Below are 288,358 nucleotides of genomic sequence, written 5' to 3' on the forward strand. Positions count from 1 at the left end.
CAGGAGAAGCAAATTCCTTTGGAAGTAGCCCAGAGCGTGGCATTTCTCCTGCCTCCCCCTCTCAAGGCTAGTTCTGCGGGGTTTTTCACTGAGAGCCCCAGGATGGAGGAGAAGCTATCTTCTTAGCTCAGAGTTCCCCTTTTCCAAAGGGAAGGCAGATTTGGGAAGCTGGCACTGGCCCTGCCCAGATGGCAGCCAGCAGCTGCCTCTGGCAGGGGGAAGTTCTCACTGTCGGCTGCTGGCTGCCCGGCCCCTCCCGCTCCCTGGCGGAGCAGCCTGGCCCTTGGAAAGATGGGCTGTGAGCGCAGCTCTGCCAGCAGCTCCGGCACCCTGACCCAGCCGCTCTGTTCGGCTCTGGCTCCAGGCCTGGCCAGTGGCCTCAGCTCCCTGTCCTACCGCAACAGGATTGGCCCCGTGCTCAGTAGTACAGTTCCTGATGCATGGGCTGTGGCACAGGGACAAAGGGCAGGGTGCTCAGAGAGAGAGAGCAGCCTGGCCTTGAAACCACAGGCAGATTTGGGCGACAGGCCTCAGATGCCCAGGCTGGCCAGGAGCACCCTCTTCCCTCCAGGTACTGCTCTGAGTTCCGTGCACTCACTCTCTCCGTCCTAGGAGCATCTCCTTCCTTCCTTCCTTCCTCCCTCCCTTCCTCCCTCTCTTCTCTTTCCTTCCCCTCCTTTCCCTTCACTTCCTTTCCATTCTCTCTTCTTTCTTTTTCATTTTCCCTTTCTTTCTATTCCTCTGCTTCCCCCCTCCCTCCCTTCTTTCCTTCCTTCTCTCTTACCATCCTTCCTTTCCTCACTACTTCTTTCTCTGCCTCTATCCTTCACACTCTTTTCCATCTCACTTCCTTTCCCTTTTTCCTCCTTCCTGCCCTTTGGCCTCTCTCCCTCCCTCCCTCCCTCCCTCCTGCCCTTTCTTCCTTCCTTCATTCCATTTCCTCCTTATCTCTCTTTTCTTTTTCTTCTCTCATAATGTATTTCTCCTACTTTCTTGCTTCTCTCCCCCTTCACTCTTTCATTTTTCAGCCATTCTTCACACCTTATGAGCCCCGCCATGATTTCTAGGAGAAACTAATGTGACTGTATTCGGCCTTTCTGTGAAGAGCTCCACCCAAGGAGGCCACCTGAGTATTGAGATGAGTCTATGACAGTTAATGGTAATAGAATGTGAGCACTGTAAAGCACACAAATTACTACTAATACAGAAGAGTCATTAATTTCTGCTCGACCTACTTTGTGGAGAATTTGGCTGAGGAGCTGCCACTACTTTTTTTCAATTTAGTTGCTCACTCTGGTTTTTAAGTTCCTGAGAAAAAGATTTAATATCTTTTAATTTGGCTGGAAAAATGGAAGGTTGGCCTTTTGTTTCTGTTCCTACATATGACTCAGGTTTGAATAGTTAGTTATAATATTTAGGACCAAGGTTTGCTCTGAGTTTCTGATTGGTTTTATATCCAAATAACTCAGCAGGTATTTGTTAAAAACAAAATAAACTGGGGCATTAGGCAGCTTTCTATCACTGTAAGAAAGTACCTGAGATAAAGTTCTAACAAGGAAGAAAGATTTATTTTGGTTTTAAGGGTTTTCGTCCATGGTTGGTTGTCTTTCTTGCTTTGGGCCTGTGGTAAGATAGCACATCATGGTAGAACAAAGCTGCTGATCTCATGGTGTCTAGGAAGCAGATAGGAAGAGGAAGGGCCAGGTCCCAGCGTCCCCTGCAAGGCCATGCCCACAACGACCTCACCTCCTCCCATCAGGCCCTACTTCCTGAAGTTTCCATTAGGTGATAGTTCCACAGGCTAGCGACCAAACCTTCAACACTGTATTTTCAGGGTACATTTCAGATCTGAACTGTAACCCTTGATGTATGACATTGTTATATGTTTGTCTTGGTTGGGTCATTTCTACTTAAAGATGCATTTGAGATTTTAGTGAAATGTGCTTGGTTTCCTTCAATAACAGTTTGCTCTGAAATATACTCTTTGTGACTCTCCCTCTCCTCAGTTGGAAAAGTTACACCAAGAAAAAGAAAATTTCACCACATAATTACCTCTGGCATTTTTTGGTGCCTGATTTGGAAAATTCTCTTTGAAATCAGAAGCAGCTACAGAATCAACAGCAGAGTCTCCAAAAGCACCAGAATCCAATGGTTAGGAGCTGAAGCTCCCATCTTGTACTACATCTTGAAAGCACAGGTGTGCTGCCCTGGAACTTCAGGAAGTAGTGCAGATGTTTCTTTGTCATTAGCATCACCCTGGTAACATAATTAGTATGTACAGTTAAAGGTGAAGGGTAATCTTGAAGACATCAAATAGTCCTTTTCACAGTGGGAGGCAGGCCGTCGGCTAGGTGGTTTAGAAAAGACTACCGAAACACTCTGCATGTTTGAGCTAATGAGGAGGTCAGGGGTCCAGTGTCATCTGAAGCAGTTGGTGACACCACAGAATGTGAATATAGACTGTACCCTGTTCACTGCCGTTTTCTTGCAAAGGAAATGAAGTTTGCCAATATGATACACAAATGCAACGTATTGTTATGATTGCTTATTTGAAAACTTGCTCATAAATACCACTACACAAGTATTTATTGCAGCTTTTATCATAATAACCTTCACTTTTGTGGTATTGTTGTGGTTTGTTTGGGATTTGTTGGCTTAATTTTTTTTAAAAACATAATTCATTCTTTGGGGTGTATGAATCTGAGGGTTTTGACAAATGCAAGGAGTCACAAATGTACCACCATAGCCGTGACATGCAGTGGTTTCATCTCCTCTCTTTACCCCAGTTCTCCTAGGTCACCCTTTATATTTACCTCTTCCTTTGTTCTCCAGGCCTGCCAGCCACCGATCAACCCTCTGGGTGTTTCCAGTGTGCTCTGGAGCCTTACAGCACGTGGCCCTTCACCCAGCAGTGTGCACTGCCATGTGTGCTCACTGCTGCAGGTATTGGTGGTTTGGTCCTTCTTACTGACAAGCAGTGTCCCCTGGGCACTGGCACAGTTTGCTTTTCCATTCGCTTGGTGAAGGGCACTTGGTTATGTTCAGTTTGGGGCTGGGATGATAAAAGCTATGATGAGCACTGCTGAAAGATTTTATGTGAATACAAGTTTTCATGTCTCTTACTTAAATATCTAGGAGTAGAATCACTGGTACATGTGTTTTTAACTTTATAAGAAACTACTAAAAGGCAGTGTTTTGCATCCTTACCAGGAATGTTTGGGAATTCTATTTGCTCCACATGCTGTATCTGGTGTGATCAAATTTTAAATTGTCATCATTCAAATAGTTATGTAATGGTCTCTTATGTTTTATTTTATATGTTCTCAATGATTAGTGATGTAAAGCATCTTTTCACATACTTATTTACTATCTGTATGTCTTCTGTTATAAATTATCTGTCCAACATTGCAAAAATTTTCTTATATTTTCTTCTAGAAATTTTGTAATTTAATATGATTCATTCAGAATTAAGTTTTGTATATTTTATGTTGAGATTCTTTCCTTTCTTCCATTTTTCTTTTCACGTGTAGACGCTCCACCAATACCATTAGTCGAAAAAGACCACTCTGTTGCCTGAGCACTGTGGTGGAAAGTGAATTGACTGTGTTTGTGAGTCTGGTGCTGGAGCCTTTGAGACGGTATTCCTGTGCTTAATGCCTCATGTCACAGTCTCTGCCTCTCAAAATAAATGCTTTCCCTAGGATCTACAGCACCCCAGATGTGGCCCAGTGCCCCTTAGTGCCTGACTAGATGGAAGAAAAGAAGTTTTGGCAAATCTAGATTAGGACCAACTTTGCCCCGATGGCAGTGTGACTTTTTTGCTTAGGACTTTTTGACCTTGAAGAAAGGCAGGTGAGGCTCAGTGTGAAGCTCCATGAAGATCAAGGAAGGAGTGGCTGGCTGGGGGAGGACCTGGGTTTGTGCCCTCAGTGTCCACATATTTGCATAATTCCTTCTGTCTCATTTTATAGTGAAAAGATGGGGTGAAGGGTGTGAGTCAGTATGAGAACTGGTGTGCTATGGGGTTATAAGCTCTTTAATAGAAAGCCCATCTTCCCTTGTAAAAAAAAATAAATCCCTTCCCTCTACAGTAAGCAAGCAGTAGATAGATCCTCAGCATCTCTTGTTTACTTCCTGCTGCATTGGGTCAAACAGGTAATTACACAAAAAATGTGTTTTAAGCCTGAGTTCCCATTATATTCCTTTTTTTTTTTTTTTTTTTTTTTTTTTTTTTTTTACCAAAAGGGTTATTCTTTTACAATTTTGGAACACAAAGCATGCTAAGTGGTGTCTTTCTATTGCTCAGATGCTTTCCACCCATGCCACTCAAACCACCATCTGTTAGGAGGGTGGGAAGGACACTGGCAAGACCCCGAACCCTCCCTGCTCCGACCCAGGCCTGACTGCCCGGGGCTGTGCCCGTCACCTGGGAAAGGTTTGCAGAGCCTAGTTTCCGGCTTGGAGATTTCATCTTCTGGGTAGACTCAGCTCTGCCTCCAAGAAATGTCTTCCACATCCATGGACAGCAACCCTTCATTCATACTAAAATCTCTGGAAGGCTTATCCTATGAAAATACTTTTGTGTTTCTGGCCAGTCTTGCTTTCTTTTCCTTTATAAATCATTTACACATCTCAAGTCCAAATACTGACACAGGGGACAGTGTGTGATTAACCTCTCTCCACTCCAAGAAGTGGCTAGCATCAGTGATTCTTCCTTCCAAAATAGCTGACACCAAAAAGACGTTTGTCCAGAGCCCTCTGGTCATCTATTTTCCTTAATGTCCTTTTATGAGGGACCTTATCAAAAGCCTGCAAGGAAATCCAAGTAAATTATGTTCCTTGGTTCACCTTTACCTACTATTTCATTATCTTTTTCAAAAACAATGTGACATAGTTTTCAACATAATTAAAGGGGCTGCAGGAAGAGAACTTTAACTACTGGCTGACAGTTTCTGCACTTGCTGGGCAGAGCTGGGTCACTGCTTGTGTTCCGCCGCTGCTTAAGGACACTAATTCATTCCCCAGGCTGTCTGGTGAGGTCAGCCACTAGTTCAAGGTGGAAATGACAAGTTTTTCAGCTTTCAAATGTGCTGTATTCAGCTCTCCCGAGAGAGCCTGAAGGAAGGAAACCACAGGTTTATCCAGGTCTGCTCCCGAGAAAGAGGAAGCCATGAGAAGAAGCAAGTCCGGGTAGAGGGAGGGGTTAGCTGCTCCAGGAGAGTCTCGGACATTCTCCAACAGCCCTCTGCTTTCCACATGAGAAGAGGAGGAGCTGATGGCAGAATTTGGGAAAACTTTCCATGTTCCGTGGGAGATGTGGGCAGCGGTTGGTAGAGTGAGAAAGGGTTGGAAACAATTAAGCTCACACAACCAGTAGCAACAGTAATAGAAACGATGCTAATCACTGTCATGATAATCGCAACCAAATTTTCTGAGTACTTTCTCTGTCCAGGGCTAGGCAGGTGCACATTACCAAGTGTGGTAGATATTATCATCCTCATTTGGAAAGGAGCAAAATAAAGCACAGAGTATGCAAAGGATCTGCTAAAGATCACATGGTTTAAAAATTATCAGATTGAAGAGGCAATCCGCTCCTAATTCTGAAGTACATGGCTTTTCGTGATACTACCTAGTCAATTCTTAGTTCCTAAGAGGCAAAATTTGCCCAAAAGGTAAATATTGTTGGTTAAGTCAATGTTCTAAGTACTATAATATGAATTGCCAGTTTGCATAAACTAAGCATCATTGTTGGTTAGAAAAAAGCAGATATTATTAATTTATATTAATGACTCCCAAGGGCATTCAGGGTTGTAATCCTCAAAGCATCTTTATGACTCTCCACTGTCACTCGCCTGAGAATTTGGAAGTGTTAGTCTACAAAGCACTCTGGCTGACAAAATGCTTGTAATGTTGGCTCTTAAAGTGGAAAGGAGCTAGTAAGGAGAAGCAGAAAAGCTTCCATTTCTTTCTGGCTTACTTCTTCGTTTCCACTGGCCCAATGCCTATTTTTCCTTATGTCCTAAGAAATGGGCCATGTTTAGTCTTTTCTGCGACTTCAGAAAACCCGTCATAATTTTCCTCCCACATGCTTTGTAGGACATGATGCCTAAATGTTGGAAAGCAATTTTGTTTTAAATGTACACTTGATGACGATAGGAATTTCTGGGGTACAGCTTGATATTTTGATCCATGTATACACTGCGTCATACTCAAATCAGGGTAGTTAACATATCTAGTACCCAATTCTCACTTGTAGCTACCTGAAATACTCAGTATGATATCGTTAACCATAGTTACCCTACTGCGTGACAGAACACTAAAACTCCTACCTGTGGTAAACCGTACAGACTCAGCTATCTCTCCAGCCCTCCCTCCTCCTTCCCAGCCTCTGGTAGCCACTATTCTGCTCGCTACTTCTATGAGACCTATGAGACCAGCTTCTTCAGATTCTGTCCATAAATGAGATTATAAAAGCATTTTTCAAAGCATCTTCCACATGCCTGCATCTTCTCCCTGGATGATCCTGCTGGCTGCTGTGTTCCGAGACATCATGACCCTTACTTTCTAGTTTGTCATGGTGCATGGGAAGCATACAGAATCTAGGGGAACAGGCTGGTACCCAAAGGCACCTCTACCAGGCCGAGCACTCAGCCAGTGGCCCAAGCACCAAGCTCCTGCTTTTTTAAGAACATTGCCCTTCCAACCAAGAGCCCAAGAAGGTGAGCAGCCAGAAAAGCAACTTGAACTTTTCTTCAGTGAATGGATGTACTAATGGGAGAGAATGCACATATGGGAGCCTGAAAGAAAAAGAAATTATTCTGTGTAACATCACAGCTTGGAACTTGGCAGAGAAAGAACAAGTCTTCCTTCTTAGGAGGGGAGATAGCCTCACTGAGGTCAAGCACAGTGCAGGTGAATGGTTTTGTGTCCATTCTCAGGGAACATGGCACCAGCACTGTGTGTTCCTGCAGAATGGAGTTGTCACTGGTCTCTGCAAGATGAGTTGGACAGGGCTGCAGGGAGCCAGGATGGTGAAGAGAAGCAGGGAGCTGGGTTCCAATCCAGCCCTGGCACCTTCAAGCCTCAGTGACTTTGACTTACTTATCAGAATTTCAGTTGTCCATCTATAAAGTAAGAATGTTGTCCAACTTGTATGGGTTTTGGGGACTCTGTACAATAGTATATGTGAAGTGCCTGACACTAGTGAATAATTTATTTCTCACAAATATCTTGGACAGTTATTCAGAATGCCAGATATAGATTCATAACACACCTAGGTGTGGCTTTATGCTTTCCATAATTTCCCCACTGTTGGTAAGGATGTAACATTTCTTAGAGGAAAATGTCATTACATTTTCCCTCTGATGATGTGAAAATAAGTATTTTTTATAATTTAGTAAGAGGTGAAAAGTTTCACAAAGTTATACAGTTTAGGTGACATTACATGAGTTTCTATCTAACCTGCAATCTCCCATTTATATGTTCAACCTGTAGCTTGTGAATTGGACACACACACACACACACACACACGTCTATACATTAACTATATATTATGTATTTTATATGCAGTCCAAGACAATTCCTCTTTACTCAGTGTGGCCCAGGTGGGCCAGGCATGTCTAGCCCATGGCCAAAGGTTGGACACATCTGCATCTGGGCCTTTGGCTCGTGACTTTGCATCATTACTATCATCTGGGGTTAAAAACCACAAGCACTACCTTCAGCTGAGTACAAAGAATGGGACCTTTAGAGTCTAATATTGTTCTCATCTTGCCCTGACCCTGTGTTCCTTGTCTTACTGGCAACAGCCTTTTCTGGGTAAAAGTGCAGTATTTCAGAGACTCTCCTTTCCCCTCCCACTTGTAGAATAAAATGGCCTCTGGTGGTGCCAGGACAGGACCTTGGGTTGGCTTGTCACCTCTGAGTCCTTCTGGTCTTTGCTGCAGGATGGATCTGGCCTGTTCCCTGGGTCCTTCAGGCTGGCAGTCATGGAGTGGCTCCTTTGTCTTGTGTTTTGGGGTTTGTACTTAATCCATCCCGTGGTCCTGGCCATCTACCTCTGGTGGTGGAGTCTGTATGGTTTGTAGTCATCTTGTCCTAGCTCCAGGGCCCTGCATGTCCTCTGGCCTCTCTGAGTCCTGCCCTAGGACCATGCAGAACTCCTGAATTCCATGTGGACCCAGCACAGCCTTGAGGAGCTCTCAGCTCTATCCAGGCCCCTAAACAACCTCGGGAACAAGAGCTACCTGGAGGTGGCACCACACTGCGAGCTTTCCACATATATGCGGCCTCCAGATTGGGGTACTGAGATTCTTCTGATGTTCTGGATGTGTTCGCAGGAAAGAGAAGAACAAGTCCCAGTGCTCCGGGAAATTCCCAGTGTGGGGAACAGGGGAAGGGACCTACGTAACTGGCTCCTCTCTTATTACCCTGTCTTTTCCATTTCTTTCTCCTCCCTGTTCCAGATGGCTCTCATCACCTGGACGAGTGATAATGTCTCTTGCCATCGTTTAATCTTTAAAACTGGAAAACATCACAATGTCACTCAAAGCATTACATAATGGAAGCTATTGAAACTTAGAGGTCCCTTTCTCTCAAAATTTAACTTTCAAGAATGTCATTTTATCCAGCACTGAAAGAAAGCCCTAATTTGATGATAAGTATAGAATAATGACTTCCTTTTTCTAACTGGCATTTACCCATCACCTAAAGACTGAGAAAGGTTGAATCAGTGAATGAAATCCATAAGGAGTCATGAATTAAAGGGAAAGGAAGAGCATATTATTTTAATGATGGAGTTTAATTTCCTATATAATAATATAATGCACACATGTGCCTGTCGGAGTGGTTTGCAGATTATGTCAGCTGGATCATTTGCTGTCACTTGGCCACTTACATGGATCTTATGAACAGCAGGAGTCTGCTCAGTCTGCAAAAGTGGTCCCCAGACAAAGTCTATGTTGAAACTTTTCCCAAGACCTCTGTCTTTCCTAGCCATTATGTTTCCTTGTTTGAAGCATCTACCAATTTCTATCCTTATGGATTTGTATAAACACACAGTAAGAGTTAACTAGCAGTTTTTGTCAGTCTCTTTGGTTAGGAAGTAGCCTTCAACCCTCTACATTAGAGGAAGCTGTAAAGTTCTTCCAAGCAAAACTCCTTCAGAGCATTATCGGGACATTTAGCAAACATGGACTGTGAGTCTTTCTGTATCAAACCGTCGATCTAGGAATGCGGCATCTCTCTGTCATAGTACGGAGTGTGGAGGAGACAAAGAGTGCATTGGAAGAACATCAAATATACCACGCAGCAGATTGCCCCCAAATACACCTTATTTTCTTATTTGTGAAAAATGTTTGTGCTTTGTAGGATCTGTTTTAACAATGTCCATATCAGTGCCACCTGATAACACAGTCATTATTGTTCTCCTTAATTCCTAAAAGTAAGTACAGTTTTACTCAGAATGAATTTGCAGCACTGTAGGGGCTGGTGGACTGAAGGGAGGCCCAGTGAGGCAGGGTTCCCAAAGAAAAGAACGCACATGGGGCAGACATTACAAAGCAGGAACCAAACTTTAATTTCCAGCACAGAACTTATAGTAGCTCTTTATCAGCTTAGCTAAGACACAGTAAGACAAAACATTCTGGGTGAGCTTGCAGGCCATGTGGCACCTGTGTGGTTGTGCTAATTCATTACGATAGAACAAAGCCCCATCCATCGTGTGCCTGCACTAAACGACGGGACTGTGTCCTCAGGTGCCCTCAGATGCCCCCTGGGCTTTGACACATCTCACAGCAGCCTCCTACACCTTTACCCTTTTCTGCAGCCTGGCTTGTCCCTCTGTGTTCTTGATTTCTACCAAGCTTTGCAAAGACACAGCTCCCTCCCTCTGATTATCTATGACCTGGAATCCTTAAAATTCATGGAACCACTTTCTTCATGGAAACTTCTTGGGCATTCCTAGTCAATGCTGATGCAGATTCTTCTTCTGAGCTCCTGTCACAAAGCTGTCCTTACCTCACTGACCGCAAAACTAGACCAAGAGCTGCGTCCATGTCTCAAATTTATTTGTATCTTCCATAACACTTAGAAAAATGATAGGCCAGTTGAAGGTGCTACATAAATTAATACACACATGCCATGGGCCAAGCCTGAAGATGGCCCTTTCCCTACTCCCTTTCTCCTCCATAGACTGAATAATCAAACAGACACAATCTGTTTGACAAAGATTGTAGACCCTGGATGGCACAGCCCCAGGAGATAGTTACATCATGTATCCTTCTTCCTGTTCCCTTTCCGCACATGCGCGGTCATGAGATAATCATGCTATGTTCAGCCTAGGCCACTTTGGCCACGTAGCACTAGTTATCCTGCCATCTCTTCCTGTTTGTCTTACACTATAAATAAAGAGCACTCTGGACTCCAGGTGGTCATTAGCTCCTAATAGGCCATGGCTTCACCTGGTCTCAGCTTTCAAGCATAATCTTGGTATGTATCCTCTTTGTTGTATTTCAATTTTGTTCATCTCCCACCACTCTTCCTGGGTTCAGACCCTAAACTGTGCGAGTTGTGGCATACACACTTATCCATGATACTAAAAATAGTTAACACCTAGTATGGCATGGACACTGACCATTGACAAAGCCTCTACCAATTAATATTGTCTGAATATCAGCCATGCTTTATATACATCTCAGATGTGAGCATCTCAGATGTTCACAATGCCATATAGGGTGCACACAGTAATTCCCATTGTACAAATGGAAGATGAAGGGACTGGGTTTCAAAAAGTTGAAGTTAACTGCTCAAGGATATGCAACTGATGATGACCCCAGGACTCTCTTCCTTAGCACTTGAGCTCTCCCTACTGTACTGCACCAGTTACCTGCTGGGTGGTGGATCAGGTCCTCTGACCCCTCAGGCTGAGGTGAGCTTTTCAAAGGAGAAGAAGTTGAATGGCTGTTGAGTCTGACCTGGGTATGTGGATAATCAATGCACTTAGGCTAAGCCATCTGCACAGTGGGGACCTGAAAGTCCTGGGGAACTATCAGTCATAGGCAGTTTGTGCATTACCTTGCTCGGGTCAGATGATGTGGTCAGATGTTATTCTCCAGAGCAGAAGTTCTCGTTGGTTATTCAGTGATTCACAGTAGGTTTCTTGAAATCTCTCAATGCTTCAATTTGTCTCATTAGTTAAACAGGAAATTATACTTGTTCTAAATTCCTCATAAGTAATTTTAAAGTACATTAAACTTGTGTTTTTAATGTAAAAATACGATTGCCCAAGCATCAAGTTGGTGATTGAGAAAAGAAAGAGAAACTTATCTCAGTTTGATCAGTTATCAATGAGGAATCAAGTAAATGAATGATGTAGTCTAACACAGCACAGTCAGTAGAACACTGACCAATCCCGTTTCCTATTCCAGAACACATAGGAAGCACTACTTTCCTTCTTTCAAAATCTGGTTGAGCCCAGGTGATGGTATTCTGGCCCCTCAAATGAGGAGAGAAGTATGCAAACTACTTCTGGCTGTGCTCCTTAAAAACACCTTAGACAATATTCCACATTTCATTTACCATTTCACAGGAAGCTCAGAGAGCAGTGGTTTAAGATTCCATGTTCAGAAGATGAAAGGACTCTGGGCTCCTAGGTTATCATTTGGAAGAGAGCCTGCAAAGAAAGCTTCTAAACTTAAGTTGGACAGAGACAGGAAGGAGAAATAAACCTGTGTGTGAAATCCCTGAGACTGTTACTACAACTGAAATTCATTACTCTAATATAGAAATCAGTATCAGAAATGAGGTGTTGACATAACCAAATTGGATTTGCCTCTTACACTATCCTAAACATATAAGTTTTATAGCCCAGCAGCAGACACAAACCAAACTAACACTGAAGAATTAAAAAATAAGAATTTATGTTTAGCAGTGAAAAATCATATGGTATAAATATTGCTACTAAGAAGAGATAGGTCTATGTGCCTATTATATACATTTAAAGAAAGTCGTTAGACAACAAAATTTATTAGTATTATTAGCTACAAGAAAGAAATGAATCAGGGAAAAATTCTTGAGTTTTCAAACATAAATAGAATAGGATATATCTAGTCCAGAAATCTGGCCTTATGTAGTTGGAGAAATAAATTGTTTCAGAACCAAATGATAAAATTTAGAACTAAGAAGAATTTAAGTGGCATATATGGTGATACCTTAGTTCACAAACTTCATTTCTTCCATAATTCTGGTTGCAAACCAAACTGGATGAAAACCGAATCAAATTTTTGCATAAGGTCAACATTGAACCTAACTGTGGAATTTGATTTCGTTCTCATCCAGTTTGATTTCCAACCAGAATCATGGAAAGAATGAAGTTCATGAACCGAGGCACCACTCTATTCTGTAAAATTCTCAGTGGAATGAAGTGATTTGAAGCAAAAATCAGCTCAGGAGTATGGCCTTCCCTCCTTTCATTTCTGATAGCCTCCATGCTGATGCTGAGAGAAAGGACTGAAGGTGAAGAGGTAAAGGAAAAACAATAAATTTGATAAGAAAAATCTCTAGAAAATACCTCTAGGTCTGGTTACTGGCACCTGGGCCTGACTGAAAACAAGTAGATCATATGCCTTCTAAGATTTTGAAAAGTGTATTGCCAAGGTACCCAGGGGCCCAGACTTCCAAACTCTTTGTTTGTTTAAGGCCTAAAACAATGTTTGCTTTTCTAACCCGTCCCAAACTGAGTAGAGACCAAGCTCCTGGGGTTGCAGGAAAGCACGTTTCCCCAAACCAACTACATGTAGCCAAGATGAAGAACAAATAAAGGAGCCCACCCAGAGTTGAATCCACACACCTCTGCTGTACCTAGATAGAAAGGGCTGTCCTGTGCTGACAGCGATTCAGCATGGCTACAGACATGGTGCTCTGTGCTGTGATTTCCTTTTCCATGGTGCATTTTTCCCATTTTCTCCCCACAGTTCTACATGGGTAGCGATGGTTGGGAGAGGGATATAGATAATGCCTTTTTGACATGCAGGCCAGCACAACTGGAGATGCCATCAGCCAATGATCATGCCAATGATCAGAGGATAGTGATGGGTGGGGCCTGGAGCTGTCTCATTTGGAGTGGGACAAGTGTGTCCTGTAAGAAGAGTAACATGGACATTTGGTGCCTGAAAGTGCAGACTAGGTCCATAAACTTCTAGCAAATCATCACTTTTGTGTTTCTCCTGGGGCACGTAGAACACGTACATCCCCTAGTCTCTTCTGTAGTTAGACCATGGGGTCCTGAGCTGTGACCAATGGAATGAGCAGAAATGATGACTGTGACTTCTAAGCCAAATGCACTCAAGGCGTTGTGTCTTCTCTACACCTTCTCCCATCTGGCAGCTGGAGGAAAAGGTTTCCAAGATGGAGGAGCCACATGATGGGAGGAGCACAGGTTGCAGAGTTGTCACTTACAGGAAGGACACTCAAAAGCACATCTAATCCAGACCACATGTTCATGAGTAAGTAATGGCCTTATATGGGATTGAAGTACTTCTCTTTGGAATTTGTATTTCACTGTAGGGTGCACTGGTTACTGTGAAAAATTTACAATTCTAAATGGAAGACTAGTTCTAAAGGCTGAGGGATTATTTCTCTTGACAGGAGTGAAATCGTCCTCTCAATCCATTATCATTATCATTGTCATCTTCATCATGTTTGAATCAAAAGATACTTTCTGAGTATCTATAATATATTAGGCACCAAGATGGATATTGGAATAGAGAAAGGAATGAAAGGTTCCTGGCTTTCTCCATAATCTGGTGGGAGAATTATACATGTAAACAGATAGTAAAATGAAGAATTATATCTGAACAGTGATGCCAGGACCATGCAACACAGGTAACATTTTGAAAAGTGGATGGTGAGAGATAAAGAGTTGCATGAAGAGAACACAGATAACAGCTTTTAAAGGACAAAGAGGGATTTTTCTAGGCAAATAGGGCAGATAGAAGGCTTCTAGGCAGAGGAAAAATATACATGGAGGCATGTAGGTATGAAACTCAGAAAAATGAAATTGATTTTTACAGTTGGAGATGAAAACCATATATATTATTCTCATCACCAACCTACCAAAAATATTTATAAATTTCCATACAGGTGGCATGTGGATTTGATCCGTAGTTTCCAGAGAATCTGAGTCTGGGGAATGCAAGTTATAGATTAAGTATGGATCTTGTGAGTTATCTCTGTAGTTTGCTCACTGTGGGCTGTGGGCCATGTCATTTGACTCATCTTTATTTCATTAGTGCTGCTGTACTGGAGAAAGAGCTCACATTTATCCTACCTGATTCACAGAACCTTTGAGAAAATCCAGTATGCAAAGTGTATGAGACCTGGTGTAACATCACCAGTTTTATTTTATTTTATTTGTTATTTTATCTTATTGTACTGGGGATTGATTGTACTTAGGGCTTTTGCACTGAGCTCAGCCCTTTTTAAATTTTTTGAGACAGGGTCTCAGAAAATTAGTAAGTTATCCAGCTGGGGTTGAACTTGAAATTCTCCTGAGTACTGGGATTCTGGACCTGCACCACTATGCTTGGGTTTATTTTTTGTTTTAATTTTTTTGTGGGGGGCACTGTGCATGCAACCCAGGGCCTCATATATGCTAGGCAAGCACTCCACCACTGAGCTATGGCCAAGCTTGTACTGTAAGAAGATGCCTCATGAAAGAGGGTTTCGGGGTAGGACCCAGTGTCGTGACAGTTGGCATACCATCATGCTAAAGACTCATTTTACTTCTTGCTGGTGGTAGTTGGCTGGTGTCCTTAAGCAGATCCTATGTGAGCTTGCCAGGGGACCCACTCAGAAGTGCTGACATGCAGAAGCCCAGGGGGCAGGCTGGACCAGGTGGGGGCGCCGATTCAGTGTTCGGACTGAGTACACCCAGAGCAGGAATCAGGATCAGCACGTAAGAGGGAAAGAAACATTTCTGCCCAAGAGTGGCTGGCTTTAAGAGTGAGTGGGAAAGGCTATAAGAGGGAAAATAAATCATCAGATCTGAAGCCAAAAAGACAAGGAAGGAATAAGTCATGATGTGGAACATAAGTGGTATCTGACAAGGGTCTCAGACTAAAGTTTCCAGAAGTGAAGGCATCGAACGCTGGCGTCCACTGCCTGGGTGAGGGGCGGGAGAACATATGCTTACACACGAGGGGTCCAGGCTGGGACCTCAGTCCTGACCCTGAACGTCATTGTCAAAGTCCTCGGGCTTGAGAACTCCAGGTGAAACAAACACTTAGCAGCTGTTTTCCTGTCATCTGCTACCCTCCCCATTTCTAGAGGGCAAGGCAGAGACTCATGACCTGGCAGTGGCACTGAGGAGACTATGAGGAGACCATGAGGCAGGAGACAGGATGCCATTGTCCCCCATAATTGGAAGAACGGCCCCAAAGCACTTTATTGTCTCTCAGTGATCATCATGGAGCTGTGACCCATGCATCTAAGCCTGCTGAAGCCTATTTAGATGTCGTAGTATGCAAACTGACAAGGACCGGCCCTCAGCGTTAGCTACTCTGTGAAGCAGGACTTCTAGGTCTTTGAGTTCCTAAATCTGCCTCATCAAAGCATAAATGCTTTGCTATTTGGAGATCTGGTAAACCGCTTCATTTTTATCTACGGAGTGAGACCTTAAAGGCTGTGACTGAAGTGCAGAGCTTCATTTATGCAACCCAGGCCAACGTGACGTTACCTAGCTGAGTGTTCCTGGTGGTGCCTCTGAGAAGCTTAGACCAACTAAAACCCAGCTTTGAGACCCGGGTGACACTGCCACCCTCCCAGCCCATCAGTAAATCCTCCAAGCCTGGCCTCACTCCCCCTCCCCCTCCCCCCAGTTTGCAATGCCCTCTCTTCCAGGAGAAGGGTGGTGGAATTACTTTGTGTTGGAATTAATGGTATAAAGAGCTACCTTCTCATCTGACTAATGCTAATTCATCTCCATCCCCGGTCATTTGCTACCTATTAGAAATAGCCTGACAGCCTGCATCTCATTACCACTGAGGCAGGTCCAGCTCCCAAGAGTAACCTTCTAAAGAGGATGAAATGCATGCCGGTGGCACCTAATACCAGGACATTCACTTTCGTATTTTTAGCAGCATCTATCAGCCCAACATTTAGTGTACTGTATGTACTTTTAATAATCTCCATAAAAGCCTGATTTCCAATCCCTAGGCTCAAGCTGACAGTGTAAATAAAATCACCCAAATCCACAGGGTAAGAGAAATGAAAATGACATGGATTAAAATTTGGTGAAACCTCTTTCTTTTTAAAAATTCTGCTTCCCTTCCAATTGGATCATGACCCTCTGTGTGCTCAGCTTAAGACCAGACGGTATGCTTTGACTTTTATTCCTCTCTACAGCGGGCTTACAGTATTTAGTGAGAGTCTGTAAAGAATGTGTGCAGGGAGAGAGTTAATACCATAATCCCCCATCGTTGGGGTCAAATGCTGAATGGAGCAAAAGAATTAGAAAACATGTTACATACAATGGCAGGAAAAAGGCATCAGCATGCTGTTCCATGAACCTAGCATCCACCACCCGGGAGCAATGGCCCAGAGGTGCTAAAGTGTAGATACAGACGTGTACTTAAGGTATCGCGCGAACACTGAAGACTCGAGCAGAAGTCCGACTGCTCAGATATGCCGGGAGGCATTTGTCACCACTTTTAATTGCTCCTTTCCAAGTATCTGTCTGGATTTAGTTCCTAAGTGACACATTTAGACTCTGAATTCTTTCCAGAGTGGATGGTTGTGCTATCTCTTTCGCTCTGTGTGATCAGTGGCGAGTGGGCCTCGTGGTCAGCACTTGCTGTAACACATCTGTGTCTGGGGAATTCACCCATTGGACAGGTAGAAAATCGAGGCACCTGAGGAAAGTGTTGAACAGTCACCTTCCGTTGTTGAAAGTCAACCAAACCTCCCGGAGTAAGATTACAAGCAAATAAATACCTTCGCACGGAAGTTCTGTAAAAAGAAATGTGCGTGCGCGCATGTGTGTGTAAATTGTGGTTTGCCCATAAAGTTCCAAATTAGGTTTATTTTGAATAATAACTTTCAAACCAGTAAATAGAACAGATAGGCATTTCCATTTTTGTTTATTTTAAAACTTACATACAACAAAATTCACACTTTTAGGTACAGAATTCTGTTTGTTTTCAAATTCCTGCAGTATATAAATGCTGGCACAACCATGACACTCAACAATGTTATCACACTCAGCCCTGTGATGCTTCTAGGTAGTCAAACTTTCTAACCCAAACCTAAAAATTACTGATTGATCCTTTATCCCTATAAATGGAATCATGCATTCTTTGTCTTTTAGGTCTGGCTCCCTTCATTTAGTAAATGCAGTTAAGATTAATCTATGTTGTATTATCAATAATTTATTCAATTTTATTGTAGAGTAGATTTTTTGGGTAATTTTCAATAACATTTCAAGAGATATTTCTTTTTCCAATTTTATTTAGATATGTCATGTATAATCAATGCATCCCCTCTAAATGTACAATTCAAGGTTTTTTTTTTACTGTGGCATGTAGCCTTGTAATGATCACAATAAAATATCGAACATTTTCATCACTCTCTCAAAATTCTTTTGTACCCTTTCTCGCTCAGTCCCTACCCTCAGGCCACAATAGATCCACTTCTATCAGCATGTATTAGATAGGTCTTTTCTAGAATTTCATCTAAGAGATTCATAGAGCACAGACTTTTCACTACCTGTTCCTCTCACTTCAATCTGTGAGACTTATCTCTACTGTGTGCCTAATAATAGATTATTCTTTTTCCTTGCTGAGTAGTGCTCTACTGTTGCATGAGTACACTTCAGTTGGTCATGTGCAGCAGCCTTTTGAGAAAACCCTCAGAGCAACATGAGGTGCCCTCTTGTTATAACCAGTTATGAAGTGGCCTTGATATAAGGGTAGGTTTGGGTGGTCAGGGAGTTTAGTGCCACCACACTGAGGCGCATGTGTTTGATTCTGCAGAGGTGTATTTCGCAGAATGGTTAGGATGATGATCTGAAATCAAACCCCACACACAACTTAACTTACAAATATATTTTCAAACAATTTTGAATAAGAATTCAAACAAGAAAGGCTTTCCTGACTCAAACAGTAGAACAACAAAAACAGCATCATCTACACATTTTATATAAAGCTGAATATACATGTGCCTTTATGGACATAAATAATCGTATGTTGACTGCAGCAAGAGCCTTCTCTGCTCATAAGAGGCCTGCTTCTTGCCCAAGTTCATGGAGGGCAGAGGTCACACCACAGGCCACTACTGCAGCAGTGTGAAAAAGTGTGCTCAGTAATGTCTGTTGGGTTAGCAACTGAAGGGACCAGTGAGTTTTACTGAAAAATTTAAAAGCGCATGATGACTCATTTCAGATGTAACATCCTCACCATTGCTATTGTACCTTAAAGACAGGCAAGAAAGAGAGGTGAGGGAATAATGAAGAGGAAAAAAGTGTGAATGCACCTGGGGTGAGGAGTGTGCAGTGTGAGTTTATATCACAAACTCACTAGTGCACTGGCTTAATGGTAGACGTTGGCTGTGATTGCCTATGATTAGCACTGTGTGTATGGTTGAATGCCTGAAAACCACTGGCAATAAGAAAAAAACTATTAGGAAAGTTATTAATTAGGGCTTTAAAGCTTTGTTTGTGAGGGATAACCTTTTGTTTACTTAATTAAGACACCAGAATATGTGAAAATAATGAGACTGGGTCCTAACAAGGAAGTGTAAGATACTCCATGAGTCATTCAGCATTGTATCTTTTCCACAGGGCATATTGAGGAAATTACTCAAGAAATCTTATTTTAAATAAATAAATCATTGTTGCTCAAAACAGAAGTATTAATAGGTCCTCAATTTTATACATTATCTTACCTAGTGTCTTAGTCACTTTCTCATCATGGGGACCCAATACCCAACACTCACTGTATTTCAGAAGCTTCAGTCCACGTTCAGCAGGGTTAGACACAAAAACAGTATGGTGGAAGGGGCTGGCGGAGGACAGCTGCTCATGGCACGGCGGCCAGAACAGGGAGAAGGGAGACACCCCCTTGCCGGTCACATCCTCTGCCACCTGCCTCCTCCAACAAACCCCACCCCAGCACCAAGTCAGCTACATATCTGGCCTGAAACAACCTTCCAAAATACCCCTAGGAGTGCAGGAGGCCTTTGGGGGACATTTTTCATCCAAACCATGACATTTATATTTCTATTAGTCCGGAGTTAGCCTTTCAGTCTTTTTCACAGGCTAGCCCTCCTCTATCCAGCCAATAAGTGTCAATGTTCCTTTTCTCATTATTTACCTGTTTCCGTGGAGAAATCCTTCATGGCTATTGTTAAACAGAGAGGCCTAACTACAGCCCCAACACTGACACAGACTTCTAATTTCCTACTTAAAATCTCCCCCTGGATGTCACACAAACAACCCAGACTTACATCATCCAAAATAGAGCTCGATATCTATCAATCCAAATGGTTCCTCCTCCATAGAATTTTCCATATGCTTCCATCAGCTCTTATCTCACTTCCTGTTTCCTCCACTGGACTGAAGGCAAGAACACGTGTCTTTCCCCTAGGATCTGGCAATGTGCCTGGCATGGGGTAGGCATTTATAAATATTTGTGGAAAGAGTGTGTGCGTATGGTACTCACACACATATAAGTAGAGAGTCATTTCTCCTCTAAGCCCTAATGTGTATAAGTGACTTTCAAATTAGTGACTGGCTATGATACACATATAAATATGAGCATTGTTTCCATCCCAATCACCACCTGCCATGTCTGCATGAAAGCAAGAAGTCAGACATGTTGTATATAGCAGAGAAAATTGTTAACATATTTCATTTTTTTCTATTAATTTTGTATTGAAGTCATACTTTCTATTCAGACTTATATGTACTATTTCATATCTTCAAAATTGGAAGATACTATTTTCCCTAGTTGAAAACTATTGCCTGAGAGGAATCTTTCCTTGTTTACACCGGAAATTCATTTTGAAGGATCATGAGGACTTCATTATGGACCTTAGTCCTCCTGTTCAATAGTCTTTTGGTCTCTACACCAGTGGGTCTTCATGTGTGGGTCTCTGCTCCAGAAACCTCACCTGGGAACTAATTAGAAATGCAAATTCCTGAGTCCCACCTCCACCTTTGGAATCAGCAGCTGGCTTGGGGCCCAACAATCTGTGGTGTAACAAGCCCCTCGGGTTGGGGACTCCACCCTGCCTTTTCCAGGGAAAGTCCACTTGCTACATGGAACCTTCCCATACTGTTTCTCCTTCCACCCACCCTTTGTTACTCCTTCAGGCCTCTTAGCTGTTTCAAATCATATTCATACTGAAAAGAGCCTCTGCCTTCAACAGTGAGTCTTAGAATAGTGCCTGGAGTCTTGTACATGAAACATAAGGCAGTTGTTTGCCTTTAAAATTTAGTTACAATAACAGAAATTTTGTTCCAGTGAAGTATTATGTAGAGGGTGTGTGTGTGCATATGTGTGTGTGTGGGGGGGGTGTACCTGTGGTTGAAGGAGTGAAGGAAGCAGAGTCCCACTGGACTGGGCTTCCTCCTGCCCAAATCCTTTCTCCAGAACCCCTCTGGGAACACAGTTTGGAACCTTAGATGGGAGGTCAGGACTCAGGTTGTTATAGCCTTCTTCTTTGGCCAATTCATTTAGCTATATCTTGGTTACATTCTCCTTATCTAAAAATGAAAGGCAACCAATAGTTTCTCTTCTAGTTGGGAGTTTATTTTCTCTTTTAGATTTTTTAGCTTCTGATAGAAACACAGCCTATCTTGAAAGTTTCCCTCCTTGGAGACGTGGGAGTAGATGTGAGCTTTGCTGTTGGCTGTCCTCAGTCTTCCCCTTCAGTGTCGACTTGGAGGCATTAATGAAAAAACAGAACTAGGCTATCACCTTTTCAAGTGAAAAGAAGGAAATCTTCTACGAGAGTCACATAGAAGTTTAACAGATTTCAACCCCAGCATTTGATTGGGGTGGGGCTGATGAAGTGGGAGGACGTGAAGAATCGAGGGAATAGCCAAACAGGGCCACCCTGGTCCTCTCTCCCACCTCCCCTCTCCTCCTTCACCCTCATTCTCTTCCCTCTCCACCCCCTCTTCCCATCTTCCTCCCCATCCTCTTCACCCCTTCTCCTGCTCCTCAAGAACCTGCAAAGTCCTGGTCTGGAGTCCCCCTCCCATAGACCACAGTGTGACCCTATGTGTCTTTAATACCCTAAAGCCAAGATCTCTCATGGGTAATGGAACATCTGGGCACCACGAGAATCCTGAGTGCTACTTAACCCGTCTTTGGGCCTTTCTTCTCTTTCTCCCACATCCTTCTCCTGTTCTTCCTGGTTCCTCTTGGCCTTGTTCAGCACTCCTGACCCTGCCTGATGCCTCTTCTTAGGCACAGCTCTATACCTGGCTGGCAGGTGTCTTGCAGGGGTCAAGTGGGCAATAAACCAGGTGGGAAGTGTGCTGTCAGGTCCTCAGGGGACAGCAGGGTCTGGGTGCGCATGCGGGGTGTGTGTGTGTGTGTGCGTGTGTGTGCGTGCATGTGTGTGTGTGTGTGTGTCAGGGGAGCAGGGAGCAGTAGGGAACCTGAGAGGACAAATGGACTTGATCTTACTGTCTGGTGACTTTGCTGCACAGTGTCCTAGGGAGCTGTTTGGAAGGTGGGTCTCTCTGGCACCCCTTAGGCAAATGGGCTGATTCTCAGAAGCTATCCTATCGGTCATTTCCTGGTGCATCGGAGGTTTTGACAGAAACACCAGATGCACTTTAATTAAATTTGCATACCAAAAATGGCCTGGTAGGGAAAACATTGATAAAAATCCATGCTATAGAGCACATTTTACGTTAGACTGCACTACTTGTGTAAGGCAATTATTTTTAAAATGGAATTAAAAAAATGGAATCTATATATCTGGTTTTTGTTTGCTTTTATCTTATAAAAAAACCTAAAGTACAAGACCACTTGTTTTAGATGGTCTGTAGCCTTCCCTGTGTCCGTTCCCCATCTCTCCCATGTTCTCAGTTCTCTGCTTCCCCAGTGCTCTGGGCACCTTGGCATGGAAATGGGTGCAACCTCCTCTTTTCTATGATGTTCCCTTTACCTTTTGCTCTGGCTCCCTTTTTTCTCAACAGTTCTGATGGTTAAACTTGACTGTGTCAATTTGATTACTTGAGAATAACCCAGGGGATTTCTAGAGCACCCTTCTGAGAGTGTCTCGGTGGGTCATGGAGGCCTTGTCTGGTGCCGTCCTCCCGCTCTGCTTCCAGCCACTATGAACTGAACATCTTTGCTCTGCCATGATGTTCCTGGCTTGGAGCCAGCTGACCATGGACTGGATCCCCTGAAACTGTGAGTCAAATTAAACCTTTCCTCCTTTAAACTGTGAATGAATGTGGTTGAAGGAGTGAAGGAAGCAGAGTCTGGCCCCCACTGCATTGGGCTTCCTCCTGCCCAAATTCTTTCTCTAGCACCCTCTGGGGAACACAGTTTCTCCTTGGGTTTCATTGATGGGAAAGGTGACTAATACAACAGTCAGGTTCCCTGGGACAGTAGTGCACCCTCAGGGTCTCAGATGGTGCTCTGCTCTTGACCTCATGGTTACTGATGCCCCTCTAGCCTCCGTTCCCTGCCTCATTCCCCACCTTTACTCCACTGCGGCTGTCCTGCTAGGTCACACATTTCAAATCCTTGGCCAATTCCTAGTCATTACCACAGGTGGCCTTTCTAGGGGAAACTGACTATTTCCTTTCTGAGTCTCCTTCCCTCCTTGGGGGTCCAGGACACCCTCTCTCCTCATATTCCTCAGAGGGATGTGTGTGATCATGTTCTAGACAATGTTGTTGGATAAGCCCCCGCAGTGTTGGCGATGGCTTCTCTCTGCAAGGTTTGATAGCTGACCATCAGCAACATGCACTACTGAGTTCTGAAATGTGGCTGGGGTGACTCAGAACCTGAATTTTATTGAAAATAAATTTAAAAAGCTCTATGTAGCTAGCTATAAGATTTGGAAATGTCATTCTGGAAAGCTCTTCTGGAGAGTGGATTGAAGGTGATTTAAAGGTGTGGGAGACTGAGGACAGGATCCCAAAGGCATCAGGCCACGTGATCTTGCCCAGGAGGAGTAAAGAGGAGAAAAGCAGAGGGTGTGAGACAGCATGGTAGGAAGTGCCAACACTGAAAGGCCCAGAAAATGCTGGGAAGAATGAGTTAAGGAGCTCTGAGGAACATGAGGAGATTTATTAAGCAAAATCAGGGTTATATGACCACAACTGCTGTGATACTGTGATGATTGATCTGACAAGAGAGATAGCTGCTAAGTGACAAAAGGGCAGGTAGCATATAGAGTGTGGACACGCGGAACCCAGGGACAAGTGCCATCCTGCATAAGGCAAGGGTTGGATGGCACGAGTTTTCATCATGCTACTTAGAAGGCACACAATTTAAAACAGTGAAATTATTAACTTTTCCCATTTAGTATTTTGAGAGCGTGGTTGACCACAGGTAATGGATGCCACAGAAAGCAAAAGTACTAATAAGACTGCCTACTACGACACATTACTCTTCCATCCTTCCACTCATATATCTGTGTCACATATTGTTTGGTGGAGGTTTAATGAGGACTTCATGCCAGATCTAGTTTTGTGCTACAGTTATGGCAGTAATTATGGCAGTATGACCCAGCACTACTGTTGAAAGAGGTGTGGTAAGGAAAAGAATTAGCAAGGCTCATCAGGGGCCAGGCTCTGATGTGGCTTATGTCACTGTCTAAAAAGTTGCAGCGATACTGCAGAACCTTTAAAGGGTTTGCATTGTTAGCTTGTGATCAAATCTGACCTGGTTTGGACGTGGATCTGTGCTGGAAACAGGGAGACAACGTGGCTGCTGCAGTCTCCTGTGTGAGAAATAATGAGAAGAGCAGCAAGGAAAGTGGCCTGGTTGTATTTTGGTGATGTTTCAGAGGCAGGATTGATAGAGCTTGGGGATCAGTTCGATGCTGCGCATAAGAGGGCAGAATCCAAGATGACTGTGCTCCAAGATGACTCCAAGAACAGATGACTCTAAGCTCAGTGCCTGGCACACAGTGGATAAGAAACAATTGTCTTGAATTGAATTGTGTGGCAAGAAAACAATGGAGCAGATCATCGCTGGGAGGAAAGGATGATGCCAATGAATATGAATAGTGGAGGAAAATAAATAGAAGAATAAGTGTGTGTGCGCATGTGTGTGTGAGCACACTGGAAAAGGAGGTATGAAACGTGTGCCCTGACCCCCAGCATGATTTTTACTGCTCAACTTATGCTTTTGCTCTTTCAGCTAGAATTACATCCAGAGAGTGAATTTAGGAAGCTGTACAACCACCTTGCTGCTGCCAGATTTCTCGCAGTGACAAGCTTACCAACTGTTTTGATCTGACATGGTTTTGAGCAGGGGGGGAGGAGAAGTGTCATAGGGTGATTTTCAGAGTATTTGCTGTGTCACTCTGGAACGAGGGCAATGCCCCTGTTTTCTCCCCCACTCCTCAGCCATAGCTGTGGGGAGCCTGGCATCAAGGCCCAGGAGTGGGACATGCGTTGGTATCAGGGGTTTGTCTACCCCACCCTTCCCCAAAACACACAGTAGTGAATGTTTCCTTTAATGAGCATTTGTGACCTCTGCTCTTCAAACTGCCATCCTGGTTCTACCACACTGATGGAGGAATACTCAGATGATCTAGAAAAGTCCTGAAGCCATTGTTTCCCATCAACCTTGCTTTGCTACAGCCTGACAGCAGTCCCAGCTCAACAGACCACCTCCATGGGCAGCTTTTTGCTTGGATTAGCTTTGCAGAGAACCCTGGTCTAATGGCTATTTGTTGTGATTTTGTAGACAGAGGAGAGGGGAGGCATCTCGTGGCCTTGTGAGTGTTGAGAGAGGCAGAAGTTTCCATAAGCTTATTTGTCTCCAGAGCCCTGTAAACTGCATGGCACAGCAGTGCCGGTACCGGACTTTAGAATGCATTGCCCTATTGCAGGAGAGGGGTCCGAGCTGCGCTGACACACCCGGCATATTCGGCAGGGGCCAGACAGAGATGCATAACCATCAGCCACCTTCAAAGTCTCCAGTGAGCACCAGTCAGCACCAGGAACACACTGCCGTGGTGTCAGACTCATCTTTTTGTCCTGACACTTTTAGTTTTGGTTTGAACTCAGCTCTGCTGACAAGCCATGGCAAGGCTACATCAGAACCATTTCTCTCATCAGCAAATATCCCATCGCAGTGGTCCTTGATTATTGTTTGACCAGTTTCGTGGAAGACAATTTTTCCATGAATGGGGGGGGTGTTTAATTTATCATCATCATCATCATCATCATCATCATCATCATATGTTAGTGGCATCATCAGGCATTGCATTGTTACTCAGTTATGGACCTGTGAAGCCAGATGAACTGTGTGTTTCCATGATATAATGCGGGACAAGCATAGAAGAGACATTCTCCTTCTGAAAGGAAGAAATCAGAAAGAAGAAAGAGCTGGTGGACCCTAAGGAAGTCCACAGTGCAGCAAAGCAGTCTATTAGAGCTAAAGACCCAAGAATAATCTTCCTGGCACTGATGCTCTGCCCCTCAGGCCCACCTGGGCAGCAGCATCACCCAACACAACTGTGGATTGGCCCTCCCTTTTGGCTCCACAGTGCACCCCACTCCCAGAGCACTGGACCAAGCCCTTGACCCTGAGCCACATGGCAGGAGCCTCTAGTCCTGCAAAACCAGAGGGGCCCATGGGCCTTGTTGGGAGTCACAGCCTTCATAATCTCTGAGTTGCTGTTAGTCATTTCCCCTTTTTCTTAGAAAACAAGCCATATTCATGTCCAAATAGCAGCATTATGAGATCCTACTTGTCCCAGATGTTCATTAGCCTTTCACTCCATCCCATAGTTTCTGTCCTCTCATCCTCTTCAGTCTTTTAATCACCACAGATAGTACTTCTTACCTCTGCTCCTGGTTACTGCTGTGGTAGTCTATGGTATAGATGTTGTTTGTCCCCCAAAGTTGAGGTGACGTGGGAGGTGATGAGACTTTTAAGAGGTGAGGTATGTTAAGCTCGGTGTGATGGCATACACTTGTAATCCCAGCACTGAGGAGGCTGAGGCAGGAGGATTGCAAGTTCAAGCTGAACCAGGTTTAAATGGCGAGTTCAAGTTCAGCTTGGACTACACAGCAAGACTTTATCTCAAAAGCAAAATGAAAAAAGAGGAGAAATATAGAGGAAGTTCCTTAGATCAACAGGGGCCATGACCTCAGAAGTGAGGGGGCCTGGTTAGCTGGCTAGTCCTCTTGAGAGGATTGTCAGGAGAGCCTGTGCCCAGCACCACCCCATCTCTCTGGCTTTCTGTGTTGTAATGGGGCCTCTCCCTCTCCCCAACATCCCCAACATCATCACCTGCCATGAGGTGATGCAGCCAAGGGGCTCCTCACCTGAGCCTGTGCCTTCCTCTTTGGACTTGCAGCCCCCAGAAGTGTGAGCTAAACAAACCTCTTTTTCTGTAGCATTAGCCTGCCGCAGGCATTTCAGTATAATGTGGAAAAATGGACCACTACAGGGGGCTGATGAAACTCGTAAATTTGAGGTTCACATTCATACTACGCTCTTATCAAATGATTGTTCAGCCACACATTTACTACTCCCCTTAGAACAAGTCCTCTCCCCACTCATTTGGCAACATGAAGAGTCTGAGAAGTTTTTCAAATCTTCCAATTCTGGGTTGGTGTTGCTTAACAATTCTTTCAATTTATCTTTCTCCTTTCACATTTTACTACAAGCAGTAAAGAGAAATCAGGCCAATCCTTCAACACTTTGCTTAGAAATATTCTCAGCTAAATGTCCAATGTTACTGCTGGCAATTTCTGTCCTCCATAAAGCGCTGGAACACAATCCAGGCACGTTCTCCGCCAGTGTATAACAAAGATCACCTTTCTTTTAGTCCAGTAACATGCTCTTTGCGTCCATCTCTGCTCATCACCAGAACCACCTTTAGCATGGATTTCTCTACTAACAGCCCTGCCAGGACAATCTAGATTTTTTCTAGCATTACTTCAAAGTCTTCCTATCTCTGTCTCACACCCACTTCCAAAGCCATTTCCATATTTTTAGGTATTTGTTATAGTTTCAAACCATTCCTGACATCAAATTCATTTCTTCGGGCTGCCATGGCATGGCACCATAGTCTAGATGTCTGTAGCAGTAGTTCGGGAGGCTCGGGGTCCCCAGTCAAAGGTCTATTGGGGTTGGTTTCTCAGGAGGGCTGTCTTCTTCACATGGCAGAAATAGGGAGGGAGGAGATGGGACAGAGAGATTTTAGATCTCTTCTTACAAGGACACTGATATTTTTAGATCAGGGCTGCACCCTATGGCCTCATTTAAGCAGAATCGCTTCCTCAGTGGCCCCATCTCTACATATACTTATCCTGAGGGGTAAGCCTTAACATACAAATCTAGAAGGAGATACACAAAGTCCCCGATGTCATGGAAAATTATTCTGATGATTTGTTTGCTCTTTTGGGCCCTAGGGGTTGGGCAGAAATGGAGCAGCCCAAAGGAAAATCTAATGCATGGAGCAGAAGTTGGAAATCAGAAACTGAATCTACTTCTGAATTCTTTTGGACTATTTTACTATACATCTGTTAGTTTCTTCAGATATTGAACGAGACTCTATCAATCATGCCTTTCTTCTATGATTAATGAAGAGTTTGAGGATTTGAAGGGAATATGGAAAAGGGCTCAGGCACCATATAAATCCAAGTCAGTTACAGCCCCTTGGGTTAAAAATTCCAGGGGGTTCATTCACACTGGCCCCACTTATGTGTGCCAGTGCCCAGTAATTCTCCCTCTTCCCCAGTTAGGTTTCCAGATCATTATGCTGGGAGAAGTGAGAACTTCCCTTGAGGAAACACAGAAACACTACTCTCCACTCCCGCCCCAACCGCAGACTCAGGGAATCTCAGAGAATCTCTGCAAGGGACATAAAAGTCATTTAGTGCAGCTGGCAGTATATTCCCTCGATAAGCAGACAAGTGGGAATATAAAATAAAAGTGCAGTTAATTCTCCATTATTTGGATGTAGATTCCTCACAGACACAGTGAAAGATATGTGCGTTTGGAGGTGGCGATTAGGTCTCTTTTTATCTTTTCCTTCTCCGAGCTAAATAGTTACAAATCATTCCGGCGCTCCTTAGAGGACTGATTGCAAACTTTTGAAATCACATACATTGAAGGCACCTTCGTCTAACTATGTGGATGCTGGCTTCCTTTTCATTCCAGAAACTTTGGGCCATTCCCCATTCAGGAAGGACTGACTGCATCTGAAATAGGATGACAGAGGAATTACTCTCACTGATATTACCCTTCAGCTACATCCCAGCACCGAGAGACTCTGCTAACTGCTATTGCCATAATGACTAGCAATCACGGTACAATCACTGAAATGAATTAAATTATTAATTTCAATAGCACCCCATGGTGCATTTATAAATTCCACCATCTGGGGAACATAAATATGGAGGTCCACATTCTAAACTTGGAGGCGTGGTGCTGAGCGCCAAGGGCTGCATCTTTGAAGGCAGTAAAGATTTTTCAAGATACTATATGTGGAGCAGCAAGCTGTGCATTTCAGAGAAGGCTCTGTCCCTGGATCTCCATGAGCATTACCATTTATTTAAGGCTCCCATCTCCCTCATTTTTAACCAGTTCTTATTGATAGAACCAATGTACAAAAAAAAAATCTTTGTTTAGGAAGGATACAGGATGGGAAATAAAATACAACTCTGAGCAGAACTACTTTGTCACTGGCTCCCTTTCCTCTTCGTTGAATTTCCTTTCATCCCCTCCCAAAGTCCCTCCTCTTATTGAGTAGCCTCAAATATGCAAATCTCTGTGTTAATAAGTATGTGAAACTGAGACAGCTATTCTTGGGTTTTGAGTGTTTTCAAAATCTGTCTAAAACTCCAAGATAATTGTTCCTAAACCAGAGGGGATGCAGGGACTAAGGGGGAATGACTTACTCCTATGAAAGAGATTTAGCTCTCCATCCTATGTGGAACCATTTGGCCAGATGTTGGGGTTCAGTCTGCCTTCTCTGTTTGCCATCTGTGACATCCCCAAGGACTGGCACGAGAGGGGTACTTCTAAAGAGCATATGTAAATGACTTCCCCGGAGCCCTGCAGAGCACGGAAGGCCAGCTTCTTCTGCGTGTGGATTGCCAACTCAGAGCCACGTGACAGCCCAGCCCTGGGTGGGCAGCTACACCTCCTATCCACAGCAGCTAGACTGTGAATGCAAGTGCTCACTGGCAATACACAGGAGAAGTGCAGAGCTTTCTGCAGGACAAATAATTCTAGAACCCGGGCATGGGTATGTAGCTCTTGATCTTGTTCTGTGTTGCCAGGACTTTGGTGCAATTTCGTGTTTTTGAGCTGGGGATGATTATTTGTCTTAGTTAGCTTTCCTCTCTCTGGAACAAAATACCTGACACCCACAGTTTAAAGGAAGAGAGGTTTAGGTTGGCTCATGGTTTTGGGGGATTCAGTCCCTGTTCAGCTGGCTCCAAGGGAGAAATTTCATGGAGGAATGATGTTGCAGAGGAAAGCTGCTCACATCATGGCAGCCAGGAAGCAGAGAGAGAGAAGGGGGAAGTTAGGGGTGAGCACATGTCCTTCCAGGTCATTCCCCTAAGTGACCCACCTCCAAACAGCACATGTAGCCAGGAACACATCAATGGATCGATCCACTGAAGGATATACCACCCCCATGATCCAAACACCTTCCCCAAAACCCATCTCCGAACACATGAGACTTTTGGGGTTCAGTCTAGATGTAAATCATAACATTACTGAGCTGCAGAATTGCTCCTCTCAGGGCCTTTACATGTGCACATTGAATTGGATACAGTTAAGTTGACCCAGTAATTTCATGTAGGCTCTAAGCCAATGGATCTGCAGCTGAGACTGGGGGAACACCTCCCTCTCCTCAACACCTCCACCCCACCCCTTGCCACTACTAGCTGCTGCTGGTCATTGGCCATTCAATGACAGATAGCTCAGGTTTGTGAGGTTATTGGAAAGTATTTGGGGGTAGGATGTTTCCAGCAACTCTCATTCAGGTGTAGTCCCAGTGGAGACAAACGTCAGAGTAGCTTGAGATACGGTGTTCTGGAACTTTGGGAATGGGTAGTCTGATTAGAATTTCACTTCTTCCCTGATTCAGATGCCATTCTTGTAACTTAACCAGATTAACTTGTTATTAATTGTGTTAGGAGAAGAGAATAAATAGAACCTGCAAACACAGTGCATTTAAATGAAACTTCTGATCTTCATGGCAAAGTCCTTGCCTACAGCTTCCCTTTCCCTCCCAGGCTCAGAAACACAAGTGTACACGGAATTTGAGGAGCTGGCCCTCTCGGGACTCCCTTGTCCTGAGCTTATTAATGACAATGAAGGACCCAAAAATCAGTGATTTATGGAATTTAGCCACGGTTCTCCCCAGCCTCTCAGGGAGTTAGTAGACTGGAATAATTACAGACTAAATAGTGATGATAAGGAGGAAATGTACTGTAGTTGGAGTTAGTGGGCTGAGAAAACAAATGTTGCCGGTCTCAGGAGAATCTGTTTGCTGTTACAAAGGAGACGACTAGAAGCCGAGAGACCTTGCTCTGATCTACAGAGCTCAGCAGCAGGGAAAGACTGTAAAGTTATCACAGAAAACACGAGTTGACAAACACAAGACCCTTCCACATCCTGCTCTCTGCTCAGCCACCCATTGGCCACCAGCAGACAAAGATTTCCATGCTGTTGTTGGGGAATCAGTGTGACTATGCTTCAGAGCTCAGATTTGCTTCTCACACAAAGGCAGGAGAAAACTTCTCTTACACAAAAGAATAGAGAAACTTCCGGTTTGGAAGCAAGCTGGGGTTGTTCAATGTGAGCCAGTCAAACAGCAGCTCTTAGTAACTGTGGGGCTTCTTTTCAGAGCCTGCTTAGGGCTTGCCCTAAATGACTAGCAGTGCTGCATTTGTAAGCTGAATCCCTCTGAGGCCCAGGTCAAGGCTGGCCCAAGGCCACTGCAGAAGGCCCAGGTACACAGGAGCCCACCCGGTAAGCATGGCTTCCTGCCGGAGACAATGCCTCTCTCTCACGTCTCCTTGAATCGCTCTACCTGGGTAGATAACATTGTGTGACACTGCCCTGCAGCAAATAAAGGGAAAGAAGAGAACTGGCATTTCTTCTTGAGATGAAAACATACGGTGTCACTAAGGGGAGTGGGGGGAAGAATGCCTGGGAAGATGCTAAACTGTGCTGGTTATGCCTTCAAGGACAAGTAGAATAACAGAGAAGATGTTTTCTCACTTCTTGGGCAATATCTAAACAGCCTTCACCCCGGGAAGGGAGAATGCTTGTCTGAGTCTAGCATGCCGGTTCTGAATCATCTCAGCATTTCCATTTAAAAGTAACTGCATACTCAGGCAACCCCTTTTCAGGTAAATTTTTCTTTAGAATAGCGTTGGATGGCCAATTTAATTGATTCCCAGGACTACAGTTTAGAGAAACAATAAAGCTCTAAGGAGAATCATGGAAGGAAATCTATGTAAAATCTAAAGAATTCACCATCCGATCTGTTGTAGTATGGCCACAGGAAGGTATGCACAAATTGGCAGACATCACAATAAGATCTTCAGAGGACTCACTTGGCTTTTCATACCTTTTCTTTCCCTAAATTCTCCATGAGGGAGGCAGCCTCAGACCTTGCTTGATCAGGGAAGCTTTCTGAAGAGGTCTGCAAGAGACTGGTTTCTGCAAGAAGGATTTTGGGGGCACCAGAACCCATAGCAACTGGATCTGCTGTGATACAGCTGTGAGGCATTCTGCTCTTCTCCACCCAGGTGTACTTGGTGGGACTCCCCTGAAGGAGAAGGGCTCCAGATGTCATCACCTTCAGGGCTACCTCTAAGACTCCCAGGAAATTAAATGCTACAGTCTTCCGGGAGCCTCCCGAAGCAGAGACAGAGGGATCTGTGCCATTTTCAAGCCAGTACAGCTCCCTAGCTTCCAAGGTTTTGAGCTCATCAGCCTAAGTACCTCCATGGTGAGTCCCAAGACCTCAGGTCTTCCAGTGAGGGCTCTTGGTGTAGAAGATGTGCTAGGATTGAGAAATCGCCCCTAGAACTCTACTACCCTTCTACTCCACCTCCGTTCATGAACTTAGTAAGTTTTATGATTTTGAGAAAGATGGCCACATTTGTGCCTGGGTGGGGAAGATGGCTGCAAGTGTGTCTGTCACCTGATGTGGAGTTTGTGAACGGAAACAAAATTTCATTGAACGCTTTTGTTTGAGAATTGGTTTGTGAACAGTGTCCGTGAACTGAGGTCTTACTGTAATTGCACCTAGAGCCTGATTCTTAGCTTTCTCTGCCCTTTGACTAGAAGGGTCAAGTCTATATGAATCCAAGTTGGCCATTTAGCTTCACATTTACCTTATGCTGGTGATTAATTAACCTCAGCTTTGCATCGTCTTTCTTCGGTGAATCAGTGCTACTGTAACAGGGACCATCTGATTTCATTATCCTTATAGTTATTACTTTCCTACACCTCTCAAACACTGAGAGCTTATACCTCTATTTCATCCCTTCCCAATTCACCACCAGTGAGAATTTTTGTTTTGTTTTGTTTTTTTCCTGGTACCAGGGATCAAACTCTGGACCTTGCACTTGCAGGGCAGGCGTGGTACCACTCAGCTACATCCCTGGCCCCAGTGAGAATTTTAATAACTGTCCCACTAGAGCATTTCAGGGGCTATCAGAACTGCACCCAACAACTCGGGTGGTTGCCAGCTGGCCAGTAAATGACCCACCTGCTTCTAACTCTCTTTTAGGGTCTCAGTTCTTAGACCACTTCTGGCATGAATCCCCTTTAGTCATGTTCCTGAGAGAATCTGGTGAGATAAAGATTTGCATTCAGGTAGTTTATTAGAAATTGCTTTGGGCACCGATGTCTGAAAAGGAAGGAAGAGGCATCCAAGCAGAAGCACCTGGCTGTGATGCCGTCGTGACAGAGGCCTTGGGCGGCCTCATGAGATGCTCTGGAGAAAGGCATGGACCGTGACAGTTATTCCAGACTGTGATGTGGGCTCATACTCCCACATCAACCAGCCATTGGACACAGCTGCCCCGGGGATGGGAATAACCTTGAGTAGGAGGCACACTTCAGCTTAGGGTGAATCGCAAAGGGAACTGTTGATAACCACACCCTGGCAGAGGGACACGGTGCCATGGTGGCAGTGCTCGCCAGGTGGGTTCTCAGCTCCACCTTAGCAGAGCTGCACTGGCTCTTCTTGCCTTAGCTGACTTCTGACTTCCCTGACATAAGCTACTTGCCGGCCTGCTGTCTAACGAGCTGAGTCCGGATTGTGTTCATATCCATAAACATGTACATATGTATACATTTTGGGTAAATCAAGCTGAATTTAGGCAAATTTCAAGGACACCAAAACTGTATTTGCAGAAAGAAAAAAAAGAGAGATCAAGATGGTTCCTTAGGCCTCGTGCGCCATTCTAGAGGACGATGCTGCAGCATGGACCCTGACCAGAGGTCCCTCCATGTGCTGCTGTGATCCTGGGAAGGCCTGAGAGAGAGAGGACAGCGGGGAGCTGTGGGAAAGTGGAGGGGGGCGCAAGCAGCTTATTTGGCCCTAGATATGAAATACACCACCAAGGTGAGCCCTGGGGGAACACTTCCACTTTGGTTTCCAGGGGTGAGGACACAGAAATAAAGAATCGGACAGCAGTGTTTCCCAAGCAGCTTGTTAAAAGTACTCATTCTCTATGGCTTAAACACTAAGTGTCCTCACGTAGGGGTCTTGGTCCCTAATAAAGCAATGACCAGAGGGGAGTTTTTGGAAGATGATGGATCACATGAGTGCTAAGCTCATCAGTGGATTAGTGCATCAAGGTGTTCGTTGCTGAACGTGCCATTAGGAGGCAGGGCCTGCTGGGAAGGGTGGGTCCCTGGGGTGTGAGCTGGAAGGTGCACGCTTGTCCCCTCCTCTTTCCCTCTCTTTCTGCTTCTTGCCACCCGAAGTGAGCAGCTTTCTTCCACCACACCCTTCGCTATCATGTTTCTGCAGCTGCCTATTACACTGAAATCTCGAAAGCATGAACCAAAATAACCTTTTTCTCCTTTACATCGTGTCTGTCAGGTGTTTTTGCCCCAGCAATGGAAAGGTGACTGCTATACTATTCCAGGACCCACTTTGGACATACTGAATGGTGGTCAAGGGACTGGAATTTTGTCATCGGTAGCTGTGCCTGCTTTGTGGGTGAGTCTGATGGAATCTGAAGGGGAAGCACTTCCCTCTGATCATGATGTTGGCGTGGTTGTTCTGGGCTCATTGCAGGGCCCGTGGCTGCCACCTAAGGAATCCTTGACTGTGGCAAGTAAGACTTTCAGTGCACTGGAAAGACAAGTTGTTTGTAGGAAAGAAGGCTGCTTCTGCCCTTAAAAACTTCAGTGGAGTTTGGTCAATGCCCTTTGCAGGAATGGGGCACTGAGTCTTACAGAAGAGCCTTGTCACAACCTGCAGGTTTGTTCACTTTGTTCAGTGACAAGGGGCTGCTGCGGGGAGAGGGAGGAGGCAGACGGTGACCTCGCCCCTCTGTACACAGAGGGGTGTTCAGACCTGAGCCTCTGAGCTGCTAGCTGATGCTTTCTGGACCCAGGACTCTGCTCAGGCTAAGACCCTAGAGAGTGCTAGTTGAGGAGACAATGGCCACCAGGCATTTATCTCATGAGGCATCTCTCAAAATTGTCAAAACACGGCCACTAAGTGTGATTCTGCAGTAGCACAATGCCAAGAGAAATTTGGATTAAAACACTTCCCCCAAATGCTCAGATATTTGAAAATTGGTAAAGACTGAATAGCCTGATAGATTTCTCCACTTTTACTTTTTAAGTGAATTATATAATGTCTATCACATGAAGAGTTAGTGAATCCTAGAACTTAGATTTTTATGGCTTACAGACAACAGACTCTTAAGTCAATAAACAAAATAACAGATTGAAGAAGATTCCTTCTCAGGATCTTGTTTAGCTCTGGCCCTACCAGCTACTTTTGATTCCCCCCTGCCTGGCCCCTCAAAACAGGAAGCAAAAAGAGGATCTGGCCTGTCCTGGGGCAGTAATCGAGGATGGGAAGGTGGATTCTGTAGACATCCAGGAAGTAGGAATATCTGTTTCCAACCTGTGATAGCCCCAGTATCAAGACAGAATACTCATCTCACCCTCTGGTGACAGGAGACACCGTAGGCTACATTGGGGAGGGTGGATAATGTCGTGGAAGAGTTACAGAGACTGGGCAAGAAATTGTTAATTTTTGCTAATGTCCTAATTCTTTCTAGAATGAAAGACCACAGTTTCCTTTAAGGTGAATAGCTGGATCAAAGGAAATTTCTAGTCTTAGATTTTGAAAAATCTCCACACTGATTTCCATAGTGGTTCTACTAGCTTACATTCTTACCAACAATGCACAAGGGTTCCCTTTCCCCTCAGCCTTGTCAACATTTGTTATTTGATTTCTTTTTTTGTAGGGAGGGGGTGTACCAGGAATTGAACTCAGGACCTTGTGCTTGCCAGGCAGGTGCGGTGCCACTGAGCTAAATTCCCAGATCTGTTATTTGATTTCTTGATGATGACCACTCTTTCTGGGGTAAGATGGGATATCAGTGTTGTTTTAATTTGCATTTTTCTCATGGCCAGCAATGTAGAGCGTTTCTTGAGAGCATAATGTTAAGTGAAATAAATCAGACACACAAGCTTAAATAGCACATGGCTTCTCTTATATGAGAAACTCAAATTACAAATAAAAGATAAACAATAGGAAGTAGAGAGACAGATCTTTCTCAGATGGGAAAGGGATCAGGAGATGAAGGGAGGGGCCAGAGGACGAGGGGATGAGAAAAGAAACTAAGATGTGTTCTGTACGTGTGCCACTTCCGCACAAGGGAGGGAAACATTATGCACTGCAAACATGTACTAATAAAAATTCAAAAATGTTTTCACAGATATTCAAAAAAATAAAATTTGTACGGCAAAAAGGAAGCCACAGTTCCAAACGCTGCAACCCAGCTGTTTTCAGTCCTCACCTAGAATGGTCTCAGAGCTGCTGAGCCTTTTGGGTCGTCCAGATGTTGTTCGTGCCCCAAAGGCTCGGGTTCTAGAAGTTTGGTCTGCGATGTAACAGTATTGAGATGAGATGAGATCTTTAAGAGCTGGGAGGTGATAGACCATGAACTGACTTGTGTAGTTTTTTCAAGACTGAGTGAGTGAGCTCTCTCCGGACTGGACTAGGTCTTGCAGGAGTGAGTTAGACCTCACAGGACTAGATCCGCTACCACAAGAGTGGGTTGGCATAAGCAGGTCAGCCATGTGCTGATTTGCAGTCACCTGCTTCCCTTTCTGCTTTCCTGCCATGGTGAAGCCCTCACCAGAAGCTGACAGACTCTGGTACTATGCTCCTAGGCTTTCCTACCTCCACAAGTGTGAGCCAAAATAAACTTCTTTCCTGTTTAAGTGGCCCAGTTTGTGGTGTTGTGTCACAGCAATACAAAATGAACTAAGCATCTGTGGGAGGCTGATATCTGTTGAAGTTGAGACTGGATACTCAGCGGAAGTTTATTTCTCAGTATTATGCAAGTCATTCCCAGTCCCTGTGTTGCTGAGCTTCCCATTACTGTAACAAATACTTAAGATAATGAGCTGCTAAAGAGCAAAGGTTTATTTTGGCTCATGGCTTTGGAGGACTCAGTTCTATCCTGGTTGGCCCCACTGCTTTTGAGCCTGTAGCGAGTCACGGTGACAGGGAAGCAAATGAGGTAGCAATGCCACTCATCCTGTGGTCAGAGTACAAGAAAACGAGGAAGGTGGGGCTGAGCTCCCAATTTTGCCTTCCAGGGCACTGGGCCCCACCTCTTAAAATTTCTACCCCCCCCCCCCAAGAGTGCCAAGCTGAGAACCAACTCTTCAGTACACTGGTCTTTGGGGAACGTTCCATACCCAGCATCCACAGAGGTACAAATGTCAAGAACTGGAGCAGACTGTGGGGTGTCCTTGGAGTGGTGCTGTCACTTTATCCCAAGGTCCTCCTGGACTTTGATCTAGGTCCCCTGGCTCTGCCCACTTCCTTTTCTTTGATACCATCCTTTCATCTGTGTAAATTATTCCATGCCTTTCTAATTTCTACCCCATCAAGCTTAAAATACTCAGCCTGCCATACTGGAAGACTCACCTGCCCCAACTTAGTTTGACTGGGTGACATTCCTGTCCTCTCACATGCTGGTCCTGCTTGTCTAACACAGCTTACGTTGAGGATATTGCTCATGCTGCTTTTCTGATCATAAATGTCCTTTCTTTAGCTCCATCTAATATCTATCCTTTCTGTAGGTCCTACACAAAATCTACATTTTTTTGGTGAAGACCTCTGACTTTTCCAAGGTACTCATGTCTCTGCTCTCTGGAGTCCAGTCCGATGGGATCTAGAGGCACATCAACACAAACTGACCCTGGCGTACCTACTGTTTCATGTTTGCATGGTACTTGCATTGTTTCTGCCTTAAAAAAAGACTCTTTAAGGAAGAGAGCCAAATCTATGGTGGCAGCCACGCAGCCCATTCTTGTTGAACACCGGCTGAAGGCACTATTAGGGACTTTGCTGGATTCAACTTTTTTGAGGACTGTTGAAGGATTGGGTCCTTCCATGCCCCACTGTGGTTGTGGATGCACTGTAGAACTTCATCAGTATCAGGTTGCTGTAGGTCCTCCAAGAATTTAGCTCTGTCCGAGGACATGACAAGAGGTACAATAAAAAATGTGGTGAATGATGCTGCCAGTGCCATCCGACAAAAAAGATCATAAAAACACTGTGGTGTCTTCATCCACCTTATTCACCAGATAGGGTGCCCTGCAACTTCTGGCTCTTCCTCAAAGTCAAAATGACCACGAAGACAGTTATGGTTTATATGCAGGTGTCCACCGAAAGCTTCATATGCTCATAGTTGAGGCTTTTAGGAGATGACTGGATCATAGTCGGAGTGACACTCACCAGGGGATTGGTCCACTGATGAGTTTATGGCTGAATGTGACGTTGGGAGAGGCCCAACATCACATCACATCAAGGTGATGTTGGGATGTTGGCCTGGAAGGCTCTGTCTTCCAGCTCCTCCCTTCACGCTCTCTGGGCGTCCCCAATGCCATGCCCTGAAGGATTCTCCTCCATCATACCCCTCTGCCATGCCGTCCTGCCTTGGAGCCTGCTGGCTATGGACTAAAACATGAGCTAAAATAAACCTTTCTTCCTTTCAGTTATGGTATTGGCTATTTTGTCCCAGCAATGAGAAAATTAACTAAATGGTCCGAATCAATTCAGGACATGGAGGCAGCTGCAACAGTGAAACTATAGACAATCACAGGAGGACTTTGGACACTGCTTCAGAAAGTGGCAAGAATGATGGGATATGTGCATTTGAAACAAGAGGGAGTTTTTTGAGCGGGATTAATGGCAACTTGCCTTTTACTGTAATATAGTTTTAAAAAGTAAATATTCACTGTATTTTGTGCTCACGCCTCATATGCTCTTCTCTGGTGAGGCAGTCAGGATTGACTGCGAAAAAGAAACCACCCAAAGTCTCAGTGGGGCTCACAGCTGCTAGGATTGAACTTGGCCCACACCAGGAGTCTTGCCGAGCTGGGTCACTCCAGCATACCCACCCCAAGCCTTCGTGCTCTTCCGTACCAGAAAGCACATTGACAACAAGCCTGTTTAAAGTGGGCTAAGGCAGGGGAGATTCTTAGAAACTGCTTGTGGGTGTAGACACCATGCTGTTTGACTGGAGAGGTATTCTGTTCTTAACAAACCAGCAGCCGTAGGCTTTTCTGGGCTCCAGGTGAAGAGGTGATTTCCTTCTCTGATGCAGTGTTCATAATTGGCTGTCTGTTAGTCAAGGTGATGAGAAAACAATGCTAATGAGGTCAGGGTTCAGCACCCTCGTGGGTCAGTCAGGGATCTTTTGTTCTTTGGCCAAAGTCCACGTCCTCCAATGTGCCCCTTGCTATGATGACAACAGAGCCTAGCAGAGAGTGAGAGAATGCAGATGGCCCTCGAAATCCGGTTTTTCTTACTGTAAAAGCAACTCCAAGTTCACGTCTTTTTGTCAACAAACTCATCTCCGGGATGAAGGACAACCTGTCAGGAAATCATAGAGGAGACAGAAGGAGTGACTCCTCCATGCTGTCAGGAGGCTGAAGCTCCAGGATCACTGGCTGCAGCTGGACATCAGCTTGGACATTCGTGCTAGTGGCAGCAGGATAATCACTGCCCACAGTACTTGTCAATTTCTTAGTAGGCAAAGGCCAACATTTTCTCGGTGATGGTGTAAGAAGTAAAATAGATTGGTTTGAATTTTATGCCTTCTTCCTCCTGCCCACCTCCTTCTCCTTTACTCCTTCTTTTCCTCCTCCTTCTCCTTCTCCATCAACACTGTCTTTGAGAAATCTTAGTGAGGAATAAAACGTCCATGGACAGAAAAAGAACATGGATCTGAGTATTCCTACAAGTAAGATCTCAGCCCTGGAGTGAGTTGGATCTGGCTTTTTATCACAATTTATGATTCCCCCATGCTATATGTCATTTCCTCAAAAATTATCCTCTCTTTTGTAATGCTGAGTGGCAATATTAATTAGAGAAGGTCCTACAATAGCATGTCGGGAAAACCATGAGGTATGATGGAAAAATACAGTGAATATTTAAATTTTAAACATTTATTCCAGTAAAATACATATTGTCATTAATTCTCCCCAAGTTCTCTCCCTTGCTTTGAACACACTTATCCCACCTTGCCACTTTCTGAAACAGTTCTGGAAGTCCTCTTTCATGAGTGTCTTTAGTTACACTGTTGTAGCTATCTTGATTTCCTGAATTGATTCAAAATGTTTACTTTTCATGGTCATTTTGAGTTTGAGGAAGAACCAGAAGTCACACAGTGCCAGATCCATGAATAAAATGGATGAGGACACAGCATAATGTTTTTACCAGACTGCCTTTCCATTGGCTGGCACTCGACAGCAGCATTCACTGTTTTGTTTTGGTTTTTTTTTGTACCAGGGATCGAACTCGGGTCCTTGGGCTTGCAAGGCAGGCAGCAGAACCACTGAGCTAAATCCCTAGCCCTATTCACTGTGTTTTTGACCTTACCTTTTAAAGACATGGAAGTGGACTCCTCATAGGGATGTTGGGAGAATTAGGTCATTGTATGTGAAGTTGGGCAGATCTAGTGTGGTTCTAGCATATTTTAAGTGTTTCCCATAATGAGCCGAGCTCCTAAGAGATTGCATGCATTTCTGGTCAATTTCCCCATTTAGCACATGTGGAGACCATCCATTGCTAAGCTTTCATTAGTAGGTGCTGCTAATTCCTTCATGTTGGTCCTTTTGTGGTCAAAGCATCTCCACCATCCCTAACTTAGGGCAACCTTTCCTATAAGGCTTCCTTTTTGAGACCCCTATACAATGTGTAACCTGTTGGGACTGGCTTCTTTCACTCAACATAAGGCCTTTGAGATATTTCCATGTTGTGTATTAATAGTTCATCCCTTTTCATGGCTCAGTAGCGTTCCATTGCTTACATATGAATATAGGATAGCTTATCATTTTACTTGTTGAAGAACATTTGACTTGTTTCTAGTTTTGAAGATTATGAATAATGCTGCTCTAACTATTCCTATACATGTTGGTATGTGACGTTAATCTCTCATTTTTCTAGGGTAAAGAGCTAAGAGTGGGTCTACTGTGCCACTTTTAAGTCTATTAAAAATTGCCACTTTTCCACAGTGTCTGTCTAATTTTGCATTCCCTCTAGCAGTGTATGAGAGTTCCAGTTGCTCCATATCCTCCCTAACACTCGATACTGTTGTCATTTTAGCCATTCCAATATAAGTAGTGGTATTTCACAGTGGCTTAATTTGCATTTCCCTCATAGTTAAGGATGTTGAGTACTTTTCACATCTTTACCATGTGTATCTTTGGTGAAGTTTTCAAATATTTCATTTATTTACTTAATTGGATGATTTGTTTTCTTACTGGTGAGTTTTGAGAATTCTTTATGTATTCTAGATACTAATGCTTGGTCAAATATGTGATTTGCAAAGATTCTTTCCCAGTCTATAGCTTGACTTTTTATTTTCTCCATCACAGGATTTTATAAGCACTAATGAGTTTACACAGTAAGTTCTTTGAAAAATAAACTTCTGTGATCATATATATACATAGATAGATAGATAGATAGATAGATAGATAGATAGATAGATAGATATAGAGAGAGATACAATGGGTATTATACATACATGTGTATTTATAGAAAAATCTGAATTTAAATCTTGGTCCACTTACCCATTCACTCCTTTGCTGTGGACTAACCCATTACCTTCCACATCTGTAAACTATAGATAGTAATAATACCACACAGGGTTGCTAGGAAAAGTAAATGAGATAATGCATATCCCAGTGCCTGAACATTTTAAATGTTCTATAAATGCTAAGATTATATTCAAATTAAAATATCATGTCACCTGCAAGCCTTTGCTTAAGCTGCTCTTTCTGTTTGGACTGATCTTTGGCCCATACCCCAAACTCTTCACCCCTGGTTCCCATGAATTTGCCCCTGCCTTGGGACAAATCCTACTCAGAGGACATCTCCAATGGGACCAGGTGCCCCATGCTGCCACTCCTGTTGCGCCCTTAGGCTTCTGTCACAGTCTATAAGGTCAGGAAATGGCGAGCAACTTCAGGGCACAGATCCTGTCTTCATTTGCTTCAGATACTGCCCATCTGTGTTTGATGAATGAATGCAGGGATATTTGCATGAATGCCTGAATGAACAAATGAATGGATGAATGAATGAATGAATCTCCTGCTTTGTTTAGGAGCTCCAACTGGATTTTTCCTTTGAGCATTGCCACATTCAGTCCCTTAAAGACAGCCTTAAGTGGCACAAATGGATGTCTATGATTGATACCAGGACCCTGCCTGCAGTCAGCCAAACCCACAGTGCATCTTTGACAAGTTGGATGCCGAATGGAGAAACTTGAATGCTTTGCATCTATTTACTTTTACCACATGCCATAAAAATTAAAAATACATTGTACCACAAATGCAGTATTTAGTGTCTCACTTTAATTACATTCAAGTGTGTTGCTAAATAGTCTTGAGAAAACCTTAATGACCAGCTGTTCTACCCTTTTCCCATATGTCAGAGATGGTTTCTGAAATCACATTCTGGGACGGTAAGGTTGTATAATTAGACAGTGTATAGTTAACACTTCTAGATTTTCCCCTTAAACTGTGGACCCTTTACACTAACGTATTGTGTGATTCTGCCAGTTTGGCACAATCTGATTAAATGACATGCCAAACAGCCGCCGAGATATGCAAACTCCATCCGACGTGTTATGATTGCATCATTATCTCCTCATAGCTTCTTCATCATTAGGACTGTATGCTTTGGTGTGTGTGTGTGTGTGCATGCTATGCAATATTCAGAATGTATGGCTGACAAATAAACTTGGTAAAGAGGGCTGTAAATTTTTAATATTCCCTTCATAATGCCATTTATCTCATTAGAATTAACTGTGCAAGTGGCTGATGCACCGTTTCGAACAAAGAGCTATCACTCAAATATACAGCAACCATTTAAGGAAACAAAACAAAACTAAAATTCCCCATGGTTGTTAACAGGGGACAATATTTTACTTAGTTCTGCTGCGGGGGAAGGGGATTTTAGCTATCCCCAAACCGGATCTGAGAAATAAACAAAGTTGAATTTAGACAAACAATTGATTATTGTGAAAAGAAGTCATTAGTCCTTTGCAGTTGCTCCACACTGAGCTTAATGAGTTGTTTTGAAAACACAGTGATAATTTGTTTGATTCAATTTGGCTAATTCTTTGATTTTTGAGTATAGACAGAGACCAAAAATACTAACATAAAATAAGGAAAGGGGAAAATTCTATCAACTAGATAATATTTTTTGGTTGTCTCCTCCTTCCCCTCATAAAGAAAATGTCCTTCGTGTTGTCCCAAATCACAAGTCAAAAATGCAACTCTGATTTCTGATAACTGCCCATATAAATATGAGACCAAGTCACAGCTCAAGCTTTCTTGAGACCCTAACACATCAAATTCATTTTTACAAAAGGCTAAGAGATGGCTTCCCTCTTCTGATAAGACCGATTTACAACACTTTCCTCCTCTGTGCTTGAATTTGCAGTGACTTATTTAGATGTAAGCACTGACAGCTGTAATCATGTTTTAAATCTTGCTTTGTATCCTTGGCTATAATGTTGTTCAATTAATATTCAGAATAATGGAAGCAACGTGCCATTTTGAAAAAACACTTGAATACAATCCAACGCCTTGGAAAACTGACTCTCCAGAGGATTAATCAGCATTTAAAACTTGCATTAATAAAAATCTGATCTTCTGCCACGTGACACACAATACTTTTCGTTTTAAAACATTTTCGTTTAATAATATGCCACTCTTTGTCCTGATTTTTAAAGGGATTTAAAAATTGAGCTCCTTCGGAGCACTTCTGCCCTGCTCCTCACATAGAAGCGGAGGTCTGCAGTTTAAAGATGGCCGTTTGCGTGGTGCACTACGTTATATTTCCATCACTCAACTCAAGGGCGATAGTAGATTGCACCTTGGTTCTTAACATTTCCTTTTGTTTCTCCAATTTATATCCAAAGAGTTTTCAATTTTTCTTCAACTATTCCAAAGCCCAGTTATACAAACCCAATATTTGAGCGCAACAGACCTACAACTTTTTAAAATAATACAAAATGATCCACGGTAATAGGATCTTTTCTCATAAATGGTAACCAACAATTTTAATGATCAGTGGTTCTTGTTTTTGTTTGTAAATAATCATAAGTAACTCTGAGTTATTAACAAGTAAACAAGGATTTGCGTTCTCAATTTAAAGTGATGGAAAACAAACCAGAGAAAAGCGGACTGAAGACTTTTCCGGTTTATGGCTAAATGGGAATGAAATAGAAATGGACAAGAAAGATGATTGTGGAAGCAGAATAGAAAAAAAAATTGCTTTCTTATCCTAGTAACTCACTCTTGTATGACCAGAAAGAAGGCAAGCCAAGGGTTGCCTCTGTCTTTTCTCTCCCCTTAGAAGGGCCGATTTCTCCTAGCCCTGAAGCCCAGGCCACCAGGAGAGAGAAAGATCTCCTCTGCAGCACTGAGCATGGCTAGGAAGGATTTATTCCTTCCCTTGCATGGCTTTGGGAAATCAGCTTCCTAAGAGAGGAGCCACATGATCATTCTTAGTTCCCAGGCTTGAGCAGAGAGCACCGTGGAGCTGGTTCTTAGCCTGGCAGGGCCTCATCAGGATTTCCTAGCATTCCTAGAAGACGGAAATGGTCTCTTAAGCTACAGAAAGCCTTATCTGCTCCGGGGTGCTGGGTTCTGCATCAGGGGCCCAGCTCACATGGCCCACCTTTCCAGCAACGGGAGCCCTGTTCTTCCTCTTTTGATCTCCTGGAAGTCTGCTTCTGAGACAGCCTGAGGGGAGTCCAGGAGGGCAGGCGAGGCCCTACGGAGGGAGCAGAGGTGGGCTAAGCAGGCCTGGGAAGGGCACAGCTGCTGGCTGTGATTGGGAGCTGAGCAGGGACAGGGCGGATGGCCCTGGGGAACACAAGCGTTGATGGGAAACAGGACCTGACAGTCAGGTCCTCACACGCACACAAACTCCACCAGTGAGAAAGCTCGAGAAACCCAATGGAGCCCCGGCATGTGCAGGCCTGGGGGAGCTCCCTGAGGAAACCATGGTGGCCACGTGTTCTTACCACAAAAGGTGCGTGTCAGTGGAGACAGTGGGAGGTGGCTGGGACCAAAAGACTTCGAGGGCCACTGGTCCTGACTCTGACAGGGAAGCATCTCAGGTCTACAAAGTCTCCTCCTCAGACCGCTAGGGTTCAGGTGTGGTCTCCATGTCCCCCAAGGGTTCCTGGGGGTTAAAGTCTCCTCGGTCCCCAGGAGGCACTGCTGGGAGAGGTGAAACCTTGCAGATGGGGGACAAGGAAGGTCCCTAGGTCAATGGGGACAGAGGTAGTTCACGTGTGACCCCTGAAGCTCTTGTGGGAGGACTGTTCACTATAAAAGGATCACGCCCTTATTTTCTCTGCTTCTGCTCCGGATGAGGCAGCTGGCTCTGGTACCCACCCCGCCGTCACCATCCACCAGCACGAGCTCCTCACAGAATGGAATCAAGGTGGGTCCCGTGCCTGCCAAGCTCCAAAACAGTGAGTGAAACATTTGCTTTCCATAAAGTCCGTTGCCTCTACTGTTTTGTTATAGTAATGCAAAGCTGAGTAATGCACACCTATTCCTAAAACTCAGCTCAGATCAAGTCAGTTCCTTGCTTCCAAACTTACTTGGTTTCTCCCAGCCCATTAAAGAAACCTCAAAGCTTTAGCATTACCCACAGTACCTTCTCCATGTGACCTGGCTCGCCCCCAGGCAGCACCTACTGCTTTCCTCCTTCTGTCCCCTTGCGCCTTGCTGTGATGTCAGAACAGCCTGGCCATCTTTCCTTAAATGTAAAAGGCTGTTCCTGACTCTGCTCTTGCAGAATCTGCTCGATTGCCCCTTGGCTGCAGGGAGAACTCCTACTGACCCCACAGTGCCCAGCACAAGTGCAACTTCTGTGCTGTGGGTCTTCCTGAACTCTCAGGTGCTCTCCCTTCCTCCCACTTTCTCCACCCTACATTCACCCAGGAAGAATGAGCTGCACCTACAGCTGGGCTCCCTCACTACATAGCACCTATCATGTAAGTCTTTTGGTTCTCCCACAAAATTCCGTTCCACAATATTTGGATGAATACGTCCACTTATTATGTCATAAAACTCTGGCAAAGTCAAAATGTAAGCATTTATGCACATATACATGTACGTATATTAACATATATTTCTCTTTTTCCTCTACCAGACTATCAAATGCAAGGTTGTAATGATTTTTTCTGATCTCAAAAATAAAATTGGAACCTAATTAGACTGATTTCTTGGTTTAGACTGCTGTTGTCGAAACTTTTGGCTTTCCTGGGCTGCACTGAGTGAAGAGGAATTATCTTTAGACAAATACAAAATATAAAATTAATGTATATAAGTAACAAAACTTCCTTTATTTTTAATATTTTTATTACAACCTTTAAAAGGGCGGGACAACACAAACAAAACTAGTGTGCTGTGTGACCCTGTTTTTATGAAACTAATGCATCAGTATCTGGTTCAGTGGAAGTGGTTGCCCAAGTTCAATAATTAAACAAGAAGACTTAGCTGTGTGCTTAATGACAATAAATGCCTGTCTTCGCAGGAACACACATGGAGGGAGGTTGGAACACTGTCATTTGTAGTCGTTGAGCCGTACTCACCAAGCTGCACAGCCTCCTGTGAAGTCTGAGGATTTGCGTGGGCTGATTGCGCGTCGTGCGGCATTCGCAGGCTGGCAGGAGACGAAGCTGGCCCCACACTGCCTTCCCCTACACGGCCTTCCATTGCCGCCTTGCAGTCCGTGCTATGCCCCACACAATTGGGTCACAAAATATATCAGTAAAAATATTCATAATAATGTTAAAAGTTTAGGATCTTGTGGGGCCGCCTCCTCAGCTATTCAGGGATGTGTGCAGCTTCGGGCCAAGGACTGAACATGCCTTGCTTAGATTGTATCTAGTAAAACACTGCCTGTAAAGAGCAGAGTTTAAATTATGGGTCTTGGAAAAGTATTTGATGTGATTTAATGTAAGCATGCATAGGTTGTATTGGAGGAATGATAAAAAGTTTCCTGTACTATGTTGCGGGGTAAGAACAGTGATGGAGAAGTGCAAAGGTAGAAGAGAGGGTTGTACCTGTCAATATTTTCCACCCGTGTAGTTCTGAAGCCTTGTTAATGATGCTAGGAATCTTCTAGATCAGGTGCTTGCAGACCATGTCTAGTGCAAAAGCTGCGGTCTTTGTATCAGTAACCTTGACCCAAGAGCAGCCCCTCACCTTGTCTATGCTTGCTTTCCTGCCACAACGGCAGAGGTGAGGAGTTGCAACAGAAACTGTACAACCTACAAAACTAAAAATGCTTACTACCTGGCTCATGGTAGAACACATTTGCTAATGCTAGATCTGAAGTTTCATTTTGTTTTGAGCAGCCTGTTTGTCTGGTAACAGGTGAGTGGATAAGGAAAATGTGGTATTTACACAATGGAACGCTACCATAAAGAAAGATAAGCTTGAGTCATTTGTAGGAAAATGGATGCATCTTGATACCATTATGTTAAGTGACATAAATGAGACACACAAGCTTAAATATCACATGGTTTTTCTTATCTAAGAAACCCAGAGTAAAAATAAAGAGTAAAATAAAGGATAGACAGTAGGAAGTAGGGGGATAGGTCTTCTGCAAAAAGGAAGGGGACTAAGAAATGAGGGGTAAGGAGATAAAAAAGAATTGAGATGTGTAATGTACATGTTCCAACTCCTCATGAGGAATGTAAACATTATGTACTGCAAAGCTGCACTAATAGAAATAAAAATAAAAAATGCAGATGCTGGTGTCCCATCTTAGCCTATTATTATCCAAAGGAATAAATAATGGTCATGTGTAGTCTTAAGAAGCTCCCAAGTGATTCTGATTATAAACCCCTGATTTTTTTCATGAGTTATCCATAATTCATAATAAGCCAACTGTCACAGCACAGGGAATGACCCTCTAAAGGAAGTACTCTGTTTTTCTTATCTTTGCATCCAGAACACTTAACATGGCACCCAACAAGTCTGGACGTCAATAGTCCTTTTTCTGAGTGAATGACAGTAAGTGGGCAAAATGAGGCTGCGTGGACTGCAGATCCAAGTAGAATGGACTCAAAACCACAAGAGACAGCAAGCGCCCTCTCAGGCCCTGGATGTGTGCCCTGTTACCTTCTACTGAGATTTCTCCCTTTCTTTCAACAGCAACTCAACCTAGAAAAATACAAATGCCACTGATTTTCTATGAGTCTGAAATTTTAAAGAAATTTCCAAGAGTGTCAAATGATGCATGTCTCGGTTTGCAAAAGCATGGTCATATTCTCATTGCTTGGGACATGCAGGGGAAAAAAATTCAGCTCATCGTGAGAAATGGTGCAGATGGTATATTTGGCATCACCAGACCGTGTAGACCAGAGATGCATTTATTTACATGACTTTATTTGCATTGTGACCATTTATCCGGGCCCTTGCCCACATTTAACCTTTAAAGGGGTCAAGAGGGAGTGAAGCGTTTTGCCCTTGGGATTGGATGGAGCGAGTCCCCTGGAGGGGAGAATGTTTACATTTCCTTCTACCTGCAAAATATTCATTCCTTACAGCATCAGAAAACATTTGGTTATGTTATCTCGTGGATCCAGGAGGAGTGCGGAGCGTGCCAAATTTAAGAGCTTTTGCCAAATGCCATAGTCTGCATGATGTGGGCAGAGCACGCTAGTGGAACGGGAGTTAACTGGGAGGAGATTCAGCCCTTGCCTCAGAAGCGAAGAATCCTTTAGTCATTTCCAACTGGGATCGTGCCGTCCACCTTTGGTGATGAGAGGTCTTTGTTTTGTGCAGAAATGCTGGGCTGTGGGCAAGGCCGCGACTGACTGCTATGCTGACTCCTTTGGGCCCAGGAGCATGAGCTCTGAAAGCTACAAGTGGTTTTAGATGCCCCTCCCCACCCCAGGACTTGGAGATGCTGAGAAACAGCATGATGCCTTAGAAAAAGTCAAGGTCCCAGAGCTGAGCTGTCCCTGGAGTTCTACATGATGTGGGAACAAGCTACTTCATCTCTCGGAGCTTTGGATTCCTCGTCTTTCAACGGGGATAGTCCCAGGCTTGCTGAGACAAATGTACTATGGATGGGAGGTGTCCCGAGAATCCACGTGTCAATGTCTTTTGAGGTGGGCAGTTTGGGAAGGAACTGGGATTCAATGAGGTCATGCAGTGCAGTCCCTATGGTGGCATCAGTGGCTTTGGAAGAAGGGGACAAGAGAGCCAATCTGGCATGGGTCTTGCCGTGGATGCCCTGTGCCACCTCTCCCGAGAGTACCTAGGGCAGCAAGGGCCTCGCCAGAAGTGCCTTCTCCCCCAAGGCCCTCAGAACTGTGAGCTTAAGAACTGTTCCTCCATAAACTACCTGGTTTGTGGTATTCAGTTATCACACCCGAAAGCAGACAAAGTCAAACTGGATAATCCATACAGAGCATTTGGCCTGGTAACTGGTAAAGAGTGAGCTTTCAACTAGAGTGGGTTTTTAAAATCATGTATGATTATTATTGCATCATTATCATTGGTACACGTATCTTGGTCAATGCATATGGTGGTTGAGAAAATCCACCAACCGATGCTAAGGTGTTCTGTGAATATGCAGAGCTGGGTGGATGTGAGGAATGATAATTTCAGAGGGAAGGAGAAGTAATTACTCATCATGAGCATCTGGGAAAGCCCACTTCAACAGGACGCTTTGGCTTAGAGCCCCTACCCTGTGTGACCGGAGAGACCAGTGTTCATTTCTCAGCCCTGAGAGACCAGTGTGCACCGTGGTGAGCCGGGACACTGACAGTGGAGGGCGGCAATGAGGATACCGGGAGGAGGATCCCATGCATGGCCAGGCTGGGCTTCCCACTGGGAACGGGGTCCTCACAGAAGGTGTGCATGGGAGCCACCTCCTAGCACTGTGTGCAGGCAGAGCCATTCCTTGGTTTGTGGGAAACGATGTTCCCTCAAATGGCCAGTTAGCCTAATGGTGTCATCTGACAGGTGTTCATGGTTTTACATCATACCTAGACCCAGTTGCTTCATGAAGGAGGCTGAGGCAGGAGGATGGCAAGACTGTCTCAAAAATGAAAAAGGCCTGGGTATGTAGCTCAGTGCAATGGTCCTAGGTTCAATCCCATTACTGGGGAGAAAAAAACAGACAGAGAGGAAAAATTCTTGCACAGTGTCCTCTATCAGTTTTTCATGAAAAGTCTTAAAATCAGTTGAAAGAAATCCCAGATGCTCAAAGTGACAGCCATTCGTCATGACAATGGTGTCTGAGAAACTCGGGTGTCACATCTTCCTCGGTGGGTGGGCCATGGTGATGAGCGGGGCCTGGTTCTCCCCACCTGAAACACTCACCTGTGCCAGTCAGCTCAGGAGGAAGACGAGTTAATCAGCACCACCTGGCTGGCCTCTTTCCACACCTCCCCTGCCTAGTTCTGGGCACATAACAGGTATTCAATAAAAATGTAAGACTAATATGATAGATGATGCTTGTAAAGCACTAGAGGCCGGGCCTTGCTAGAAGTGCTTTATACACATTTGTTCATTTTATCCTTACAATAAGCTAAGGAGTATTAACATTCTTCTCACATGCTTTGGAGGTGAGGAAAGGAGCCTGTGAGAACCTGAGTGACTTCTTCAAGGTCACATAGCTGGACGTGGCAGAGCCAGAAAGCCAGCCCAGGCCACTGACTCAACGCCCCTGAACCGTGAGCCTGGGAAGCAGCTCGAGCTGCAGCTTCCTGCTCCTTCTAGAGTGCTGTCCTCAGAAAAGCGCCTAGCAGTGAGCCAGCCCATTCCAACTCTCATTTCCTGAACATGGTCCTGAATCTCCCCTGGGTTCCATGGAATCACAGCCACATAGAACGGGTGTCCCCCTGCAGAGGTGCCCACTGCAGGACCCAGGGGAAGCTCCACTGGGCAGTGCCTGCAGCCTGGACAGGGAGTGAATCACAGCCAGACTCTTGTCACCTGATCACATCTCAGTGCTTGATATTTCCACATCTCAGCTCCCAGAAGTAATGGATGTGGAAAATCATGCCAAGATGGAGAAACTCTCTTTACCTCTGAGCCTGTTATAGCATTTCCTGCAAAGCAGACCCATGAGGGATAGCATGACAGTCACCATGCCCGGGAGGCTGCTGGGCATGGGGTACGTGGAGCTGGCTGGCTGAGGAGGGCTGATTTGCAGTGGACCCAGGAGCACCATCAGGGGGCACTGTACTGAGGACCAGGATGGTCTCCACCAGCTGGAGGGTGGGAGAGACAGGAAAGGGGAGAGGTCAGCCTGAGAGAGGGAAGCATGGAGCACACAGGGCTGGAGGGGAGGGAGACAACAGAAGACACCCCAGGACAGGTGATGCCAGGCTCAGGAAGGGCACTTGGCTGTCAGGGGAGAGGGAGGAGTGCCCTGTGAGCAGAATGAGCACCCCCAGTCTAGGCTACAGGTTCTTCAGTGATGGAGGAAAAGTCAAGCTGGCAAAACAAGTCTGCCCCTTAGCTCCCATTTCCTTGCTCTGGACTAATGTGGACACTCCTTCTTGCTTTCTGTCCATACTGATTTCAATCTTCATTTCTCTCCTTCTCCTTTTTTTATGCTACCTTTTACAAAATAAGATGTTAAATATTTTAAATAAAGAGCCATAGGACTTCACAGAACTAGAGAAAACAATCCAAAAATTCGTTTGGAACCAGAAGAGACCTAGAATAGCAAAAGCAATTCTAGGCAACAGAGACATGGCTGGGGGTATCACAATTGCCAACTTTAAACTATACAACAAAGCTATTGTGATAAAAACAGCATGGTACTGGCAAAGAAACAGACCCGAGGATCAGTGGAATAGATTAGAAGATGCAGAAACAACTTCAGACATACTCAGCCATCTCATCTTTGACAAAGGAGCCAACCACTCTCATTGGAAGAAAGATAGACTATTTAATAAATGGTGTTGGAAAAACTGGATTTCAATCTGCCAAAGATTAAAACTAGATCCATATCTATCACCATGTACTAAACTAAGATTGAAGTGGATTAAAGATCTAAATATTATAACAGAAACACTAAACTTTCTGGAAGATAAGTTAGGTAGAACGCTTGAAGACGTTTGCATAGGAAAAGACTTTATGAACAAAACCTCAGTAGCATGGGAACTAGCACAAAGAATCAACAACTGGGATCTCATCATATTAAAAAGCATCTGCACTGCAAGAGAAACCACCAACAGAGCTAAGAGACAACCTACAATACGGAAAAAAAATTTTAGCAGCTGTACTCAGACAAAGGACTACTATCTAGAATATATAAAGAATTGAAAAAAATCAGACCCTCAAAATTCAAAGACACAATTCAAAAGTGGGCATCTGAACTGAACAGACATTTCTCAGACAAAGAATTAAGAGCAGCAAATAAATATATGAAAAGATGTTCAACATCACTGGTCATTCCAGAGATGCAGATGAAAACAATGCTGAGATTCCACCTCACACTAGAAAGAATGGCTGCTATCAAGAAATGAACCAATAACAAATGCTGGTGGGGGTGTGGGGAGAAAGGAACCCTTCTCCATTGTTGGTGGGAGTACAGACTGGTGCAACCACTGTGGAAATCAGTGTGGAGATACCTTAAAGAACTAGGAGTAGAGGTCCCATTTGACCCAGCTTTTCCACTGCTGGGGATCTTCCCCAAAGAATTAAAAGAATCATACCACAGCGATATATGTGCACCTATGTTTATAGCGGCACAGTTTGTAATAGCTAAAGCTTGGAAACAGCCCAAGTGCCCATCAACTGGAAACTGGATAAAGATGTGGTTTTTTTCATAAAATGGAGTACTACTCAGCCATAAAGAATGAGAAACTAGAGACATTTATAGCTAAATGGATGGATATTGAGGCCATACTCTTAAGTGAAATAAATAGGACACACGTGTAAATACTGAATAGTTTCTCTAGTGTGAGAAACTGAAAGTGTAAATAAGGATTAAAACGATTAAAATAAATAATTGATAATTTGAAATAGGAAGAAAATGTCCAAAGGGGTAGGGGAAGTGGAAGGGGAAAAAAGGAAAGGAAAAATTATGAAAAAAGAAAAAAATGGAAACAAAGTCTATGTAAATAGGGAAGGGTGGAGGGAGTGAAGGGTCCATAGGTAATGGGGAAAAAATAAGAACCAAGATTCATCATGTACAGGTACAAGCACCCAATAATAAATATAAATGTATTGTGTACCTAAAATGTACCAATAAAAGAATAATTTTTAAAAAGAGCCATAGATTTCATAGAATGAAACCATTTTTGTCTCGCTTTTGTCAATACCAGTGCTGTAGTTTGAACAACCAAGATCATTTGTGGTAAAGAAAAAAGACAGCGAAGAGTAGAGTCAAATCACAAGTGAAGCACATGGACAAACCAAGCAGTAGGTGGTGCTGACACTGGGATTTAGGGTAGCCAGACTGAGTCTAGGACCATCGGCCCAGCCTGTGTCCTTTCTTCCAGGCCAGTTGGTAAGATCACAATGAACCATTGGTGGTGATGGAAATTTCTGACCACATTGAACTTAATATTTATTAAATGAGTCTCGAAGACAAGATAAAGTTAAGTCAGGGAGATATAGAAGAAGTCTTAGACATCACCGAGGAAAAGTGCAATCGAGCAACCCCAAAACACAAACCCCTGAAAGAACCCAGTTCCTCTTGCAGTGCAGTTCCTCTTCAGTGTAGCCCTCACTGAAAGGGAGTCATGATGATTGTGCACCATACATTAAGAGAGGCATTTAGGTCACAGTGTTCTCTAAGAAACTTATCCTCTTTTAAAAACAGAGCATTTGAGGCCAAAAGAAACAGAGGACTATGTGAAAGTCACACCTTGTGAGTGGTGATCAGGAAACCCCTGCTCTGACTTGGTTCTGGGCAGGATAGGATGGAAGGAAGACGTGTCACTACACTGGACTCTACCATGAGGCAGAAGGCCATGGCTTGGTTAGTTATTTCTAGCTATACATCTGCTAAAAATTGCTGGCTGCAATTTCAGGCAGGGGGTCTGAGTTCCAGGCAAAGGCAGAGTTGGTAGGAAGTTCCATAAGCTTACTGGCAGAGCATGGATTAGCCACTATCCCTTGTGACAACTGTCCAGGGAACCCTTGTGTTCCCAAAGAGATGCTCTAAATGCCAAATTGAGTGAATATAAGCACAGCTCACAGAGGAAAAGGGGTCCATGGGCAGCTTCCTTTGGATCATTCCATGAGCTGACTGCTCACTCCTCTCCTTCCCAGAAACCTATGGTGTCTTCAATCAACTATAGACAAAGATTGAAGAAATATGTCAGGCACAGTATGAGGTGATGGTTGTACCAACTGAAGAGATGATCTTCTCTATTCCCTGAGATAAAAGGTGAAGATCGTTAGCCAGTATTCACTGGCTCATCTGTGTATGTTTATCTCTTCCTTTCTCTATGTGTGATCCTTAGAAGCAAAAATACTGTCATTGATCTTTGTGTTCCTAATGCTTAGCACAGTGCTAAGTAGCTAAAGTAGCTTTTGGATAAAGAAATTAGGGAAGGACCATAATATGCTCATGTGCTATGGTAGGGAGATAAAGCTAAAAACAGATATGTCCATTTGAGAAGCTGTGATATAAGTCTACACAGGGTAGAAAAGATTAGCTTGCAACAGTGAAGGTGCCAGGACACGATTCCGAGTAGGTGATTTTTTAGATAACTTTAAAGATAGATGTTGCCTTATAAGACAGATGGGGAGGAGGTGGTAGAAGCAATACAGGTAGAAAACAAGGAAAGTGAAATTGAGCAGGTCACAGTGACATGGGATAGCAGTGAGAATGCCAGAGGGGTGGAGCTGGGCAGAACCTTTTTCTGAAGGTTCTAGAAAAGAGAATCGGTTTGCAGAGCCAAGGAGTTTGTGCTTCCTTTCAAGGGCAATGGAGAGCTGTTCCGAGAATTTTCAGCACATAAGTGATTTAAATAGAACTACTGTACTTTAAAAAAAAAACAGACTTGAGTTGATGACAATGTTCAGAAATGTTTGACAAGGTCAAGATCAGAGCAGACAAGTTTTTTAAGGAGTAGGGAGAAGTGGAAGAACTTTCTGAGCAGAAAGGCTGGTGTGGGGTGGGGGTGGGGGGGGGAGAAGCAGCAGGATCACCAGAGAGGGAGGGACCCGGGAGAGGGGAGGCAGGAGGCAGGTGACCGGGCAGAGTGGCACCCAATTTGGCTTGGGGACTGGGGACAGTCGTGGTACTCAGGGCAATGGAGGAGATGTAGGAGAGATTTGTGGGGGGGGGGGAGTGTACTGAGAAGGGAGCTTGCAGATACTGCTCTGAGGCACGTCTGGGACACCACAGAGAGGAGTCCAGCATGTGGTGTGTACCTCCAGAGAGGCTGGGGCCAGGAACGAGACTACTGGAATCCACAGCACTGGACTCGTGGGGACTCAGGAAGGGAATGAGATTCCCTGGGAGCAATCACATTCAAGATCGCCTGAAATCAAACAGCACTAGAAAAATAAAACCTGGGGGAGAGGGAGGGGTCAACATTTAAGAAGCCAGCAGGACTGGGCATGGTGGCGAATGCTTGCAATCTTAGCTACTTGAGAAGCTGAGGGGAGAGGGTCACAAGTTTGAGGCCAGCCTGGGCCACTTAGTGACTAAGACCCTGCCTCCGAATGAAATTTACAAAACAGAGCTGGAGTGAAGCTCCATGGCAGAGATCTTGCCTACCACACACAACACCCTGGGTAGCATCCAGGGGGAGGAGGAGGAGGAAAAGAAAAGGAGCCAGGAAAGGAATTCTGGGTTTCTACATTAACGACTGAGAAAGACAGAGATAAAGTAGTAAAAACCTAGAGACATAAAAATCTAAAGAGAAAACCTAAAGGAATTTTAAGTTCACAAGCCAATGATGAGAGAGAGGTTGAAAATACCAAGAAGGTAAACATAGGTCCAAAGATGAGGGTGGTGAAGAGTACATGAAGGGCGACCTTGTCCTGAAGGACAGATGTTTTCTCTAATGAAACCGAAGCAAGATACAAACTGGGAAGGTCTCCAGAAAGAGCTCCAGAGTAAAGGATGGGAGCTTGGTTTTCCCAGTAAAGCAAGAGGCAGGTCCAGTTTTTGGAAGAAGGGGTTGGTGGTGGGAATGGAATGGGGAAATGGGTAAAGGAGTGGAAAAGCAACTTTGGGAACTGGGCAGGGACATGATGAGGTGTAGACAAGAAGGGAAGTGGAGGGTTCAAAGGATTCTCAACTACCTCCTCACTTCCCTGGAAAGAAACATGTTTCTGTCAGAAAAAGAACAGGGATTTCCAAAGCACATGAAATCAGCTAAAAAGCATATTTTGTTTTAGTGAAGTATGAAAACTCAGTTTTCATATCAAGATAAAAAATAAAAGTCAACCAAATGAACCATGGGAAGATCTTAAACTGGAACCACTACTGTCCAAAGATGAAAGATACAGAAACAGCTACCATGGATGGTAATAAATCAACGGTAATCCCACTGATGAACTCAACAGGGCACTGTCCCTATATCATTAAGGGAACAACACATAAAAATGCTCCACACCTAAGTGCCAGTCCAGTATCCAGTATCCAGTACCCAGTATCCATATCCACAGCTATGTTGGTGGAAGGTAGGCTTGGAGATTGTAAGAGCAGTGACACTTGCTTCAGCTGCTGTGTGGGTGCCTAGCCAGGCATTCACAGAGCTGTGTGACAGGAGAAGGCTGGTCATCCCTGAAGCGGAGGGCACTGTGTCCAAGTTGGCAGAGAACAGGCACAGGTTCCTTCTCTGGAGAAGCAGCTGGGTGCTGAGTGGAAGCCAGTGTCCAATTAGAAAGAGCACTGGATCGAAAGCAGGAGCGTCCTTCTCAAAATAATACAGACAAAGTCCGGGAGGTAGAATCAAGATAATAATATATATGGTAGACATGTCTAATAGAGATAAATGATATATATTAAACATCAATCATCAATTTTTAACAACTGTAATCTAGTAATAGAAATGCACTATTGTGATATGATTTAAAATTTCTTCCCGAAACTGACAGCCAGTATTATACTACCAAGTAAAATAGCAAAAGCTTTTCTATTAAAGGTAGGGGTAAGATAAAGATGAAGGTTATCATGATTATTTAACACTATTCTGAAGTTATAGCCAATGAAGAGTGGTAGAAAAAAGAAGCAATAAACATTGTTATTGAAAAAGAAATTATCATTATTTATAGACAATATAGCTGTCTGGAAAACCTATGAGAATAAACTGAAAAATTATTTGAACTATTTAGAAAGTTCAGGAAGATGATCAGATACAAAATTAATATATAAAAATTTTATATATCAGAAATTATGAGTTAAACATAGTGGAAAAGATGTCTGTCCCTACCAAAGTAACAATTTAAAATGCATAGGTAGATATAAAATTTTTTTCAGGAGCAACATGAAAGACATTAGACAATCTTACTGAGAGACATTAATAAAACTTAAATGCATTGAGGCTCCTGTTATGTACATAGAAGGTAAGATATAATATGAATAAGATATTGATAGTTCCTGTACAGATATATTAATTTGTTGTGATTTATAGGCAAATTCCCAGTTGCTTTATGAAACTAGTTTAAGTTATTGTGATTTTACCTTCATACTTGAATTATGAGAACAATCAGGAAAAACTCCAGAAAAATGAGTGAGAGGGAAATTGTACCACTAAGTTAAGAATTGTTGTAAATATATATTTATACATTCATAGATACAGAACCAGAAAAGAACTCTAGCATAAATATAACTCAGAGCGTAACAAGGTTAGAATTCATATTGGTGAAAGAAGAACTGCCCACTGCATGAAGCCAAGCTCAGTGTTGGGTGTTGAAGTCATTTCCCCTCCTAGTCCCAGGGCAGGTGCTGGCCTGTATTCTGGAGGCTCCACCCACCTCCTGTGCATCAGCTGTGGTTTTCACCTAGCAAGGTTACTCTCTCAGCCCTCGGGCACAGCTTCTCTTGCCCCTGTGGGTCACGGTGGGAGCTTCAAGCAGTTCTATCTCCCAGCTGGGACCCAGCTGAGTCCATATAACCCAGACTTTCCTAGCAGCTGCCTGGAGTATTTGGACAACACAGCTCAGAAGTGCAAGCTCTAGCCATTGGAAAGAGAGAGCTAACTCATCGATCCCTTATGTCTCACGCCCGTCTATGCCATGGGACACGTGCCCTGGTTCCCTCGCCTTCCTTGTTGACACCCCGCATGACTGAGCAATAGCTATTTTCCTGTGAAGGAAGGCTAACCTCACCATAGTGATGTACCCCTTTGATTTTCTTCTTTGCCTTTTCTAATTTCTACTTCACTCTCACTCTGAGGCCCTGGGGTGCCTCCCCCTGAAACCTTGAACTTGGAAGTTATACCTCTGACCCTGCTGTGTAAGCAACTGGGCCTAAGTCTCATTCCTCTTAATGCCTCTCACCAAAATAAGTCATAACAGACTAGAACATTGGAATGTAAAGCAAATCCATAAAATATCAAAAAGAAACTATTCATTTATCTAGGAACAGGAATGTTATTGAGGTGTGAAAAACCTCATGCAAGCATTTAATAGATTTGACTTTATGCAAATCTAAAATCTCTGTGGTCTAGAAATAGCACAATAAAATGACATAACAAAAAGGAAAATATTTGAAATGCCTTTGGTAAAAATAACAGTGTATGCTAGTAAGTTGATACACATTAATATATAAATAGTGCTTATAAATCAATACAAAAGACTCATGAAAATAGACTAAGAATTGAACAAGTAATCCACAAAGAAGTATATATGATCAAAAGAGTATGAAAAAATATTCAGGCTCACAAAAGTAAAGAAACAGTAATAAAAACAACAATGATTTATTATTTTATCTTAACATATTCGCTAAGATTAAAACCAAAGGCAATTCCCAAAATGGGGGGAGGGGCAGCTGCAAAATACTGTGAGGTCTATAAATTGGTACACTCCTTCTAGAGACACACACATGCACACGCGCACACACACACACACACATATAGTTGTACCTTGGTTCATGAACTTAATTCAGTCCACAATTCTGGAAAAGAGGGCCATATTTGTGTTCATATGGGAAAGATGGTCATGGTTGTGTTTGTCACTTTTTGCAGAGTCCAAAAACAAAAACAAAATATTGCCAAATGCTTCTATTTGCAAGCCAAATTGTATACAAACAAAAATGTTCGTGAAGCGAGGTAGCACTGTATAGTGGTACATACACAAGCATTGTCAAATGGAGACCATGAGAGAGTCTTATCGCTTGTTAATTCTGAATAGCTAGTCCCTTTTGATTTATTATTACAAAAATACTATCTGCTACTTCTTTGGACTTAGTGGCTCATGTAGGTATGATAGTGTTTACAATACACACACACACACACACACACACACTTGGAGCCAATGAACCCACATAGAATAATCTGTCGTAAAAATAATGATCAAGGAACTAAGATTTATGTCCAAGGATATGCAGAGCAACATTTTATATAGTAGTAAACAACTAGAAATGAGATAAATTCAGAAAACTTAAAAAAATAATATCAAGCAACTGGAAACAGGATAAATACCAAAGAAAGGGACCATCTAAATACATTTTTAATAAGACATGATTTTCTGTATATATTTCAATTTAGGGTTTTGAAAATGTGAAAGTGTGTGGGAAAATGTTTTTTACTTCTTTTTTTTTCCCATTAATTTTATTGGTATATTTTAGGTATAAAATATAGTTACATTCATCATTGGGATTTGGTACCTTTACATGATGTATCTTGGTTCTTATTTTTTTCCCCTTCCCCTGCCCTCCCTTCACCCCCTCCACCCTTCCCTATTTGCAAAGACTTTGTTTCCATTTTTTTCCTTTTCTCATATTTTTTCTTTTCCCTTCTTTCCTTTCCCCCACCCCTCCCACTTCCCCTGCTCCTTTAGACCTTTTCTTCCTATTACACAATATCAATTATACATTTTAAAAATACAATATCAAGATCTAGAAGACATTACCACAGATTTTACAGAATTTAAAAGGATATAGAAAGCATATTACAAAAATCTTTTTTGAAATAAATTTGACAACTTCTCAGAAGTACCTTGGAAGACAAATTAATGAAACTGACTCTGGAGGAAATATAAAATTTGAATAGCACCTGTTAAAGAAAGTATATTCCTAGCTTGAAAACCTACCTATATGACAACAGGCTCATATACATTTTAACTGATAAATTATATCAAACATTTAAAGCAGAAAAAAGAAGGAAGACTTCTCCCCTCATTTTAGGAACTCAACATTGTGCTAATCCTAAAACTAGATAAAGATAATAGAAGAAAAAAGTATGAACATAGATAGAAATTTGTTCAACAAAACAAACTATTAGAAGTCAGATCTGGCAGGATGTAGAAAGTGGTTTTGTTATAGGGATGGCAGTGTTGGTTCAGCATTGGAAGATCCATCCCCAGAAGTCATCATTTTAACAGAGGAAAGGAAAAAGGCATATGATCCTGTCACTAGTTGGAGAAAAAGTATTGGAGTAAATTCTATAGCTGTTCATGGTAAAAGCTATCAGGAGACTAGAAGTAGAACAGAACCTTCTCAACAGATTAAAGGCATGTACTCCATACTTCCAGCAAAAATGCCTTCTATGAATGGAGAAGAGACAATGCTTTCCCCCTAAGGTGGGGAACAAGGGCAGATATGCCTACACTTCATCTGTCCATTAAACTTTGAAACCTAGGCCTAAACCAAAATAGTCTGGCAATAAAATGACACAATTAGGATAGGATTGGCAAGGTAGAAGTAAAATCTTTATATGTAGATGAAATGATCATCTACAGAGAAAATACTAAGAAATCTTTAGGAGCCCCTAGAACTTGTATTTGAATTTAGCAGGATTAGAAAACACAAGGTGTATATAAAAATTCAGGTCTATATATACTTGCTATAAATGAAGAATTGGATATTGAAATTTAAAAGTTATGTAGGAGTACAAAGGACCCAGAAAAGTAAAAAGAAAAAGAAAAAGAAAAAAACAGTGTTGGAAGACGTTCAGTACCTAATTTTAAGACTTCTTCTAAAGCTACAGTAATCAAGGCAGTGTTGGTGTAAGGAAAGACATATAGATCATTGGAATAAAACAGAGAATCTAGAAATAGAGCCACACATATATGGTCCACTAAGTTTTGAAAGATTATTTAACATTAATGTTTTATAGACTATTCACTCAATTCAAGAGCAGAGGAAAAGATAGTGTTTTCAGAAAATGGCACTAGAACACCTGGTATCAGTATATAAAAAATTAACCTCAACCCTTTATTTCCATACATAAAAATAATTTGAAAGGATCTATGAACCTAAATATGAAAGACTAAAACTATAAAACTTTAAGAAGAAATTATAAGGGAAAATGTTTATGAATTTAGGGTAGGAAAGAACTTCCTAGGGTACAAAAAACATGATGTATAAAAGAAAACAAATTGATAAATGAACTTTAGAACTTTAAATGACATTGTTAAAATGAAAAGTAGTCCTTAAACAGGCCATATTTACAATGCATATAACCTATGACCAGAATACATAAAGAACTCTTACAGCTCATTAATAGACAATCCAATTAAAAAGTAGACACAAGAAGATGATAAATAGCCAGTACAGCACAAGGAAAGGTGTGCAACACTAGAATCAGAAAAATATTAATCAGTACAATAACAAGACTGAATTATACACTCATTAGGGAGATGAAGTTAAAAGTTTTAAAAGCCCTGTCATGACTTTTTCTCTTTGTTAGATTCTCACCCTTTGCGTTTAATTTGTCACACCCAACAGATTCATTCTGCTGGGCTTCCTGGGGTTGTGATCCTCATTGTCTTTTCCTAGGGTATTGTCTAAAAGTTTTTGGAGTGCTGGTTTGGTATTCATGAAGTTCCTGAGGTGCTCTTTATCATGAAATTATCTTATTTCTCCATCAATTTTGAAAGATAGTTTTGCAGGGTACATCAATCTGGGCTGCAGGCTGTTTTCCTTTAGGGCTTGAAATACGTCATTCGAAGCTCTTCTTGCCTTGAGGGTTTGCATTGAGAAGTCTGCTATGATTCTGATGGGCTGTCCTTTGTATGTGATTTGTTTCTTTTCTCTCACTGCTTGTAGAATTTTGTTCTTCTGTTGGATTTCTGAAATCGTAACTATTATATGCCTATGTGTAGATTTTTTTTGATCAAGGCTAGTTGGAGTCCTATATGCCTCACTGATCTGTACGTCAAGTTCTTTTCCCCTGCTTGGGAAGTTTTCTGCCATCATCTCTGTGAATAGTTTTATTTATGTCATCTGCACTCTCTCCTGTTTCTTCATTGACTCCAATCAGTCTTATGCTATTCTTCTTTGCATCCTCTAGCAGCTGCTGGATTGATTTCTCATGGTCTCTTACAATTTTAAAGCAATTTTTCTTTTCCTAGTCACTAATTGCAATCTTATCTTCTATATCTGAAATTTTGTCCTCACATTGGTTCATTCTACTGCACAGACTTTCAGTGGAGTTTTTAATCTCCTGGAAATCTGTTTGTATCTCTTTTACAGATTCCCTTTGTTTCCTATGTTGGGATTCCATCATGTTCCTCAGCTCCTCTATTTTTTTATCTGTGTCCTCTCTAGATTTATTAAGCATGTCTTGCACTATGGGCACAATCTCTGCTGTTATCTGAGAAATTATTTCTGATTTCATTTTTTCCAGATCCTCTTTTGTTGCCAGTCCAGGGAGTCCAGGTGGTTGAGTATCAAATTGTTCCATCTCGTTTCCCTTTGGGGTTGCTCTAGGTTATCTGTAAGCCTGTTTTTGAGGCTTGCTTACATGTCTTCTCATTTCCACAGGAGGGTGGGGGCCCGTGCTGCTGGCACCTGCACGGCTCACCTTCTCTGCCCTGGGAGCAGTGGAATGGCAGCCAGGGAGCCTCCTCCTGGGTGCTGGGATTGGGTCACCTCCTTTGTCCTGGGAGTAGTCTGTGGGAAAATGTTTTCAAAATATACCAGAATAAAAAATCTACTTATAAAAGTTTTGTAAGATAAAATTTCAAGTATAAAAAGCCACAGTGCTTACATATCTCCAGTCCTCTTCTCTCCTTTCACATCTTCTCTTAGGCAAAACTAAACTAAGCAAGAACTGGAAGCACAAACATTGAAAAATTTATGGTGAATCTCTTGGATATTTCTCTAGAATAGTTTTTGCTAACTTCATAATTACCAAATATTATTTTGAAATGATTTGAAACATAAGCTTAAATATAAAACTAAAATATAAAACTTATAGAAGAAAATTTGGTGGATTTTTAGGTAGTCAAAGATTTTTTTTTAGAGAGGACGTGAAAAGCTCAAATAAAAGTAAAAAGGTGATAACTGAACTTTGTCAAATCTAAAGACTTTTTTCAAAAGACACTATTAAGCTATGAAAAAGCAAGCCACAGAACGAAAGTATTGTAATACACGTAATTTAACAAAAGAATTGTATTAAGAATAGACGAAGAGCCCTTTCAATCAATAATGAAGCAACCTTAAAATTTAGCAAAAGATTTGAACAAATTCTACAAAAGAGGATCTATGAATGATAATAAGCATATGAAAGATATTCAAAACCATTAGTTATTTGAGAAACAAAAATTATACCACAATGGGATACCACTGCATATCTATTAGAACACCTAAAATATGGAAAAACTCATAGAACTACCATAAATGTTGGCAAAGATGTGGAACAACTGTGGCATGCAGGCACCATTTTAGGAAACTTTGAGTTTCTTACAGAGGTGTAGGGGGAGTTCCTGCCATACCCGCCATTCTACTCCTAAATGTTTACACTAAAGAAATGAAAATCTTTGCAGATACAAAGTATTGTGCAGATACAAAGAGCACATATTCATATCTATATAGAACTCTAGAAAACACAAACCAACCTACAGCCACAGAAAGCAGGTCAGTAGTTGCCTATGGATGGAAGTGGATGAAGGGACGGATGGTCAAGTGGTACCATGGAATTTTGGAGAATTAGGAATATATTCTCCATCTTGACTGTGGTGGTGGTTTTACTGGCACATCCATTTGTGAAAACTCATTGAATTGAACACTTTAAATAGTTATAGTTAATAATATATAAATGATATATCAGCAAAATTAATAAAAATTGTTTTTTCTAATATTTCTTGTTGAATGAGACCTACTCAATTTGATTACTCCTTTGCTTATTGTCTCTTCTCCTATTTAAAATGACATTTCTGAAATAGACTTAGGAACATAACTGCGATTGCTTCTGGCGTGTGTGTGTGTGTGTGTGTGTGTGTGTGTGTGTAACAGCAGTAACCAAGGAAGAAGAGATTAAAGGTCCCTAAATGTTAGATTTTTTTGTAAAGAGAAAATCCCTAAGTCATGGAATCCAGAATCCAGATGGGGTGGGGTGGGCCTTGCACCAGAGTAAAGCTAAGACACTGGGGAGTCTGAGGTGGACCCCAAGTGGCTGACGGAGCTATGCCGACAACCTCAGGAGTTCCACAAACATAAAGTGGCCTCTTCAGAGCAAGGGCCCTGGGCAGTGCTGGTGGCTGAGGACAATGGCATGTACTATAGAAATCACCTGAGGAACGAATGAAGGATACAAGAGAAACACGAGGGTTAAAAGATAGACGGGAAACTCCAGGCTAAGGGAAGCCCTGGCACCCTGAGTGGGCTTTCAGCCCTTTCCTATGATGCACATGAAGGACGAAGCTGTTGCCCACCTTGGGTCATCTCCACCCCAAATCCTCACCAGACCTCACAGGTATGTGGCAACTGTGCAGACTTTCCATGTGGAGGGACTGGGATGGGGCTGCCTGCACCCTGATTCTGATAGATCTTTGGCTCTGGTAAGCCTCATCAAGTCTGGGCTCTCTCCGGCTGACAGAGGTGCTGTACCCTGGTGTAGATCCATCTCCATCAAGCAGCCTCCAGGGAGGTAACGCTAAATGCATTATACCATTTTGCATATAATGTGTTCATTAAGGACCCTTGGCTTTCTACTGGCAGCAAATGGAGCCCTGCTAAGGAGAATCCCATGTGCCTGCTAAGTGGGATGTGAGGTTGGAACTGTTGCTCAGAAGATCTATGCCAAATAAATTTTATTATAATGACTTTGCTCTGTGTCATCAGTCTTAGATAATTGTGCTACAGCAGACATGACTTTTTTCCAGGGACAGACTGTTAGAATGCATGACATAATAATGTCATGATTAATCTGACCTAGCTCTCACTGTAGGGTCAAGAGGTACCAATTCACGGGCTCCTATAACTACTGGGAAATTATACATCAACACACTATTTGGAGGTGAGGCATCAATCCTAAAATATGTTGTTAAAAATAAATACCTACAGAGGAAAACACTGGGATTTCAGGACCCCTAATAAAGGGATAATTAATAGATTATAAATGGGATACACTTCTGGTATTTTAATTTGGGATTTGAGCATTTAAAGTTAGGTTGCTGATCATCATTATTGCATCTTTACTGAGATTACTGAAAGATTCTCCTCCCTTATTACTTTCTCCTACTTTTTAAAAATGGGTAGAAAAATATGTATGTATTGAGGAGTGATGCTTTCCAAATATTAGTTAACTCATCTGTATGCAATCACTTGTGTGGTTGATTAACTTTAATTGCCAAAAGAACAAGAAAGAGCACCTTCACTATTTTTTGATGTTATATTTTTGATCATAGTTGTAAGTAGAACTAAGAAAAATTGGCTTGAGAGAGAATAATTAGCCAGCTAATTAGATAAAGTGCTTATATTTTCATTTTCCAGGAATTTGTTGGTTTTAACTTAAATATTCTATTTCCTTTGAAGATATTAGGGCCTACCAAAAGGTTGAAAGGCAGTGAAGTAGAGGTGATATGCAGGGAGAGGGTTGGGAATAGGGTCCATCGAGGTGGCTTTAATCTTGGCTGGGTTCTATCCTTTTTTATTAAAGCTAAGAAAAACAATGAAATGTCCAAAATGGTAAGGGTTACTGGGTGGGGGGACATATCCTAGGGGCTCCCAGAAACATAGCATCCAATTCTGTTTTAAGGGTTTTACATTTAATCTTCACGTCAACTCTATGAGGTAGGAATATTATTATTCCCATTTTTCAAAGGAGAACAATGAGACACAAAGTAATGTGTGCACATTCACAGAGCTAGAAGTAGGGTATCAACAAATTTCATTCAGGAAATGTGGGCTGAAACTCATGTAGGTTGTTTATGATTAGGTAACACATAAAATCAAAAGCTGCTAGCACAATGTTGTCATATAATAGGTGGTTAACAGGTGTGCAGAAAGTGTTGGTGTTAATTTATTTGGACAAAGTCAGTTGGTCCATAGGTCTCAAGCCAATAAGAAGTGATAACAATATAAGCAGAACATGAATTGATGAACAAGCTCTTTGCTCTTCCCTGCCACCGTCAATGCAATTAATATTGGACTCGATTTTGTAAATCAAAGTGACACAGATCTTGTGGCATTTGAAGCCTTGTTGGGGAGGTGGCAAGGAAGAGGAAAGTGCTTCCCAAATCACATGAGGATAAGATCTCACTTCTGTGGTTGACCCTTGTAATTTTAAAACCACTAGTTAAATCGACAACTTTGGAGTGGACGTGGGGGAGATTCAAACTTTAGGCAACACAAAAGAAAATAGACAAATAGATAAAACCCAATCACTTGGCCGATAGCCTCTAATCAATGCTTGCATAATTGAGAAAGCATGTTAAGTGGTTAATTTCTTGCAAACTCAAAATCCCTACTCTTTGGCTAAAGGATTTACGTAAGGACAAACCTAAGATGTGGTGCATTAATTTTCTTGTTTGGGGAGGGGGCAGGAGTTTCCTTAGGCTTCGTACTCTATGCCTGCATTTCCCAAAGTGTGGGCTTTTGGGGGGCTGGGCATCTCCAGAGTGCCTTGTGAGGTTGGGGCAGAGGTACATATATGTACACCTTATTCTGTACTTTTTACTTTTTTGCACGGTATATCTTATTAGACTGGTTTTGAAGAGCCATACTTGGTGGTATCTAAAAGCCATTCTCTTATTGAATTTGATGCCTTATAGACCATTATTACACAGGGAAGACCTGTGACTTTCAAGCAAATTTCTATTTCATTTTATTTTTTACTTTTAAATTTTTGTCTCTTGCTTGCAACTTTGAGTAGACTATTATCAGGGCTTACATGGTTAATAACAGCAAACTAAAGCAAATAATCACCTTCTAGTACTTCTTTCAGCATATTCTAATTTTTTAATGGAGAAAATGCATTCTTAAATTAAATATGCATAATAAGGAATACTAATAATAAGAATAAAGTGGAATATGTGAGAATGAATCTAGTGTTGTAAGCAAAATGCATTTGATTTTCTGAGGATAAAAGCCAGCTTGAATCAGTAAGAATCACTGCAAAAAAGAAAAGCCTCATAATGTTCATAAATTGTCCATAATTGTATGGATTTTAAATATAAAAGTTGGCAGTGGCAAAAGCTAAAAGCCATTAGGAGAGATACTATTGTGCAATACACCAGGAGCAGCAAGTCACAATCTTATGAAAAAAAAAAATCCTAGCTAGAGTTTTCTAAAATTTTGATAACTATACTTGAGATTTGTCTTGATGTTTACTACAATGCATGCATTGTTCAGCATGGCATGGCCTAATGCATATAGGATTCATATTTGAAAAGAGCTACTAATTAACATGAATAGTCTTCTTCCATGAAGGTCATTTATAGCAAAGTTCTTTCTTCTTTTTTTTTTCTTTCCAGCTGAATATCACTAAAGGACTCCTCAACAAGAACCATTAGTTTAAAAGACCAGTCTGTTTTCTCCTGATATCGAGTCATAGTTTTAAAGTCTTTTTCTTCTGCCAATAAGTCATAAAAATAATACTTAAAGGCAAGAGAAAGAAGAGAAGAAGGAAGAAGGGAGAGAAAATACTCTTTCTCACATTGAGGAGTATACCACTCCTGTTGGTTCTTTAAGCTTTATTCTATCATCAGCTTCTTATTACAGTATATAAGAATTATTTTGCTGAAATTATTAAACTTTATTTCAAATGAGATTTTCTTTTTCATTTAAGTAAAACTAGTAGTAAGTTATTACAAAATATATTCTTTTAACCACTTGGCCTGTATAATAAACCTGGATTTGGACCCATTTGCCTGATGGGATGATACCTGATAAAGTATTTGATACAACACTTGATCTTAGCCAAAAGGCCGAGAAGCGATTAAAGTATTTGATACATACTGTTTGTCTTTACATTATTATAACAAATACCTGAGATAAAATCAATTCAACAAGAGGAAAGATTTACTTTGGCTCACAGTTTTGGAGGTTTCTCTCCATTACTGGCCCCATTGCCTTGGGGCCAGCACATCATGGTAAGGAGACAGCATAGCATGGTGGAGCAAATCGTACATCTCATGGTGTCATAGAAGCAGGAAAAGAGAAATGAAGGAGTCAGGCTCCCAATAGCCCCTCCAAGGTCACGCCCCCCCAATGACCTCACTTCCTCCCACTGACCCTGCCTCTTAAAGGTTCCACCACCTCCCAAGAGCACCATGAGCTAGGGACCAAGACTTTATCACATGGGCCTTTAGGGGTCATTCCAGATTCAAACTATTACACATATGTCATTTTTGCTGTCAATCTGGTTAGAAAAAGTCCCTGAGAATTGTCAGTTCTGTGCATTTTTCCATGTCTGAAGACTGTGAAAATATCAGGTGGTTATTTTTGGAATGATTAAATCAGCCCAGAAAGGATTGGCTTTAGGTAGGATCAGGCAAACATTCTCACACTGAATCTGTAATGAATATTTTTGTACAACATTTTAAGTTTTTAATAATGTAAATATTTTATAAATGGAAATGAAACAAAAGTGATCTAGTCAGCCACTCAGCCTCAGCTCTTTCACCCAAATATCTCACACTGCCAGTTACCAGTGAACGGGGACCAAATGTGGGCAGAAGGAGCCAGCCCCTCAAATAGTGCCCTTACTGTCTCCCTGGTACTCCATTGTGGAGTAAATCAACAAAAATCATTAACCAGGCAGGGTGGCACATGCCAGTAATCCCAGAACTCAGCAGGCTGAGGCAGGAGGACTGCTACCAGTTCAAGGCCAGTCTGGGTATGTGCTAGACCCTGTCTCAAAAAACACAACAGCAACAACAAATCTGCAAAAATCAAACTTGGCCCCACTGATAGATTTATAATGGTTCATTGTGTAGGAGGCACTGTTTTGTAGTCACTTATTTTAGGGTGTTCCCTGGGATTACAGTATCATAGGGTGCATCTCTGTAACATGAGGCACCAGAGCAAGTGTCCATGTGACTGTGACAGATGGAACAGTCACACCCAGAGAGAGGATGAAGAGGGTGGAGCCCTGGAATTAGGCACAGGATGGAGGGCAGAGCTGGGTCCTGGAGGGGTGAGGACAGGATTTCCGTTGTCAAGACTGGCAAAAGCTAAGCCACAAGTCAAGAACATGAAGATAGAAGTGGCTGGAACATGGGCTGGCCTAGGTGGTTTTGAGCTCACCCTTGATGCAGCAGGGATCATGCTAGGAAGGGTAAACTGAGGCCAGCAGAGGGAGGGCTGAGATCCGAAGGGACTTGGCTGGAAGGAGTCACTGGAAATCTTTCCCAGGGAGGTGCTGGCTGTGGTTCCCTGCTCCGGAACGTACTGCTCCAAACATCTCTGCTGGAGAAGTCTGATTTTATCATTAAGAAACTGGTTCCTTCAAAGCTGGGCCCTTCCCTCTCCAGATGGAAACTTGCCCCGTGCAGAAACCTGTATGGGAGGGACAGAGCACTGGGAAGGCAGAGGGGAAGGAGGGGACAATACGGGATGGGGTGGGGGGGGCTCTCCCGTGAGCAGGAGGGAGGTGTGTGCTGGGTTTTCATTTGGGAGCCCTAATTCTTCACGGTTTGCTTGGCTGTCAGAATGCCTCATGTTTTTATTTGTGCACGTACATGGTGATCATCCTCAGGAAGGAAAAATCTGATGGCGGGTCCCTCGGTGGCCTTGTTAGGAGCAGATGTTGTAATGAGGGCTGGGCTTCCCATTGTCACCCTGGAGACACTGTAAATTGCATTGAGAAACATCTCTCCTCAGCCTTCTTGTTCCACATTCAACCTGTTACAGAGACGAGAGAGGCATGAAGTTGAGATAGACAAGCCCGACCCATCCGTGGATCGCTGAGACACGGCCGTCATGCGTATGGATGACAATGGCTCACTGCTCTCCTGGGACACGAAAAATAGAGAAATCCCCACAGTGCGGGGAGAGGGAAGGAGAGGGGGAGAGATGGGGGGAGACAGACAGACAGACATCCTGGGATCACCAGTGTGGAACAGCATTGTGGAAATGGACTCAGAACAGTGGAAACATCCTGTCACCTACTGGGGGAACATACAGGAGCCATAGAAGCAGTGAGGGGGAGCCCAGGACAATGTCTTCAATGCTAGTACAGCAGGGAGCATGGGACTGTGGGTCCTGACCCAGAAAAGAAGTTTGTTGTGTGTTGGACAAGGATTTTCTGGTTCTGTTTATCAGAGCAAGGTCTCCTCACCAGCACTGCAGCCGCTCCTCGCCCTGAACTCTTCCTGCACTCTGCACTTCCCAACTTGTTCTTTGGGCTTTGCTGGACAGAACTGAAGTCTGGATGGCAGGGTGAAAATTGGATAAACAGCCACAGGGCCTCTGGGGAGATTTTTTTTTTAATGCAAACATCTGTTTCTTGAATTTGGCCATGGTGAGACCTGGGGGAAGGGGAAAGCCAGTTGAAGAAATCGGGAAGATATGACGTTATCCTTCTTTTCTGCATTGGGAGTATAAACCTGTATCCTTCCAGTGCTGCTGAGGGGGGAAACCCTTTCCAAGTTTCCTCTGATCCTGGTGTGCGCCCGATGCCAGCTCAGGTGAGACCATGTGGATGCTCTTTCTGGGACTGATGTGACCTGCTTTGAAAGAAACTCCATGTCTGCATCTAAAAATAAAGAAGAGGAGAGGGATCAGTGAATGTTTATGAAGTGCCAACTATGCCCATTGCTGGGCAATACACTAATGTGCATTAAGAAGTGTGGAAAGAATCCTTGTTCCTATGAAGCCGAGAACGTTGATAGGAAGATCATAGGGGATAAAGCACAACGGAGATGACCTATAATTTGGTACACATTGCACAGTACCTGGATGAAGGGTTGTGGAGCTTCCAATAAGAGGAGACAGGTGGGCTGTGGGGCTGGGATGGCGTCGGAAAGGAAATTTGAACTAGGCAGAACCTAGGCCAGAAGTCTTTCTCATGAGGAAAACTGCACAAGCCAGCACCCTGGGGTGCTTAGCCTGTCGCCCACTTGCTAGGGGTTCATTATGTGGGGACATTCTGTCCTCTGTCACCATGAGGAGGCGAAACTTGGAAATGGTAAGTTACGGGATGACAATGGCCAGCATGCATTTGGCACCAACTACGGGACCTGCTGGAGGCCTCTACATAGGTTATTTAAGCCTCGTAACAACTCTACTAGGTAGGTATCATTCTGCCCAGGGAGGCAGGAAGCGACTTAAGCACAGAGAAGTTGGGTAACTAGGAAGTGCCTCCCCTGGGACCAAAGCCTTGCCTCTCTAGCCTTGAAGCCCACCCTCTGTTAGACCAAATATACATCGAGAGTGCGGGTGGGAGCCAAGTGGCTCTGACCTCGAAGTAGGGGTGAGATCTCAAGCCAGGAGGCTGTGCGCAGTGAAGGGAAGGAAGTTCGGGCAGGTGTTATTCAGGTCCTCACATGCGGCCCTGGAACTCAGATCAGACCCAGGTTTCTGGGCTGGCCCTGCGTCTCTGGGGAGAGAGGCCCAAGGGTGGAGGGCAAAGCTCGGAGACACGAGGCTATCAGAGGGCCCATGTGGGGAGAGCAGTGACCTGGTGAACAGGGACCTGGTTAGATTTTCCGCAGCAGAACACCTTCCTCTCGAAGATGTCCTGTTGCCAACACCTCACCATTAATTATTCATTTCTTTGGATTTGTTTTGTTTTGTTTTGACAGACTCTTGCCGAGTGCTCCACTAACTCACAGTGATCCTCCTGCCTCAGCCTCTGGAGTTCTGGTATTCCAGGTGTGGCCACCATGCCCAGCGTGGGTTTCTTTCTGCAATAAAAACAACAAATCTTAAACTGAAAAGGGCACCTAACCCAGCTTTAAAACATGGAATTTTAACAGAGAAATTTGACTGTTCTCAAGTGAATCCCTGCTTAGATTTGCAACATTTAATATAAGGAATGTGTAGTCTGAGGAAATTCAGGCCAGAGGCCAGCAAGGTGGGGAGTCCCTCCTGCCACTTAACCTTTGCCCTGTCTTCCTCTCACCCCCCACCCCAGCCCAAGACATCACCTCTGGGCCTTTGGGCTGTAGAACTTGCAAGTAAGACAATACTTGACTAACCAATGAATTAGACAAATAAGGTTTTATTTTTCTCATAAAAATAGACACCTGAAGGTAATGGGCTTTCAGGGTTGGTTTAATGGTTTGGAGACCTCTGAGCCCATTTCTTTGTATTTCTTTTTAACTTTTTGCCTCGTGATCTAAAGAAGGCTGCTTCAGCCCCAGCCATCATAGTTTTGCTCAGGCAAAGAAGATGGAAGAGCAGTGGCATCCCTATCTGTCTTCTAAACTCAAGAAAATAAAAACTTTCTTTAAAACTTCAAGTAGGCTTCCGCTTAGGTCTTCTTGGCCTAAAATATGGCACATGGCCTCTCCAGGCTGCAAAGAACTCTGAGAAAATAAATAGGTAGTTAGCCGTACTTTCACTCCAAAGAATATTAGGGCTGCATTCTCAAGGAAGAATGTGAGTGTGGCTAATGGGTCACCAGCAGGGGAAGGCACAACCTGACCGCTCTCCTTATGTACTCCCTGGAGGAGCACATCACATTTTAAAGTTTTCATGGTAGAAGTTGCACATAAAATTAATTTATGCTAGGAAATAAATGGCTTCATTTTGATGACAGCAAGAAAGCAGGGGTTCTGTAAGCTGTTGCTGAAAGGGAGCTGAAGGAGGGAGAGCTGTACGGAAAAGGCTAGAGAAAGGTGAGGATAGAAGGACCGGCAGTTCTGAGCGAGTGGCGGTGCCTCCTCTCCTCTAGGAACTGTGTTTTCCGGAACAAGGAACAGCAAACAGCGCTTTGTCTAGAGCATGGGCAGTGCAAGGTGTTCTGCCCAGGGTGTTTTGCACAATCATCCAAGGAACTGATTTGTTGTAGCAAAACTGAACTTAATGGAGATAGGATGGAATAGAGGTGGGAGTCAGCTCAGTTAAATGTGTTCCAAACGCACACACGTGCACACACATGCATGCAGGCATGGCCATACAGATAAAAACAGTGAGGAGCCAGCTCTATCGATGCCTACCCCGAAGCTGGAGGCACCATCTCACCTGTCCTCGGGTACAGTCCTGCAGCCCTGGCAGTGGCGAGCTGGAGCGCTCAGGGACTTGTCCTGAAAGGCAGAACAGAAAGAAATGATTAATCAGGTTTCCCTTTGTATGGGTACTGTTTTGCTTCTGAAGAGATGCAAAATTAGGAGATATGCCAGATGGATAATTAATGTGATTTTAAATTTTTATAGAGAGCAAACAGAGTTGTAGCTTGGACTTTTTTTTTTTTTCTAGAAGCTACTTTAGTTCTATGCAGTTAAAAACAAATACCTTAAGCAAAGTATGGTGGTGCATGCCTGCAATCCCAGCACCCTGGAGGCTGAGGCAGGAGAATGATGCATTTGAGACCAGCCTGGGCTACATAGCAAGACCCTGTCTCAGTAAATATGGAAAGCATCTTGCTGTAGAGGATGACCATTTTCTGGGTAGAGATGCCAACCACGTTGTTAACCCTTTTCCTGTTTTCTCAGGGATGGGGTGACCAAAGGCAAGCAGAGATGAGCCACGTCCCTGTGAAGACTGCACGGAGCTTGACTGAATTGAAATCATGATCATAAAAAACAAACACTGTCGATTCCACTTCCCAGCCCTTGTTTCTCCGTCAGTAGGGATGTATGGGTTCTCACGGTTCTCCTATGAGGAGGACATCCACAGATCAAGGAACTGATTTCTTGACACAAACAAATTTGATTTTGCGTGAGCATAATAAGCAAAGTGGGTCACATCTTTGGCGACAGTCCACCTGGAGGCTATGATTGTCTAAAGACCCTGCAAGGAGACCGAGGCCCTGGGCAGTGCATTTAAACTGGGGGGTGTGATGCTTCCGTGAGCTGCTGAATCGATTCCAGACACTTCTGACCACATTCAACTTCTTAGCCAGAGTTGCACAGAATAGGTTAAAATAGAAGACAAATATAAATGTGAGTCAAATGCAGTAGGGCTATTATTCTCAAAATTTTTGCTTCAATAATGACATATGTCCTTATATAAACCATATTTTTTTTCAGCGGGACTGAGGTTGAACACAAGGCCCTTGCACTGAACTACATCCCCAGCTCTTTTTGTTTTTTAATTTTTGAGAGGAGATCTCACTGCATCACCAAATTGCCCAGACTGAGCTCAATCTTGTGAGCCTCTCAGAATGCTGAATTGCGGGAATGAGTCACCACACAGAGCTCAGTAATCTTTCTTTACGTGGCCAGAGTAAAAAGAAAAAGTTTGAAAACTGCTGCTATAGGGTCAGAAGATGAGAGAGTCCAGTGGTTACTCTTCAGCTCCCAATGGCTACTGAAAAGTGATTTTGGGGAGGGAGACTAGGAGAGGGGAGAAGCAAAAGTGAGAGAAACAGGAGGAGGAGAGGGAGGAAGAGGGGCGAGGGGGCCCAGGTCCCTGTTGGTGCACATCAGGGGCCCTCACTAATCTAACTGTGGGCGTGGCATCTCTCATTGTCACATGCTCTCCCGCATGAAGTTTAGCCGATCTTTGCCACCGTCTTCGTTCAAAAACACCATCTGAAGTTTGGACTGCATTGTGCTACATGGACCAGATCATCTGAGAGCTTGAACCTATGAGCGGAATTCGCCAGTCCCTGCGTAAGTCTGTCTGCACTCGCTCTGGCCCTCCCACGCCCCTGAGCTGTGCTCATGTTGTTTTGACACAGCACCTTATGTTTTACTTTCTTGTTGAGATGACTCCTATGTTTTGGTTCCACACTGAGTGTCTTTTCAGATATTCTTTCTGCACGGGAGGTGCTCAGTGAGTTTGTCCTGTGCCTCCCTTACCGATCCTCATGCAGAAAGCCTTTCCCAGCGCCTCCAGGAGATGGGAGTCAGCCCCACCCAGCTGTCCCACGGGCCAAGCTGTCTCCACACAGCCCCGGGGTGATCAGATGATGCCACTTCCCTCCCCTGGATACCTGCTGGCTTCTGTGACCTCTGCAAACATCCAAAACAGCTCAGCAGCCATGATCTACGGGGTCCCCTGGAGCTGGGCCTCACTTTCTGGATGCTCTGGGCCACTCCCAGTGCCTCAGCCCCATTGATTTCCTCTTGGCCTCTCTGCTTTCTCTGCCAAGATGCTGCTGTTCCACATATTGCCCTGGCTCCTTGTTATTATATGGGTATCGGTTACAATTTTCAGTTTAACTTTGATTTTGGGATTTCCCTGAACCCTGATATAAAATGATGCTTTCTATACATCTAATCACTTCCCACCATCTTTTTAAAAATAGACCTTATAGTACCTGGGTTTGAACCCATGGCCTTTTCCCTGAGCTATGTCCAAAGCCCTATGTTTTATTTTGAGACAAGTTCTCACCAAGCCACTAAGTGGCACAGGCTTGCTTTCTCCCTTATTCTGTTTCCTACTCTCCCTGGCCTGCCCCAGCACACAGTAGAAGAGAAGGAGGACTTCGCCTGAGTACTACTATCTCCTTGGCCCCAAAGAATCTCTAAACAAGTGCATGGTGAGTTCAGGGACAGCCCCAGGAGAGGTGGTGCCACGCAGATGAAGGGAACAGGACACCCTTAGTCCTTGTCCTTAGAAAGTCTCCACTCTGAAGGCAGTGATGCTCTGAAAATGACCTGCTCAGCTTTAAGCAATTATTTTATCGAGTGTGTGTGCACGCGCGTGCGGGCGTCTGTGTGTCTACGTGTGTGTGTGTGTGTGTGTGTGAGAGAGAGAAGTGGGCTATGTGGAAGAAAGCTCTTTAGAAATGAACTCTCAAAAATATATTTTAACTGTTAAGGAAACATTTTAATTGTTAAGAATACGGTCCTTCTTAAGGATATTTTAACCTGGATCAATAAGCCAGTCTTCCTCTTTTTTATAAGATAAAAAGCCTTGTAACATTGCACTTATCAGGCCACAGAGTGCCCTCTGAAATAGACAGATGATGAGTGTGGAAATCTGAGCAGGAAGTGGAGGAGGGACAGGAAGACACACAGAGGGGGACTGGCTGGCCAGGCCGTTCTGAAGCTGGCAATGCTGCCTAACGAGCAAGCCAGTGATTCCGGATCAGACAGCCTGGGATGCTTTTCCTGTGCTCAGAGAGGCAGTGAAGGTACAACACTGGCTGACTGGAGAGTATACAGCCTGGTGCTGAGTGTCCAGGGAACAGTTTTCTGATCCCATCCCCAGGTCCCTGCTTGGTGTTAATGTCAAGACCCTGGCCTTGAAGGCTTGCTTCCATGGCAGTGTCTGGAATTGCTGACCATGCAGCAAGTCCTTCAGGGAAGCCGGTTTTGTCTCCATCCATTGCTCCACAGGGAAGATGCAAGCCGACTGGGACTCTGGGCCGTAATTCCCACTTGGGGGCTCTGTGGACCTGCCGCGCAGCTCCGGGCCACATTGCTGAGTCTTTTCTCAAATGGACGAGTCTGGATCACAATACTCAGCCCACAAAAGTAGGTCAAGTTCAAATCTACCGTGTAGAAACTACAGCTACCTGCCAGTTGGGGATGGTTCAGCGGGACCCTGCTCTAGACAGAACCATTTGCGATGATCTGAGCAGGAGAGAGGCAGAGAAAACAGGCAGGGGCGACCAGGTCTCCTCTGCTGTTCTTCCTGAGACTCATTTTGAGCTGCACTTTGTCAGGTCTTTATTGATTACCAAACAGGTTCTTTAATTCTCTTAATTCCCATGAATACCTCATGAAGACAGCTAATGATTTCAATCTTAGAGATGAGAAGAGAGAATGTAATAATTTATAGGAGAAGATATATTAGTTTCCTATCGCTACTGCAACAAATACCATAAAATTAGAGGCTTAAAAACATGCATTTCTTCTCTGAGAGTTTTAGACATCAAAAGGCTGAAACCAAGGAAGTGGCAGGGTGAAGTCACTCTGGAGAATGTAAGGAGAATGCATGTCCTGGCCCTTTCCAGGTCCTCAAGGCTGCCTGCACTCCTTAGTCTGTGGCCTCATCCTTAACCAGTTGAACCCTTAGCTTTTGTGTCACATTTCCTACTACTGACTCATCCTCCCATCCACCCCGTACTAAGACTGTGAGATTCCACTGGGCCTGCATGGGTCATCTCCCCATCTCAAGATCCTCAATCGCATCTACAAAGATCCTTTTATCATGGTTACCAAAGTCAGTTCTTCACGGGTCCTCGGATTTGGACAGAACTTCATTTTTAGGAGTATTACTCTGTCTACCTTGGTCTGCCTTGGAAGGCACTTTGAGCTGGAGATGTGAGGTGACCAGACAGAAGGGAAGACTGTTCAGTTTCTGAGGCTGGTGTGGAGCAGGGACAGGAGTAGAGTCCTGAGTCTCGGTGTGCAGCGACTTCAGTGGAGGTGGCTTCAGGAGACTGGGTCTGAATGTGGGAGGCCACACACACAGGGACCTCTGAGCTGCCTGAGCAATGAGACCAGGACAGGTGGCGGCAGCAGCTCTCAGCGGCAACAGCACCGTGGAGCTAATGAAATCGCCACGAAGGGCCATGCACCTGTGTGCATCACTGGCTTTCAGGACCACATAAACCCAGATTCTTGTGTGATCCCACCAAGCACAGAGGCCCAAACAGCACAGATAGAATATCTGCTTGGGTAAACTGGGCAGGACTGAAACAAGATTGGATTTAATTTTAAGAATTTAAAACTAAAAGTGAAAAACTAAAAGTGTAAATAAGGATCAAAATGTGAAATTGACTATGTGAAGTAGGAAGAAAACGTCTAAAGGAGTAGGGGAAGTGGGAGGGGCAGGGGAAAGGAAAGAAGGGAAAAAATGAGAGAAAAGGAAAAAAATGGAAACAAAGTCTTTGCAAATAGGGAGGGGTGGAGGGGGTGAAGAGAGGGCAGGGGAATGGGGGAAAAATAAGAACCAAGATGCATCATGTAAAGGAGCAAGATCCCAGCGATGAATGTAACTGTACTGTATACCTAAAGTGTACCAATAAACTTAATGGGGAAAAAAAACCCAACATGACCTGTGACCTTGGCCTTGTGGTTGAAAAGCCATACTCCTCGAAGTTACAAGCGTCTTGCTGTGACTATAGGAGGTGGCAGGCAGGTAGGGCAGGGTTTCCTGACAGGCTTCACGTGGAGCAGCCGTGGGGAGATATCTCGCAAAGGCTCCTAGCTCGGGTCTAAACCCACCCAAACCACCTGCTGGTGAGCCTGCTCCTTCCATGGCAGATATTGTCTGCATCACAATGACCATATTAATAAGTGTTCCAGGCAAAGGGGATAGAAAGGTGGTAGGGTATTCCCAAGAGGAAAATTAATTTCTTTTTATAATCTGCCATAGTTTATTTCACATATTCATGACCCACCCAGTATGTCTTTTCTTTATGATGAGCCATAAAAATGACAAAATACATTAGCCAAGTTCTTCGTTTCTGCTAAAATGACCATATTCAAAAATAATAACAGAGACTTGTATCAGCGATGCAAAAGATGCATGAAGTAATTGGGGCTTAATTTGTACACAAACTGTCAAGGCAGTTTTCCTCACGGCCTGCATCTTCTGAATTCATTAGTCTCTAATTACGGCCAGTGGGGACCAGCAGTTAGAAGGTTAAAGAGGTTCTGACAGGCCTAATCACTGCTCAGGAAGCTGAAAATGTATGCAAAGTCTCAGCAGATGGGGTGAGAGCGGCTTCTGCCAAGTGATAACTGTTATTCCTTTGCACCTCCAAAGCTGTCATCCTAATAGGCACATTTTAAATTTATTAATGCTCTAGTTACAATGCATACACAGTCTCTAATGGTATGTCATTCTGAGTATATAAACTGAGCAATTAACACATATTACCTGGTAATGGTAAAATTATTTGTTGCCTGTTTGATTTTTTGGGGGTCTCTTGTTCTGGAAAGAATTGTCCCAGGAAAAGCTTCCCTTTGTTAAAATAGCATGAGATCGGCAGTGTAGATGAATTTCTCTCTGTGCTCTGGTATCACAAACCAGTCTGGGTGTTTTCACCTGTGGTTTCTCCAATGCATCCCATCAGTCGCTAATTTCTGACCTCTCCTGTAAGAATTTGATAGCTCACAGCAATTGGCGGTGAGATGCTTAGCTGGACTTTGGGGAAGAAGGAGTGACCCTCAAGCTTTAGTAATAAGACTCTTAAAAGTAGAAAAAATTTCCTTTACATAGGGTCTTATTTCTCACTTATGATTTGATACTAACTCATAAAAGTAGAGGGATGTGTGTACTTTCCAATTCCTAATTCCATGGTCATCAATATCTTACCCCTCTCCAGTGGCCTCCCTGACTTGAATCCTGATTCTTTTAAAGCTAACTAATCATCAGTATGAAATGCCTTTTTTTTTTTCAAACAAATGAGGTCTCTTGTTTTTCCTATGACTGTAGCTGTGACATGGGAAGGGCCTTTAATTAAATACAGCACTTAGTGCAACAATTGTTTGCGTGTAGGAGGCTGCAGAGATGGAGGCAGCTGGAATGGTTAGTCCCTAAATTGTAGGCTTCGTCAGGACTACAAGATTCATAAGCGGTCCTAATAGCATGATAAGGTATTAATCTCAGCAACTGAGCAATTATCTGTCCACCACCGACTGCCACTCCTGCACCCACTGGCCGGGGCCCACTGTGGCTAATTGATCTGGGCTGCATGGAAGAAATCTAAGCATAACAACAACAAAATGTCTTGGAGGCTTTCTGTTAATCTAAAACTATGATTACATCTCCCCAGTAGGTGATCTGTCTAAGATTTTATACCACACTGGAAAGATATCAAACTATTAGGTAACAAGTTTTCTTTGCCGGGGATCAATGAACTTACTCATCATGACTCCTTCCGAGGCTGCCAGAGTGTCCCTGGCTGATTAACGATTGTGAGCTGTGTGGTCTCAGGAGAGTGTCCTCACCTCACTGAGTTTCAGCTCATCATCCTCAAGGTGTGGAGCTGGCCTAGATAACCTGTGACCACGTTCGGCTCTAGAAGTCCACAGTAGGATGAATTCAAGTGCTGAGCAGCCAAGAAAGGATTACACAATTGAGCGAGAGCCCTACTAGTTAGGAGCAGGTCAGATCTTTTATCTTCTGTTTCCCATTTTCTACTCAGACATTTAATCTGCTGTCTGACTGTTCTGTTTATTTATAACTTTTTTTTCTATATGTGCACAGTGGATTTTTCCGGCCCCCTTGCTGTATTTTTTGTAGTATGAGGTAGCCATTCATTCTGTGTTCAGCATCACTTTAATGGGAGATCCAGGGAAGAACGTCTAGACAGGCCCTGCAGTGGGCGTCAGCTCGGCCAGTGTGATGTGACACCACAGGGAGGAGAGACACCCTTGGGCTGTAGGAGCCATGAGTGTGCAGGGGCTGCCATTCCCCCACCCCATGCAGGTAGGCATGGACCCCCTCCATGCTACCACTTAGGGTTATTAGCCAAAATAAAAAATGACAATGAGCTTGAGCCTTCTGGTCCACTTGAGAGCTCTGAGGCAGCCTTTGCTAGGCTCATCATCTGACTTGCCGGTCATCTAGGGGTGGGGCCACAGCTGGCCCAGGGAAGGAAGCGGTCAACTCTACTGCTCAACCCCCAAAGGACAGTGCTGTGTGGCTTCTCCTCCACGTGGCGGGCACTATGACCCTTCTATGGAGAAAGCGTAGTGGTCTGGTGTACAGGCTCTTTCCAGGGGCAAAGTCACAGCCCAGAGCTAGAGGTCAAGGTTGTCACAGGCCAGCCCAGCTCTGCCCAGGGGCCCCTGTCTTCCAGCACAAGCTGCTTTCCATAGTGGGAGCCTCGTGACTTCTGGGATCTGTGTCCTTTTACCCATGGCTTTAGCTGTCGAGCTTCCTCAGGCTTTCAGTGTGGGGGATCAATTATGTGCAGGTGCATGAAAATCCACTCCTCCCCCTCTGCGCCCACCTTCATCCTGTTTTTCACTTAGACCAGTGACATAGGGGCAGAAGTCCCCTGGTCACTGCAGTTCCTTGGAAAGGTGACAACCTCTGAGTGTCTCCCCCTGTCGATCTCAGAAGAGAAGATGAGAAGACTCCACAGAGTGGCCATGTCTGAGTCAGGCTCTGTACTCTGTTTCAAAGAACAATCATAGAAGCAATGCTATGTACGGATGGAGTGGAGCCTGGGCCCGGATCCTGAATTCAAATGCTGACCCTACCCTCTTCTAAGCCATAAATTTCAATTTAAACATAGAAAATAAGAGTAGTTCCCTCCCAGGGCTGGGGATGTAGCTCAGTGGTGCCGTGCCTGCCTCGAAAGAGCAAGGTCCTGAGTTCAATCCCTGGTACAACAACAACAACAACAACAACAACAAAAGAGTACTTCCATCCTAGGGTCATTCTGAGAATTAAATGACTCAAGAAACAGGAAGTGAGTGCTAATTAAGTCTTAGCTGTGGCTCATTCTATTCACCCATGAGCAGACCTGGGGCGGGGGTCACCTCCATGGTGGCCAAGGGCCTTGAGCTCAAGTGGGCCCTGCGTGTGGTTTAACAACCTGCTGATGTTTGACAAGGAACTCCACATTTTCACTTTGTACCAGACCCATCAGTTCCTGACTACAATGTTGTTGTGTCTAAAATCTAAAGCCTACATAGCGCTGAAATCCAAATGGCCTGCCTTAGCATTATCTTATGGAGGGAGGCCAGATGTCCCTTGAAGAAAAGATGTTTGATAGTTGGGCTAAGGTAAATATCCTATGCACACTTCCATGGGGCCTCTGATTACTCACCTGTCCTGGTACCATTTAGTGAAAATGGTACTATACATTTCCATTGTGCTTCAAAGACAGTGTTAGCTAGATTTCCATAGTTGGCCAACATTGAAATGGACAGTAGTCAGATCTTAAACTTTCAAAATTGTAGTATGATTCTGGATGTTTTTGTATGACTTTCTAATTTTTTGATTACAGATTGATTTTTTTTTCTCCTGAAGGTAAAGATCACGTATCCATAGTTTTCTGTATTCTCCAAAATGCTCATGATGGTCCTTGGCAACTAGTTTAGGCAATTTTAAAGATGACCAATAAAATGATCCTTGGTCATTCAGCTTCATATCTTGGGAAAAGGTGAAATTAATCTTCAATCAGCCCTTTTCTCCACCACATACTCTGATTGTTTTTGATTCATGGGCTTTGGAACAATTTAAAAGCCAATAAACCACTGGGATTTAAAAGGTTATAGGGAGGAATCTACTTTATCTTTGTGGTAATGGTTAGAACCATCCCATCATGAGCAAAGGACTTTTTCCTGATAGTGTCCCATGATTAGGCTCCTATTAAATCTCAGAATATTATAACTGTATAGAACCCCAGAAATCATTTTGTCAATATCTGATTTTGCAGGTGATACCCACACAGGTTGTGATTTCTGAAAATCATGCAGTTCACTGGTGCTTGGAGAGAGGTTTCCCAGGTTCCCCACGTGTCCTAGGGAGGTGGATAGAGGACGAGCCATGTAGTAGGGCCGAGTCTGCAGTACAGATGGGTCACTCCAGGCCGGGCAATCCATTGCTAATGGCTGAGTGCCATGGGCTGGCACTGCCTCCTTCTTAGGTTAGCAGCAAGGACTTCAGTCCCAACTCAGCTTCCCTCCAGCAACAGTTCTCACGGGGCCAGGCACTTGGGATTTCATAAGCTGATGTTTCCGCTCTCCTCTCTCCTGGCTCCTTGCTCTCTCCCTCTCCTTTTTAATCCACACCACCTCTGGAAGACCCATACTGTAAGTAGACCTTCTGGTCTGCCTGTGCTCACATCTAGATTAGCAGCTTTTGCACATAATCTTTCAGCATTAGCAGTCTCTGTTTTTAGCACTGCAGAAGGTGAGTCCTGACTAGCTGGGAAAGGGGTAACCTGGGGTGCCTCTGAAAGCAAATGGTGAGTCCAGGAGAAGGGTGGGTTGGATGCAAGGCATAGTGATCTATATTTCAGAAGCTTAACTGTAGTTGGGGAGGTGGCTCCCCCAGAGACCCTGTAACTCCTTTTGAAATTAATGCCACTTGTCTTCCCACTTGCTCTTACCTGAGAGATGGCCCTCCCTCTCCCCCACTCCTATTTTTCTGACCTGGCTCCATGGAAGATGGCAGTGTCTGCAGGGAGCAGTACTCCAGTGTTTTGTGGGCTTTTTCTGAAAAAGAAGAGGCATTGTCCATGCAGCCCAATGGTGTCACTTCCGGGACCCAGGAGATGGACTTGGTCAACATGAGAATGCAGATTCGTATTTCTTGGCAGTGCAAATGCTACTATCTTTTAGAAGGTATTCTTCTTTAGGTTCTGCCTGCCAGGTGAGGGGCTTGAGAATAGGGGTCATCGGGGCTCCTGTTCACCTGATGGAGCTGGGGTAACAAGAGAGATTGGGATGAACGAATTGCTACAAGGATGCTCATTGTTCACTTGAAGGTGTGAAGCCAACACATGTCTCAGCTGGGCTAGGAAAGAGGGCCTGCCCTGAGTGAGGCAGAGGGCCCTTAAGGATAAGAGCAGGGACAGATCCCCATGCGTTCCTGACTTGGTTACACTTTTAATGGAATCATATCACCTTAGTAGGTCTGGGGATCTGAGATTGTTTTCACTGCAGAATAGGATGACTTCCTGTTCATGGCCTTATCCTTATGGGATTCTCCAGAGTATTAAGCACTCTAGATAGGAGTAAGGGTAGGAGAGTGAAAGTGAGACTACCTAGAGATAGCACCATAGAGACCAGATCCAAAACCAAAACGTTCCCAACCCTGGTCCTCTGCTCTCATCATATGTGTGGACTTTGCAAAGTTATGAGCCTCTTTCATGGTTCAGTTTCCTCATCTGAATGTGGTAACCAATAATGCACCTGCTTTGTGGAGATGTTAACTGTGTTAGTTACTTTCTCATTGCTGGGATAAAATACCCAACACCCACAAGTTATAGGAGGAGAGATTTAGTTTAGCTTACAGATTGTAGAGGTTTCAGTTCATAGTCAGCTGGCTCTAAGACAGGGCGGCACGGCAGAGAAGAAACAGTCCATGGCATGGTAGGCAGAAAGCAGCAGCCTACCTTCTTCTTTCCCTTTTATTCCATCCAGGCTACAAGCCTATTGGTTGTTGCTATCCACACCCAGAGTGGGTCTTCTTTCTTCAGTAGTTCCATCACCCATAACCAGAACTAAACTAAACCAATCAGTGGACTAATTCAGTATCACACACCCATGATCATATCATGATCTAGTAACTCCCCAGGGCCCACCTATGAGTACATGAGGGTTTTGGAGGACATCTAGATATAACATTAACCCAACTAAATGAAATAATATAAACAATAAGTTTAGAACAGTCTTTCATTTATTGTTAAGATTTTGATAAAAGTCTTGTTATTATTTTGATCATTATGGGTGTGTGTGTGTGTGTGTGTGTGTGTGTGTGTGTGTGTTTATGTGGTTGTGACAGTCAGCATCAAGGATGTCATGGTCACTGATGAAGATGTAAGACATCATGTTCAGGATAGATGAAATGGAAGAGAGTAGTTGTCACTTGCTTGGGGGGATCCAGCCTCCTCCTGAAGGGAAAAGAAGGTATGAACTGTCAAGTTTAAGGAAAGTATTCTAAAGATTACAAACTCACATTTCAGTGGAATCTCAGTCCCACATCATAGTTAAACTCAAGCATCAAGTGTGTACTGAACTCTCAGAGGGTACAGGTCTGAAGGCCTGGCATGCTCATTTGTTTTGTCTTTCACTTACTAAAGAAATACTATTGAGCATTTGTTATGTACCAGGTACTAGGAAAGGCCAACAAAAGTCTTTGCCCTCAGAGAACTATCAATTCTAGTTGGGAGACAGACAACAAACACATAAACAGGTGATCATATGATATACTACTATGTGGTAATGATCAGAAATAGAGCAGGGTGAAGGGATAAGTATTCCTGAGATCGGGGTGGTCAGGAAGTCTTTCCAGGGAAGGTGCTACAGGATGCATGGAATGAGGGTGTTGGGGCAGAAGAAAAAGGGGGCAAAAGGCTTTGATTTATAGATGAGTGAAGAAGGCAAAGGAGATGAAGATTAGAGAAACAGGCAGGGCTTAGGAGTAGGTAGAGATAGGAGTTTCAATTTTATTCTGAGTGTAACGGGAAGACATTGGAAGGTTTGGGGTGAAGAGAATGGCACAATGTGACTTACGTGTTGAAATGATCTCTCTGATGGCTGCACAGGGGAGAGACTGTAGGAGCTCCAAGATTAGAGGCAGAAACCAGCTAGGTGTTGCTACATGGATCTAGGGACAACTCTGGGAAGTTTGGCCTAGGATGAAGGAAACAGAGGTGTGAGAAATGAGGTTGGAGCTAAGAAGACTTACTTCCAGGAGAGGAGAGAAGAGAAGGGAAGGGAAGGGAAGGGAAGGGAAGGGAAGGGAGGAGGGGGGAGGAGGGGGGAGGAGGGGAGGGGAGGGGAGAGAGGAAACAAAGATGGCTGCTGGGTTTTTGATCTGAGCAGCTGGAAAAGTACAGTTGTCCTTAACTGAGACGGTGGCTGGAAGGGGAGAAACATGGCGGGGACATCTCTAGTCCTCCTCTCAACTGCCTGTTAGCTAGAGATGCCAGTTAGATATCCAAAAGGTAGCATCCAGTGGGGTACTGGATGAGTGATTCTGGGATTCAGGGAGTGCTTGGGGCTGGAAACACAGATTTGGGAGTCAGTGTACACACAGCATTCGGTGGAGCCCCTAATGTTGTTACTTTTGTAGGTGAAAATGTCCTCACTCCGGCAGCACATATACTTTTGCAGGTGAAAAAAATTGCTCACTGGATTTTTCTTATGGCCCAACCTGATATTTAAATCCATGAGTAAGAAAGATGGCAGGGGGAGGTAGATTAGATGGAGAAGGGGCCGGGGGACTGGGCCCCGAGCTACTGAACCTGCTAGGAATTGGGAAGAGGAAGGTGCAGCATAGGGGTGCCCTGGGATAGAGAGGAAAACCAGCAGCTTGTGGTCTCTGGAAACCCAACAAAGGAAGTGCTCCAAGAAGGGCACAGGAAGTGCTCAATGTGAGCAGTTGGGTAAAGGCACCAGGAGTTGTGGGACACTGGCACAGGGTCTCCCAGTGTACACCCCTGCCTGCAGGCATCATCAGGCCCAGCTGGGCACTTCTTGTCCCCAGCAGTCCTCCTGTGGTGAGATTCAACCTCGTTGCTGTCCTTGGGGAGGGTATTGACTCAGTCACTTACCAGGAAAAGGCTCCTCCTTGGGGGAAATTAGGAGAGTACTGTCTGAATTTCCCCCAGTGATAATATTCACACAAGCACAGTTCCCATGGAGGCAGCCTCTCCAGCTCTTGTTGTGGGTGAAGCATACAGGTCCATTTCTGCCTGGCCTGATACCAACTCCCCATTTCCCGTTGTCGGCCATTTCTCTACCTAGGAGAAGAGCAGTGACAAAAATGAAGTTCATGTGGCTGCAGTGACTGTGGACAACAACATAGGAGACTGTCACTGTAGAAGGAGGAGGCGAGAAGTAGCAGATGGGGAAGCAACGCAGTGGAGAGATGGGTTAAGATTTGGCTGCGTGAGAGAAAGAGATTATAAAAATGGCAGGCGAAGATGTGACATTTCCACATTATGGCCACCATAGTAGTGGCAGTACAAAGGGCATTTCGGTGGAAACAGACTGGGCAAAAAATGAACAGTCTGCTTTCTCTCCAGTGCCTCTTGCCTCTGAGCTTCCTGAGGGAGAAAGGGAGGTTGGGGGGCAGATGAGTCTGCTCCCTCTCTTAGAGAGGGTTCCCCGCCTCTCTGTCTATACAATGGCCTGGCTGGGTATGGGACCCAGAGAGGGAAGGAGGTGCAGAAGGCAGATGACGGAAGCAAACAAAGGTCATGAAGAGTAACACACTAGGAGGAGGATTGTGCAGGGGATGGTGCTCTCGAGAAACATTTAGGAGACGGACCTGTGTCCCCCACTTCCTGTCTTGGAAGCTTTTCCTCACGGCAGTGTCCCTTCTGCTCATGAATGGGCTCAGGGTTTGATCAGAGAGGAGGGCAGGGACAGAATCTGATGGACCAGAAGAGGGCCATTTGGGGCCAGAAGGGCTTGGGGAGAGGTTTAGGGGGTGAGGTTTTCAGGGTCCCCCTGGTCATGACGTAGTAGCTGACTACAAAGCTTAACCATGGCAACTCTCTGAAGTAGTTTCTCCTCTCAAAAGTGATTTGTGGGATTCACATCTCCCAGTATGGGCTGAAGCGTGACTCCAGTCCTCACGTGGGGAGCTATACCTGCCTCTATCCTACTGGGTTATGGAAGCCCTAAGCCTCCACTCTCAAACTTAATCCCCAAGGTGTCAAAATGCACCCAAGGGTGTTTCTGGGTCTTTGCTACCAAAAACTTGGATTTCTGGGTCTAGCTGGGCTCACTGGAAGATGGAGGTGGCCAGGGTGAAGGACATGGTCACTTCACACCTCATTGGGACTTCTGCCCAGGTCTCAGGCAAGGGAGGGCTGGTAGGTCTCACAGGTCACCTTCAGGCACAGTCTGCTTCCTCTCTCCTAACACTTCTCCCTCCTTTCCCTAGGGCGGTTCAGGGCAAGCCTCCGCTAGGCACAGAGTTTCCATCACCCTGACGTCAGACCTGATGCATGCAGCAGTGCAAGTGAATCCTGGAATGCACTTGAATTCAGAGGTGGCCCTAAAGTGGCAGGCAGGTGGAAGGTTACAAGGAAGAAGCTGGGCCTGATGTTCTTGTCCTGTCTGTGCAGTCCGCTGAGGCTTTCCGTGCAGATCACCTCGACTGGAAGCCAGTTCTCAAGAGTCCCCTCCTGGCCTCCAAGCAAGCTCCTGAGAAGCACCCCTGGTGCATCCACCAATTGCCTCCTTTCACTTCCATTAATCAGCGTCTGCTAATTAGAGAACAAACCCCTGTATCTCCCAACAGTTGTCAACACCCACACCCAAGGCAGCTAAATGAGGATAAATGAGTCAGTCTTATTTAAAAATGATTTAAATTTATCAAATGCTATTTATGATTCTTTTATATCCCAATTTCCTATAGATTCAGTGGCTCCAAATGGGAAGGTTTCGAGCTACAGTAATTCAACCCTTGAGTAACATAAGGGTTGACTGTATTTCAATAATATTCACGACCACTACAGGGTAATGCTGATGATTGCTAAGATCACCAGGAACTTTGCATGTGCTAGGCACCAAGATCGCTCCTAATATGCGTTATCTCATTGAATTCTTGCCAAATCTCTCAGAGGTAAATATTATGGCTTTTATTGGCATATAAGGAAACTATGTTTGGAAAGGTTAAGTCACTAACTGAGGTCATACAGGTGTACGTCACAGTTCTCCATAGCCCATCCTAAGTGCTGAGTCCAGTGTTTCTGAGAGTGGCCCTGAACCACCAAATCCAGAAAATCTGGAGACTTTGTTACATTGCAGATTCCTGCCGCCCATCTTCCACCCAGGGAACCAAAATTCCTAGGATGTGGCCCTGGAATCTGCACGTTACACACACTCCCCAAGAAACTCCTACATCCACCAAAGTTTCAGAATCACTGCCACTGGCTTTTGAGATGTTTTAAATGCACAGTATCATTGCAACAGTAACAGTGTTGGAATGGGAGTGTGTGGTTGACCCTGGGGGGCGAACTGGCTTCCTTCCTGTGGAGCAGAGGAAAAACTGGGGGCCAAGCTCTGTGTCTTAGTCTTCACTGAGTTGTGTGATCTAGTTCATCCCTCTGGGCCTCCATTTTTTAATTTATAAACCAGGAGGGCTACTTCTCTTTTTCAGTGCATTGCGAGTGTTGGAGGAATATAGAACAATGTTTTAAAGCTGAAAGTGCCTTACAAATGTATGTTCTGTTAATCATGAGTTGGCCTGGGACTGGACAGTGTGTGGTTCTGGGAACGTTGTAAGGGTACAAAGGAAAGGAGGCAGCTGCGAACCCTCTCAGGGACTGGACATCTCGTCTACCCTCTCTACCCTGTCTACCCTCCCTAGAAGGAGTCTTCCTCCTGCATCTCAAAGGAAGCCATTGCTTTTGAGCCAAATTAGCTCACTGTCTCTGCTGCTGGCCCTCACCCAGCTGCTCCTGTAGGATTGCAGTGGGCTTTCTGTCCCAGTATCCCCATCTATTCAGGCAACAGACCCTACCCTCCCTGATCAGACTCTATTTGCTTCGGCCAGAATGACTGAATATCTTTATGTGCCAAGATTAGTGCTGCTACATTAGTGTTTGGATAAATGTCCCCCAAAGGATTGGTTGCTAACCTGTGGTACCACTGGGAGGTCGTGGGACCTTTAGGAGGTGGGGCCTAGTGGGAGGGAGTGAGGTGACTGGGGACCTGTCCTTCAAGGGGACATGGAAACCCCAGCCCCTTCCTCTCTCTTTCCCTTCCTGGCTTCCAGGAGGTCAAAAGGAAGTTAGGTCGCTGGAGCATGCCCTTGAAGGGGACACTGAGACTTCAGCCCCTTCCTCTGTCTTTCATTTCCTGTTCTCCATGAGGTCATCAGGACGCGCTACCACGGGCCCAGAGCAACAGAGCTCAGTGACCATGCACTGAAACCTCTGCAATCAAGATCCCAAATAAACCTTTCCTCTTTTTAACATATTATTACCTCGGGAAGTTGTTGTAGTCCTAGAAAACTAACACAAGTATTATTTCGTTTAATCCTCGTAACAGTGCCATGAATCAATACTTCAGTCACCCCCATTTTATAGATGAGGGAGCAGATACAGGGAACTCAATTGGCAAGTGGTGGAATTCCAAGACTAACCTTTTTTGTCTTCTGTCTCACTCTCCCAGGAAAGGCTGTATGGGCAGGGCTAGGACCAAGAGTGCACTAAGCTTTGGACCATTCTAAGGCCTCTGATATAGCGTCCATATTTGAAAGTGTGCCTGCCTTTCCCTGATCCTCCACAATGTGGCCTAAGTTATTCAATTAGGAAGGGAAATAATTGGCAGTGGAGAATGCCTCTAGCAGTGGTAATTACCTCCAGTGCCTTGTTGGAATAGTCAAGCTACATTTCAGTTTATGCCGTAAAACCTTAATTATAATATAAACAGCTGCCCTTCAGCCCTGTGGGACAGCGTCCCCTGCCTCGCACCTGTGGCCTGGGAATGGCACTTCCTCTGGAGTGGTCAGGGAGGGCCCGGGGCAGGACGGGGATCTGGGCAGGAGAGCTGAGGCCTGTGGGCAGTGGGCTTCATAGACTGCGCTGTTATGTCCTCCTCTCAGTGCCATTCACACAGAGTCTTCCAGAAGCTAGAGGCCAGCCTGGTGGCTTTCTGCTGGGGGAAGGATGGCAGGGTGTGGTGTGGCTTTGGGGTGACATTTCTGTCCACATGCTCCCCTGCAAAAGAGAACCATCTTTCCTCCCGAACTCGGACTCTATGCCTGGTAGGCTCCTGCTGGGTGCCCACCACATACCAGGCCATGTGCTAGGCCCCACGCAAAAAGTGTTTCCCATGGATGCCACATGGCACGTGAACATCTGAGGCATGAATGGTCCATTTGGCTGCTGAGGAAAAAGTGCCTTTGAAAGTTTATGATGTGGCTTGAGATGCAAATCACACCATGGGAACTTGGGGTTTAGGGAGGGTGACAGAGGTTGTTAGCCATCCGTGTTCAGAGAAGCAGAGGGAGAGAAAGGATTGGTCACCACCAGAGCAGGTACCTGAGAAGGCCCAAGGGGAGGTGACAGGGAGAAGAGGAGAATGGCATTGAGACGGCAAGGGCTGGAGGGACCGGAAACAAGGTTCACAGACCTGTCCAGGACTGGCCTCGGGCCCAGAGGGAAGGAACCAGGAGTCCATATGGGCAGGTGACCATCAGGCAGTCGGGTCTCTCTCCTGATCCTTAGGGGAAGAGGGAAAAATATGAGGCTCTCAGTGCTCTGAAATGGAGTGAACAAACAGTCCCCTAAGGAGCAGAAATAATTATGAGAAATTCTATTTTTTATCATTTCTTCCTTTTCATTTCTGATTTCTGTATGTTTTGTAATGGGCATATGTACATAGGGTGCTCTCCTAATTTACATATGTGTACATGTATATCACACAGTTATCTGATACCCACATACATGCTCGACGTGTTTTACAACTTGGGGTGCTTGATCACAATCATGGAGTCCATTGGGCTGCATACTGATATTCCCACCTGGCTTCTAGTTCAAACAACACTGCTTGAAGAGTCGTGACTCATTTGATGACTTGGAGTCGACCCTAACTCCTCTTGGTGGACAACTGATGAGTTTACATACTCAGTCTTGCAGAAGCAAGGTCAACTGGTGTCTATAGCGTGCATGGTCTTTGGAGTTGGACTTCCTGAATTCAGATTCCTCCTCTACTATCAGCTAGTTGTGTGATGCAGGGTACGTTACCCAGTGTCTTTGTCTGTAGATCAGAACTCTAGTCTGCATCACAGGGCAGGCATGACAACCATGTGAGCTAAGATACGGACAGTGTTTATGGTGGCACTTGGCCCTACTTAACCATTCAGCAAATGTCCACGATGTGGGATTTCCTGATAAAGAAGCAGCTTTGGGGCTATGAAGGAAGAGCTAACATTTCACCTCAGCCCTGCCTGATCCCAAAATCTACGAATGGGGATCCATGCTGGGAAATGGTCTAAGTTTTTAGAGACAAGCAGATGGGTTGGAGAAGGTTCATCTGCTACTGTTTCTAAGAATCCAAGGTTCTAACCTCCTGGCTCCACCCATTCTGCCTGTTTCCCAGCAGGACATGCACACATCTCCCTCTTAGTGGGCAGGTGCCCACCATGTTGACCTCACTGCCCTCACCCCAATGCCCAATGGCCTGTGACTCCATCTCTTCGCTCCTTCAGAGCCCCTGGATCCCTGGGGCTGATTCTGCTCCCAGGAGGGGTGCTCAAGCTTTCTGAGCTGCAGCCAGAGATGAAAGGGTGCTGGTGGAAGGACAATGTTGCCAAGGACTTGGGGGCCAAGGTCACACTTCCTCTGGGCAGTCTGTCTGGTGGGGCGAGGCTGGATTGCAGCTCACATTGCCACCTCTTCCTGCTGCATTTCCTCCACAGTCCTTGGGTACAGCAGCCACTTATTCTAATCCTGTATAAAATCCAAGAGCAGATGTCCTTGCTATAAAGACCTTGAGTCCTCTTGTGAAGTCTTAGCAACTTAATAGCTTCTCTGGTCACACCTGCCCCAGCTCCCACTCTGACTGTAGCTTCTGGAAGCGTTTTAGGCTCATCCTATCTATAAAGACTTCCGAATTCTGAGAGCTAGAGGTAGGAAGACATGCTGATCACCACAGGGAAGTAAGAAACCATCATGATCTAGAATCCTTTGTGCTCCACACCCTCAAAGACCCCCAGGGAGCAACTGTGCCCACTCCCAGGGACTGGCATTGTCACCTCCTGCTGCCAGCACCATCTACTGCTCTGCTTCCCCTGAACATCACACATTAGATTCTTCACACCCTCCCCCAAGAGCACAGCCATTGGGAGATTTCCTAAGGGTTTTTAAAGCTAGAAGTGGTCAGAAACCAACAGTAAGTAAAATTTCCAGAAAAAAAGGGGGGAAAATGTTTCAGTACACTTTAAACAATGCACTTGAAATGCGTTAGGATTCAAATGAAAATCCTTGAGTGGCTTTTTATATTTTTTATTTCATATTAACCTGACTACAACTTTCTCTTCCCCATTCACTTCCTAGAAGCGCTTCTTTAATGAAGAGGGAAGGAAGGAGCCTGTGTTTACTCAGCAGGGGACAAGCTGGGCCAGGTTCTTCTTGGGGGTTCTTTCTTGTGGGCAGTAAGATGGGGCCACCTCTCTGAAGAGAGAGTTGAAATGGCATTTTAAGAAATTTTCAGCCAATAAAAAGTTGCTTAAAGACTTATAAAAGCTTTCTGAGTGTCAGTTTTCTTAACCTCCTAATCTCAGCTGTCCAATTATGGGTTTACAAGCCCTTTGGGGACTGCTGCATTAAGTAAATTAAGAAGAACAGTCACATTCAGTGGGAGTGAAAATACCCAAGGCTGGAAGTAGGAAAAGAGCCACATACTAGATATTTCCTAAAAACCAGTCCCTAAAGTAAAAAGAATAGCTCCCTCCAGACTTGCCCCGTGTATTGTCTTTCATGGGGGTGATCATATTTATAAGCCAATTTTTCTGGGAATAAATCTTTTTATTGCACTCAGCGAACTCCTAGAGGTGTGCCCCATGGGAGCCAGCATCCTAAATGAACTGTCTCAGAAAGGGATCTAGCACCAGCTTTGCTAATTCTGGAATTTCCATCTTCAGAAAAATATCAATAGATCTTTAGGAAACACAGAATACATAGAAACTTTTAGACACCAAATTGAATCCAGACACCTAAAAAATAGTTCAGTTGTTTGACTGTCAAGGACATGGCCAAAAGAGGCAACAGATTCTTGTTGCACAACCCTGAAGCTAAGTAATGGTCCCTCTGACCTGAGATTAACTCAGGCAGTAGCTGGTTTTGTGTCTGCCACATTTGCTTTGATTCATCCAGGAAAGAGGGCATATAATCTTGAAAATACAAAGTTTTCTTCCTTTCTTTTTTTTTATTTCTATGTTCCTTTTTTTCTTCCATTTGTTATGTTCCCACTCTTTTTTCTTTTCTTTTTTTCATTTTTAAAACTGGTCTGCAGGCAAACAAAGGCATCACACAAACGTTAAAATAAAGCTTGAAAAGATTTTTTGTCTTACTTTGGGTTTTCTTTTGAGGGAACTGGAAACCACCTCATCTCAATAATGAAAGTGTTTTTATTACATATTTTTGTTGAGATATAATTATCATACAATAAAACTAATTTACATAATCATTTTGAGTGGTAAATCAAATAAGACTAAATAAAGGAACTCATGTGGGAGTCCTCATACAATGCCCACCTCTGGTCAAATTATAATGTGGCATAGCTGCCATTATCATTTCATTGTTTAAAACCCTCAATGAATCTCATTTCCAACAGCAAAGTTTAAAATTCAAAACTTGACAATTTAAAGCTCTTGATAATTCAGCCACCCCCTTAACTCATGGGTTGCAACCCTCTCTTACACACAAAACTGGGCAGATGAAACTGGGTGAGAGAGAACTTTCAGAATTTCCTTTTGCTGCTCTACTCTTTCTGTCAAGGTTTTTCCTATCCTGCAAGGTCAGAGGCCAACTCTTCCATGAAGTCCTTCTGAGCACACTGGCTAGTTACTAACTTCCTTTTCCAATGATGTGCTGGTCAGCTTTCCCTCACTATAACAAATTACCTGAGATAAACAACTTATAAGGATGAAAGTTTTACTTTGGCTCATGGTTTCAGAGATTTCAGCCCATTGTTGCTTTTGGGCCTGTAGTGAAGCACCACATCATGGTGGGAGAACATGGTAGAGGAAGCTGCTTGCCTCATGGTGACCAGGAAAGTGGGGAGGGGCCTGCGTCCCAATAATTTATTCAAGGACAGCCTCCAATAAACCTAACTTCCTTCCACTAGGTTCCATGTCTTAAAGATTTTGCCATATCCCCAAACACCGTAGACTGAGGACCAAAATTCCAATACATGGGTCTTCTGGGGACACTTCAGATCCAAACTGTAAAAAATGCCCTATTTCATTATACTGTACTTATTTTAAGGTATTTGCCACATTCTGTTTGTATCACTTCTCATGACTAGTTCCCTTCCTTCATGTAATTTTGATAAACATTCATAAAGCTTATATAATATGGGGCAGTGGGGAGAAATTAGGCAGAGGTAGAGAGATGAACAGCAGGCATAGTGTTTGCCCTGGAAAAACTCATGGTTTGGTGGGTTTGGTGGGAACATTGAGGTTGCAGAGACCACCATTTTAATTCTGAGTCTCCAGCAGCATTTAAAATGTCCCAAGCACAGCAGAGAATGGTGCTCAATACAACCAAAGAGCACTAAAAGTGAAAAAGATCAGAGTGTTAAATGTAATCACATCCTTCTAGCAAAAGAGGAAATCAAGGCTTGGACAGATTAAATAGCAACTCCAAGACTACCAGCAACTCCAGTCTTAGAAGTAAAGGGCTGTGAATGACCACAAACCAAGCTCAGACAATCAGGAACAGGGGTTGCTCTTGTGTCTAAAATCCAGGGCTGTCTTTGGTCATAAGCAGCCCATTTTTGCCTCGGGAAGTAAAGGCCATTTCCTATGAGATGTCAATCTTGGGCCTGAGTAAAACCTGGGCTTGAATTCTAGACCAGACACTGACCAGTTGAGCACCTTGAGATGAGACTTAGCATCTCTGAGCTTCATTATCCTTGTCTGCTAAATAGAAATAGTAATAGTTAAATCACAGGACCATTATGAAGATTTCACTAGTAATGAATTAATCTAATATGTGGAAAAGGGAGCAGACCTTGACCCCTAGTAAGTGTTGGTAGCGATGGTGACAATTGTATTCGTGGTAGTAGATATTGTAATTCAAACATATCTGAAAGCTAGAATTAACTTCCAGCTAATAGTGTTTGTGTCTGAAAGCAGTCATTTGCCGACTCAGTCTCCTGGTGGAGAGTGGGAGGAATCTACATCTTTACTTTCGAGGCTTCCCACTTTCACATCTATCAACCACCTTCTTGTGGCACTTTGGTACATCAGAAAGACATCACATTTCATCACAGCTTTCTGTGTCTTCTTCCTCTTCCATTCAGCCCTGCATCTTCATGTGGGGGACCCACTGAGGTCAACCTGCAGTAAGGAAGAAGAGCAATACTCTTATAATACTAGTGATTTGGACTTCTCTCCCCATCCCACTTAACCTGTGCTTTTTCTCTCTGCTCCCAGTGTCCCCAGGAACTTGTCTCTTCTCGGGCTTACTGGTCACATCTTCCCACTGAGTCCTTGAGTGAGTGGCCCATGTTGCTGTGCTGGTTCAGACACTCTTCTCTCGTGCTTCACACTGAACGCTACACCTCAGTATCCCGCTCCAGGCGGCACTGTGCTGGTTCCATGGTATGTCCATCCTTCAGCAGCCAGGCCATCTGAGGTTTCTCCATCCCAATGGTAAGACATCAAACACGAGGGTAAATTATGGACATGGTGGTGTTCGTGGTGAAAGGAAGAGAGCTGTGATCATATGTTTGTGTCCCTCTCACACTGATACACATAACCCAGCTATCATCTAGGTAACCTAGCAGGGAATATTTCAGAACTGCTCTCAACTCTACTTTACTCAAAGGACATAGAAAGTGAATATAGAAGGGAACAGGCCAAAGGATACACTGGTAATCAGAATTGGCTAAAAAAACTTACTTCTACCGAACATGTTAGAGTGGTAGTGGATCCAGATCCACCTCGCTTTTCCTCTCTGCTTCCTACATCATTGCACCATGATCTCTGATGTACAGATCATTGTCTTGTTATTGAAAAGATTCCCTACTTCTCCTCCGAGTTATCAACAAACATGCAAACAATAAAAAAGGTCATATTTCAATAAGTGTACCTCTGATATTGAAAATCTTGTACTTCTACACAGTTCCTTGAAAATCATTTATTTGGTTAGCTGGAAAATCCAGTTGGTCAGACACCTGCATAATTTAAAGCTGTATGAGTTTGTTGAACACCTACTCTATGGCAGCTCCGGGTTAGACATTCTGGAATAGCACTTCTTAACCCGGGTCTCTGGAACTCTGGGACAGGCCTAAGAATGAACTTTGGAGGTGGGAACCCTCTGCTTCTGGGCGCACGTTTTTCTATTGCTATGTTCATGTTCCTTTTGCTGCAAGAGAGCCAGCCACTGGTTTCTTCAGCACTCTTGTGAGTGATAAGCAGACTCTGTCAGAATCTTCACTTCTTCCACGGAGAGTGCTTGGCAAAGCACATATTAGTGTGCCAGTGTCGCAGATTTTTAAAAATGGTACCAAATATTAGCTAAATTTCTAACCGGAAATAGGTGAAATTTTGTCTTCCACCAAATAAATGCAAAAGTTGTTCCTTCCATGTTGTTGGTGTTTCACTGTTTGTTTGAGGGGAACTTTGCCACCTCCTGGAATGGTAGAGAATTCATATCGTTCCCCACCCCACACCATGAAAATTCCCTTTCTCATTCCTGCTCAAGCACCTTCAGTTTCCCTGCCTTCTCTTGCATCTGAATGTCCCAGTTCTTCCCCCTGCTCGCTCCCTCTCAGCTCCTCTCCTCCGCCCTTGGCTGCAGACCTGCCCTGTAATTCACAGCAGAGCAGCTGCCCTTGGCTGGGACAACCAGGCTCCTTGGTTTTAGACAGCCCCAGAACAAGGCAGCACTCTGGTCTCTGTGCTCCTCAATAGACCATACAACAAAGGCGCGGTGAAAGAAGGTGTCTTCTAAGAAGTTCACATTACGACCCGTAGTAAAAGAAAATGGTGATATTGTTACAGCCGCCAGTTTCTCCCCATTGTCTTCCTTGTCAAAAACGTGCCCCCTCCAAAGGGATGGGATGCGTTTCAGTACAATTTGAGAATGTTCAGTAACCCAATATTATCTTCATTTCCCTCCTTGTTTCATGTTACTTTCTGATCCTTGAGTTCTCCCAAGTTCACAGCGGTCCGTGACATTACGGTGACTCTCTAACTTCCCCATTATCCCCACCGTCAATGGGAGAACAATAGATTGTGTTATTCTGTATTTCGCTTCCCTGTCACTCAGTGCTTTATCTCCCTTGATACCCCGGTACCAGACACAGAAACCAAAGTAGGTTGTCTTGTCTTCGGCGAATCTTGAATGGCTTTTGTTCAGAGAGGCGTTTTGTATTCGTCAGTCAACTGAGGACTCACCCTGGAGAAGCCCTCAGTCAGCATGCAGCCCCAGCATAACAGGGATTCTTGGTGGTGAACTAGGCATAGAATGGGGACCTCTGAGGGGCTCACCCTTTGGCCCTGTGAGCTCCTGAGAGCGCTGCCAACAGTAACTGGCAAATCTTGCAGATGTGAACATTTCCCGGATGAAAAATTGTGCAAGTCCTGTCTCCATTCTTGACATAAACCTAGTCCCATGGCACATTTATCTTCCCACTCGATCTGCCAGCCGGCTGTGTCAGACAGCTGCAACAGAAGTCCAGAGGTGAGGCGATGGTGATCAAAGCTTAACCTGGTTTCTTCCCCCTCTTCTTTGAGAGACATAAGAGCCTCTCTCCCTCTCCCAAACCTGGTGTCTCTTAAATGCCTCTTGTGGTGCTGAGAGGCAATACAGAGGCAAAGTGAAATGGCATGCTGTTTATGTTTCTGAGGAATAAAATCTTAGCGGATCAATACACTCATATCCAAACAGAAAGCCACTCAAGGATCTAATGGCTGCTAATTTGATGCCATCATTCGATGACTACTAAGTGTCAAATTCAGCCTGGAGGCAGTCAACAGAATCCACAGCAATGCGCAGAGACGGAGGAAAAATAGGAGAATTGGGGGGAAAATAGAAAACATCACTTTTGGTAAGATTGACTCCCTTGGAGTTTCTGAGAAGGGCTAAGTACTCAGGATTCCAAGCCTTACAACAAACTGCTCTCTTATAATTTGAGGGAAGCTCTGTTTCTATGCAGATCTAGATTTCAGTGGCAAGGAGGATCCATTTCAAAGGTAAAGAATATAGATGGACATAAAAGAAAACAATAAGTAGTAAATGAACCCTATATGCATATATATGCAGCTAAATTATAATGGGCAAAAGTGTTTAACTTTTATTTACAGGTAACTACCTACCTACTAGAGGTCAGATATTATACTTGGCATCTCACATGCAAACACAACAAAGTTCAAAAGAAGCTTTCTGTTTCCTCTCTGTTTCCCAAACCATTTATTCATTTACCTTTAATGTACGTTTTCTCAAATACTACTGTCTAGAATATTGCCGTCCAGGGTGGATTCAGGCCAAGTCTACACTCAGCAAAAGAATGTTTAAGAAAGGGTTGTTACAACTTCCTAGTACCCATGGAAACAACACGCATTTAGATGAAGAATGGCAAAGAGGACTCAACTGAGTGTCTTTCAGAGATCCTACTTGCTTCCGGCATGGAGAGGCTTTCTGAGACTTCCTACATTCAGAAGGAAAAAGCAAACATATATATATATATATATAACACACATATCTGAAACAGCAACTTCTGCCCTGGCATGGGATAGAGCTGTGATGGAAAAGCTGATGGATTTCGGACATTCTGAGCTTAGGCCTAAGTGCTCTTGATTCCTGAATCTGTTTAATCTCAGAAGACAGGAAAAGCTGCAAAGGACTACAAAATCATTGACTTTGCTGGGGAATCTAGACAGAATTTCCTGCTAGAGTCTTAGACCTCTCTGGAGAGAAGGCCTCTGCCAAGCTAATGAATAAATAAAAACACAACTCAAGCTCCCTGTTCAAGTCTGTGTGTCCCAGGGATCTGGAGTTCCACACTTGGAATCCCTGCTGAACCTGGGGCTGAACCTACGAAGCAAGTCTGGCCCCAAAGAAAGCAAATAATCAAGCAGGTCATTAGGAAGCCTATAAAAGTGCAGATATGCAGCTCCGCCCTGCCATTAACTTCAAAAGGTGACCAAAAGGCAGAGGTTCTTTGCAGCAAAGGAAAAAGCAATGGAAAAAGTGAAGTCTCAGGACACCCAGGGGCTGCCCAAGAGTTCATTCTACAAAATCTGCCTTTGCCCATGCAAGCCAAGGGACTTCCCCAGGTGCTTGGTTTGCACTCGCAGAAGTCACCTAGGGTTAGACTCGCTGTTGCTGTGGCTGGATCTGTCTCATAGCTGTGGCAGGGGCCGGAGTTGTACAGGGTCTTGCAGGCCCAGAGTTCCAGGGCTTGCCCTTGTCCTGACCTGGAGCAAAACTGTGAAGTGTGCTTCTCTGTTTCCTTCCTTAGGGCCCTTCCCACTCACCTGCCCAGCAACCTAAAATCTCCCAGGGTCTCGTTTGCATAGGGGAGAAGACTCTATTAAATTCCTCACACTCAAGTGTCAATGACCCAAATACTCTCCCCAGCTTCTTTGGAAATTTCATCAGTTGTCCACATACAGAGCAAGACGTAGTGGCAGAATTTCAGGTGGTCTCTCTATGTAGGGACAATGTTTCAGATTCCTGGAAGTCTGCCTTTTCTTTTCCACAGATTATATTTCCTATTCAGTTGAAAATAAAACCATTCCAATCTACAGTAATAGAGTCCAGACCCACAGCTCTAAGTTGATGTCAAATTCTTTGAACTTCTGCGACCAGACTTCATATGGCTTCGCATGGCTAGGCTGGAGCATCTTGGTCCTAGACTATCCCCTGATCATTCCCAATTCTGACCCAACCCCAAATGATTAGGTGTGAAAAAGAATTTGAAATGTCAATAATGGAGAATTAATTTGACTCTGGTAAGGTTTACTCTAAGTACCCATTTAGGAAAATAGTCTGAATCTTTTCATTAATTCTACTTTCCCTCTGTCCACTTTCCTGCCATCAGCTGAAAATAGCATTTCACTAGGCACAGTTTTTCATTTTCACAAGACTTGTGGTCTTTAGCTAAATTTATTTATCTAGCAGAGCCCTGATGTGATGTAATTTTGAGGAAGGACAGCACTGAGTTGGTATAATTATTTATTAATATCTAAAAGCTCCCTTGCTTAATGTGTTCTCAGAGACAAGCTGTTAAATCATTAGGGATGGTAGGGATGGTGTTTTGTGGCTTTTTTTCTGTGCAGCAGCCAATGCTAACTTGAGCTTTGGGGCCTAAAGACCACCTGGCCTGAGTCCCCATTAGTAATAGGGTAATGCTGGTAATAGGTTGATCACCACCTACCAGGTCTTAGCATTAGACCTTTATTTGATAGATGTGATGGTAATAAAAGGAAATGAAGGGAAGTTTCCCTAGCAAACTCTGTGCTAGGCTCTGGGAACTGAGGGAAGGAGAGGAAACTTCTGGAAGCTGGCATCCTCAGCTGAGTCCTGCAGATGTGCTCATTTGTTGTGAGGAAATCAATGGCGGCATGAGAGAAATTCACAAGATAAGAACAGGATCAAGTGATTGCGCTGTGCTTCCAGAGATGAGAACCAAGGTGAGGGGAGTCTTGGCTCCCTTTTGGGAGACTTTTGCTAATAGACAGGTGGTTTTTTTTTTTCCAGTGTGGGCTGTTCTGACAAGATACCATGACCTGGGTGGCTTAACCAAGAGAGATTCTTTTCTCAAACTTCTGGAGAAGGGGGAAACAGCACGGTCTGGTTCTGTAAGAACTTCCTTTCTATCTTGTAGATGTTTACCTTCTTTCTGTGTTTTCACATGGCAGAGAGAAGGTGTTCTGGTGGTTCTTCCTCTTCTTCTAAGGGCATTAATCCCTTTCTCGGGCTCCATGCTCTTGACATCATCTAAGCCTAAAATATCTCCCACAGACCCCAACTCCTAATACTATGACTTGGGGGTTAGGCCTTCAACACATGAATTTGGCGAGAGGTGAGCAGAGATGTTCAGTCCATCAGAACAGAATGACCAAAGAGCAGAAAGAGATGTCCTGCACAAGGGATTCTCCCAGGCTGGTGCTTTTCAGCAAGAGGCAAGAAGATAAGCTATTGCTTTAGGAAAAGAAGTTCTCATGTTGATAAGATGTTGGAGTGATTTGCTTCCTAGTTTCCTTCCTCAGAGAATGTTCACTTAATTATTCTGTGAAGTGACAAGAAAAATGGGAAAATAGGAACCAGGAACTCAAGGTGAGTTACTCATGTAATGACCCCTGCCATGATGATGAGCACAGTCGAGAATGGTGGCCAGGTTGGACCAGTCCGTGGGAGGGATGAGGACCAGCCCTGGGATCTGAACATCACTGCTGTCCCTGGGTCACAGCCTCACTCTGCTGACTGGGGTGGGGGTCATCTGGTCACCTGTGACTGAAGAAGAGAAGAGTCACTAGTCTGGAAATGACACTCTCAGAGTCACATCATGTCTTAGCGGATATTTAAAAATTTTGTATTCTTCGTTGTTGCTTTGAATCTGAGATTCAGAACTTTAGTACCTATGATGATGTGAAGTGATTTCAACTTTTATTAAATTCCTCACTCATTTAGCATCTCATTTTGATTTGGATGAACAATTTCTTTCTAGACCGGTGACATTGGACCTCAGACACGGTAGTTTCATGAAACACATTTTGAAAGCTTTTGTAGTGGTAGAGGAAGCTCAGCCTGGCTCTCACTGCCTGGAGCTCCTCTCCTTCTGGGGTCTGGGGTCCTGGAAGCCCCAACTCCCACTTCTTAGCAAGAAGCTCACGGGAAATGTGGAGACTTCTGCAGAGCTGAATCTCTCTCCTCGCCTGGCTACTCTTCAGTAGAATCGCTGCCCGTTAGCCATTTTATTGACATCTTAATGAAGCCCTATCTGCATGGACTTGTGACACGGACATGCTTATCATATTCTTCCAACAGGTCTGACTGTATCCAAAAGGAAAAGGAAGCCTCATTCTTTAAAGAGATAGACACATACTCACCCATGTGAAGAAAGATTTGACGTTTATCAGTTTGTCTTCCCTTTATCTCATCTTTAAGACATAATTGTGGCTCTCTTTTCATTTCTCTGTAATGTTATAGCTGAAGTCCTTACTAACTGATGACTATTTGTCACATAGGAATTTATGATGATATATATGTTACAAATGAAACATATGCAAATGCATAGGGAAAAAGAGAAAAGGATGAAACCCAGTAGAAATAACTTGCTTTGTAAAGGAAAAGAGCTTGGGACAAGTGCATTGTGCACTTGGGATTTTTGAAGCCTTTACTATGTCTCTTTCCAGCAGGGGCTTTGGAAAGAGAATAGAATTACGTGGAGAGAGACAGAGGCCAGGTAAGTGTGAAATGGCTAAGTCATTGTGTTACCAAAAAAGAAAGTATGTCTAAAAGACAACTACCCCTTAGATTATTTATCTCAAACAGTTTCCAAACAAGCACAGACATGGGGCATGGATGCAAATGACCTGTGTGTTCAGCTTCTGTGGTACTAGGGTCCCCTCAGTGTCATGCTGCAAACCGGGAATTCACAGACAGAAGAGAGAACTTTTGCAAGTGAGAAGGGGATCTAGAGATGAAAGGAAATGGGAGCAGGGGTGGGGAGGAAGAGGGGAAGTAAAAAGAATTAAGATGTGCTATGTACATGTACCAACTCCCCATGTGGAATGTAATCATTATACACTGCAAATATGGATTGATAAAAATTCAAGAAAAAATTTTAAGAAAGGAGTAAAGCTACATTTTTTGCCCATGACAGTGCTATAAACTGTAAAGAAGAATCTGCCAGTCTCCTCTAACATTTCTTAGAAACATAAATAAGCTCTTGAGTGGGCAATCCCAGCTGTGTGCCAGTTGTAGAGGGAGAGGCCCTCGTGGAATTGAGGACAACAGCCAAGGTTCAAGAAAATGCTAAACGAATTGAGCTCAGTTTAACTGCCACCCTTCTTGGCATATTTTTTTATTTATATATTAATTGGTATATTTTAGGTATGCAATACATTTTAAAATCAACTCCTGCTGGAGAAAGAAATCCAATCAACACAGAAAAGGGGTACTAAGAAATCTGATCTATTCTTGCTGCTTTGTGACGCTAAAGATACATGATTTTTAGACTCTACTTGGTGCTAAAGATTCTCCTTCCATCCAAGAGTGCTAACACTAGGGAATGAATTTGATCTCCTTGTTAGAGACAGCCTCTCTGTATCAGGGAAAATGTGAACACTCTTCTCCTGCTTGGCAGATCTGTATCTCCTTTTCCGGGAAGATTTTTATGTTTAAGGGGTATTATTTGACATTTGGTAGGTGTAAATCTTTATAATGGTGATCTAGAAAATGAAGGCATCTTTATAGTATTCATAGCAGTGTAATTATTTCTGTCAGAAGATCTTATAGATGTTTCTTGATTATTTACTTTGGACTTCCCAGCTTGAAAGCAGGATGGACCCCTAGACCTGTGAGATGTTGAACGAAGGGTCTCCATTCCGACCTCTATTTCACACAGTACCCAGGGAGTGAGATGTATCCCACCCTCTGATGACTGGTGCCACCCTTGTGGGTATGCAGGTCACCCTTGCCATCTATATTAAGAAAAACTGGAGACATTTAACCCAGAGGAGAAAGAATTCCTGGGAAAAATGGTTGCTGTCTCCAAATTTGTGGAAAGAATGGTGGAAGAGGACAGATAAGAGAGCTAACTCTTATGGCACAAGTGCAACCTTAAAGGTCTTTTCCAACCTTCTGCATGGTCCTCACAACCTTATGAGGTAGGCATCTTTGATATGGAAACCAAAATTGAAGTCTCAATAATTGTCCAGTTAGTGGTTAAGTGTCAAAGTCAGACTTAACCAAAAATAAAACAAAGCCAAAATATCCTGAAGTCCTTCTGTAACCAATGCAATGGGTTCACTCCTCGGTGAGCGCACAGTAAGTGACCAATACCAGGCAAGAAAAGAGTAAAGCAAGTAAGAAGAGACCTGGAGATAACTCCCGAAGCACAACTCCTGGAAGAAAGAAAGCAAGAGCTTTTATTGGGGAGACTCATACATCAGATGTAAAGGTGAGCACCTTGTCGGGCATGCTCAATTTGAAGTCTTACATCGCATGTTCAAAAACAATGTTGGACAGAATACTCGTGGTGGGGAATCTAATGTTTATTCTGGTCACCTAAGAAGAGTGACTCAGAGTGACTCAGTGACTTTGGCTGGTTCCTTATCAGTTCCACTGGAGGACCTTATGGGAAACCTGAAAACACAACTTGAAATCTTAAAGGAGCGTTTGTTTGTGGTCATGGAAATTGATCCCTGGTTGCTCTACTACTAAGCTACATCTCCAATTCGTTTTATTTTTTATTTTGAGATAAGGTCTCACCAAGTTGCCCAGGCTGGGCTCGAACCTTCCATCTTTATGCCTCAGCTGTAACAGTCATTTAAAGGAAGAGCAGCTCCCCACAGCCTCCTCAAGCGGAGGTGACTGTCCCTAGAAGTTCCTTTGTAGCTACTAACACTTCCACACCTAAGAGCAATCCATACAGTCCCATGAGTGAAGCTTGGGTCAAGAGACAGAAATTCCAAGGCAGTAGATTTCACTCCACTCAATAGTGGAGGGAGAGTGAGTCTGAGCTTCAGAGTGGTCCAGAAATGCAGAAATGAAGGCGGGATGGCGGAGTGTGGGTGCGTTGTCTTTTGGGGGGCTTCTAACTTCACATGGGTCATCATTTCCCAACACAGGTCCTACAGAATCCTGACTGAGGAGTAGCAGAAGGATCAGGAAAAATGAACGGGATGAAGAAATGGGTTCTATGGTTGAATAAGTTCTCCAAATGCTGTTAGAACATGTCATTCCCTGGAGAATTTTTCTGAGACTTTTGCATACTAATGGTGATTTGTGAACCTACACTAAGGGATCTACCGAATGAACTTATCTGACCTTGGCACCTTTCTCCTGGAATATCAGGAACTAATGTTCCAAAGAATGCAGCCAGAAAATATGGTGGTGGAGCTTGCCAAACGCAGGAGGAGAGTGAGGCCAGAGGACCTGCCAACCTTGGGCATTTCTTCTATTCATGTCGTTCACCCATTCATTCACTGGGAAAACAAATCACTGAGAATTTGCCAGGTACCGGTGCCAGAGGGAGATGCTGGGGATACAAGAGAGATAAAGCCTTATCTTCTCTCTCTCCTCCCAAGTCCATCAGCGGCCCACATAGCTCCCGTTCACTGCCACACCTCCCCAGCCTCCTGGGCCTTCTTCCTGTTCTGAAATCTCTCCAGGTGTGCTTGCTCCAGCATCCTCACTGGCTGCTCCTGTCCCCCAGGGGCCTTTTCCACATATCTGCGTGGTTGCCTGAGACTGGTCCTGCAGGATGCGCTCAGGATCACCTTCTCAGGGCCATCCAGCCATGCTCCTCACATGGCATCTCTCATCCCGTGCTAATATTTTTTCCATATAATTATCACCTTCTAGCACTCTGCATGGTTAACTTTATTTTTATTGGTGTCTTGTCTTCCCTGCCAGAAACGAAAGCTGCCTGCGTAAGGGTGTCTTATCCGCAGATCCATCTCAATGATTTAAAACAGCCCCATGGCCACAGTAGGTGCTCAGCAAGTAGTGGTTGAACGAATGAGTGAAACACACAGCTCCTCTCCTCAAAGGTGATTCGATAAACTTCCAAGCAGACAGAACACTCGTGTGATCCATTATTAGAGTTTATTTACATAAATGAAATCTCAAAATAGCCTCAAAATTTCAGATAATGTTCTGAGTAACAGATTTTAAAAAGCAGGTACTAAGGACAACTCCCATGCTCAGTGGCATCTCTAAGCTTTAAATGTGATGCCTTTCGTGTCCAATCCTTACTGACATGTCCGCTTTAGGTCTGGAAAATCTAGGTCTGACCCGGAAGTGTAATTATGGTCTATTTATATTTTAATATCTGGGAGAATTTAGCCAGGTGACAATGAGTTGAGCCTAAAAATGTCAGGATGCTACCTACTCAAAGGTTCCCATGAAATAGGGTACAGGTCGCCCTGGTTCAAATATCACTTGTGCCTTTGCAAGGTATCTTTAAGGTATAGATGTTCACGCTCGCCAGGCATGAAAGTCATATTCCATCTTCTAGGTGCAGAAAAGACCTGGGGAAGGTTTCCCAAGCTCAGGCAAGCCTCTACCCTGTCTTGTTGCTGTCCGACCCCGGAACTGTACGTCCTCCACGCCTTTCATCATTTTTTGATGGAACTTTTCTTTAGACCCAACAGTTTTTGATACAAGGGAATTTTCTTTTTTCCCTCATTAAAGGCTGTGACTTGAGTCCCCAAATGGCTGTTCACTCTTTGAGTCAACTACAGGATGCCGACCAAAATCCAAATCTGACCCTGCTTGGAATATCTGTTCTAATTATTATTCTCAGCATCTGAGAAGAGAAAGGGCAAAGAGGTGAAGGATTTATTTCAAATCTGGAAATAAAGAGTCATGCATTGCAAGAAGCAACAATCTCTTTGCTTTTTTACCTTTATATTTGTAAAGTGGTTATATTTTGTCTTATGTGTGTATGCAGCATATATATATATATATAAAAATATATATATAAATATATATATATACGTAACAGGCTTTATGCGAATTAGAGTACTTAATGTGGGTTTTGAACTTGTGCCAGGAGTGGGCTCTGAAGCCAGTTCTTCCTATTTGCATTGCTACATTTATCCATTTCCAAACAGTAGAAGATCTATCTGTCAGATTCTGTGTAAATCCAGCACACAGATGATTTGTAAAAAAGCTTTCTTTCAAAATGTTCTGCGGTTTTTCTAATCTCGTCACTTTTCTAATTTTCTAATCACATAACCTTGAAGTCGAAAGACACAGCCTGTGATAATCTGTGTACACTGTCTTCATTATTATCACAGGCATTTCTAGGGGGGAAGAAAAAGAAAACACACACACACACAAAACACACACCAAAAAAATCCTTTCTGCCCCACACACATTCAAAGCGGTCTTTAAAGTCCTACTTTAGTCACAGTTCAATCAGAGCCACATTAGTCCTACTCATCAGACAGAAAAGTGTTCATGAGCATAAGGGGGATATTGACTTTAAAAATTTACTGGCGAGGCGTTCAGAGCCTGCAGGAATGTCAAAACTCCAACCTGCATTTTGATGTTTTTGCCTCCGGTTAGTCTTGACTGACATGCTTGGAGCACTTTGGTCTGTGCTCTGGCATCTATTAACTGTCCTTGACGCAAAGTTATCCCGGCCGTTATGGGCAGCCCGCTGCCTAATGGTTTCAGTGGATTCGATGCCCCAAGGTGTAAGGAAAACTCACACCCCGCTTTAAGGGATCACATTGGCTATTCTTGGCTTCATTAGGAGGGCATTGTTTGATCCTAAATAATGAGAGCCTGTTAATTATTATTCTGATAATTGGGCCTCATGTGAGAGCATGGCAGGCAAGGGAGGTGTTTTAAAAGGAAGCAAGTTTGGAAAAGGAGAAAGAAATGTCAAGGTTGAGTTGTCTTTGAGAGGAGTTTGTTTATATGCAAAGCGTTTTCAACTAAGTGGGGACCTGGTTCTGGATGGAAGGAGGAGAAAGAGGCTGGGGCAAGCCCAGGTCTGTACTTACTTCATCTAGAGTGGATTACAAAATTACTACCTTGGACAAACCACTCAAAAAGGCTCACCAGTCCCACGACTGAACCTGTAATTCTGAGTGAAGAGACTGGGAATTGGTTTGTCTGGAGGAGAGAGAGAGAGAAGGAGAGAAGGGGAGAGAGAGAGAGAGAGAAAGAGAGAGAGAGAGAGAAAGAGAGAGAGAGAGAGAGAGAGAGAGAGAGAGAGAGAGAGAGATCATATGGAGAATGGAGAGCTTGGATTTATCCCAGCTGCTTTCTGAAGAAAACAGTAATCTTTGTTCATCTGTAGGCTCTGGCCTTTCCTATTTTTGCTCATCTATAACATGATAACTAAGTCCACCAAGAGTCTCATGATAAGATGGCTGCCTGGTCAGACAAAAGGGGTGTCTGTCCAGGACACATAACATTGAGAGTACCCAAGATGGCCGACAGCAGAAGGCCTCTGGGTAGAAGGAGGCTGAAGAGAGGTTTCCTTGAGTAAGTCACTCTCAAGTGAACCTCTGAAATACTGTGAAAAATTTACCCTTTCAGGTTATCTATAAATCGAAAGTACTGCTTTCCAATATTAATCTGAATGTGGTTTCTTTACCCTTATCCAGTACTGTGTTACAGTATTTATATTCATTTTTAGTTCTGTATTATGCCACCCATGTAATTGTGAGAAAATTCCATGATCTATAAGTCCAGAGTATTGTGTCTTTCTTAGAAACTGGGTAAGAGCCCACAGAGTCTCTATCCAATTGAAGGAAGGATGGGATTTAAACAAATGTCTCGATTTAAAAGGAAGGAGAGTTTGGGAAAGGTAAACTTCCATTTGAAGCATTCACTGTGGTTTTTGTCAGACTTACTCAGACTTAGGGTAGAGCTGGCCAGCTGAGATGAGAGCTGGCCTGCCTGTACACCAGGTGACAGTGACCTACAGGAAGAGAAGAAATAGAGAGAAGGTCCATACTCATTTTGAGTTCCAGTGCTATGTTCCACCGACTTTGCTTGCTTCTAAATCTCACTCTTCCAATTAAACTGGAGAGACTATCAAAAGTGCCTGTTCAAAACGGCCACATACCCTGGAGTTCTGGACTTGCCCGAGCCTTCTTCATACAGCTCTGTGATTCTTTTGTAGGTGTGAATGTTCTTTGAGATGCACCATGGGCTGTAGAGCAGGAGGAAAGGGTGGGAGGGCCCGGGCACAGTATTGGGGAATTGAAGAGTTAGTGGCCAAAACAGGTGATCTTGTCTGTGATCTCTCAACTGTTCCTAACAGCTTCAGTGCAGCTCATCGATTCATCCAAATGGCACCATACTTCACTGGGACACAGCATACTAAGTACAGAGTTATTCCACTACAGCACCATCTTGGATCTGTGTACAGGGAAGGATTAAAGCCAGCAGAATCCAGGAGGTAACACCAACAACAATCACATGGAAAGTAGACCTGACTTGACCACTCATTCACTAGGTGACCTTGGGCTTGGTCTGATTCTTCACCTGTGTGGTGGGATTAATTATATGCCTTTAATCTTATTGGGGTGTTAGGAAGCTAAAGGAAGATTATAACTGTCAAGTAATTTGTAAAAGCGAGATACTATGCAAACTTATGATAATGCTGCCATTTCCAGGTAGATTAGGACAGCTGGGATCACCCTCTTTCTTCTTCTTACCTCCAATTTTGCTTCTTTCACATCTTTATTTCCTCACCACTGAGTGGGTCAGCCTCTTCGTGGAATTCACATAGGAACATAAGAAACTTCTCTGACTGGAATAGAATAATGGTGCTTTAGAAGTAGTACCTAGCACAGTGGCCTACGTGTACAGGTCTGTTAGCTTGTTTATACAGCAAATCATCGAAGTGACTGTTGGTGCCAGGGATATAATGTGTTTGTTAGTGTAGAGTACAACACTTTTCTGCCTGGGGTCCTGCACTTAGAAGTCAGGCTCCCTAACTTCTCTGTTAAAGAAACTCCATAAGAATTTTCAAACATTTTTTCTATCTCGGTATTTTCAAGTTCTGGCTTTTATTTAGTCTTTTCCTATTATTCATCCTCCAGAAGCTGCTTCATGCTTCCGTGAAGGACAATGGGCCATGTGTTCCTGGGAATCTGGACAGGTGTGACATTATCTTACTTGGATCCTTATATTCCGGTAGATTTGTTTCCATGGTACTCCATGTTCTTGACTTTTCCAACTTAAGAGTCCTAGTTTTTTTAGTCTGCTTTCAGAATTTGCGCAAATAGCCAATGGGCACATTTATAAGATGTTTCATCACCTTACAATTATCACCTAAGCCACAGTCTCTCTCTGGAGAGGTCACAATTTGTTAAATTAGACAGATACATCATCACAGGCCATGAGGTCATATACACTCCTGGATGAAGACATTATTTAAAAGAAGGAATGTAGCTCTGTTTGTCCCCATAGCTTCCCTCCTCCAAATAGCCAACCTTCTTGGGTTTGCCGGTTTACAGTGATGCCATCCCATGTCTTGGCGTTCACCAGGGCACATGTTGGCCAAGGTCTTTGCTGCCTTTGAACTTGAACAGACATTTCCACTTCAGTACCGGTGACTCACAGGCCAATCTTCACAGCTGCTCTGCTCTCCCGATGGCAGGGCCTTTGTGTTTCATTGTGTTGAACCCAGGATAGGGGACATTATGGCAAAATGCTTTTTTTCTCTGTGTGTGTCTCTCCTTCTGTCTCTTGAAAGATTTATATGTACTTCCTTCTGCTTTTTGCCTGGGGTGATATTGATAACTCTTAAATTTAGCATTTCACATCATACAAAATACCTGTACTTCAAAACACCATACTCCTTTTTCTGGGTGCAATTAGGACAAGGTTTAGGTCTTGTCTATCATGCCTTCACTCTATCTCCTTAGGTGCTGTTCAAAAAGGATGATGAAGAGAAAGTCACAAATACCATTGGTCATAAGACTCTTTCAGGGCAAGAATCACTCAACTGGTCGAATCACCATGGAACAGAGTAAAAGCAACAGTGAATATTTGGAATCAGGCATTGAAGTTGAATAGGAATCAGGTAAAACCAATGTGGAATGTAGTTTGTAACCACCTCCATCTCTACCCCAACTCCATGTATTAGCCACATGTGAGTTTGTTGTTATAGAAGTTATCTCTGGCAATTCTGGAATGCTGGGTCAATTCATTCTTTCCCCTAAAGCTTCCTCCTCTAATCTGCTTTGAATCACAAGGAAAAGAAACTAAGCTGCTTACCTGAAGAAGGAGCCCATTCCTGGCCTTCAGAGTCATTGTGTTTTAGATTATTCATACCATCAAGTTCTCTTTCATTGTATATCACGGGGAGCTGTTAATAAGGGGAAATATTTTCTGGGCTTGAATACAACATATTTAATAGTTCAGGTGACAAAAGCCCTTCTAAAAATTTGATGCATTTAAAAATGTGCAGCAGACAACAGTATGGATGGCATTTGGCAGATTTGTGACAGTGTCATGAATCCTTTTCTCATTTTTTGTCACTGTCCTAATAGATATAAATAAGATTTAACGAGCAATTGGTCACATCTCACTACCAAATACACTCAAGAGAATCCCTTATCATTGGAAAGGATGAAGTTTCATTCCGTCACCTGGCTCAGAATGGTTTACAGTAGCTTCTGTAACACTGTGACCAAACACATTTGTCTCAACAGACACATCGAGTCTGTGCTCCTATGGTGACATGGTTACTAGTCAAGAAATGTGACCTGAGTTACAAGTGTTACACCAGTCACATGTAGTCTTTGGTTCTACATGGCAGTTCATGGGACAGCTCAGGCTACTTCTCTAGAATTCTGTAGCATTAACCTCTCTCAGAGGCTATTTAGCAGCACAGTTTCAATGATTTAACAAATATTTCATATCAAATAAGAATGTGCCAAGGCCTTTCCTAGATGCTAGAAATAGGGTGAAAGAGCAACATAGACGTAGTCCCTGCCCTTTCAGGCTCTTACATCTAGAAGGGAAGAAAGATGTAATTAATAATTGGAGTGCAGCTGAAGGAAAAAATTCACAATCCCTACTGACAACACTGAAGCCTTTGGTTTCCCAAGTAAATTAGTTTTAGTGAATTGCACACTTGGTCATTGTTTTACCTCATTTCCCATAGCTCCTTTCATTGAGTCTATATTAAGGGCCAACTGACCGTCCCAAAGGACCCCGGCCAAGTCTCAAGCTCCTGGTCTCCTGTAAAAATGAGCTGAGCTCCTCTGCTTCCTCCACCTCCAAATGTTGTTTGAGAAGCAGAAGGTTTTATCACCTACATGTGCATGTATGACCGAGGAATTAACTTTTCTATCTTGCACGGAGATTGGTAAGCTTAGAGGCTACAGGACCACCCCACATTCCAAATCCATGCACCTGCACTGCCCAGTTGAGGCCAAAGTCCCTACATCCCCAAACTCAGGTGGTTCCATAGCAGGTTTGTTTGGGAGCCATGCCCAGGAATGTGAAGGTAGAGTCTGGACCTTGGCCCATCTGTGTGGCATCAGATAAGTGACCAGAACTGCCCTCTCCTGAGGAGTTGTTACCATTTGGCATGATCAACTGGGAGGTTTCCTGTAGCCTTCGTTTCCATCACAGTGCTGCATGGAGCTGATAAATGTGTGCATGGGAACGTGGGGATGGAGTTGGAAGAGGAATGGAATTTCTGCAGCTTGGGTTTTGGGTTGCTTTGCTGTTTTCAAACTTAGAAGAGATGCATGATAGGTCAAGTTTAGAAGATCTTTCTGGTAGACTGAGTTCAGCAGCCTTTGATACTCATTGAAGTAGATGACAAGCACTATCCTCTAATATGCTCAGTTTTTTCACCAAGTTGATAAATAAAACCTTTGGCACAGATTACTATGCTACCAAGGACCAAACCCCATGTGTGTTTTAATAGTATTCATTTTGTCACTGCTTAGAAAAATCACATTCCCCAGTCTTGAGCCTCAAGTGAAGGAAGGTCTTACGGCCACTGTAGATCATTTCAACATCCTGGACCAAGACCAGCATTTCTACATCATGACCCCTAATGTGCAGCTAACCTAGTCACTGTAGAAGAAAATAAAGCCCAGCTTTAACAGAATGAAACATTCCGTCTGGTGGCCCCTTGTAAATAGTTCCTCCGTTCTCATTGCTCCACACAATGGGGACCAAGCACAGAAAGGTAAAGCACTCAAGCCATGTGTTCAGTCCTCTCCTGCTTCTCTTGAGTCACGTTGGTTCCTTCTCCTGGCATTCTGGCTCCACTCCCTCGTCACTGTCTAGTTTCTTACTTGGTCAAGAACCATCCCATCCCTACATTTCTACTCATTTCCCATAGAGGTACAGTTTGTGGAGTTCCATCTCTGACTCTGCACTGAGCTTTCTCGGCACGATCTCATCAGCATGGCATGCCGCTCTTCTCTCCATTTGTCAGGTTTGCTACTCGTTACATTTTGCACATGTATTATGTTAAGGCAAAATTCTTGTCGCCCCCAAATAAATCCTGTATTCTTCATGGACCTTACTCTCAAATGGACCCCCAGAGTCATCTGTGACTCCTCTCTTTCTCTAGTCCCCCACATCCAATCCAGCAGCGAGACTGTCACCCTGGCCTGTAAAGTCTGTCTTAAATAGAACTCATTCATCTGAACTCCATTTTTATTTCCTAAAGTTGAGGAAGAATTCGCATTGATAGTCCTTCTCCTTTGAATTCTCTTTGGCAAGACTCTCCCTCGGGTTACAGCATCTCTCCACTCAAGATTCAACCAAAACGGCCCCCTCAAAGAGTTTGCTCTCCTTCTCACTCTCTTTTTGTCCTCCAGTAGTTATTTATATGATGCCTTTCAGTATTTTTCCTAGGTATGTGCTCCACTTTGTTTCTCTGCTATATTCTGTCTTCCCTGATAAAATGCAAACTTCATACAGTTAGGGATTTAACTGTTTTACTAACTCAAAAAGGGCTGACCACAGAGTAGATGTTAGTAGCCCTTGTGAATGAGTAAGTAAACAGTGGCGCAAGCTCAAGCCAATACAGGGGAGTAACTCACCCCTGAGACCCAGAGAGCAAAGTGGGTGTCAGGACTGGAGCCCTGGTCAGTCTCAGTCTTACCTCACACTAAATGAAATTTCACTCTTTTTCCTCTTCACCAAATCTCCCCCTTCATCCTGGGCTCTCCAGCCTTGTTGCTTAGCTGAGTGCCATACTTGTTACAAGATGCTAACTCTAGTTGAAGGATGCCTGGAGATCATCATTTGGTCACCCAACAAAGTGAATCTCAAGTTCTAACGAGAATTCTAATCACTAAGGAGCAAGGCTCGAGGGGCAGCAGGGGCCTCAGAAGCAATGAAGAATGCTCTTTCCCAAGTCACGCCAGGGAGGTGGGGCCATGCACGAAAAGGCTGGGCTAACTCTGGTCACCCATCTACAGGTGCTTTAAAATACACAGCTGAATAAGGTGTTTCATATATATTTTCTCCTCGCTGTCTTCCGAACACCCCTTTCAGGTTAGTAGATAAGCCTTTCTTATTTCCATTTTGCAAAAGAAGAAACCTCATTCCAGAAAGGCTGCAAGGCTGAGTCCAAGGACAGCCAGCCCGTGGGTGGCAAGGCAGGAGACAGTGCTGTGTCTTCTGAGGCCGACTCAGAAGGGCTCCCATGACTGTGCTGTGACAGAATTTCATGTTCATGTCATGCCTTCTACAGTGGGAAACACAGAAACATAAGGAAATACATATGAATAAAGGAACACTATGAAAAATAGGAAGAAACTGAAACATCTTTCTATTGAAAATAGAACAATTTTCTTATAGGCAAGAATGCTGGACTGTGGCTAAAAAAAGTCCAGACTTCTGACGACACGCTTATGTACGCTTCAAGGTTTTGGACCCTGACTCAGTTCTAATTTCCCTACTAGCCTTATGTTCCATTTCTCATTTCTCCTTCCTTCCTACTTTTCTTCCCTCCTTCCTTTTTTATTGCTGGACTAAAGAGTACAGTAGACATATTTTCTTACCTCAAAGTTCATTCCCCTAGAGAATGACCCCAGCATCTTACCTTGCCTGCCCTATGGAAGGAATCTCAGGTTATTCTCCACATCATAGAGCTAGTACATGACAGAACTATGGTATAAACCCATGCATGATTCCAAAACTCATTTTAACTACTTTATCAAGTCTTAGAACTATGAATGTAAGACTCTCCCCATTTATGTGAGATATTGCTAATCATTCATAATAGCTTTACTATTTACTGAGCCCTGACTCTTTCCTAACCCAGCCCTCCAGGCCACCATTAGCACCTGGTTAGAGTCAACATTGAGATAAAACCAGGTGCCATTGCTGCATTATTTTGAGTCATCAAAACTGTCCTGATCTTTGGATCTAGAGATCTCATAAATTTTTTGAGGGGGTTAATTTTCTTGGTTTTTTTGAGTTGTCACAGCCCCACTATCTGAAGAACACGGCCACTGACAGTTCCAAGGATGCTCTCTCCATCTGCAGCCTAACCCTCCCCCCAACTCGTCCTATTGTAGAGGTCTTCGAGGTACCCAGGAGCTGGAATCTGTCTCTGTAAGTGACTGCTTATGGTTTGGGGTTGAAACCAGCCTGTTTGGTCAACAATGACCACGTTAATTTGATATAACTGCTTTGTAAAAAGAGCTATAATGCACAGGAATTTTGATGCTATATCTTATAATACTACAAAATAAAACAGCAAATTTGAGCTACTAGACCATATAAAAGAGAACTAGATCATCAATTATATTTGGCTAATTTCAAGAAGATGGTACATTAAATCAAGACACAAATGAAATGTTTTGCACTTAATAACTTACCTGTAAAGGTTGATCTCGAAACTCTTTGTAATTCAGACACATAGGAGAACTTTTACAAATACAAGTATCTACAGCACGTCTTCTGAGTGGTGGATTCAGAAGATGTGGGTAGGAGCTCATGGAGGGGGATTGATGTTTTTACCAAGGTCCTTGGGAAAATCAAAATCACTAGACTAGGTGGTCCCTAAGGGATGCTTGCAGCTGTGACGAACTTCATGTTCCCAAGAGATCTGAGGTTCCTAGCAGATTGCAGGATTAACCAGTGCACCTCCTCTGGTGAAACTGGCTCCAACATCTACAATGAGAAGTTTCCCTGAGGCCCAGTGGGTTTGGTTAGAAAGCTCAGAGCTGCCAGTCCTTGGGAAGGAGCAGAAACCAAGCTAGCTCTTCCTTGGAGAGAGTTGGTGATTGTCTGGCTATCAGGATCAAGTGGGTGCTCCAAGCATGAGAAAATCAGTGCAAGTGAGCTGGTAATTAATGGAGCCATGGCACTAGCAGAGGTCACTTCCGACATCCCATGATAGCAGGAGCTTCCTTTTCCAACTTGTCCAAAAGCCTTGAGATTTTTTTTATCCTCCCTGCTAGTCTAACAACAAAAAGGAACTTCTCAAGGAAACTCTAAAATGGAACTGAAAAGGAACAATAGAATTGGATTTGATTTGTTTAATTCTGAAATCAAGGTCACTAGGAAGTACTAAAGCTCTTATTTGTGTGGGGTTTTTTTCGTTTTTTTGGCAACATCTTTTTTTCCATTTGATGGTCCTGTCAGCCCCAGAACTGTGTATGTTACTGATCCTGCCTGTATTCAAAGCTGTTATTAAGTGGACTCTTTTAGATTTTAGAGAAATGATAATGGTTCCAAAGATGACAGAAAGTGGCAGCTGGTGACAAAAAAACCCCTTGATAAGACGACAACAGTAAATCAAACTACCGCCACTTTTTCGTTTCATGTTTGTTAATACCATCTCGCCTTTTGAAGTTTAAAGCAAGGTTCAAAAAAGCCAGGTGCTGAATCATAATATTAAAGCAAGTAAGGAGCTCCATGAAAGCGTGGAGATCTGAGGGGGGAAGCAACAAACACGGCTTTCAACTGCCTTTTGTCGGCCTTTCTGCAGATGTCACCAGTGGTTATCCCAGCAGAGGCTTCGGCTTGTAGCAGTGCCTCTGGCTGATTCCCGCGCTGTGTTTCAAGTGTCAATCAAAAAGGAAGGACGCAGCTTAGGTCCTGGTCATTGTCCTGTGAAAAGAGCCAAGCATTTAACATTGATTTAGCTCCCTCAATATACAAAGATAGAGCCAGCTTTGTGCATGGAAAAGGGCCTTTGGCAAGGTTGCTCGTAGAGCAATTCCATCGCATCCGGAGTGCCTTGGTGTAGCTGTCAGACTGCGGTATCTGGAGCCCTCTGAAAAGTTATTCAGGACTGAGTGAGCAGATTGGAAAGAAAGAACGAGTCTCCTCCAAGAGTGGAGCGGGTGTGGTGAGGGCCTCTTAGGAGCTCCTGGTCTTGACCAGCATTTTAAATAATAATTAATAATAACAATAATGATAATAACATCAGTAAACTGCCAGAGCTTGCCGAATAAGTTAGAGCAAGCTAGCCAGGCAGCCAGAGAAGGGGAAGCGGAGAACCTTCTGAGGTGGTCATTCCTCCAAGCTGGCCTCAGTCTGGGTGTGTCCTTCATGGCCTGGGGTGCGGAAAGTTTAGACCACTTGGTCACAGTGCCACCCTTACTTACCTTTCCATTTCCTGTGAACAGACACCAGTCTGGCCAGATGAAGGGGAAAAAGAATAATAGCAAAGTTGGAGTTGAACTAAATGACCCAGTTGTCTCCATGTGTGCGCGCCTTTCTTTCCTCCCTCTTCTTCCTCTTTGTGTCTCATTCTTCTCCTCCTCCTCCTCCCTCTCTTCTTCCTCTCCCTCTTCACCTTTCTTTTTTGCCTCTGTTTTCCTACACACCATCCAATTACAGAATTACCATTGGGCTCCTGTGTATTTTCACTTCTGTGCTGCCTGAGCTGGGACGATGCGGATCCAATCGGATGGTCCCCCACTGACAGTGGTATAAGTTCCATTTGCCACTTTATGACAGTGCAGAAGTGATATGCATTCAGCGTAAAACACACTTGGAATTGTGTGCGTTGATCTTTTCCTAAGCAATATGCAGTGCTATCCTCTCCGGTGGTGCTAGGTAGCCGCAGGGAGTCACAGGTCCTTGGCACCAGGTGAAGAACCAACCTCTACAGTGTACTAGGTGGCTGAGCTGCTGTGTTGGCTAAGCTGGGTGTAAATGCAGTTTTGATCCTAAGTTTATCAGGATGTGACACTGTTGTAAGTTAGGGAGCATTTCCAAGCCTGCTCTTCCTCATCACTAGTCAACGAGTCAAGTTTCCTGAAATGGTGCCTGCTAAGTGCAGGTCTGAGGAAACTTGGTAGCAATGATGGTTGCTCCCTAAACTTCCATCGGCTTGCCCTCATCTCCCCAGTTTCTTTGCAGTTGGGCTGGAGTCTTGGAATGAGTTTGAGCTGTGAGAATGCGCATCACTTTGGCTTTGAGGTCCTAATAAATGGGACACTTCATCCATCCCTTCTCCCCTGCAGGAGCCCTATGCTGAGATGGTGTACATCTCCATCCAGGAATGGAAGCAACTTCAATTGCTGAGTGAAGGCCTGACCCCAGGAGGCTTTGCATGAGAAAGAGACAAACCTTTGTTGTGTTAAAGCACTGAAATAGAGTCTCACTTATGTTTTTTTCTATCTACCCAGTTTGCCAGAAATACCCTGATAAGGTGCTCCTCCATTAAGGGTGGGTCTGAAATCTTGGATAGACATCAAGTTTTTTCGGACAGCTGCTCTGACCTGTGTAAATATGGAGAGATGACAAGAGGAAAGACAACATCACAAAATGGTTCATTTTCCATTTAGCCAAAGTTCAGGTCCTTAACAAGGAATCAGAAGGATCAACTCTTATGCCCACTCACACTCCCAGTTCCTTGGCCAAATTGTCCTTTAGCGGCACCTTGACTAAGAATCAACTCAATCATCTGTCTCTTTCACTCTTTGTGCTAGATTAGAGTGACTCAGGAGAAACAAATCAACCTCACTGGTCAGTATGAAGCTGAGTTTGGGTCTCCAGCCTCAGTTGCCTCTCAATACCAATTGGCAGTTCCACTGGGCATCCTTAAACAGCTTCTTCTACCATCCTCCTAGCATATCCCCAGCATATAAAACAAGCCCCCTCTTTATACCTTGGATGAAATACTGTATATTCACTGTCTCCTTTTTCATTTCCCCCCGCTATTCCTTGATCCATGACAATCTGCCTTCTGTCTTCTTTTCTGAAGAAAGCCACTAAGACCTCTGTAGTACTGCAATAGGAACTTTCAGATTTTAATCTTGCCAGTATCCCATAGACACTTAAACCATTGCCTTTTCTCCCCTTTCTCCTAACTTGTTGTCCATGATTTTTTTCTCCTGTTTTGCCACTTTTCTCTGGTTTCTTTTACTCCACCTCATTTCTTAGATTCTTGTTTCTTTGAACCTCATCCCTTCCATGAATGCTATTTGTCAAGCTCTAAATGGGGGCCACTTCACCCCTAACTCATGATATTTGAAATGGCCTTCAAGGTACTGATTGGAGTAGGGGAAAGGACACGGTTAAAATAGTCAAAATTCTCTAGAAGAAAAGGAATGTTTTTGTCCTAGACTGTGGCCTTGTGACAGAATACCAATTCCTCCAGCGAAATTGAGTTAAACAGTTTTACAAGAAGATGTGACTCAGATGGAGTCATGGTTACAGAACTGTCCCCAGCTCTACTTTGATAGAACTGGGACAGAAGAACAGTGTGGCATCTGCCTGTTGTTTCTTGGCCCAAATGCACTTGAGAACGTACTCGCTCGCCTGAGAACTTGTGGACTCAAATACATACAGAGGGATCAAGCCACAGGCAATTCCATAAGAGATAAAACTTGTATACCTTTGATTTTTTCTTATTCCAAACAAACATGTCTAAGATTGATTTGCTTGATTCTTTCTTCTGGTTTGCATTTTCCTAATGAAAAATTATTTAGTCCCTCACATTGATGATGAACTGCTGTTTACTAAGCAGACACGTTCATTTACACTAACACTGACAGAGATGTTCTAGGAAAGATGCTGGGCAAATCCCCTCCTTGACCTTTTGCTTTTGACTGCAGATAGCTAACGCTTTGCTATAAAGGTGACCTGATGCTTTATCCTTGAAGGAAAGGAACTGCACCAGTTCCACCTGAAGCTGAACCTCTCTGTGCTCCTCCATGTCAACCTTTTAATTGAAATCGCTAGGTAGCCAGGTGCACCAAGACATGAACTTGAACTAATTGGCCTCATGGTCCAAATGGTTCCGCTATGTCTACATGCAGATATACAGGGATTTTGCAACTTCCTCCCAGCTTCCTTGTCCATGAAGCCAATTCAGCTTTGATTCTTGGGCTGTGATTCATTCTCAACCATTAACCAAGTTTTTAAACCATAACAGAAAGCAAAAGCAAGAAGTCTATAGTCTGGAGAAGGTGAAGTCACAGGGCATTAAAAGAGAAACAAGGAAAAGTACCATGAGTGCATGGATAAGCTAAAGCAAATGTGATATGATACATGACTTTGCCTTGATGGGGTGTGTTGTCCCTGAACACTGGGGACAAGGTAGGCAGGAGGGTGACAGAGATGTGTTTAGAGATATGAGTCATCTACATATTGAATTTATTAAAAATTTAAGGGGTCCTTTGGGTCTTTCCATGCAAGGACTATTTTTCTCCTCCAGGTGTTTGGCCACTGTAGCTTCTTACATCACCTCAGGGCCACAGTGACAGGAGAGTCTGACTTAATGACCTCCACGGTCTCCGGTGACAACTTCTCAACCCTTCAACATGCTCCTGAAGTGAGGAGTACTTATTAGGTTTTTCAGCAGCACTTAATCATATCCTTGCTTTCTCTTCTATTCACTTTCTTCAGATGCCCAGAATTTCTCAGATACTTAAGAGTACAGACTGTGAAATCCCAGGGTGGGGAATCAAGGAGAAAATGGAAGTCACCACTTTCTTAACCCCTCCAAACAGCCAAACCAGACGCTGGAGAGCTTGGGCAAGTGTCCAAGGCCTCCGGAGTCCTTGATAAGTTGCTAAAGCTTTCCCAGGATGGGTGGGGCAGATTTACTGTTCTCTCTCCAGACAATGAAGTCCTTGGTCAGATGTTACCAAGGGTTGGCAAGGGATCATGTGTGTTCTGCCTGTCCTCCTCTTGGCCCACTCTTGTTCGAGCCCTGGGACTTATGCTCATTACATTCTCTGTTTCCCTGGCATGTGTGGGTCTGGGATCCATTTGGTTTGTGATCAACACAGCCTGTGGTTCCCTCCACAAAGAATATTTGTGTTTACCTGTCACCTAAACAATGAAAAAGTGGGTCAGGTCTCATAGTTATAGTCACATAAATTTTTAATAAAACAAAAGTCTCCCCACTATTTTTATGGTTGCATCCAATCTTGAGTCCCCTGAAGAGAAGCAAAGGAAATTTCCATGGCAGTGGAAGAGTAGAAGGTGAGAGAGGAGAAGGGAAGAAAAGGCACTTCAATCCAAGCCACTGTAGGTTGCACCCACCCATACCAAGAGCCTACCTTGCTATAAATCCTGTTTGATTTATTGCAAGTTATCAGAGCAGTCAAAATTGGTATGAAAATCCACACACCACCTGATCTAGAATCAAATAGCAGCCACCAGGGAAGTAGATGGATTAAATGCTTCCACTCTGCTTGCATTTGGCCTTTGCTGTATCAATATTTATTGAGGCAATTCTCTTGGTAATTCCTTGATGACTCCTTCTACTCTCCATCTCTGCAAAATGATTCAAAATGAAGCCTCTGTGGCCATCCAGGCCTTCCAAGGCCAGTGCTGTGGCACAGTGTTATGGAAGCAATCTGGGGTGCAGAAATCCAGGGAACAGGCCCTGTCCAGATCCCACAAGCCCAGTGGCCTTAGGAAATTAACCACTTCGTATCTCAGTTTGTCCCACTGTGCAACAGACAGCAGCAATGACAGCACCTGTCTGGAGGTGTCACAGTTTGGGCTTAATTAGAGAATGTACATAAAGCACTTGAAACAGGACCCATGTACCAAATGGTCATTAAATAGAGCTATTGCAATTTTATATTGCTTTAAGGTAAAATGCTCAAATCTCAGTAAACAAGTACTTTATTTGGGAAATTAAGAAGAGCCCATGAAAGGTTAACCCATGACAAAAATGTTACACATGATTACTATATAAAATGTGGGAGTATAGAAAATCAGAGGAGCAAATTAGATTCAACTGTAATCTCACTGCCCAGAGATAACTAACGTTAATATTAGGACATGCATCACTTGAGATACATAACTTATATTGATATGAATGCAAATATGCATTTATATTTATAAATAGTTTTATTGTGTACACACAAGTGCATATACATTTTTTTTTCAGTACCGAGGATGGAACCCAGGGCCTTTGCACTGAGCTACAGCCCCAGCCTTTTTTTACTTTTGAGACAGGGTCTTGCTAAGTGGTTAAGTTGCTCAGGCTGGGCTAGAATTTACAATCCTCCTGCTTCAGCCTCCTCGAGTGCTGGGATTACAGAAGTCTGGCACTATGTCCAGCCTATATGCATATGCGTTTTACTTAGTAGAGACAATGCTGTGTGTGTGTGGATTAGAACTGTTACTTCAGAGAGCATCTCCACCCACTCAAGATAGAACAGTATTCATCACCCTTACCCCCCAGGCCAGCTGGTTTCAGAAGACTCCTCTCCACACCAGCTTCCTTCCCGGGTGTCATCATGGATTCCTCACACCTCCTACAGGCCTCCCCTGTCCTGCCCCTCGGTGCCTCAGTGGGATAAATGCCTGTTCACTTGCAAATCCTTCCTCTGTGGCTCGAACCTTTCTAGTGACTTTGGGACAGGGTTCTTTTGCCACCAATTAATGTGATCTGAGGAAATGCAAATTAATTTAAATTTTTATGAAAACAAAGCATAAAAGGGAAGAGAACACTGCCAGGAAACACACACATGAATATTCCACTGTTAGCTCCAAGGCGTTTTACTCCCTGCAATTCGGGGCTCGGTGTACAATGTCCATGAACTCTGCCGGTGAACAGCTAAGCATAGGTTCATGCTCCCTTTCCCACATTTTAGTGTCTCTGCACTTTAGCTCTCTATGCACCTGTCTCTTCTGCCCCCTGCCTATTTAGCATAGGCACAGCATCCAGGGGGTTCCTTCTGGGCCTTCCCCACTGCCTGGCTTTTAGACGGATCTGGCCAGAGGATTATACAAGTAAAGGAATCAGATCACCCTTCACTTTGCATTCTGAAACCAGGCAGAATCCACACCCAGGCTGAATCCTTGAGAACTGGAAACTGACTTTCCCAGATGATCTCTAACCTCAAACTCTCCTGCTTCCTAGCCAAGAAGGGTCACACTGTAGCCCATTTACCATGGACAGTTTAACAGGACGTTAATCACTGTGTTTACGAGGATAATCTGAGGACAGGCAATGAACTGCTTCTGATGTCAACCCACAGGCCCATGTAAACCTGGAGGAGAGGAATTAGGAGGCCCAGATATTTGTCTGTGGAGGATGCGGGTAGAGAAGACACGGAGAGAGGAGATGGAGAAAACCCACACCTCTTGAAAGTGCAGTGAGCAGCAGTGAGAAATGGTTTACCCAAGAGAGGGACACAGGAGTCGTCCGCAGAAGACTGGTGTGATGGTTTTCTGTATCAGCTTGGCTAGGCTGTAGTGCCAGTCATAACTGTTGCTGAGGGTGTGTTCTAAAATGTGCTTAACATCTACACACTGGCACCCTGAGTAAAGCACGCTACCCTCCACGGTTCAGGTGAGTCTTATCTAAGCGGCTGAAGCCCTCGAGAGCAGACCATGTTCTCTGGAGACAAATGTCCCACCTCAAAACTGCAGTGATAACTCCCAACTCAGCTGCCAGCCCACCCTGCAGATTTTGGTCTTGGCAGCCTGACAGCCATACAGACAAATGCCCCAAACGAGCCATGTGTATTTATCACATGTGTGAGTCTATACATGTGCTCTGTGCACATCTACATAGTGTGCACATCTCACACGAGTGTCTCCTTCATTTGTGTCTCTCTGGAGAACCCAGACTCATACCTTGGGAGGCAGGATCAGCTCAGAAGAGGAGGGAAGTGAATGGGGTGTGGTGCCAGGGGAAAAGGGAAGGGATTTAGACATTCCTGTCACTGCTGCCTTAGATTCAGAATATGCTGAGCTTGGGAGAGTAACTGGGACCTGTGAAATAGGTCTGGGGATACGATGTTGAACAGGGCCCATTTCCCAGGCACTGCAGGGGCGGATGGCAATCACATAGACCACGGTGGCCAGGACCCTTCTTTCTAGTGCCTTCCCTTCCCAGTCGCCCCATCTCTATGTCCTTGTGTGGGTCTCCTGCACCCTGGAAGTTGGCAGGGGCAATCGAAAGGCACCTAGTTTACAAGTCAGAAGATACAGCTACCCGGGGTGCCCACACCTGGGGACTCGTGGCTCAGCAGGGCAAGGTCACCTTGAAGACACCCAAGGGCGTTCCAAGCACAGCTCAGCTGAGGCACATCAGGGGCTTCAGGAACCTTGTGCATCTGTCTCTCTCTGCCATGGCTCCTGGTCCCCTGAGAGGGACACTTGCACATGAGGAGCTGTCTTTTTCAGAGCAGGTCTGGAGAGAGGCCCTGCTGACAAGGCACTGCCTCTGAGAAGCACGGAAGGGGATCGGCTTTGGAGGACTGAGTCTTCAGAGGGGAAGTTGAGCGGTGGCAACAAAAGTTACCCATCGGCAGAAACAGCTGGGGAGCCATCTGTCCGGGGAAGCCTCCTGCCTGTTCCAGCCCCCTCCCTGCATCTGTGAGCGGCCTGACCGCTGATGGGAGGCGGTTTATAGCAGAGGGAACAGAAGGAAACCAGTTGGCCCTTGGATAACCTTGGCCTCATTAGCATTGAACCAAAGCCCACTGTGCTATTGACTTCTAGTAAATATCCACCCATCAAGAAGATGTCCCCGAGCCCTACCCCAGGGGTTTGCAGCACCAGGCAGAGCCTTCTTGCTGGCTGTAGCCAGCTTTGTGACCCAGGAGGACTGTGTGAACGGTCTCCTTCCCACCCACCACCACACGGACTGAGAAACCCTCCATCTCCCTGCCAGGCAAAGCGGGGAGAGGAGAGAAGGGAAAAGCATCAGCGGCCACCTCTCTGAGAATCTCCAATTCTCTCGCTCCAAAGGGCCAAACAAACAAACCCTAGAAAGGCTGTTCAGCACTTGAAGTGTGCACAATTACATTTCCAACTGCTTTGAAAAACTTTTATTTTTGTACAGCAAGTGACACATTATCTTTCTGGAGGTCAGGGAACAATGCTGTTGGATTCTTGTGACACTGGGTGAATTAATGTTTCTATGTGCCATTGTGTCCTGTGCAAAGAAAGGCGGCCGGTCACCTGGGGTTACCGTATCGAAGCACGGAGATGGTCGAATCCACCAGAAGTGCTCTGATAATATTGGACGCCTTTGTGTGGGTGGGGGCTCCCCTCCTTGCCCACACCTTGGTAATGGGATCCCAAGTGCCAAGGAGATAAACGATGCTATCCTTGGAATGTCAGAGGTAGAGCTCTCCAGAAGCTGCATTCATAATTTGCTTGAACTTAAGGACTTCAATTTTTTAATAGTAATTGAAACATATAATTCAATAGAAGTGTCACTCTAATATAATAATTGCCAAGGAAATTGAACCACAAAGAAGTACTATAAATTGCAATTTACTTTAATCAGAGTGTGGGGAGCTGGTGATGTTTTCTCATCAAGAAAACCCCTAGATATCTTTCCTTTCCATCTTTTGAATGTTCACGCTCATTCATGCTACCCTCTCCAGCAATACCTTAGCTGCTTTTTAGATTTCCAGTTGCATACTTGGCCCCTCTTAAAATGCTTATCACTGTAAAGTGTTTATATTAATTGCTCCAGTGGAAGCTTCATAATATAAACTTCAGCTAATCTCTTATTGTCAAATGTCAGCTTCCTAGCAGTTTGTCTAGAACATTTTCTTTGCCTTTGTGGGTAGAAGTGATACAAAGGTCCTTTATAGATTTAAAGGACTGTAAATAAAAGTTGCTGCTCCTGGGAGTCCATACATCTTTCTTAAAATGAAATGATCTTTATGGGGGATTTATTATACGAGCCCTAAACTAAGATCAGAACACAGAGTGGAAAACAGTACAGAACATTTTACTCTGCTCCAGAGTAAATGGCTTGGATCCATCTGAATCATTATTGTCATTATTTTTTGATTATTGATAGGTGGGGAAACACTTCACTTTTGATTCCTGGGGAAATGCACAACTTCACATTTTACCCCAGCCCCACAATTACTGAGCTCATGTGCCACCCCTTTTCTTGGGTTCTGATTCATTGTTACAACCACTCAATCCTCTCCTTCCACTCACTGGCCTCAGTTCACTTCTAGGAACCATGTGGCATGAGACTGACCCACAACCAGAGACTTCTCCGGAACTTCACCCATACTCTCCTGCAAAAGAAACCAGGTACAACCAATACAAACCAGCGCAACCCAGCAGCATCCTTATTCCCAGGAATCCCAGCAATCTGGGGCAAATTTCAGATTCAGTGAAGGGTGAAGAAAACTAGAGGAGAGAGGAGAGGTAAGGAACAAAGAAAGATAAACAGGGTAGTGGAGTAGAAGAAAGGAACTGAGAGAAAACACTAGGAAAGAAAACAAGCAATATTGACCACACGATTCTGGACAAAGCCTCTGACATAGAATGAAGCGGAGAGGGTAGGATACCAAGTATGTATTCATGTGGATTGTAACTATGAAGATGGAATGGTTCATCTTGACTGTCAACTTGATTGGCTTGAGAGTTGTCTAGGAGATCAGTGAAGCATACTCTGGGTGGGTCTGGGTGGGTCATGGAGATGTGACCCACCTGGTCCCTGCCCCTTCCTCTCTTGTCTTTCCACTTCACTGTGCTTCCTTGGCTCCCATGAACTGAGCAGCTTTCCTCTAACACACACCCCTTCCACCATGATGTTCCTGGCTTGGAGCCCCCCCAGCCATGGGCTGAAAGCTCTGAAACCTTGAGTTAAAACAAATACCCTTTCCCTCTAAAGTATGTACATCAGGTGTTTTGTCCCAGCAACAGAAATGTGATTCACCTCACGCAAAACACAAAGAATGACAGTAGAATTTACCAACATGAAAATAGATGTGTTAGGCAGTAGAGATTATAAGTATTATTTTATCCATTTTCTGGACTTTCAGTTATCCACCATCTGTATAAGAGGTGGAAGAAAAGAAGGGATGAGGATCGTGGAAGCCCAGCCCAACTGCCCCCTCTGAACCTCACACCACCCCAGCCCCCTCCCTGTGTCATGTTGACGTCCATGGACCTGGAAGGGGAGGAGGGAAAGCCTGAAACCCTCTCTTTAGCGGGTAGTTTAAGCAGTCCTCACTCAGGGTCCAGCAGCCTGGAATGATGGGCTCAAGTGGAAGCCGGTGATGATCTTTCCAAAGTGACATGCTGCTCCCAAGGGATGCTGCTTATAAGTCAGGTATTGAGGAACAGCCCCTAACAGCACTCAAATGGATCTTCCTGGATGTGTGAATTTAAATGCCTCTTTTAACTGAAAATTTTTCTCTTGATTTTTTTCCTTTACCAACTCCCCTCCTAATGATAGCACATATATTGGAATTGGTACCACACAAAGGAAGTAAGTCTGTCCCTGCAAAAGGGTGACACGAAGAGCTAAAAGGGTCCCAGTATCAGGTGAGAGATGTAATTAAGTACAAAAATCTTGGGCTCTGATGTTGACCAGACTTAATTTGTTACCCTACTTGGCACCTGAGTCAACCTCACTGGACCTCTGTCACCTCCGTGGATAACTGAAAGGAATCTGCCCAGCCTAGAAGGAAAGGGGCTAGGATTTGTAATGGCAAAACATCCTTCACAGGTCTCAAGTACTCAACAAGTGGTTCTCACTTCCGTCGGACCCAAGCGTTCTTGTTCATTCCTATTCATTTCATTGGACCGAACCTGGATCAAAAGAAGGCAGAATGACGGTCTGAGACATCACACCCTAGAGATGCCACTGCCTCTTAAATCGTGCCCCTAAAATGTTTTGGCCATACACAATCAACATCTTGTAAAATACACTTGCCTGACAAGTTCCAGCAGAGGTAGCTGGCTGCTTGGGTCCAGGTGCCCATCAGACCAGAAACCGGGGCCACCATGCTCATCACCACAAGCACACGGAGTAACTATGGCACCACACTCCCCGGTCTTGTCTCTAACATGGATTGTTTGATTTTGTTTTGAGACAGGATCTCTCTAGCTATGTATTCCAAGCTGGCCTCGAACTCGGGATGATCCTCCTGGCTCAGTTTGTTGAGTGCTAGAACTACAGGGGTGGACAACACAGCCTGCTCAGAATCGGATTTTTTGAGTCCAATTTTAGCAGCACTTCTGTGTTCAAATCAAAACTTACCCGGAACAGATACTCTGGTTGTGGCCTCCTGACCTGGTGCCCCGCACTTCCTGGAGGCAGACTTTAAGACTCAAACAGAAGACTGCAGGACAGAGCTGGAAACCATGGGCCATTTCCCAGTTTAAAAGTACACAACCTTATGTATTTCAGTTCTACTTCTATGTATTTCTATATCTACTTTACCGATACCTGGTCACAGACATGGCTGTTTACTTCAAAAAACATTATCAATATGTATCAGAGCATATTAACAAATAACTTTGTTCACTTTCAATTGGGGACAATGTAAAAAATATTCAGTTGGTGTTTGTGCTGTAGTTAGGGCTTGTCGTGTGATTTTCTTTTTGTTCCCCTCCTTGTCACTCTTTTCGCCTTACTTCCACCTCTACTTTTTCCCCAAAGGATCCCCTTTGTGCTGTGGCTCTGTCCTAGAGCCCGGCGGGCAGCTTCTTTCTGTGCTTGACTCAAGCCTGTGAGAGTGAGGAAGGGGTAGGAAAGCTGGGGTTTGGGTGCAGCCACCAGGCATGGCTTTCTGTCCCCTGCCACGTTTCTGTTCAGAGCTTTCTCCTTTTGCCCTGGGCGTCCTCTGCGCTGCTCCATGGGCCATCAGCAGCACCATTTGCTTTAGAAATGTTTTTGATACTACAGATTCCTAGGCCCATTCCCATATGTATTGAATCGAGATCTCAGGGGCTTGAGTTTAGCAACGTAGGTGATAAGATTAGCTCCCAAAGTGCCTTTTAGATTTCTAAAACTACCTTTCAAATCCCCTTCCCCAAAGCCCATCCTCCCAGTCCTGCATCTCCCCATCTCAGCTCCTTTCCCCTCAGTTTTCATCCTAATTACCAACTAACTGGTAGATGCTACTGCTATTTCAATGAGCTCCCACCAGATCCCTAATCACGCCCATTGTACTCCTCAAAGCTAAGTCAAGAATTGCTGCCTTTTTATTTCCCTCTCTCGATATATATTGTGGAAGGAAGCAGGTCCCCATCGCTTTTGTTGTCCCTACTTCTGGGCTGAGCTCCATTTGCTGGTGAGCAGGCTTATCTTCACTCCCCCTCTCTAAATACTGCAACATTCAGCATCCTTTCATGTTGGTGCTTTTAAAGTAAATCTTTGGACAATTAAAGATATGAAATGGCTAAATAGAGTTCTGCAGGCGTTGTTCTCTCCTTTTTAAAGGTTTAATCACTCTTAATGGCTCTCTTCAAAACTTGAATTTTCCATTTTGGTGTTTTGACTCCATTGAAAGAGTTTACTAATATTCTTTCAAAAGTATTCTCTGCTCAAATGAGCTATTCAATAAAGTTTTATGCCATACTATAGGATTTACACTAAATGGAAAAGAATTTAAAGGGAGATCAGAGTTGGGGTGCCATTCCACTCTACAGGTTTTGTTAGCTAAACTATAATCCTCAATACGGAGTGCATGGAAAGTTGGGGTGGAAGCATGAGAGTTATTTAGATATAAGGGAGACCGTTTCAGATGCAATTTCAATACCTTCTTTTCCCTGGAGAGAGGTTATTGTCAGGGTTTGTGATTCTATAAATAGGAACTTGTGATAAATTCCTCCTCCTCCACCCTCTCCTCCTTCTCTCTCCCCCTCGTCTCTGTTTCTTCCTCCTGAAGAGGGTGGGTCATTTCATGACCCGTCCTCTATCTCACACTGTGTTGGCCACATTGTCTCTGCTCTGCCCAGCCTCAGCCCTGCTGAGATACATCTTCTTCTAACTCGTCACTGTCGGGAGTGGGAGCCAGCCAGACACTCAGTGCCCATCACTCACAGCCCAAGTGATAGAATTTGCCACTTGAAAGGCAAACTTAGTGGAAAATAAATGCCTGTCCTCCCCAACAGCATCATTATTAACCCTGAACTCTGTAGTGGTCTAATTGATGCAGTTATATATGTGACACCAACAGGGTACATGGGGGAGTTAACTGGGGCTGTACATCTATGACTGAATAGCGACAGCCCTCTCCTTGTCTGCTGTCTACCTTTCTTCTTATAACTAACATGTGAGCACTTGCATGTGCCCAGTAGGGTACTAGGTGCCAGGACAAATCTCAGAGATCGATGACCTGCCCTTGGGGAGTTTAGCATTTGGTGACAGAAACAAGGAACATAGGTAATGGGAAGAGTGCACACAACACGATCAGATGATGAAAGCTATGAGGCAGTCACTGTTGTTCCCTGTTTGATCTCTGGGAAGGTGTACTTCTCTGAGATTCAGCGTTCCCCTTCCTCGAAGAGGATTCAATGCTGTCTGAAAATATTTCATTAGTTATTTTGTTTCTCCCTGACAATTCACCTTGGTGTCCTCAGCACTTAGGACAGTGGGTGGCTTAGAGCAGATGCCCAGTAAATAGTTTCTGAATGGATGTGTACCTGGGGGATTCAAGAAATCCTCCTGAAACCTGAGTTGTGGCCCAGACCTGGATTTGGATTGGCCAGAGAAGGGAAGAATGTTCCAGAAGACAGTAGCAGAGATGGGGATGTCGAGTGACAAGGTACTGAAGATACCACAGTGGGAAGACTCCAGTCTGCTCTCGAGTCTCGGAATATGGCTGAAAGATGGGATTTGCTCTAAATTCTGAAAGGCCTGAAATGGCAGGATTAGCCGGAGGGGTGATATTAAAGGGTTTTGAGCAGGAGTGTTACATGAAAAAAGTAATTTTGTAGGAGGATTAATCAGGCCATGATGTGGAAAACTGGAACTACCAGAGAAATAAATAGGGAAGACACTGTGACAACTGATGTGTTGGGTGACAAGGTCTGAGTTAGGATTGTGAGGATGGGGCTCTGAAGGACTTCTAACAAAGGAAGAATCCGTGGAACTGGGTCACAGAAGAGCTATGGTGATGTGAAGAAGAAAGCATGTGAGACATGAGAGTTGGGGTTCTGGTAGCTTCCATAGGAATGAGGCTGGAGGTCATTTTTGAAAGAAATAGAATGAAACAGTTTTCAGTTATTTTGAGGGGTTGGTGGAACACAGAGGCTGCGGAAAATGTGAGGCTGGAGAAAGGAATGTGGCTGAGAGCCAGAGATAAGAGATGTAGTCATCATTGTGAAGGTGACAGAGAAAATCACGAGAGGAGAAAGCGAGACATGGAGACAGAACCTGAGAGAACTTGTGAGAGAGGACAGAGGGGTTTGGGGTGGGATGAGGAGTCACAGTCGGGGGACCAGAACACTGAGTGACTAGAGAAAGAGTCATTGCAAAGGCCCCTCTTCTTAAGTCCTGGGGTATGGGCAATCATGACAAGGGCTGTAGAGAAGAAACAAGGAAAACAAAAACACTAGAAATTAAATCTGCCCGTCAGGAGGTCTTTGGGACAAACAGGCAAGAGACTCCAAGCTCTTCCCATGTAGGAACATATTTCACAAGGGAATTTGGGACATGCTCAGCCTTTCTGTTGGGAAACATTCTGGAAAAGCTGATCTTTCCTTACAGTCTTGATCTACAAGGAATGCCATGTGGGAAGGACCTACACACCGTGTGACAACTTCACCCAGCAAGAGCAACTGCTTTCTCAGCTCTGACACTTCCCATCATCATTTTCTTTGTTTTTCCTTTTTCTGGAACAAAGATCTCACAAGTTGCACATTTTTAAGACTCAGGAGCAAAAAAGAATAGAAAGTTAAACAAAGTCTTTGTTAAGCACCCTGGGCTTCTACACATCCAATTCTATCCCCAGAAAGGTGGGGAAGTTCAGTCCCATTGGCTATAGTACTAGACTAACACTTAGATATGCCAGGTTGTTGAATGGCAACCTGCAAACCGTTGAGGTTGTATTTCAAAGTACCACCACCTCCAAGATGATTCCCTTCAGTCTTTTCTTAGTCTGTGCATTTAGGCTTGGAATTCTCAAGTGGACAAAGCCATGGACCCACAAGGAGCCCTCAAACCTAAACTACAGGATCTCTACTGTGTCCTCACCTCCACCACCCCTTCGTTTAAATTAATCCCAAAGAACAAATCATTTACAGCAAAGAATAAAACCCACAAATGACACCAGATGTTGTTTCTTAGTGTCCCTAGAAGCTGGTGACCGGGAATGGTTTCACAGTGCAGCGGTCTCAGCCTACCTGTTCTGAAAAGGTCAGAGCTGGCAGTGGGAGGCAGGTGGGGGATTGGGGTCCTGGAGGGCCTGGGGTGGGTGGCTCCAGGGCCAGAGGCCATTGGCTGGTCTTTCTGAACCAGAGGGCAGTGCCCAACAAGAAGAGCTGGCTAGGACCTGACCAGAGCTGAGCAGGTCACAGAGGCTTCCTGTGTGCGCCTCTCTTCTTTCCTGAAGAGGCAGGGCAGAATGTGCTCTCCTCTTGAAGGAGGAAGGGGGAAGGTGGAACGAAGTGTGGCGGCTCACCCTGTAATTCCAACACTTTGGGAGGCTGAGGTGGGAGGGTGGAGAGTTCGAGCCCAACCTGGACAATTCATGAAGAACTACTTTCAAAACTAGAAAGAGGCAAAGGAGAAGAATAGGAAGAGGAGGAGGAAGAAGAGGAGGAGGAGGAGGAGTGGGAGGTGGCAGCTCCCTGGTCCGGATCTGGGGCACCCCAGCAGGTGGCAGTGGGGGGGGGGGCTGTCTGTGCTGTGGCCCTCAGCATCTGATGGCTGGAATGGGCCAGGGAAAGGCAGTGGGAGGGAGGGGGAGGGGCCTCCCCTGGAAGGAAATGACTTCTTTCTGATCGGCTCCTCCCAGAAAACCAGGAAGCGGGGTGGAGCAGGGTACTCAGCCACCTGTTTGGCCAGAAAGGACCCAGTACTCCAGGAGGCACCTGAACTTGCCCTGCCACTTCTGTCCCCAAGAGTGTCCACTCCCCAAGGTAGCCCTGCAAGAGGGCACTGGAGAACAAGGCAAACTTGGCTTCTTTGGGACAGGGTCATGCTGTGCAGTCCAGGCTGGCCTTGAACTCACAGTGATCCTCTTGGCTCAGCCTCGTGAGTGCTGGGATTACCGGTGTGCACCACTGATCCCGGCTAAGCCCGAGTGTTCCTGTACAGCCAGAGCTCCTGAGTTTGCTGGGGCTTGTGAGCTGCTGGGAACAGACACCGACCGATGGTCACACAGGCCTCCTTTTGAACTTTGTCTCAACTTCACTCTGTACTCCTCACAGTCTGAGAGCAGAGCCTGGCAAGCAGAGGGTCTGACAGGCACACAAGGCAGGCTGCTCCTGGGCCCTTGGGTGTGGGAGCATGAGGCACCCCAGAAGGGCAGGGAGAACAAAGGGCTAAAGACAGCTCGGAAATAAATCTTGCTCCCTGCCCAGCCCACTGCCCTGACCCAGCCATTGCTGGCTTTGGAAGGCTGAAAGTCTAAGCAAAGAGCCTTCTCCCCTGCTTCACTGAAGTCTTCTTTTACTCGAGAAATTGTTTCTCTGGATGTGTCCCTCGACTCTCAGCAAGACCTGAACAAGTGCAGGGAGGTGACAAACCTGCTACTTTGCTGGGGCTGTTTATTTCCAGTCGGCAAATATTGTGCTGATGTTCACTTCAATTAAGAGACACATTTGCCAATCTGAGTACTCCATCTGATGCCTCAAGGGCAAATTTGGGCTCTTTCAGGAAGGGACGTCCAATAACAGATCCCTATGAATAAAATATGCAGGGAAAGAACTTCCAGCAGCAGTCTGGGAAAACTGCCTTCTGCAGTAAGGACAACAAAATGTCTGCAAGAAAAAAATGTTCACATAAATGAAACGTGGGCCACAAACTGGAGAGAGACAGAATTCAGAGCACGGCTTTCGAGCCTGCTTGCCTGTCCCCTGCCTAGAGAGAGGAATCGAGGAGTCAAGCATTTGGAATTCTGTGGAGGAAAATCCTCGAAGGAACACGAAACTCACTAAGAATCTTGCTCATTCGTTGTAGTTTTTGAAATCATCCTGGGAACCGTACGTTTTCCTGGGTGTCTAGTTTTGATCCTTCTGTTTAGGCAGCTCACTTCTTTGTCATCCTGAAGACAATCAGATTGTCCACTGAGCACCCCCTTCTGCACCCCGCCTTGTCTTGAAAGATGGAAATGGAGGACCAAATCCCACTAGTGAGCTCATCTTCTGGATCTGCATTTCCTGTCCCTGGCAGTACCTCAGGCAAATGCCACCAGCTCCCTGGACTCCAAGTCCCCAACATGCAAGGGAATGATCCGTCCTTTCCTCACCTTTCATGGTTCTGGTAATCAAGCCAGGTGATAAAGAGTAGAGGGAAATGGAAGTTGGGTAGAAAGGAAAGGAATATCATTATGTGGTTCTTGTCTTCTGAGCTGACCTGGTCAGTAGGAGGAACCCTCAGAGGCAGCTCAGCCACTGAGATCAGACACCAGAAGCCCACATGGCCCTTAGGTCAGTGCCACTCAGACTGCACAGGTCTAGTTCCCGAGTCAGTTACACGTGGGCTGTTTTAAATATTTACCTGTGTATCTCTTTAAAAGCAACCTCATTCAGCTTCTACTTTGCTTGTCCTTAGCATGTGATTCATTTTGTATATTAATAGCACGTAGCTTCTATTTCTAGAAGAGCATTATAACCATCTCTTGTTAGAATAGAAAGAAATCTCTTGAGACTCATCATGCATTCTACTGTTTGTCCATTTTTGTGACATATTTAAGGATATCTATTATTAGTAGTAAATGATTATCATAGCATCTAATTGAAATGAAATTTACTGCAGGAGAGATCTTGGAGTCACCTTTGGATTTGATACATTGCTAACTGTTGCTTAATTCTCTCATTTTCACTCATTCACTCAATAAGCATTTTTGAGAACTGAGGATGGGCCAGCATGCTGGGGAAGCTATGCAGCAGAGACAGTATACTCTCTGCAGGAGACAGCAAGGCAAAGAGGGAAGCCTGGACAGAAAGGAAAGGAAGCAGAGAGGACAGAGCACTCAACTTGGTGCTGAGTAGTCAGGAAGGCTTGATCTGAGACTCGAGCATGAGTTGGAGTTGGCAGTGTGCAGAAGAGTAAAGAGCAGGTTGGGCCGAATAAACCATGTGTGCAAAGGCGTTAGGTCCTCACCAGAGAGAGCACAACTCTGGGTTTCAAAACCAGGCCTGGCCCTCACCCTGACCTCTTCCTGGCTTCTCCTTCCCTCCCTCCTTCTGTCTGCCTCCCCTTCTTTCTTTCCATTTCCCCTTTTCTCCTCCTCTGCTCTTTCCTTTCCCCTCCACTTCTCCCTCCTCCTACCACTTCCTCTTCCTTCCCCTCCTCTCTTTGATCCCCATGATCAACACTAACTGTAGTCTGACCTCAAATCCAGATATTTCTGAATAAAAATAGAAACAAGAAATGCCTATGAAAGATCTGAACACTAGGCAACTCCTCCAATCCACACCTTCTGCCTCCACTGAGCAGCTCTGAGTCACCTTCTCCTCATGGGCTCGGGGTCCCCGGGAGGATCACCATCCATGCCTCATTCTGCCTACCTGGCTGCCCATATTCTATGAACTTGAGAAATGTGCTGAAGAACCCGGGAAGCTGGCTGGAAGGCAAACACAGGGGGCACTGAGCACTGAGCCATTAGGAGCTTTAATAAGGCACCAAATGCAGACATGTGGGCAGGAACCAGGTAAGAAGAACCCACCATCCTGAGCATTACCCAGAATGCGTGTGGACAGTCTGGTCATCATGGTAGCCTTGAAACAAATGCGATGTCAACAGGAAAACTGCTATGCAGGTCTAATCAGAATAAAGCCTATTTTAAATTACTGGGATTCTTTCCCTGTGATCCACTCCACAGAACAGTTCTGGATAGAAGAGATGATTAAAACTCTACTCTCCCTGCACTGATTTTCAAAAGTTTGTAAAAGAGAAATTGCCCCAGATATTGGCTGTTGCCATGCCGTGCAGCACATCCTGTCACCAAATTCATCTGGCTGTGCTTTTGAGCTAAGCAACATGCATCCTCAGACTTCATAAATTGTCATTGCTCTGCCCATCCAGAGTGCAGAAATTCATGACTTGATCTCAATCAAACAGTGTAAAAATCCAAACAAAAATACATCTGGACAGACAAATAGGATGCCAGGTTTCTGCTTGATGAGAAGGGAAATAGCTCAACCCTGGCCCCTTGAAATGAAGGCTTTATCTAAAAAAAATGCTCATGGAACCTTCACAGAGTTACTGAGACCAGCTTCCCTTATAATATTCAACATAAACTAGATATGGAGCTCATTTCATCCAGTGCTTTGTGACCTGGAAAACATTTTGTTGGAGCCTTAAAAGAATTAGCCCATGTTCCATTTTCCCCCCAAATGCGGTGATCATCATTATCTCTTCCTGTAGCCCAGGTGAACTGAAGCCAGGGATCTGGGGCAAAAAAAAAAAAAAAAAAAAAAGTGGACTCGCAGTTTCCTGATACAGCTAACGAGCCGCTCAAATTCTGTCCTGCCCGCCCCCAGCATGCAAGTCCAGGGAATCAGAAGGCCAGAACATGAAAGAAAAATAAATGTTGGTCACTTTTTTGGCTAAGATGGAGGCACAAAGTAGAATGAAGTGTAAAGAAGAGAAAATATGATTTAGTGGTCAGTTAAATAATCCATTATCCACAAAACAGGTTACTAATGCCAAGGTTTGTCTGAATACATATTTCCCTTAAGCAAAACAGATTCATCTTGTGTTGTGTAAGTAGAAAGAACTGTGTGAAATTTGATAATAGAGGGAGATTGACCATTCGAGACAAAACCAAAGGTTACAGAGCTACGTGCCCTAACCAGGGGGGGAATCTCCACCGTGGGCTCACGTTCCTCCACCACCAGTTCCTCTCTCCAGGCCTGATGGGGGCAGAGACCAGAAGCAAATGCTCCTTAATTGTGTCCCAGCCATTCCTCCATTGTGGAGGCTTTTAAGATAATCTATTAATATTCTTTGTAACCACTGTAAAGGAAGCAGTGTGCCGTAGGTCTTGTGTGGTGTGTGTGTGTGTGTGTGTGTGTGTGTGCATGCATGTGTGCATGATTTCTTCCCCAGCTATTTATCTGATAATGATATTAAATATTAGAAACTCTAACAGCTGGTGTGTTTATCCTGACTTGAGTGTATTAACCTCTTTAGCCCTTTTTTCCAGAAGAAGGATTCGGCTTCACAGATTTGACTGTCAGCTGTGGTGCCTGGCGGCCCCGCCGATTGGCATGCTGACAGAATCTAAAGTCCAGAGCAGCAAGTAAACATGGATGACATTGCAGTGGGCGAGGGGGGACAGCACATGATGACTTGAGGCACCTGCAGCTGCTTGCACCCAAATCAAAGTAAAGGCTGCACTCAGTGGAATGGAAAAACACAGGATTTACTGGGAGGCCACTGGCTCTGGGTAGGTGAGGGAGGAAGGAGAGGGCTGGGGGAGGGTGCGGGAGGGGACAATGGAGCCCTGAGCACTGGCACTTTGCCCACTGACAATATTCAGAGAGCTAAAGCACCTCAGGCAAAACCCCTGGGTCCTAAGACCCCGCCCCTCCCAAGTGGCCAGTGTGAGGCGATAGTCTGGGGATGAAGGACAGACCTGAGCAGGAGGGGCCACTGAGTGGCACTAGGGCCTAGGACAGTGGTGATGGCCAATCCCAAAACATGACACTGCCAGGTGTGGTGGGTGGCACATGCCTGCAATCTCAGAGCTCGGGAGGCAGAGGCAGGAGGGTCACTGTGAGTTCTAGGCCAACCTGAACTATATAGCGAGTGAGACTGTCTCAACAAACCGAAACAAACAAACAAACAAACAGAAAAGCAAACCAAACAAAACTCAACAACAGTGTTATGGCTTGTGTGTAGATCTCCTCCTAAAGCCTCATGCAGTCATAGGTGGGGCTTTTTCAGGGGTGGCTAAATCTCAAGTGTGTGATAATGGGATTAAGGGTGTGTGGTTACTAAATCAGTCGACCCTAATCCTAGTAGCCTGGGTACAAGAGGCTTGTCTTGCCCTGGTTGCTCTTGCTTGCTTTGCTGCCTTCTGCCCTGTCTGAACTGTTTCTCTTCTGTGATGCTTGTCTGCCATGCCCTCCTGCCTTGGAGCCAGCTGATTATGGACTGAGACCTCTATAAACTGCGAGCTAAATAAACCGTTCACCCTTTAACTTTGGGTGTTGGCTATTTTGTTTCAGCAATGAGAGAACAGTAACTAAGACAAACAACAGCAACAAATATGGCTCTAGCTGAGAGCTACCTTGTGGTGACAGACTTATATAATCTCTCAGCCTCAGTTTCCAACTGGACACAGCCAATCCATGCCCATGGCCATAGTCATAGTGGGTCATACTCAAATGAGATAATAATTGGATGAAACATAAATATGAAGAATTACCATTTCTTAGCCCATAAGATTTGCCTTCACACTCTTCCCCATCAACATCCCCTGCATTTGATGATTCTGAGGAATTCCCAAGCTCTGCAACCTGCTTTTCTTGTGGAGACTGAGTTTATAGTATCGGATCCTTTTCTGGAATGTGGGCACACTGTATTTGGCCCACAAGAGAGCTCCTCACCCCATGAGAGCACTGGGTGGAGGGATCAGCAGTGATGCAAAATAGTGCTCAAGTGCATAGGAGAACTTTTCCCCTTGGAAGGGATGCATTCTACTCTAGAGCCACTTACAGCCTTCCTGCCATGCAATGTGAGATTGGTGTGCATATCAACAATTTTTAGGAAGACTAATGGTGACAGCTGGTCCAAATGGGCAGAGTGTAAGGCAGGGTGGGGAGGCCCAGGGAGGAAGACTGTGGTGACTTTAAGAAATGCAAGGTGCTTTGCTTACTCCAGAAAGCCAAAGTTATTCCTATCTATCACAGTATTTGGTATACAGAAGGTGCATGAATTGATTAATGAATGAAGAAACAAATTGTTTAACAAGAAGTTTATGTCTGCACCAAAATACCTGCTAGTAAGATGCACACTCCACCCAAGGGTTCTTGTGTATCAGACAATTCTTGCCCCACTTAGACACCCTTGCTTCTGTGCATCCAAGGACTTGGGCCACTGGTCCCACTCCAGCTGCCAATGCAGGAACCAGTGACAGCCCAGCCTGACCATGCACTGCTTTATGCCTCTCAGTGTCCCACATGGTGTGACTGTGAGAACATCTTGCAACCCACCCACAGACAGTCCTACCATGCTGAGAGCTGATGCCCATGGGTGATGGGAGGCAGCCCTGGTAGGTACCACCCTCTCCCCTTCTTCTGGGCTGGGTACTCCTGAGTCAGAGTCCTCGGGACCTCTAGGGGTGGGTCCTGTGGGTGGGGCATCCCATTACACATTACACTGAGCAGAGACCACTTTGGCAGTGTCTCTTATTTGGGCTTCTCCTTGTTTTCTGCCTCACTCCTGCTTCCCTCATTTCTGTTTCCCAAGAAACTTCTTAATAAGGACTTGCACCTTAAGTGTAATGAAAGAATCCTGGAAAAGTTTTCTATCACTTACTTGGACAAAGAATCAGTACATTCTTAGCACAGATCTGCAATGCACAAAGACTTTGTAACAGTGGAATTTCTAGTACTTGGCTCCCCATAGAGGAGGGGCATGTGGGCACAGAGTTCTTCTTTTTCCTCTGTCATCCTGCATCTGCAAGCATCTACATGTGAGGTCAGCATATGTCTAGGTAAGAATCAGCAAAGCGTGGCTGCAGGTCAAATTTGATACACTGCTTTTTTCTGTAAATAAAGCTTTAATGGAATACCATCAAATCCATTTTTTTAACACATTGTCTATGGCTGCTTTTAACCCTATGATGGTGAATGCTTAATCTTGTTTGTCAACTTGATTGCTTGAGAGAAGGGTTTTGGAGCTCACATCATGACACCATGTGCCTTAGATGCAGGACATGGAGCTATGAGGCTTAATGTTTGCTTGCTGGGCTTTAGTCTCTCTATGATCTGACTCTTTTCTGTCCTCCTATTTCTCCCTTTTGGAATGTTTACCTTGTGCCATGTGTCTTGGGATTATGTAACTTACTCTTTGAATTTTACAGAGCTTCACACCTAAGCATTTGCCTTGAGGCTCAGAGGAGACTTTGGACTTGGATTTTTGAGGAATGCTTCAACTGTTGAGACTTTAGGGAAGGGTTGGAACAGTTTGTGTTGTATATAGTTTAGTTACATGACGTCAGTCAGATGTATGACCTTGTTGTTATCACTCTTTGGAGATTATGGCCTAAGGAAATTTTGGGGTGTCAAATTGACAAGGGGTGGGCTTGCAATGGTTAATTTTGATTGTCAATTTGACTGGCTTGAGAGATATCTAGGAAATTAGTAAAGCACACTTCTAGTTGTGCTGGATGGGTCATGGGGTGTGACCTGAGGGACCATATCTGGTCCCTGGCCCTTTAACTCTCTGGCTACTAGATACCATGAGGTAAGCAGCCTTCATCCACCATATGCTTCCACCATGATGCCTTGGAACCAGCTGACCATGGACTATGACCTCTGAAATAATGAGCCAAAATCAACTCCTCCTTTAACTTTCAGTTGGCAGGTATTTTGTCACAGCAAGTAAACTGATTGCTACATATGGAAAAGTTGAGTTGTTGGGACAAAGATCATATGGTTCACAAAGCCTAAATATTTTATTCTATCAACCTTTAAAGAAAAGATTTGTTGACCTCAATCTAGGTTAACATGTAGTTTAGATTCTCTGTAGCTTATAGATCTGTGTATGGTCCAATCAGAACCTGCTTTAACCTATCAAAAAGATTTTTCTCTGGAAATTTGAAACATGAAATGAGCCCTCTCTTCATGTATTTTCAAAAATTATACAGTACTAATTTTATCATAAATGAAAGCCTTTTATTTGCATTATCTGATCTTAAAGCCCATGATAACCAAATGGGGTAGATATTGTCAACCCAGTTCTAAAGATTGTAAAAATTCTGCTTTGAGAAGTTAAATGACTTGCCCTATGTCTCCTAAGGGTGCCACTGGGATGTGGACCCAGATCTGAGATGTGACCTTAACCATTTCTCCATGTTCATTAAATAATAACTACGATGTATTGAGCCTCTAATAAATACTATATCACTATGTAAATTGACTTTGTTTTATTTTTTCATTGACCCTTCTTCAAACCATCTTTGTAAGTGTGAATTTGCAGCCCCTACTCCATACATAAAGTCTCTATTTTTTTTTTTTTTTCAGTACCAGGGATTGAATTCAGGACCTTACACTTATGAGGTAGGTGGCAGGACCACTGAGCTAAATCCCCGGCCCCTCCATAGTCTTTTAATAAGAGCCACAAACAGCAACAACAAGGGTGACCAGTGATGAGTTTCAGTGGCCCTCAGGCTCTGGGAGGGAAGGCAGTATGGCCTCCTTCCCTACAGGCGACCCTCCTCCTCTCTGGAGAACATCCCTGCTCTGTCACCCTCTTCTAGGCTCGGCGCTTGGGCCTCACCCTCCCTCTCCACATCAGGGCAGCTGGCCTTGTCTTGCACAGTAGCAGGTGGCCGAGGGGCTCTGGGTGTCTCGAGGGGAGGTGGGGGTGACAGAGTGGACAGAAGCGTGGCTTGGCTGAAAAGATAAGAGAAGTGTGCTTTCTCAGCTGTTGGCGTGCTCTGGCACAGGAAAGGAACCCACACTGGTATTTCCAGCTTTCCAACTTCCCCGTACATTGGAGCCCCTGGGTCACATAGAAATGCCACTCTGGGCAACTGTGCCACCAATGCCACACTCTGTGCAGTCTCTCTGCTTCCCAGCCCATCCAACTGCCAGGATGATTTTATCATTTCTCCAAAGACAGTGTTAACTCACTGTACTACCATAGGCTCTTTGGGCCAAATGCACTATGATAACCTATTACAGCTATAGGAAATTCATGGTGGTGAAGTTGCTAACACTGCTGTCTGTGACTTCCTCCAAGACCTTCAAGACGCCCAGTCCTGCCACAGGGCCAAGTAGGAGAACAAAGAACTATTGTTCAGGCACAGTGCTCAGCAGTTTAGATTTATCATTACTTGCTGCTCCATTTTCTTCAGCTCTTCTCCAGCTCCCCATGTTTAATTCTCTCTATGATTTCTCAGTAGGTTGTTTTGCCATTACTATCGTGGGCAGGAAGACCAAAGGTGGGATTTGAGAAGCTGATATTAGAATAAATCCCCATAAGCATTTTCCCAGGGGCTGATGTGACATTACAAACTTTGGGAGGGGACAGTGGATCGGAACTCTATCGTCTGCCGTGTCAGTGCAGAAGGTAGCATGTCTTTGGCCCTAGCTGTCATTCCCAGTCCTGAACACGAGTCTGCACGAGCGGCTGTCAGATCTCCACTGGATGTCCTGGATGATGTCAACCCCACAGGTTCAACAGAGACCAACTTGCCCTCCTGCCTATGTCACAGCCTCCAGGTTGGCAACCAGAAGTCACCTCAGAGTTCGCCTTTTCCAGCCTGTATATCCATTCACAGTCTCAGTGTCCTGGCCCGGGCCCTTGCCATCTCCCTGGACTGTTGCAATAGCCTCCCCGCATCCCTTCAAGCCTGTATTAAACTGCAGACACCTTGCCAACCAAGAACAAACAGAGATAAAGATGTCAATCAAGAAAATGAGTCAACAGAGAGGGGGCTAGTGCCAAAGAACGGAAAACAAAGACTGCCCTCGGACTACTGATAAAATGGCTGTTTGAAAACTGACCAGTAGACGAGGACGGGTGGGGGCAAATATGTCCTCTTTGGGGCTAGAAAGCCAGCAGAGTATTGGCTGGTTGTGCTGCCGTTCCCTGGAGTCATGACTGATGCTCGCTACACAGCAGTCACTGGGACTTTGCCTCTCACCCCCAAATAAAGTAAACCCGCACTCGGCAATAGGTATTTGAGTGTGATCGAGTCTGACTGTCAAATTTTTAAAAAATATGAACGATGACTAAAAAGGCTGTTTTCATTTGACATGTGTCTTAGCCAGTGTTTCATGTTTAAGAAGACAAGCCAGGTCTTGCCTCTGCAGCTCTGGGGACAATTTTGAAGCTGGGTAAATAAACAAACAGTGACCATGGGGACGTCCCCCTCTCAGTCCCCCATGGCCCCTCACAGCAGACCCAGTCACCCATTCCCTCTGCCCGTTGCACTGGCTTGCCACGTACTGCCATTACGATTCCAAGAGCAAGTCTGGGGACTTTAGCCAAGCCCGCGCCGGAAGTGGTTCCTTGAATAAAGACCGTGGCAGTGAAAAGTGGTGCTGACAGCAGCTGCCACAATAGGCATCTTACCTGAAGGCTGTGCACAGTAGCAGGGGATGGGGGAGGAGGGAGCTGAGGATGAGTGGAACAGGGGGGCTCTTGGCATCCTGGGGCTCCTCTTTGCTCATGAAGATGGAGACAGAGCTCAGACACGGTTTGCATTCGTCCCTGCTGTAGCTTCTAATTTGCACAAGAACTGGCAGATGGATAAAGATCTGAGAGGCAGTGGCTGCAAACCCAGGGTGAGTGTGTGGTGGTTGTATGGACTTGGCTTTCACTGCTCCCTCAACCTGGGCCCTGCTCCCCGATCAATCACCAGGTGCTTTTCCACCTTGCTCCAGACCTGAAAATCTCCTCTCCTGTCTCAATCCTAGAGTCCCCTCCGGCCCAAGAGAGTGCTTCTGCCAGCCTCCTTTCTTCTCCTCCCTGCTCCCTGCTTGTGGACCATGAACAGCCTCATACAGACGTCCATTTGTGAGTCTGCACCTCTTCCTACACCACCAGCTATTTGAGGCTCTGTACTTTTATCCCAAAATGCTGCACAGGGCTCAGGCTACACCAGGACTTTCTTCTTGTTTGTGAATAAATCTATTCTCTGCCATGCCTCAGGAAGGGTAAGCTGCAATCTTTGTATTTTTCTAGAGAAGAAAGTAAATCTTGAAAATTCCATATATTGTCCACCTGGTGGATATTTTCATAGCCAACCTGTGGAGGCTCTGGGTTGGTCTCTGGACAGTAACTAAGAGAACTAGCTAGTGAGGTGTTCTCAGAGGTTCTCTTGGGGGAGCCTAGACCCAGCACGTTACCATAAGTGTGTTAGTCAGAAGGAAGAAGGGAGACAGTTCTGCTTGGGTTGGTGTAGGCATCAATGTGAGGGTGTAACATTTCTCCTCCTTAGGACAAACTGCAGAGGATCGAGGTAGGAAGATAGACATTTCCTCAGTACTGCCTCAGCTGGCCTTTATAACATAGCATAATTATTTGTTTTGATCTTTCTTATGCTTCTAGAAGAACAAATAAATTGTTTTTCACCAGAAATCCTGAGATACACTTCAGAGTCCAATAGAAAGAATGCATTTATCCATCTTAGGCATTACTGGGGACCTCTCTCCGTAAGTGTTGATCAACAAGAGTTTTCTATCGTAACCAGGACAGCAGAGTGCTGAAGAGGATTGTAAGTAATCTGTCAGCTTTAGAATTACTCTGGCCACCGTGATATGATTCAGAATCATCCAAAGAATATTCTGGATAATGTCTGGTAGACTCCTCTGGAGACTTCTCCCCTCATGAGTCCTCAAAAATACCCTCCCTCAAGTTCATTTACTCACTAATTTGAACTGCACCTCAGCACAGCTCAAAAGGGAAAGGAAACTCTAGAAATACATGGCACTTTGGGCGCTGCTCCTCTCAGCTTATATGAGCGGGAGGGGGAACAGAGACCAGTGTCTCCTGTCCCAGTCCCAGGGTCCACAATGCCCCCATTTGTGAGCATCTCCAAACACTGATGTCCTTGTCTTGCCTCCCTGCCGGACTGTAAAGAGCAGGGATGGATTTCGACATTTTTCTAATGTGCATGGCTCCTTCCACATAGTAGGGTGCTCAATTAATAGCTTCAGGATTAGTTAACATTGCATCACCTGGGCAATAGAGATGCAGATGGAACCATGAACATTCTCCCCAAAAAGGTTATAACATTGCCATAATATAACCAAGGGCTTGTCTGTGTCTTCTGAGGTACATAAGAATCAATCAATGTCACCCACTGAGTTAGCCAAATGTCCTCCCATTCTCTCTCTCTCAACACCCATACCACCGTCAGTACATACGCCACTCACTCGCATCACATTTAGGGGCATTTCTATCAGGTATGCCTATGGCTGCCTGATTTCTTTTTCAAAATAATTTCTACCCCTAACGAGGCTATAAAACCCTTGGAGGCAAAGCCATGCTTGTTTCTGTTTCTATTTCTCCTTCAGTATCTGGCACAGTGCTAGGTACATGCCAAGTATTCCACGTATTGTCTAGTTGACTGCTAATTGCTGCACCTTTTTCCTGTGGTAAATTTAAACCAAACCAAATAAAATCAAGCCAGACAAAACAGAAACTTACCATGGCCTTATTTCTTCTGCTGGTTGATGCTCCAACTCTTTGACCTCTTTTGCAGTGAAACCCTTCAAAGGAGTTTTCTGTATTATTAGCAGCTCCTCTCCTCTCCTTTTCTCCTTGCTCCAATCCAGCTGAGCTCTTGCCTCTGTACTCCTCCAAACTTGCTCATGTCCACGCCACCAACGACCTCCATATTGCTCAAAAGGATGACACCATCTTAGTCCTCATCTTTCTGTGGCACCGTGTCTCGCTGACCCTAATTCCCTTCTTTACCCTGTTCCAAGAATCCCACAAACTCCTGCTTCATGGGCTGGCTCTACCTCAGCCTCCTCTACTGATTCTCCTCTTTCTCTTAATGCTGGAGAGCGCCAGGATCCTGTTCTCTTCTCCATCTTCACTCAGTCAGTTTCACAGCATTAAAATAGCCTGAGTATGCAGAAAATCCCCAAATTTATATTGGAAGCACAGATGTCTCTCCAGAGCTCTGGACTTAGGTCTCCAATTGCATGCCCAACGTCTTGACTTGGCTATCTACCGTAGACATCTTAGACTCAACACACTTAAAACCGAACTCTAGATTGTCCCTGGGACATTTCTTCTCAGCCAGTCCCACCCTCTCACAAACGAGCTCCTTGGCTCCATCTCCAAACTGTATTTGGAAACTGAGGACCTCCTACCTCCACCTTTGCTGCCTACCACCTCACTCCTCTTTCATTTCTCTCTTCCTCCTGCCCATTGCCCTTGCCCTCTAACCTTAATACAGCACCAGAGCAATCGTTTTAAAAGTTAGATCACGTGATTCCTTAGGTTAAAATTCTCCAGTGGCTCCCATTTTTCTCAAAAGCAGAGCTGACAATCTAATAATGGCCTGTTATATGCTATACGGCCCCTCTGGCTTTGTCCATGACTCTCTCTTGGGCACCCAAACACAATCTAGTTTAGTCACCCCACTTCCTTAGTATCCCTTGGACAACCCAGATGCTCCCTGCCTTGAGTTCATCACACCCAGTAGCTTCCTGTGCCTGGAAGTGTCGGCTCTGGATCCTTCCTCCCCTGAGTGCTTCACTTCCGGTGTCCCCTGCTTAAAGAAGTTCAACAAGCTGAGAGCACCTTGCTCTGTCCTCCATTTCTCCTTCACAGCTCTATTCTTGATTCCTACAGCATCCATCGCCTTATAACCTGTGAGAATGTGCTTGCTTATTTATTGTCCATCTCCTCCACTAGACAGGAGAGATCTGTGTCAGTTTGGTCCACTGAGGTCCGGTGAGCTCATGGCACACAGTCGGTCCAATAACTATTTGTTGAATGAATTAAAAAGTTCACTAGGCAATCACTTGGAACCCAGAAGACTGAGTGAGGTCCCGGGGTGGTCCCATAGACCAAGAATCCCAGTGGGCTCAGGGTCCTTGTGCAGGAGGGGAGGAGGATTAATCATTTATCCACATGCCCCACTCCTGGTGGTGGTGTAAACAGAGATTTAACCTGAACATCCTTCAAAGCATGGAGCCCAGGAGAAACAAGTTGACAAAATGCAGGAGGATGGGAGAGGCTGAGGACAAGACTTTGATGTGCAGGATCCTGGTTTATTGGAGAGCATGTTGGGGTCCTCCGCTTGTCCTGGGACTGGCCCCCTTTGTCCTTCCTCTTCCATCCAGGCTTCATAGCAACACCCTGCAATCAATCCTCTTCCCTGGGGGACAAAATACCACCCCGAGGACACTGAGATCAGTGGCGGCGTTTGAAACTCAGATCCTCAGCGTTCACATCCTCCCGCAGCACTTTCTCTGCTGAGTTGGGACTCCAGGAGCTATAGACTTTTCCCCTCTAAATTGAAAGTGCTTTTTTTGTAAGTCACAGTGGTGGGTTTCAGAACTGCAAACCAGAGAGGCGTTTTGATTCCACAAACAGCCCCCAGAGGAAACCATTTCAAGCCTGACATTTTTCTTCTTTAGCCAAGGGACCCACCGCATCATCTCAAAACTCTCCTTCCCCGAGGCTTCCCCATCCCTTCCACACACACACAGAAAGAAAACACAAAATATCTGCCTCCCATTGAATTAACTTAAATGGGAAATAAAATCAGTTCCTTCCAACTATTTTTCACTCTGTCAGAATGAGGGAGAAATGTATTTAAAGATGAGTTCTAATGACCTCACCTGCTTAGTGCTGGAAACACCAGAGGATCTTATTAACTGAAAACTCACCTTTGTGCTCATGTCTGTGGAGACAGGGAGACCACTTTCATTGTGTTTGTGTTTGGATGGGGCCGCCAGCATCCTGGTGGCCCGTGGTGAGAGGCATCTTGAAGTACCTCACACCAACATCACAGGGCCCTGGGCTGCTTATCTGGGTCAGCAGAAAGCCTGCTCCCACAGGCAGCTGAGCACTTCCGGGTAAATTGAGTATTTGCTAAGAACTGCATATTTGTTTCTGTGCTTTTGTGAAGCCTCCACATTGGCGAACAGCTCTCTTTCCCTTCCCTAGAAAGACAGAGGAATCTGACTGGACAAAGAGTCAGGATCTCTCACACCTGGGGTCTGAGGAGCCTCATCCCTCCCAGGCCTGGCTTTTCTCCATCTCACCTGGTGGAAACTAGGAGTGTTCCAGAACATTCTTCACCTTCGGAGAGCACAAAATCCAGGGATGACAGAGCCAGGAGGAATACTAGAAGTGGTCGTATGTCTGTTTTGTGTGGTTATAACAGGGTGATTTATAATGGCTAGAGATTTATTTTTTGTAGTTCTGGAGCTTGGTAAGTCCAAGAACATGGTGCAACATCTGGTAAGGACCATCTGCTGCGTGGAACAGTGCATCCCAAGGACAAGAGGCAGGAGTGGGCAAGCTCAGGTCTCTTCCTCTTCATATAGAGGCTCTAACCCCATGCTGGGGTGCCAGCTTCATGACTCACCTCACCCTAATTACTTCTACGAAGCCCCACCTCCAAATACCATCAACATCTGAATTTGGAGATGAAGTTTCCAGCACGTGAATTTTTGGGGGGACACATTCAAAGCAGACCAGTAGTCAATAATCTGTACCCTTCTTTACTTTCATTTTATTCGTAAAGAAGCTAGGGTACAAAAAGAGAAGGCTAGATAGGAAACAGGGCATAGACCTGGGCCTACCTGCAGCGGCACAAGGCTTCAGGACTTCCAATAAAAAGACTCATGGGTGGCAACATTGCTATCTTTGTATAACGAGCATATTAGTTTCTGTTTGTTTGTTTACCCAAATGTGTGCTTGTTTGGAAGGCCTTGCTACAGTCTGATAGTGTTTGCAGATACTCTTTCCTCAGCTCTCTTTGGCCCAATACAGTGCAGAAATTTTGGTTCTTAATGTTGGGCCATATCTATCACTCCTGGTAGCTTTCCAGTAATGTTGGAGCAGGAGACAAACGTCAGAATATCCCTCCACATTCCCTAGAGCTGCAGTCATGGACTGTACACTGGAATAGGCTTGGTGGTGCTTTTCTCTTAGAAAGCATAAGGGTATCTTGTGCCCTTCAAGTTGCTAGGCTTCAAGGAAATAAAGGTCATTTATGTCAGTCTTGCTCAGAAATTTCAAAACCCTTGGCTAGGCCCAGATTTTTACCAGCGTGGCACATCTGCCTTTCTCTGCTGACTGACCATCCCTGGCATTTTCTGTACGTGTGGCTCTTGTATCCTCCTGCAGTCAGGGAGCCTGTGGGCTGCTCTATATGGAGCTGTGGCCCACAGAACTCGCCTCCTGGGCACAGCCCCACGTGGGCCTGGCAGCCTTGCACAAACCCCCACTGCCTGATCCTACAAGATAAGCCAGGCCAGAAAATTAGGGCTACTAGTCCCTTCTCGTGTGAAAACAACTGCAAGTTCTTACCTGACTGGTGAGAAGTCGGGAATCTTGACCACCAAATCAAAGGTATTCGTTACCATGGTTTATCTCAGCTAACATGCCCTTCCTGTTCCTTTGCCCAAGGGAATGCTATATATTCGGAAACGGTCTGTATTTCTTCAAAGATGTTTCATGGGGCACAAGTCCTATGAAATGTTTTTTCAAAAAAAGAGAAAAGAAAGAGCCTAAATCAATTACATTGCACAGTATATCCTTCTCATTCTACATTACCCAGAGCAGTTAATCTTAACCCTGAAGGAGCAGCAAAACCATCTGTTAATTTATTTCAAAATACAAATTTCTGTACCCACCAGAATCAAGATCTTTTAGTGCTTATAAAACTGTAGGATCAGGATAAGAACACATTCTTCGTCACCCTCTCAATGAGTATTTTGTTCTTCTCAGTTACCTCAGCACGTCATTGGCACATGCTCTGCTCCCTGTCCTATCCTCTGGAGACATTGTGTCAGTCAGGTTTCCATTTGAGTGACAAAATACAAGAAATAATCAACTCAAAAAGAATAAAGGTCAATTTTGGCTCACTGTTTGGGAGTTTCCGTCCATGGCTGGTTGGCCCCACTGCTTTGGGGTCTGTAGCGAAGCAGAGCATCCTGGAGGTGAGTGTGTGGTGGAACAAAGCTGCTCACCTCATGGCCCCCAGGAAGGAAAGAAAGGAAGAATAGTGTCTGGGGTCCCAATATCCCCTTTAATTGCATGACTCCAATGACCTAACTTTCTTCCACAAGCCCTCAATCTCTCATAAGCTGGGCCACTTCCCAAGACCACCCACAGGAGTGGATCAAGGTCTTGGGGCCTTTGGGGGACATTTAAGATCCGAACTGTGGCTAGCAGACCCCATCTGCAGGCTCTGTAGTCTTAAAATGAAGGTATCAGCAGTGGAGAGAAGAAAGGGGACATGACTCTTGACCTCAGGCTGATTCTTAAACAGTATTTATACCATGATACTCATGTTGCTTTGTTCTCTGCAGAGCTAGGACAGTGTATTCTGCTACACATGCAGGGGTGAGCAGGGGATTGAGTTGGAACATGGAAGTTGTATTGGGTCAGAGAAAATGTTTTTCTAGCACATGAATGTTTGAAGTAATTATGTACACATTTTCTTACAATAAAGGAGGAACCCTGGGCATTATATAAAGATCATTAAAAAACAAAAAATCTGGAGCAGTGCCTTTCATTTATTCAAGAAGTTGGTTTAGTGGCTTCTATATTAAGCAATGAAAGAAAGCTGCAAATGCACATGTATTAACTCCTATGAAGACATTGCCCCTCATGGCAATAATTAGGATTAATATATTAAATATTTCAAAACTTTAAATACTAGATTTTAAAAATATCCTACTCATGCACAAAAGAATAAGTATGTGAGGTGGTTGATATGTTGGTTAGTCTGAATTAATCATTCCACAATGTAAATACATATATATCATATTATACCCCATAAATATACAGTTATTATTTGTCAATTTTTTAAAACTTGACATTGCTACTGTATATATATATATATGTATGTATATATATATATATATATATGTTCTACTACATATAAATACCTTATTTTTCAAAACTTGACATTGTTACTGCTTTAATATATATAGATGCTCCACTACATATAAATATCTTAAAGGACCAACACATCCAAGGAAGAAGCAGAACCCCAGGATGTAAGAAAAAACTATAATTCAAGCAAAAAGTTAACTCTATCAGTAATTTTCTTAAGGTAGTAACTATTTTTCTTAGGGCTTTAGTCACCAAGTCCCACAGCCTTTAAGTCACCTGCTGAACCTAATTCTTCCTGTAAGCCCTATGATTATTACACAATTTTATAAAGCATGACATATTTCAAGGATGCATGTATGATCTTATGGCAAAAATGCCTGACTGTGTTGGGTTTCTGTTTCCTTCTCAGAAGCCCTGATATGAATCACTGTGATATTCAAAAGAAAATGTCCCTAGAGGTAGCTTGAACGAATTATTCCTTACATATTTCACTGTCATCATTTCCTCAGAATTTTTCTAGACTATTAATTTCCCTTACTTATAGAAAATCTTCAGTTTCTACATGTTGCTCCACCCAAGATTGCTTACTTTCTGGCCCTGTTCATAGCTTGTCCTCAAGCATAATCCATTTTTTTCTTGGATCCCACATTTTCCTCTGTTTTGATGTAACTACTTTCTTTTATTGGCATAAATCTTGTATTTTTATGCTACAAAAGAGCACAATTACATATTTTTTAACCCTTGCATATCTAAAATGGCTCTACTACTAGCCCTGAACTGAAAGTTTGGCTGCGTATAAAAATCTGAGTTCAAAATAGCCTCTCAACTAAGGCATTGATCCATTATCTTCCAACATCTAGTTGGAAGTGTTATGCCAATATGAATTTTACTTCTGCTTTTCTTTCTGTAAAGTTTTGAGAACTTTTACATTCTTGGTGTTCTAAATTTCACATGCTATGTCTAGTTGAGACTCATTTTATTCATATGCACAGCACTTGGTGTCTTTTTCCATTTGAAAGATCTAGAAAATTCTTTTATTAATTTTTGATAAGTTCTTTTTTACTATTGTGTACTTCAATAACTCCTATTCATCATTTGATGAGTCTCTTGAATTAAAACTCAATATTGCTTATATTTTCTTATATTTCTTCCACTAAAAATGGCTTTTCTTAAATATTTCTTCAGTTTTGTCTATTGTGTCTTCTATATAGGTTTAATTTTAGCAATCATAATTTATATCCCAACATCTTTTTCTTATTATCTGTTCATATATATTTTATTTTTTTCATTTTTCAGAGGCAACACTTTCTCTGTTTTCTGTGAATATATTTATACATTTTAAATTTTCACTTTTGTCCCCTGAAATACTGTTCCTGCAAGTAAGAAACAAGGCTCTCTCTGCTCCTTGAGCTTCTTGGGAACACTTATAGGCTGATGTCTCCTTTATAGCTCATCCTCTAGTCAGCAGCTTCCTATATTCAGCTCTTTGTTTGCACTCCTACATTTCTCTTTCAAACTATTGCCAAAAACTCTTGTCTGTCTCCTTTCATTGCCTTTATTTATGTAGGTTTACACCTTCCGCATATTTTAATGATAGCTCATGGAGAATATGCATCTATGGACATTTCAGCATCATCTGAAACACTGTGAGAACCAGCAAAGCATTCCATCTATGAACTTGACTGCCTGTCTTATGTTGCTGAATATATTTTGATAGCTAAGATTCCAGAGCTTTTCTGACTGGTTGCTCTTAGGACCAGTAACACAAGTGTCTAGGACTTCAGGGAAGTAAGGCCTTCATGTAAAAGTCTTCTACCGAGTAACCTTGGACAAATAGCCTCATACCTTCAGAGACATTGTGTCCCCCCCCCTTTTCCAACCCCCCAGGCTCAGTTTGAATTAATGAGGAAATAGTGCTCAAGCAAATCAAACTGCTTCATGATTAGCATTCCAAGATATGAGAACTATTTATCAGGTAACCTAAACTGGATGGTGTCAAATGACAGAAATCTGCCTGGCTAGCCAGGTAGAGAAATAAATTATTGCCTTGCACCTTTTTCTTGCCATTAGGCATAAAGCTGCTACTTGGTTTTAATGGTTTATAGGACGTGGCTGGCTACAGCAGGCAGAGCTGTGCTGATTAGTAGATTGGATCACCTTCCCTAACACCATCTGAAACCACCGCTCTGCTTGTCCACATTAACCTTGTCTCGTACTTTTCCCCAGTTGCATAAACTTACCTCCCGCCCTGAGCTTATGAGCTCTGTCTCTAATAGATTAAAAACTGCCTTGTGTTTTATGCTGAAAAGACTGGAAAGACCTTGCCTTGGATGTGAGCTGCATATTCACCCTTGGGGATCTACACTTGTCCCCATGTTGTTTTGAAATAACATGTAGCTCTAACGTAAATTACCACTTCCAGGTAGCTGCAATTACCATTTTTCAGTTTTTAGTAACTAGTCACTTTAGATAAAGATATCAAGTTGAGTGTGACCTAGACCTAGTTTGAGCTTCCTCAATATGATTGGACACTCCATACAGGCAGTATTTAGTATTTTCTTTAAGAAACAAAAATTAAATAAACAACAAAAACAACAAAAAACCCTCAAACCTTCCCTCATTGTCCTGCACCAGATCAGAACTGCACATGCAACAGCTGGCCAAGAAGTGCTCAGCTCTTTTGGGTGGTGCTGGATTCTCTAATGCCTTTATAGATCTTAGCTTTTTATATATGAAATCAGGATGTTAAGGCATGAACCTTTCACCATGGAAACTATACCGCACATGACAAATTATACAGAATACAGCATGTAGCAGCAGGCAGGGAGCTGGTTTGCTTGGTGGAGCAATGTTGGGAGGAAGCTGAAGAACCCAACCAGCCAACGTCACCCCACCACCTCCTTCCACATGTGGTCCTCAAGGAGTCCTGAGAGCAGTTCAACAACCTCTGGATGAAACCATTTCCATTTCACTTTTATCCCTAATACTGGTCCGAGGGAAAAAAGGTCTAGGATCTGCTTAGTATAGCCAAATTCCCGGGTTTTCCTGGAACTGAGGAGTTTCCTGGAACTGAACTGAATGTGGGGTTTTCTCTGCTGATGTGGCAATAGTCCTGTGTGAGCTGGGGCAGTTGGTCACTGATTCAGCTGGCTTGGGAGAGAGTCCCCGAAAGGTCAGAGTGATCACGGTGAGCCCAGTGACTCCAACTGTTGGTGTTTATTCTGCTGTGTACACTTCTTCCTGTAAATGTGCGTGGGACCTACAGCGTCCTTCTAACCCATCACGATCCATTGTGGAAGACTCCATGGTAGATACCAAAGCTGGAGCTCTTCCTAGAAGGCCTGAAGTAAGCAGTAATGTGGAGAAGCCCACATGGCAAAGGGCTTGAGTGGTCTCCAGCTTCCAACCCACAAAAAGGATCATACAGGGTCATACAGCTTCCAGGAAATGAATAACAACTGATTGGACCTGGAAACGCATTCTTCCCCCATGGAGCCTCCATATGAGAACACAGCCTGTCTGACCACTTATGCAATGGTTTGAACCCCCCAACAAAACCTATGTTGAAACATAATCCCCATGGTGAAGTATCAAGAGGGTAGAAACTTAATCTGACTATGGTAATTAGCTGATTAAGACTAAATGAGGCCATAAGGTGGGGCCCTGGCCCTATAGCCTTGTGGCTTAATAAGAAAAGAGATTTGAGCTCTGATATTCAGTCTCAGTATGTGATGTCCTATGTCACACTGCAACCCTGTAGAGTGCCCACAAGCAAGAAAGACATCACTGGGTGTGGTTGCCTGATCTTGAACTATTCAGCCTTCTAAACTATAAGAAACACACACACAGGTGCACACACACACACCCCTCTATTTTTTTTATAAATTAGTCACAGCAATAGAAAATGAACTAAGATAACTTATGGGCAGCTTTTGAGACCTTGACCATTGAACCAGTCCAGTTGTGCCCGGTCCTGTGACCCATGTGAACAGATAATAAATGCACATTGTTTTAAACAGCTAAGTGTGTGGCAATTTGTTATGCAACAATAGAAAACAAGTGCAATGTGTTTTGAAACATTTTGGTAGGCCAGGAGTGTTAGCTCATGCTGGAAAGGGTTAGCATACCTGAGGAGCGGTTGTGGCCTGTCCCACGCAACCCTACAAAGATAGTGCCCTGGCCAGTGACCTTAAGAGCAACCCCTGCCTCTGATTCCCTCTAAGCTGAGCCATCTCCTCCATTAGCCCCACTCGGTGCTCCAAAGAGAAATCACACAGCATCTATGACTGCCTTGTTCTCAAAATAAGAGATCCAAGGTTTTTAAAAGAGGTCACTTCAGACTAAAATCTCTCTCCTCCTAGGCAGGGATCAGGTTTCACTCTACTATTACGTTCACTTTCAGTAAATTGTAAAGTCAGGATTTAAAAATTACTCCCTCTAGAATGATCCTCTTCCTTCTTTTCTGTTCCCTTTTCTTCCTCCTCCTCCGCTCTGTGCCTTTTCTCTTCCCCTTCATTGGCACCGATTTCTCTCCTTCAGGTAAGATGGTAAAAGGATTAGAACCAGCAGCGGTGTGCAGAATTGGTCTCATGGAACTGAAGACCCTGCTACTAGAAATGTAGGTAAGTGGTAAAATACGATAATAGGCAGTGTTTCCACACCGGCCAGCCTGAGGTCCTTTCTTTGACTGGCCTGACCCCCACTTGGGGTGATTATCCACTTAGAACTGCATCAGAGAAACAACTGGGAAGCTGATCAGCCTGCTGTGCCCACCTAGGGCTGGCAGTACCTGACCACCTTACTCCTTGATTGAGCACCCCCGGGTCCCATGTGGCATCAGCAGCTGCCCTAGGAAAGCACACACAGAAACCACGTATCACCTGGGCATTCACTTGACTTCACAGCCAATCATAGGACAGCCAGTGCCACGGGCCGGAGGCAGGGGACAGCTTCATCTCCGTGACCTCTGCTGCCATGGCCCAGGTGCAAGGGCCAGGTAGCTCCGAAGCTCAAATCTTTTCATTCTGAAAATGAATGGATTTATTAACACCCTCCATCAATCTAAAAATCTTCTGCACCAACCATGATAGGATGTTAATCAGTGGGCCTGGATGTATCCTTTACTGCACAACATAATACCCAGGAGCATAGTTTGCATATACCCTCGGGTTTGGTGTTTTCACGCAGCTGCATGAGACAGGTGACTGCTACACAGACTTAGTAAGGGAGAAGCTACACACACACACACACACACACACACACACACACACACACCCCACACACAGTGGCATTGTGGCCACTGACTATAGTAACTACTAATTTTCTTTTTTTGGCCTTTTAACCATATTGGTAAAAGCAAAGAGTAGAGCAGGGACCATTGTTCTAACCCATTACCTGCCACTCTCCTGTGGTCCTTCTGCTCGCTGGACAAACCCTGGGCTTAGATGACAGTGCTACAGACCAAGTCTGTGCAGACACGTGCAGGAGGGCTACTTCATGGGCTGGGCCCCCAGACACATGCAGGAGGGCTGTGGTCGCCTGGTCAGCGTTGTCTGTCATCTTCAGCCTCCTTGAAAATGGTGCACATGGCTAGTTTCTGGAGAATTGTAAATCAGCAACACTGACTTTTGTCGCATGCTGAAGCCTGGGCTATATATAAATGACAGTCATTTTTCTTCTCCATTCATTTTTTCCATGAGGAAGACAGGTTTCTTCAAAGCAGTTTGCTATTTTAAGGCCCTGGACATTTCCAGCACTTGCACAGAGTTGCTGGAAGCCTTGGCTCCTTTACAGAGAGATGCCGAGCCGAGATAAGGCTACTTAATAGTCCACCAACTCCTGTTAAACACAATTTCTTCCCGTGTCCTCAGCCACAGCCAGGGGTAAGCACTCTTGGGAAGAAGCTGGGTGCGACTGGAATCATGGGTTTTGCAGAGCAGCTTCAGTTTTAAGCTTGGTCAATGGCTACAGAGTTTTCAAAGGTTCAAATTCAAAGTGAGGCCCATGAAAATAGGGTGAAATGATTAAATCTCATCCTTACATCCCTTAAAGTTAGTACTGCTGTTCTGGAAATCAGTATGCAGAGTCTTGAAAAAGTAAAACTAGAACTACCATAGATCCAACAATCCCACTTCTGAGTATGTATCTCAAGGAAAGGAAGTTAGTGTAATGAAGAGACTGCTGTTCTCTCGTGTTCACTGCAGTTCTAGTCCCAAGAGCGAAGAGGTGGCAACAGTCGAAGTTCCCATCGACAGAGGGGTGGGCAAAGGAAATGTGCTGTGTACAGCTCAGTACTATTTGGCCTTAGAGAAGAAGGAAGTCCTGTGTATGGCACAGCACAATGAAGCTTATGTGAAATTAGCTATATGCAGAAAGAAAAATACCACATGATCTTTCTTATGTGTGGAGTATAAAAAGGGCTGAATTCATAGAGTAAAGAATAGGTTAGTCTGACTCACTCATACCATACCCAGCAAGTCCTACAAATACTTGAGCCTCACAAAATACATTAATGGGTCAAATGGGTATTACCTCTCATGCTATGTGTCAGGCATTGGACTAGGATCTGAGGTGGGAGATGGAGGGTAAGTTATTGCCTACCTTGAAAGTGACTCCAATCTAAATGTTTAGGAAAATCAATCAGTGACGATATGGGTTCATCATCACAGCACAGGGGTAGCCCCGCCCACCGCTTTTTTATATACACAACCAGTCAGACTAAATCTTTGTAAATCTTTTCCTCCCCAAAACCACCCTCAGATTCACTGCAGTCCACATAGAAATCAATGCATGGGGGAAGGTGATCTTTCTTCTTCCCATAACTCAGAAAATGGTACATCTTGATTTGGAAAGAGAAACCTGGACACTTCTAAACAGGGGACAATTGCTTTTCAAATGGATTGATTTTTAATGTCATATTAATAATTATGTTGTTTTTTATTAGCACATCTTTGCAGTACATGATGATTACAGCCCTTGCACGGAGTTGGCACATGGACAGAGCACAGCTTAATTTCCTTTTTCATCCCCTTTCAGTCTCCTGATCTTAGTTCCTTTCTCCTTTGATCTATCTCACTACTTCTGATTTGCTACCTTTTATTTTGCTCTTTATTTATGCTCTAGGTTTCTGGTATCAAAGAAATCATGCAATTCTGTAAAAAATTCTATTCATTATAGAAAAATAGAAGTCTAAGAAAGTAAAGTTACATCATAACCTCCCACCTCCATAAGACAACCAGGGTTGACATCTTGTGTGTGTTGTTGCAAACTCTTTCTAAGCATAGCTACTCATAAACTCCACTGGACTCTAGACCCTTCTTTGTGACTTGGTTTCTTCTTATCCTGTGACAAATGCCTGCCAGGGTAAATGTACATGAATATCATGTAAAGTGTACAGACTCCACCATTGACTCTATTCTGATTTAGTCAATTGCTACTGTTGGGCATGTTAGATTATTTCTGATAATTTATTATTATAAATGATATTCTACTCAACATTCTTGTTCATTCACCTTTGTGTAACGATCTCATTATTTCCTTGGGGTGTATTTCTAGACATAAAAGTGCTGGATTAAGAATTATGCTCCTGGGCTAGGGATTTAGCTCAGTGGTGCCGCTGCTTGCCTCACAAGAGCAAGATCCAGAGTTCAATCCCTGGTACCAAAATAAAATAATAATGATGATGATGATGATGATGCACCTGTGTTAAGAATTTTCGCTCTCTAGGAAGTTCTCCCCTGTGGAAGAAGGGTGGATCCATTCCCCACACTTCTCTAACAAGCAAGCAGTGGGGACTTCGAGACAGCAGTGGGTGAGAAAAACCCTCAGGATAAAATGTGGTGCTTACTCATAAGTGATCCTGGGTGGGATGGATCCTGTTCATCTGGCTCCAAATAAAGACACCACAGCCTGGAAGCAGGAGCCTGGATATCATGGGATCCTACTTCCCTTTTGGTTTGAGGACTCTACAAATTGATTTTCCAGGAAACCTTTCCCCTCCCTGTCTTTTAATGTAACAAAATACCACTAATCAGAGAATCTTGGTAGTTCAAGCCCTGGGAAGCTATTTTTGCATCAGGACACAGTAAATGACAGCACATTTGGAAGAGCAGGTGCAGCTCTTGGTCCTTTGTTATGAATGATCACCCCAGCCTTAAATGAGGGTCCCCACAGGAGCTGAGCAGGTCAATGCCCTGACCGCAGGAGAGCAAGGGGCTCTGCTACAGTTAGAAGTGCTTGTTCTGGATTACCAGAGGGAAATGCTGCAAGATTTCAAGCCTTTGGCCTCCAAAAGTGAAAGGTGGAAGGGATGGGGGTGGCTTGCTCCCTTCTGGAAAAGCCTACTCCACTCAGACTCTTCTCTGGCTCCTGGGAAATAGAGGATCAAGACTTCGAGCATCCAACTGTGTGATCCTGCAGAAACCTGTCGCTTTGAACCTTTTCCTGGCACTAAGCTCTTCAGGGCTTATTCACTCTCCTCTTCTCTTCTCCTCTTCCTCCTCCTCCTTGTCCTCCAGCTCTACACTAACCTTTGCCCCTTGGTTCCCTTGCTCTAGGGCTCAAAAGGACCCCCTAGTTAAAACCTCCTCCAGTACTAAGGAGTCAAGAAACTCAGTATCAGTCCTGTCTCGGCCCTGTAACGGTTTCCTTGGGTACAGCCCGGGGGACAGGAATGTCATGGAAAACTAGGCCAAACGTCCATTCATCTGGCTGGAGTCAGTGGCCCTCTCCCCTCCTCGCCCCTGCCTCCCTGGCCATTCTCTCTCCACTCCTTCTTTCTTCCCAAGTGTGCAGGTCCTTCCCAAAAGGGCCAACAAGGAGGCATGGGTGCCACTGGCCTTTGCCTCACTGGACTGCATGGTGGCTCCTCTTCCTGTCCTGATTTACAGATGAAGAAACGGAGCCACAGACAGACAAAGATGCCCTAGCAGATGGAGCCGGTGTGAAAGTGAATCCAGCTGCATGGAAAACTTGTAGAGCAGGACGTGGTGCATAGAAACTGCCATCAACACCAGCTCTGCTTGCTATGTGCTATTCCTCTTATTTTTACTACCAGGCGCTCTGTGAGATGAGTACTAAATGTACTTGTGCTGCACACGACACTTCGAAAGGACACAATAAATGATGACTGCTTTTATTAATAGCATTGACTGGGACTTGGATTGTTGGATACTAACACATTTTTCACAAATGGAGAGTCTCCAGATACTCAGATGAAGTCCTCCCAGACTTGCAGCCTCTAAGTAGACTTCTGGGGGCGTAGCTCCCTTCCCAGTTTGTCCCTGTCCCTGGGCATCGCTTGTCTCTGCCTCACTCCCTGTCCCTCTTCCCACTGTCACCTCCTCGGGTGCCCACAGTGCTCTCCCTCTGCATCCAGCCTCTGCGTGCTGCTCCTTCTCCCCAGTGACTTCCTTCCTTGCTCCCAAGTCTGCTGTGTGTGCTGCCTGAAGGTCAGTGGACCTCTTAGATTCTTATTTTGACACCAGAGACTGGGAAACAATTGCTGCTCTCTCTACGCCTGCTGTTCCCTGCTCACCTTCCCCTTCCTCCATGCAACTTTCTGTACTGAAAATCCTCAATGTTTCCTTCGCACCCTTTTTTTGCCCTAAGTATCAATTTAATGGCAGTTCTTGCAGAATGCTTGGAGACACTGGGAACTGGATGCTCTCTTTAACTTTCTTTCATTTCATGTCTTTGTCCTCTGGGAAATGCACGTGCTGTGCATTTCTGGCCTGGCCTCCTCCTCTTCTTTTGGGAACACACCTGACCAAGAAACACTGTAATGTTGCTAGCCCTATCCCCTTGAAAGTCAATAAGCCATTCCCCTGACTTCACAGCAGCCAGTTCTTTCAAGGACCTTGTGTTCCATTCGTGCTGGAAGTGTTTTTCATTGTTTATCTGAACTTCTTGGAATTCCTCCCATTGTCCCTTTGTACATCCTTGATTTCCTCCCTGTCCCCACTCAGAAATCACATTTCCTAGTCAGTGCAGTTCTTCTCCAGGATCCACAGGCTATTGGTTCTAGGACCTCTGTGGAGGCCCGAATTGGTAGATGTTCAAGTCTCTTCTATAAAATTGTGCAGCATAGAATATTATTTGTGCACATTCTCCCATATACTTTGAATCATTTTTAGATTATTCATAATAACCAACACAATGTAGGTGCTATATAAATAGTTATTATATTGTATCATTTAAGAAATAAGGACAAGAAAAAAGACTGTACATATTCGGTACAGATGTAATTTTTTCCAAGTATTTTTGATCTCTGGTTGACTAAATCTGTGAATGTAGAACCCAATATAGAAAGGGCCGACTATATTTGCATATAGAGTATCATGACCTGCAAGCTTTAAGTGGTACTCAAAATGTCAGCTTTTGACTTCAGTTAATTCTCAGTCACACAGGTATGAATTTTGTGGATGGCGTATTCATCTCGGGATGGCCTCCTGTGACACTTACTAAAATAGTCCATCTGCTCTCTCTCACATTCCCAGCCCCCCAGTTAGGTAGGGGCACGTGAGAGAATTGGACCAATGACTCTTGGCTAGAAGTGATGTGTGCTACTTCCAGACTAGAGCATAGAGGAGCCAGGCAATTCTCTAGCTGTTCTTTCACCTGCCCAGTGACTGACAAATCGTCAGGTTTAAATGGTGGAGCCAAAGATCCAAGCATTTGGATTATGCAGGACCCCAGGTGATAGCAGGAAATTAACTGTTCTGTGAAGCCACTGGGTTTGTATGTAGCACATAGTAGCCAAGCTGGTCCGAACAATCCAGCTAATGGACCCGGGTTGCCACTTATAGGCTACCTTCCATGTGTTCCCAAAATGTACATTAATTTTAATATCGTTTCATGGAAGATATAAATAGATAAATATCAGTTACCATAACTCCACAGCCTAGATAGTAGATAGATCAATAGATACATACAGATATAGACCTGCCCAAGCATCGTGGATAGGGAATATGATGGGAAAAGTTTTAATATTCTTAAATGCTTGGACCATTGAAATTTTAATTAGTAGAACAAAAATAGAAAGGGGAAGATTTTCACACAAGTAGATCCTAGAGAGATTGCAGAATGAGAGACACACTTAGGTTTTCCAAGCCTACACCATCATCGGGAGAGAGAAATACCACCCTTCCAAAGCACGGACATGTGATCCAAAGCAGCTGTTTATTAGTGACAGTGCTGCCTGCCTTTTGAAAATTATTTATTTTAAAATAAAAATTGTGAATGAAACTTTTACAAAAAGTATAATTCTTGTCAGTGGAAGAATAAATGGGGAGTGGAATATATGAGTGCTGTTGAAGGCATCAAAATGACACATTGTGAAAAATGTATATATTTAAAATTGAAATTTTCATAGAACAGAAGGACAAGTCAAAAATTGGTGAAAGATATTTGCCAATATGCAATGAACAAGGGTACAATATCGGGAATACATGAAGAACTCTTTAAACAAGTAAGGGAAAGACCCACAAAAGCAGAAAAATGGGCCAACGGTATGAAGCAGAGACTCTTAGACATGGAAATGAAGTATATTCAACCTCTGATAAGCAGCGCTATCCACCAGTGTTGTATTTTTTTTTTCTTTGATACCAGGGATCAAACTCAAGTCCTTGCACTTGCAGGGCAGGCGGTGGAACCACTGAGCTAAATCCCCGGCCCTAGTGTTGGATTTTTAGCTAAGCTCTGATCATTGAACTAAGCAAAAGAAGACATTGTTCCCAAAGCAAAGATTAACTTTGAGACAAGAGAGTGGGGACTCTGGATTTCTATGCTGAGGCAGAAGGAAGGTCTTGCCTGAAGACACCGACCAGGAGCTTCTTGAGAGAGCCTGGGACACCTTGATCTTGGTCCAGTTCATGTTGCTATAATGGAATACCCAGCATGGGATAATCATCATGATCAGAATTGTTTGGTTTGTGGTTCTGGAGGCCATGAAATCCATGATCAAGGGCCTGTACTTGGTGAGGGCCTCTGGCTACATCATCCCGTGGTTGGAGGGCAAAGAGAGGAGCCAGAGAGCAAGAGGTCCAACCTGTAGCTTCACCCCATTGAAACTGTGATAAATCCTGCACACCCATGACCCAAATACCTCCCTTTAGGCTCTGCCTCCCAACAGTGTGCACTGGGAATTAACTTTCCAATCTATGTTTTTAGGGGATCACATTCAAAACACACCAGCCCTGGAGAAGTCGAACATCTTAAACCAAGGCTTCTCTTGTCCTCAGGAGCTGTTGCTGTCAAAGGGCCCCAAGAGCACCATGAAGAAGTATGCATTAAGGGCTCCCCGAAACAGATGTCCTCAAGGAGACTTAATCGTAATTGGGACAGCCAGGGAAAACTTCCTGGAAACTGTTGTAAAATATTTCACACTGCTGTCAAAGAATGCGTCGCTGGGACTGTGCCCAGTGTTTTCTTCGTTGCTGTGGACAGACTGCAGTAGTTTGTGCCTTGTATTGAAGTAATGAGTTACAATTGTTGGGAAATTTTATGTTGAAAATTTTTGCATGTTTTAATGTTGGCAGTCACTTATTGGAATAAGATTTATTAGTCTTTTGGTAAGATGTTAAGCTGGCAGCTTTAACAGGGAAAAAAGTATGAGAAAGCCAATGAAAAGCAAGTTTCAACTCCAGCTCTCTGTTACCTGGCCTTTACTGGACAGCTCAACATGGTGCTAACAGTGGCTATAACTCAGAACCATCAGATGGCTTTGGAGGAAGTTAAACATTCTCTGTGACCCTCAGTTCCCTTAACTGTATGTGTAAAAACCAGCAACACCCTTTGGCCAGCTAGAAGGAAGCATGGGAGTAGGCATCATGCCTGGCACACAACCATCCAGGAGCACTTGTTAGAAATGAGACTAATGGGATTGTCGGGTTTTCCTCGACAGAGATAGCTGTGCTCCTGTCTCCAGGCCACGGGCTGGATGTCTGGTCCTGTGTCTCCACTAAATGGACCTTGTCAGCTACAAGCCAGCCTCAGCCTTAACACCCAGAGCCTATTCTGACCCTGGACTTGTACTGCTGAGACACATGACCAAGGTGGTGAGGGGAAGAGCAAGTCTGTGGCCGTGGACAAAGCAGGGTTAAGAAACCCACAAAGGACTCCTGGTCTCCCGCTTCCTCCTGCACCCACTGCTACTCCTCCGTGCATGCCCTCCTGGGTGGGTTGCTTCCCCCCCTGCCTGAAGGCCACAATTGGGCAAAGATGCGCCTCATCCCTGACCCTGGCTTAATTTCTTCCAAAGCCTGTATGAGTACTTAACATGCCCTACACTTTTTCTTATTGATGCTATTCCTTCTTATTGCTTCTGTCTGACTCTCTGCAGCTGAGTACCCGGCTGTGTGTTTTGAGTTCACCACCCTATTCCCAGCATTTGCCCAAGACCTGGGGCAGTGCAGGAGCTCAATGCCTCTTGCTGAAAGCACTGAATAAAATGCAATTCAGTAAAATCCAAGTGCCGAAAAATCACTGTTGCAGGCTGAATTTTAGCCCCTTAAAGTCACATGTTGGAGTCCCAATCCCTAGTACCTCTGAGTGGGACTGTACTTGCAGACAGTGCCTTTAAAGAGATGATTAAAGTAAAATGAAGTCATGAGGTGGGCCCCAATCTGCTGTGATGGTAAGATTCCTCTTATAAAAAGAAGACTGGACACATCCAGGCAGCAGAAGGACCCAGTAAGAAAGCAGCCATCTGCAAGCCAAGGAGGGCAGCCTCAGGAGACACCAGCCCTGCTGGCACGTTGGTCTCCAACTTCCAGCTCCCAGCACTGGGAGGCAATCAATTGGTGAGGTGTGAGCCCCCAGCTGTGTTAGCAAACTAACACAGACACGGACACAGTCAGGCTTCTGCAGCAGGACTCGGTCTGGGTTGCAGTCGCTGAAGCATTCGTTCTTTAACAGTCCAGCCTTTGGGATCAGAGAAGACTCCCTTACACAGGTAAGCAAATCTCTGGGCCCCAAAGATGGAGTTTTAGGAGGTGGCACCCCAGTTCTTGTCTTCTTCCAGGGCTCCCCCTGCCAATCTCCTCTTCCTTCTCCTGAAGGGCAGATGGACAGGCTCCTCCCATAACTGCTTTGCCTCCTGCGGGACCCTTGCTGCTCATGCAGGGTCCCTGGAGGAGGGAGATGGGAGATGACAGCCGTTGTCTTTGCCAATCTGTGCTGTTCTTGCTATCAACACTGTCTGTGCACAGCAAGAGATAGGGATAAAGTTGAGCTCTGTCTCCTGGGGAAACCTAGAGTCTAGTTAGAATAGTAAGACTTACAAACTTGAAGCAAAGAGTACAAACACACTCAAGGAAGAGTCTAGGAATCCCCATCTTAAACTGTACATGAAAAGAGGTTCTAGTAATTCTGAGGGCTGGGGTGGAAGGGACAAAGGCCAAGAGTCCACGTCCTGTGACTGTAGGAATGGGACTTGTGATTGCGCTGTAAGGTTGCAGTTGGGCCACTTCGAGTGGGCTCGGAGGCTGGAGCATTCCACCCCCAGTGAGCTGCACAAGTGGATATTCAAAGGTGGGTTTGGGGAAGAGAGGCATCTGCCATGTCTCAGTGAGGATGTGAGGCAGAACAAGGCCCGTGGCCATGCCCACACTCGTCCTGGAGGAAATGGGCCCCACATGTGGCTGAAGGTCTCCTGCTTTGTTTCTCCCTTTCAGTCTTCTGTCCAACACTCATGTGGCCTCCTGCTGAGTTAGGGACACCACACTGAGCTGCCTTTCTCCCCAGCTTCCATGCAGACCCCAGGCCACTGGAATCCTAGCCTTGGCAGCATGCACGGAAAAGCCCAAAGGAAGGGAGTGGGCATCAAGGGAGAGGCTGTTATCACTGAAAATGGCCGAGTGACAAGGTGAAAGCTACTAAGTCACCCATCCTGGTCCTCCCAAGCAGAGTGCAGCCTCAGAGCAACCTCTCAGCCCCAGGGGTGTGCATGGGGAGAATTCCAGATCTTCCCAACATGGACTTAGAGGTGCTACTAATACAGCATGCTTGGGCTTCTCCCAGCTTTGTTGAGACTCCCTGGTGTGCAGGAGTGGGTGGGCAAGAGTTTAAAATGCCACGCTCTGTGGCAGTAGTGACTAGGCTGACCCTAGAGTAGAAATGCCACATTGAGTGGCTCCTTGGTGAGCAGCAGGCGTACGAGGCCAAGTCAGGGTTGAATATTTGCCTCCAGTACCTAAGCCTAAGCTCCACCTTCTGCACTTGCCACCTTCTCTCTTCGCCCTGGCCGTGCACAGGTCTTGCCCAGCAGCCTCCCTCTCTGTGAATTCATCTGAATCTTCCATACCTGTGACGAGTTCTCTGACACTTTTATTCTTTATTGCCATGCTGGACGGCTGAAAACATGAATGTATGTGAGTTACTTCCCTCTTTCTGGTTGTAATCAAGCTGGAAGACATGTGTTAGAATTCTAATTAAGAACCTTTGGAACTTCAAAATATTCCCTTAAGCCAATTTTTTCAACGTCAAGAAGACTGTGTGATGAGCCTCCAGGCTATCCTCTGTCGAGAGCTCCAATTGCAATGATAGACGGTGCTCCTAGTTCCTAAACTCTCCCCAGGTCCTCCCAACAGCCTGGATTTGGCTCAGCTCCTAGAATCAGCTCCTTAGCAGCCTCTGACCGTGTAGGTTGTTCAATATAGAGGAAGGAAGATGGTTATGTCATGTGACCTCCAGCAGCACACTCCTTCCTGCCTGCCCTCGTTGTTCCAGCCCCAGCAGCATATCAAGAAATAAGATCTCCCCCATATTGCTTCTTTGAAATAGTGAACACCAAACCTTCACACTTTCATGTTACTTGAGGTAAATTTCACTCTTCTGTCTTTAGCATTGAGGCTTCTCAACCTCAACTCTTCTACGCATTTATAAGTCTTGGGGTACAAGGATTGGCATAGAAATATGATGAAATGCAATAGCAGAAAAAAGGAAGGCACAGAACATAAAAATCACAGAAGCAAAGAAGAGGGAGGCAAGGAGGAAGGGAGGGAGAGACAAGGAGGGATGTGGGTGAGAGGGAGAGAAAGAGAGAATGAAGCCTTCTAATGCAGACCTGGGCCTCCCAACACTTCTTATAAGAAATCCAATTTGCTCTTTTTCTCTTAGATGTCCCACCAAGGGTTGGGTGTGATACCCATAGATATTTATTTCCCTAACTAACTCTGTGACTCTTTGACCAAGGAGCCCTGGCCACAGATGGCAGCTTTTGCAAATATGGAACCTGAATAGGAAGATACCTTGGGCTGTCTTGGAAATCATCCTTCCGTAAACAGATCCAATGGAACTTCCAAGAGGTTGGTTCTCTGTGTCTAGCTCAACTTTTAATAATTCATGGCATTTGTGTGGGCTGCCACAATAACTCCCAGGTCAACATTTTTATGTTCACAGGAAATATGTTTTTAAAATGGATTGGATAGTGTGCATATCCAGAAATATGAAGTGGGAGGGAAGATTGGCTCGAGGATGAACAAGAGCTGATCTCACCTACTTTAAGTTCCTTTGGAAGTGGCCTGTTTGTTCCTCAGCCATCAACATGACCAAGGAGGGTCACTGGAAGCCTTCATTCTCTCCTAATCTGATGGGGGAAGTCAGACATCAGGAAATGTTTTTAGACTTTGAGCCCTGTGTCCTCAGGACTCTACACTTTTTGGCCATGTGAAAAAATGAAAGCCTACAGAAAGGGATGCCTACTTCCTCCACATGCTCAAAGACTCTTCACGACTTTCCAAGGCCTTCTTTTTTGTTTTGTTTTGTTTTAACCACCAACCATTACATACATGTCAGCCTTTTCCCCCCACTACCAGACAAGATGAGTTTTGCAGGAAGTCTCAATCAATCATTTCCTGACCTTCTCAGTCTTCACTGTTCTTTTTCCTTTTCTGTGTTAGTCAGCTTTCTGCTTCTATGACAAAATATCTGAGATAAACAATGTATAAGAAGAGAAGGTTGATTTTGGCTCCTGGTTTCAGATTTTTCAGTTCATGGTCAGTTGGCTCCCTTGTTTTGGAGACGTGGTAAGGCAGCACATCATGGCGGGAGCAAGTGGGAGAGGAAACTATTCACCTCATGGTGACTGGGAAGCAAAGAGAGAGACACAAATAGGTCAGGGTCCCAATATCTTCTTTAAGGACATGCCCCCAATGACCTCACTTTCTCCCACTAGGCTCTGCCTCCTAAAAGTTCCACCACTTTGCAACATCACCAAAGCCTGGCAACCAAGCCTTTAATACCTGGGCTCTGGGGGAACATTTATCCAAACTATCACATCCTTTTTGTGCCCTACAACAGCAGACAGCTGAGCCTGTGGCTTCCTCAGTGGCACCTCTGCTCCTTGGTCACACCACAGAGATGGAAGCAATCTCTCTGGGTGTTCCTCCCCCTGGTGCCCAGCATGGCTGCCCCCATGTCTCTCCTTCAGCTCAGCCAGCCCAAAACAGTACATGGCATTTGCTGAGCTCCAGGAGGCTGTTCATGAAACCATTGAACCTCAATACTACCTGGGTTGGATTAGCCCTTTCGGGGATCCGTGGTCAGGGCTTGCTCCATAAAGCAGTGGACCATCTGTGGGTTTATCTTTCATCTCCCACTGTGGTTCTTCCAGGAAATTCCTGTGGTCCAGACCTCAAGCTGATATGTGCATGCTGAGGTCCACAATGACAATCCTTCACTCCTGCGGGGAATTCAACTTTCCACATCTATTACAAAGGCAGAATCTCAGGCTCCACCCCAGAGTTACAAGAACTTGATCTGCATTTTTAACAAGCTTGTGGGGTAACCCATATGCAAGTGAAAATCAGAGAGCCACCTCTCTTAAACCCGGCCAATGCTGGGTGAGGTCGAGGTGTTGGGAAAATGGAGGTTGGCTGAACAGCTCTTCAGTCTGGAGAAGCCAGTTACCAGCAAATAGGGAGTGTGTGTGTGTGTGTGTGTGTGTGTGTGTGTGTGTGAGAGAGAGAAACCCTTTAGGACCTGTGATAGTTAATTGTGACATCAATGTGAATGGATTAAGAAACAACTATCTCATTACTAGAGCACAGTTGTGGGTGAATCCGTGGATGACTGACAGGCCACAAACTGAGAAGGAAAGACCCACCTGGATGTGGGTGGCACCAACCCATAGTTTTGTTGCCTGGATGAAACAAAAAGGGAATGAAGGAAATCTTCCTTTTGCTTCTTTGGAGAGGCTCCAATCTTCACTATTGCCTTTGGATGTTTATCTCCAGTTCCTTCAAGCTTCCAGCACAGACCCCTAGGCTGGTGGTGGCCACTGTGAGCCTGCTTAGTAAATGCTTTATAATATATATACATATATATATACTAAATGTGTTCCTCTAGTGAACTGAAAGTGACACAGGACCTCAGCTCCCCTGAAGGCCATGGGGACCCCCTGGTTCTATGGGCCTTAGTGCATCCTATGGAGAAGTGGAAAAAACAGTCACTGTGTCCCAGTGGCCAGTGTCTTGCTCAGTTAGCCAGCCTTATGTGGTGATAAAAATGCAGATTCTGGAAAGTTCCCAAGGGGCCGCCATGTTTCCCATAACTGGGGGCTTTCCAAGTAGGCACTGGGTAACCGAGGAGGAGCCAGACCAAGACTAGAAGAAGCTAAGGAGCCACAGGCTCACAGGGCTCGGTGTTCTCACCTGCAAAGAGGAAACAAACTATTTGTCTTGCCCACTTGCTGCGGAGACAAAATAAAAGCCCAGCTATGAAGAAGCTGGTGCTGCCATGGCTGCTGGCCTGGGCAGGGTGGAGCAGTGCTACCTTTTTGCCATGAGAAGCTGCTTGTGTAACAAAGGGCTTCCAGAGGTCTTTACAAAATTTTTAAGTGCATCTTAAATAGAGACCTAGGTAATTAAGCTCATTAGCAGAAAATAATTGGCTCAGCTTGCTAGAGGTCAGTGGCTTTGTGCTGCCCACAGAGCATAGGAGGTGACAGAGATGGGGCCAGAATGGAGCAGGGAATAGGCAGACTGTGCATGCCAGGACCTCCTCTCCCTTTCCTGGGCACTGAGGAGGACTGGTGGGATCAGAGAGGTCACACTGGGGACTGGCAATGAGAAAGCAATGGTGGATTAGAAGAGTGTCTGGGAAATCTGTCTGCAGAACTATGAACTTAGGGAAAGGGTTTTTCCAATGGACTCGGGCAGAAACCTCCACTACATCAGCATGTGGTCCCCAAACTCTTGTCTGCAGATCTGAAGACCAAGACTGACCCTGAAAACATTTATGTGTTTTTACATATAAGCTCATTGAGTGACTATTGATGGAGTATCCAGTCTTTGCTACGTATCAACAGAAGATATAAAGAAAAAGAAAATGTATTTCTTCGCTTTGAAGAATGCATTTATTGCATTTGTCCTGCTCATAAAGCCCTTGATAGCTCCTGATCTAGAAGATGATGTATAAACTCCTTCACTTGAATATTCAAAGCGACCTGCAATCTTCCTTTTCTAGTTTCTTCTCTGGCCAATACCAGCCCTGCCATAGCACCCACATAAACTCAGCCCCAACCAACTAAAGCACCGAGCCAACCCATCAGCTTGGTAGGCTTTTTAGTTCTCATTGCCTTCACACATGCTCTTTCGCCTATCTGGAATATCTTTTTCTTTCCTTCTTGCTTGCTTTGGTGACTCCTACTCATCCTTCAAAGCCCATCTCAGAAATTATCCCTTCTGTGTAGCCCTTGATGAATGACATCCTTGAGCAATGACCAGCACTCTTTCCTGGTGCTCCTGAAGCACAGAGCATGTGGTTCTATCATCCAGTTCATTTCACTACTGATTTGCAGCGACCTCCACTGGGTTGTGAGTTCCTTGAAGGTAGGACCGTGACTTTTTCATTTTCAGAGTTGGAACCAGCATGCATGCTTCTGAATCCAGTGCAGGTTTTGGTCAGGGCCATCAAGAAAGTTTCTCATAGAATGAAGCAGGGAGTGCAGGAGTCCTGGTCAGAGGACACCAGATATGGCCCCCGGCACCCTCCACATGCCCCACTGCCAGGACAGCACAGCAGCAGAGTGTGCAGGGGACTAAGAGTGAGAAAAGAGGAGAGATCACATTGGGAAACTTCCATGGTGCAGAATTTCTCCACGTTTCTTATATGGACGTGTTCAAATTTCAAAAAGAAAAAGAAATAAACAATATTTCCCAAACCTACTAGTCCACAAAATCTTACATTTTACCAAGGCATTTTATGGAACTTATCTATCATGTAATAATTTAGAAAAGTCTGGGGGGAAAAAAAGGAAGGAATCTCACTCTTAGCCATTCTGTCTTGCACCAATTTGAGTATCTGTGAAGACTGAAGTGTCTGAGGGGCATCTGGAGACAGTGGCCGCTCTCTCCCTGTACCATCCTGCTTCATAGGAGGAGAGGAAAGGAGCTCACAGGGAGAATGACTTAAATCTCAGCTGTCTTTCCTGGCTTTATTACATTGTCCTTTCTTACAAATGCCATCAGTGAGGAAAACAGATGATGGACTAATCTTCCTGACCTAATTGCATTGCTTGGATGCAGGCTGGTTTTAAACAACTGAAGAAAAACACATACTGGCCAGACTTTACCTCTTAGGGGAAGATATCTTTGTTCTTAAAGCTCTCTGTGAGCTTTCAAACAGCTAGGATCTAAACCACGAGTGTCAACAAGAATTCTCGGGGGACCCAGTTCTTATCTCACTCTGATGGCGTCTCACTTTCCTGGAACACCGAACTAAACACACAGTTAGGACGTGCTGTGCTTTGGACCCATCCCTATAAGCTCTCTGAGATATTCAACCACCTCCCTATGTGGCCGACGTGTGCAGAAACTCCTAGGACCCCACATTTCCCCAGAGGGATAGGAAGGCAGTCTCGCTCACTATGAAGGCAGGATGACACACAAGGGTGTGTGTACTGGCCACGTTATGAGCTCAAATCGGCCTCTGACTTCACCGCACGTGAGAGACAGTGAATTCCTAATAAAAATCGAAACTGAGTTTCTGACACTCAGAACATTCTTAGGTGCTTCTGCAAGCCACCACACGTCCAGCCTTCCCGCTCTTCCAGGGGTCCATGCTTCTGAGCTCCTGGCTACCTGCCCTTTCTTGCCCTGCAGGCCAGTCCTAGCGTCTCTCTCCAGTACTGGCCTTCCCTCTGCTCCTGGCTGTGTGCTGGAGAATTCCTCCTGCTCCGAAGCTTTCTGTGCCTCCTGACATGGAGAAGCACCTCACTGCACCCCCTTGCCCTCTTAGCCCTCCCTTCATGGAAGCTGCAGGCTGTTACCTCCCCCAGCACAGTTTGCCCCACTGCAAGGGGCAGGGGCTGCCTGGCCGAGAGCCTGTGAATGGCCGCACTGTCGGTCTCGTGCACCCCCACCAGCGCACAGCGATATCTCCAGGCTGAATGGTGGAACACAGGAAATACTCTCCAAAGAAATCAAGCCAATCTGCCTAGAAGGGCCTGGAGTTCCCAGGGTGGAAGATGATGCCTGAGAATAGGGCCCTCCTTGTTTTGGCATTGGTCAGAGAATGGATTCAAATTTCTAGGAGACTTCCACAGTTCACAATACACCCTGAAGGGAAGCCCACAATATGTCCTGGGACAGAGAGGGCCAGAAGTGGCAGCGGAAACCCAAAGGAGCCAACTGTAGTAATCAACTGAACCCTTCATTCTTAGTATGAATGAGGAACCAAGGGTCTATAGACAGTGAGGGAAATAAGTAACATAAAAGGGAAGGATAATACAACAGTGCATGAACAAGACTATTTAAATCATTAATTTTTCCTTCTTTCTAGAAATCATCCGAAAACAACAAAGCAAAATTTAAAATTCAACAAACTGCATTCATAGGAGAAAAACAGTAACAACAGTAATAGCTAAGATCTATATAAATACTTACTATGTTCCAAGTACTGTTTTGAGAAATGTGCACACACTAACTCATTCGACCTTACACTACAATGGTAGATACAACCACTATAGCCAATTTTCTGATGAAGGCACAAGAAATTAAGTAATCTGCACATGCCCACAGAGATAACAAATGCAGAGCTCATTCTAAAACTCAGGCAGCGTGATTTTGAAATCCATGGTCTTAATCTCTGTATTCTGTCACCTCCCTGCAAAGGTATAGTCTGTGATTGTCAATCTGGTAAAAGTAGTTTAAAGCAGGCAAGAGGCAGAATTTAGAAAAAGAAATACTATAGGCAGCTAAGTTAGATAAAATTAATATACAGTCAGAGAAGGACCAGACTCTCAGGGAAGTCAGTGAAAAAGAAAAACATCAGAATTGTGGCTGGAGGTGTATCTGAAGAAGGCAAGGCCTCAAGACAAAGTCACAGTGGCAAGACTCGCATACTTCCAGAACAGATAAGCAGAACTTGAGACTACGTAGCAGATCCTTGACTTACGAACTCAATTTGTTCCCAAAGGCTGGTTGTAACTCAAGTTGGTCCACTGAAGGCTCAGGCTCCTCTACATAGTCTTCAAAGTTTCTCTCCTGTACGCAGGCAGATCTCAGTGTCCTTAGAGAGACATCGGCCCAGGACTTCTCCATTAACCCCACACAGGAAAGGATGTTGTAAGGTTCCTTCCAGAACTCTGTAAGGGTTAAATCTGTATCTGAGACCAACTGGAAGCACAAGTGGCTGGCATGCAGGTCATAACTCAAGACTTTGGTGGTAAACCCAAGTTGTTCATATGTCAGGCCAGTTGTAACTCGACAGTCTACTGGATTGTCATTAGTACCACCCAGTGCATTAAATCCAGATGTGCATCAGACACCTGGGTGGGTGACCAGAATATCTGGACCCATCCCTTCTCAAAAATGTCCATTTTAGAAGTCATAGATAAGCTAAGGTTAATGATGTCAGCCATACACCCTTGCTACCTGTTCCACTTCCCTATTGGATCAGTATTAGCTAAGTGGCTATACTTGTAATCTTATTCGTTGATTATAGTTTGACCAATGTTGTACCCACATTGTGACTTTGCTGTATAAATTACCTCTGATAAAAGGCCTCAGTGGCAACCCACTTGGGACCCTCCTGTCTCTCAGGAGCTCTCTCTCTGTAAACCTTTCCTACTCTTAACATCCGTTGTCCTTTGGAATCCATTCTTTGATTTCAGAGGACATGAACTCAGCACATCTGACATCTAGCAGGTTGGGAGTTATAGGTCTCCTATATCAGAAATATAGAACACTATGAGAGGACTCAATAGGTGCGCTTCCCAGACAGCAGTGCTGAACACACACTGTGGAAAATAAAGAAAGCACCTGAAATGCAAAACATAACTAACTTGAAGCAATTAGTAAGGGCTCTAAAGTAAACTGTTCTGGTAGTAGAAGCCCTTCTGTATCTGGTTGATTGAAAGATGAAGAGGAAGTTGGGCTAGAAAAAAAAAAGTCTCCCATCCAAAGCTTGTTTTGGGGGAGAAATCTGTTTTTGTGGCAGCAGAGAAATCCTCAGGTTATGCAAAATAGCTGGTCGTAGTGACCTACGTGCACACACCCCGCTCCACCCACGGAGACATTGTTCTGCCCCAGGAAAATGCAAATTATTAAAAAGATAGTAATTAATTAAACAGGTATTGCCAAGGCATCAAAACAAAGATATCCAAGAATGAGAGCAACAAATCTTGATGAGTAATGGATAAAATGATTACTAAAAAATTATTACTATGAAACATATATAAGCTGTAAATGAACATTTTTGTAGAAATTGAAAATGATTAATGAAGCCACTGACTCTATGAAGCAAGATCATAAAGAAGTGTAAAAACTCAGATAAAATGTGGTAGTGCAATGAAGAAAAATAAAATGAGCTTGCTAAATTCAAGAGAAAATATTAAGTTGGACCATATGAAATATTTTTATGAAATACTTTATATCAAAAAGTGATCAATATTATCTATTTGATATAGTTTATTGCCTTCAATAATACAAAGGAACATACAAAACAAAAGCAAGCCATCATAAAAATAAAAACTAAATTGGAAAGAGCATGAGAAGTTATCAACACTGAAAAATATAATAAAAGACAAAAAGGATAGTAATAACAGAAGTGAACAAAATGACATGAAAATAAAAATCAAAGAAGAAATAAATTTTGAAAAATGATACTTACAGGAGAAATACAGAGGAAGTCAATATTCACATAAATTCAGTTTCTCCCAAAGGAAACCAGAAACAAGGAATAGCACAACTGTTCAAAGATAAAATGTGGCAAAAATATTCCTTTTTTTTTTGAGACAGGATGGTCTTGAACTCACTATGTAGCCTAGGCAGGCATTGAACTCACAGCTATCCTCCTGCCTCAACCTCCCAAGAGCTAGAAGTAAAGATGTGCACCACCACATCCAGCATAAAATGTTCCTAAAATAAAGAAAAATTTGAATCTATGTGTAGAAAGGCATGAGAGAAAATTGTCCAAGAAGTAAAGCTTCAGTCTTCAAAGATTGGGACTACTTTAGTCAGCAAAACAAAATGATCAAGTCACTTTTAAGTGGGATAAAAGCAAAGGTAACTTCATATTTCTTCATACCAATATCCAGTGCCAGAAGATAATGAGGCAAAAATTACACAACATTCAAGAAAAAAAAAAGTACTCAGTTTTATATCCAGCTACAGTGCATATATCTAGTTACAGAGAAGCAGTTTTGAGTAGGCAAAAACTCAAGTAGTGTTATTTCAATAAGCTGTTCTTTAAGAAACTGCACAAAATGAAATTTGACCAAGCAAGTGATAACTCAGGAAATTCTAGTAAAAGGATTGCTGCAAGCATTAAATATATTTACTATATAATCAAGAGGAATTGAAAAGTGAGAATTACAGTAACAAACAAGAATACAAACATTGGTCTGGAAATGCAGAAGTGAAATTAGAAGAGGAGGAAAGAAAAAATGTGAGAAGCAAACTACATAGATTGAAAAAGTAAAATTATACTATTTATTAATAGTTGGGAGTCACAACCAATAATGCAAAGGTAAATACTACAAAAGGTAATATTACTAACTAATAGCAGGTAATGGAGAAAAAAGGATATCAATGAAGAAAGGGAAATATAATAATTTTAACATTGCTCATAGTGAACCAAAATATAGAGGGTCAAAGGTGTTCCCCAAAGTTTTACTCATAAAGATAATCACTATAGTATAATATAAAGTTTCTTAGATATCAGAAGAACAATATAGAAAAAGAAATATTTTAAAATATGCATGAGAAAACAAAATTTTAAATCATATGGTCAAACAAAAATCATATTTAAAACTGTGTGCTTAATTCATCAGAATAAAGAAAAAGTTTTCCGACATGAATGTAGAGTAAAACCTAACTTTGTGCAGAGATATATTTAGCAAATGAAAACAGACAAAAAGTAGATGTTCAGAAAAGATGGAATTTAGGCCCAAAATAATTAAATAGAAACAAAAATGACAGTCTATAATGCTAAATAATGAAATTCACAATACAGAAATAACATATCATTAAGAAAGCAAAATTTCAGGAATTTAAAAGAACATTGCAACAGGGGGACTCTTCCAAGTCATAATAGATCAAGTGAGGAAAAATAGCTAATAATATGAGTAAATGACATAAAGGATCTATCCAGGAAGACTCACCCTTACCTTTTCTCAAAAAGAGAAAAACAACAAAATGGAAGAAAGAAATTAATCAAAGGAATAATAGAAGAAAACTTTACAGTACTAAACATAATAAAGACACAATTAGTGCAAACATGATTCTGTTGGTCAGCTTTCCATTACGGCAAAACAAAATACCTAGGAGAAATCAACGTAAAAGAGGAAAGATTTATTTTGGCTAATATTTTCTGAGGATTCAGTCCATGGTCAGCTGGCTCTGTTGCTTAAAGGGACACGGTAAAACAGAATATCATGGTGGGGAGCATGTGGTAGAACAAAGCTTCTCACCTCATATGGCCAGGAATCAAAAACAGAGGTGATTTTTATAACAGAGCCCCTTCTCCCAAACCTATTAATCTATGAATCCCTCAATGGATGAATCCATTGATGAGGTCAGAGCTCTTATGATCCAATCAGCTCCCAAAGGCCCTTATCTCTGAATATTGCTGCTTTGGAAACCAAGCCTTCAAGTTATGAGATTTGGGAGGACATTCTTAAATCATTCAAACCATAGCAATGATTAATGAAAAGGACACATCAAGACAAATTCTCCTTGGAATATCAGAATACCATAGATCAAAAGTTTTGAAGCTGGTGTGGTGGTGTACACCTACAATCTCAGCCTTCTGGGAGGCTGAGGTAGGAAGGCTGCAAGTTCAAGTCCAGACTGGGAAATTTAGCAATTTAGCAAAACCTTGTCTCAAAATTAACAAAGAATCTAAAAGGGCTAGAGATGCAGCTCAATGCAAAAGCCAAAAATTCAATCCCTAGTACCACAAAAATAAAAACAAAAGATATCAAAGAGAAAAACTAAGCTATCTGCAGAAGACTAAGAATCAACTTTCTTGTGGTCAGCAAGGTTTGAGGTGGCTCTCAATAATCTCTTGTCTTCTGGAATCTGTGCCTTTGTGTAAGTCTGTCCTTTTGAGTGTGGACAGGATGTGCTTCTCCCCAACTGAATATTGCAAAGGTGATAGGGTATCACATATGTGACTACGTTACTTAAGATATTTACGTTTTTTCATGTAAGCAGCCTTTCTCTGCTGACTTCACTCCTGGCATATTTTGATGAAATAAGTGGCCTTTTAGAAAATCCACTTGTCAAGGAGCTGATTATGACCTCTAGCTATGAACCAATAAGAAGCTGAGGACCTGAGTCTCCCAACTCATTAAGAATTCATTTCAGACAGGCATGGTGGCTCATCCTTGGGATCTCAGACTGTTGGGAGACAGGATGATCGTAATTTTGAGTCCAGCCTAGGCAATTTAGGGAAACCCTGTTTCAAAATGAAAAATAAAAAAGGCTTGGGGTGAAGCTCAGTGGTAGAGTATCACCAGATTTGATCCTCAGTACTGTGCATGTGTACAGAGAGAAAGAGATTGGAGGGAGGGAGGGAGAGGGAGAGGGAGGGAGAGGGAGAGGGAGGGAGGGAGGAAGAGAGAGAGAAAGAGAAGAGGAAGAAGAAAAGAAGAAGAAGAAGAAGAAGAAGAAGAAGAAGAAGAAGAAGAAGAAGAAGAAGAAGAAGAAGAAGAAGAAGAAGAAGAAGAAAAGGAAGAGGAAGAGGAAGAGGAAGAGGAAGGAGAAGGAGAAGAAGGAAGAAGAAGAAGAAGAAGAAGAAGAAGAAGAAGAAGAAGAAGAAGAAGAAGAAGAAGAAGAAGAAGAAGAAGAAGAAGAAGAAGAAGAAGGAGAGGAGGAGGAAGAAGAAGAGGTGGCGGCAGAGGAGGAGGAAGAAGAGGAAGGAGAAGGAGAAGAAGAAGAGGAAGAAGAAGAGGAGGAGGAGGAAGAAGAAGACAATGACAAAGAAGTTATTTCTATCAACAACCATGTGAGAGTTTGGAAGCTTACTCAGTTGAGCCTTGGGATGATACAGCAACCTTAGTGAGTACCATGACCATATCCTTGTAGGAGAGTGAGGGACCCTGCTAAGCTGTGCTAGGTCTTCTGACCCACACATAAAAAAGTGAGGGTTTTAATTTGCTGAGTGTGTGGTGAATGGTTATACAGCAAACAGATAATGAATACTTTGATCTCAGACTTCCCTTCAACCTCTACAAGTAAATATTCAATTACATAAAACCAAGTAAAATGATTTGCAGATATTCAAGAATTCAGAAATTTGCCTCCAGTGCACCACTTCTTTAAAATTATGTATGAGAAAGAATACTCAAGTATCATGAAAAAGGGATTTAGAAAGAGGAAAGCAGAGGATCTAAGAAATGACAGGACAACCCAAGTGTTTTAAAAAAGAAATCCAATGTAGACCACTGCACAGCAACTTCAGCAAACCAACTTTCAGAATTATTCAACAAGTGGTGTGATTAAATAACTGGATGAGTTTGGTGATAGGTGGCTAAAGGACTCAACGGCTTATCCAAAATACCCCAGGTGATTAAACCCTGGAAACTTTATTAGGATGGCAGCTCCCTGTCATTATGCTTCTACCACACAAGTATTTTAATAAGACATCTATGTCCTATTCTCAGAGTCTTATCAATATAATACTTTTGCTATGTCATACTGTGGGACGGTGAGCCAGAGGAGTTGTGTACAGATTAATTCACAGCACGCTTGACGAAATATCAGAGTATGTACTATGCATGAGTTTTGTCTCAAGTCTCAAGCATGTCTCAGATTCCCTTGATCTCATCTCTGTCATGGCCCCCTGGTCCTTATTCCCTACTTCCAAGGGAGCATCAGAGCCAATGTATGGACTACATAGTTCCTATCTGGACTTGGGCTACACACACCCACAACCCAGGCTCTACCCACTGCTTTCAAACTCTGAGAACTTCACCCACAGACTGAGATGTTTCCTTTCCAAACAGTTGCAGGAGGAGCCCCAGGATGCAATCAAGAAGGAGGAAAGAAGTAACTCTGCATGGGACCGGCCAAAGGGGACAGGAGACAAGAGATAGGCATTCTCTCCAGTCTTCCCTCTGACAACCCATTGTAAGGCATAGTTATTCCATGTGGCCATTCTGAGGGCTCCCCTGCTGAGCTGCATGTCTCCAGCAGCTTGTCATGGCCCAGTGGCAGGCCAGTAAGTCCCTACCCTGAATTTATTCCCCATTCTTCCCTTCCTCAGGCTCCCTTCTAGGGTTTTTGGAACAATGTGTTGCTTTGGACAATGCCAGGTCTCTTCGGGGAAGGCTAAGAGGAAGATTTTTGGGAAGTTCTTGGAATAGAGTTGTAGAATCTCACCCAGTCTTCCCTCAACTCACTTTGGATCGACAAAGCAAGGAACTCTAGGAGTGGAGTGAGAGGCTCCAACAAGCTTGAATTTGCCATGGAGGTTTTCATTGTTTGTTTCTGGAGGACTGGATTTCCATTTTCTTTGTATTTTCTGTTGTTACTTATTTTCTGGTTATCCTTGTTAAGTAGAGCCTTAATGGGCATCTCATCTTTTTTGGTCTCAGATCCCCATGACTTTATTCCTGCTTCATGACTTATTTCATCCCTGACATCATATGAGGCCAGATTCCTATCTGTGAACAGTAGAACTCACTTCTGGTTTATATCTAGATATCCCCCTAAAGTGACATGCACTCATACGTGATGCTTTTGAGAAGTTACTGGATCACAGGGGCGTGATACTCATCAGTAGATTAATCCACTGACGAGTGTACAGCTAAATGTGATCTTGGGAGCTGGAGCCTGGTTGGAGAAAGTGGGTTACTGTGGAAGTGTGGCCTGGAAGGGTGTATGTTCCACCCCCACTCCTCCCTTGACTTTCTGCTTCCTGTTTGTCATGCCCTGAGCAGCTCCCTTCCACCATACGGTCCTGCCTTGGATCCACCGGTGGGTGGCTGTGACTCAAAAAATAAACCTCTCCTCCTTTAATTTGCATGTGTTGAATACAACTAGGAAAGTGACTAGGTCAGACTATTTCAGTGCTAACTAGGTCAGGAAACCAACCCCAGGTTCCTTCTACTCTCCTAAATTTTTCTTGTATAATTCAGAATGGATACCATTCTGTATAATATCAAAATGGATACCATTCTGTATAATACCAGAATGGATACCTTAGCTAACTTGATAAACAAGGAATTTACTGGAAGGATACTGGAAAACTCTGAAAAGGTAGAACATTTAAAAGTCTATGCTCAGACCAAAGGCAATATCCAAAGGAAGTCAGACCCAGCTGAGAGCTCACAGGCAGCATCACAGACACTTTCTGCGTGTCCTTCCTCTGCATCTGAATTCCCAAAGCCACACTGCTGGACTCTTACAGCTGCCACAAATGGCCAAATCTCTTATTTCCTATCACTCCATCAAGATTCAAACCACCAGGTTGTCCAAATGACTTGGCATCTGCAACATATTCCTGTCTTATTGTTAGGATGCCAAGGAAGAAATGCTTGGGCCATCCAGTCTCCATGGTGGAAGGATGTGACCTCCACCTAGCTTTGGATTATCCTAGAATGCAAAAACTATTTGCATCTGGAACAACCTAAGAAGCAAACATGTGCAGAGAATGAAAATGAAACACTAAAACTAAAAAGTAATCAGAAACGCCAGAAGTTACAGAAGAAAATCATGGTCCATTATGAATTCTAAAATAAATAAATGCTGTTTGCACTTTGGCTGTTGGATGCAAGTTTTGAATAAACTGTAACAAATGGAAAAACAATTATATATCATAATATACATGTAATATACCAAATAAATGATATGACAGATATTTATGGGGGTCAGGGAGGGAAGAAAAGTAAAGAAAACTGGGGAAGTATTTGTTTCTTCAGCTTAGTAAAGGTTTTGTAAAATGAGTTGCCAAGAAATAAAAGTTTAAGCATACTATTAAAATTTATTTATAAAATTAATTAAATAAGAAAAAAAGACATTATTAGAACAAGGGAGTGGAAGAGGCTGAGTTGAACAAAGATAGTTTTAAAATCCTCAAAAAACAAAAAGTAGAAATTCCTTTTGACCTTCTGGGTATCTTCCCTAAATAGTTAGACATCATATTACAGTGATACATGCATACCCATATTCCTGGTGGCATAACTCATAATACCTCACTTAGGGAAGCAGCCTATATGCCCATCAAGAAATGAATGGGTAAAGAAAATGTAGTATATATAACATGGATATTACTCAGCCATAAAAACGATAAATTTGAGTCATTTGTAGGAAAAATGGATGCACCTTGAGTTCATAATGCTAAGTGAAATAAATCGGACATAGAAGGTTAAAAACCATACACTTTCTCTTAAATGAGAAACTCTAAATAAAAATAATTTAAAGAATAAAATAAAAGAAAAGTGATTGAAAATAGGTAGATTTTGCAGAGACAGGAAGGGGATGTGGGGATGGAAGGGAGACAGGAGGGAGGGGAAGGGGAAGAAATGATCAAGATTCAATATGTATATATACCACTAGCCCACAAGGAACATATTCATTATATACTGCAAACATACACCAACAAAAAATTTTAATAAAAAAAATAGTGCCAAAAATTAGGCAATCAAAAACAGAAGCACAAGCACATTAATCACATGTATGGAAGAAACCACCACAACCAACAGATATTGGAACAACCGGGGCTCTGATGCAAGGAAAGATTTTGTCTCGAATTTTATACAGCTCAGCTTTGACCACCACGAGCCCAGCCCCAAACGGTAAGTCCTTGTTAGACTCAGTCCCAACCGCGGGCAAGACCCAAACGAGGTGTCTTACTTCATTCTGTGCTGCTAGAATGCCATCGGCTGAGTAATTTATAAACAATGGCAATGAGTTTCTGACGTTTTTGGAGGCTGGGAAGCCCAAGGTGAAAGGACCGCAGCTAGAAAGGGCATTCTTGCTGTGTCTTCCAATGGCGGAAGGAAGGGCAGGACAGCTATGTGCGCATGTGCGAGCGTGTGGCGGGAGCCTGCGGAAGTCACCCAAAGGCAATGATGCGCTCCACCAAGAATGGTGCGAAAGACAAGTCTCTTGGCCTAATCTCCCCTACAGTTCCTACCTCAACACTTGCACGGGGCTGAAGTCTGCAATACATGCTTTTAGGGAGGACACGTTTAAACAGTAGCACAAAGGAATAAAATACAAGAAACATCACAAGACAGGATCGATTGAGTGATGGAGAAAATAGGGCTTCTAAGTTCCTAAGGGAGGCACACAACCTCCTGATCTGCGCCAGCCCAGGGTGAGGGGACGTTGTCCCTCTCTGAAGGGAGGAGCACTGAGCCGAGTCGGAGGGTCTCGGTTCCATCCTGTTGCATTTCTCAGTCTAGGATTCCAACTGCAACCTCTAAACATTCCCGCCTTGGCTGAGTGTGAGGGTCAGATCAATAGCCTCAAAGTTCTACAAATGACATAGTTTCAGTCTACACTGTAACTAAAAAACTAGTTGGAAAATCAAGAATTTAATCTAGGCAGTTCTTCATTTTCGTGAAGATGAAGGGCTCCCCAAAGTAGCCGCCCGGTGGATACTGACCCAGGTGCCTTAGAAATGTCCGAGAACATGTTAGCAATGCTGGTGTACTTCCCAAGCCTGGTCCCTCTCTGTTCTGATTTGGAAGGTTTCATTTGGAGACTGTTGATCTGCATTTTCAATAACTCCCTCTGTAACTGTGCAGCCAGGTCCTTGAACTCTTGATATAGAACATCATAGCTTTTAAGTACCCTAAAATCAACCATGAAAGGTAAGTGAAGGCAGACTTGAAGACCTTTCTTTATCCTGCACTTAGTTTAACTACAAGTTTCCGTGTGCGTGTGTATGCGTGTGTGTGTGTGTGTGTGTGTGTGTGTGTGTGTGAATTCCCTTTTACTCTTATTTGGGGGGGGATTACATAATAATTATGGAGATAAACAGATATGGAGAGTAGGACTTGCCTCTTGATATCTTCTGCTAAACCATATTAAAACAATCAATATGTTGATTCATCATATCTTAACCGAAGAACTCTGGGTCACACAAAAAGCTGCAACCTTGAGCATCTCTTCAGGCCCTCCCCGTGATGCCTTCCCTCTGGATGGTGGACATGAAGGTCACTTGCTTATTATGAAATCTTATATATCCTGCACCACTATGCATATTTGTACCTATCATTCTATACACTTGCAGTACTGTCGCCTTTTTAACCAGTCATACTAATATTTCTCTTTAAGCCATTTTCTAAAATCAATGAGTATATAATTCTTTTTCTAAAAGAGACAATTTCAGAACCATTTCAGGATATATTGAATGATCTGTGGTTTCGGGTCCTTATGTTAGCTTCTAGTTCTTTGAAGAATAATCGTAGCCATTAATAATCATCAGAAAAGCATGCAAATATGAGGTCGACAGATGTCCTTAATTGGAAAAAAAAAGATTTGTAAAGTTTTAAATAAGTCACACACTAGAAACTTCCAAGTCTCCCTCTTTTCTTCTTAGCTTCTTCCCCAAGAAATTAACATTGTTGGCAGCAGTTGAAGAGTGCATGCTTTATTTAACATGGACTTCTGCACCTTCCACAGAACCCTCTGATAAGCATCCTTAGATGATTTAGTAAGTTGTGGTTTCATTTGGTATTTTTTTGCTCCAGAAACAATTGCAATTGAGTGGAAAAGAATGCTGATGTCTTTCCTAGGTGTAGCTATCGGGCAAGATGATAAAGCTATAAGCAGTTCTCTGGCAGCAACTACCAATCCTGGATGAAGACCCAGTCCCAAGACAGAAGTCCAGGCTGTTGAGTGCCAGACTCGTGATCCGTACGTTCTCCTAACAGGATGCTTGGCCACACTGAAAGCAGCAAGACAAAGGGAGGTAAAAACTCTTTTTGTACAGTGGGCTCCTCGGTCCTCCCAGTAGAGGCCCCACTTCCCTTTCCCACTTCCCTGTCTTAAACCCCCTTCAGTGCTTTTAGAGGCAGCCTAGCAATTAAGATCCTATGGGGCCAGCTCAGTCTTCTGTCCCGAGCTGGGCTGTCTTCCACCTCTCTGCTGCTCTCCCAGCGACTTCTCCATGAGAATCGTGTCTACTCACCTCGGGCATTTTCCAATCCTATTTAAACACTGGCACCGTGGAGGACTAGCAGCTAATCAGTCCCCTTCCCAGATGTCTCTGTGCTGTGTGCCTACTGTAGGACATTTGTCTCCCCTACTGGCCTTCTTCTCAATGGTCCTTACTCATCTTGCAAGATTTGTCTCAGATGTCACCATCATTCATTCAACAAACATTTATTGAGCATCTACTATGTGGAAGGGACTCATAATTATTAGGATTGCAGCAGTGAACACCTCAGGCAAGAACTCATACTCCTTCTGTAGAGGGAGGATTCACCTCTCTGTGCATCTGAGAAGCCATCATCACACTAGGCGCCAATGTCTGCATCCCCTTCCTTTTGTGGGGAAGCTGCCTTGTGCTTTTTCCTGCCTCTGTGTTATCTGGTACATAGTAGATACTCAAGAGAAGGTTGTCAAACATAGAAAGGTTGAATGACATGATGCAGAATACTGCTGGTTGCTCACTCAGCATTTATTCCCTTTATTCTTTCTCCTTTCTAACTAAATGAAGCAAAATTAGTGTTTCGGGGGGATCTATCTTCTTCCACACCACCATATGATGCCTTGATACAAAATCATCCAAATGGTAGAAAATTCATACTGGGACTGAAATTTTGCAAGAAACAGACACTTGATTGGTTCCATGGAAGAGGTTAGGCAGGAGGCAGGGAGGACCCCAGCACACCTAGTGGTGTGTCTCATCACAGGATTGTGAAACACACACTCAAACTGTCACCCCCACAAAGGACACCAGCAGTGTGTGCACAGGGACGGAAACAGGAGGTGAAATCCAGAACTTGGGCACCCTCTTCTCTTTCTTGCGCTTTCAGGCAAGTTGTACAAGAATGAGACAAGCTCGGACTAAAGGTGGAACTGACTGGGGAAAAAAGCAGCAGAAAGAAGGGAGGAGGACAGCTTTGCTAAGAGAGGAGCTGCCTGCCTGCCTGCCTGCCTGTCTGTCTGTCTGTCTGTCTGTCATCTAGGCACTGAGATCTGAATTGAGTCCAACAACTTGAAGCCTTTCAGGGTTGAAAAGGCAGAATTCTCTGCCCTGAGATACAGGGGCAGAGGCAGGAGAGTGAGCCGCAGATAAGATTGAGGCCAGCTATAATCCTGATCCCCGCCTTTGCCAGTACCTCCTCTGAGGCATTCTCCACCGGACAAAGGAGACACTCTGCTCATTGTGAAGATGCTGGCTGGGAAAAATCAGATTATGGGTGGTATCACCCAGCCAAGCTATTGTTCCCAATGGCCTCAAGGTAGAGGCCATTGAATGGAAGGCCAGAGCGAGGGACAGACCCTGGGAGCAGATGGAAGAATTTTCAGCCTCAAGGACTTTATCTAGACAAGATCTTTACCCCATGGAATTGACTGGAAACAAATAGATTAGCAGCAAACCTAGTTTCTAAAGAAATATCTTATAGATTGTTAAACCCATAGGGTTACCCAGACCCCAAACACATGCCTACAGGAAATGGGCTGGTGAGTATCTGTACATCCTAAAAGAAAGGTATTCTTCTCAGAGCCTTTCTCTGATTGGCTTCGAGAGACAATGGCCAATGGTGATCCTCCACAGAGGAGAACAAGGGTGGTCAGACACCACTGGGCCCTTTCTTCAGCCAGGGCTGGTTTGCCACTATTCCTGCCCTGTGGCCCAATGACCCATCAGTACACTTTTCTGCTCTTCCTTTTCCTGAATGAGAAATTTTATTGCAGTTGTTTTGTTCCTTACCAACCACTGGATGTTGGGTCTTATGTGCTGTGATGGATTAACTAACGGCCAACTTGAATGGGAGCACCCAGCTGAACTGAGTCAGTGTGAGTGGTTCTGGGTGTGGAAGACCCACCTGAGTATTGTCATTGAAAAGGCCTAAAAGGAGAACTGGAAGGAAAGACTGCATGCTGCTGATTTCCCAGGAGAAGCTTCATTGGGCTGGTTTTCCTGATATGAACTCAGCTGTTCTCATCTTCATTGGAGCTCAGGTCCTTGCTGTCACCAGGGATGGCTGCTGTTCTCTTCAGGGGAGCTCTGGTCTTTGCCTTGAGTGTCGCTCTCTGGCTCAGTGCAGATCCCTCAGCCTTCTGGAACAGATCCTTCACCCCACTGATGCAGGCTTTCTAGCTTCCACCACTGACCTGTGGGTCTTCCTGGTGCAGATCCTCGATACCGACTTGCTTGAGACATTGCCCTCGGCTCTAGGCCTTCAGTTGGACTCGTGAGGAATATTGCCCTGGGATCCAGGCCCTCAGCTGGGCTCGTCAGGTCTCCAGTGCTTGGACAGATCTCTCACACTCTTCTGCATTTGACTTTTTGGGTGAATATTTTAAGATGCTTCTGTAAATTTATATGTCTTGTATCAAATCCATTCCCTTGCAAACCACTGACTACAATATGTGCTAAGGATATATCCTTAACAAAACAAGGCTCCAGCTTCATGGAGTCCAAATGCAGAGGCAGACAATTAATGGGCAGTTGGAATTCTGTGCACACAAGATGAGCCAAGAGCTCACCATAGGATGGGAGTGAAAGACAGGGGCTGTAAAATTGGCTTCTGCACTAAGCTGAAATGTGAAGGGTGAATGTGAGCACTGGTCAGAAACTGGGGTCAGGAGCAGGAGGCAGGAGACAGATGCCTACTCTGGTTGGTAGGCTGGGGTGGAGGACGGTGGGTCAGTCAGCTTTCATTACCCCAGAAAACATCTGAGCTATATCAACTCAAGAGAAAAGGTTTCTTGTGGCTCACAGTTTTGGAGGTTTCAGTCAATGGGCAATCGGCCTTACTCTTGGTATGGCAAGGCGATACATCCTGGTAGGGATTGTGGTGGAGCAAGCTGCTCATCTCATGATGGCCAGGAAGCAAAAAGAGAGGAAGAGACAGGCATCCCACAGTCCCCATCAAGGGCAAACTCCAATGACTCACAACCTCCCACCAGCACACCCCCCCCCCCAAAAAAAGCTTTCTACCACTTTCTGAGAGTGCCAAGCTCAGGACCACTTGGTCTTCAACATGTGGCCCTTCGGGGGACATTTCAGATCTAAACTGTAGCAGAAGGCAAGACAGGAGGCAGGCTAGAGGCTAGTTGAGAGGCAGATGAGCTAATCTAACCTTGAATGTCAGACTTCAAGGTTTATTTGGTTTTTGGCCTATCCTACTGGCCTTGCTGAGCCCCTTAGGGCAGAGGCTTTGGGCTCTCTGGAACTAGCCCAGGAACAAAAGCCTCCAGGAAAGTGAAAGCGGGTTTTCTACAGAGGCCAGTCCTTTTCTGTGCCCTTGCCCTTGAGCCTTCCTGCCCCTTCAGGAAAGCTCTCCAGCCGAAGGTCAGTACCTCCTGCTTGCGGAAGATTCATTCTGATAAAGACTTGGGCGCTGATAAACTTACTTCCTCAGCCTTCTGATGAAGCAGCCATGACAAATTCCTTCCCATGTGTGCTTTTGGGACCCAGGTACCTCCTAGCTTTCCAGCTCCCCTCACCCAGTGCTAGAAGAGAAGCTCAATGTCCCTAGGGCCATTTTGTTGGCTGGATCTTTTCTACCATTAGAACACAGAGTAATTTAACTGTGGACCCCTGGGCCAACCACACTGTTTATAAGGTATTTGGAGCAGAGGTACTTCTCAGAGTCTGTGATTTCAACTAAAAGGAAGTGTATCCTTGAAAAAGTGGCTACCTAGATAGCAGAAATTACTAAAAGATGGAATCCAATAGAAAACCCAACCTGAAATATTTAAAAAATCTGTTTTAAGGGCACTTACCAAGCCACTGAGGAGTCCCTTTGCACAAATCTGTAATGTATGATTGCAGAGAAGCCTCTTTATTGAGACCCCAAGGTCTCACAAGAGGAGTTTGCCTCAGACAGGAAAGAAAAGCACCAAGATAAGAGGATGGCATATCTGCTCAAGTATTTGCATTTAGAGGTTTGCATTAAAAGAGAGGCTCTCTTTGTACAGTCCCTTTGATTGGGGATAAGCAATTAAAGCTGTGTCCACCAGTTTTAGGTAGATGGGGCAGAGCAGAGGACGGGCCCCTCCAGATGGGGTGTATTGGGGTACCCGTGAGCTAGGGGCTCCTATGGAGTGAGCTGGCCAGAGGACTGAGGCAGGATGGGGGTGGCCTGTTCGGGAGTTTGCAGTTTGTAAGAAAAGAGTGGGCATCTGTTGAAGTGGAGACCCCTTCTTCGAGGGAAGAGGGGTTCCCCTCACTTTCTATTGCTCTACTGATTATGTCTCCCCACAGACAAAGGGGAAGATTAGGCTGTCGAGGGGGAGGGAGTCAGCAGGATAATAAAGAAGCGAGCAGCTCAGAGTGTCTGGGACATTCACAGAAGGAGAAAGCACTTTTGTGTTCCTCCTGTGGCTGGCATTTTCCAGTGCCCACTCAGCATTAGCCCCGTGTAAAATGTTTCAATTGCATCATTTTATTTAACTCCCACCCCAACAAAACTGTGATAGATATTCTATTTTTATCCCCATTTTCCAGCTAAGAAAATCGAGGCTCGTGAAGATTAAGAAATGCATGAAGGCTGCTGCGCAAGCACAAGGACCCAAGTTCAATCCCCGGTACCAAAAAAAAAAGAAATGCATGAAGGATGAATTAGCTAGCAGCAAGTGGAGTCAAGATTGGAATTCCCATCTGCCAGCCTGCAAAGCCCAGGCTCTAAGCCACCAGGGCAGAGATACCTGCTTTGAAGGAGAATCAGTCCACTTGGCTCCCAGCTCTAGGAGAGTAAGCTAGAAATTCCCTCTCATTAGCTAATCGATGAATTTGAGGCATCATTTTACAGGGAGGTCCCCCAGACAAGCAGCCATGAGCCCAGTGACATGTGTCATAGTGCCTTTCGGAGAGGATGAGGAGGATTCACAGCATCTGCTCCCTCACTTCCCAAGAATCTTGGATTTACCTGCTGTCAGGAAATGGCCTGCTAGGTAGAAGGGGAGTGTCAGCTGCACATAGTACTGAGCACTATGGGAAGAAACAAAAGAGAAGAAATCGATGCCCGTGAAGACCTTGCTGCCCCATTAGACTGACAAGACAGACAGACGACAGGGTGAGCCATCCGAGGGCTTTCCAAGGCAACCAACAGAGGCAGGAACCACAGACCAAAAGAGCTGGCCAGGGTCCATACGTGATGGGGGTGCCCCTGGAGAAAACTTCCTGGAGATGGAGCTGAGGGGCAAGTCCTTCGGGAAGATCTAACCACAACTGTGCTCTGGGGTACTGCTCTCCTAACCCTGGGTCATACAGTTAGGGCACAGGAGCACAGGGACAGAGCACAGAAGGCTCCAATTTGGAGTTCAGATGTTGGAGCCCTTGAGATCCAGCAAACCCAGAGCACAGGCCTTGATTGCTCGACCCTACGCTGCACACACCTTTTCCCCTTGCAGTTTTGCAGGCACCAGCTCTGCACCTTGCCAGCCCCTTGCACCCTTCACAGGGTAAGTGTTGCCTGTGTTCTTCCCAATCACCACCATCTTTCCACTCTGCCTGAGATGCCCAGCTATTGTCAGTTATTGACAGATAACACATTGCCGAATTTGAATTCCAGAATTTGAGTTTGAATATGAAGATTCTTAGAGTCTTCAAAACTCAAAAGGATTAATTCATATAAGTACCTGGGAGAGAGTTGGGGACACAGCTCATTGGTAGAGCACTGGCCTAGCATGTTCAAGGCCTTGGATTCCATTCCCAGCACTGCAAAGGGGGGGGGGGGCAGCAGCAAAAGCTACCAGCAGGGGGATTTTTATGTGCTGACAGGCAGTGCCACCTCTCTCCTTTTTTTTACAGTGAAAGTCCTGCAGAGCTGGCCCCAGGGCTGGGAAAGTGGGAGAGGTAGAGCAGGGTAGGAATGAAGGAAGACAAGACCTTGGAAGGACACAGAGAGAAGGATCGTTCCTTGTCCTGGCCAAACACACACCCAGCTGAAGCCAGGTCTACCACTGGTGTCCACAAAGAGGGAGGGGCTGGCCTGCAGGTTGGAGGAGAAGCTTTCTTCTGGCCTTCTTCAGAGCCCAGAAGAGGAGAAGCTTTCAAAAGGGATCTGCAGCCCACAGTGAATATTTCTAAGAAGAGTTGCTTGGGTTTTCCTACAAGGAGATAGATTGAATGCTATCCCTGTCTCTCTAGCCTTCCTTTTCTCTCCGCTTCTCCCTCAACAAGACAAAAAATCACATTAGTTAATTAGAAGGGATGTAGACCACAGTCTGGGAGAAACTTCCTGCTTGCTGAAATTCCATTTTTCCTACCAAGGGGCTGGGGGAAACTCCCTACAGAGCAGCAGTGAAGAGGCTGGGTCCCTGAATCTCTGAGTGTGTGGAATGGGAGCGGGGTGGGGTGGGGGGGTGCCACTAATCTCTCTGTGCTCCATTGTTAGTCTGGAGCCAAATCCTGAGCCACAGGATTCATATAGTACAGCTGTCCCTTCAAGAATAGGGAGAGGGCTAGCAGATGGTGAGTTTGGAGAGTTTAATCTAAGGAGCTGTTAAGATGTCGATATCACTTCAAGGCAACCTTTACATATCAGATCTGGCAACTTGCCCACTTTCCAGAAAGTTCTGGAAATAGAGGAAACTAAGTTAGTCCTGCCGACTTGCTCCTTATGTGAGAATGGAAAAGCAAATTGGTTTACCTCTGGGAATGTCAGCAACAGCTTCTAGGCTGTTCCCACGCTGCAGGGACTGAGCCATCCGGGAATCAGAGATAGTTCAAGGAGATTGGGGAGTGAAGAAGTTCAATTGGGCTTATAAAATGAAAGAAGTGATATGAGTATTATTTATGACACCTGGGAGCCCGAGGACTGTCCCAGGTAGGATAAAGGCAAGGCAGCTGTAGACAACCTTGAGCTTGGGGAGGAGGACTAGGAAGTGAGGCTGAGGCAGAGGACTGCCTCTCTCAACCTCACCTTTCCATTCCATAGGCGGCTTCCCGAAGGGTGGGGCCTGGTCAAACATTTCTTAGAAGTAGCCAGGGCTTGTTGACTCTGGGAGACACTGAAGAAAGGGGGAAGCTAATTAAATGAAAATTGAGGAAGCTAAGGGGCTCTCGCTGGCTGAGAGTAGTCCAGAAGGTATCATCAAGCATCATAAACCAGCCCTTCCTCAGCATCTGCCCCACCTCCCCCGCTGAGCATGTGTGGGGCGGACACTGGGTGAGACGGAGGCCACTGTGTCTCACCTTGTGGAGAAGGAGAAACCAGGGAGTCAGAAATGAAACCTCACATAGAGACCGCGGAGCAGAAAGGCTGGGATGAATTAGCCCAAAGATACCTATCTCAGTGCCCCTGGAAAATACCAATGCGTTGGTCATTCACTGGTCAATAATCCCAGGACTTTTTTATTATACTCCTTCATTATATTGAGACTTCCTTATTACAACTTTTAGTTTTTCATATATGCATGCTTTGTTTCTCCTGCTAGATTATAAAGTACTGGAAGCCAGAAAGCCTGAAGTGTCTTTCTTCCTATATTTTCATCTCTTCCTCCATCCACCCACCTATGATTGTGTGGCATACTTCCCTGTGGTTCTTCTGCTAGAAATATAGAGGAATAGAATCATCCAATTTTAGCCTTGATGAGTTTATAGTGTTGTATAATATCTGTGTATGTATATGTGATAGCAGATATAACTCAAACTGCTGCCAGTTGTTTAAATGGGGACATGGACATTTTAATCTCAGAATAAGCAGCAGTGGTAGCTGGGAAGAGCTCAGACTCTAGAATGAAAAAATTAAGGCTTAAAACACATTTTTGCCATTTATTACCCATGACTCATGTTATTAGCCACAACACAATTCTTTGGTTATTTAAATTTCTCTATTACAGGGAATTAATAGATCCCTTCCTTCTGAGAGATAAGTACTCGATTAAATGACATGACACACATTATGGGGTCTGGCATAGAAAGTGCTAAAAAACTGGTAGAAGAAAGAGGAAGAAAGGAAAGAAGGAAAGAAGGAAGGAAAGGAGGAAGGGAGGGAGGGAGGGAGGGGAGAGAGAGAAAGAGAAAGAAAGAAAAGGAAGGAAGGGTGGGAGGGAGGGAGGGGAAAGAAAGAAAGAAAGAAAGAAAGAAAGAAAGAAAGAAAGAAAGAAAGAAAGAAAGAAAGAAAGAAAGAAAGAAAGAAAGAAAGGAAGGAAGGAAGGAAGGAAGGAAGGAAGGAAGAAGAAAAGAAAGATAGAAAGATAATGTCTATGATATTAATTTAGACACTCACTTTTCCTGATCCCCCACACAAAATGATTTTGCAACTATGTCCTCGGGCTATTTTCACATTCTCTGAGTGCAGTTCACCTGGTGGACAGGTGAGTGGCCAGGAATCTAGAGAGGGTAAGGCCACCAAAGCTTGCCTTTGAACTACACTGGCTTCAGTTTCCAACTCAGGAGTTCTTTCTCAGCTGGAACCAATAAGGAGCTACAGCCACGACACATTCCCCAAAGTGCAAGTCAGAGCTGTTTGTGCCACCAAAGAGGCCAGCAAGCAGGCTGTGGAAGAGAGGGCATCTTCCAGAGGACATTGCCCTGAGCGGATCTCACTCCACTTGCATTTTTGTTGGTTGCTTGGTTGGTTGCTTGGTTGGTGAGCCTGGTGAATGGTTGGAAGAGGGAGGCTGCAGTGGGCATTGCAGCCCATGGTGGCTGGCACAGCCCTCAGCATGAGGTCTGCACAGGGTAGTGCCAGGGTCAGCCTTGGCTATGGCCTCCCAGGAAGTAGAAGGAAAATAAAGACCTCAGGTCTTCCAACCTCCCCCTGAAGCCACACTTTCTCTCACCTGGTTATGGATGCTCAGCTTACCAGGAACTCCAGAGGCAAACTGGTAAAAATATTTTAAAAATCACTGCACCATCTAAACGCTCATTCCCAACTTGCCATCAACCTGTTCCTAAAGCAAAGATTCAAGCAGGGCATTGCAATGCACAAAAGGTGAAGTAAACAATTATTTCTATCTAGTTTTGAACTATTTTTGAACTTAACAGTTACATCGAAAGTGTGTACTACGTGCCAGACACAGTCTAAGTAATCTTTTATATTAGAAGAGCATGTGATAGTTTCAAAAGGACTTTCATATTCATTTCCTTATTTGATATTTATAATAGACCTGCTTTAAGTCTTGCCATACGGATTTTATTTTAAATGAGTTTTAAGAAAATAAAGCCATCCATTCAAACCCATTCACCTTGTGGCAAAGGGGTGACTCAGACCAGGTGCTCTGATTCCAAAAGATGTAAGAGAAAGAAGAGAATTAGCGCAATTCCTGCTCTCACTCTGCTTATAATAGGGTAAGAGGAAAATGAAAACATGGACTATTGACAGCATCTAAATCCAGGGCAACAGCTGAACAGAGCCTGCAAGGGGATGTAGGGGCAAAGAATTTAAAAAGCAGAATTTCAAATTCATCACACTTCTGCTTTTTGACACAGGAGACAGAAATTCACCTGAGGACTGGGTCACAATGACTCGGGTATTGCAGCATACAAAATCTCCAGCACTGTCTCTAGGGCTCAGCTCTTGCATGGTCTCTGTTTTGCTGACCTCTCTGCTAGCTTTCTTCTCATGCAGCCACCTCCATGTTGTGCTGGACCCAGCAACTCCATGTTTACATTCTCCAGATTTACAAATCTCAGGAAAAAGGAAGATCTCTTCCCTTAGAACTACAGACCCAACTGGCAGTTGTGCTGGCTTTGGTCACCTGTTCTTCTCTGAACAAATCTCTTTGGCCAAGGTCCCCCTCCCAACTGCTCTGATTGGCTACTGCTGATCATGTGATCGCCCATAAAACCTAAGGATGAGATCAGTTCTGTCAAAAATGTGAGCTGATGGGGTGAGACTTGTTCCTCAGTGGAAAGCTGGAGTACCAAAACCCGTAAACCAACAGAGAGGAAAGTGTTTTAGGCAGGGACAGAGCAGGGGGGAAGGTTCCTGGAGGTAACCGAGACAGGTGTTTTGCTGATGAAAAATCACAGTGTGGGGCAGCAAAGAAGCACTGGGAAGGGAGTCACGAAGTCCTTGTTGTAATTCCAGCTCTTTCGGTAACTACTGATGTGACTTTGAACAAGTCATTGAGCCTCCCTGCACTTTAGCTCCTCCAATGTAACAGGGAGTAATAATTTAAATAACGGTAATAACAAAAGCTCCCCGGGTTTCTGTGTGGATCCTGATGTGATCCAATTGGATGAGATCATAGACATAAAAGCCTTTTGAAATGCTAAGTGAAGAAGATTTATAAATAGCAGAGTGTGTTTGAGGCAAGGGACTGGCATGGGCAGAGACATAAAGCCAGAGTGAGGAGGTGTGTAGGGGGAACAGTAAGCAGGTTGGGTTATTTAGGGGGGAAACATCAGCACAGTGAATGCAAAATCTAAGAACAACCGCACGTCCAGGCTGGAGCACAGTCAGCCTCAATAAGTTAGGGTCTCTTTCTTTGAGTGGTGCTGGGAAGCAGGTTCTGGATTAGGGCTAGTGTGACTTCCTGGAAGAGCACCCCGGCTCCTCCCAGTTGATGAGAACTGACCCAGGTAGGCCCAGCTTTCCCAGCTTGGGAAATGCAGGCTGGCTTTGGCTCTGGTCAATGTTTGGATTCTGGGAGGCCCCTTCCCCAGCCCACCACCAAAGTGATCCCAGCAACAGGTGGGAAGTAGAGCCTTGGGGAGGGCCAGGCCAAGGTCCTCCGAGGGTGGGGAGGGATTGGGAGGATTAGGGAGCAGCAGGTGGGCCTCAGACAGTCAGGGCTGTCCTATGTGACCCGCCCTGATTAATGAAAATCACATTTGTTTACTAACCAGCATTCGGACCCTTCCAAGCTGAGCTAAATCGCTGGCATCTATCTGTGGGAGACAAACCAGCGGGGCTGCCCACCCCTACATCCAAGGCTGACTCCTGTGAGAGTCTGGAGAAGTAAGGATGTTGAAGATAAATACTTCCTTGCTTGGAGCACTTATCAGACTACAAAGGAATTTCAAATAATTGAGTTTTCCTGGGATACAGTCCAGCGGGTTTGATTCCAGAAGTAGTTCAGAAAGTCTGTAATCTGTCCAAGGTTCTAACTGCTGTCAGATGGGAGAACCCAGACAAGAATCCAGTCCCTCTGATTCCCAGGCTCTGGGCTGTGTGGCTGTAGAGTGTGAAAGTCTGTGAGGTTCGCCACCTCTCCGCCCAGGCTGGCCCTGCCTGTTGGGGTGTCCTGCCTGGCCTGCAGAGCTGTGGCCCACTCTGTGGGTCCAGGGCAAGAAGAGGTGAGCTGTGTGCCATCAGCTTGGATCTGCCAATCCGAAACCAGCTTACTTGCTCTGAGTGCTAGGTTTGTCACATACAGAGCAGAGGAGCACCGTCCACACAGCGTATCCTGCAGAGGGGGACAGAAGGCAGTGTGACAGTCCTTTAAAGGGTTCCCTGGGCTGTTCCTGTAGGCAAGCACCAAGGCCTCCCATTTCCACTTCCTCAGCCTTTGCAGCCCTTATCAGCAGATGCTCCTCTGCGCTCCTCTTCAGCCCCAAGGCAGAGAGGGCAACGGTGTCTGAGCGGGATCAGAGCCGGGCTGCCCCACACCCCAGAACCTTTTGGGGCTGCCTGACTCCATCCCAGGCAGGCTGCCCAGGAGCCCATTTTGCTGGAAGGAAGAGCTGTAGAGGGAAGGGCAGCTCCACAGGTGAGCAAAGCAGACAGCCAGCTCGAAGCCTTTAAAATGTAAAGTGCTCTCTGGAGAGTGTGCAAAGACCTGATTTGTGAGAGATCAAAGCCGGAAAACATTGCTCCTCCAGAATCAAAGGCTCCTTGCTCTCAGAAACAGACAGCAAAGCTTCCCCCTACAAGAAGAGCCAGGCATAACAATGGAGAGAGGTTGCCACCCTCCCCCGGGCCCCCACCGGCCTGGCTGTGTTTGTGAACATCTGCACCTGGGCTGCACCTGCCAGGCGAGGGCCGACCTGGAAGCAGCTAGTGCACCTGCTCTTTCCATTTCCTGTCATTCATCAGCGGTGGGGAGAGCTCCACTGGATGTGGCAGGGAAGGGCAGCCCCTCTCCCAGCTCTTCCAGGCCTTCCCTCTGGGAACTTGGGCAAGTCCCTAGCTTACTTAGGTTACTATATGTTCAGTTCTTCTGTCCTAATGACTCTCAAGGAGCTGGGGGCTCCGTGGGGACTTATTCTGAGTTCAGGAACTGGCCATTCATGTGGCTTTGACTGGAAGGAACAGAGAAGGAGAAAGAAAACCTAGACTTTGCATAGCACTCACTTCCTGCCAGATTTTTTTATCCATCAAGAAAATTAAGGCTAGCCTGAAAGATGGTCCTCAGCTTTCCATCCCAGTCCCCACCTACACTGGAACTGTAGTTCCAGCCACCCTTTGAGTGCCAAATTCAAATCTTTATCACATAAAACCTCTTTCCTGAAGTGTTACATTGAAAATGCCATTCTACTTAGATTACTTTACCCCTGTGATTCCTTACTCCTTTGGCCACTTCCATATCTGTGATTTCTTGGTTCTTCATTTCCTCTGAGGGATCTCTTCTTCTACCACTCACGAAATACAAGCATTCTGGAATTTTATCCTAGACTCTCTTATCTGCTCACCTTCTCCACTCGCTGATGTTTCAGCTCCCATAGGTGCACTAATAACTCATATAGTCACCTTGGACCCAGAGCGTTTCCCCTGTGTAAGCAACCATGGGCTGGATTACATTTTTCAACCTGGAAGAACCACTCAACATATCCAATACTAAACTCATTGTCTCGTCCCCAAATGATATTTCTTCCACCCTTTCCCCATTCTCAGTTGTTGGCATCGTCACCCACACCGTCACCAGGCTAGAAACCTGAGAATTCATCTCCTAACACCCAAACACCATCAAACCCTAAGTCCTGCTAGTTGTGCCTTCTAAACAAAAATCTCAAAATCTGTCCCACCCTCTTCACGTTTCTTACCCCACTCTAGTTCTGGTGCTCTTCCCCTTGCCCATAAAAACTGGCACAACTGGGCACTCAATCTCCCCACTTCTAACCTTGTCCCTTCAAACCCATCCTATAGAGGCATCCAGAAAATCCATTTCAATGCGGCTCTCACCTGGCCCTTCCCTGGTTGAAATTGTCCCTCTTCCTGTCATCACCCCAGGCCAGCTCCACAGACCTCCCAGATGGTTCTGTTGGAAGCCATGTTAGTCTCGTGTCCTACAACTTTCTGCCTCCCACCTCATTCTAACCTGCCTATCTTGCTGTCTCAGGTACTTGCTTGTCTCTGAGACACAAGACCCGACACCCACAAGTTAAAGGAGGAGAGGTCTGCCGGGCTCACAGCGTGTAGAGGTTTCAGCCCATAGTTGGCTGGCTCCAAGCCAGGTCCTCATGGCAGAGGAGAAACAGCTCATGGTGACAGTAAGCAGAGAGCTCAAGAGAGGAGGACGGAGATGGACCTTTCCAGGCCACACCCCTGTGACCCCTCCCAACCCAGCTTCACCTCCCAACACCATATTTAGCCATAAACTCATCACTGCACTAATCCATGATCCAATCACCTCCCAAAGCCCCACCTATGAGTACATAAGGCTTTGGAGGGACATCAGATATAAACCTGAACACTTATTTCCATCTTAAAGTCGGAAGTTGGATTAACAATGCCAGTGTTCAAGAGGAGTTGTTTTATGTATGAAAATGGTAAAGAGAAAAAAAAAGGCAGAGGGGATAAGGGACTTTAAATTGTATGGCCTACGTGTTAATTCATTCACTGAAAGATTTATAATGCATTTATTTGTCATTATCTTACATGTTGAGGATGCAACCATGAATAAGAAAGAAAAAATTTGAACATACAAGCTGAGAACTCAAGTTATTTCCAAATACTTTTGCTTACTGATTTTTTTAAAAAAACAATAAGACCCCAAAGGGACTGGACTACATGGATGTAGTTATATCAAGTTACAATTTGGGAAAACTAGTGTCTAGCATTCTAGATTTAAGGCATCATAACTCTCTGTACCCCAAATTAGAATTATCACCTGTTTTAGTTACTTTTTTCTCATTGCGGAGCAAAATATCCAACACCCAAAGTTAGAGGAGGAAAGGTTTATTTAGCTCACACTTTGTAGAGGTTTTAGTTCATAGTTGGCTGGCTCCAAGGCAGAGTGGCATGGCAGAGAGGCATCACGGAGGAGAAACAGTTCATGGCTGTTTCAGGCAGAAGACAGCAAAAACAGCAAGCAACAAGCAATAAGCCACAAGCAATAAGCTAACACACTAGCCCTCTCTCTGTCCTCTATATTTTATCCAGGCTATTTGCCCTTGAAATTAAGAGTAGTGCACCCTTAATCCTATCCAGAACTTTACCAAATCAATCGGTGAACTGATTTAGTAATCACATACCCTTAATCCTGACATCACACATTTACATCCGGCCACCTCTGAAAAGGGCCCACCTATGACCACATGAGGCTTTGGGGGGAGATCTAGACACAAGCCAAAAAAACATCATCATACATTGGCACTTTACATATAATTTTATGTTAATCCCTGCTCACTGGATTTGTGGGTAAAATGTATCAACATGGACCCTAGTATAAGCCATGATGACTTTTGAGAAAAGTCACCGAAGAGACCACCTTAAGATTAAAATTATAATTGTGCAGAGAATATAGTTAGGCAAATATTTTTTAAGAACAGAACTAGACCTATGATCATGCACATTTAGGAAAATCAAAGAAAAAAATAGACCCCCAAGAAATAACTGGTCAGAATTGAATTCTTTTCTATCCAGAGATGCACCCAATTTCTTAAGTCCTTTCAATTGAAAGAAGATGCCAGTGTCAAATATGCTCAGAGCAGTTATGGACATTGTTTTTTTACTCCCCAGCTGGCACTGCACCCTGCCTAGTTCTGAAGCTGGTAGACTGGGTGAACCAACATCCAAGCTAGAGAAGTGCTGCCACTGCTGCTGCAAAGGAAATACAGGATTCCCCCACCAGATCCCAGGGAAGTCTTCAGAGAATAAAGTGCCAGGAATGGGATCCCAGAAGGACCTCCACAGGAGCTGTTCAGGAGTGGACAGAAGCGTGGCAGAAAGGTAGAGTTAGACGTGGGGGAGGCTCCATGCAGACACATGATGGACCCAAATCCATAAAGACTCAAGTTTCAGGGTTGTGGTTGTAGCTCAGTGGTAGACCACTTGGCTGGCAGAATCATAGCCATGGATCAGCAGCTCAGTAAGATGCCCCATACTATTATCCTCATTAGAAAGATTACTTCTGCTTCACATCTGTCAGGGGACAAGCCAGAATGAGTCAGCAGTAGCTAAACGAAGTTGACCCTGGGGAACACAGTTGTGTTCTAGACAACACTGGATTCCATTGCTTCTGCAAGGAACTACCTAGGTTTTCGCTGTTGGTAAATCCAATCAGAGCCCAGAAAAATGGAGAGGTGAATTTGTCCACCATGCAAAAAAGACAAATGCCCAGACCTCAGGTGAGAGGTTAGTAGCTGTAAGCAATGAGGCTTTCACTCTACAATTTGAAGACAAAACCTGACAGGTGTGATGGCCGAATGGGAGATAGGCATGATCCCTGGTCAAGGCCAGGCGGTGCTGGTTTGGGTAAGCACCTTGAAAGTCCTATGTGTTAAAGGTTAGGTCCCCAGGCTCTGGCACTACTGGGGGTGGCAGAACCTTTAAGGAGTGAGGCCTAGTGAGAAGTCTTCCAGTCCCCGGGGCTGTGCTCTTGGAGGGGCTATTAAGACCCCAGCCCTCTCCTCTTCTCTCCTTGCCATAATGTTCTTCCTCCTCAACCCAACCCACCATAAACCAAAACCTCCAAAACTATGAGCCACAGGAAACCTTTTCTCCCCTTAAGTTGATTACGTCAGGTATTTTTTTACAAAAACAGAAAGCTGACTAACACAGGTATCAATATGAAAGATACAAATTCTGAGGCCAGAATGGCTTTCCTGTGCAGTAAGACTCTTCAGGTAAACTTCACCCTCTTAAGCCCATGATTCAGAATAGCCCTCTTCGTGTGTGAAGTTGTCTGGTTTTGTTTCCTTTCTGTAATCTTATCCCTTCTAATGTATCCTGCATTTGCTCTTGGAGTGGTCTTGGTAAATCGTACATCTGTATCATATTCTTCTCTGAGGGCTTTCAATGACTTTCTTTCTCTAGAACAACTTTCTTCTTGCTGGTGGGAAAAATCAATTCACCCTCCTTCTTTGCAGTCCTAGATGGTGAGCCTTCTGTGTCCTCACTGCCTCAGGGTCCCTTCTCTTTGCACCCAGAGCATGCAACTCTTATTGTTGGTTGCCCTCTTGTCTCCTAGATAGAGGGCACTGGAGTCTTTGGAGAGTAACAGCCATTCATCTTTGCATCCCCAGGATCCGGAGGGTGCCTGTCATATAAGACGTGCTCAGATGATGTCTCATGGCAAGTTTTGCCGGAGGAATGGAGAAGAAAGAAAGAAATTACTTACGTGGGTGGAGAAGTCTGAATGTCAGAGAAGGTGAGAAAGACAGACACTGGGAATATTTTGCTTTATGGTTCAGTTGAAGGTTGAGATTTAATTCAGTGATACACAGTTCTACATTCCCCATCCCAGTGACTCCAAGGGACCTGAGTCAGCTGCTCGTACCACCCGGTCACCCCCTCATTGTCAAGCTTTCCATTTTCCATTGCTGGTCTAGATGAGGGCAGTGGGTCTGGCCTGTCAGGCTGCCTTTAAAAGTGAAGCTGAAATTGGAGCCAGGGCAATGCTTCTCCAGCTGGACTTCCTTTCTGTGCACCCTGCCCCCTCCAGCCCCTAAACTCTAGCTCATTTCCCTGCCATCAGGTTTCAAAAAGCATCGATAAAATGTCCTCCACCCTGAGCTGATCCTTCTGCTAATACAAAGTGGCAGCTTTGAAAGAGGGTAGCCTCCAATTGTCATTTCCAATCATAGGCTCGGCTGAGGGAGCCTTAGAAGGACTTAATCGTCTTAAGAAAACAAACAGAAGCCCTCAGCCGAAGAGCAGCGTGCCAACAGATAGACAGATAAGAGCAGGACGGAAGCTGGCAGGCCCAGGCTCCTTCCTGTAATCTACCCCATGAGGCTCCATCACCAGGACCAGGCAGCAGAGGGTGACAACATGACCTGTCTCTTATCCTTTTTGATTAGCCTCTAGTCCCGTTCTTTCCCTCTTGCCATCTACCTCCCTCTGTGCATTTGGTCCTATTAAAGGAATAAGCTATCTCCTGCTCCAACTTTCTTCTTCATCCCAGCTGACCAGGGGCCATTAAAATTTTGAATGTCACAGCTTGGGAAACTTAGTGAGATCCTGTCTCAAAAAAAAAAAATGGAGATGTACTCAGCGTGAAGGCCCTGTGTTCAAGCCCCAGTACTGCAAAATAAATAAATAAATAACCACCTAGGCTAGATCTCCTGCTAATTTCTAGGCCACAGTGTTTCTCCTTTGCCTACACAATAGCATCACTGGGGAACCCTTACATTTTTAAAATTAAGTAGCCTGCACCCCATCCCCAGAATTCTGAGTTCCTTTGTGGAGAGGGTGGGTCCCAGGCATTGAAGGGTTTTAGGCATTCTGACATGACAGAGGTGGGGACCCAGAGTTCAGAGTCATCGACTGTACCCTGTGGCTTCTCAGCTCCCTTCCGCCCTCCATCCAGAGCCACTGGGAGTGTGTGTGGAAAGGCAAGGGGCAGTGCAATTGGGAAGAAGGCTGAGTTGTTGTATAGTGAACTGTGGAAGAGAATTCTGTAAGATCTCTCGATCAAACCAAAGATCCCTAACTAGTGAGTCTTAATCCATTCAGAAGAAGGAGTTTAACATTTTTTCCCCAACTCGTGCTGTAGACCATTTTTGCTGGGCATGGAACTTGGGAGTAGTTCATTCATTCATATGAGAAGTTGTTAGGACCTGGCCCTTGATTTCTAGGACAAATGGCATAATAAACTTATGCAAAATCTCTTAAAACCTTTTTACAGAAACTTGCTTCCCATAGCTGTGACACATCAGCCCTGGGGTGAGAAGGCAGCTGGCCCAGCGGCCCTAACCCACTGGGCTCAGGCCCAGGGTGTGCTCTAGGGTCTTGCTTACAGTGGGCACTGCTTAATTAGCTCAGTGTGTCACTGAGATGCTGAACCTGAAAGTGAGGAAGATACCAGAAATGAAAATGCTCTGCTAGGACAAGGAAGTCATGGACCAACTCATCCATAAGGGTCATGCTCTCTGCAGAGCAGCTGGTCATGTGGGCTGAGGCAGACCTGTCACACCTGGCGGATCTAAAGGCTCCCCTGAGGGTTACTACAAATGCTGATCCTCTGAGTCACAATCTCCAAGGTTGTGCCTGGGAATCAGCATTATTTTATAAGTGCCTTGTACAGTTTTGGTGACCAGCATGAATGTATTAGTCAGTTTTCCTATGGATGGGACAAAATGCCCGCCACTCACAGTTTAAAAGACAAAGAGGTTTAATTTGACACCCACTTCAGGGATTCAGCGCTCTTTGGGTGGTTCCAAGGAGGAAGCGTCATGGAGGATGGGCAAGGCAGAGGACCTCTGCTCACACCATGGCAGCCAGGAAGCAGAGGCACAGAGAGAAGGAGCTGGAGACAAAATCAAAACCTTCCGGGTCACCTCGCCAGTGACCACCTCCATCCAGTCTCCAACTCCTCAAAGCACAGGAACTCATCAATGGATTAATACACTGATGAGTGTGGCACCCCCTATTCCAGTCACCTCTGAGCACACGAGGCCTTGAGGAACATCTAGATCTAAACTACCACGGTCAAGTTTGGTAGTTTCTGCTTGAGGAAACCTAAACCTAAACTTCAGCCATCACATAATGAAGTCCTTGGAATTTCTACTTGGAGTCAAACAGACTAAACTACTGATTTCAGCTGTGAAGTGACAACTTGCTGGCCATTCCCCTACAGCGAGCAGCCCACTTCCCTGAGCCTGTTTTGCCATTTGTGAAACCACAAAAGTTGGCTCTTGTGTGGGTGAACCTCTGCACGGCCCTGGCAGCAAGTGAGCCCTCGATACTCAGAAGCTACTGGCATATGAGCTCCCTTCCTTCAGTGCTGGAGAGCGCTCAGGGGACTGCTGTCCAGGGAGACTGAACCTGGATCCCTCCCTCTCCAGCCCTGGTCAGTTCCCAGAGAGATAACTGGGAACCAGGGGAAGGCAGTGAGGACCTTTGGTTTATGAAGTGCCTCCCAGTGTCCAAGGGACAAAGTGAAGTGTTGCAATTCTTTCACTCTTAGGCCTCTTTGGCCTTCATTCCTGCTTCACTCGTTATGTGATCCAGCAAGGCCTTGGAGCCCAGGTTTCAAAGTACAAAGTGAGGACAGTAATGTCCTATGTCCTCCATCTTCACAGAGAGTTCAGGAAGATTAAAAACACCCCCATTGGGCAGATGCCAGCAGCCACCCCTGGCTCCAGAACCCATCCTGGGGACACCCGCAGCTGCTGCCTATAGAAACCTGGACTCACTTATGGGGGAGGACAGCTGGAACCTGCAGTAGAACCTTGCAGAGTTTAATCCTGCAGGAAGTCAGGGACCTCAACTTGGACCTTGCAGCCAGAAATCAGCCTGAATCTTCGTAGTCTACAGCTGGCTTGCTGAGACTAATCGACCTAGACCTGCACACTGTTGCCCACACTGGTGTCTACCAGGACAGCAGAGACGTATCCTGAGGGAGAACTTACTGTTATATATATATATATATTCTTTTCTTTTCTTTTCTCTCTCTCCCTCCCTCCCAGCTCTATATTTCTCACCCTCTTTGTTCCTGTTCCTGTCCTATTTTGAATTGTTTCTCTTTCTCTGTCCTCTCAACTGTCACTGTTATAGGAAGGCAAATACAATTTCTAGCTTCCCTATTGTTGTCAGTTTGTTCTGTAATTGTCTCTGTTCTTTCGCTGTCTTTTTCTCCTCTCCTCAACAGATTCCCACAATTTGTGTGATTTTCCCATGTCCTCTAGCCTCACCTCTAACCTTTCCCTCTCCCTCTATCTCTCTATCCCTCCCTCCTCAACCCCTTCTAAATCCTTATTCCAAAGGGAATATTTGCCATAATGAAGGATTTACTTGCTACAAAAATATTTTGTTTTGGCCCTAGATTTTGATCTAGCTCCTGCGGTTAAAGGTGACAAATTAACTGCTACCACAAACTGGCATTTTCTACACTATGTTTGATGCTATTGTTGATGTTGATTGTGTCAATTGGTAATGCTAAGGTGTTGTGATTGATCTAATCAGTTGTCCTCCTTGGTATACTGAAAACGAGATTGCCTAAGAGTCATTAGAGACTCAAAGCCTAAGAAGTCCAGCTATACCTGGAAGATATCTCTGAGAAGCAATCACACCACAGGGGCTCTAAACACAAGTAATAAAAATATGCACAATAAGAAATAGTGAAGTATCAGCCCAGGAATTAAAGCAAAAAACAGCACCAACAACAGAATTAAAAATTAGAAGACACCTTGTCAGGACACAAACACAGACTTCCAGCTCACCAAAGGCAAATTCTGGGGGAAACAAGATGAATAAATATGATAATCAACCACCTGGACACCCTGAACTGATAGCACAGGAAGTATCAAAACAGATGAATGAGGCTCTAGAAAAATTCAAAACAGAAATAATTTCCCAGATAACTACAGAGATGGTGAGCAGAGTGAAAGACATGATTAGAGACTCTAGAGCAGAAACACATAAAAAAAAAAAATAGATGAGCTCAGGACCATACTAGAAGCCATGAATGCCCAGCATATGAAAGAAATGGAAACCATGATCACCCAACATAGGAAAGATATGGAATCCATGAAACAGATTCAAACAGATATCCAGGACATTAAAAACTCCATTGAAAGTATTCACAGAAGATTAAGTGAATGTGAAGATAGAGTATCAGATATAGAAGACAGGATTGCAGTTAGTGACCCTGAAAACAGAGACTTCTTAAAAATAGTAAGGGACCAGGAGAAATCAATCCACCACCTGCTAGATAATGCAAAGAAGAATAACATAAGACTGATAGGTGTCCATGAAAAAGCAGGAGAAAGTACAAATGACGTTTAAAAAAAAAAATCTTCACAGAAGTAATAGTAGAAAACTTCCCAGACAGAGGTAGAGAATTGGACATACAGAGAAGTGAGGCATATAGAACTCCAATTAGCCATGATAAAATAAAATCTACACCTAGTCATGTAATAGTCAAGATCCCAGAAACCCAACAGAAGAACAAAATCCTACAGGCAGTTAGAAAAAAGAAACAAATAACCTACAAAGGAAAACCCATCAGAATCACGATAGACTTCTCAACACAAACCCTCAAGTCAAGGAGAGCCTGAAGTGAAGTATTTCAAGCCCTAAAAGAAAATAAATTCCAACGTAGACTGTTGTATCCTGCAAAGTTATCTTTCAAAATCGATGGGGAAATTAGATTCTTCCATGACAAAGAACACCTGAGAAATTTCATGAACACCAAACTAGCACTCCAAACAATTCTAAACAATTTCCTAGAAAAAGAAAATGAAGGTCACAACTCCACGAGGCCAAACAGAGTGAAGCCACCAGGCAAGGCAAGAAACTAAAGGGAAAGGGGGAAAAATAATAAATAAAAGAGGCAACAACAGTAAAACATCATGACAAGGATGAGTCAATATCTATCAATTATAACCATCAATGTTCATGGCCTCAATTCACCAATCAAAAGAAATAGACTGGCAAAATGGACTAAGAAGCAAAATCCAACAATTTGTTATATACAAGAAACACACTTAATTCAAAAAGAAATTCACAGACTGAGAGTGAAAGGATGGAAAACACTTCTCCATGCCATAGGAACCAAAACAAAAGAAAAGCAGGGGTAGCAATCTTATTTGCAGACAATGTAGATTTCAAACCAAAACTAATTAAGAGAGACAAAGATGGTCACTGCATCCTTGTGAAGGGAACAATCCAAGAGGAAGAGATGACAATCATAAATATATATGCACCAAATACAAATTCCCCCAACTATACAAAACAAATATTAATGGACATGAAAAACCAAATAAGCACTAATACAACTGTAGTGGGGAACCTCAAAACCTCACTGTCACAAATAGACAGATCATCTAGACAAAAAAATTAACAATGAAATTCTAGAATTGAACCAAGCTTTTGAACAAATGCACTTAATAGATGTCTACAAAGCATTCCACCTCACAAAATCAGAATATACATTCTTTTTGGCTGCACACAGGTCGTACTGCAAAATAGACCATATGCTACCTCATAGGACATGTTTAAGTAAATGCAAAAGAATTGAAGTTACCCCCTGTATATTATCAGACTATACTGCAATAAAATTGGACATCAATAGCATAAGAAACTGCAAAACCCCCACAAACACATGGAAATTGAATAACACCCTCCTGAACAACCAATAGGTCACAGAGGAAATTAAAGAAGAAATTAGACAGTTTGTACAAGTAAATGATAATGCCAGTACAACATACAGGAATCTATGGGACACAATGAAAGCAGTTCTACAAGGGAAATTCATAGCAGTGAATGCCCATATTAGGAAAACAGAGAGAACTCAAATTAACAACCTAATGCAGAACCTCCAGCTCCTAGAAAAAGAAGAGCATAACAAACCCAAAGCTCTTACAAGAGAGGAAATTATAAAGATCAGAGCAGAAATCAGTGCAATGGAGACTAAGAGAATGATACAAAAAATTAATGAATCAAAGAGTTGGTTTTTTGAAAGAATAAATAAAATCAATAAACCTTTAGCCAACCTTATAAAAAAAGGAAAGAAAAGACTCAAATCCATGCAATTAAGAATGAAAAAGGTGAAACCACAACAGATCCAGCAGAAAATCCAGAGGATCATCAGTACCTACTTTGAGAACTTGTACTCTAATAAAATGGAAAACACAGAAGAAATGGACAGATTCCTAAATAAGTATGAATTATCAAAGTTGAACAAAGATGATATAAAAATTATAAACACTCCCATTACAATCAGTGAAATTGAAAACGTAATTAAAAATTTACCAACAAAGAAAAGCCCAGGTCCTGATGGCTTCACTGCTGAATTCTACAAGACATTTAAAGAAGAACTATCACCATTACTCTTTAAACTCATCAAGGAAATTGAAAGGGAAGCAAGGCTTCCAAATTCATTCCTGGAAGCAAGTGTTACTTTGATTCCCAAACCAGGGAAAGACCCAACCCCAAAAGAGGCCAATCTCCCTAATGAACATAGATGCGAAAATCCTCAATAAGATACTGGCAAACAGAACACAGAGGGTCATCAAGAATACCATACACCATGACCAAGTCAGATTTATCCCAGGGATGCAAGGATGGTTCAACATTTGTAAATCAATAAATGTAACGCACTATACTAACAGAGCCAAGGACAAAAACCGTATGATCATCTCAATAGATGCAGAAAAAGCATTCAACAAAATCCAACACCCATTCATGATAAAAACCCTACAGAAAATTGGAATAGAAGGTCTTTATCTCGACCTGATTAAGGCTATCTATGAAAAACCAACAGCCAACATCACACTAAATGGTCAAAAACGGAAAACTTTCATGCTAAAATCAGAAACAAGACAAGGATGTCCACTATCACCACTCCTGTTCAATATAGTTCTGGAAACATTAGCCACAGCAATTAGAAAAGAGAAAGAAAAAAAGGAATAAAGATAGAAAAGGAAGAAGTTAAACTATCATTATTTGCTGACTATATGATACTCTACATAGAAGGCCCAATTACTCTGCCAAAAGACTTCTAGACTTAATTGACAGATTCAGTAGAGTAGCTGGATACAAGGTCAACACTTAAAAATCAATAGCCTTCTTGTACACAAATAACAGACTCACTGAGAGAGAAATTAGGAAAACAACTGCTTTCACAATAGCATCCAAAAAAATGAAATATCTAGGAATCAATCTAACAAATGACACAAAAGACCTCTACATTGAAAACTAAAGCACTCTGAAAAAAGAGATCGAAGAGGATATAAGAAAATGAAAAGTCATCCCTTGCTCCTGAGTAAGAAGAACCAATATAGTGAAAATGGCCATACTTCCAAAACTGCTATGTAGATTTAATGCAATGCCAATTGAAATTCCAACAATATACTTCACAGAACTAAAGAAAACAATCCAAAAATTCATTTGGAATCAGAAGAGGCCTAGAATAACAAAAGCAATTCTAAGCAACAGAAACAAGGCAGGGGGTATCACAATCCCTAACCTGAAACTATACTACAAAGCTACTGTGATAAAAACAGCATGGTACTGGCAAAGAAACAGACCTGAGGATCAGTGGAATAGACCAGAAGATACAGAAACAACTCCAGACATACTCAGCCACCTCATCTTTGACAAAGGAGCCAACCACCCTCACTGGAGGAAAGATAGCCTCTTTAATAAATGGTGTTGAAAAAACTGGATTTCAACCTACCAGAGATTAAAACTAGACCCATATCTATCACTATGCACTAAACTAAGATCAAAGTGGATTAAAGATCTAAATATTAAAACAGAAACACTAAACTTGCTGGAAGATAAGTTAGGTAGAACTCTTGAAGACATTGGCATAGGAAAAGACATTATGAACAAAACCTCAGTAGCATGGGAACTAGCAAAAAGAATCAACAACTGGGATCTCATCTTATTAAAAAGCTTCTGCACTGCAAGAGAAACCACCAACAGAGCTAAGACACAATCTACAATGTGGGAAAAAAATTTTAGCAGCTGTACCTCAGACAAAGGACTACTATCTATAATATATAAAGAACTTTAAAAATTCAGACCCCTGAAATTCAAAGACTCAATTCAAGAATGGGCATCTGAAATGAACAGACATTTCTCAGGCGAATAAGTAAAAACAGCAAATAAACATATGAAAAAATCTTCAACATCACTGGTCATTTGAGAGATGCAGATGAAAACAATGCTGAGATTCCACCTCACTCCAGAAAGAATGGCTGCTATCATGAAACCAACCAATAACAAATGCTGGCAGGGCTGTGGGGAGAAGGGAACCCTTCTCCATTGTTGGTGGGAGTGCAGACTGGTGCAACCACTGTGGTAATCAGTATGGAGATACCTCAAAGAGCTAGGACTAGAGGCCTCATTTGACCAGCTATTCCCGTGCTGTGTATCTTCCCAAAAGAATTAAAAGAATCATACCATACCGATATATTTTCACGAATGTTCATAGCAGCAGAGTTTATTTATTTATTTATTTTTGGTACCGGGGATCGAACTCAGGACCCCATGCTTGCAAGGCAGGTGGCAGAACCACTGAGCTAAATCCCCGGCCCCTAGCAGCACAGTTTATAATAGCTAAAGCTTGGAAACAGCCCAAATGCCCATCAACTGGAAACTGGATAAAGAAGATATGGGTTTTTTAATAAAATGGAGTACTATTCAGCCATAAAGAACAAGAAACTAGGGGCCAGGGATTTAGCTCAGTGGTTCCACCACTTGCCTCATAAGCACAAGGACCGGAGTTTGATCCCCGGTACCAAAACAAAACAAAAACAAAAGGGAGAAACTAGAGACATTTATAGCTAAATGGATGCACACTGAGGCGATACTCCTAAGTGAAACAAATAGGCCACACATGTGTAAATATCAGATAGTTTCTCTGGTGTGAGAAACTGAAAGTGTAAATAAGGATTAAAATGATTAAAATGAATAATAGATAATGTGAAATGGAAAGATAAGGTCCAAAAGGGTAGGGGAAGTGAGAGAGGTAGGGGAAAGGAAAGAAGGGAAAGAAAAAATTATGAGAAAAGGAAAAAATGGAAACAAAGTCTTTGTAAATAGGGAAAGGTGGAGGGGGTGAATGGAGGGCAGGGAATGGAGAAAAAATAAGAACTAAGATAGAGTATGTAAAGGTACAGGTTCCCAGTGATAAATGTAAATGTATTGTATACCTAAAATGTACCAATAAAGGAATTTAAGGAAAACAAACAAATGAATGAACACCCTAATGCATAGTTCTACTTTGTTTAAGCTGGTAGTTATTGAGTGTTTGTGATGCTCAGGCCGCAGGCAAGTTGTGTATGAGTGTTATCTCATAGAACCCTGGTAATGTAATAATTTTTATGAGCTGTGATCCACAAATAAGGTGAATGTAAAAGACATGTTGCCATTAATGCCCCTCACAATACTTCCTCTCACTTCCAACACATCAATCTTGCCACTTTCTGACAGTCTTTTCTCCTGAATGTCATTTTGTGGTTGCCTCAACATCCTGAATTGATTGAAAATGTTTATGGCAATTTCCATCCAATAGAAACATCATAGTATGTTCATATCATTCAGCAGATCTGGCACTGTGTGATTTCTGGCTCTTCCCCAAAGCTGAAATAACCACAAAAGGGAAATATTTTAAATCAATTCAGGACATCAAGACAGCTGCAACAGTACAACTGAAGACTTGAAAAAAGAGGACTTGAAGAACTGCTTCAGCAGTGACCAGAATGATGGGGTGTGTTTGAAGCAATAGGAGGAATTTTGAGGGTTATCAATGGCAATATGTGTTTTACTGTAGTAATTTTTAAAAAAATATTTTCCCCGCTGCTGAATGGGCTGTAGCCAAATGGGCTGACACATTTGCATCCTGAACTTGCTTCTTGTAGCTTTCTGCCTTGGATTGAACTGCTCTAGCCATGACGACCAAGAATCCCAGTCTTCAGAGAATGTTCTAGTTTTAGCTCGAAAGGGCCACATCCCAGGAGCATCTCTGCTCTGCACACCAGCTGCCTGGCCCCCACTGTCCTAGCGCTTGGCATGGGTGGGTTGTCTCTGCATCTTTGCCCCACAAAGGCCATGTCTAACTTTGTCTCCTCACTAACTCTTTCCCCAGTCTTTCATACCAGTTTCTCCTCCGCTGCAAGCCACTAATGCATACACTTACTTATGCCTGTCTGTATCTGAGCATTCACTCAACCACATCTATGGGGAAAGCTCGCTGATCAGCTCTCTGCCCATAAGGGGCAAGCGGCCTATGGCGGGAAACAATGATTCAGCACTAAGAATATGTACAACATTCAGTGCTGAAAATAACTTCTCTCTCATTAAAGTTTCTAGGAAACTTGCTGAAAAGTAGTGTAAAGTTCTGCAAATTCTGCACATTCACTTACAGAACCATACTCCTTGATAGGTCTGAAGTCTTCATTGCTTGTATGCCTTCACTAGACTTAGTAATATCATAGCTGGGGATTTTTTTCATGTTCATATATATTAGGTCTTTATAAAAATACAAATTTATAATTCTATTTTTAAAGGAAAATACATTGTTCTTAATTCTATAATAATCATAATAAATGATTATTCTTGGAAAATCTACTATATAAATGGATCTATTTATATACAATATACACATAACCTTGCAAGGCTTATATAAATATATATGCATATATGTATGTGTTACCATCCATGTAAACATATATGTATATGTGTATGTCCTCCTATATCATCACACAGGGATAACCTCTGTTCACATTTTGTTATACAATTTTCCAGACTTCAAATAAAGATAGACACATTTTTTAGAATATTTTACTACAGATATTGTTTATGGCCAAACTGTAGACTACATCTCCACACAACCGTGTATATGTATGAATATACATGCCCACCACATTATCTTTAATCACTTCTAATCATTTATATGCTTCAGTATATAGGTCATCCCCCCCCACCCAGTACTGGAATTGAAGCCAGGACCTTTGCACTGAGCTACATTCCCTGCCCTGTTCTATCATCATTCTGAGACAGGGGCTTCCTAAGTTCTAAGTAGCTAACTTGCCCAGGCTGGGATCAAATTTGTGATCTTTCTCTCTCTGGTGTGTCTTCAATTATTTAATTCTCAATGATTGAACAATCAGATCACTTCCCATTTGTTCAATTATAAATAATACTGCAATAAATATTCTTAAACTACGTATTTGCACAGTTGTCTAATCTTATCTGAGGGATAAAAGCCCTGACAGTGGCATTCCTGGGACAAAAATGGACATACTTTAAGGCATCGATACATACTGATGTTTACCCATGTAATTATATTTTATAAAAGCCTATTTTCCTGTACATTTTGCCGGCCAGTATATGTGTTGTCAAGTTACAATATCTGGAGTTCCCCGAGGGCATTTCTCTAAGTCAATGCCAATTGACATGATCGCCAAAGCACAAAAGCAAGAGAAATAAATCCAGGGATGGCAACAAGCTCAGGCAAAGCCACAAGCAGTCTGCTGTCTCGGCACAGCAGTTAAGCTGTCTTCTGAAGCCCCCCCAGCAGAGTTATTGCTGCGTATTCATAAGGGCCCCCAGCAACAGCTGTTCACCTGGCCAACCGCACTCGCCAAAGAAAGATCCCCATATGCTGCGGGGAGAGGCACGTGAGCTGCTTCTTAGAGAGAATTGCCTTGCTTCCTGGTCTGAGTGCTGAGAGATGTGCTCAGTCCGAGAGATTGGAAGGGAGAGCCCAGACCAAGACTCCTTCTCGGCGTTTTCCAGGGTCCACAGGACCCCCGGTACCTCAGTTCATCTGTGAGGGGAACAAAGAAAGCAGGTTTGGGGTCCCAGAAGCAGCAGTGTCAGAATTGGGCCTGGGATCCAAGACTGCTAGAAAGGACTCGTCAATCCAAGTGCCCAGTAAAACACAAAGAAGAAAGTTCTGTGAATTCACAGAGCAGAGAGAATGAGGAGCGTAGAATTCTCCTGACTGCTGCAAATTTTCATACATGTGCTCAGAACATGCCTCTCTGGGTTTCTATTCCTGTTTGTTTGTTTTGTTTTTTTCCTGCAGCACTGGGATAGAACCCAGGCCTTTCACAATGAGCTACATTACCAACTCTTTTTTCATTGTATTTTTTATATTTTATTTTATATGTTCATTTTACTTTTTATTTTAATATTTTATAAGACTCTGAGTTGCCCAGGCTGGGATCAAGCCTGCCATCCTCCTGCCTCAGCCCTTTCTCAGAGCCCTGTGATGACAGGCTGCACCACCATGTCTGGCTGCCTGGTTTCCTTTATGTTGGGGGAAGTATGTACAGGCACTAAGTAAGAGACACATGGAACATGCACTTTGCAGAATTCCCATGATGTCATCCTAGCTATGGACTCTGGGTGTACGAACAGTCATGTACTCAGCACCACTTTGTGTTTTTCCATGAGTCTCAGTCTGATCATCTGAAAAATGGGAAAGAAGCTTGAAGTACTCAGGGACTTTTTGAGCATGAAGACTCAGTAAGTATCCAACAGTACTTTTGAGGTGCCAGGCAGCTCTGTTTCCTGTCTTAGACCATAAGCTCTTATAAACAGGGACAATGTGTTTCCACCACCAGCCCCACTGCCCTTAGGGGTCACAGGTAGCAATCCTTCTGTGTGCTTCTAAACAGATGCAAAATGCAGAATGTGATTTTATAAGGCTGTAATATAACATTATATATTTTATATTATTATACACACAATGCATATTAACAAATATAGTAGTGTATCAAAAGTTTTTACACAAATGGGTACATAATATATTTTTCTGTAACTCTTTTCCATTTAACAATACAACTTGGACATCCTGTACCATGTTGGTGCATATCAAGTTTCCTTACCTTTTATATTGGCTATATAATATTTTATGATATAGAACATGATTATAAATTTACTTAAATTTTCTTCCATTGGCAGATTGTTGGATGTCTCAAATTTCTCATTTTTATAAACATTAATGCAGTGAAATCTTATGTGCATACACCATTGTCCATGAATGCAAACATTTCTTTATAGCCAAACCTAGAAGTAAACTTTTAGGTTCAAAACTCACATATCTTTCACATTTTCATAAATATTACCAAGTTGATCTTCGAAAAGCAATTCTAAAACATTCTCCCAACCATAAGAGAATTCCTATTCATCTAGTAAAAATCAGACCTGGTTTTATCATTCTTTTTCATCTTTGCCAAGTAGAGAAGAATTATACTTATGGTTGTTTTAATTGTAATTTATCTTTTAAATAGCAAAATTGCACATTTTACTGCCATTCTATATTTGTGTGTGTTTAAATTGTTTATGCCTGTTGTCCATTTTCTTATTTTCTTTCCTCTCATTGTTTTATTTGAAAAAGATCTTAAGTTTTTGTAAGTCTTTAGGTATTGTTAATTTTTTGATAGAGAGAAATGTATATGAGTCTTTGCTTGTTTTGTACTTTATTTTTAAGTGTTCTTTGTTCTTTGTGGCTTTGGCATTGTGTGTTCATTGTTCTGTTTGGTCTTGGTCTAGTTATGATTCTACACCTGCAAAATGACAAGATCAGCCCCTGTGTGTTCTATGAAGTCCATGATTTTGTATGATGGAAAACCTCTTTAATTCAGGCAAAATCCACAGCAACCAGTATAAATTACTGAAAATAATGTATGCTGGAGTACAGTATATGTATTTTAACTAAATGTTTCATTCTTCCATGTATAAATTATAGCCATGTATTTAGGAACAACATATTGCCAAGTAGAGATTTCTTTGGACCTTTTATGATAAAAAGAATCAAAGCCAATTACATGGTTCAATTACATGATTTGGGGCACAATACAATGGCACCAACCATGGCCCATCCATCCCGCAGCCCTCTGAGAGTCTGGGGCTGAGAAGGCCACTCTTCCTGCCATGGGACGCTGCCCTGCAGCCTCCAAACAACTGGACCAGGCAGGGGTTGACCCAATGGTGCCAGCCCGTTGGCTGGACTTATAAGTGGCTTATAGGCTTTATTTAAAACAACAACAACAAAGCAAATGCAAAAAGAGAGAAAATGAGCTGGGTCAATCAGATTTCTTTCTTAGTCATTTTGGGAACTGAAAGGCTAAGCCAGCTAGCAGCGGCTACCATGGTGCAGGGGCTGTCACACAGAGAGCTGGGTGAGGCAGGTGGGCTCTTCCGCGTGGATGCTGCTGTTTGAGGAAAGGCCCGCTGCATGGCCATGACTAGGGCTCACACAGGACTCTGTGCTTACCAGGCCTCTGCTTGGATCAAATGCTGAGCTCGATTTCTGAAGTTGGGTTTTGCTAGCGACAACGGAACACAGGCTGCACTCCTGCCTCCTGCCTGGGTTCTCAGACCACCCACCTTCACTCCTCTCCACTTCTCCACTTTCTGCCCTCCACCCCCATCCTATTTCCCCTGCACCACCCAGAAACTGACACTGTTCTGGCTGCAGTGGAGAACTGGGCGAGGGCCAGGGAGGGTTGGCTCTCGCTGCCCCGCCAAAGCATCTGCAGAGGGGTGTGGTCTGTGCTGCTCTGCCCCAGGCTGGCACATCGTGGCTTATTCAGCAGGAGACAGCAAAACCAGGCTCCAGCTGCCCTCGATCCAGGTACCTGGATGCTGAGGTGCAGAGGCTGCGGTCCCTCTGGGCCTTGGAAATTGTTTTTGCTTTGCCTCCAGGCCGTGGGTTCATGTGAAGCGGGATGCCTGGTTTGGCTTCCCTGCCCTCACCAGCACACAGTGCTTCTCTCTGGTGCCTGGCAAGCAAGGGAAACCCAGCCACCATGCCAACCACAAGGCCAGGGCCTGGGCGCCCATGAGGGACCATGGATGCCTGTGAGTACTGCACCTCCATGGCAGAGGCAGGATGGTGTTAAACTCCAAAGACAAACACCATGACTGGTAGAGATAGAAAGACAGAAGCAGAGAGGAAGGGGAGGAAAGAGCCTTGAAGAAGGAAGAAGCCTTATAGTTTAGTGCTTTCATAGTCCCCTTCGCCTGCACTTTGTTTTCCTTTTACAATGGACCTAACAAGTATTAGCAAGCTGCAAGTTAGGTCTCCAGTCCTGACCCCAGCCACCAACAGAAGCTGACGCTGGAGAAGAGGAAACAGAACAGAGGCAGAGAGAGCTGCTGAGACCCTGCAAGAGGAGGAGCTACTCCAGGAATCAGCCAGGAGGGTCCCATCATCAGCCCTCTTCTGTTAGGGTGACCTAAGAAGCCCAGGCACACCTACAGAGGTTCATGAGCCACGGCCCTAGAGCCCAAGAGAATTCAATGGGGCAGAATATGATAAATAATAGTAAGAACAATAGCAGCGGACCCAGAAGGCCCTGGCCCAATGGCAAGGACACTGCAGGTGTTATCACACTTAATCTTCACAGCAATCCCACAGGCCAGGAACTTTCAGTCTCCAGACAGGGGACCGAGGTCCAGACAATGCAGGTGACAACGCCAAGACCAGACCTGCAGCCTGACCTCAACTTTCTTAGAGTATAAAACTCTAAAATACTAGTGCGGGTGGATGGACCACTTACAGCTCAGGAAATCCAGGAGTGCTTCTAGGTTTACTACATGAACACAGTTGAATGTATAATCAGAATAAATGGAAGTGGGCTGCGTGTGCAGGAGGGCTTGCGAAGGGGTGTGATGGAAGGGCACAGTGAGTTTGGCCATGGGGTAACAGAGGAGTTTGGTAGAATCTGAGGAAAATGAAAGCAGGAGGCTGACTACACCAGAACCCGAGAGCCCAAGACTGACAGTCTCACACTGTATTTGATGAGTCCCCTTGAGCCCCTGAACATGTATAGGCACTGGAGATACCATCAAAGTCACGCTTTGCAAAAGTTAATAAGTTGATAGTGAGTCAAATGGACCAGAGGGAGTGGAAGCAGGGCGGGGGGGGGGGGGGGGTGGGGGGGGGGTGGGAAGGACTGCCCTTAGGACAGGAGGGGAGGGAGGCGCTGAGAGGGTGTAGGGGGAGGAATTCACAAGACACTTTGCTAGAGTGAACAGTTGTGTTCTACAGCTGTGCAGCAGCCAAGGAGTAAATGACAAAGACGTCTCAGGTGCTTAGCCTGTGTGCATGGAGAACAAACGGCAGTATCAGAAATATCAAAGTCATGTTGAAAGAAGAGAAAGAGATACAGAAATAGACGCTCAGAAAGAGCTGGGAACACCGGATGTACCTTGCAATTAACCTTATTGATAGTAACAGAGCTGCTAAATGCTTTCTTGGAAATTTCAGCCCACTTCCGGTCACATTAATATGAATTCATTAGGATCTACATAAGAAGAGTGTCCTGAAAACAACCAGTCAAAATCTTAAAATAAAAATAATGATATCTCATTTAGAATTTATGATTCTTCTCACTGGCTGGGCCAAAAAATTTATTTAAGCAATTCCACATTTTGTAGACTGGCAAAATTTGAAAGTTTAAATATTTTAAAGCAGTATCTGTTATGTTTAAGAGAGTAAACTATTTTCACATAATTCTCCTTCATCCTTCTGAGCATCACTTACAGAAAACGGCTGGTGTGATGCTCCCTATACGTCTCCCTTGCTTTTCTTTCCAGGGGGTCCTTTCCATCCTACAGGGCTCAGTGTGTGCACTTGAGTTTTCCTGTGCTCTCGAAAGTACTAAAACCGCATTTCTGAAACTCCTCCCCGAGGTCTGACTTCTTCTTGGTTCAGAGCGACCTTTCCCATACATCACTGTAAAGAAATCCCCAAAGGGTTAGTTATCGCGGGGCGATGCTCGTCATCTGAAAGCCGAGGTCAGTGGCTCTGTGTAAGGTCTGCTCACACTCTGAAAGGGGCTGCCCGAGCCTGACAAGCACCCGCACCCGGTCCGTTCCACCCCACTGACTCCAGGGAGGCTGTCCCCAGCCTTTAACCCCTCCCTACCTGAGATCCTGACCTGGACCCTGGTCTCTGGATTCGACCAGGCTCTGCTCACCCAGGGCATGCACCAGTAACTGAGTCAGTCCTGCCGACGCCAACTGATTTGTAATTTCAAAAAGGCTACATGTCTAGCAAGAGTCTCCATTTGCTAAGGTAGAGAGAGGAAGGCGCAGCTTAAGCTCTGGGGTGTGGAAGCTGGAATGAAATTACCCAATAGCCTGAACCTGAGAGATTTCACACACACACACGCACACACACGCACGCACACTTCCTTAAGATGAAAATTGTTCCAGGCAGAATAGACAAGCAGGGAAGGCTGGAGAAATTTTGTGCCATCAAGGTTAAACTACAGAACAGCCTCTTGGATCTGGGCTGGTCCCTGAAGGCTACAGCGTGACCCCAGAAGTCTAGCTGCTCAAAGACTGTGAGATTTGAACATCAGGTAAATATGCCCCAGGGACATAAGCAAGGAGAAGATTTCCCAACCCTCCATTAAAGCTGCTTGCATTATTTCATCACCCTACTGTGTGCAGTGGGGAAGACTGGGCTGTTTTCTCTGTAGTTACCCTCAGTCTTTAGGCACAGCTGGGATATAAGATCATGCTTCAATAGAATGAAGAGTTCGTAAAGGGATAAATACCCTAAGCTATAACTAATTGCCACAGTGACCCTCATTCTGTTCTCCAATTATAGTCACTGTCACAGCTCTCGGTGTGTTTGGGTTATTTCTATAGTCATCTGTCTTTCTAAGGTCCTTAAAAGGAACTATCTAGAATCTCTCAAGTTTGCCAGTTAGCTCTACACGCAGTAGATACTCAAGAAATAAATTTCCCACAAGTAAAAATTCCTCTTGGTTTTCCTAAATAAACCATATGTTCTCCCCTAACCCCCAGTGCTACTGGAGATTGGACCCAGGACCTTTACACTGAACTCCATCTCCATCCCCTTCACACCCCCATCTTAAAATTTATTTTCAGACAAGGTATCTCTAAGTGGCTAAGTTGCCCAGGCTGGGCTCAAACTTAGAATCCTCCTGCCTCAGCCTCTCAGAAGGCTAGGATGGATGTCCACCACCACCCTGGCTGACTTGCTCTAAATGGAAATCTTGGAGAACCTACGAATGGATGTCAAGTAGGACAGAAGAAATAAAGATCAGTAAAAAGAAGACAAGGAAAAATCAGAATTTTAAAATTGTACTTTCAAGAAAAACTACAGCTTCAGGACACAAGTTCAACTAAAAATCTTTTTCTCTTATCCCAAGACACAGTGAGGCTGGAAATTCCCTTCTACATGCAGATTGGCCTTTTCACGCATGAATACACCACCTCTTTCTGCCAGTGAATTATGCTTCCTCCATCCTCAAGGAAGTGCAGTATCAGTGGGCAGCAGATCTCAGCTTCAAACACAAGTTGATGGTTTGCCTTCTGACACAGCTGCCAGTGGGTGACAGGCACAGGAGCACAGGTCCTAGGTCGCCTGTCCTGAACCTCTGGATCATAATGTGCCTCTCTCTTGAGGACTCACACTCTATTTCCTTGAGTGTGTACTGTAAATTTCTGCCTAATAAATCCCTTTATTAAGGGTTAAATTCTTCCAAATGGGAGTCAGTGATCCTGCAACTTAATTCCACAGGTAGGGTGAGTTTATCACCCCTTTCGGAACCTCCTATCAACCTGTCCCGGGAGAGGTAAAGCATGTCCCTGCCTTCCCTCTTGGATTCCTGACTTGTGCTCCAGGGCCACAGGGTGCGAGGGATACTAGCTTACACGCATGTTTCAGTCCCTCTCCAGTCCCTCTCCTGCTCAGTCCAAGTAAATGGGATAGCTAACATGGCCCACACACATTCACCGCAACATAAATGTACCTGCTGGACAGCAGGTGGCTTTAGGGGTTCCCTGCTGCCCCTAACATTAAACCTGTGACCTCAGATGGCCAAGAGAACTCTCGGGGGCCACCGCACCTTGGACAGCTGTCCTCTCTGCCAAGACACACGCCCTGCAGTAGTAGGAGAGAGTTGAGTCCCATGTGAAATCACCCCAATTTCCTGGCTTCTTCACAGCCTGACCTTAAAGAAATACAGCAAGTGCTGAGTTGGTTGGAGGTATTATCAGGTGTGACTAAGGAAGGAGGAGATAATTTGGATGAGGTGAGATAAACTACTTCCCTTTTCCCTATCGTGTTTTTTTTTTAACCTAGATGGATCCAAAGGTATTTATTTCTGACTGGGGATGGGAGCAATATACATTTATAGGCATATATGCATGTCTGGTGTATTTACACGGGACCATTGTTTGCTGAATAAATGTTGAGGCACCTTCATTGTAACAAACTATAACTTGAACATTTATGTCAGTGAGCAGTTTATAAAAACTTAAATAGAAGAGAAATTCTTAAGAGAATACAGTCATTCATTTTTATTTAAATTTAAAAGTTGTATCAGTCACTAATGTAGTTGTAACTATTGATAATCAATTTCGTTCTACAAAAATACTCTTTGGTACCTGGCAGACATAGAAAACAGTCTGAGAAGAAGAAATCAATCATTGGTTCCTTTTTTCAATTTTTATTTTTATTAGTGCATGTTTGCAGTACCTAATGATCATATTCATCATGGGAATTTGGTACATGTACATAACACAGCTTAATTCTTTTTTATCCCCCAGCCTCCAACCTCTTGGACGCCTTCCCTTTGGGAAAAGTTTCTTGAATCTGTCTTTTCTTTCACTAGAAAGGGTGGAGTACGTGGCTCCTACCAAAACATATTATCAGAATCATAGAGTTAGAGGAGAATTCAAGCAAGTTTCTTCATAGCCAAGTTTACCACAGCCCTGAATCTTTTCTTAAGGATATGAATCGAATCCAGGTATGATGGTGCATGCTCGTAATCCCAGGGTTCTAGAAGGCTGAGCCAGGACGATCGAATGTTCAAGCCCAGCCTGAGCAAATTAGCAGCTTAGCAAAATCCTGTCTCAAAATTTAAAAAAATAAAGAACGAAATAAAAAATAAAGGGCTGGAGATGTGGCTCGATGCAAAGTCCCAGGGTTCAATCCCCAGTACCAAAACAAAACAAAAAATAACGGGATGAGCAGCTCTCACTAAGCATGTGTGTTCTCAAATGTTAGGGCTGGGAACGCAGAGAATCAAGGTTAAACTCCTTGACAAAAGCGAGGAGTAGAGCAATGGAAGAGAGGCGGGGAGGGAGGAAATCTTGGGAAACATTTCCCCACTCTCCTTGGTCAGACACCGCTCACTGCTTAACTTTACCATCCATGCTAATTACCCCTGACGTCTTCACAGTTCCTCTCTTCATGCAACACAGAATAACATTTGCTTTCTTTTATTGCTCCAGAACCTGGTGCCAGGGCCATTAAACCTTTATCTGGCCCCGCTCTTGGGGGTGTTCTCCTCAAGTCTATTGCCTGCGAGCGCGGAAGACGTGACTTCCCTCTGATTGCCGTCCCCTGGCCCCCTTGCCTTGCTTGGCACCGCTCCAGACTGTATCATCGAATTCGCTGCCTTTCTTCAACCAGCACTCAGAGTCCCGTCAGCGCCCCCCACTGGTCACCCTGCCCCCTCGCTGCCTCAGCCCTCCTGAGTGACTACACACGGGGCTTCCCTTGCTCTGGGGCAGGGAGCAAGTCCCCACAGCTGTGCTGAGCTCAACCCCAGACCCACTTCCCTGTGGGACAGTGTTCACCCCTGCCCCATCTCGGGAGGAGGAGGGTGGGAAAAATAAGGTAGGCAGAAAGGAGACAAGAAAAGTTGGGGCTTTAAAATTATACTTTTAATAAAAATTGCAGGTTCAAGACACAAACCCAATCAAAAGTTCCCAAGGTCCTCAAAGGTACCCTAACCTGCGCCATTCCCTTTCAGCTGTACATGGTCCTTGGAGGTCACCCCTATTCACCTGGGGATGGGCTCCAGCCGTCACCTGAGATGGCTGCACTTAGGAAGGGGGCATCACCCTCCCCCTGCAGAAAGAGCTGTCACCTTCATCCGTAATCGAATCCCCTCTTTGCATAGATTTACAAGTTCTACAGGTTTCCACCCCAAAACGTCCCATGAAAGTACCCAGATTGGGCCATAACTGCCTCTCTCCTTTCGAGGGCTGCACTCTATTTCTTAGTTTTTACTTTTAAAATTCTGCCCCATAAATCCCTTTATGCCTCTCACTGATGTGTCCTGAGAGTTCTTTTTCTATGACAGAAGTCGAGGAGTCTACAATCTGCCCGGTGGGGGGAATGAGTCCAGGTTCCTGCCTCCTCCTAGGACCCTGTCCTGTGACAGATCCGTGACATCACCACTTCCGGCCTCCTCCACAGCAGAGCGCTAAGCATCACAGAAGTTACCCCACACAGCAGTCTCTCCCCCTGGGTGACACACACCACCAGCACCGACCTCATGGGCAGCTCTTTTTACAGTTACGTGAACTAAATAAAACTCCAAAACTCTGGAAGTGTCACTGGCTGGGGTCCAAGGAGGTCCCCCAAAGTGGGCATGGGGAACCTAGACTCGTCCTACCCACAGGGCAGGTGGTAGGCCTGCTGACCTTCATCACAGGAAAAGAATTTTCATGACACCTTGGGGAGGGAAACATAAAGAGGTTTATTAGGCAGAATTGAAAGTAAACACGCAAAGAAAATAGAGTCTGGAATCATCTCGAGAGAGAGATCCGCTGGAACTGGGAATATTTATATATTTGGGGAGCTGCTAATCAGGGGACTTTGTGAATCTATAGAAAGTTTGGGTTTGGTTTACAAAGAAATGGCACGGCCCACCTGTAGGTAGGAAGATAATAGCTCATTTCCCAGGTGAAGGGATGGTCCATTTTACAGGTGGGAGGCATAGGCCCAGTATGCTTTGTCTTTTTTTTTTTTTAACATGAATGATCCATTTCCCCCCTAAAACATTCTTTGAAACTTTTGAATGTGTTTCTCTGTCTTAAGGTTGGGTTTCTGCCCTTCACCTTATCAACCACATTCATTTATGGACTTCCAGCATCTTTAAGGAATTTGGGGTGTGATGGAAGAAAAAAAAACAAAGAAACATTGGGGAACTTTGATTGTGACCTGAATTACAATTTTTCTTGTCTCCTTTCTACCTGTCTTTACTTCTTCTACCCTACCTCAGAAGGAATGTTCTTCATCATTCGGACAAGTACTCATGCTACTATGCATTTCCTCCCCAAAGCAATAAACTTGATTGTCTCAACCCAATGACCTCCTGAGCCTGTATTTCCCACACCATGTGGTCCTGGGGCAAGACGTTAGCACTTGGCTGGGCCTTCATGGAGTGAGCAAGTGCATTCTCCCCAAATGCAGACCCGCTGAGGCCGGGGCCATGGGCAGTGTCCCATCCCTCCAGGGACAGCCACCACATAGCAGGCCTTCAAAAAAACTATCCACGAGAGGAAGACAGGATGAAGACAGAGAAATCAAAAGGCAGGCCTAATACTATAAGAGCACCTATCATTTATCAGGGGACTTTTGCAGTTCCACATAACTTTTGTTTTTCAAATTCCCACTTTCTCAGTTTCTGTTATCTATCATTCATGTGTGTTTGCATATGTTCTCTAATTTTTTTTCTTTTCGCTATTTCTCCGGTCTTAATTTCAGACCTCACATATTAGCATGATCTTGTTATTCTTCAGTATTTCTTTGGTTTCCCTTAGAAAATATATGTTGGTTTCTAACATTTGTTTCCCATCTCCGTGAGACTTTGAGAGGGAAAAAAGTATTTAACTTTTTAGCCATCGCTACCTCTTTTTCAAATAAATTACCTTTCCCATGTCTTAGCCATCTGTCTTCTCCAATGACCCTATGTTCCTCACACACTTGAAATTTTTCCCATTATTTATCTTAACTTCTAGTGTAATCTCTTTCTCATGGGCTGCCTTTGCCTTTCTTATCTTTTTTTCTCTGGACTTTGTTCAATAATCTTCCCTGGCTGCCTCTGCACCCGGTGTCTAAGGCCTTGTCTATGACTCTTTCTTACTTCTGATTACTTTTTTTCACTTGTCCACCCACATTGTGGATTCTCTTGTTGCTGGGACTGTATGCAAGATGACCTCGGGGCTTGCATTCATTTATATTTGAATACTTTCCATTTCCAACCATGTTCTTCATTTCTTCCTGGACTACAGCCCACGTGGCTTTCCCTGGCACACGCACACAGCATCTTTATGATACAGGAGGGTGGCAGTGAGCTCTGCTGCCAGCCCCAGCTGCCTTCCTCTATCCCAAAAGTAACTGGGGCAGACAAGAAAGTGCTGCTCATTTCTCAGAAAACAGACCTATGAGGAAGGGGTCCTGGTAAACACAGGGGAAGACACTCTCCTCCACGGTGTCATTATCCAGCCACCTGCCACCTGCAGCAAACATCACAGAGCAAACCCTGGGAAGAAAAGGGCTCCTTTCTGCAGAGGCCCCTCCAGCCCCCCAGCAATTTGGAGCCCTCAAGGGTGCTGTCATGGATGGACTGGGCCCAGGCTCAGGCTCAGGCCAGGCAGCCCCAGGCTGGCTTTGCCACCCACTGCTTGTGAAATATCAGCAACTTTCCGCCTCTTGTCCTCAATACGCTTGTGCAGTTTCACTTTTCTTTGTGGGCAAAAAGTGAAGGATTGAATTCCATAATTAAGGATCCTGCCTGGGATTCCAAGGGTGACCCTGGTGACAGTTTTCTCTCAAGTCCCGACATCATTAAGATACCAGCGCACTTCATGCTCGTTGTTCCCACCTTCCCCTTTGTGCCTGCTACCCTCCAGGCCTCCCTTCCTTCCCATCCTCTTCGCCCTGTCCCCACGCTACTGTGTTCTCTCCCCCTCTCCAGTCCTCCCGAAGTGGGTCCTGGACACAGGCCCCTTGTGTGACAGGCCAGTGCAGTCCTGAGGTCAGATGTCCTGGCTTCACTTGGGACTCTGTGACCACGGCCATGTTACTCAGCCCCGCTGTGCCCTGTTCTTCAACTGCACAATGAGGACAGCATTAGTACCTATGGGAGGAGTAAGTGTGCTAATACTCATAATGCATCAGAGAAGTACTTGGCAGCAAGTAAACACCGGATGAACACTAGCCAAAGAAAAATGAAATATTTGTATCTCAGTCATTTCCAACAAGTTAAAATAAAAACCCTGACTTTTAATGAATTGGTTTCAAGAAACAGCAAATGAAAAAGTGTAGAGGGACTTCTAGGTTTCCCTGAAATCACAGCTCCCAGGTTGCCACCTCCTATAAAAACTCACACTGGGAGACTCCAGTCTTAGATTTTAGCCCAGCTGAATTATTTTACATCAAAACTTTAGTTTCCACAGAAATATTCATTAGGCTTTTAAAAAATATTGTGTAACACATAAAAAAATGTTTCACAGTGGTCCCTCGAGTGAGGGTGCCCAGCCAGAAAATGTGTATGATATTGAGATCCTACCTTTTCTGTTACAAATACAACTTGCAGCCACGAGTTGACCTAATTTTAGATTTCTCTCTGCCACCAGAGCTGGAGAGGTATCATCTCTTCCAGATAAAGTTGGTCGACTCACACAATAGAGCCTGTTTGGGGGCACCCTTTTCTACAGGCCAGGGGAAGTTGACATGGGATGCTTCTGATACTATGATGCTCATGACTCCTAGGAATCATATTGTGATGTCCTGACACAAGGGAATCAACAATTATTAGAATGCCTAGAGTGGATCCTCTAAATTCAGGGACAGTTGGGCACATCTGGAGTCTCGAAAGGTAAATCATCCTACTCCAGCAAGGCTGGGAGACGTGGAAACTTTGTTGGAGATTTTGCCCCATGTGAAGTTATCCTTTCGAGATCCTGGTTGTAACTTCTCAAAGTGAAGTTGATGTGAATGACACTGTTACCATGAATGTGACAACTTCTAAGCACCTTGTCCTTCCACTCTCTAGTTAACCTTTGGAAATTACTGGCTGATCTTTGGAAGAGTGGAGCTCTTATTTAAGGAAATAATAATGAGAAAGATCAGAGAGGCAGCAAACACTGAGGACACATTTTTAAAGCTCAATGTTATTAGAAATATGACTTTTTCAAATATTAAAAATAAATCTTTAATTCCCTGCCTGCCATTCAGAGTCTTTTCTACAAACATCTGGATAAAGGAATCTCATCAAATCTGTGGCATTTTGAGACATTCCTGTAGTACAGAAGTCCTTGAGATTATGCTTTTGGATTACTTGAATAGAAATAATAAATACTTTCAGGACTTAAAGCTGTAATGCTTTGGGTTGGATTTGGATTTTTGTTTCATTTTCATAAAAGGTAGAGATTCAAAGTCGACTCCTTAACCAGAAGGATATATTGGATGTGAATATGGTTTATTGCTTTCTGACCTACATTTCCCCCTTTTTCATCATTTGAAAAGTTACTTGACAAGTTGAGCACCTGCAGCTTGACATTTCCAAACATCTGCCTGGAAGGAAGCACTCGGCTTCAGATTTTCACATCATGATCAAAAGTGGGTTTAGCTTTCTCAGGTTAAATGGGAACGGGGGGAGTGGTCTGATGGGGACAGAAAGATATTTGAGAGACACATGAGAGAGAGAAAAATAGTGGGAGCTGTCAGAAGCTTAACCCTACAGCCTGCCTGGATTCACGAAGACAGCCTTTAGCTGAGACACAGGTAGTCTTGTCTGGCCCTGGTTCTGCCCCAGTTTACCCATCTGTAAAATGGAAGACTCCAAAGTCTACCCTTCATAGAAGAATGTAAAGTCAGCAGGCTATGAAGACATGGCCTCCAGCCCCTGCTATAAACTAGCTGTGCAACAACTGGATCCCGAGCTATATTTTGGACTTCACATTCTGGTAAAAGAGTCTTCAATGCTCCTGCCACCTCTAATGTTCTGTGATTTGAAATTGATAAAGGAAAATTCAGATACGCAGAATAGAGTTTAATATCAACCCAAAGAAACAAAATTAATTAAATCCACATGTTTAAGGTAGTTCAGAACAAGGGCTACAACCCTGAGCAAAGATAGACAGGGTCCCTGCCCTTTCAAATTTAGTCTAGAGGGAGAGACATTGGTCAGATAATCATACAGAAAAATAGGAAATTGTGAGAGAAGAGCTCAGTGAAGAAAACAACACAAAGGAGAAAGTTTAAAAATCAACAAATGACTTTACCACAAACATATTCTGAAATTAAGTTGATATGAACTGGAAAGCAACCACAGAAAATGAGAGTGCCAGTAGTTTTTAATCACAGATTCTCTGAAAGTCTAGAATGCGTCACAGGGAACAGGTTCCATGATGTGTTGTAAAGTTGACCAGCATCTTTCAGGCTGTCTCACCTGTCCACCTTCTCTCCAGGTGACCCACGCAGTCAACCCATCTTACAGTTCACATGCTAGGTACCAGACACCTTGCCAGACACCAGGGCTATGACAGGAACAGCTCTTGCTGAGTTACCCTTTGCTATGTGACAAATCTTACCAAAGCTTAGTGACTCATGACTTACAAAGTTAATTTTCCTAATCTGTGGCTGGCCGGTCCTGGCTGCTCCCAGCTGGTCCTGGCTTGGATTCCTTTCACTGGACAGTTGGCCTCACTTCTACGTGGCCTCACACGAGCCATAGGCTGGCGTGGCTCCTCACACAGCATTCCAAGGAGAAAGCAGACACCCCAGAGCCCCAGAAGTCATACCAAGTCACTTTCACTGCATTTGCTGATTCAAACAAAACACTCAAGCATCTTGAGTTAAAGAAGGAAAGTGGACTCCACCACTAAGGAGTAACAGACCACAGTGGAAGGATTTGGCGGCCTTGTTGACAGCTGGCCATACATCTTGATCGAAAGCACAGATTTCTAGAGCCAAAGATTCCCTGGGCTCATATTCTGCTTGGCCAGCTCAGAAGGATGGGACAAGTTCCTTCACCTCTGTGTGCCTCAGTCTCCCTGCACGGTCAGGACACTAACAGCTGTCACCCCACAGAGTCGCTGAGAGGATTAAGGAAGTTAATAGATGCGAATCCCTCAAGTCAAGGCCAGGCTTCTAGTGAGCGCTGCACAGAAGTTGGCTATTGTGATTGCGATGTTTGTTATTATGGATCCGGTCTATTACAGAGAAAGACATTCATCCACACACAGCACTCAGGTATTTAATTAGCTTTAAATATTCATAAATTAATATTATAAAATTAATGAGAGTAAGTGCTAATTTATGCTAATATCATAGATTGAAATTAATTAATTAGCATAAGTACTCTAAGGAAAAAACAGAGTGCAGTAAAAACAAAGCATACAGGGTGGATTAGGAGGCTTCACTGAGGAGTGGTGGTAAACTGAGGCCTGAAAGGGGCGCACAAGAACCCAGAGGCAGGCTGGGTGGAGGGGATTTCCTGGAGGCATGGGAAGGAGCCGGGCCCACAAGGAGCTGAAAATTTCATCTCTGCATTCTTTTGTGTCCTTGGCACGCACTTCCAAGAATTGAATATTATTAATTCTATGATGTGCCAGCCTTTCCTTGATAGCATAATGGGAGCTATTAGGGAAACAGTCCAAAGGATCGGGGGGCTCACCACTTTGGAATCAGGCTGTCTGGTCCCCAATTCTGCCTCTGCAATCTACCAGCTGTGCCAGCTTCGACAAGGCTCTCCACCTCTCTGGTCCCCGGACACTCACTCATCTGCAAGTTGAAGCAGCTCCCTTCGGGGCTCGCTGTGACCAGGGTACACTATTGAGTACTCCGGGCAGCGGACAGACACCACAGGCACAGGTACCAGTGTCCACCATGCAACGGATTTGAAGAGGCTTCAAGACCCCTGAACAATGATGCTGGTAGGCAGCTGCCCTGTTATTATAGTTCCCTGGGGTCCCCAGTTCCCCTGTGGGCTCTTCTGGCCTCACATCTCCTGTTTCCTCCCAATCCCTTGGGTGACCACCCTGGCTCCCCGTGCTGCTGGCTGCAGACTGGGGCTTCCCTGGGGAGACTGACCTGCCTCAGCTCCCTGGAGAGAGCTGCACATGGGTGACACGAGCCAGCCCTGCAGGGAGAGGCAGCTTCAGAGAGCAAGGTTTCAGGAAGACGGGGCTCCCCTTTCAGGGGTCTTTTCTCCTCAGAGGACAATCCAGCTCCAGGAGGCCTCCAGCGGCCTTCCCCTCACCCTCCACTGTTTTCTCTCTCTTCCTCACTCGCTGTTTTCTTTTTTTTTTTTTAACATGCAAGTTGCCATGAAAAATTTGTTAATGAAATATTTGCTCAGAAGTCTGCTCTGGGCTAGGCTGATAACCTATCTGTGTTTGAGTTTGGCTTCCCGTATCCTAAATACTCATCTTCTGTCTGTTTAGCTTATTGATTGGTTTGGCAGGAAAAGAAGCCTTGTCATCAGTGACCAAGGTCACACTAGGCAGAGGGGAGGGGAGAGGCGCTGGAGGCTCAGGAGGCGACAGAGGCTCGTCCAGGTTCCCTTGAAGGGACAGTGACCCCCTTCCTGCCGGGTTCAGTTCAGCCTTAGCTGGCAGAAGCGGTGCTCTTGGCAGAGAGGAGCTGGACGGGGACTTGGTGCAAACGCGGAGAGGGGAGAGGCTGGCAGAGGGTGTCGATTTAGAGGGGGCGCTAGGCCTGCGCCTGGCTGGGCACCTCAGGGTAAGCCATAGGGCAGCTGCGCCTCCTGACAGGGTTGGTGGCTCTTCCGGAAACCACGGCTGATGTTCAGCTGAAGTCTACCATCTCTCCAAGGCTGTCTACTTAGTTCAAGGCAGGCCAGTCACTAAATAAAAACTAAAGACGGCTCTCAGGTGACATTTGCAGCACAGATTCAGAGCCCAGCCAGTGGTGACCCACGGCGGGTGTGACTGTCGGCATCCAGATGCCTCACTGGCCTCTGTGCTAGTCTCTGAGGCTGACAGGGTTAGGCGCTGGCACTAGGGGCACACCGGTGGGCAGCACAGGCAGAGCCCTCGAACCGGCCGGGACCCGCCATACCCCTAACTGCCGTGGGACCGGTCCGGCTTCCTTCCCTCCAGCCTCGGTGGCCTCACTGGTAAAGCAAAGGATGTCAGACATCCTCAGAGCTGCTGTAGGGAAGGATGAGATGTGTCTGCACCCTGCCCACACGTGCTCAGGGGTCAGGAAGAGGCTGTCTGCGATCCGGTGGCTGCTCCAAGGATGTCACGAGGCCAGCCTGTCCCTGCTCTGCTCGTGGCTGTGGAGGTGGTCAGGTGTGTGCACTCTAGGGACGGACGAGGGCGGGTTCAGTCTCCCTTATCCCAAATGCTTGGGACCAGAAGTGCCTCAGACTTCAGACTTTGTTCAGCTTTGGGCATATGTGCAAATTCATATTCCCAGGCTGGGCTTGAACTTGGAAAGCCTCCTAGAGTGCTGGGAACGTAGTTGTCCACCACCACGCCCAGCCTCACCGGTGCTTCATAGTCCTCTTATACCAAAGCCCAGTTGGTCATTCTGTACCCTATCTTTAGGGCACCTGCATTTTGGCTGAGACCCATCCCATGAGGTCAGGAGGGGAGGACTTTCCACTTGCAATGGCATCATGTTGTTACTTGGAAACTGTCGGACTTTGGAGTGTTTCTGATTTGGGATTTTTGGATCAAGGGTATTCAACACGAACCATTAAGACCCACTCCTGGCTCCCGAGGAGATTTGTGGGAGAAAAGTGGAGAGAAATTGGCCTCAGGTGCCGTGACCCAGAGGACAGCTGAGAATACCGAGGAAAAGTGATCCTCTCTCCCGGGGCACAGGAGGCAGGGCATCCAAAGAGGCTTCTCAGGGGACATTTTGAAATAAGTGCTGCCCGCCAGGTAGGCAAGAGAGAAAAGAGAGGGAACAGTGACCGCCCAGTGTGCACAGCCTGCTTGAGATGGCCTGGCTTCCCCACTGGAGGGCGGGGGGGGGGGGGGTGGAGTGAGTTAGCTAAGAGGGAGAGGATGGCAAAGGTTCAAGGGTGCCAGCAGGGACAGAACAGTGTGTGGTGGTCAAGAAATGAGGCAGAAGCCTAGCATGGTGGCACACATGTAATACTAGCACTCTAGGAGGCTGAGGCAGGAGGATCACCAGTTGGAGTTCCACTTGAGCAACTTGATTTAGTAAGACCCTGTCTCAATAGAAAATAAAAAAGGCCCAGGGTGTAGCTCAGTGATAAGGCCCTGGGGTTGGAAAAGCAGAAGGATGGAAGGAAAGAAAGAAGGAAGGAAGGCTAAATTGATACATCCTAGGGCAGGCAGGAGAAGCAAAGCCTCCTGATCAGAATAACAAAGAAACTGATGGGGAGACAACCAGGTCCCAAGAGGTCCAAGAGCAGGCGGCTGGGCCCAGGAGCTGAGCCTGCTGGCAGGAAGAGGGTACGGCTGCCCATCCCACACTGGGGTCTCCAGGAAGGATGGTGGTGGCTTCTCTTGCAAAGCTCAGGGGGTGGCCTGGGGGATATGGCTGCAGAAGAATTAGGATGAAAATTTCTAATCTCTAGAATGTCACCAGCAAACTTGATGCTGGAGCAGGGATGGGTCATTATCAGGAGGGTTACATCTACTGCTTACCGGCAGGAAACAGCAGATCTTGCCCTGGGGTTTTGAAAACTGTCTCATTTTGTGGTTGGACCCATGGACTCTAAAACTTTGCAATGGGGAGGGGCATATTGTCCCACTACAAACCAGGAAAGGCACCTTATCTATCGATGACCTGGCTCCCTGTGCAATGCAGCAAAGTCACATAGTGTGGCGGGATGTCTTTAACTTTCAAGAGAAGCATACAGCATACGTCAGACACTACACACAGTTGGTGCTATGGTTTGAAACTACAATGTCCCCCCAGAATTTCGTGTATGCAGAGGTAGGGCTTCTGGAAGGTGACTGGATCATGGAGGCAGTATACTCATCACTGGATTTACTCATTGATGAGTTCATGGCTGAATGTGCTGTTGGGAGGTGAGGCCAGGTTGGAGGTGGGTCACTGGCAGTGTGACCCAGAAGGAGACTATTCCTATCCCCAGCTCCTCCCTTCTCTCTCTGCTTCCTGACCACCACGAAGTGAGCAGCTTTTCGCCTCCATTCCCTTCTGCCATGCTGTTTCTGTGTTGGAGCGAGCCAACCATGGACTGAAACTTCTGAAACACAGGAGTCCAAATAAACCTCTCCTCCTTTAAGTTGTGTCCCAGTGATGGGAAACTGACTGGTACGGTCAGTTTGAGGTAGTTTGCAATGATGTCATAACTAACATCGCATCTTTGCAAAGCTATGTTGTTGGGAGTTGCTGTGATAAAAAGTAAGTACTATTTGTAGATCAGTATGGAACCAGGAATGAGAGTGGTGGGGTCCAGTTAGATTCCAGTGTCAGAGAAGTCATACACTGCTCAGCAGGAGCAAAAACCATGAGTAAACCAATGACGTTATGTCCAAATGAGGTAAAAATAGAATGAAGTTCACGTGTACTGTTTCTTCAAATGGCTCCTAAGTGATTAGGTTATAAATAATTACTAAAGAGTTTGGATCTGATTATATAATAAATGGAACTACTGTGTATTTCTTTAGGTCTAAGGCTACCATGAAAAAAAGGAATAAAAGCATTAAAGATGCTATATACAGAGCAAGTATGGAAACCCTTGGATTAATGGGTTATCATGGGTTTCTGTTATGATTTTGTTTTTAATTGGAGAAAGTTAGAGTTGGAAAGAACTTGGAGGGCATTGTAGTGGTTTGGATAATGTCTCCAAGTGTGTACATGTTAAAGATTGGACCCAGACCATGGTGATTTGGGGAGTGGTAGAGCCTCTAATAAGGAGAGTCGAGATCAGGGTCTTTGGGCCATTAGGAGTGTGTCTTGAAGGGAGAGTTGGGTCCCAGCACCCTTATCTTCCTATCTCAGTAGCTGGCCATGAGGCAAGCAGCTTTACTCCATCACAAGCTCCCACCATGAAGTGCTGCTGCACCACAGGCTCGAAAAGAATGGGACCAACTCACCACGGACTGAAACTTCAGAAACCATGAGCCACAATTAACCTTCTTTCTTATGTTTATTAGCTCAGGTATTTTGTTATAGTAATAGAAAGCTGACAAACACAATCATTTAGAACAACCACTCTCATTTTACAGAGGACATGGCTAAGCTATTGACAGGACTTTGTCTAAGGTCAGCACTGTTGGTAGAATCCAGGTCTTCTTCTCTTCCTAATGTCCTCTCTTGCTGAAAACAAGAGGCCTAATTCATTCATATTGTTTGTATAATAATAAAAATTATAAGATTACTTCACTTTTTCTCAAGAACCTTATTTGTAGAAATGAAAAACAAATCCAAACTCAGGATTTTCCAGGTGTCACTCTTCAGAGTGATCATTGTGAACACTTGGTCACATTAACTATGACACAACTTCACTTCCTGTCATTCTCCCTGAACCGTGTGAGTAAAAGCAACCTCCTTTTGGGCTGGGGATTTAGCTCAGTGGTTTCGCCCCCTGCTCTGCAGGCACAAGGACCCGAGTTTGATCCCCAGTACCAAAAAAGAAAAGAAAAAGAAAAAAAGCAACCTCCTTTGACTGAGTCCAATCTGAATTCTGAACATGAAATCAGTAAGCACCTATATTCTAGAGGACTGCTTTCTCAGAACTTCCTTAATCGTCAAAGTCTGGGATATGGTTAAGAACAATTCTTCTGCAGGCAGATGACAGAGCCAGAGCCATAGGGGGCACAGTCACAGAGCAGTCAGCCAGGTGTACTCACCATTGCTCACCGGGAGGCAAGTCATGATTCTGACATATTACCCACGCAAACGCACTCTGGAGTTGATTTTATAACCAGATGAACTAACCCCAGCCCCAAATACTCTGGAGGTTCAGTGCCTTCCCCAGGATCTTGATGGCTCCTTGGAGGTGAGAGGGCTCTGTGGTCTTCTTCTTACTCCTTGTCCATCATAGGTGAATGGTTGGCAACACTGCATGTTGCCTCTCTCAGAGGTCCCTTCCTCTGTCCATTCCAGGTGATCCCAAGTGTGGACTACGACTTTTCTTGTAATCTAATCTCTCAGCAGAACAGCCATATCAAGACCTCTACTCATAGTAAGGAGCTGAAGGGACAACTCAGAGCAGGAACTAACTTAAATTGCAGTACCAGTACTCACTGTTGAAAAGTCACTAGCAGTTCCTCCTGCTCCCCATGTGTCATTTCTTGTGGGTCTTGGTCCTCCGGGATGCAGCTTTCTATTATCTTCTAGGCCATACTTTTGTCTCTGGACCTCTTCTTCCATTGCCTCTTGCAAAGTCCAACCCCTAGTCCCAGGCAGAAAATACCAAACTTCTCCCACTTTAATAATTAGAGACTTTAACTCCTTTGGTTACAACTCACCAAACTCACCTAGAGCCTGGCTTCTTACAGACCAGACCTCTCCAAACTAATTAAGGTATCAATAACTCCCTTTGGGTTGAAGGGTTATCACAAATCATGAAACTTCAGAGTTGCTTTGCAATATTCAAAATGTCCCAGGTTAAAGTGCGTGCATCACAAGCTAAAAGCAAATATATGAAGCACAAAATGATTTTGTAAAACTCGAGCCCCAAGTGCTACTGTATTTGTCCTCTCACACTACCGAGAACACTGCTTCCAAAGAATGACTGAGCTCTCTACGACAGCCTCAGACCCACAAATGACACCCAGGAGTATGGCCCACATTCCTCCCAGAGGTGGGAGCCACGGGTCAGGCATCTGCAAGCTTGATGGTGATAAGTCGGTTGCTGCTGTTGACACAGGAAGCTTCAGTGGCCCAGCCAAACTGATCAAACATAAACCCAATTTCCCATTTGCAGGGTTGGGTGGGCTAACAAATTGCATCAGAGGCTTTGCTCTGAAGCTTTTAAGAAAGTGGAGGTATTGCCATGAACACATGACTTCCTGGCCTCCCTCTGCCTAATGCTTGATCACCACTATAAACACACAAGCCAGCAGAGTATACACCTTCCCCAGTATGCGTACTGACACAGGAGTGGGTGAAACCGCCCCAGGGACAATAGTTAATAACAATCATGGATACATTTTAGGAGCCTCTTTGGTCCACGCACTTTTGTATGCACTGTCTCCTTCAATTCCCACGACAGCCCTAAGAGGCACCGAGCGTCTTTATCTGTGCGTATTGAAAAAGTTGTAGAACTATTTACCAATGGATTTTTCACCTGTAATGGCTTTTATTTTCTAGTCATCTTCTGCTTGCCCAAAATAGACACTGACATTCGTTATTCTTGAAATCAAATTGGGATGGTAAAAAATAATCACAACAACAATAAAAAGTACTTTGCACACTTAACATCCACCTCTGCGTCTGCTCAGGCATTTTTGGCGCTGTGCTTTTCAGCATGGTACTTACTGCATTCAGGACTGGGAAGAGGGAAGCAGCAAAAGACAAGGAAGTCAATTACAAGGCTCAGTCCTGATTTATTGCCAGTTCTACCCAGTGACTTTCTTTCCAGCTCACTGGCAGAAAAACATCCCATCTTTACCCCTTTCTACAGGGCATTCTGCAAAGTGTCCATACAAGCTTAGCTGGTCACAATGCCATTCTAAAAGAGGAATGCAAATGAAAATCACACTGAAGTACCTGTTCTTGTTTTACTAATTCAGATTGCCAAAATCAAAATGTTTGATAACTCTGTGTTGGAAAGGATAAGAGTATAAAGATGATAAAAAAAAATTCCTGTGAGAGTATAAATTTATACAATTTCTCTGAAGGGCAATTTAGCAAAATGTATCCGAATTGTAAGTGCATATGCCGTTTGACTGAACAATTCCATGCCTGGGTTTTTATGATGTAATATCATACGTACATGTGCACATATGTGTGAAAGGATATATGTAAACATTTATGCATCTTTAAAAATGTTTATAGAAGTCCACTAGTAAGGTAATCTTTAAATAAATTATTACTAATTAACACAATGGAATATCATAAAGCCATTTAAAACTTAAAAAGGAGTAAGCTCTTTTCATACTGCTGTTGAATGATATAATCGATGTATTGCTAAGTACACAGACATACATTCCAATTCATATATATATGAGAGACTTATGTATTTATATATGTGTTATATATCTGCCTGTGTGGTATATATCATATATATATACATTTGCTCATACAATTAGAGGAGATAAAACTATATGGGTCTCAAGAGACAAAAATACAAGCCACAGACTAGAAAATATATTAAAAACTGTTTCCAAAATATACAAAGAACTCTTAAAACTCAACAAGTAAAAACAAACAACTCAATTTTTTAAAATAAGCCAAAGAGGGCTGGGGATTTAGCTCAGTGGTTTCACTGCCTGCTGCACAAGCGCAAGGACCCGAGTTCAATTGCTGGTACCAAAAAAAAAATAGGCCAAAGACCTGAAGACACCTCAGCAAAGAAGATACACAAATTGAAAAAAGCCTAAGAAAAGATGCACAGTACTATGTGCCATCAGAGAAATATAAACTAAAACAACAGTGAGATACCACTATATCCCTGTTAGAATGGCCAGTCCAGAACCTTGACAACATGAGTCCTGGCAGTGTGTGGGGAAGAGAAGGCCTCCTTCACTGCACCAAGATATGTTATATTGCACAGCCACTTTGGGTTTTAGCTTGGCAGATCTTCACAAAGCTAAACACATTTTTGCCATAAGATCTAGAAATCACGTTGCTTGGTATTTACCAAAGGAGTTGAAAACTATGTCCATGCAGAAACCCATGCATGCATGTCTACAGCAGCTTTATTTATCATAGAACCTGGAAGCAAGCAAGATGTCCCTCAGTAGGTGAATGTATAAGTAACGTGTGTTACATCCAGACAAGGGAATACTATACAGTGATTCAGTGATAAAAAGAAATGAAGTATTATTCAGAGGGAAATGAAAAGAAGTCAACCTGAACTGGTTACATGTTGTACAGTTTGCATTGTGACATTCTGCTAAAGAGAAACTGTGTAGATAGTAAAAAGGTCAGTGGTTTCCAGGGGGTTGGGTGGTGGTTAAGAGAGTTGAATAGCTAGAACACAGGATTTTTAAGGCAGGGCAAGTGGACTCATTGACACTGTAATGGTGGGTACATGTCATTGTGTATTTGTCCAAAAACCATAGAATGTATAATACCAAGAGAGAACCCACATATAAGGTATGGCCCTTGGGTAACTGCAATGTGCTAATGTAGGTTCAGTCACTGTAACCACTCCACCACTCGGGTGGAGGATGCGGACCAAGGGAGAGACTATGTGGGCCATATGTGAAGGAAGCAGAGCAAATGATGGAAATCTCTATTCTGCTCAGTTTTGCGTGAACCTAAAACTGCTCCAAAAATAAAGTCTATGAAAAATTGTATGTGTATACTACACTTGATCTTAGCCAAAAGGCCGAGAATCAATAAAAAGTGTATGTGTATATATGCTTCCCTTTGTATGCTTAGGGTATTTTAAGCAGATATATAAGAATCTGCAAATTTTTGTTTCCTGTGGTTAGGAAACTTCTAATGTTACTACCAGATAAGAGTATTGTGAGAAATAAATCTATAAACCAGGCTAATTTATAAATAGATATATAAACTTCTCAATGCATTATTAACAAATGGAGTCTTGCTTTATATAAAAGAAATTCATTATGCCATGATATGATTTATTGTAGGAGTGCAAGGATGGTTCAGAATTCAAAAATAATAGGTTTAAAAACTGCAACTCTGAATAAATGCTAAATAATCATGCGATTAAATTTAATAGATTTATGATACTTTAAAAGTTATTAACCAACATAAATATAAGACATATGCCTGAACTTGATGTCTGCTATCTATTAGAATTTCCAATAAAATAAAACAATGATCTTTTCTCTCCTAACTTCATTTAACATTATACTGATACACCAAATCTGCTGAAAGTACTAAGTACATTTAGTAAAACAAGATAAATATAAAAAGTATACAACATCCCATATATCTACAATAACTAAGCCTAAAGTAAAAAAGAAACAATACCCTTCAGAATTATCAACAAAACTATAAAATGTCCAGGAATATACTTCATGAGATACCTGCAAAACTTTCACTAAAATATAAATATAAAGAACATAAAAAGGGGTCTGAATAAATGAAGATACATACCATACTCATGGATGCAAAGACTCAAATTGTATGTGTGATAATTTGCCCCAAACTAACCTATATATTTAATTCTAGTCAAAATCAAAGGATTCATTTATGTAACTTGAAAAGTTGACTTTCAATTTCATATTAACCAGAAAGTCCTCCAGCTCAGTCAGAGTGGAGGAAATCCTTCGTTTTTCCTTTTCTTTCCCATTTATTCTCTTACACCACCCCACCCAGACACTCCTACAGGGAAGACAGTGGCCACCAATGGTAACAGCAGCAATGGAAGCCCTCAGGATCCAGAGCTCTGAGGGAGGAGAGCCTTCCTCTCCAATGAGTGCAGCAAACCTTCCCTGAAGGTGAAGTCAGATCCCATTACTTCTTCTCTCCCTCCCTCCCCAACTCCCTCCCTCCTTCTTTCCCTGTCTCCTTTCCTCCTTTCTTTCTTTTCTTTTTTTTCCTGAGGAGCTCAGGAAAAAATACACTTTTCAAAAATTATACTTTTTCAACTCACCCTTAATCTGCACACTCTTGAATCTAATCTGAATAAGCACATCTAACATTTGGAAATTGAGCAAACAAATAGATCTCTACCCAGGTTTCAGAATGACAGCTTGGTGGTGCACACATGGGTCAGATCAATGATAGCATTATAAAATAGATACTAGAAGTGACATTGTAACCAAAATCTTCAAAGGAGAGGTCAAACCTGATGGTCTAAATCAAATCAGCAGTTGCTCATTACAGCAAAAATATCAACAATATCATATGATTCAAACAAGGTCCAGAGCCTCATAACTTAATATTCAAAGTATCAAGAAGAGAACTCAAAATTATCCACTATATGAAGAACCATAAAACTCCTAACTCATGGAAAAAGACAGTAGACACTTACAAGGAGATAAAAAAGATACTGGAATTGCCTGATGATGATAACCTGAAAACAATTATAAAAATGCTTGAGAGAGCAACATAAGCACTCTTGAAATAAATGTTAAAAGAGAACAAATCAGCAAAGAAATAGATAAAAAAAACAAAGTGGAAATTTTAAACTGAAAAATAACAAATGAAAGTTTTAAACTAAATGAATGGATTATTAGCAGATTGGAAATGACAAAGGAGTCAGTGGACTTGGAAGAGATCAGTAGAAAAACATAGGCCCTTTGTGGGCTAATATTTGTGTGACTTGAGCCCTAGAAGGAGAGAAGAAAGAGGAAAGTTTAGAAAATTTTTGAAGAAATAATGGCTAGAAACTTTCCAACTTTGGCAAAAGGCAGAAACCTAAGGTTCAGGAAGTTTAGTGAATTCCAAAGAAGATTAAACTGAAGAGAACCACACCTGGACAAATCATAGGAAAATTGCTAAAAATTTCTTTGAAAGATAAAGAAAAAAACACTTGAAAATAACAAAAGAAAAACACTACCTTACTATGGAGAAAAACAATCTGAATTATTTCCTATTTCTTACCAGAAATCATGGAGATCTGTTTGAAAGAGCTGGAATAAAAGAACTGCCAACCTAGAATTCTATTTTCAGCAAAAATTTTCTTTAAGAGTGAAAATAAAGACATTCTCAGATGAAAGAAGAACTAAAAGAAGTCATAGCCATGGGCATTCTCTAAAAGGAATAATAGCTGGGGATTTAGCTCAGTGGCACGGTACCTGCCTTGGAAGTGTAAAGTCCTGAGTTCTATCCCTGGTGCCAAATTAATTAATTAATTAATTAAATGATAAAGAAATGTCTTTGAATAGGGAGATGATATCACAAGGAAACTTGGAGCATTAGCAATGATGAAAATGTGACAGAAAGGATAAATACATGGTTAAATACAATAAAATATTCTTCTTTTCAGTTACTTAAAACACTATAGTGGAAAACAAAAATTATAAGAATATTTGACAGATGTAAGACAATTAGAGCAAAACGTTGTCCACATTATAATTGAAGTGACAAAATATTAATTGTAAGTAGACATGAAAAGTTAAGGATGTATTTTCTTAACCCTGGAATGACTGTAAATATATATATTCAAAGAAACATAGTCAAAATCACAGTAGATAATTTAAAATAGAATACTGAAAAGTATTCAAACAACCTAAAAGAGGACAAGAAAGAGCAACAGATGAGTTATGATCAGGGAGAATAAATAGAATTATCCAATTGGAAGAAAAATTATCAGAATAAATTTTAAGATGATCCCACTACATGCTGTCTATAACAAATTTGCTTAATAATTGACTTAAAGCCAAAAAAACATATGACATACAAACACAAACCAAACAAAAGGAGGGGGGGTCCTAGCTATCTATTGTTGCATACACTTTACCCCAAACTCAACAGCTTCAAAATATACACACTTATTATCTGACCATTCTGCTATCATTTTGTCAGGACCCGGCTTCATGGTATTTCTCCAGGTTGCTTAGTATGAAGGTGTTGGCCCATGATAAGGTCTTTTCCAAAAACATGGCTGGAGAGGGTCCATTTCCAAGCTCACTCACATGGTGGTGTCGGGATTCAAATCGTCAAGTCTTATTGGACTGAGTACTTCAACTCCTGACCTATGCTGTTGGCTTGGGACCACTTCTGTTATCTGTAAAGGAGGCCTCTCCAACATAGCAGCTGGATAGATGGAAGTCACCATGCTTTGTAACCCAATCATGAGTAAAACATCCCATCCCCTTTGCTATATTCTATTTGTCAGGAGCAAGTAACAAATAGGTTCAGCCCATGATCAAGAGGAGAGAATTACATGAGGGCATAAATACTGTCAGATCACTAGGGTCTACCTGCCACAAGGGGTTATATTCCTATCAGTTAAAGTAGATTTTAAGGCAATGAAAATCCCCAAGGTATAAAGAGACATTATGTATTATCAGAAGTGTCAATTCACTAAAAAAGACAACAACTTCAATGTGTATATGCATAATAACAGAGCTCCAGAATACAGGGAACAGAGACTGACAGAAACAAAACAAAAAGCAGATAAATTCGTAATTAAAGTTGGAACTTTAACACTCTTAGTAACAGAAGCAGGAGACAGAAAATCTAGGAGAGAGAACTGAACTGACATCAACTAATTATTATTAATAATAACGTTAACCAAAACCAGCAGAATATACACTTTTTTTAAGTGAACGTGCATTATTCACCAAGATAGACTTTATCCAGGGTCATAAAACAAAAATTAAAATACTTCAAAGAATTAAAATAATACAAAGTATATTTTATGACCATAATGGAATCATGCTAAAAATCAATATTAAAAATGCAACCAGAAAATCTTCAAACATTTGGAAATGTTAAACATTGGAAAATAATCCATGAATGAAAAAGGAATTCTCAATGGAACTGCCTGAAACAAGGAATGTAAAATATGAAAATCTGTGGGCCACAATTAAAGCAGAGCTTGGAGGGAAAATCATAGCATTAGGATGCATATAGCGCAAAGAGAGAAAGGCCCCAAATGAAGCTAAGCATCTGCTTGAGGAGACTCGAAAAAGAAAAAGAAAATTAAATCACATCAAATGGAAGAAAGTAAATAATAAAGATAAGGAAACCAATGACTGAAAGCAAATGGAATAGAGAAAAATTAATGAAACTAAAAGCTGATTTTTAGAGAAAAATCAACAGTATTTATATCCTTAGCAAGACCCACAAAGAAAAAAACAGAAGATCCAATCACTAGTGTCAGGAATAAAATATGGGCTATCATTACAGGTCTCACAGGCATTAAAAGAACAGTACAGAAATACTACAAGAACTCCATTCCCAGTAATACGACAGTGTACATTAAATGGAACAGTTACTTATAAACCACAAACCACATGAATGAAGTACTACTCAGAATGAAATAACCCAAATAATTCTGCAACTACTAAGCAATTGAATTTATTGTTAAAAATCTTCAAAAACGAATCTCCAGATCCAGGTGGAATTCACCAAATATGTAAAGAAGCAACACCACTTGTACACACTCTCAAACAGAAAATAGAAGAGGAATACCTCCCAAGTCATTTTATAAGGGCAGCATTATGTCAATACTACAAAAAGGCAGTACAAAAAGACAGACTAATATTTCTCAGAAGCATGGATGAAAATGTATCCTCAACAGAATATTACTCAATGAAATACAGAAATATATAAAAGAGTAAGTCTCCACAATTAAGTGAGGATTATCCCAGGATTTCAAGGCTGATTTAATGTTTTTCAAAAAGCAATCAATGTCATTCACCCTATTAACCATCTAAAGAAAAATCATATCTGCTTATACATAAGTGCAGGAAAGCATTTAATAAAATATAGCATCTATTAATGATAAATACCCTCAGTTTAAAAACAGAGGGAACTTCTCCCACATGACAAGAAACATCTACAAAGCAACAATAACAACTAAAATGAAAAACGAAAAATCTTCGGCTAACACTATGCTTACTGGTAAAACAACACTTCCACCCTCACCGACCCACACATACACTCCACCCTTCACTGCCACTATGATTTTCTCCAGGATCAGGAGTCGGGAAGAATTCTATAGTATTCATTTCTCTCTCTCTCTCTCTCTCCTCTCCTCTCCCCTCTCTCCTCTCCTTCTCTCTCTCCCTCTCTCTCTCCCTCTCTCCTTCCCTGTTTCTTTCCTTTTAAATTTTTTGGTGCTGAGGACCATACCCAGGGCCTTGCACTTACTAGGCAAATGCTCTACCACTAAGCTAAATCTCCAGCCCCAGTGCTCTCTTTCAAAATCATAATGGAAGTCTTATCCAGTGCCCTGATGCAACAATAAGACATGAAAGGCATGTAGGCTTTCAACAAAGAAATAAAATATGCATAACAATGTATAACACATACTCAGAACTCAACAATAAGAAAACAACTAATCCAATTAGAAAGCGGGAAAGAGATCTGAATGGACACATCACCAAACAAGATATGACGATGGCAAATAAAAGCTGTTCAACATCACTGGCTATAAGGAAATGCAAACTAAAACACAATGAGGTACCATTTATTACAATAGCCAAATTTATTTTAATGCTATCTTTTTCAAAAATTAGCAGGTTTGGATGCACAGTGAATAAAACTCTTGTACACTGCAAGAATTGCTTGAGAAAGGAACAAGAACAATAGGATAAGTATGTTTGAAGCAAGGGGGACTATTTTGAGTGAGATTCATGGCAATGTGTCTTTTGTTGTAATAATATTTTTAAACTTTGAACCTTCACTCCTATTGTCCCATCACTCCTGGTATGTAGCATGTGTGTCAGTCAGTGCTTCTCACTGTAACAAAACACCCGAGGCTGAGTAACTACAAGAGAAAAGAGGTTGCTTTTGTTCACTGTTCAGGAGGCTTAAAGGCACAGCACCAGCATCACTTTGGACCTCACGGCAGGTGGCGCCACCATGTTGGGAGCATGGGTAGGAGACAGGGCCCATACCGGCTAGACAGGAAGCCAGAGACCTATCCAGGAGCCAGGCTCGTTCTTGCAACAACTGGGCTTTGTGAGGACTAATGCCAAATTCCAGGAGAGGGCCCTGAACCCCTTCTGAGGGCAGTGCCTCCAATGCCAAGGACTGCCCGCCAAGTGTCACCTCTCACAGGACTCAGTGTCGCCCCACCTGAACACGTAGAGATAAACACACCAAGCCATGGTACTGCATTGCCATGTATATATATGAAGGAGAATAATTCCTGAGTTCTCGCATTACAATACAGTGAGAAATTCCTGTAAGATACACAATAAATTAGAAATAGTACCTCTGAGGACAGATAGAAGAGCAAGCATCCAAGATATTTGACTTTGTATTTTCTTTGTTGCATTGACAATGTTTTAATGCATGACTCATGCGGTAAAAATAAATAACTTTTTGAAAGAGGGGACCCACCTTGTCTACAGATGGATATTCATGCCATTTCTCCTGTTCGTGTGATGGAACTTATCTCCCTGCACAGCAACAATTGGAGGCGACACTTTGGGAAGTACTATGCTCACGAGGACAGAAAGGGAGCCTCACCAAACCAAACCTGCAGCACTTCGATCTAGACCTCTACAAGTGTGAGAAATAAATTTCTGTTATTTGTAAATCATTCAGGCTAGTAGCCAGCAGCTACAAGACACTGTAAGACAGAGAAAGAAAGCAGCTGGCAATTGGCAGGTCTGCTGTCACCTAAGGAACAGCTTGAGATGCCAGAGAAGTGTAGTCACTAGGGAGCAGGTTATCAGGAAGGCTCATGAAATGTCAGAGAGTGCACTCAGCCCTGCTCTTGCATGAGGCAAGGAGCCCCAGCCTCATTTTGAGCCCCAAAGACCCCAGGAAGAAGCCATGCAAAGGCCACACTGCAGCTGGAAAACAGAGACCAGGCATGGCTGGCTGCTAAGCTCTCCTCATTCTGGGCCTAGCAGCACGGTGTTCAAACACTGCCAATCATGTGGGGGCCATGACAACTGTTTGACCCCCACACATACCCTTGGCTCTCTGTTATGCTCCAGCCTTACCAAAGGCAGTGCACTGAGCTGAAGGCTCTCCAACCATCCCTTTGCTTTTGCTGCTTTGTTTTCCCCACCTGGAATTCCCTGTAAAAATCAGTGAACTCTGGGGGACAAAGCATGGCGGCACATTATCAATTATATACAGTAAAACCGTGGGTTGCAAATAACTTGTTCTGTAAGTGTTCCACAAGGTGAGCAAACATATCTAATAAATTTTAACTTGATAAATGAGTGATGTCTTGCAATATGAGTAGTGCAAATGTCACATGGCCTGGTCACAACTGAGCCAATGTCTCTCTCTCTCTCTCTCTCTCCCTCCCTCCCCTCCTCCCTCTGTGGGACTGTGGGTGATTCTCTCCCAACAAGAAGTGGTTACAGAGGAGATCTCATCTACCAAGGATGAGGAGGAAAAAGTGGAGGAATCCCTCACTTCAGATGAGATTAGGGAGATGTGTAAAATGTGGGAAACAGTGTAAAATTTTGTAGACAGCACCACTGGAATAAGGCTGTAGCAGTATGAGCAATTAATCTGTTTAATGACAATGCGATGTCACATTTCCACAAAAATCTTCAAAAGGAGACAAAAGTGTCATTGGATAGCTCCTGCTTCAAGTTGCTTGAAAAGAAAGATCCCATGGAGGCAATACACAGCAGCGATTCTGCTAGTGAGAGTGAAAGTCATCCCCTTCTCTCTCTTGTCTCCCTCACTCCAGCCATGAAGGTTTTCAAAGATAAGTGCAGGTTAATCTACTTTTCTTTATATTTTGTATTTTCTTTATTCTTGTGTATTATAGTATTGTAATCATTTTTATATGGGTATTTTGGGGTTGTAGAATGAATCATTTGAGTTTCCATTTTTTCTTATGGGGAAATTCACTTTGATAAACAAGTGCTTTGGATTGCAACCATGTTTCTGGAATGGATTATGCTCGCAAACCAAGGTTTCACTTTATATGAAAAAGAATACTTTCTGAATCTCTGCTACAGTAGTGGAACATGGCTACTCCATGTTCCTCTAGCACCCTACACATATCTCCATGGAAACCTGCATGGTGCACTTCTGTTTCTCTCCAGTGCATGATGGGAGACTTCTCTGGGCATCAAATCCACCCTTGTATTCCTGGTGCCAGTAGAAACCTGGCTTACAGTGGGTACACAAAAGGGAATGTCTTTAAATGAACCAGATCCAGGTTGAGAGTTTTGATCTGACTTTCGAGGTGACTTTTTTTCTTTTGTGGTACTGGGTGCGAAACCCAGGCCCTTCATACTGACCTACGTCCCAACCCTTTTTTATTCCTGCTAAATCTTTAAGTTGCCTGAGCTGGGCTTAGACTTGTGATCTTCCCACGTCTGCCTCGGTGCTGAGCCTGCACCACCATACTGGGCTTGGAGATGGAGATTCAGTCCACACCTTGATGTGGGGAAATGGCCGGGGCCAAAGTGCACCACAAGTCGGTGGGTGGATGGATGGATGGATGGACTTACGGAAAGATGATGAATAAGCATACCTAATAGCTGGCTGCCCTTCCCGGGCCTCACAGACTTCTTACTAGCAGCAGTGGCCATCTACTGTCCCTACACCTTGCCATTGCCTCTGCCTGCTGCATTCATACCAATTCTCCAAGATCCAGATCCAAGTCCAACTTGGCAACTCTCAAAATGTCCTTACTTAATACTCAATATACCTAAAATGTGTTTTTAAATAAGGGGCTACCTTTTATGTGACAGCTCCCTTTTCTGAATGCTTGGAACACCTCAGGCCAACTCCTCTTGTTATATTTGTGGTGGTTTTCCTGGTTTAACCTATTCATGCACTTGCTTTTGCCACTGTACTCATTAGACTGCAAACTCTTAAGGGTGACTTTTTATACATTGCTACCTCTCTTTATATTTCTAGCATTCCTCAAGAGCAGGGTTTTGCAGCTAGTAAGGCTCAGTGGGTATTTCTCAATTTGACTCAATTCACTAAATTGAATTAAATGGCTAGATAAAGGGTGGCTGAATGAAACTATTAATACACACTTCTGCAAATCTCCCCACAGTGGCCAGCCCATGGTCCTTCACAGAATAGACCTTTGGTTTGTGCTGTTGACAGACTGATTGATGTGTTTGAAAACGAAGGGTGATTCCTGGTGAGTGAGAGTTTTCATTTGCTCAATGTGTTTTGGCTTCAAACCCTAAAACAGTCATGGCTGAGATTTCAAAACCAGAGCCGCAATCACCTTCCTCCTAGAGCCAGGTTGCCACAGAGAAGGGGCCTAGAGAATCAAATGCTTCTGAATGGATCGATGGAGGCATCTCTGAAGATGGGAAATTCCAAAGGCTTTCCTGGACTGCCCATGGGACGGGCCCTATTATTAACCTCCTCTGGGAGGCCTAGCTTCTGTCTGGCCTTGTGCGAGTGAAATGAATTTGTCCTGGACTCATGCCGTGTCTTTGTCAGCCACAGCCACTTTCCGAAAGCCGAGTCCATCTGAGAAATAAGGACAGCCCCAGTGTCTGTGGTGTTAGAAGGCGTTTCCCCTGACACGGTGCCTGGGAAGGACGAGCCGTCCACAGCAGGGCTGGGAGAGAGGAGCAAAGCCCAGTTGAGGATGTCCGGAGGTGGCTTCCCAGCCCCATCCATCTGCCTTCTAGCAGCAAGACCTTCTCTGGATCAAGGACCGATGGGGCCAAGGGAGTGGCTGCATGGAGACAGCTATGTAGGCGACTCCGGAGGTGTCATCTGTGGTACTCAGAAAGTGTGTCAAGGAAAGCAGCTCAGGACTGCCCGTGTGTGAGGTGTGCACTCTGAAATGACTCTGGGGAGCCCCCTTGGAGTGAGACCCTGAGAAGATAATTGTGCAACCCAGACGGACTTTGGTCTGCAGACCCTTCCTGTGGATGCTGCTGACTTCTGCCCTACTTCCTGGCCCACAGAGGCCCAAGGCAGAGAGCCACCTGTCTCCGGGACTGGCAGAATAAGTGGATGCCTGCATCAGTGTGATCTCAAGGGCTCCAGGCAAAGCTCTTAGCTTAAGAAAAAGAAATAATACTTTTCCTTTGAGCCAGATAATGCCTGAAATTCCATCGGTGCTTTTCCTGGGGCTTAAACATCTGTGGAAATATAAAGATGGAGAGGGGAGCACTTCCATCAGCCTGTCCTCCCAGTGTTTCCCAGGGTGGCCCTGTAGGTCATTGTTAGCTGCACTCATGGCTGCAAGAAAATAACGAGGTAGTCAGCATCTCATAGCCAGGGCAGCTTCGTGGGCACCCAACCTGTGCTCTGGCCCAGGGCCCCGAGCTCTGAGAGACCCCACACTTGGTATAATGCTCTGCTGGTGTCACCTTGAAATACTGAATAATTTTTAAATAAGGAGACTCAAATTTTCATTTTTTGTTAGGCCCTACAAATTATGTAGTTTGTCCTGCTCTTAACTAGTCCCTTGCAAATCACAAAACCCTCTGAACGGAGGTCATTTTAACCTCATCGCATGTGTTAGCTCCTTGGGTCTATTTTTAACATCAGGGGAATATTTGAAGAAATGTCCTTAATTCTGAGCACTTTATTTCACCTCCACCAGGTAAGCCAATTTGGAGGTGACTTAGGCGTCATGTGATCCCCCTATTATTAGCACATGCCTAGCCAGCCCCAGCCTCTGAGCTCCTGCTTCCTTTCTCCACATCTATCTCTGTCTCTTAGTAAAACGTGGCCATGACCTCCCAGCCTCAAGAACACTTGGCTCAGGTCCTCGTTTCTCAGTCGTGTCTATTGTTCTAGTCCAGAATGACACCGCTCCTACTCGTCTTGCTGACATTTCTGACTTTTGGTGGAAAATACCATTAATCAATCGGCTGCATCTGTTTTGGAAAAATTACATAGCTCAAGTCAAGGCAAACACAGTAAATAATCCTCCAGCAATCTAGGAGAGTAGTGCGGGCAGTGCAGGCAGGGTTGTGTCTTCTCATTATTTGAAATGCATTTAATCTGGGCTGGGTTCTCCATTCCCAGGCTCACGTTACTTACTGGACAAAGAAAGTGATCAAAAGCTCTTCAAAACTGGGGTCCACACTGGGATTTTAAAAGTCTAAGTGGACTATTTGGTTCACATCGTGGAGAGTGAATGGTTGACCAGGAAGCCCGTAAAATGATCCTACCTTGTGTCTTAAGACTACAGAAGCATTCTCTAATTAACTATTTGATCAGTGTGACCTTCCTTGTGACTGGCAGTAATCGCACAGCAGTTAAGTGTGATACCTGGAGCTGGACTGGGGTCGACCCTGGATTCTCCCACTTACTAATCACTGACCTTGGGGAAGTGAGGGCATCACATGCCTCTATGTCTTGTCTTTAATCTTTCAATAACTGCCTCAAGGTTATTGGGAGGCGTATTCGTCACTTTCCTGTTGCTGGACAAAATACTTGAAACCCACAACTTAAAAGAGGAGAGGCTCATAGTTTTAGTGGGTTCAGTCCACGGTTGGCTGGCTCCAAGGCAGAAGCAGCATGGTGAAGGAAAGCTGCTCAACCCATGGCAGCCAGGAAACAGAGAGAGAAGGGAGAAGCTGGGGACAAAGTACACCCTTCCAAGTGACACCCACACAGACTCACACACACAGTGACACACCTCTTCTGACCAGAACCCACCTTCTAACACATGAGACTTTGGGGGAACATTTTAGATCTGAGCAAGGAAAGGAGGATAAATGAATTAACATCCACTTGGTGGGTTGAAGGATGGCTGCAATTTTTTAAAATACCCACACTGAAAGATAAGATTTTAGTCCCCCTTCTCTTTCTTTAAGGCCAGCCAGTTACCGCTCTAACAGAATAGGATGAAAAAGCAACTTGCCAGTTTGGGCCCAATGCCTAAGAGAATCAATAGTCTCCATCTTAGTCCTTGAGTCTGAGCAGAGAAGTCTGATGGTGTCAGTAGAAAGGCAGAGAGACCACAAGAGGAAAACGAGGTCATGATTAAGCTCAGCCTTGAAGCCACTCCAGAGGGCACCATGTCTGTGAGTCAAGCTGCCTTGGATCCAAAGACCAGTCCAGCCACCAGCTGAATACCATTGTAGGATCCCAGCTGATGCAATGCGAAGCAAAAGCACTGCCCAGCAGAGCCCTGCCGGAACGTCTGACCCACAGACTTAGGACCTTGTGTTTGTGTTCCATCACTGTGCCTAAGACCTAAGATAAACAACTCACAGGAGGAAGAGATCTTTTGGTTCACAGTTTCAGCCCACGTTCCTGAGCCTCCATGTCTTTGGGCCTGTGGCTGACACGTGGTAGAGCAAGGCTACTTACCTCATAGTAGCCAAGAAGCAAAATCAAGACAAAAAGACACCAGTGTTCCATACCCCCTCCAAGGCCATGCACCTGGTATCCCACTTTCCTCCCACAAGGCCCAGCCTCTGGAGTTCCACCACCTCCCAATAGGCTGGAAATAAACCTTTGGTCTCTGGGCTTTGGAGGGCATTTAAGATCCAAATCATAACAAGGGTGTCATAAAGCACTTGGTACTTTAATATCCTCGGTTTAAAAGTAGATTGTTAAGTAGTCATTGAACAACCTAACCAGCCTTATATAGGACAGTCTATAGGGCAGTGCGTGGAACATAATCGGCATTCAATAAGTGTTAGTTCTTTCTGAATGCTTTAGGGAAATACTCGCATTGGTAATATTGGGTTTTAATATTTATTAATATTAACATTCTAAGCCCCCAGTATCTGCATCTACAACCCTAAGCTCACTGTGGTTAAGCCCATGCATTACTTTTCTACTCTGCTGTTGTTTCCTCTCCTAATCCCAGTCCCATTCCACTTCTCAAGTCCTTTGCTGCCCACCTCCATCCATCCTCTACATCATTGCTTCTCGTACACCACAGTGTGCATAGTCCACCTGAGAACCTTCTCGAAAGGCCATCCTGACTCTGAAACAGATTGAGTTAGTCAAACGCTCCTGCAGAATCTCTTGGCTGCCTATCTGAAGGGCAGTGTTTATTTTCATTAGCGCCGGCAAAGCTCAGTTTTATATCAAGGTCTCCTCCTTCTCCCCATGACTTGGGTAAATTTTAATAAACCAAAATATTAATTCGGGTGTGTTATTATTTTTCATAGATGGCCAGGTAACTTGGTAAGGAAATGTTGGCGGAAGTCTATTGTGTTGAGTAGGTACTTCTCAGAAAGTTTCCTTCAATCTTAAAAAGAGATTCATTCAAGAGAAACTATGCCCGGATGTCTGTTAGTGCGTGATGCTCAGAGACACTGCAGCCATCTTGTGATCATGAGGGCATCTATAAAATATACTGGGTGAGGATGGCAAAGTGAGAAGATGAAAATAACCCGGATCTTTGTTGAGTCAGTAAATTAACCCACTTTGAGTTTTCCTACAGTAAGACTTCTTTCTGTGTCTTCTTTAAGCCAATTTGGACAAGCTTTCTGTTACCAATAATACAGAGTACCCTATTTTTGACTCATATGTCCTTGCTTTCTTCTGCGTGTGACCTGTGCCCATCTCTCTGTACTGCACTCCCCACATTATGCTGTGATTACACACCAGCTTTTTCTGCTCAGGTTCCTTTCCAGGTTTGGCCTTTACACCGCCCCCACCTAGTACACAGCAATAAAAACTTTCATGAGCAGAAGTGAACTCACCCAAGGGTGTTCAGTGACGGTGTCACCCCACTCCAGCCATTTCAGGCAGTCCCCACTCTCAAGGTGGAACCTCGAATAGCAAGCAGCCTGTTGATCCTTTGCCCTCCTCGCCCTCAGCTCCCACTAACGTCAGTGCTCCTGAGGCACAATCTCATTTTGATATTAACCCAAATGAAACATCATTAAGAAGGTGGCAGAAAGGCCGCATGACTCATCCCCAGACTGAAAATGATTTCAAAAGTCATCATAATGATCATAGTATGCCTTGCATTTGCATGACAACAATGGCTGCCACTAGCTACATCTGCCACCTCCCAAGAATCCTCTCTATAGGCCCCACCCTTGCTTACATGACCTTCTAAGGGTCACGTGGCCAGGAACGTAACACAATCAGGATTTGAACCCCGCTGTCTGACCCTGAGCCTGGGTTCTTCCCACCTTGTTCCCTGAGAACCCCTCCCTGGGCCTTCCGTACTTGTCAAAAGGCTTTCATACAGCTGACCTCATTCCGTGTCTCGAAGGAGTGTGGCGATGATCGGCCACATTGTTCTGCTATTATTCATGCTGCTCACTAAATATAAGCTACACTGGGGTCATTATAGATCTTATTTCTCTTCCACCCTACATTTTATTGTTTTAAAAACCCGTTTCAGATAAGAAATCAATTTCTGGAAGGGAAAATAACCTAATACAACCGAATTGGGGAAGTTTGTTTCAGTGCCAAAGGAAAAAAAATCAAGTTGGTTCAGGTTTTCACAGTGGTGTGTTGACGGGATGCCATGAATGAATTGTGGGTGAATGAATGAAACGTTTCAGAGTGAAAGAATAAATCACAGGGAAGAACCAATTCCCCAAAGAAACAAGGCTGCAGATAGCAATTCCCTAATTTCCAGCCCCTGTCACATTGTTCATTCTGGGAAGACCCTTCTGTCAACACCTCTTTGATGGACACCTCTCGCTGGAGTAATAAGAGAAATCACATTCTGCAGAGCACCGTTTCCTCCACACTGGGCTGGAACACAGGATGATGTCTTTGTGCCTGTGAACCACCTGGTCAGCAGGAATCAACAGGCCCCTGGGAAATGCCGACACAGGCATCACCCAAGCTTGTGGGACTTTTCCTCTTCAACATCCCCTTTAAAAATAAAAATCTTCTTTTTCATGTGCTTTCATAACTCACTCATACCAAGCTTCCCATTACTCAGTGAGCAAATGGCTGTGTCCCCAAAACAGGAGCGCCTAGGTAGCTCCATTCTAAACATGTAGAAAATACTCAGCGTATGTTTAATTAAACAGATTATGCTTGTATGTTGATCAACTTTCCATCACCGTGACAAAATACCTGAGATAGGCAACACCTAAGGAGAAAAGGTAGATTTTGGCTTATGATTTCAGATGTTTCAGTCCATGGTCTTTGGCCCTATGGCTTTGGGCCTAGGATGGCACAGTGCATTATTGCAGAGATATATGGTAGTGGGAAGGGGGTTCTGTTAAACTCATGTCAGCCAGGAGACAGAAAGAGAGAGACATGCAAAGACTGGACTCCCAGTGTCCTCTTCCAGGGTACATCCCAGTGACCTAACTTCCTTCCACTGGACCCCAACTCTTAAAGGTCCAATCCCCTTCCCAGTTCCCTTAGGCTGGGAACCAAGCTTTCAATACATGGCCTTTAGGGGGCCCTCCAGATCCAAACCATGGCAGCCAGGTGGACATCCAGGCTGCTGCCTCACCCACTTCTCCTCTCCCTGTCAGTTACAGGCACTTGGTTCACACAGACTCAGTTTACTTTAGTGGGACTCAGCACTGAGTCCCTGATGCCTGACATGACACCCTGAAGAGTGCAGTTGTTGAGGGGACAACCTAACCCCAGAAGGGCCACCATGCAGTGATCTCATGAGACATACCCTGAGCTGACCCCCAGAAGCAGGGGGAATTTACAGCAGCTTGTCATTTCAGACCAGAGCAGAGAAACAGAAATGAAGTAATAATCATAATGAAAACGATCATTGTTGAGGGCTGCGAACTCACCAGACTCATCACCTGGATGGACAGGATGCCATGACAGGTGATCAGTGGCCCTCCTTCCCTTCTTACACACGAGGACTCTGGGCCCGCAGAGGTTGATGAGAGCTCACAGCCCAGGCATCGTGCACAGCACTTCCTCCCAGGACAGGGACTCCCAATGGCCTTGGCCTCCGGGGATTTAGCCCAATGCCTCAGACATCCTACAGAGGCCTCCCTGCTGCTGGTGGCCCCTGCCCTCCAGGCATCTCCTTTGGGCTCTGAGTGCCTTGTGTGTCACTGAAGATTAAGCCTCTGGGTTTTAAATTCCCTGAAGACATTCAGTCAGCTGGACAGCAAGGGTTCCAGCTACTGCTTCTCCTCCAACTGGACCCTCTTTGCTCCTCATCCTCTGTCTGCGACACCAGCACAGTGGTCTCCCTCCCTCCAGCTCCAGGTCTCTCTCCTGCTCCCCCACCCTGGACCACTCTTCTTCCCCCAAAGGAAGTGCTTACCTTCTGCCCTGCTCCAGGCAGTATTTGGTTCCATCCTCCCTTGCCCTAGACAATTCCAGCTTTCTGGATTTTTTTTTTTTAATCTTGAGGCAGTCTCACTTAGACACTGAGTTCCTCACGTTGGCTTCAAACTCGTCATGCTCCTGCCTCAGCCTCCCAGGGTCCCAGTGTGCTGGGATCACAGGTGTGCATGACCATGCCCAGCTAGCTTCTCATTGGCTGTCTGTCTGGTGTGCATGTGAGTTCTTTAGAAGCTGGGCTATGCCTGGCACTTTGTTTATCCTGCTTCCTCCACTCCCCACCCTTGTACTTCCCAGACTCCAGCCTATGGCTGTGGGGGGCTCACAGGGACATGGACACCAGAGGATTCACAGAAGCGCCTGACCATGAGGTGCTCTGCCTCTTTAGGCACAGAACTAGGGCTGGCCAACTGGCTAGGACTCATTTTACCCATCTCCTTCCCACTCAGACCTGACACTAAGGTGGCACGCCTGCCCTCCCTCCGCCACCACCCGTGCTGAGCACGCTTTCTCGAGTCCCCATGGAGACTGACAGATCCCTCTGCAGGGAGCCAAGCTGGCTGCCTCGCCTGGACTTGGAGTACATTCTCCCAGGGACACATTCTGTCTTAGCAGCGGCTCAGCTGGCTCCCCAAGCCCCTGCCATCTCCAGCACCAAGGCCCCCAGATGGTGTGTTCTGTGCAATGCTCGTGTGACAGAGGGAGGGGAGCCGCCTGGGGGCTGAGTGCCACCAAATCATTCATCCCTCTGGCCTGCCCCTCCTGCAAGATGCCTTGCTCTTAACAGGCACCCTGATGGGGACAGAAGGCTCTGCCACGTCCAGCCTGTGAGCGCTGGAGGTGGCTGGGCAGGGCGGGTGGTGTTCTCCTTTCTAATCCAGTCTTCCTACCTTCCTCTCCCTGGCTGAGTTGGAAAGCTCATGAAAGGTAGCAGATTGCAAGCACCGAAGGCTGGTGTCCTCTGTTTATCCACAGAATGAGGACATTGGCCAATGCGAGGGGCCTGTACTGTTTCTTCCACGTGCTGTTGGCGCCCCAGCCCCTGAAGCAGGCCGGGCAGTGGGGCTCTAGCCCCCTCCCCTCAGCAGCTTCCCACTCCCCATGCTGTCTCGGAGGGAGCTGAAGATGTACCCTCGAATCTCCACCTGAGATGGATCAGCGCCGAGCAGTGGAGGGTAACATCAGTGTGGCAGGTCATACCTGGCAGCTGTTGTGAGGAAATGGGGCGGAACAGCTGTGAGTGCAGCACACATGGGAATGGGGTGATGCAAAACACTTTCCACACACACTGATATAAAATGCTTTTTTCTCTGAGAGCCATGATCTCACATGTTTTAGGTCCTGGAAGAGCCCCGTCTTGGCCCTGATGTTGGTCTTGGGCTTCCGGAGCAGTGTGGGATGTGCCCTCAGAGCTAATCAGCCCTCAAAGCTTTGCCACTGTTCAGAAGAAAACCTCTGTTCAGAGGACATAGGAGACCAGGAAGAGAGCAGGTGATTTCCACCCTCTGAGAGTGTGAATTGGGAGTAGAGACAAAGCAATCAGGCAAAGCAGAGAATGAGATACAAGCTGTCTGATGACCAGGGGCCGGGAGATGGTGCTTCCCGCCCCCAAAGAGCTCTGCAGGGCGCTGGCCATGGCCAAAGTGCTCAAGGTGCTCGGCAGTGGTCTCAGGCCTTGCTATCAAAGGCAGAGCTCTCAGGCCCGGGTGTCCCATGTTTACGACACCTGGGGCCCCCTACACTGAGATCTCAGCCCCCCAGCCCATGATCTACCAAAGCCATAGTCATGCACGGGGCTTTCAGAAGATGATCCTTTACACTGGAGGAGTCTTTCCTGCTCTCACAGCCATGGAATTCCTAGAAAAGTCAGAATGAGGATGAAGAGAACCAGACTTTGCCCCAAGATCGACATCCTTCTGCCATCGAACTTCGGCTGAGTCCATGACCTCACAGGAGGCAGGCTCTTCACCTCCATAGTGGAATATGGACAAGCGTGGTCAACCCAGTCAATGGTTTTGAGACCAGGTGAGCTTGGTGGGGATAGATATATGCCCAGAGGAGCAAGGTTTAGACAGAACTCACTGGATTGTCCATAAAATGGAGAGATCTTCTCTTCCTGGCCCCAGTAAACATTTGTCCCCTGCTAGTGGGGCTTGGACTTTTATTCCCTATAGCTGTGAGAAGGGCCTGCTGTCAGTGGGGGATGCACAAAGGATTATGGGGCCCAGCCAACTTGAATGAGTGATGGCGGCTGGTGTGATACAACCACACTGGACAATCAGAGTGGCGGTGTCCTGTGTGGCACCCAGCCCATTCCCCAGGGTTAACTGTGCCCAATAGCATGATGCCAGCTCAGGGGCAGCAAGGCACCGTGGCCTCCCACGCAGCCAGCCATGGTTATGCCGCAGCCCTCAGTTGCTGCTCGAGGTCCTGTGCCTTGCAGCTCACCACTGGGAGACCTTTGGTGACCGAGGGGAGGCTGCTGGATGTGTTTTTACTGCAACACTGACAACTGTCAATAATCATATCAGTTCTAAGGCCAGAGACAACATCATGAAATTGATAAGTGACCTGAGTCTAATGTTCACCATGTTCTTTTTTGCTCCTTTTAAATATCTTTTTCATATTTGTGTCCCAGTTCTTCTTCGTAAGTGCTATGTAAGACTTAAAACTGCCCCCAGGGTCCTTGCTCAGACTCTTGCTCTTACTGTAACCTTGCTCTAGCCCAAAGTGACCAGGGTGGCCTTTTTATAGTGATCAGCAAAACACGACAGATTAAACTGTCAGGGAGGTGATCTGGTGGCCAAGCGTCCTGCATGGTGATGCCAGGGGTATGTGATTGTGGACAGAGAAAGCTATCTCAAGTTATTCCACCCACGGGCCACCAGTTCCTCTTACTCATGAGGCCACGTTTGCTAATTTCTCCATTTGTGATAATGACCAGCCCAGGGAAGATGCGCCGACCCTAGTTGACTGGATGACTCCTCAGCTTCAGGTGTGCTCCCTAACCATCACTGATGAACACAGATAGGGGCCCCTCCTGTAAAACTCACAGCATAGCAGGGTGCAACACACAACATGTGCTTCAGGGGGGCAGCCTGGGCCCAAGAAGGAGGAAGGAACAGCTCTGGGATTTCCCAAGCAGACAGATCACTCCTGCTGTCCTGGAAAACAGCGAGTGAGGAGACAGAGAAGGGAGAAGTGTAGAAGCGAAGCAGGTGGGAGGAAGCTTCCCTAGCCTCGTGCCCAACAAGGCGGGGAAGAAGCAAGGGGGAAGAAGACCTCCCCTAGGAGCTGGCGATGGAACGGGAACATGGCTTGGGGTCATGTGTGGGACACTACAGGACAGTATGTAAGCATGTATGTGTCAATCCCAAAGGGCCACCCAAGGAGACACCTGTAAAAAGCAAAAGCTTCCATACTGGGGGCTTGCTTGTTCTACATGCCCTACCGATGGACTGGAGAGCAGGAAGGAGTCTTAGCTGCTCCTGCTGCAGATGCAAGTTTGCAGCTGAATTGATACCGAATCCTACACAAACAAGTGGGTCCCACCAGAGCACACCAGCCCTCAGAGGACAAGCTGAGCCCCTCACGTGGCAGTCAACTGACGGATGCAATGCACTGCTTTCCTGCCCTTAAACAATTACCTCCCTGGGGAACATGCTGCAGACCATAATCACCTGCCCTGATGGGAATAGCCATCAAGGTCACCAGCCCAAGTGTATTTTCCTGTGGGAGAAAGACTGAATCATTATAGAGGAAGCCCTAAGACGCCACGGGTCAGGAAGCAAGGGGGCCGTGCTTCCTCCGTGGAAGCAGAGCTCGCATCCCGGACAGCCATGGCTTCCGCCAGCACCCCCTCCCCCTCCTCTTGTCCGCCTCTCTCGGGGGCCTTCCGGTGTCGCAGCGCTCCAGGCCAAAACAAGTGGCCTCGACTGGCAACGGGGATGGGGCATGCTCAGCTTTTCTCTGCCATTTAATGGCTCCCAGCATTAGTCCTTTCTTCTTCCTTGGACCTCCAAGTCCCTGTGGAATACTTCCAATCAACAGGCAAGGGAGGCACGGACCAGAAAGTAAACTGGTTTGTGAACATACAGAGCCACACGCAGCTTCACTGGGACCCCACAAGATGGGACCCCACCCCATCTTCGGCTTACCCACGAGTGGCACAAACATTTAAATGCTAGGTGTGGTTCACAGCCAGGCGTGGCTTGGTAAGAAGGTGAACTCTTACTGAAAGATGTTTTACAAGACATGTTCATGCCCATCTGTATTCACAGTACATTGTTTTTTAATTACGATAATATACCGAGCATGGAGCAGTCTTCTTTACGGTGCGTGTGCATGCATGTGCACAGAAAAGCCTCTGAAGGACACACTCCTAAATTTTACTTCTGGTGTTCTTTGGATCTCACCAGAGGACCGGACACAACCTGCCTCTCTCCACAGGGCAAGCACTGTGTGAAGCCACAGTGAGAATCCATCTGAGTTCCAAGCTCCTCCTCCTTCCGTGGCCACCCCGGGATCCAGGATCTGGAACCCTGGCACTCCAACGTAGCCTCTCCCAGGCCCCTGTCCTGAGGGCGGATTGTGACGCTGGGGTGCAAACCTCAATCCCGCGTGGCCTGAGTGCAGACTGACTGCAGGGTGTGACTGGGAGACACGGAGTGTCCCTTGAGGTGCAGGCTGCAGTTACGGGTGGACACAGGGACAAGCATGTAGGAGACCAAGAGATGAGAAAAGAGGTAGCTGCAGGCCCAACATGAGCTCCCCCATGGCCCTCCTTCTGTCCCACAGCTCCAAATTGCAACCCAGGCTCTCAGACTGTTACAAAGGTGAAGACGGAATGTGTCTCATTCAACAGTGTGTTGGCTGGAGTCACTATTTCTGAATCTTTAAATGCATGGCATGTGGGCCTCCACTTAGACTGTGGAGGACTGTCCTCAGACCACAGGCGTGTTAGGGCCAGGCCCGCTCTGCAGAGTGGGTTGGAGGGTGATTTTAACTCTCTCTCCCTTCAATTTCAGCCTCTCTCTCCCTCTCTCCCTTTCTCTCTCTCTCTCTCTCCTTGACCATGTGGTAAGAAACCGACATTGTTTGTGTTAGTAATTCTACATTCATAAATCTAGAGTAAAAAAAAAAGATTAGCAATGTTGAGAAATATTTCTACGCCTAAAATTGAAAATAATCTAAACACAAGAGGAACAGTCCAATGAGTCGTGGCAGAGCTGTACCATATATGGATAAGCATATTTAAATTATGGTAATGAAGTCATTTTATATCAATGAAGAATTTTAGTGAAAAATGATCGAGATAATGTTTCAAAAACAAGGTACACAGGTATAGATGTAGTGTGATGGTTCTGTAAGTATACATCCAAATACAACAAAGAAATCCACCAAAGTATTAACTGTGTGGCTGCTTCAGTCTGGTGAAATTCTGGATGAAGATTATTTTCCTTTTCTAATGTTTTTCTACAATGATCAGGAATTCCTTTTATGATCAGTAAAAACTTATTTATCAGCCTAAATAGCCCATCCCTTTGTCCAGGCCTGGGTTTCCATGAGGAAGTGATGCCCAGTGGCCTTGGACTGAGGCACGAATGGGTCCCCCCGCCTTTCACTACCTGAGTACCTGCTCTTTAGTCCTTTCTGGGGTTTCATCTGCCCATCTAACCTAACCATGAAGACAGCCCTGCCATGGGCCACCAGGAAAGTGATTCCAGGGTTCCACACAGGGTTCCTCCAAAGGCCGTGCATGCTCACCTGCTTCTGGTGGGCCTGGCCCCCGCCCAGAGGCACGAAGACACACTCTGAACTGCTGTGACCTCCTGTCACTCGCACTCTGTCACCTCCTCCCACCCATGCCCCAGCACATGGTGCTTTCATTTTCACTCACTGCCTGGGAAAAGATCTGATCCGTTACAGAAACGGTCACTCTTCTGGACCTCTTCATTTTCAGCAGAAGGATGGGGACTTGGGCCTCGGGAAGGTGTCCTCAAGGTGGCATGACTGGCAGGTGACTTCAGAATGTGGAAGACACCTAGGGACAGAAGCAGGAAGCAAACCAAACCATGTCAGTCCTCACAGAGTTCTCCTTTCCGTGGGCAGAAGGGTAGCGAGACCTCTCCCAGTATCATAAACTAAGACCAGAGGAGAGCCGGGAGAGCCCAGGCCCCTCTTGCTCCCATCAGGAATGAGACTTGCAGATTCAGACCACAGTGCAGGGAGCTCCCGACCCTGCCCCACAACGTGACACTTCTACATGAGGGAAGAAACCAGACAGCACCTTGTTTTGCTGTTACTTTGATTTCCATTGTTTTAAAAACTCTTCCAAGTAACAATGGTAACATCGAAAACATCTTTCCCTGGTGGGTGCTACCTCCTGCTTTCCGCAGTCACCCACAAAGGCCAGGCTTGGGGGTATTTAAGTCCTAGGCAGGCAGCCAGGGCATCACCAGGAAATTGGGGAGTCAGTTATAAGTGCTGGAATACAGGCAGGTCTCTCTCTACCTGTGGCTTGATCATTTTGGCCTTCATCTTCTTATTCCAATATTATTCTAAATATCCAAGTCCTGTACTACTCTAGGACTATCTAACATCCCATTTTCTTTCTCTCTAAAATCTGAGTGACCTTCCAATGTGGAATAATATTGCCACAGCCCAGAACTCATGCTGAAATTGGACTTATTTTCAGCTTGGCCCATTCGGCACACAATTTGAAGCTTTGTTATTCTGAGTCAGCTTTGGCTTCCTAATAAGTTCCTTGAAGGAGGACTCAGAGGAGAACATATTGGATTCTTCTCTGTGCGCTTCTCTGAGGCTAGGAAGATTGCTGAGCACATCTGTGCTCAGGAAAGCCAGACTCGGTGGGCTGAGCAAAAGATCTCTGCGCCTCTTGTGGGTAAAATCTAAGCTTTTCAAACACACAGCCCGGGTTGGACCCCTTATTAGTTTCCTTATCTGAAATGGAGGTAATTGTTCTCCTTCTGTTGGTGCCTCATGCATTTAAGTGAGATCACTTCATACACAGAGTGTTTATCATGAGGTCTAACACAGAATGAGGACTTAGTAGCATCAGTTCTTATTTTTATTAGTTGTACAAATTTCTCTGTTTGCTGTAAAAGACAGAATTTAAGACTATAACCTCCACAATAGAAAGGCAATAGTCTTGGTCTGCCGGTGACAGTTCGGGGCCCTGAGAAACATCTCCTGTACCCCACCCTGGGCTGCGTGACCTCAGTGCTGGCCCCTGGCTCCCATGGCGTGAGGACAGCTTGGCTTGGTGCCCCAAACTGTATTGGCACAATAAGAGGTAATGATTTCCCTGTACACACTCCCTCAGAGCGGTTATTGTTTAAGTATTTCCCTTATTCCTCCTTTACCGGAAAACAATACCTTATAGAAATCAGCGGAGGAAGACACTAATAGCAACTTCAAACACAGGCTTCTCACTGCCCCGCCTTGGCAAGGAGGCCTGTGTGGAGCCTCTCGCCCGCCCCAGACCCTGGGACAGCATGTGACAAAATAAGTCCCTGGGGACTGATGTGGGCCCCAGACAGTTGGCAGCTCTGGGGCCAGCAGGGCCAGTGATTAGAGATTGGCTTCCTCGATGGAAGTCCCACTGGGACCCTGTTTGCCAGCCCCAGAAGGTCAGAAGCCATGCTATGAAAATAAGATGATTTTTTTCCTTTCCACCCACCCACCGTGCCTTCCCTGATAGCTCTTCCCCATCCCTTGGGAAATTTCTGTCTTTGTGGAAACTGTCCTCTGCCCTTTTGTGAGCACTCCAAGGCAAAGATTCATTTAATTTCCACAAATGGTGTCTGTCTTTAAATTGCCTTTGCTCGGTCTTGGAAGGGGCACAGCCACCCTTGTCCCTGAGCGGATGTTCCTCGTGTCCAAGAATCATTTCTCATTATCTGTCTTGACCTCTCTTCGGGCCTCTCTTCTCCTCTTCCTTGAGCTTTTCTTATCGTTCTCTGCCTTCCTCTATCCCATTCAGCAAGCAGCGCATCCTCCTCCATTCCTGCCACTCCATCCCTGGATATGTCCTCTGTGTGACCTTGGTCACCTCCTTCCTCAGCCACTGCAGCCTCCGAAACCCCAAGTGTCGCCTTTGCTCCAACCAAACCCAGTCCCACGGCTCTTTTGTTTCTCCCTCCCTTGTGGGGGGATCAGGCATCAAAAAGTGAAGGCTCTGTTCAGCCCTCCTTCAGGTGTTTATTCCCTGTTTAGTCACTGATGAATTTCTATTCATTGATTACCTCTCCCCATGCAAAAACCTGTTCTAGAAGAGCAGATAGATGTGCTCCCTGACCAAATTGCTTACAGTTGAAGCAATAAGAGACACACAAAGGGACCAGGGATTTAGCTCAGTGGTTTCGCCGCCTGCTGCGCAAGGGCAAGAACCTGAGTTTGATCCTTGGTACCAAAAACAAAACAAAACAAAAAAAGAGACACACAAAGTCGAAGGATCACAAGTTCAAGCCCACCCTGGGCAACTTAGCTACTCAAAGAGATCCTGTCTCAAAACAGAGAATTACAGTGGGGCTTGGGATGCAGCTTTATGGGAAGACTCTGGGTTTAATCCTCAGTAGTACAAAAAGGAGGCTGGGAAGAGAGAGGGGGAGAGATGTAGAGAGACAGTACAGCACCCGTGGGAAGCACAGAGCACCACACCATCACGGCAACACAAGAGGCTCCATGGGCTACTTTAGGAACCGCACAGCCATACCAGTCGCTGTCAGATAACAGCAACGACTAGCTCGAGTAGGCAGACATTTCAACATTAGATCACAGTGCATCCCAAATGGTGTTACGATACGTAATAAGCTACATTTTCAGCAGTTACTGTGATAAAAAGAACCCACACATGAAAATCAGTGCAGTGTCCCTCTATGACTAGAGGGTTTAAGAAAGTGGACAGCACCGAAGAGTCTGCCCATGCTTAAGTGGTTGTGGTTATTTCAGAACGAATTTTAAATACTCTATTTCCTTCTACTTGTTGGAATTATTTTTTGAGACAGCCAAAGTTATTAGGGCAGAATTACTTGCTACTTGGTTCAGCTCCAACTACTTAATCCAGGTCACTGTTCATGATTTCTTGTGGTCTCAAAGCTCCATGAAACACTGCTGGGTCACAAAGGCTAGCATGACATAAAGTTTGGGTATCTGCAACTGAAACCAGGACCTGAAAGGTGAGAAAGAATTTGTTAGTCAGGCTGAAGGGGAGGGAAAGAATATTCCAGAACAAGCCCAAGGACAGCCAAGGTGAGCATTTGAGAGAGAGCAGGGTGGGTTGGAGAACTGTAGGTCCATGCTTATTTTGGGGTGTCCTGCAGCAGCAGCCCTTTCCACCCTGTGCCACCCTGGCCTTCACTCACATGATCACCTGCCTGGCCCTTCCTGAGACCCCGGCCCACAGTCTTTCCTCCTCCATTCAGGCCTGCAAGGCCTGAGCAAGGAGTCAAGACCTAAGGATTTGCTCAGAGTACTGGAGGGGGCTGGGCAAATGAGGTGACAGGGGATCAGAGGCGGGCAAGTGAGGGGCATGGGCAGCTGCCCGGCAGGTAGGTCTGCCACCAGGACATGGAGAAGCAGCCAAGCAGAGACTGCAGCGCAGGGGCCGGACTCCAGGCCCTGGAAAGAACTAAGGCTGTGAACAGGAAACCAAGCAGGGACGTTGTTCTCAGAAATGGGCCACCGGGCAGGAGGTTGATGACAAAGAGCAAGCAGGAGCTCGGTTACAGGAACAGGTACCACAGCGAGCAAGACCAGCTGAGAGGAAACAGTCCATTTACAGCAGAGGAACATCAGACACAGCCTCCATGCCCACAAGCAGAGGATCAGTCAAGAAACTGGCAAAACCACACTGCGGAATTCTGCACAGCATGGAAAAAAAAAATGTTCTGTCAGACTTCGGGTAATATGAGAAGCTCTTCTATCATGTGCACTGCTAAGGTGGAATGACAAGTTGCAACCTGACTTGTGAAATAAAAATGCCTATTTGATGTATATAGTGGGACCCATGGAAGAGGAAAGAAAAACCTGAGAAATGACCACAAGGGTATATAACCAAATATTGTCTACAGGGACAGAGTATAGCTGCATTTAATTTTGCTTTTTTTCCCATTTTCTGTATTTTTAGTTTTTTATTAAAAACAGTTATTGCCCTAGTTTCCCTAATGAAAAAAGAAAGTAAAAGTCATTTGCAGTATTAAACTTTCACAATGCAGACCAAAGTCATAAGACAAATTTATTTCCTCAAAAGGATTCTCCACAAACATGGAATGTCAACAGTTCGAAGTGGGAGTTGGGCTACATGGGTGTTTGCTATAGCAGCCTCAACCCTGAGACAAATCACATCTGAGCTCATTTCTTCATTTATAAAGTAGGGAGAAATCATCGTGTGTGCCCCACTGGGTAGATGTGAGGCTTAAAGAAAGCAGATCTGCCCAACAATGCTTTGCTAACGACACAGAGCCATGCACGTGTCAGGTTTCCTGTGACTACTTCCTGGTTGCAGGCTCTACTCACATGACATGACATGACTTGTCAGAGGACACACATGAAAGACACCATCTTCCACCCTGCACCTGTGTGAACTTTCATGCCGACAGACCACTTGGCTGTGATCCCCAGGGGGCAAATGGAAAAAGGCACCTCTTGGGGTCACCACAAGGGAAATTCCATGAAATAAACCCCCATACGCTAGAACTGCAAGGGAGTTGGAGAAAAACAATGAAAAGAGCCCTTGGTGACCTGTGCCTAACATCCAGTCTTTCTAGGTTAGACACTGATGTATCTCTGCTGTCTTAAGACCCTAATCTCTATCTGAGCACCAGGTCATGGCCCAGAACTAGCCTTAAAAGATGAACTGAAAAATCAAGTCCAAGATGACCTCTCTTCTTGGAGAAAGAGAGACAGATGGACAGATAGACAGACAGACAGAGAGAAAAGAAGAAGGAGAAGGATGGGGAGAAGGAGAAGGGAAAGATGAGGAAGAACAGGAAGGAGAAGGAGAAGATATAGAAGAAGAAGGGGAAGGAGAAGGAGAAGGGGAAGAAGAAGGAGGAGAAAGAAGAAGGGGAAGAAAGAGGAGGAGGAGGGAAAAGAGAAGGAGAGGAGGAGGGGAGGGAAGGAAAGATGGAAGGAAAAGAAGGAAAGGAAAGCTCAATGAAGACTAGAAGTTTTATTTGGAGAAATGAGAATTATTCTCTAGCTTCCTAGAAACTAGATATAGCATCAAGCCAGGGTACTCATTTAACTCAACCGAACAACCGTAGACACACGACAGAATTCACTTGTGAAGTCTCGGAGTTCTGAGAATACCAACCAGGCCACAAGTTTCTCACCCAAAGAGTTTCACCCTTTGGAAGGCACCGGAGATATTGAGGGAAGCTGTCACTGGCCCCGCAGACCTGACCCCCTCCTGCCCTCCCTCCTGTGTTTCCTCCTCAAAGAAAGCCAACACCAAACATCTTCCTCAGATTTGGGCTGTCACCCAAGCCAGCCTCCTGACCCCCAAATTCTGTCCCCCTCACCTTGGGCAGTAAGTGGCTACTGAGCTGGGATCCCACACACTCCCAGCCCAGGGCTGGGTCCTCACGCCCTGTCCTAGGCCACCTGCAGAGCAGCAGGGTTCGAAGCTCCCGCACCTGGAAAGGGGCTCCTCCATCCTGGCTCCCAGGGTTTGAAGGGTCAAGGCCATGGGACCTGTGGCTGCCTCCTTCGTCCTTGACTGTTCAAGGTGTTCTCATGTGTCTTAAGGACTTTCTTCTAACATATATTCAAGCCCAATAAAGGAAAATAGGAACTATTGCTTCAAATTTCATTCATTTTGACTGAATCAGACTTAGTTTTAGAAAAAGAAAATCAGGATGTTTCATGCAATTTTTAAAATCAATTATTCATTTTGATCATTGGTACATTTTAGGTATACAATATAATGACATTCATCATTGGAAATTTGCACCTTTATATAATCTCTCCTGGTTCTTATTTTTCCCCATTTCCCTGCCCTCCCTTCAACCCCTCCATCCCTCCCTATTTACAAAGATTTTGTTTCCATTTTTCCATTTTCTCATATTAATCCCATTCCCTTCTCTCCTTTCCCCTAGCCCTCCCACTTCCCCTTCCCCTTTGCTCCTTTTCTTCCTATTTCACAGTATCTATTATACCTTTTAGTCCTTATTTACACTTTCAGTTTCTCACACAAGAGAAACTATTTGGTATTTACACATGGCTGTCCTGTTTATTTCACTTAAGAGTATCGCCTCAATGTGCCTCCATTTTAAGTGCTTCTGAAAATTCTGGATCTGGCCCGGAGCCAGGATGTCAGAGCTGCACTGTCTTCTCTTGCTTCTCCCTCTGGCCTTGTTGCTTTCCTCCATCTTGGGAAGCCAGCTTCACCCGAGCTGTCTTCTCCCTCCCAGCCTGGGATGCCAGGAAGGTTTCTCAGCCTTCTCCCAACATGGTCAGTATTTGGGTTCTTCAATGCCCTACCACTCATTCATTCTTTTGCTTAACAAATATTGCCAAGTAGCTAGTACGTACCAGCTATGACTAATCCTGCCCAGAAAAGTACTCTCAAAAAGATTCACGCTATAGTTGTTTATTTTTCAATTCTGGGAACTTCAAGTCAAAATTCTGAAGAATGTCTTGCTATGGAGAGCAGGGGAAACTTAAGGATGATTCCCAGTGATCTCAAAGTAAGGGTAGGTAGGAGATAGCTCTTCAGGCTTTATAGAGAAGAAATAAAAGGCAAAAGAAAACTTGAAGTTTGCAGGGAAAGGGCTCAAGTGTCCTTAAACTATCTATCTCTGACATCTCCCATTACCATAGACCTGGCCAAGGCAAGTTATTTGCCTAGAACAGAATCATCAAAAGTCCAACAAAATACCTCTTCAGTCACAGGGACTTTCTTCCCCGTGCCCTTCAAATCCATATTTGAATCAAGACAGTTTCACACTTGGTGCAAGCGACAGATTTGATGGAAAAAAGAATAAAGCAAAACAGCCAGCTAGAACAGATTTTCCTGTGATTGAAGATGGCAATAATAAGACAAAAGACAGATTTTTGCCTTCAAGAAACTCTCTCTTTGTTGCAGCCAAAGCAACACAAAATTCAAGGCAAACATTCCATTATTTTCTCCCCACTGTTTGGAAATATGAAAGAAGAAAATCTTGCCATGAATGGTTTTTTTTCCTGCCTAGTTCTACCAGAAGTGACACTTTTTTTTTCTCCAGCATGAACAAATGCCTGTGTGTGATTCTTCTGGTGCTTGGAACGGAGGAGAGATCCAGCAAAGAAAAGAGCCTGGCTGCGAGGCAGTCAGTCTGCAGGAAATTGCAAAGCTGCTAAGAAAACACAGCCACCCTCAACAGGCCGTCTTTGCAGCATTAGTCTTTTTGAATATGATGAAAATATTATCTGCCTTATTGATCACCAGCTCCTTAAATAGAACAGAGCTCTTTATAACAAATGTAATCAACAACTGCAAATGTGCAAAAAAAAAACACGCTCCCCTCATATCCTAGCTGCCTTCCCACTGTCAATCACCAGATGGGACAAACGAAGCATCATACATTTTGATGGCATGTAAAGTGCAGAAATCACAATCACCAAAATCATCACCAGATTCTCAATGTAAGATGTAGTCTGTTGGAAGAGCTGAACTAGTGAGTCTCCATTTTAAATTTTTCCAAGAGGGTTCTGATTTTTCCTAATTTTTTTATTTCACTTATTGCTAGAGTTGAAGAGGGACATTGAAGACCATTAAGGCCAATGCACTTATTTTAGAGCTAGGGAAACTGAGGCTCCAAAGAGAACCAACTTCTGGCCAGGGTCACATAGATAATTGGTCACAGGGGTAGGAATGGAGCTCAGATGTATTTCATTTTCCAGGTTAGGTGAGAGGAAAGCTGTTTCTCTTTCTTATGGGCTGAGTGGCTTCGCACAGAGGTTTTCTATAATAAAGACTGCTTGGTCTTCATCTCACCTAGAATTCCCCACCCCTGCTCCTGGAGAGCTCTAGAGACCCCACAAGCTGAGTCACAAGAACATCTGCAGCTCTGAGGGACAAAGATGCACTTCCTCGTGTGGCTAGTCTCCCAGGGCTGGTGAGATCGTGTTTCTGAAAGTCGTTTCTCTCCTGCTGTGCATCTCGGGACAAGCTCTCACTCTGCTTTTTCCTTTCCATCTTGAGACAACTCTAAGATTGCCATGCCCTCTCTGAGCCAGACAAGAGACCCTGTGGGCCTTCACCCAGGTGCCTTGCTCCTGGACCAGGTCCTGCCCCGTCCTTCACTTTGTACATTCATGCCACATGTGTCTTTCCTAATTATCAGCCAAGTGAATGGTCCTTCAGCCGGAGCAGTGCTGGCTTCTCTCTGAGGCCCAGGTGCGGCAACCTGTGAACTCGAAAAGCATTTATAGCTCAGAGCCGCCTCCCTCACCAAGTTTGGTCCCAACATCCACCTGGCCCTCTGAGAAACATGTTCATGAAGACTCTGATGTTTGGTTGCCCTTCCTATCTCTAAGAATGTCTGCAATGGATTGTGCTGTTAGACTTGGCGTGGGTATGTCCTCTCTCCTTGAACCCCTTCCTCTTCCCTGGTTTCTCTGCCACTCTGTCCCTGGGTCCTCTTGCCTGGCTTGACTGCATTTCCTTCTTCACACCATCTTCCCAAGATGCCCTCAAAGTCTCTCTCTCTCTGAGACACAGCCTGAGTCTTGATTCACTCACTCCTTACTTCTGACAAAGCCCAAGTCTATGAGCCCTCCCACCTTGGCCCAGGCACCAGCCTGCATCGTGCAAAGCTCATCCTGCAAAGATAGAACTTGGATATGTGAATATCAGCTTCACATTTTTTCCACCAGAAGCAAAAACAATAATAGATGAAGGTCAGCCTATTTTAAATATATCTGTGGAAAAGGACTCTCTAAAGTTGAAAGCAGTGGAAGAAACCACAAAGGAACAATAGATTTAATCATAAGGAAAGAATTGAGAAACCTATATATGAAAGAAAAGATGTAGGCAGTGGGGCTTTCATTCTCCCTCTTGGACATGCCATCCTCCTGGCTTTTGGCTAGTCCAGCCCTTGAATCAGTCTTGACCTTGGCTTGGGCTTCCTTTGAAAATGCCTCTGCCCAGCTCAACATGGTGGCTGTCCCCACCCCGGCAGACAGGGCCAGGTCTGAACAAACTGACCACAGAGAGTAGCGACTAATCCTTCACTTGTGTTACTCAACCTGTGTTTCCATGTTTGACTTCCCAAGGCCAAAGTCTGTGCCCTTTGCTCCAAACATAGTCCTAGGCTTGGGCTTCAGTTATGGACAGAACAACAGAAATGAAAGTTGGGAGGCCAGAGAGAGCAAATGCATCAAAGTATGGGAATTCCTCAAGAGCACTTTTAAAATCAGCTGTTCATGATCAGTGCTAACAAAGAATGAGTCAAAACCCTGTAACAAATCAAATCTGACACAATGGAAAAATTCACCACACACTGAGCAGCATGGGGACCACCTCAGTGTCCCTTCCTGAAAAGGCAGGTGTGCCCTGGCATGTTTGCTGGGTGCAGAGAGGCTCTTCTCTCCATCGCAGTCGATCCATGGAAACCCATCCTTCCAGCTGCTGCTCTCTCTGCCCCTACTGTCCCCTGCCTTCTCTTGTTCACTGTGACCCCGTTTACATGGCTGGTGGAGAAAGAGCCCTCCAGAAAGAAGGCAACACCTCACACTGGGCTGACCGCTGGCCCAAAGGAGCTGGTGAAGGCATCGAGTGCCACATCCCAGAGGTGGCACCCCAGAGCATGACCAAAGAGAGACGGGAAACTCTCCACCCCTTTACCACATCTCCCTGATGCTTTCCATCCCTTCTTCAAAGCCTGCTGTACCTGATGAGGTTTTGCAATGGACTTTCTGATGTCATTTTCATCCTCTGATTCAGTGATCCTTTGCCAACACTCATTTCTGGGAACTCAGTCTTAAGGTAGCTTGCACTTATAATTAATTTACCCTCTACAACTAGTTCTCTTTGTACTTTTCCCTCAGTGTTTCTACCTTTCTTTCCAGTAGGTAAAAACTAAAGCCAAACACAAAACAAAAACCAAAGCAAAAAAGCCCTCAATATAATAAAACTCAGAGGGAACTGGGCATTCTGCCATGTTCAGTGATTCCCCGGGGATCACTAAAATGTGGGAGCTCCCACTGGGCTAAGTCTACACACTAAATTCAGAGTGTTATTAGGTTATAAGCTATGAAATTACCTTTTAATTGGGTGCAGGGGATGCTAAGGATGGAACCCAGGGCCTCCCACATGCTAGGCAAGTGGTCTACCACTGAGCTACACCCCCAGCCTGAAATTACCACTCCGTCGGATCAAAACTGGTTGACTACTGGGAAAGCCTCGTGGTTCAATGTCAAGTTGCAGGCACTCAGTTCCACTTGGGTTTACCGTGATCCCCCGGGTAAAGGCAGCTTGTGTATCCTGTAGAAAGGCTACCGTAGTGTCCCGAGCCAGTGTGAGCTGGGGGCCTTCCAGGACAAAGACCTCACCTTCTGAAAGCAACTGAGGAGGTGCGAGGGGCTGGATGGCCTGGGTCCTGGCCACCCGTGATCAGGAAGGGGACACCTGTGTGCCTGTCTGCTCCTCGCTCCTGCTTGTCCCTTGCAGAGGAAACACGGTTGTAATGTCCTCTGCCACAACAATGAGGAGAAGTGGATACGAGGCTGTTCTGTCACCTTTTCCTCTGCCCGATGCTCTGCAGGGTCTGGAGAGCAAGTATCCAGTGCGTTTTGGAGGCTACAGGAGGAAGTCACTGTCATTAACCCAATGTGGGGCATTGGTGGAAATTTCAGCAGCAAAGGAAAAGGAGTTCCATGACCCATGCACTTGTGTCTGGGTCTGGGAGGCCACATGTGTACCTCTGTGTCACTGTGTGCAACCCAGATAACGGTGGAGCTTCACCTTGAAACACAGCACAAAGCAGAGGAAGGGTCTGGAGCTGGCGGCTGTGGGCATCACTGCGGCACAGGATGCAGCTCCATTTGATTTCAACAAACAGGAAATTGTTCTGTTCACAGTTTAAGGTGGGAAATAAAGCAGAGTGGTTCAGGAATGGCTCTCTTCTTCCTTCCACGTGATGGTCCTAGTGTACAGCCCCAGCCTCCTGAGGGCTAAGAGGGTAGTTGTGTTATATTGTGCTGCTTTGTTTTGTTTTGTTTTTCCCCAATAAAATCCAGCACTCTTCCAAGCAGAATGAGCTTCCCTTTGACATCTTCCCACCCCCACTCACTCCCTTTCCAGCAGAAACTGGGCCCTGTTCTCTTTGGTCAATGGTACCAAAGGCTCTGTGTCTTAATCCTCACTTTGAGAATTAAATGTGTGTATCTGTACATCCGGACTGCGCTTAGAACACCATCCGGCACATGGTGAGCTCCATACGAATGTGCACAGAGAGCATCATGGGGCTGGCTAATTAACTTGCTATTCCTATGAAGCTTGAGAAGCTTCCCCCATCACTACCCGGGGACCTTGATGAAAAGTGATTCTAAATTCTCAGAGGAGAAACTACAGGAGCTAGCTCCTCACCTTGGCTAGAGCAGAACAAAAGCCACATATGTAACGTTAGGATTTCTAATAATGATGTCATAAGAAGGAAAAAGATGACATTCATTTCAATAATGGGTCTTACTTTACTCGTGTACTCCAAAGTATTGTCATTTCAACATGTAATCAGTGTACAATTATTTATGAAATAGTTTGGACCCTTGTGTGCTGGGCCATTGAAGGCAGGTGTGTTTCTCATACACACACAGTGCATCTCTGTCCAGGCACCAACACAGGCAACTAGAGGTGCCTGACATCCTAGCCCCGACCGACTCAGGCATCCCTGAAACTCCACTGACACAGCCATCCTCCTGTACCTCTAGGAAGCCCTTGGGCCACCCACTTGAGAGGTTCAGCTGCAGAGCCATCATAAAACAATCAGGGGCCTCAAACTTCTTTCTGCCTTAGAAGGAGGCTGTCACCCAGAGTGACTTGGCCCACACAGTGCCAGAGAAGCAGATGAATGGCCCTGCCCACCAACCTGTGACCCCAGGACACAGCCAGGCACCCTTCCTTGGGTAGCTTGAGCTGTGAAGTTCCATAGGAAGGAACCTGACCCCTCTCCATCCTCTTGTGGCCCTAAGAAGCCTTGAGGGGCCTATTCTGAGAAGCTCAGCCCATGAAGGCCCTGCTGACCCAGCTCAGTCCCAGGAAGCAACTGGGCAGAACCACCCTGAGCAAGACAGTCCCTGAGGGCCCTACAGAGTCATGCATGTAGCCCCCTAACACTGACAGGCACTGCCTCGCTACCAGACCACACTGTACCACACCCATGTGGGTCCACCAGGGTGGCCCTGCCTTCACACAGCTGTGGAATGTGACAGATTCCCCACACCTGCAGCCAAGCACACACTGTTCAGAGCTGCCCAGAAACCTACCTGCCTAAGGGAGCTTCAGCCCAGCTGGTAGTGCAATTCTATAACCTCTGCCACCCAGGCCATGAGATACTTCCAGGCATTACCAACATTGAGTTCAACTAAAGAAGTTACCTCGACACCACACTAAAGTGCCCACCTGGGACCAAAGCCAGTGCAGCCTCTCCAAGCAACACTATGGGACACATTGCTGAGAAAAACTCTCTTGCTGTGAAAGCTACCTTATTTAATTGGCAGAGGTTAAGTGATCTACCAGCTGCACAAATACCAGGATCAGGACACAAGAAGAAATAAATCAAGGAAACATGACAACCCCAAAGGAACACAGTAGCACTCCAGTGGACCCTAAAGAAAAGGAAATCAATAAATAGTCTGACAAAGAAATCAAAAGAATGATTTTAAGGAAACTGAATGATTACAAGAAAATACAGACATTCCAACAAGATTAAGAAGACAATTTGTAATATGAAAGAGAAACTCAGCAAAAAGATTGACATCATAGAAAAGACGTAATAAAATGCCTTGGAGCAAAAGAACTCAATAAATGAAAAATTTTAAATACAGTTAAGAGCCATAACGTCGGAATTGATCAGGCAGAAGAAAGAATTTCTGATCTTGAAGACAGGTCTTTTGAAATAAACAAGTCATGCTTTTGTCTCATGTTCCTGTGGAGTTTACATTTCAATGTGGAGGGAACGAGGAGAGACAGAGAATTCCTGGCTTGTGGATAACTCCTTTATTGTTACACCCTCATAAGGCAGAAAAAAGAAGGAATCTGAGTGAGAGGAAGAGCACTGGTGATTTTGCTTAGAAATACATGAATCCCATCCTTGTCCTTATAGTTTCTTTTTTTAAAAATGATTTATTTATTTTTACTAGTGCATGTTTGCAATACATAATGAATGTATTCATTGTTGGCAGTTAGTACATATACATATCGTATCTTAATCCTTTTTACTTTCCCTTCTTCTCCCTCCTCTTCCTCTTTTCTCGCTCTATCCCTGAACCGCCTTCCCATCTCCAAAAGGTCTACCTCTTTGTTTTCTATGACCTATCTTTCATTTTGCTTTTTAAGTTATTTATACTTTGAGTTTCCCATATAAGAGAAGCCATGTGATATTTAACCTTCTGTGTCTGATTTGTTCCACTTAGCATTATGGTCTCAAAGGACATCCATTTTCCCATAAATGACTCAAGTTTGTCCTTCTTTATGGCTGAGTAGTTAAAGTAAGGAGAAAAATTGAAGCAGAGAAGAAAGTCTTTGAGATTTATGGGACATCGGTAAGAGACAAATTTTTGCATGATAGGTATTCCAGAGAGAGAAGAAAAGTAAAATGGCATAGAAAACATATTCAAAGAAATAATTGCTGAAAACTTTCCAAATCATGAAGAAGATATAGACATCCAAGACCAAGACGTTCAAAGTTCCCCTAATAGATTTAACCAAAATGGTTCCTCTCTGAGGCATATTAAAGTGAAACTGTCAAAAGTACAAGACAAAGAAAATTCTAAAAATACCAAAAGTGTCAAGTCACTTAAAAAGGAATCCCCAGTACACTAACAGCAGACTTCTCACATAGGCCAGGAGAAAGTGGGATGATATTTTTAAAGTCCTGAAAGAAAATAATTTCCAACCAAGAATACTATACTCAGCAAAGCTATTCCTCAGAAATAAAAGAGAAATAAAGACCACCAAGAGAGGCAATAACTGAGGGAAATTATCACCACCCCACTGGCCTTACAAGAAATGCAGCAAACAGATGATTAGTACCTTCATGAAGACATTAAAAAGGATAAAACTCAACAGTAGAGTAGATACACAAAAGAGAAGGAAAAGAGAAAGAAACCATCAATACAGAAAACTACCACACCACAAAGATGAAGAACAGGACAGGAGGAAAAGGACAAAGAATATACAAAGCAACCAAACAAAATTTTAAGAATAGCACGTGTTTATTTATCAACCTTGACTATAAATGGATTAAATTTGCCAATTAAAATACATGGAGTAGATGAATGGATTTTTTTTAAACTAGGCAAAATGATACACTGCTTAAAAGAAACAAAGTTCACCAGTAAAGACTAAAAGTGAAGGGATGGAAAAAGATACACTGACTAGAAATCCAAAACTTTCAGAAATAGCTATACTTATATCAGATAAAATGGACTTTAAATATAAGACAATCTAGAAAGAAATAAGTCACTATATAATGATAAAGGGATCGATTCAACAAGAGGAAATAACAATTATAAATAAATGCACCAAATTTATATAAAGGAAACAGTGGTGGAGAACTTCTATACCCCACTCTCATTTTATACACAGATCCTCCAAAAAAATTAAGGAAACAGAATTAAACTATACTATAAAGTAAGTGGACCTAATAGACATTTACAAAACATTTTATCCAATAGCTGCACAACACACATTCTTTTCATCAATACATGGAGCATTCTCTAGGAGAGACCATTATATTAATCCAAAGGAAAAAACCTCTAGCAAATTCAATAATTGAAGAAATCATACCATGTATCATCTCTGATCATAAGTGAATAAAACTAGAAATCAACAGAAAGAACTTTGGAAATTGTACAAATACATGGACATTAAACAATATTCTCCTAAATGACCAATGAGTCAATGAAGAAAACAAAAAAAGAAACTAAAATATTTCTTGAAACAAATGAAAATGAAAGCACTATACATCAAAACTCATGGCATACAGTAAAACAATAGCAAGGATGGGAGTAAGAATGCCTGCACTGAAATCAAAGAAAGATTCCAAATAAACAACCTGATGATACAGTTCAAAGAACTAGAAATCAAGAACAACCTTCACCTTAAATAAATGGAAGTAAAGAAATAACAGAGACCAGAGGAGAAATAACTGAAATGGAGAATAAGAAACAAAATAAGAAATATCAATGAAATTAATTGCTTTTTAAAATAAATAAATAAAATTAGCAAATGAGCAGCTAGACTAACCAAGAAAAAAAGGAAGAAGACTCAAAGTCAGGAGGGAGACATTACAACTGACACCACTGTAATACATTAGATTAATGGAGATTATTACAAACAGTTACAAACCCACAAATTTGATAACTTAAAAGAAATGAACAAAGTCCTGGACATATAATCTTTGCCAAGACTGAATCATGAAGAGATAGAACACCTGAACAGACTAATAATGAGCAATAAAATTGAATCAGTGATTTAAAAAAAACAAAAAACAAAAAACCTCCCATCACAGAAAAGGCCAGGACCAGATGGCCTCATTGCAGAATTCTACCAAATTTTAAAGTTCTTAAACTACTATAAAAAATAGAAGAACAGGGAATTCTTCCAACCTTGTTCTATAAGATCAACATTACCTGATTCAAATACCAGACAAGGACACAACAAAAAGAGAAATATATAGCCCAGCATTTCTGAAAACATAGATGTAAAAAATTCTTAAAACACTAACAAGTTAAATCCAATAGTACCTCAAAAAGATTATAAACCATGATCAAGTGGGATCGATTCCAGGGATGCAAGAATGGGTCAACATTCTCAAATTCATAAGCTAGTATATCACATCAAGAAAATGAAGGCTAAAAATTATATAAACATCTCAACACATGCAGAAAAGGCATTCAATAAATTCCAACATCTTTTGAGATTAAAACCCTCAAAAATAGGTATAAAAAAATGTACCCCAATACAATAAGGTATATCAAACCCACAGAGTACAACGTACTTGGTGGGGGAAAGCAGAAGTCATCTCCTCTAAGATCCAAAACAAGACAAAGATGTCCATTTCCACCTCTCTCGGTACAATAAAGTATTGGACTTAGTCACAGCAATAAGCAAGAGAAGAAATAAAGGCCATTGAAATAGGAAAGGAAAAGTTCAAGTTGTCCCTGTTCATAGACAAATGATTTTACATATAAAAAAAACCTAACTCTCCACCAAAAAAAAAAAAAGTTCGGTGATGATGGAGATCACAAAATCAACAAATGAAAATCTGTGGCATTTGCCTATATCAACCACAAAATTGCCAAGACAGAAATCAATTTCTTTCCTAATAGCTGCACATAAATAAAATACTTAGGAATAAATATAACCAGGGAAATGAATAATGAAAATAACAAAACACTAATGAAAGAAATTGAAGAGGACACAAAGAAGAGGAAAGACGTTCCATAAACTTGCAATGGGAGAAAATATTTCCAAGCTATGCATGTGACAAATGATTAATATCTAGAATGTACCAAAAACCCAATTAAATGCCAAAAAAGCCCCCAAAAAATCTAATTTTAAAATGACCAAACATCCTACATAGACATTTCTCCAAAAAAGTATACAAATGGTCGATAAATATATTAAGAAATGTTCAACATCATCAATCATCAAGGAAATGCAGATCAAAATCACAGTATCATCTCACTCCAATTAGAATAACTGTTATCAAAAATACCCTCCCCCCCAAAAAAAAAAAACCAGGATGTGGCTCAGTGGCACCGCACTTGCCTGACAAGTGCAAGGTCCTGAGTTCAATTCCTGGTACAAAAAAACAACAAACACTGGCAAGGATGCAGATAAAAGATAACTCTTATGTATTATTGCTGGGAATGTAAATTCATATAAACATTATGGAAAATTGTACAGAATTTCCTAAAAAAAAAAGCTATAACTATTATGTGATCTAGTTATCTCATGCCTGGGTAGATATCCAAAGGAATTGAACTAAGTATTTCAAAGAAAATCTGTACTCATGTGTTAATTGTAGCTTTGTGTACAATAGCTAAGATACAGAGTCAACGTTGGTGTCCATCAACAGATGAATGGGTAAAGAAAATGTGCTGTATATATATACAGAGGAATATTACTAATCTGTAAGAAAGAAATTCTGTCCTTTGCAGCAAAATGGATGGAACTGGAGTACTTTATGCTAAGTGAAGTTACGCACAGAAAGAATGATACTGTTTGTGGAATTTAAAAAGTTGTAGAGACTAGTAAAGGGATTACCAGAGCCTGGGAAGAGTGGAGAGATAACAGTTAATGGGTACAGAGGTTAGTCAGGCAGCAGGTATAACTTCTTGTGTTCCATAGTACAGTAAGATAACCGTGGGTGGTAACAACTAACTGAAATACCTCAAAATAGTACAGAGGATTTTGAAAGTTCCCAAGTGCAATGAAATTATATACAGTATGTCTGAGGTCATAGGTATTCCAATTACTCTGAAATAAGCATTACACATTATAAACTTGCATTAAAATGCCACACTGTACCCCATAAATTTGTACAATGACTATATGTTGATTAAAAATAAAAAACTATTTTTAATAGTCAAATGTAATCCCGCCTTCCGGGATCCTGTAGGTCGCACTTGCTAGCTGACTTCCTTCACTCACCTCCCCTCTCCTGCCCACCAATAGCCCGCCATCCTCACCCAGGCCCAGCCCCTCGTCCCTCACCCCTGCACTAGTCTTGTCCTGCTGCACACCTTCGTGTACACCTTTCCCTTTGCTTGGAATATCTTTTTTACTCACTCAGAGCCCTTCCTTTGTTTCTGTTCATTTTAAAGGCTTCTTTCTCCCTGGAGTCTTTCCCAGCAGGTCTCCCCTAGGACTTAGCATTCCCTCAGTCCGGCGTGCCCAGGACTCTGCTATGTGCAGTGTGAATTATTTTCTCTGTGTATTTGCTACTTGTGTGAATGAGGTTTGATCAAAACATACAGTGAATGTTTAAAATCTTTTTAAATGTATTAAAAATAAATTTATTAAAAAATATATTGCCCTTAATCCCCCTTAAAATCCTCCCTGTCACTTCAAACACACTTATCCCATCATTCTTGCCACTTTCTGAAGCAGCTCTGGAGTCCTCTTTCTCGAGGTTCTTTAGTTGTGCTGTCACGGCTGCCTCGATGTCCTGGCTTTATTCAAAACATTTACCTTGCATGGTCATTTTGACTTTGGGGGAAGAGCCAGAAGTCACACAGTGTCAAATCCACTGATTTATACAAGGTGGGTGAGGACACACTGTAATGTTTTTATTTGACAGAAACTGCTGTGTAAACATTTTGAATGATTCAGGACATCGAAACAGCCAGGAAAAGACACTCACAAAAGAAGACCTCCAGAACTGCTTCAGAAAGTGGCAAGAACAATGGGATGATGAAGGTAGAAGCAAAGAGGAGGATTTTGAGGGTGATTCATGGCATTGTACCTTTTACTGTAATAATCTTTAAGTTAAGCATCCACTGCATTTCTTATCGGCCTCATATGTGTGTGCATCCTGTTTCCCTGCCTCGGTTATGACCTTTGCAGGGGAGAATGCTCTTACTCGGACTTCTCACCGTGGCCTCCTGACTGGTCTCGCCCTTCTTCCCCTAGACTCCTGAAGAATCCACCCTGCACGCCAGCGTAACTATCATGTTCCTTCTCACTGTGCCCAGCCGCAGTGGCCTTCCTTCTGTGCTCTGGTACCTCGAGTCCACATGCCCCTCCATGCCAGGGCCCTGTTGGACTTGTCTGTGACGCTTGTCCTCCCTACCCCACCATCGCTGGGTCGAGGCCTCGCCTGACTCCCCATTTCCTCCCACTCCCACACACACTCACACTCTTCCACACCTCCACGACTGTCTTCTCATCTGCTGACGGTTTCATTGACCTTTTGTTCATCTCTTTCTACAGTGGGTTGAAATTGTGTTGCTTGTTGGCTGGTTGGTTGATTTAATGCCTGCTGCCTCACGAGAGTGTAAGCAGTGGGGCAGCTCCTCCTGTTGACCACCAGACTCGGGCTCTACAGGTCTAGCACCATGGAAATTCTTAATTAATATTTCAAATTAGTTAATCAATAAGAAATCCCATGGAACACTCACTGTTGGTAAAAAGCCAGTGACATATTGAGTGCTAATCAATATCACCAATTACTAAGCAGCTAAAACAGTAGTTGAAACTCAATTCTGCTCTTGTCACATGAAGAAAGCAAAGACAGCTCTAACAAATACATGTGAATATCATCTTCGTACCCATCTTTTAACCCACTGCCTGGTGGCCTCAAGATAGCTCCCTTTTTAGCTTTTTTGGGTCACAGTCATTCTCCAATCCCATGTGGAAGCAGAAGGGAAGAGGGCAGAAAGGAGAAGTGTCACAGAACACAACGATCTGGGGCAGACCTTGGCTTCAGACATGGTTCTCCCCCTGATTAGCTCTTCTTAGGGGTGGTCTCTGTTTCCCCATCTGTAAAGGTAAAAGAAGAGCCCTTGATCAACCAACCAGCTCGCCAGAACCAGCAGCAGGCTACACTGACATTTATGGGTGGAAGTTAATAGAAAGGGCGACACATCCAGGAAGACACATTTGCCCTGGAATTCTCGCCAGTGATGTACACACAACCTCAGGACACCCAGATTTTAGCAAGTGTAGGCGGGTGTGACGTGGGAGCCCAGGCCTCCTTGAAGCCCTCGGGTGCCTCAGGTCTATGTTCTCTGATGAAGGTGTGCTGTGCCGCCTACCCTGGAAGGAGGATTCAGAGGCATTAAGCCTCCACTTCAGCCTCCCTCCTCCACCAAGAGAGGCCAAACTCAGGCCAGCTTTCCAGCAGCTGCTTCCCAGCCTTCCTGATAGGTCTACAAGAGCAGCCTGCCTCTGAGATGTCTGCCCTTTGCAAGGCTTGTCCACGTCACTCCACATGGGAGACTGGAGATGGCACAGGAGCCAGTGGGGACAATGCGGAAGCTGCTGGAGATGACCACCCACCATGCTACCCACTGCCACAGCCAAGGTCAATGTACTATGTGCCCAGGACCTTGCCCTTTATGACATTTCCTTCCACACAGTGTTGGCATCTAGAGCTCAGGGAGATGTTGCTTTGAGGAGCAAGGGTATGGGAAGATGCCATCACTTTCTGGGAACTTCCCACCTTCCTTTCCCCCACTGCCCTCTTCTGAGTATTGGCTTATTCCTTTTGGGTATCCAGCACAGATGGGGCACTCAAATATCAGTCTTATTCCTCACACAACTTCCCTCCCTTCTTGGGGCTCTGTCAGCCTGGAAGCAGGTTCCAGAAAACACAAAGGCAAACCTGATCATTCATATAAACATCTCAGACGATGGGAGAAAGGCGCAGGTGAGATAATTTATTGCTGAAAGTTTCCCGGAATGCAGGCAAACAAACATCCAAGAACCCTAGCATGGATTGAGTCACTCCCAAAGGACCTGGACACTCAAGGCTCCTCCCGGCTCGTGAGAACAGGAAGCCTGGGGACTGGGGGCAGGCTGGCACACACCTGCCACCCTCCACAGACCGAGAGTGTGGGAACATCTCCTGGGTCAATGAGACCAGTGTGGGAACCTTACCAGGGGGCAGAGAAGGGGCCGTGTGACCCATCACAACGCTACCACCAGGACGCTCAGTGCCTGCCACTTCCTGCCCAAGGCCCAGGAACCTGTACCACCTCATTCCTGCTTTTGAGGCTGGAGGAGCTGGGAAGGTAGGGAAGGAACCACAAAGCCAGAGGATTAACAGCCTGGGGACTTAGAAGGATGATGGCCTTCCCTTCATCTCTCTCACTCTTTTAAGTCGGAGTCTCTCCCTTCACTTTGCTAATAATGTAAAGTATCAGCTAAAAATTGCAATGCATGCATTTCATTTGAGTTTTATTGCCCTAACAGACAGCATTAGATTACAAAAGAGGACATTTTTCTTCTCAGTTTTAGCTTATTCTGATGATTTATGATTAGATACAGCAAGAGTTCATAAACTTCCCTGACCTGCTGACAGTTTTTACAGGCTCCCAGATTTATTTCCATCTCAAACTTAACAGCTTTCGTGTGACTGATATTCCCAGCGTCGTGGCGTGGCTGAGCCAAGGGCTGAGAGAGCACCTCTAATCTCCATGTTACTAATTTAAATGAAGTCTTGGTCTGTTGTTTAAAAAAGACATCAGTCATCCCAGGGAGGTTTACAGATCCTCTTGTAATGCAATGTCAGCCCCCGTGAGATATGAGGTTTGTAAAGCCTCCTGGTGGTGCGTGCTGGCAGACAGGCCAAGGTCACCGTGGATGGCACCGGCGAGGGAGGGGCAGGCACTTCAGAGTGGAGCAAAGAATTCCAGAGGAAGCTGTTCTGTGGGGAGTGGGCTGCTTGGTGTCTGGGGATCAGGGCCATGCTCTGCTGGGGAGACCCCTTGCTCTCAAGCCAGCACCCCTCCATCTGAGCAAACCCTGGAGATCCTCTCTGAGTGCCCACTGACTGCCAGAGACTCTCCGCAGGCTGGGCCAGGCCACACGCCTGGGCAGAGGCACCCGGAGAAGTGTGCTTCTTCCCCACCTAAGACAGTCTCCTGGGCGGGGAGAGGCCCCAGGCACCCGGGTGTCCCTCACACATTCACACATGCATCCAGGCATCTGAAGGCCACTTGTGATCAGACCATCAGACTGGCCAGGAGTGACCTCCGTATTATATGGAGATCAGATAAGAGGTGACAAGTAGCAACAGGCTCTGGCTCACAGTGGACACGGACTGAAGGACAGAGTGGCTGAGGAGGAGGTACTCTCGTCACCCGGGGAGCACAGGAGGGTGTGGATGGAATGCGTCACCCTGTGCTCCCTTGTGAGAGGGGTGAAGGTCCTGCCCCCGTGTGTCCTGAAGGCCAGGCTGTGCCATCTCAACTAGACCAGCCTGGGCCACAAAACTCTGCTGTGACATTCACCAGTGTCCACTACAGGACAGGTTCTTCACAGGAGCTCAGTGAATCTTCACAGTCCTTGGGAATTGAAGAGGGTAAAGAAGAAGTGGGTGTTACATTCCCATTTTACAGATGAGGCAACTGAGGCAGAGGATGCTACAGAACGAGCCCAAAGCTACACAGCTAGTGAGTGGAGCAGCCACAGAGTTCAAGTTCAGGTCTAAGTGGAAGGTTATGCTCGTTACCCACCACGCCGTGGGACTAAGACAACTATATATATATATATTACATACCCACCTTCTGTTTGTTTTGTCTATAGAGCTTTGACACCCAGTCAGTTGACCATTTCCTTTCTCCCTGAAAGAGGCTAAAACAATAGTTTACTGAAGTATTTCTCACAGTGTGGCCTGAAGCCTGTCACCACTACCAGCAATAACTGAGTTCTTATCGAAATATACTTTGAATGTTTAAGTAAAAAATGTATTACAGTAAGACATTGCCGTTCATCCCCCTCAAAATCCTCCCCCTCACTTCAAACACACTTATCCCATTGCTCTTGCCACTTTCTGAAGCAGTGCATCGTTAAGAGATGCGATCAACATTATGGTGAACTTTGCTGCCGAGTACCAACCAACATAAGACAGTCTTGTTAAAAACACCGGTGTGTCCCTGTGTAAATACTGAATAGTTTCTCTGGTGTGAAAAACTTAAAGTGTAAATCAGAATCAAAAAGTAAAACTGATATTGTGAAATAGGAAGAAAAGGTCTAAAGGAACAGCAGAAGTGGGAGGGGTACGGGAAAGGAAAGAAGGGAAAAGAAAAATAAGAGAAAAGGAAAAACAGGGAAACAAAATCTTTGTAAATAGGGAAGGGTGGAGGGGATGAATGGAGGGCCGGGGAAGGGGGGAGAAAATAAGAACCAAGATACATTATGTAAAGGTACAAGATCCCAACAATGAATGTAACTGTATTGTATACCTAAAGTGTAACAATAAACTTAATGGGGAAAAAAAACATTGGTGTGTCCTCATGCACCTTATTCGCTGGATATGGCACGGTGCAACTCCTGGCTCCTCCCCAAAGTCAAAGTGATCATGCAAGGTCAATGGTTTGAATTGATTCAGGACATTGAGGCAGCAGTGACGGAGCAAGTAAAGGCACGCAGGGATGAGGACTTCATAGCTGCTTCAAAAAGTGGAAGAAGGATGAAATAAGTGTGTTGGAAGTGGAGTGGGGTGAGGGGATTCATAGCAATGCGTCCTTTAAGTGTAATAAATTCTTGATTCTCCGTATTTTTCGATCACACCTTACACATGGAGATATGTAGTTTCCTGGTGGGAGCTCCTCCCCTCTCCATATTAACACACGACCTAGGCGATTCTTATAGACAGAACATTTGAAAACCATTCATCTTTTCAATTAGTTGGTGTCCTGGAGGAATGAAGCTATAAGAGAAGTTATGCAGTCAAATGGCAATTTCTGAATTGTCTCCTCAAAAATGTACTTTCCCTGTTTGCTTGAATGAGTTCCTAGAGCATACTATTAGGAAAAAGTAAGAATAAACACACATTTCAAAGTCACTTCACAAAGAGTTGGAAATGATCCACCCTTCAGCATCATCTCACTCTGCATCTGGAGCATCCATAGATAACGGTGACACAGAAACAGCTGGCCCAGCCAGATGTTGGGATTTGTTAATTGCAGCCACTTCCCTGTTAGAATACCAGATGTCCCTGTTTGGGGGGATTTTTCTCTGAAAACTCTGGTAAACTGGACAGCATATAGAATGTTCTACAGACCACAGTGCCCAGACACTCTGGGGTGCTTGCTAAAGATGCAAATTCCCAAGTTCTGCTCCAGACCCACTGAATCATATACTCTGGTGATTGGGGCCCTGGAATCTGCATTTGTCACAAGCTTCCTAGATTATTCTTTTACATGCTCAGACTTGGGGATGTAGCCAGTACACGTGGCAGAAAGGACCCTGCTTTCCCAGTCAGAGGGACCACAGCTCAGAATCAAGCAACGCTGCTTTAACCCCGATATTCTGCGCCTGGAACATGAGATGGTCCGAACACTTTGAAAAGCAGCTTGACAGTTCCTTAACAAAACTAAACACGCACAATACAACCCAGGGATGCCATTCTTAGGTATTTACCCAGGAGAAATGACAATGAGTTCCCATAAAGACTTGTGCACAAGTTCATAGCGGCTTTATTCATCATAACCCCAGACTGGAAAGACTCCAAAGGCCACTAGAGGTGACTGAATAAATGTATGTGAACGCTACATGCTGGAATACTACACAGCAAGGAAAAAACTAGTGATAAACACAGTAAGAAGGATGGATCTCAAAACGTATGCTAAGTGGAAAAAGCTCAGATGCAAATTCTAAATTCTGTATAATTCTTTCTAAATGAAATTCTAGAAAAAGCAAAACTAATCTATAGTGCCCAAAGGCAGGTCACCCAGGTATGAGGGCTGTCTGCAAAGGGCCATGAGGGGAACTTTGAAGATGATAAAAATGTTTAATAAAGCCTCAACATTTATAAGCTATGTGACTTTGCCCAAATTACTTAACTTCCTGTTCCCTTCTCTGCTCTAAAATCCAGAACAGTTTCCAATACTCCGTGTCTCTCGGGCCAAAGCTTCCCTTCTAGAAACCACATAGATTATATAAACATGTCTTTGTCGACAGACAGTACTTGTGGCAGTTAAAGTGTATATATCAATTTTGAAATGTTCTTGATATTTTGAGGGCAATTTTTGCCATTGATGATGTGATCCTGGCTGACAGAGCAGAACAGTAAGGTCACAGACAGTCAGTAAGGATTTTAGATGTTTTGGGCAAGTAATAGAAGCTATTTTTGCCTGGGTTTCACTTTGGTTTGGCAGGAGGATCCCCAACCACCAGAGAACCAAGATTAGCTGGGAATGCCAGGAGCTCACACGTTTTATGGACAGTGAGTTATAACACAGAGGAATGAAGCTATGTATCCAAAATCACCCAGGCAGGAAGCAGCCCACGGGAAATTGGGGTCCCCTTTACACCCTACAGTCGTAGCACCTTCATTCAGGTATCAGTAAACTCTCAATTAGCACTCACGCCAGACATGCAGCACAGTTCACAACAGCTAAACTATGGAAACAGCCTAGGTACCTATCAATGAGTGAATGGATACAGCAAATAAGACATATGAGATGTGATGGAAAATTACAGTGAATGCTTCAAGTTTTAAAAATTTATTATACTAAAAGGCACGTTGCAATTAATCCCCTTCAAAACACCCCCCTCACTTCCAACACACTCATCACATCGTTCTTGCCACTTTCTGAGCAGTTCTGAAGTCCCCTTTTGTGAGGGTCTTTACTGGCACTGTTGTAGCTACTTCTGCATCCTGAATTGATTCAAAAATTGTACTTTTTCATGATCATTTTGTTTGTTTGGGGGTTTTTTTGGTACCAGGGATCGAACTCGGGACCTTGCACTTGCAAGGCAGGCGGCGGAACCACTGAGCTACATCCCTGGCCCTTCACGATCATTTTGACTGTGGGGAAGAGCCAGAGGTCGCATGGTGCCAAATCCAGGGAATAAGGTGAACGAGGACACGCTATGTTTTTATGAGCCTGACATTCTGTTGGATGGCTCTCAACAGCAGCAGTCACTGTATTTTTTTATCACACCTTGTAAAGATGCCCAGGAAAGGGGATTTGCAGAACTGCTTCAGAAAGTAACAACAATCATGGGATAAGTGTATTCAGAGTGAAAGGGAGTATTTTGAAAGGGATGAATGGCAATGTGTTTTTACAGTAATACATTTTTTAATTTAAACATTCACTGTATATTTTGATCACCACTTGTAATATGTACACAAGGGAATATTACTTAGCTACAAAGAAGAACAAAATCATGTAATCTGCAGGAAAATGCCTGAAAGTAAAAATCATCATGTTAAACAAAATAAGGCAGATTTAGAAAGACAAGTATCACACGTTTTCTCTAAAAAAAAGTGATATGAAAGCAGACGGGAGACTATTATATAGACAAGAAGAAGCGAATAAGGAGTGAGATCAAACTATGCTATATGCATGTATGAAAATACCACAATGAAACCCAATATTTTATAAACGCCAATATACAGGAATAAAAATATTAAAAAATAATAATGTCCTCCACTCCCAAAAGCTCAGGGTTTATTAGGCACACAGGTACATAAGAAAGAATAATAATCAAACCAACATTTTCAACACCATGCTGGGCAGGGGCCCGATGCAGTGAGTGGGCTCTCACCGGAAGGAGCGACGAGGTGTCCGCCGGAAATGATCTTCCCGCTGTGCTGAAGCGTGCAGAGTGGGCTCAGAGCACTGGGCCTGGTGCCCCGCAAAGGACACAAACGCCCGGCGATACACAATCTCCAAGGTGAGGCCACAGAAACTAGCTGTGAGGAACTCGCATTCTCCTTGTCCTTCAGTTGTCCTTGGGTGACGAGACCCGCCCCACCCAGGCGCCCACCAGGCCTGTGCCCTGCCCACTCCCAGGCTAACCGCAGGCCTCTGCAGCCTAAAGCTGCCTCCTTGCCAGGGCTGGGACCACCTGTTAGTCTATTCACGCTCTAGAGCGCCCCCACGGGTGGGACTGGAATTACACTCCTCTCGGAGCTCGAAATACTATGCAGATCTTTGTCTTTTGTATTTATTTTTATTTTTCATTAGTAATGTTTACATTCCTCGTGGGGGCTGGCACATATACATAGCATACATCTTAATTCCTTTTTATCCCCTTTTCCTTCCCTCCTTCACTCCTTCCATCTCTCGTTCCCCTTCTCCTTTGAGAAAGATCTATTTCCGTTTCCTATTAATTACCTATCTTTTATTTTGTTCTTTATTTATACTTTGGGTTTTCTCATATAAGAGAAACCATGTGATATTTAAGCTTGTGTCTTATTTATCTCACTTAACATTATGGTCTCGGTGCATCCATTTCCTACAAATGTCTCGTTTATACTTCTTTATGGCAGAGTAGCACTCCATTGTGTGTAAATACATTTTCTTCATCCATCCATCTGTTGACGGAGATGTGGGCTGCTTCAGTATTTAACTGCTATGAATCATGCTCTTCTTGCTTTACCTTGCTTCCCTCGCCTGCCTGACATTTTATAAGCCTCTGCTAGGAAGTTGTCCTCCATACATGTGCAAGAATCTGCTTGATGCTCAAGCAAAGACAACTGAGAACCTGAGCTGAGAATCCTGTACTTCCTTGTCTAGGTGAAATAGCACATGGCAACTGCGCCCTGAGTGTTGCCCTGTGGCCTGGGGCTCCCTGGCAGCCAGAGCAGTGCAGGAAAGAGCAACATTACAATATCATTTAGGGAACAGCTGCCAGCAGGGATAAGCAGAAGTGACCCCATCGGCTCATGCCTTCTGAGGGGGGTCTTGAACCCCAGCCTTTGCTTCTTTGGAGTTGTGAGCAGAAAGAGAAGCCTTCATGTTCCAAAAGTGTCCTCTGAGCCCAAGCACCATGCCCGGCTTGGGACACAAGTGGGAGATCTAAGCTACCCACCCTTCACCCTGTAGCCAGTCCTCACCTGAGCCATCCGGGAGGGCTCAGTCCACTTGAACGCCAGGGACACAGGGTCTCAATCTCAGCTCCTTCCTGAGAAGCAGATCTAGCTGCCTGTCCTGCTCTCTGTCTACCTACAGTGAGAGGGGTAAGAACAAAGCTGAGGGTGGTGTCCCCCACTCAGCTTGGTGCCCAGTGTCTGAGGAGTCACCTGCAGG

At 44.3% G+C, this 288,358-nt stretch overlaps 3 long non-coding RNA genes and 2 pseudogenes across 8 annotated transcripts; 2 read left to right on the plus strand and 3 right to left on the minus strand.

Moving 5' to 3' along the window:
- The first annotated feature begins 364 nt into the window (after positions 1–364).
- Positions 365–53,241, plus strand: LOC101718928 (uncharacterized). 4 transcript variants are annotated; one of them, XR_015444462.1, is made up of 7 exons: positions 365–571; positions 2,833–2,943; positions 12,337–12,521; positions 13,384–13,502; positions 34,300–34,419; positions 35,687–35,805; positions 36,161–53,241. It is a non-coding gene; the product is annotated as an uncharacterized LOC101718928 (long non-coding RNA). The 4 variants fall into 4 exon arrangements; XR_015444463.1 differs by having other exon boundaries at positions 37,539–53,241; XR_015444461.1 differs by having other exon boundaries at positions 35,687–53,241.
- Positions 53,242–68,092: 14,851 nt separating this feature from the next.
- Positions 68,093–68,267, minus strand: LOC147823049 (U2 spliceosomal RNA; annotated as a pseudogene).
- A 38,212-nt stretch (positions 68,268–106,479) lies between these two features.
- On the minus strand, positions 106,480–229,979 carry LOC110350939 (uncharacterized). 3 transcript variants are annotated; one of them, XR_002397900.2, is made up of 5 exons: positions 229,649–229,979; positions 173,844–174,033; positions 149,916–150,076; positions 116,233–117,469; positions 106,480–115,094 (listed from the first exon to the last, which is right to left on the minus strand). It is a non-coding gene; the product is annotated as an uncharacterized LOC110350939 (long non-coding RNA). The 3 variants fall into 3 exon arrangements; XR_002397897.2 differs by having other exon boundaries at positions 116,233–119,091; XR_015444464.1 differs by lacking the exons at positions 106,480–115,094; positions 116,233–117,469; positions 149,916–150,076 and adding exons at positions 162,651–168,531; positions 168,956–169,128.
- LOC147823050 (uncharacterized) lies at positions 143,623–144,559 on the plus strand. The gene is made up of 2 exons (XR_015444465.1): positions 143,623–144,196; positions 144,329–144,559. It is a non-coding gene; the product is annotated as an uncharacterized LOC147823050 (long non-coding RNA).
- A 7,927-nt stretch (positions 229,980–237,906) lies between the features above and the next one.
- On the minus strand, positions 237,907–238,043 carry LOC147823051 (U2 spliceosomal RNA; annotated as a pseudogene).
- Positions 238,044–288,358: the final 50,315 nt, after the last annotated feature.

This window comes from Heterocephalus glaber, unplaced genomic scaffold, assembly GCF_053883595.1.
Source record: "Heterocephalus glaber isolate CG9 unplaced genomic scaffold, H.glaber_assembly_v1.0 deba00001600, whole genome shotgun sequence".
NCBI lineage: Eukaryota > Metazoa > Chordata > Mammalia > Rodentia > Bathyergidae > Heterocephalus > Heterocephalus glaber.